The 220,564-nt window shown below is 37.0% G+C and overlaps 2 protein-coding genes across 2 annotated transcripts; both read left to right on the forward strand.

Annotated features, from left to right (window-relative positions):
• Positions 1-8,244: 8,244 nt before the first annotated feature.
• Positions 8,245-174,982, forward strand: LOC306951526 (connector enhancer of kinase suppressor of ras 2-like; the record flags this gene model as incomplete). The annotated part of the gene is given in 27 exon segments (XM_079542036.1): positions 8,245-8,319; positions 8,321-8,335; positions 8,339-8,412; positions 9,269-9,342; positions 72,495-72,658; positions 89,501-89,703; positions 90,965-91,052; positions 96,575-96,616; positions 99,668-99,787; positions 104,357-104,416; positions 107,773-107,841; positions 116,580-116,726; positions 123,091-123,224; positions 123,805-124,010; positions 127,331-127,414; positions 129,676-129,932; positions 141,407-141,441; positions 149,705-149,753; positions 152,382-152,430; positions 154,284-154,459; positions 155,269-155,342; positions 160,983-161,054; positions 171,044-171,114; positions 171,816-171,919; positions 173,349-173,856; positions 174,161-174,360; positions 174,767-174,982. Coding segments are annotated over 27 exon segments (3,366 nt in total).
• A 9,017-nt stretch (positions 174,983-183,999) lies between these two features.
• APOOL (apolipoprotein O like) lies at positions 184,000-195,617 on the forward strand (the record flags this gene model as incomplete). The annotated part of the gene is given in 10 exon segments (XM_079541761.1): positions 184,000-184,021; positions 187,549-187,650; positions 188,221-188,234; positions 188,238-188,363; positions 189,983-190,037; positions 191,158-191,256; positions 192,191-192,282; positions 193,802-193,888; positions 195,045-195,201; positions 195,520-195,617. Coding segments are annotated over 10 exon segments (852 nt in total).
• Positions 195,618-220,564: the final 24,947 nt, after the last annotated feature.

The raw sequence follows: 220,564 nt of genomic DNA on the forward strand, positions 1-220,564 counted from the left end.
GAGCTGTGTGAAGTGAAAAGAGCAAAGGAAAAGTCCTGACAAACAAATTACTGGAGGAAAAACAGTTGCTGATACAAAGGCTCATGGTTAAGAGCAAAGATTGTGCTGGTGGGATGTACTGGAAACCACAACAGGAAACACCATCTTCTTGATCTCTTTCAGTGTTAAAGGGTGTCTGTGTTGTGTCTATGTTACTGCAGCAAGGACCAACAAATTCTAGCTCTACATTTAAAAGCCATGCACTTAAACTGAACGTTTTATCCACTAGTCATTCACAGAGAAGTACAGGAAGCTTCACATAATGAATTTCCCCAGATAAACATGCTGAAGGGAATGTCTGGACATTAGATTAATCTGACAGGTATAAGCAGCCTACATGAATTTTATTTTTTTAGCTTTCAGATTATTATTTCTCTTCTTCTGTTCACAATATTAAGGCAAAAAAAAAAAAAAAAAAAGAAAAAAGAAAATAAAAAAGAAAAGAAAAGAAAAGGCTCTAGTCATGTGCTGGGAATATCTCCATATTCACTGCACAGCCTGTCCTCCGGGCAAATATTTAGTCTAACTAAACATCATGAATGAAGAAGCTATTGGAGTATAAAGTAGAAGAATAATCTCTGAGGCTTTGACCAAGGCATTAGAAAGACCTAATAATAGAAGAGCTTTGCAGAGATGCTAAGATAAAGCAAAAGCCATCTTGAGAATGCCTTAAAGAAAAGCTTTGCCTGTCACCATTCACTTGGCAACTTGAAAGACAGGCTTGAATTGAGAATCACACAGGAAAATAAAGATGGCATAATAATAATTGTTATAATTTTATGAATCTGACATCCTGTTTGCCAGCACATCCTGAGTGACCCCATCAGATATCTCTGCAAGGCACAAGTGACTCTTTTAATATTTAAGCCCCTGTTGAAATATTTCTATAAGGCAAATTTTACCACAGAATGACACAGAAGAAGATGCTGAAGAGCAAAATAATAAAATGCCTTTTCTCAGTGGAATACTACAACACATCATTGCCTTGATTATACTCCAGTGCCCTCCTTTTTGCCTGAACTTGAGCTTTTCTCTTCTTCACCACTGGTGTTCCTCAATGGCAAGCCAGGCCCATTGCAATGCTACGGAACTGCTTTCTTCTGACAATAAATGCCAAAAAATACGTGCAGCCAAAAAAGTATACAGATCACATTCCCGAAAGGCATTAGGAAAATCAACGGGAAATGTTATTTCAAAGCCTGCTATCCAGCCAGCAAATAATGAATAACAATGGAATCTGGTATCAATAGTTGGGAAGTTTTATTACTGTTGTCAAGTTTCCCATTATTGTTATTTTTTTTCCAAAGTAATACGGTTTACCTAATGCAGTGAGAAGCAGATGGTTTATTGCTTATAGATGGTTATCTGATTCTTGCAGAGGAAGTTTATTAACCAGTTTTTCTGTTTTTATCAAATAATTACATATTTTCAATTTATTTACTAGAAGAAGGGAAAAGATGGAAATAAATTATGTTGTATACAAATGATTACGGACATACTAGTAGGGAATGAAACATACTATTAACAAATAGAATCATAGAATCATAGAATCATAGAATCACTAAGGTTGGAAAAGACCTAAAAGATCACCCAGTCCAACCGTTCACCTATTCCCAATAGCTCCTACTAAACCATGTCCCTCAACGCAACATCCAGTCTTTCCTTGAACACCCCCAGGGTCGGTGATTCCACCACCTCCCTGGGCAGTCCATTCCAGTGCCTGACCACCCTTTCTGAAAAGTAATACTTCCTCATGTCCAGCCTGAATTTCCCCTGGCGTAGCTTGAAACCATTCCCCCTGGTCCTATCACTGATGACACGAGAGAAGAGGCCGACCCCCAGCTCACTACAACCTCCCTTCAGGAAGTTATAGAGAGCAATAAGGTCTCCCCTGAGCCTCCTCTTCTCCAGGCTGAACATTCCCAGCTCCTTCAGCCTCTCCTCATATGGCCTGTGCTCCAGACCCCTCACCAGCTTCGTTGCCCTTCTTTGAACACGCTCCAGGGCCTCAATATCTTTCTTGCAGTGAGGGGCCCAAAACTGGACACAGTTAATATTCTAATATTCTAATAGTGGAATAATAACAATGGAAGAAGAAAATCTATAGGATATGGAAAAGAGGTCTGGACACAAAGGAACACAGGAATGCTGTCAGGGCATGCAGGATTGGGAAAGCTCCTTGCATGCCCGCTACAACGCACTCACCATTGCTCATTGAGGGACAGCACCTTGAAGACCCTGAAGTGCAAGTCCTAAGGCTTTCCCATGTCATTCAGGCATCACAATATCAGCATTAGTAAACATCTGCACTGGATGGATCTTAACCAGTCTGCTGATGCTCTCTGCATCATCTACCCCATGTCTACCTTGTGCAGTATGACCCACCCTGGAGGTAACAAGAGCCATTTGAGACTCACAGAATCACTCAGAATCACAGAATGGCCAGGGTTGGAAGGGACCTGAAGGATCATGAATCTCCAGTCCCCTGCCACATGCAGGGCCACCAACCTCCACATTTCATACTAGAGATTCAATTAGACTGCTGCAAGAGATTCCTGTTTTGGATTAATTTAGTCACAGTATCCAGTCAGTTCTGAATTTATCAAAACTTTCTAGTCATTTTGTATGTAGAAGAATTACAATAAATGATCTTTCTGTACTTGTTCCCTTTTTATGAAGCTGATGATGGCAAGCTGAATACATTAATTATGCAAGCTTATGAGAGAAATTATGCAGATGAGGTACCTGTGTAGTCAATCCTCTCTGTTTTCCAGCAGCTGAAAGTTAAGACTTAAATATCTGTATCCTCATGAAGTTTCTGTTCTGCAGGGAGGTAGAAGTGCCTACTTCTGGTGGTTCAAGTCTTTGTATAAAAGCATCCATATAAAAGGTGACACGTGCTTCTTCAAGGTACCTTCTTTCTTGTGTCTATGCTTTGAAGATTGTCACAGTGGTTGACAGGTTTGAGAGCGCCAGCCTACAGGAGCTGTTTAGAAGGCTGTAAAGGTGATGGTGATAATATCGAGCAGGCTAAACATAAAATGGATGATCCTAATTCCCTTAAATATGAAAACATTTCTGTATTTTTTGCTCAGGAAACCATTTGCAATCCTAGTCAAGCAACAGCTAGTTCATCTTGGGAAAAAAAAAAATTCCTGCTGTAACTTCACAGTATCTTCACCAAGGTCAAAGTATTTACACTTATATACATACACATACATACACAGAAATAATTATATTCTTTATGGTTTTGTTTGTTTGCTTTTTGTATGGCTTTAAATATCTTTGCTATTAACACATACAGAATATGATCAAAACCCTGGATATGTCCTCAAAAAGTGCCTTTTCTATCTCTGTTTTTTTTCCCCAGGAATGCATAATGTAGAGAATCCATCTTATGTAAAGCACTACTGGTGTCAAAGCATTGTAACAAACCTGAAGGGCAGTTTCTGAGAAAAACAGATGATTTTATTATGATAAAAGTGATGGTAAGGTAGGATGAAATTTGCACTGCTCTGTCCATACTATACCTGTTTTGTGGCTAAATGGAGGGCTTCAATCTTAGGGATGTCAGAGCAGGAGCTTTCCTGAACTCTAAAATATATTAAGAAGAAAGCACTGCACAAAAACACCTCAGAAATGTCAAGACATATTTTTAGCAAATGATTATAAAATAATTCTCCTATAGTGCTGAAAACGGGATATTTTGTGTGTTTCTGCAATGCTAGCCCTGATTTCCAAGCTATTTTAAGGGTGTTTTAATACTAAATTAATGTAAGATATCATTTATTTTCACTAACAGTCATTAATAAAACAGTTATATCACCTAATGGAGCATGAAAACTACAAATTTGTTATGAAGCTCCATGTAAAAGCTGGAATATTAATACAATCCCTCCAACCGAATTAGACACTGTGGCAGGTTCCCATAATAATACTGTAAGATGTTCTAAGAACAAATATTTGCAGTAAATATTAACTGCTTTCTTCCTATTTTGTAAGGCGAAAAGATTTCCCGCTTTCAAAGTTCCAGATTTCGGTACATTCGCGTCGCTGAGGATCAGCGCCGGTGAAGGGTGAAGGGAAGCCGCAGGGGAACGCTTCTCGCCTTTTTTAGGGCTTCGTCGGCAGCGAAAAGTCTTGAGAGAGACGGCGGAACGGCCGTCAGGATGCGATGCTGGCTGCGCTCGCAGCACCGCGCTCACGGGTGGCGCCCCGCCGCGTCTCCAGCGCGGAGCGGCGGGTGCGGAGCCAGCAGATGGCAGCCAGAGCCGCTCGCAGCTCGCGGCTCTGCGGGCGCCTCGTGTGCCGAGCGGCCTCCGCAGCCTCCGGCACGGCCGCGTCGCGGCGGCTGCCCGCAGATCCTCGGCCGGTGCCTCCGCAGGGCGGAACGAACCCCCGGCACGGCTGGGTATCGGCTGGAGGAGACGCAAAGTATGCCGCCTTGGTGCACCTGACCCAATTTTCAAGTGAGGGGGTTCTCCACAGAAGCCTTGGTGCTGTCTTACAGGTGCACCAAAGGCAGTTTTCTTGCGCTCTGACTTCATACTAGGAGAGTTTGGAGGTTGCAGTGGGAAGTGAATGGGTGAAAGAAGCGTCAGGAAGAATGTGGCTTAGAACTGAGCCAAACTAGTCATTTAGATACATTCTGTTTTGCTTTGTTTTGCTTTTAAAAAGTTATCTTCAGCAAGAAGGAGCTGCCTAATACGTGAATGATACATGATAAAAAATGTTTAATGATAATCAAGAGATTGACAGTCATTCCCACAGAGATTTTGCTATATACTTGCATTAATAATTCAAAGTATATATGTAGGTTGCTCTGAAAGTAATGCCTCTTATTTATTTCCATGGAAAAGACAAGAGATACAAAGAGCTCAATAACACTGTTTAATAGATAAAACCTCAGCTACAAAACACCGTTTTTTTGTCATAGTCACCACTATTACCTCTTCATTTTGTGCTGCGACAGCTGTGTTTGGCTGTCTGGAACGTGGCTTGTCTTTCATGTTGCCATCACCATTGCTGAAACGCACCACACATCACCTTACTGAGCTGCACCCATTGTTTGGTCTCTATAAACAATCAGCAAATATTGGTGGATGTCAGTGGATTCATTTTTTTTCAACTGGAGGAATTCGATTCCACCCCTTTGCTTCGCTCACACTTCCATGTCAGATCTGTTCTGTCAGGCTGCCCCTCTGCTGCCGTCTGTCTCACAGCAGGAACATGTCATGGCATACTGGTGGGAAGGTTCAACCTCTACTGCCATTCTACCAATGTCTGTCTCTGACATCATGGGTCAATGTGATAAAATGGAAGGCATTACTTTCAGAGCAGCCCATGTAAATGTCCTCAGCTGCATTACATTTCCCTTTTTGAGGGCATCCATGATTTATTTAACCTGAAACAGTATGCTCATGTTTTCCATAACAGCTATCAAATACTATTACAAGATTTTCTTGAGCTTACTTGCCTATAAAAATTTATCTCACAACATACGGGTGATTTCTTCATCAAAGAATATGAGAATAATTCTTACTAAATGAAAAATGTAAGAAATAGAAATGATTGCTCGATGTGTTAGGCCAGCTAACTGCCGTACTGTGTTTGAGCATAATCATTAATTGGAAAGTTATCACCAGCCATGAACTACACAAGAACATTTAACTGCCTCCCACGGTGCCCATGAAAATACAGAGACTGATGGTTTAATTAGTAATCCCAGAGATACCAGGCGATGCCGAAGAGCTAAAGAACGACCAGCATTATTGTGGGGAAGAAGGAGCGACTTGAAATCTTTTCACCAGCCTGTTATGTTTCAGGCCTTTGCTGGCAGAGATGACAGCAGTGATTGTGACCTGAAATTACTGGATTATGTTCTGTGGGCCTTTGACCACAACTGTGCACCATATAGTGAAAGGTCTGTTTCCTTTCCCTGCTTCAAATGCTTTACTTTGCTCCGATGCCTTTGCAGACTTCAGTCAGAAAGTATTTCTCATTTACATGACCTAGATAGAATAATAGTGAGAAAGATGTTCCTTGATCTTTTTTTCTGTTGGTTTGCTGTGTTCAGCCTGGAAGAAAAACGTAATCATGGGAATGCATTGTTTCTTTTATGCTGATATTAGGAAGCAATACAAGAGAGAGTGGGGGATAGATCCAGGCAGAAGCCTTGCAGTAAGTGGGCAGAAGAACACACAGAATAACTTTAGAGATTAGAGAGTTTTGCTTACATTTTTAAAAGTTTTTGTTTAGTGACTTTTATTACTCTGACCTATGGCTGCCAATAACTGTGCCCTGGCCAATTTAACTCCCGCACCACCATGTTGGGAACCGTGTCAGTAATAAGAAGGACATTCCATGCTTACTCATTTCAGAGTCATTACCTCAGCTGGCACACTGGACAATCTATATTGTAAAGTGCTATGCTCCGACTTGAACTGTGCTTATTGAAATAGCTTGAACACATCTTGACTGCATTTGGCCTAAACTATTGCCCAGTTACATTCATTAGTGAGCTTTGTGATTGGTCACAGGGATTCCATTTCTAGAAACAGGGATTCTAGATTTCCATTCTAGACGAGACCTTCCCATGTCCCGTTTGTCATATGGTAGGGTGCGAGAAATAAATCTGTGTCAAAATAAAAAAACAAAAAGCAGAGGAAACACCCAGGTACAGTTTTCCCTGGACTGTCACAACGTACGTATCCATGAAAGAAGTTGGTGTAATCAACCTTTTTTTGGGTTGATTACTGACAGGCTTCTGCAGTGCTCACTGATCTATGCACCAGATAATGAAGCTGAATATATGAATAAATCATTTGCTAAGGAAGGAGAGAAACAAAGTTACTACTTTTAACAACCTTAAATATTTAATTCCTGTAAAGTAGTACAAGAAGTAGATGGCTGCCCAGAAGTTTGTAGAGTCTCCAAATACAGAGAAACTGGGACTAGCCAGAAGAAAGAACATAGGAGAGGAGCTGGCAACATGGTGGTGAATAACATACGAGTAAATGAAAATGCAAACCTGCTTTTAGTGGAACACATCAGTAACAGGACATTAAAGTTTTTTTAAAGTTCTCATTCTGAAAATGGAAGTATTGATTCTAAAATAATAGGTTTGAGGCTTCTTTTGTTATCAAAGCACAATAAAAATGAATTGAAGTGTGCCCACTGACACTGATGAGCTTTGAATTCAGACTCCATCTTCTTGCAAAACTATGTCAAATATACAAAAATGTCTGCCCAGTCAAGCATAGTTAGGAAATGTGAGACAAAAGGACCTTGACAGAGCGTCTGCCAAATTACAGGAACTAGGGGAACAGTCCAAGCAATCATGATGGCGTTTTCCAGCATAGTATGTCCAAATACCAAATTCATACACAACATAGTTTAACTCAAATTCTTTCATATTTGTATTAAACTCAGAAGAATCCAAGAGAGATGATAATTTTCTAAGAATAATTTTAAGAAAGAAATAGACCTAAACCAAACATCTTGCACAGTTTCCAGTAGCTAACAAATATTTGTTCCATATATCTCAGCTCTGGTCCCCTATTACATAAAAAGAGAAGCACGTTGTGCTTCAGATCTTTGCTATTATTATGTCCATTGTAAATAGCTATTTAGAACTAAAGCTACTGAAAGTGGTCTCCCAAAACTCACAGAGGAAGCTGACATGCTGTTCAGCTGGAAACAGCAAACAGCCTTCTTGAAGGATAATTGATGTGAATCCTTTTCAATAGGAGATCTGTGCTCTAAGCACTCAAAACACATCACGGAATACTAATCACACTACTTCCCAACACAAAAACGAGAAATAAAAAAGGATAGAGTGCATCACTGAGCTGAGATGGTGCATCCCTTTGGAGACGTTTCAGGGGGAAAAGAAGATGCTTGTCTGCATTGTTATCTATATAGACTTAAAGAAGAAGCCCAAAACAGCATAGCACAAACACATAGCACAAAAAATCTTTTATGTTCCCTCATGTAAGAAAGAGAGAACAGATAAATCAACACGGTCCTTGTGTGAGGGATGAGTGAGGGAGACATGGCAATAATATCATTTTCTTATTCTAGCATGCTAGTGGAGCTTGAAACAGTGCAGAAGAAAAGGCATGGGTGGAAGGTTACCGGAAAGAAAGCTGGAACTGCTTTGTTCTGCCTTTCTTCTGGAGTCCGAGTTTTCCCTCCAAAGATAAAATGGTGGGGCTGTGCATCTCTGACAACGGCTTGAACAGAAAGCACACACCTCTTCAACCACATGATGCAGAACACGCTGCTGCACGAGGCATAATCAATCATAAACGGGTCCAGAAAGTACTGTCCAGCACATCTCACTAAGATGCTTCACCTTCATCTTTTGATAAGGTAATGAACTTCATTATTAGGAATATTGAAAAGATTTTTATTCCTAACAGAAGGGAGAGGCTGTCTAATAGTTCCATCTCTTTCAATCAAAATACTACGCTTGTCTGTTAAGGGTGCTGTAGCAGTGAAAATTGACTCCAACCTTCTATGCTGTCACTTTTCACTACAAAATGTGAGGATCACAGGCTGGCTCTGAATGTGGCCTGAAAAGAAAGCATTTTCTTCCAATAGTTTTATCTTGGTGAGACTTTTTAGCCTGTGTTTGACATTCTGAATTACGTGATTATATAGGATAAGACTTCAGCAACATTTTGCATTGTAAAGATGGAGCTCAGCATTTTGCCAGATGCCAAGTGATACTCTGATATTTCTATCTTCTCTTTAAATTGAATGACAGTCAGCATATTCACAATGAAGCTGAGACAATCTGCTATCAAGTTACAGTGGTGATATTTTCCCTGATGAAGATCCCACAGCTTGTGGAATAAAGCTCCTTAAAACTCAGTGCCTGGAATAGCTCCAGCTCCAATTGCTCTCTGTGTAATACAATTTTATATTTGTGCCAGTCTAATAAGTAGATCACTGGGTAGAGGCTCTTGTAAGTAAGTCTATACGTACTGCACCATTTCCTGGCTCAGTGTGCTCCAGCGTTGCAGGCTGTGTGCAGTGGGGGAGGTGCCAGAGCTGATCAAGCAGTGTAATTTTATACATTACTGAATCAGTGCAGGAGAAACCTGGAGGGACAAAGCATCATCTTCTCCTTGGACTGCACTGTAAAATCCTACAGCTCTCTTATCCCAGCCATGCTCTGATACGTTTTTTCTCTCCTTTTTCTGATTTTGGTGTGAATGATAAGTGATCTGATGATGGCTCTCGTTATGGAACCTATTAGCAAGTGGATGCCCAAGCAAGTAGTGGATTGGATGAAAGGTACGATTGTTTATTATCATGCATTGTCTGTACTTTGGATCCTTGCAAATATGTATCTGCTCCTGTATTCTTTGTTTTGGGAAGAGTTTATTCAGTTTTAATAACCCATATGCTGCTTTGCACAGTAGTTTTCAGAGGCACGACTGAAGAGCAAGGCTGTTTAAGCTGTACAGCATGTTGTCAGAATTTCTGCTGGGAACTGAGCAGGGATCTAATGCATTTGTTGGAAAACGCAGACATAAAGTATTTGTGTCTCAGGGCTCCATTATGCATTGCACAGTGTAACGTTATTATGTTTGGCTGCTTTAAATTTGCCCTGATTAGGTCTGTTTTGTTCACGTCAGGTGATCTGATGCAGTGTCTGTGCAGCACTCGTGGTGTAGTTTGGGGAGATACAAGGAGCGTAAGGCGCCGGTGGCTGGTCTGAGGAATCCTGATGCTTTGGTGACATGTCCTGATTCGTTCAGGCTTCCCAGCTTGTGCTGCTCTGTGCGAGGCTCTGCGTCTCCGGCAGCCCCGGTACCGAGGACTGTGCATCCTGTGCCCGATGTGGGGCGGGCAGTGGGAAGCGCACGGTGCTGAGCACGGCTTCACAGGGGAAACTCTTCCAGATAACTTGACTGGAATGACAATTTCCCTGCACGTTTGCAGCTTCACAACACAGCCATAAGCTGTGACATGTTTTGCTTTATAATGCTCAGCAGTGTTACATACAGCTTGGTTTGGAGGGGAGGGGGAAGAATTGTTCAAGATGAGAAGTATTTTAAATGTCTCCTGAGTGAGGAAAATGTATTTCCACAGTGGAATGCATTGCTGTTACACGCTGCTTCTGATGAGCTGCCTGTCTTAGAGACAAATGATTTCTGCTCTAATGGATCTCCATTATATAAGGAAAAGAGGTGCAAATTTTGTTTGTGAATTACTCACGGAAATGACTTCTGTAATATGATTATTGAACTTATTGGAGGGATGAATTGGATACCCAATATAATGTCATTAAAGCTTTCAGTGCGTTATCATTAATAAGGGAATGGCTTGGATCTCATTTTGCTGAGATACATCTCCATACAGAACTGAAGTGGGACTGTTGGAGTGCCCATCAGCAGCACTGCACTTCGGAGCAAACTATTCTGCAAGCATACAGTACTGCGAAGTGAGTGGTATTGAAGGGAATGCGTGTCTCAGGTGTTTGTCAAATCAGGTTAATTGGGAGGTGTAAAGCAGGTCATTGGGGTGTATCCCAAAGCCATCAGGTGCAGGATTGATTCCCATATTCCAGTAGCATTATTTGAAATCAATACCTAATGTAAGTGCAGAGGAGACTTCTGATCTACACCTTTATATTAAGTATGTAAAAGACTTATAAAGTAGACCTCCTTATGCTATTTTAACTAATGGGTTGAATTGTTACGTAAATTGAATGTCAGTATATGTAATACTTGTTGCTTAATGTAAGAATACTCCTTACTAATTTTTATCATTTTTGGTGTAAAAACTAATTTCATCTTGGGAAACTCTAATCCACAGGAAGCAAAAACAAACGATTCCTAAATGTATTGAGTTGTTTGACAGTTACATTTCCATACAAAGACTGCATCCTGCATCCATGAGGATGTCTGGAATAGACAGGATTGTCAGTCTTGTGCCTCTGGGCTTATGCGTATATATAATACAGTGAACACTGAAGTATTCACAAGACGGATATTTCACTTGGCAACATGACTGTTACAAATCTACAAACAGTAAAGTTGCATATATATCCTTTTTCACCACATTCCTGTTTTATCCTAATGCTTGCTTTTATAAAATGCACATTTCAATTGAAATCAAAGATCAGATGTAACAAACACAAATGGAATCATTCCAAAATTAGTTTAAAAGTACATAGAAATCCCTAATTTTATAAAATTTGCCCCATTGTGACCACTGGGCAAAATTCCTTTTAATTTATGTATATTCTGTATGTCAGCTCCATTAGCTATATTATTCTTCTCAGTGGTTATGAATGCACTAGAGAGATCAAAGTCCTGCGAAGTAGCAATATTCACATACTAATGTAGCTTTTAGGTGTCATCTAGACTGAGAGGACGCTTTTTTAGCAGGACTAAAAGGTACAGTGAAAACATTTGGGGAAATTAACACTTTATAAATGTGAAGTACTATCTTTACCATGGAAAGTAACATCTTAATGGACAATGTATCTAATATTGCAGGTGCCTTTTTATTCCTTAAAAATGTCTAGTCAGCTGTGGGTTAAAGGTTGCATGTTGTAAGACATTGCAGAGGTAAATATGTTGGTTTTTTTAACTTGCATTTGTCATAACTATTCAAGATTCTTTAACTTAGTTTTTAGAACGCTTATTACAGTACATGGTATGAGATGAACTAGTAGTGACTACCAGCAGGACCAAGTAATTGAATAGTAGATGGGAGTAAGACACAGAAATGATGTTAATAGTTCGAGACCTGGCTACCCAGAATGCATCCTGATTATGGTGCGCTGTTAGCAGAAGCAGCTGTAGCCCAAGTCTCAACCAAGAGAAGACGTCCTTCTGTCCTTTTCCTTAAGGAAATGTTACTTGCCAAAAAAAGTAAAAATTACTAGGCTCTAAGAAACATTATTATGACAAGTTGGCATCTTCTATTTATTCACAGTTCCTATCTCAGGAGTGCATTCATCAGGAATTCAACTTGGGCACTGAGTCTGAGGTTGTGGACAACCTGAAAAGGCCAAGCAAGTTTTTAGAAATTGATTCCAGAGCTTTATATAGGACTGAAATTAAGGCTCGAAACAACTTGTATAAAAGAAATTGTCCTCAGAGCGTATTTTTTACAAAAATATTTTGTAAAGATTAGCAAACACATAGCAGAAGGCACTGTGATTAAAAAGAAACTCTTCAGATGAGTGGAAACATGAATGGTGAGGTTACTTTTAAAAGCAGTGTTTTTTTCTTTATTGTTTTTCCAAAATGTAAAATTTCTGTAAATGCTTTTCACTTCAGAAAATGAGTATTTCTTCTGGCATGTCTCCATTTCTTCCACAACTTGACTGTTTTCCTCTGATATGTACTGTGGACTCTGAAATCTACTTTAAGAGGAAGAACTTTACATTGCATTGCTTAAGTTCTATTTCAGCACAGCAGGGAAAACAAATATTACCTGTACAACTTACACGGGTATTAATTATCACGATACTTTACAAGCTGGTTCTCTTTTTCCTCTAATAAACATGATTAAATGACAAGATGTGCTTCAATAATTACATCTGTAATTCTTTGACCTGGAGATGTTAGTGCTTGTTGGCCAATGAACTTCTGCACTTACTGTGGAACTCAGAGACACTTTGCGGTTGCCAGCACGCTATCAGTGAGCACTCGGCCAAATCCAGCCAAAGATGTTCCTGCTTATTGCAGAGGAGCCAGGGGACCTGCACTAGCTGACCTTTCAGGGTCCCTAACAGCTTGAACAATTCCATGATTTTACAGTATGTGTCCATGCACAATGGAGGGTAATCCTGTACAGAGTTTGGTGGGCTTGGCGGGGTCATTCTTTCACAGTGGGTTGGCACCTGTGTACAGATAAATATTAACCCTTTGGAACAATCCAATGCAATGAAATACAGCTCTAACTTTCAGAAAACAGCTGGACAGTAAAATAAGAAGAATAAGCCAGTGGTGGCTCAAGCACCTGTAAGAACAACTCCACTTGAAGTCCTTTACTCAAGGAGTGGCAGTAAGGTTTGTCTGCCCAAACAGCCTGCAGTAGAGGATCCTCTCATAACAAATGCTCAGATTCAGATATTCACTTCACAACTGCAACCAATTTCTCCCCTTAAATCTAGAATTTCTCCACTCTCAACAGGAGATGCAGACATGGAAAAAAAAAATTAATTCAGTTGGTAAACTGATTAACTGTGCTGCACTGATCCTGTGCAGAATAATTATATGTTTAGCTGAAGGGTTTTCCTTAGCATGTAATTCCCTGATTTCAAGCTGGCTCATAAAAGAGAAAGGAAGGGAGGGAGGGGGAGCTGAGAGCAGGGAAGCTGATGACGTGAGAGGACTGGTTAGCATTCACATCACACAGGGCTCCGGCAAACCCCTTCTCAGTCTCCTTTTGCTTTTCATTAGATCACTACCTGTTCTGCAGCAGTCTGTCAGGAACAGGGAGTCTCCTCTATTTACAGAGCGTAATATATAAAGTCCTGCAGTGTACTGGAGGCACAGCTAAATATTATGATCTACTGCAAATGCAGCCTTACAGAACTGATCTGGATGATACTTAGCTTCCTTGATCCTCCTTCGTGACCTTAGAATCCTGTAATGCAAGAACTCGTCTTCATAAGATGCAATTTAAAACTTGGGTAGATAACCCAGGTCACACCTTATTTAGAAAAATGTAAGTTTGATAGCATCCTTTCAGGTCTTTCTGTAGACAAATAGATTTGAAAGAATACTGAGAGCTATAAACAGAGAAGTCCTCAGAATTAGCAGTGAATTGTCAAGCAGTTCCAAAGTGAAGGTTTCATCATTTTCCTTGTACTCTCAATTCCAAAACTGAAGCAAACAATTTATTGTTGTCACTCCCAGTTGGATTACTGTGTTCCTCTAGTACCACACTGGCAGTTTTTGCTAGAAGTCATTGAATCAGAACTCAACGTCTGCCTAAAAGTTCTAAACTGTAATACCTTTTAGAAATAAATTATGGCAGCGATTTGTTGCTATTTAGCCAGATTAAAATAGCGATATCTTAAAAAATATTGAACAGGATGAATTAGTGCTAGTAAATGCCTGACTTATGAGTTGAGCTCCAGGATTCTCAATGACTAGCCAAAAAACCCCAAATTTTCCAACGGTGATGAGGGAGTGGCATGGAAATAACAAAGGAGAAGAACTAGGCTGGACAGTTGGATTAACAGCCATAGGGTGCCAGGATTTTTGTGCCTTTTGCTGCCTTCCTTCCAGAAGCAGCTACTGTAACGCAGACTTTGGGCTCTCTCTAAGCAAGGCAAGCACAACAAATGTGGATTACCAGAGGTTTGCCGTGGGCAATGCCAGTAATGGGGACCTGCCTCGTATCATATATTGTCCATATAATATAGAAACATAGGAATTATTTGGCTGAGGTATTTCTTCATCCCTATAATTATTACCTCTTTTCTCCTAGGTTTTTGAGGACGACTTAGAATCTATATATTTTCCAAGAACTGACTGAGAATTAGCACTATCCCCATAAAAGATTTTAGCAATGCTTGCAATTTAACGCTCTGTATTTATTATCTGGAGATTTAGGGATATATTACAAATTTTTCCCATCTATAAAGAGTATACATTTAGACTGCTTTAAATAAATGTGAATCTGCAAGCAGAAAAATCTGAGCCGAATGAATGAATGTCCCTCCAGTTACATTTATCAAGTGTAACTAATCTTTCAGGTCATTATGTGAAGAAATTTATTTTATTGTCTAGAATCTTAATACAGGCAGTCAACTGTCATGCATTGCATTATCCTATAACCTTTTCTTAAGACACATTATGCAAAATTCTTACCTTTCTTTGAATTCTGACCACTGCAGGAAGAACAGATGAACAATGCAAATTCAGAAGAGATCAGCTCCCTTCAAGTATCCCTATTCCACAGTGCAATATATTAGGAAACAAAATTCAGAATAAATTGGATCCTATGGATGACACTTTCAGGTCTAATTAAATGAGGCACTGTACATCAAGTAACTGCAGAGATATTGGATGCTCCTTAAGCAACGGTATACTCTCAAGGTTTCTTTGCAGACATAATTGTGGGACACCTTTCTAATTCTGACATCTCAAATGCAGTGAGAAGGCACTTTCTGGGAGTGTCCTCAAGATGGTGTCCTAAATGTACACGATGGGTCAGATGGATGCTTCATGTACTTGAGTAAAGAAATGTTCCCATCTAATGAGGTGTTTTGAGAAGTTATTTTAACACCTTGAAGAGTTTAGAAGGAAAAAAAAAGGAAAGTACTTCCAACAACTTTAATGCCATTCTTCCTGAGAAAATCTGTCCTGCCAAAGAAATGGATATGTATATATTTATATTTATATATTTGAAGATACTAAATGAAACATTGTACTTAATAAATATCAATAGTATGGAATATTGCTGAACAACTACGTATATTCATCACCTCCTGTCAGCTTAATTTTTTAGATACCTTCTAAATGCTACTACTGCAGTAATTTACTGTTCCTAATAAATCTGAACCTTTCAGGTGGTACCATGATGCTATGTAGCAATGACAGGACTTAGGAAGGGGGAGCTCAGTGAGTTATTATTATAGATTTAAGAGAGAAGAAAAAATTGTAAGGTTGTATTTGTGAAGAGCTCTAGAGGTGATTCAGAATGAAATTATTCCTGATTAACTAATTCTCAAATGGCTCCCAACAAGTGTCCTTGTTGACCTTCTATAGTGATGCACTCAGAAATATTCAAGGCCAGTGCCATGTTTGGTTTCCTTTACTCAAATTCTCCACCAGCTGGTCTATGGCAAAGAAGAACTACAAAAGCACTCTGGTGCATTTCAGTTGCAGTGTGGGTGAAGTTTAAGATAAAAATGCAATAGATTATAATTTTGCAAAATACACTCAGCTCTATTTCCTACAAACATGTTCACCTTTGTCACACCAAGCATCATACAGAGACAATTCCATAAATTTTAAGAGGCAGTAATTGTGTCTTCTGTACTTGTACTGAAACTACTACAAATATAGTAGGGATTAATTTGACACATCTGCCTCTTAGTTTACATGGAAAACTACCTTTGTTTGAGTTAAGATAGACAGTAGTGTCATCAGCATGACAACTCAGACATAGCAATTATCACTTGAATGAAAAGCTTGTTATAGCTCTCTTTTCACTAGCTTCCTCTGTTCTGTTTTCTTCTCCCTCCTCCTATTTATTCATTATTCTCTCACAGTTTGTTTCTTGCTTTATTCTGTAATCACATAGAGACTAAGCATCAGATTGTGAAGTAAATCATTCGTTCTACACTAAATTCTAGTTCTAGCCCTATATAACTCAGGGAATAGAGGGTTGCAGTGATTTGGAAGTGAATTGCCTTCAAAATGCAGGAGCAAATAAGTGAGAACAACAAGAGAAAGGAACAGAATAAAGAGTGTGGGAATGATAAGATCCTTTTCTCCTCTCTCCCTAGCATTCTCCAACCTGTGGCTGCACCTGTGTGGGAGGTTTTACCATCCTGTATGACAAAGTTCATGTGGTTTAATAAATAATGCAGATGTCAGTTGCTGTGCCTTGCTGCCTCTCTTGTAATGCACAAAGTTCCAATCTTTCAAAATTTTGTTTTCAGCATCAGAGACATGTCTATATTAAGCATTTCCAGATACCAAAAAGCAAACAACTTCTGCAAGTTTTGGTCTCAGGCATGGCAAACCAGAGATGATTCTGTATATTTCAAATATACATCCATCAAATAATTATTTTATAAATAAAGGCGTACCATTTCAACAGCCTCATATTGCTTAGAGAAAGCTAAAAACTTCCTACTTGCATAGGAAAATCCAGCCTAAAATGCTCTAGCACATCTTCCAGGAGCTTTAAAGTGCAGATGGAAGAAGCTGTATGTTAATGTTTCATCAGATCTACATTAAAATCTATCATGAATATTAAGGACGCTTCTCACTTCTTTCAGACTGAAATGTTGCCTCCCTGGAAGACAGAGGGGAAGTGGTTCAAACAGGGTATCAACTTAGCACAACTTAGCACATTCTTTGCAGTGGGTGGAATGTGCTCTAAATAGGAACCTGCCCATTGCCCATTCCTAAAGGCAGGAAAATCATATGTAGGCACTTGTAATTGATCACTCAGCATGAACAGTGAGCTCATATTGAAATGTTCTAATTTATAGAACACCAAGGAGAGATTTTAATTGCTCACTGTCAAGAGATTTTGATTGTTAGATACCAAGCCACACTGTGAATTTTCTTAGTTATCACCTTGTGATTTATGGAAGAAAAAGGCACTCAAAGCAGAGAAGAAACACTTTGAACCTTGCATTTGAACCCTGTACCAGGAAGAAACTACCAGAAAAATATAATAGAGGTTTAGAATGATCACTAATGGACTTTTGTGTAAAAAAAGAAATGGATCCATCCAGAGCTGTAGTTCAGAGATGCTGCGTTTCTAGGAAAAAAAAGAGATTGAAGAGAAATAGTGAATAACGCATCAAATATGCAACAAATAATTCTTCAAAATAGCAAAACCAAGAGATTATAACTGCAAATGGGGAGATGGGAAGTTTTCATATATTTAGTAAAAGGACAGATAGAGGATGATTTTAAATTATTTTAACTTTCTTAGAAAAATGGAGGAAAATGCTTCTTGAGACTTTCAGAATTGGACTTAAAAGCACTAAAAACTGTGCTAAGAAAGCCATTGAGCATAAAAGAAGGGTGGATAGAGGGATCTTAATCGCTATTTCTTGTTTCTCCGATGATTCTCAGCAAAAATTATCAATAGCTTTTGTTGTGACAACCGAAGTAATGATTTGCATATCAGTAACAACTAAATGTTTTAAAAGCAAATGAAATCACTGAAATGATCACTCACAACAAGTATTTAATCTCTGATTTTTTCCAAAAAGCCATAAGATCACTTAGAACATGAAAAAAAGAAAAAAACTTTCTTAACCCCTATGCATAATGAGGTGTCCTTCAATTATTCTGCTAAGTTCCATATATTTTTACCCATCTAAAGGTGGTTCTGCAGCTATTTCTTTAATAAGGCCTCCTTTGTGAGTTCCATTAGTGGCAAAGCAGCACTTATAATTCTAAAATACTTTGAATATTTACATGCTCTTTTAAGAACAACTTTTGCAATAAGAGAGTCAATGTATGAGGAATCCTGGCATCTTTTACAATTTAATTCCACATAATCTTTGGTGGTTTTCAGAAGTATTTAAGTATCTCAGGTGTGCCTTTGACAGATCTCCAGCTTCCATATTACATATCCAGGCAGAAATTCCATGAGAAACAAAGCTGTATAGTTCATCTCTGTAATGTCAGACTGGCTTGCTGATTGCTGGGCATATGAAATAATTCACCCTTCTGATTTTTTTTAATTTCTTTTGCCATCTGATGTCATACTTGGTTTGAATTGCTGGAATTACCATAAAATTTGTTCTTTCAAATCTCATTAATATCCCATATTTGAGGTGAGATGACAGGCAATATTTTGATTTTGCTTGCAAACTGGTATGGTGTCACATAAAAGCACAATGTCACCAGCAAAATTAAACCTTACAGTGTACTACAGTAATGTAATACCATCCTGGAAGTCTGTATTTGTTCTCGTAATGAAGCAAATGGCAATGGTGAAAGAACACGGGTGAATAATCTGCATCTATAGTTAAGCCTAGTAAGCTTAGCTAGATCTGCACAAGTCACATTCTGGATTCCTGTATGCTGTTGAGAACGTGTGGTGAAAATGATTAAGAGCAGGCCACAATCATGTACAAAATCTATAAGTTACGTAGAACACTGAAACATGTATTATTATGTTGCAGCGTTCAAGAAACACCAAATGAATTACAATGGAATAATGCAACCATCACTAATAAATATGGAACCAATGACTTTCTGTGCTCTACAGATAACATCCCTAAAGCACGTTACTGAAGCTCTACATCTAAGCATTGCCCAAAAGATAACAGAATCCACATTTCTGGGTTTTGGTGCACATAAAGAACATAGAATATATCTCAGGGAAACAAAGCAAAACACAACAACAACTGATTAGTGAACATGTTAAAACACTGGCTAACTTCTTACTCTAAAGAAAAGCAGTTTTTGAAAAAATGAATGGTAACTCATTGCAGAGTGAAAAATGAACTAGGTTTCTATTTTCCATCCAAAATGTTCAGAGGAAATTGGAGGCAAACTTGTGTAATTTTAGTCAGGAAGTCATTTTACCACTAACTGTAGGGAAAATTATTCAATAAAATTAATTTACAAGCCTAGATGGCCAGCAGAGTGTGATAAATTCTCTGTGATGAATTCACATGGTGCCTCAAAATTATTGCAAGTTGTGTACTTGTATTTAGAGAAAGCATGTGGTCTTCCTTAAGGCCATCCCCACAATCCCTCTATCTGTACAAATCTTAGGAAAGAGGGATTATCTGAGATTGTTACTGAAAAATAAGAAATTCAATTGTATTCGAAGACTGTTGATGCACTACCATCTGCGTTGCTTTCAATCCAAATGACTGTCAGTAACAATTGCATACTAAAACAGAACAAGAAGAGCATGTTTTTTTTTATTAAGTTTTCTGCAAGACATCATCCCAAAGCTAAGTGACCTTGAGTTTGTATTAGTGAACCCTGCATACAGCTAAACATGGTTCACAAAATCAGTAAATGACAGACAACTATAGAAAAATAAATCCATTATTACAGTAGAGCATCTCTTTTTACAGTAGCATCAGTATATCTTGTACACTGACTGCTCTGTGTAAGGTGATAAAACTGATCAAGCAAAATAATTAAGAAATACTCTCAAGGGGCTCTTTAGATTAGAGTACAGTCTTGCACTGGTATATTCCCTTTCTTGATTAAAAAGGTACAGTGATCTTCCAGGTATTCCCCTCATATGATCTTCTAGAATCTAGTAAAAAAGCAATGTTTATTAAAACCATGCTTATTTCCAGTGTTCATTATCTTCTGGTTTGCACCTGTTTCCAACTTCTGTGTTTGAGCTCATTGGTTAGACTCTAAGAATCAATAAATGCTAATACACAAGGAGGATAATAACAAGAGTTGAAAAAACCATGCCTATAAAACTATTTAAAGAAAGTGTAGTCTAGTGCATGTATGGGCAAATGTACATACCACTTTTGATAAAACATATATAGGCAATCGCAGTTGTTAATGAAAGTGACAAATACTGCTTATGCACAGATGTACTTGCACTGGCCAGCAAATGCATCAGATTGGAAATGCATACATCCACATAACAAAGGTAAATGTTTATGATTCAGTAAATGATATTTTTTCTCAATCTATATTAACCCAAGTCATCACTGTGGCTCTTGCATATTGGTGTTGATGAAAGTACATGCTCATGTGATCTGAGATTCCAAGAGTATGAGGTAACAGAAAGCAGTCAAAGAGCTTTTCTCTTCAGCCTAGAGAAGAGAGGACTCCAGGGGACCATATAGTGGCCTTCCAGTACCTGAAGAAGGCCTGCAGGAAAGCTGCGGAGGGACCTTTTATAAGGGCGTGTAGCAACAGGACAAAGGGAAACTGTTTTAAACAGGAGGAGGGTAGATTTAGACTAGATGTTAGGAAGAAATTCATTACTGTGAGGGTGGTGAGGTTGCTTTGAGCAACCTGGTCTAGAGGTGTCCCTGCCTGTAGCAGGGGGGCTGTAACTGGTGATCTGAAAGGTTCCTAACAGCCCAAACCATTCTGTGATTCTAAGAACAATGTTAAAATCTGTAACTTCGTCCACTCCTGGTAAAAACTAGAAGGTAGATTGCTTTGTCTGTTGTCAATGCCTGTATGGCCTGATTCACTTCTGTTTAAAATAAAAATCACACTTCAGTCCACAGCTGGAATTTCAGCTAAAGATAAAATTGTCCTTGCGCATCTTTTATAACAGAATTTAAAATTCTGAGACGAGAGGCACTATGTGAATGTAGGATTGTTATTAGTATCTGCTGCTTGTTAGGTTTTTCTCTTCTTCAGCTCAAGTAACCTGAGTCAAAGCAGTATTTACTGTCAGAGTAATGCACACAATGCTGTCTGGGGATTAGTAAAGCATTTTGGGGATATGTTGTTTCCATACAGCAATATTTCAACAAAAAACTCTGCTTTGCATGGTTCAAGGCATTTGTGGATTGCTGAAGAGGATATCCACAATGACCAGCAGAGTCAGGAGGGACTGAGATATGAGAAGTCCATATGAGAAGCATGATGCAGATAAGGGTTCTGAGCCCTATAAGTAATCTCAAGAGAAACTGTACTTAACAGATAAGAGAGAGATGGTGAAATGCAGAGAAATGGCAGTTATTACCATTAGCATCTGTAGCATGTGAGGGTTATGAAATTTCACCTTGGGCACTTGCACTTCAGAATCATTGTTCCATGGGGAAACACTTTCAGGAATTAAGATCTGGCTGGCAATTTCTTCATCGGGGAAATCGCAGCTCTAAGACTGAAGTGTTTTCTGCACACATGTAGCCCATTAATCAAGGGAAAATCTGAAGCATATTATTCATCATGTTTGCTGTGTTTGGATTCAAAGTGATGGGAATTAAAATATAGATCTTAAGTTTTACTATTAAGTAATATGAAAGACTTGCTCTGAAGGAAAATATATGATTGGACATCTGCTACAAGCATATGGGTTGGCAATCATTAGCTATTGTTACAAAAATACAACAAAAATATATTTTTAATGATACAATCGATGCTTTCAGGACAACTAGCGCCATAATCTTTCCTCCTCACTGTCCCTGTTATGCTTTACAGCGCTCCAAAAGCACACAAACCATCCACCCACAGGACTTGTTAAGTTAGAGATTCCTTATTTTGAAACACTTTCAAAGTAAAAAATAACCTGCATGCCTGTTGTCAAAAGTAATGTTCCAGAAAAGTTTTATGCTGCATTGACTCTTATATGGTGAATTGTCTCCTAAAAGTGTGTATATTCTGGGTTTATATTGCAGTGTGACATGGAGACCGTACAAGTTTACTTAGTATGAATGTGCTAATTTAAGATAGCATGGATGCTCAGGTATACTACTGGAAGCCATAAATGAGTGTGTGTTTTCAGGTAAGTTAGGGAAAGAACTGTTGTGTTTTGTGTGGTCCAGCAACAAGGCTGATGAACCAGGGAGAAGGAAGAGGAGGAGGCAGTTCTGTGTTTCTCTGCTAACTAGAGAGCCAGTCCTGTGACCACGGTTTCCACGCTTGATGAATTTAGAAAGCAGCCTATGCTAAAGGGTCTACCTCTTATTACAAGTATGTGCAGCATGAGCATAATGAATCTCAATTAATTTTGAGTCCATCTGATGATATTTCATCTAATGACATTGAGTTCAGTTACCTCTGTGTCATGATAGAGAACTGTTTTTGCTTAAGACCAATGAGCTCTTACAGACAGCTTTGACAGGTCACATACTGATTCATGACCTAGCATTAAACAGGAATCTTATGGAGAAACAGAATTTCCTAGTCTGGTCATCATAAGCTGAGTACTTTGTGAACCATAGCCTCTGGGAAAATATAATATTCATTCTCTGTTCCTTTTTTGTGTATTTTGATTTCATCTTTGATTCTGTTAAGCTAAAAGATCTTCACAGTTTCTTCAACAAATACAACTTACTGCAATCTTCAATATTATAGCAATTTAAGAAAAAAAGCCTTGGGCCAAATAGCATTATTAACATTGGGAATGCCTGCTGTTTCTCAGGTATCTGTCAGTTCAGCATAAGGAAAAAGCTAATTATGTTAAGCAGGTCAGTCAGGAAGAAATCTGAAACTCTACACAGCAGTTAGAAATCAGTGTCCAGACTTGGGCTGAATTGTATCACTGAACAACTGCGCAACTGACAAAATAATCCACTGGCAAAGATGCATACTGCTAACATTTAAGAATGCAATTTATCAGACTTGCAATTAAAGAACTGCATGGAAATCAAAGAGTTGATTTGCATAGGAGAAGGGTGAGAAGGACAGTGAGGAAAGTAAGAAGATGTGAATAAGAGAGAACAAATTGAAAGTAGTATGTGGGAGATAGCCTCTTAATGCAACAAAGGTCTTCTACTTAGAAAGTGGAAAAGAACTGTAGAAAACTTCTGAGACACTGGACAAGTAATCCTACGTAATTATACCATGATATATCCTGTATTTTTATAAAATATTTATTAATTCTAAAAGGTTTAAATTACACTTGGGAGTGTCAAATCCCTTGGAATTCAAAAGCACTTAAATTTTACAGTTAAATTACTTATGTTAAAGAAACACTTCTTAAGATTAAAAGATTAAGAATGTAGACAATTCTTTAAAAATATTCACTTCCTGCATCATGTAGAACCAACATAAATTTTAGTAAAGTTAAATATTCTACTCTCCACTCTACTTATTTAGAGCAGATTGCTTGACATTGCCATTTTATTTAAGTTGAAGGATTCAGCTGGTGAGGCAATATTATTTTACAGCACTATTTAGTTTAGAAACGCAACAGGTTTAATGCTTGAATACAAAGCAATTTTTTCCATTTGAAATAGAAGAATGGAAGCCTTGTTTTAATGCACTGAAGTGACCTGACATTATGAAGCAGTTTTGCCTAGTTAGTCAAGTAGGGTATATGAAGATTATTCCTAATAGCTTTATATTGTTACCTATTTGCATTGCAGATTACTTCAAGAGGCAAAAGTCTTTTAGCTGCAACTTTCTCGTAACTTTCATAATATCTCATAACTTTCATAAATGGGATTATTTTTAAAAAATAATTACATATTTTAGAATAGAAAATCCATGTTAGACTTGGGAATGTTTTACTAAAATGTAGGGAATATAATGCAAACATTTTGAAACTGCCATCTTTACATAGCCAATGAAATCCAATGAATACAATCTGTATTGTAATTTTCCACTGAATTTGGAAAATCAAACTGTGAATATGAAATAATTTATAGACAACACAGCAAGTGATTTCCAGAAACTCTCACACAAACTGTCTGATTTCTCAGCACCTATTTATCAGTGAATCTGGTTTTGTATTGTCACTAAATCTATACAGATAGAAACACAGACACAACCTTCTATATTGGAAAGTCAGTATAGAAAACAGGAATGATATTCACAAAGCAACATGGAGCCTCAGATCAAAAGCATAGCGAAGAGAAAACTTTATGTTTTATGGCAAAGTGCAGCATGAAGTTAAATCAGCAGTTAAAAATATATTCTCATATATTAAAAGTGTATTGGAGTGGTCTATTTAGTAATGATCGTATATATTTATGAAAAAAAAGCTCATAGGGCTATGATGCCTCATTCTCCTACCACTCCTGCCAGTGCAAATCACTGGCATATTTTTACTGAAAATCATTGTATCAAGATGCCAATGAATTTATGCTGCATTGCTTACAAAAACTGCTTAAAAAACAGATCTGGTTTAGAAAAAGAAGGAATTACGTGTAAAGGAAAACTCTAATTTCTCATTTCAGATAATTAAAACAACTCTATTTGTCAACATCAGCATCACGTGTATTGAATGGTTCACTTAAATCACCTGGACTACTTACAGAATACGGCTCTATTTGGTATATTACGATGTTAAACACACTTAACAAATTCACAGTGTTTGCTGCTAGCAAAGTGCCCCAATGGCAAAGGCACTTTTTATTTTTTCCTAAAAGACTTAATGCAAAATTTGTAGACTTGCTGAGCCAAAACATTAGCTCTGTGAACCTAAAAAGCTCTTGTGGTGATCATTTGTCTGTTCCTGTGCACCTCCAGACACCTCTAGGCTTAGCTTGGCCATAATCCCATAACTGTTTCAAGCAGAAATTCATTGACTCCAGGAAACTCATTTAATAGCAGTTTTACAATTTTTTTTTCCAGCTGCATTAGCACACATTTGCATTGTTTCAAGAACAGAATCAAATCCTCAGAGCAAAACTTGCACACTGAACTATTCATTGGACATATGCTTTTGTTATTTAAATATATTTTAGGTGAACATTTATGTTAGGAAAAATAGCCTTGTTTTTATTTTTGGGTGTATAAGCAGAATTTTCCAAAACAACCAGATTCTAAATATGCCTTACGTTGCTCCAGTCCCAAAAGACATGCATAAACAGCAAAAATAGAAAAGCTAATTCAGTTAATAAAAATTATTAACTGTGCTGCATTGATCATGGCTAGACTGATTACACATTTAGTTTAAGGTTTTCCTTAGCATGCAGTTCTCTGTGTTCTAGCTAGCTTGAAAAAGGAGGGACAATGGAAAGTACAGCAGGGAAGCTGATGACGTGAATGGGCTTCTTAACATTCACATCACACAGGACTCTGGCAAACCCCTTTCAATCTTTGTGCTTTTCATTAAATCACTACCTGCTTTGTAGCAGCTTTTCTCAAACAGCGCTTCTCTTACATTTTCATAACATAAACGCCAGCAATGTGCTGAGTATCTGCAGGATTGACACGCATACAAGCTTCTTTGATGTTATTCTTAAAAAAACTGAGTATGAAATTCAAAAAGGAGGAGGAGCAGGTTGAGGAAGACATCAAATAAGACAGACAATTCGGGAACATCATGTTTGAACAGTCAGCTATTGGAAATATATAGCTGGATCTTTGCAATATATTTACCCTCTAGAAAGCATTGGCCTGGGATGCTGATAATTTTCAAAAGCAGAATTTTCAGAAACAAACATCAAAACAAACAAAATCTTTCCTCAATCAGAATGCATACTAAGCCAACAGATTTAGCTACCACAAAGGTGAATTACAGCAATCTTCTGCCTTAGACCTCCCTGGACTGCGACAAAGCTTTAACTGTCTTAATCTTTGTTAAAGTACTTCCCTTTTCTATGTCTTTTTTTTTTTTTTTTTTTTCCCAGGAAATACTGATTTTGTTAGACAGAAATTTATTCTTACAATGCAGTGCATCTCTTTAGCCAAACTTCATACATCCCTTCCTGCACTGAGAATCTAGCATTGGCCTTGAATTCTGAACCCGCAGCAGATATTTAATTGAAGACTTTCCTGTGTTTTACCAGGGGTGCCACCCTTTGGGATCACAGCAGTCGCTGAAGCTGCAGGCCACATGCACCACATGCACATAGATGAGGTGACACATGCAGATCGGCATGCCTTCTTTGATGTGACACTGTTACACCAGTGGTAAAGCAGCACCAGGAAATTTTGCTGTCAGGGAAAGTATACCAGGTTATTTTCATGTTTCCAGTGATTTCTTTTGAACAGATAAAACAGTTTTTGTTTGTATATTAATTACAGGTGTGGAACTTCCAGAACTAAAGCCTTAGGTAAAGTCCAAAACTGTAACAATTTCAGGAGTCTGTTGCACAGTATTGCTGAATGCTGACCAAGGCAAGAGTGCCATCAAAGGCAAGGTCTGCATGAGAACAGAATCCAATAAACACACCTTATTGTTCTGATAGGTAAATATATAAATTATTAATGGATATCCACTTTGTAAAAGAGATTGCTATTATAAGCATCATATAAGTGATACCACAAAGCCATAGGAAGCAGCTAGAGCAGAAATCAATGTATGCAGCAAGTGGGTTTTTACAAACCAAGCTGCTAAAAGAAATGATAGAAGGGTCACGAGGGGAGGAACAGATAAATAACTGCTATACAAAATAACTTATCTGTGTTGAGAATCAGAATACTGGATGTCAAATATCTCAGAATTGTACAGTGTCAGGGATATCGCTGTATGATTTCTCTGGTGGTTCTCTCAGACTATAATGCAGATACCTGTGGTCGCCCCTTCTGATCAATTACACGGAAGGTCAGTTCAGAAAAAAATGATAGTGTATGCTTTTCCATATAGGCTTTATAGATACATCTCTTCCTAATCTTAGAGGCTCCTAACTGACCACAGCATTTATCATTTCTGTAAGAAAACACATAGATTTAAAGGTAACCTTCAGTACAATTATAATCCAGTTGTATGCTTTTCGGTGGAACACTGGCTGGGAAAAGTACTGTTTACTTCAGACACATCTGGTGCACTGCTGTGGTCAGTAGCTCTTACTGTGTACCCACATCATGTTTTCACTGCAGTGCCAGATCTTGAATTAATCAGGTTCATTTAGGAGCATGTACAATTCAGAAAAAGTACTCAAGTAGCACAGAGAACTGTGTAGCCAGAACCCACTACATTACTACCATCCTGTCAGCAACATTCATTCAGGTGTCCAACCTGCACAGCCTGGCTCACTAGCTCGAGCACCTGGTTGTCACAGTATTGCTAGCAACTGTGGAATGTGTGTGGTTCTTATTTAGTAACACTTACTACTAGATATGAATGGGGAGATTATTTAAGAGAAATTATTTCCAGAATGTTTTCCAGCTGCCATCATAATGTGAACTTAAATCTTTTTCCAGCTTAATACAGTCAGTGTTACTGAAGTTGCGGTCCAGAATGCTACCAGAATTTGTGGAACTGAGGATTTTGTGTTGTACACAGGTATCTTCACCAAACTGTGCTGTAATTGAAGATAATCACCAAACGTTTTTCTCCCCAGCTGCTAACTTTCAGCATTTCAAAACCTTTCAATATTTCTTGTTCACATTTAATTTTTGTACATTCGTCTCATCTGCCTGCAAAATTAAGATTGAGTTTGCCTACGCTCTAAATTACCGGAGTGATAACATCCCCAGTTTGGCAGTTCTGATAACTTTTTGCTGAATTAATTTCCATCTGAAAAAAAGGCTTTTTTTTTTTTCCTGATTTCATAGCACCTGATTCCTTAGAAAGACTTTTCAATTAGGTTGCTGGCATGAACAAAGTAATGTTTCAGCCACTATAGTTTAATTTTTAAATAAGTTTATCTTTTAGGGAAAAAAAATAGATGAAAGTGCAGCTCAATGCTCAAATACTGCAGGTCTAAATGTTAAGTACAAAAGTTGAAAGATCTCTTTTTCACTTTTACTCACATTAAGTTTCAGACTTGTTTAGATGCCTCCTGACCAGCTAATTTGTCTTGACAGCTCTCAGCATCACATTTAGTTTATCCCCACAGGTGTCTTGTTCCATAGGAGAACAAACTGCAGTTGTCCCATTCACTTGCCTTTGACTTCAATATTTATGTGATCAACCAAAATAATAAATTTATAAGGAATGAATAATCTGAAATAAAATGCTTATACCTCCCTTAAGTGATGCTTCAAAGATCTCTTGATGGGCAAAAGAACCACTAGGTATAATAAATGCTGAAAGCTTCTAATCTTATTGCGTCCTTGGAAATGGGAAGATACCTTCCTTTACTTTGTACAGTCAAATATTTGCATAGAAATAGTTACATTATAGCTATTGAGACATTTTATTTTTTGGTTTTTAATTTGTCCAAATGGATGATATCCCAGAAAGCATTGGATGACATCAAACTACTTTAAAGAACCAAAAATCAGAAAACGTGAGCAAATAGGAATCCAATTCTAATTTGCACAAGAGCAGAAAATATTAAACTTGCTCTTTAAGAAGCTATCAAAACCCAAATTAAACTACATATGAGATCATAGAAAATCTTTAAAAAAAGAAGTGCATGAAAATAGCATCTTCTAATAGCAGAAGTGTTTATAAAGTAAAAGCAGCAATAAGCAGAGCTACATGAGAACAGGCATTTCAGGAAGCTCCTGACAACAGAAGGGTAACCAGAATGGTTGGGTTCACCACAGTAACTTTATAAAAATGTGTCCATGCATTGTTTAAAAACAAACCAAACCAAGATGAGCTGATCTGCAGTTCAAAATGGCAGGGGACATTTCATGCCACATGTATGTCCCTCAGCCATGATACACTGCAGCCTTTGCTATTACTTTTGGCTTTGTACTTCCATATTCCAAGAGATACCCTTCTCTGTGACAGAAAACTGCACATCAGCACGTGTTGTGTAAATTGTATCCATTAGAAAACCCCTCCCTACTGATAGGAATATTCAGCAAATCATCTTTTTCACTAACAGAGGTCTACAGCAGCTGCAGACACATATGATACGGTGCATGCAGGGTCCACAAAGCAGGACCCCATACGATGCACAAGAACAAGGGTCAGCAACACTGGCAAATGCAATCGAAGTAGAAGCTAAATTAGAATTAGAAGCAAAAAAGGCTTCACATGTAGCTATATATATTCACATATAGCTCTTCCAGTTTTCTTTAAAACACTTTTATTCCAATTCCCCAGGCAGCTAGACAGTGTTTCCATCTCTAGATAAGAAAAGCTATAAATAGTTTTAAGAAGTATGAATCCCCTGAAATATAAAGGAATTAATAATCTTGCTTACATAGGAAACATGAACTTTAATACAAGTTCCCAACAGCCTGAATTACAAACTAAGTGAACACCATTCACTTTTAAGCTGGAAGCAAATTTGAGGGTGCATAATGAAGGAGAATCAGTTCATATCAAGATCGCTGCAGCAAGTAAAGTGTCCAGGCTGTATGGCAGCACATTTTACTAGAAAGAAGGAAAGGAAGGGAGGAAGGGAGATGTATCTGACAATAAAGAAGTTGACAAGAACAATAACATTTGCCAAGAAAGCGGAATTGGGTAAGTACTAAAAGCAAGAGAAACATTCAGAATGCCTGACAGTGAAATGCTGGAACACTAATCAATAAAATACTGAACGAGTTGGCTGTAAAGGACAAAAAAAGCAAGGTTATCATATTTGGAAATGGAAAAGAACATATATAAGGAAATGTAGATCATGTTTAAAATTACACTGCTTAATTAAGTTACCTGCCTCCGAGTTGAGAAAAGAATTATATGCATAATACCGAAGGCAATCAAAGAGACAGCTGTATTTAATAAAGCATTAACAACTGCTGACAATATCTGCTTACATAGATTGGTAGCTTTTTATCATCACGCAGTTTGCAGCACCAGCTCCATTCCACCAACTGCCATTAGGAACACGGTGGTTTACACCAGCTAAAGACCAACATAGTTTTCACAAGCAGGTATACATCTTCAAGACCAGTTCCTATGAGAAATCAATTCTGAAAATTATCTGCATTAGTCTGAACAGTCGTAGTGTTAGATTTTTAACCAGGAGTTAAGAAAGAAACTGTGTACATGCTTCTTCTTTGAGACCTGGTGAGGGAAGGTTGGATAACGTCTGAGAGAGGGCAAAGATATGCACAGCAAATACAACTCACCTGTGTGCTGTATGCAGTGCACACCTTTCAACACTGCACTCAAAAAGCCAGAACAGCTCATCTGATGACAGACTCAGGTCCTAACTAGTTTAAATGGTTTTGGAATTTTACCTTGTTTTTCTTCTAATTAATCATTAGGCTTGAAGACTATTTACAAGGTTTCTGCCAGTCATACTAATACAGAGGTTGCCTGATTTTGGTGATGAAAGCCTGAAAATTGACAAGGATCGTCCCTAGAAAGCAAACTGGTCTTTTGCTTCATTTGTCTTGTGCATTAATGGGGACAAGAAAGGATTGCAACTACCGACTCCAAAGCAAAGAGTTATTACAGGCAATTGTAACGTTTACATAAAAGTGTGTTCAAAGGAAGGGGTGGAAACCCACAACAGGAGTAAAATTGGAGGTGGAGCTGATGGAGTCTACACAGATTTTTTATGTAAGCTTTGCTGGTAGATTCAGGCAATGAATGCTGAGGAGTCACTCCTCTGATTTCTCCTAAGACAACAGAAAGAAAAACATTCAGGCTGGCTTTTCAAGTGTATTTCCATGAAATATGCTGTGCACAAATTATTTGAAGACATGCCTACTAAACTTCATTTAGACCCTGCAGTCAGACTTGACAAAGTGCATCTGTTTAAATAGTCTTCATATAATTAAATGTCTTAACTATTCTGATAACGTCCATTATTATTCCCTCTTGTTAGTACTAATAGCATTTAAATATAAAGGAGCACTCAAAAGTTGTCTGAAAAAGACCAATATAGATATCTAAGTGTGGGTTGAGTAGTAAACTACTAAGTTCTTTGAAAAAGTCTTACAATTAATCCAATTCAGTTAGATAATACAGACAGATCTTTTTGATAACTTCCACAGTTGTATCCATATCACAAAATGATTTAATAACCTTAGAATTGGGCAAAAGTGAACACATTTGTTGGACTCCTGCAGAGATGCATGTGTATGCCTTGTTAGGCAAACACACCACATGCATTTCTCCTGTGCGTTCATATTCTCAGCAGTGCCACACATACTTGCATTGACAGCAGCTGAAGTAGGCTGCTGAATGGGATTTCCCATCAGCCATTAAACATCCATAGATCAGTCCATAACATCTACCCAGCATGTTGAAAATGTTAGCATTGCACACATTCTAATTATAAAGAGTTATTTATTTAGTGTTGGTTTGATTATCTCAGGCATTTGAACTGAATACATCTCTGAGCAAACAGTACTATTTTAAATTTACAACCAAAATTACTTGGCTCTTAGAAACCATATTTTAATATTATGTTTACACAATAGGTCCCAAACTAACACTAAACTGCACTCAGGAAACACGAGCTATTGAGGTATGCATCTGATATCCTGAGTGTACAGAAACATTTCATCTGTAAGATCAGAACAGGTCCCAGAGATTACAAACAGTTCTCTTTAGCTTCCAGAAAGCTGCTCTGAAAAGCATTGAGTATTCCTTCTGATCTCTGACCCACAGAACAATACGTGAGGGAACAGTTCAGTAAACTCTTTACAGTGCCAGACCAAAGCTCCTCTTCCTGAAGCAGCAACAGTCATTGCTGAATATCTTAATGGCATAATTAGCTTACTTGGTGCACATATAATAAGACTATTCTGGAAACCAATACTTGTTTCAGGTAAGTGCTGTAAGTATGAATAAAACAAAGCCACCTTGCACTTCATTCTTACAGTATTGTTTTTACAAACTCTATTTAACAGAAGATGTACTTTTTTCTCAAATACATAGCTGGTTCTGATGCAAACTTCTGCACTTTAAATTATAGATCAATTTTTGCACCTTAAAATGAAAAGAGTAGAGATTTCAGCAAGACAGTGACATGAATAAGTGACAGACAGCTGTAGTGCATTATCTTTGTTTCTTTTGTGCCATTTGCACTTGTTTGTGGTATTAAAAAAATGACAGATAGCAAGCGTGAGTCCTGTAGAAGAGTACCAGTATCAAGTAGCTGGGACTATCCTTGCCTGTCCCTCCCTTCTCATGACAGGCCTGTAAGTGGCAGGGCTAGGGAAAAATGCAAAACACATTCAACAGAAAACACAGACAGACACACGTGGAATAGAGCCACACGGAATGTTAGTTCCCCAGGTCTCCAGGATAAACAAAAGCTCTTAGATAAAACGTTATCCTGATTTTCCTACAGACATCAGTCCTATAACAGACTAGACATTTTTTATGGATATAAAAAGGTTTTTGTCATTAAATAATTTTGAAAGTAAAAAAAATGATTGTTCTGTATCCTTGAGCAATTCTAACGTTGTACCTACAACAACAAACAAGATCATCAGGAAAAGACACTTTGTGGCCTCAGCAGTTTTCCTCAAGGTTTCCATTCCTAAGTAACACAGAAATGGGAATAACCTCTACATTCTTTGTCATGCTAACACTGGATATGGAAAAAACAGCAGAGAATATACTTAAGAAAACATAACATAGTTTAGAAATCGGATTGCCCAGTAAGGAATTCCTGCCTCTGGAGTTATTATCATTTTCCCTATTCAGAGAGAATAAAATAATAAAGCAATTCCACCAGCAAACACAGAAACATTTCTGTATTTCATCTAATTGGGCATGGGGAAGGCCAAGGCTGCAGCTTCAGCAGCCAGACCGCAGGCAGGCAGAGGTGAAAGTGGGCTCCCTTACCTCAGAGCCAGCCCTGGGGTGTAAGGTGGACGGCCTCGGGCACCGAGGGGCTGCAGGAAGTCACAAGCTGTGTCACAGACACACTTCCCACCGCCTTGAAGGGCAGCAGCTCCATGAGAAGGAGGATCGAGGCTGGGCTCCCCTCAGGGCAGCCTGAGGCACCGCACACCAGAGACTGCTCCTCAGGGAATGGCTGCACAGCACCAGGTGAAACCTGCACTCACTGGTAGGTGCGAGGAAGCCTGAGGGGCGTGGGGCCGAGTGCTCCTCCAGAGCTTCTCCACAGCTTTCATCCCCATGGACTGAGGTATGGGGAAAAAAGTTCAGGTTGTGTCCGAGGAGGAGTTTACATATGGGGAGAGCTGCATGGTGAGCAGCTGTGTGGAGAGGGCTTGGATGTGGGCCTGGAGCTGCTGCTATGAGGAACTCAGACGTGCACCCTGTATTCGTGTACTGTGCTGAACAGATTTACGCTAGAGCTAGATAGGAGGAAGTAATTCCAGCAGGTCGTTATGTGGAATGAAGGCGCGCTGAAGGGAGTGGATGGGAGGAGGGCAAACAGAGGCAGCGTCGTGAGACTAAATGCCTATTTGTGCAAATGTGTGCAAAACAGACTGTGCTGTTGCCTTCCCAGTACTGAGAGCAGCTACTAAAATCACTGCAGTCAGTAATTTTTTTTGGTTTTTTTGTTTCTTCTATCAAGCAAAGAATAGAGACTGAGTAAATACCAGCTGTTAAACAAAACAGAAACCCACTGTAACTTCTTACCTCATCTGCACCTTGATTTCTGCTTGCTGTAATCTCCTTCCAATCAGCTTTATACTCCTTCTTCTAAAAGGCACAGCTCACTGAAGTACTGGTGATTTCTCCCTTGGATGTAATTGACCAGAGGAATACCCATACCCTGCCATGGTCTGTTCAGTCTGTGTCTGTCTGTTTGTATGCAAAGAACCAATAACTCCATAATTATCTAATGTCCTAAGAGAATGCAATGCGATAAAAATCCAAATCACATTTTATATTTGGCATTTGATATAAATTTGTGTGTATATAATTATCTTGAAAATGATGAGGTATATTCAAGTTAAAATTATATTATTTTTAGCTGTTGGGGAAAGAGCTAGTCCATTATTTTCCGTTCCTGTTCTAGTTCCTTACAGCCTTTATGCACCGCAGTTAGGCTTTTGTGATAAATAGCTCTGCAGAGAGTAAAAGCTTGCTCATTTTCTTTGATTTCATCAGCAATCACCTCACAGTCATTCAGGCTGCAGGTGTAGAAACATGGAGCTGGTTCCCCTTGAGCTGCGTGGGTGTGAAAGCGGCGGAGCTGCGCTCAGTGCAGTGCTGTGATACATGGCTTTCCTGACTGGGGTCAGTGCTCACTGCAGGATCTCTGCCTTCACAGCCCATAACGTCCTGATGCTTCTGTGCTCTCTGCAGTTTAATATGCACGTGTTTGTGTAACTACTGATTTTTTGCTTCATTTGCAATACCAGAAATCTCAATTACTTTGGGTAATTGAAAGTGATTGGTTTTGGTGTCCTGGCAACTTAGTGTGGTTTTAGAACACATTTTACAGTCATTTTTATTTTGGAAAACTAATGACAGCTCTTGCAAATGTATGAGCTGTTGTAGGTTTGAGATAATTGGGCTGAAATCTATGTCAGAAGAAGGCTGGCAGCTATTTCAACCTATATTTCAGTTTCTGTGTTAGGCTTAGATTAATTTGAATCAGTTTCAAAATATGTTGCCATTTTTGCTTCACAAATAGGTTCTTACTCACAATACTGTATTTTTTTCCTTAAAAAGAAGTTAAACATACTTGGAATATCAGAATTTAGGAAACAGTCATGTAGAAAACCAAATATTTTTAAATGTTTTGGGTGTTAATAGTCAGACTTGAATCTCATTTTAACAAATGGTGTGAATGTTCCAGCACTGACTCATACTTTGTATGCCTGCCAAGAATGACGTGAGTAAATATATCTCAAAGCCAACTCTTTTTCAGTAGACTATTGTTTACTGGAATTTGATATATGATAGCAGCATTTGTCACAACTCTTCAGATAAGGTTCAGTCAAAAGTCTAGCTGCATTTTTTTTTTTTTTCCAGATTTTCTTCACACTGTCTCATTCAGGCTTGCTTACAAACTGGAACACTTGACTTAGATTAAAATAGTGCCACCAAATTTCAGGAGGAGGTGCTTATTACAGAGTTCCACTTTAAAAGTATATGTTCTTTTCATTTTCAGCCTTAGTTGTGCTGAGGTTTCAAAGCTTTCAATGACAATAAAGATTGGCAATAATTTCACTTCATATTTAAGATTCAGAATATAATTGAATAGCACTTGTGCTACTACTCCCAGATGTACTTGGTTTCCAGGAGCTAATGCTGGGGTGGCTATAAAGTGAGGTCTGGGTAAGAAGCTAGGCTACTATGTCACAGAGGCTTTGGGGAGAAAATGAATGAAGTTGTGTATTTTGTGTTCTATTCATTACATGTAATTAAAAACAAAGCAATACATCTTGAAGCTTTTAATTTTAGAAGAAAGATGGTTTCCTAAAGACTTTAGTTACAACTTCAGTATTCTTAGCACGTTGTAAGTTGCAAAATCCTTTGGAATTTTTTACGTAAATTATTAGTGCAATATCACAACAAGCATTTGTTAACAAAGTGAAACCCAATCCTTTGTAATTTCAGTTCAGGACTAAAAAAATTTTAAGTGTGTCATTTGTAAACAAGCAATGTTTTTATTTTAAGCAATTATGAAATGTAGAAAATTTGGCAGCAGAATTCCAAAATGTGAAAACAGAATATATATTCTTCTTGTAAAATTCCCTTGGTATTTTTTTCATAAGAGAATCAGACAGTAAATCCTACTGAACACTGCAAACCATGATGTCAGCTTCTGACTCCCACAGTTACTACAGCATGTTTTCAGATCTCTGGGCACCAGACAAGGAGCTCTTCTTTGAATCTCAAAAGAGAGAGATTTACAGCAGAGATGTGCCTTGAAGCTGGAACATTTATTCATGGATCAATGGGTGGCATTGCTTGAGAGAAGCTAGCAGCCTTGCAGTCTTATTCCTGTCAGTATGTTTTGATGTTAGACTGGAGGAGATTTGTCTAACACTTGAAAGGAGTCTTGGGATGGAGGGGGGGGGGTGGAGGGGGGAAGAGAAAGGAGATCAAACAGAGGTCTAATTATGTATTGTTTAAATAGGAGCTTCCAGGGCACATATATCACAGTTTTTAAAATATTACTCTTATACCTGTCAGTTCGCTCTGTAAGTGAAAAGATTATACTTCTATAAGTAAACAAATACATAATGGTCAACATGTGTTAAGGTGGAGAAGCCTGGTAGACAAGCTATTCATCTGATATTCATGTGTTCAAGAAGAAGGACAGTTTTACCATATGCTGGGAAATTTCAAAGGGATGCATTATGTTGGCCCTGGTTATCCTGGTCAGATATGTAAGTGGTCCTTTTTTTCGTGTAGGGACAAAATCATCTGACTGTAATTTTTTTAGTTGTGCTGTTATGGAAAGAGGAATAGGAACTCAGGCGTGGCGCTTTTATAAGAAAATAACCTGCTTAGTGGGGTTTGTACCACCATAAATTGTTCCAGCATACAATCATGCTCTTAGCTGAAATTGGTACCTATCAGAAAAAAAAGTGCCTGTTTCAGAACACATGGCAGCAGTCTTGCCATGATTTATTTGGGGTTTATTTTATTGGAGAAAGTGTATAATGTTTAGCTGGTCAGATTTTGTTTGATAATATGTCTAAATGAGAGTTGTGTAGGATGTAAATGCTGTTCAGAAAGTATTTCCAGATTTTGCAGCAGTTAAAAGCTTCCAATTGTAAGGTAAGGTAATACTCGATAAGGAATCTCCAACAACACTGCTGAGAGAAATAGCTCCTGCAAATAATTCATAAATGGTATATAGACCCTAAAACCAAACCAGGCAAATATAACACCTTAAAGTGCTATAAACTGTTGTTAACTGTGTCTACCTCTGATCATTTTAGCACGGCACACTGTGCTTTCTGAGAACAGTCTTGGCATCTTCTTTCAGTCTTTTAAAAAATGTTCCTGTTTGTTTTTTAGCAATCAGAAAGGACTCAGTGTAATGCAAATAAATGAATAAAAAACAGTGCACAGAAATCCAACATAACTTCAGATAAATTCAGATGCCTATTCAGATAAATAGGCATCCAGCAATGAATGCCAACTGACCCACAACAAGGTGGTTCTGTTCCACTACTCAGTATTTTGTTTCTAAGCTCATTCATTTTATTGCAAGGCTACAATAGAGAAAGCAGTGCAAAAGTTTTCACTATTGCATTAATTATGAATCTACAGAAGGGAATTAATACTGCTGCCTTGATTTCTTAGTCCTGAAGTACAGTTAACGTAAAGGAAAGCTTTGTTGTCTTCCAGTGGAAGTGTTTTTACATCTTCCCTTTCGAGTGATCTCTGGGGATCCGTTTCAGTTTTTGCAGTGAGAAAGCCACTGCATTCCTCCATCACCACTCTGTCTCAACCCAAAGGAATGACAGCTAGTCAGGAGTAACATTCAAGTCTTGCTGGTGTAGAAGAATGCATGTGGTCTGTTATGTGGAATGAAAAATTAGCTTCAACATCTTGTGGTACCAAGTTTCTCTTTCTTATTTACTGGCATGTTATGTGTATATTTCTGCAGCAATATCTGCTGGTACAAAAACCATTATATTTGTTCCAGAGGTCCAGCGAATGCTTAGAGACTCAACCAAATCTAGGATTGGGAACCCAAAACTCTTGTTTTAATATTAAAGATCAAATGCATACAGTGATAAGGATTTAGTTATTAGCATTGTGTAAAACTTCTTAGATTTACAGACAAGCAGTTAAGTCCAATCTATTTCTTCATAGTAGATTATCATCACCACTCTGGTTCAGAAATCAAATACATCAACCTGTGCAAAACTTGTTCCCAAGCAGCAAACAAAATGTATTCCAGCTGATTTATTTTGGGAGTGGGGAAGAGAGGAAAAATCTGCAGTGTATTGAAGTGAAGCATAATTTACCTGAATGTAACAGTATAGTTCGTGCTGCTTGATACACAGAGCAACAGTCCCAGATGACAAACAGTTTTAAAACATTAACCGATAGAAGCAGCTTTGTCAAGTCGAACTATAAATGACAGATGCTGACCTATATATTTTCTGAAAGATCTCTAAAACTTGCTCCCAGTTAGTGGATGGTGGTGATGCCTTAATGGCTTTGTGATTCTAAGAGTTATTCATGCTCCAGTTTTTTCCTCTGTGCTCATGCCAGCAGTGTGGTACTAGTATTCTCTGAAGGGGTTTTGAACAACAAAATTTGTATAAATATAGGTGTGTTTGAAGCACAGCTCTGTTACAAGACCTTAAATAGGAGGGAGTATGTAACCCTTACATCTTTTTTTTGGTTTCTCAGTGGATTTAAACAAAGTCATCTCAAAATTTAAATTCATTTTTCATGGATTATGGTATTTTCTCTATAAATATATTAAAGTAACAAGGGCAAGGGCTGAGCCTTAAGTAGTTATGCAATTGTTCTATTTGCTATATTTATAGAGATAATTACAGAGAATCAAAAATTAAGAGTAACTTTCCCCTAATCTCTCTTTTTTATTTTTTATTTTACTTCTAACTTTTTATTTGACAACATTCTTAAGTTACGTTGAGTTCTATGATCTGATAGAGAGGAAACTGTAGATTTTCAAGAACATTTCGGGTTTCAGAACATTTCAGTTACATTTTGGCTCGAATCTGAAAGGCTACATCCATCCTGTACGTTGCTTATTTCTCCTGCATGCTGATACTTCATTCAATATTTTTTTTTCAGAGTACAGATTGTATTTGTCTGGGCTGAATGGAGGACTGTGTATTTATTACAACTGGAAATAATCATGGGTTTCTTTTAACATAACGGTATTCATTTCAGCCATTAGTCAATGTCTGCTCCAAATTTGGATCCTTCAACAGTTTTCATTTTAGATGCTGGGGCAGAAGCCATCTAAATCTATAAATATGTCTTTGAGCTGCAAGTCAACTCCTCTACTAGACCTCTTTGTTTGCTAAAGAAAATTGTAAGACATGAGATTTATTTTTGCACATTGTTATTTTTGGGCTGATGGGAATTCTAGTCAGATATAATGAATGGATTTAGGAATAGCTTTTTAGAAGACTAATGGAAAGCTATGAGTGAAAATAACAGAACTGTATAGGGAAGTTAGCCATATTTAAAAAACAGAAACACAGGGGTCCTGTGTAATTGATTTTTCATGGCTGCATTAAATACCATTTTGGTTCTGAATTACTGCCTGATTGCATGGCCAGCAGACATCTGCAGACAATTTTGGCAAATTCTACTGACATTTATGTCCCACATCTGAGGAATTCTGCTGGACATTAGTATTAATGCACAAGCTGTAAAACATTATACTTTGGAGAACTGTGTGATAATGTTTATGCAGCATTTTCCTCCCAAATAAGGAGCACTATATATTTATAATTTACCAAGTGTCTCATTATATTTTATATTACTCTTTTCTGTGCTTATTCAGACATGGAACTGAGCCTTGATTTGTTTTGAACACAGTAAACTCTCTTTCATGTTCCTGCTGAGCTACTGACTATTTATTTTCATCTCTAAAGAAGTTAGCTTTAAGGATGTGGCTGTGAGTATTCAGATGAAGAGCACAGTGAGATGGTTTTAGATCTCCCTGTTAACAGGAAAATGTATTCAGGAAGTGTCAATAATGAGCTTGCTAATAATGTAACAGGAAGCTGATGATGTACTCACTTCTATTAAAAGTTTAAATATAATTTCTGAAATCCTGTTTAATTATGAAAAATGACATGCTAATGATAAAATCTTCCTAACAGATCTGCTGGAGAAAACTTGGATTTAATAGAAGTGAAGACTTGACCTTGCTCAGGTGCAGACTTTTTCCTCCATTATACAGTTCTGCCTGATCTCATTTTTTTGAGAGGATAAATTCAGACAGCTCCTCTCCAAGGGAGTGAAAAGTGTGGTCACTAGTGATCGCTGGAACTGCCTTGCAGTTACTGTTGGCTAGTGAGATGCTTAAACTCTGACCAGAATATTTGGAGACTTGGAGACTCAAGCCTTAAACATGTGTATTAGAGAAATTTTCATTTTTAAGTTTGTTTAAGCACAAAGCTACTTTAGATGCCAAAAAAGCTACCGTGTAAAGCAGTTACAGAGCCATTTTTAAAGTAACGCTTTAAAAGTAAATAAATAATACCTATTTAATTTCCACAGTACTACATTGTATAATATGACTATAAGGATAGTGCTGTTTAATTCTGGGACAATGGCAAATTCATTTTGTTGTCTGTAGATACTAATATGAGCTCATAAAGATGAGACCTATGCTACATTTTCTCTAAACAAATGCATATAGCTCTTGTGATCTTTAAAAGAAAAGGGTTATGTCATATTAAGTCTTATAGGAGATATTCACTAGAATTTTCCCTTTTGGTCATTGTAATGCATAGAAATAATACATAATTTATTCTTCTTTACAGTATTTTGTATGTCTTAAGCAGTTTTGAGTAGCAACTTTGAAAATGCTTTTTCAATATACAATTTGGAAATATCTGTTCCTTAATTTTTGAGGTGTGAAATGGAAAATTGTTCATGATCACTGTGTTTTAGTTGTAAATCCATCATCTAGTAGTATCCTTAAGCAAGAAACTAGCTTTGATAAATGTGTAAGATCGTCCAATAATCCAGCTCTCCTAAGCTTCCAATTCTCTGTCTAAAAACAACTCTCTGTTGCTTTGTACTTCATTGAAAGCATAACATACTCATTAACTCATCACTGCTAAGTGTGGGTTTGTAAGGTCTGTTCCTTTGATCAGATATTATAGCTTTGATGTTACTGAAACCTCAGTGTTTGTAGAGAAGGTATTTTAAATAACAGCTGATCTTTCTTCCATTGAAAATGTCAGTTCTTAAACCAGAGTGACTGCTGATTTAATTAGAATTAGAGACTTTGTCTTACCCTACCTGGGCTATATATCTCTTGCATCAGAATGTCCTTTCAAGCTCAATAACCTATACAGCATCCAATTCTGTGTAGAGGCATTTTACATGGTTGGTTTAGGTAATTCAGATGCTTGGTTTGGTAGGAGGGGATTGGGGAAGCAATGTCACTCCCACTGTAGGCAAAGATCAGGTTTGTGATCAATCAAGGAAGCTGAACATCTACAAGATTGTGTGTCCTGCTGAGATGCATCCCAGAGTCCCGAGGGCATTTTAGCTGATGCAGCCACCAAGTTACATCAAACCACTCTCAGTGATATTTGAAAAGCTGTGGCAATCGGGTCAAGTCCCTGGTGCTGGAAAAAAGGCAACATCACACCCAGGATGACCCAGGAAACTACTGACCTGTCAGTCTCACCTCTGTGCCAGGAAAAATCATGGAGCAGATCCTCGTAGAAGCTATGCTGAGGCACATGAAAGACAAGGACGTGGCATGGGAGAACCAGCATGGCTTCACCAAGGGCAAATTCTGCTTAACCAAACTAGCGGTCTTTTATCACAGTATCACTGCATCAGTGGACAAAGGAAGAGCCTCTGATGTCATCCATCTTGACTTCAGGAAGGCCTTTGAGACGTTACCCCACAACATCCTTCTCTCCAAATTGGAAAGATATGCATTTGATGGGTGGCATATTCGATGGACGAAGAACTGGCTGCAGGACTGAGTCTAGAGAGTGGTGGTCAATGGCTCAGCAGCTGGATGGAGATCAGTGATGAGTGGTGTCCCACAGGGGTCAGTGCTGGGACCAATAATCTTTACTGTCATCCTCAGTGATGCTGACAGCGGGGTTGAGTGCACCCTCCGCAAGTCTGCTGATGACACCAAGCTGTGGGGTGCAGCCAACACACCAGAGGGATGGGATGCCGTAAAGAAGGAGCTAAACAGGCTTGAGCAGTGGGCCCAGGTGAGCCTCATTAGTTTGAACAAATCCAAATGCACGGTCTTGCACCTGGGTCGAAGCAACCCTCACTACCAAGACAAGTTGGGGGATGAAAGGACTGAGTGCAGCCCTGCTGAGAAGGACCTTGGGGTACTGGTGGATGGAAGCTGGACATGAGCCAGCAATGTGCCCTTGCAGCACAGAAAGCCAACCGTATCGTGGGCTGCATCAAAAGAATTGTGATCAGCAGGGTGAGGGAGAAGATCTTGGTTCTCTACTCTGTGCTGGTGAGGCCTCACCTGCAGTATTGCATCCAGATGTGGAATCCTCAGTACAGCAGAGACACAGACCTGTTGGAGCACATCCAGAGGAGGTCATAAAAATGATCCAAGGGATGGAACATCTCTCCTATGAGGACAGGCTGAGAGGGCTGGGGCTGTTCAGCCTGCAAAAGGGAAGACTCCAAGGTGACCTGATAGCAACCTTTCTATATCTAAAGGGGAGCTACAAGAAAGAAGGGCACAGACTCTTTTTCAGGGTCTGTCGTGATAGAAAAAGTGGAAATGGCTTCAAGCTCAAAGAGAATAGATTTAGGCTGCATATGGGGAAAAAGTCACTGGAACAGGCTGCCCAGTGATGTGGTTGATGTTCCTCCCTTCAAGGCGAGGCTGGATCAGGCCCTGGGTTATCCTGATTTAGCTGTGCATGTCCATGTTCACTGCAGGGAAGTTAGACTAGCTGACCTTTAAAGGTCCCTTCCAACTCTAAGGATTCTGTGATTCTATGATCCTTTGAATGTTCCTCGCAGTGAAAGTCACTGGCTGTGCGAGTGTTCAGGTTTGTGGCACAATTATTGAAAACAAAGGAACCACTGCATTGTGGTTGAAATACGAAACTCTTGGCTACTGCCCTTTTCAGATTTTGTCATTATTATTTTAGATCACATGACAGAAGTTCTAACTATGTAGTTATAACACTGTGTATAACCAGTCCTAGTGACCGGTACTCCATGAAACCTTAATCCTTACCCACTAGTAGCTACTTGAGGAAAAAACTTAGAAATCTTATCTACTTCAGAAGAGAAAACTGTCACTCATTATTCACTTTTATTTTCTCTTTTTTGGGGAGAGGAGGAGTAGGGTGTTTTTTTAATAACTAGTTCATTACCTCAGAACATACCAATTAATTATTTGAAAGGAAAAACAATGGCATAAAGATAATAAAATTGCAAGGAGGAAGAATGAGCATGTAAGATGGTAATAGAAAGCACAGAAAAATCTTTATAGACCATATGTCCACATTTAGAATTGCATAGTTAGGAAAAAGCAGGTGGTTTCCTGTCCTCCACTGCTTGTTTTAGCACAGCTTATTCTTAATAGTTTTTTTTTAAATTTCAAATTTTATTTTATTTGTGACATAATGGGGAATTTTACTGATAATTATATTTCAGATGGAGATAATGTTATTGATGATTTAATTAGGCAGCTTAGCAAATGATTTTATCGTATACAAAACTTTAATCACTCATGTTTTCACACAATATTAGCAGATATTATGCAGTTAAATGGAATAATTAATCCCACAATTCAAAACTATAACCTTACCTATTTAACAGAATTCTTTGTTTCAGTATCAAAAGTATGGTTAAATTCAATTTTTGTTGCATACAATATTCAGTGTAATGCACCAACTTTTAGCATGTACATGAATGAATCTCTGCTGGAGAGTCAATATCATTATTTCACTGCTCAGTTTTTCATATTATTAGATTAATTTAACTTAGATTAATTAAATGCTGATCAATCCAGTCCAATATCTCCCTGATTGTGCTGTTAACAAGCATATGTAGGGTTAGTGGTGAGTTGAAACACTGAAATTCTGTGCTAAAAATTCCTTCCCCTTCTCCTTTCTTTCTGCAGGGTTGATTTCAAACAAAATGTCATTACGCCTGTTGAAAGCATGGCCCCATGCACAGTCTTACAAGCTCAACAGATGGGTGGCAAATCCTGCAAGGAGGGCTGGGTCCCTGCTGAGAGGTTCCTCTGATGAGGAGTAGAGGAGGAAGCTGCACACACTCTCACATTGGAGAAGATATAACATGAATGACAACACTAGTTTTAAAAAACAAACAGTTAAATAACACCTTTTTTTTTGTTGTTCTGTGTTTAAGTTGTGAGATTATGAATAGCTCTGCACAACTTGATCTTCTATAGGCTTATTAATATTGGGGCAAATTGATAGAATAGCATAAACTACCAGAAGTGCGAAATAACTGACGCAAATAATAAAATGCCCAACAACTTTTTAAAATCCTAAATTTCCTGCATGGAGAGTTTAGTACAGTCTGTGCTTCTCACAGAAATTGAAGGAGAGAATTTGCTTTGATCTCATAGCTCTGTAATGTTTGCTTCTTTTTCCAGTGACGTGAATTGCCTTGCATAGTTCTGCTTGTCAGCTTGATTTCTGCAGAATACCTGCGGCCTTAATTAGAGCAAAGTCAACACATTTTAAGAACTCTGAATTCTGTAAAATCTTGTGCTTCATCAGCAGATGAAAATTCATGCCACAGTCTGCTTTTGAAAATCAAGCTGTAATCCTAGCTTGATAGGAAATTCTCTGTGGAAGTGTCATGGACCTGCTTCGCAAATACTGGATTTACAGTGATCTGGTCCTGATTAAAAAAGGAAAAGAAAATAACAACAAAAATCATTATGAAAAAGCCAAAAAACAGTTTTCAACATTCTGGATTCTTGAAACAATTGTTTGTCATTTTAGAGACATTTTAGAGACAGGGAAATGTATTTAAGTGTGGAAAAAAAAATATTCCTAGGTTATGAGATTAAATCCAGGTTGTACTGGAAAGTGATGGTGAAAGTATTATTACTTGTAACACTAAGAGAATCTTAACCCCCTCCACATACACACTTTATCACTATGATGGTTTATAATAAAGCTTATTATAAAGACTTTTATATATATTATATATATATAATATTATATATTATATATATATAATATTACATAATATATATATTATATTATATGTATATTATATATATTATAAATCTTATTATATAATTCTTATTTTTATTTTCACTTTTTCACTTTTTCCCCTTCTTCATTTTTATCTCCAAAAGCAAATCGCAGTTACAGTATATAGAGTAGAAACCAGGGAGTTCTGTTTCTTTATATAGCCACATAAAACTTGTTAAACTGAAATCACATCTCTGTGGACACTAAAAACCCACGGTCTGCTTGTATGTGACCAACATAAACACATTGGACTCAGAGTCCAAATACTAATTCTGATATCTGCAAATTATCTGAACTGGTGATGAGAAATATGGTGGAGTATTTTGGACCTTTAACGTTCCCTTTTTCAAGGCAAGGATCTGCTTTTTTGACATTCAGTTTTCCCATGGGTTAACCTGGCTACCTTACCGTAATGTGTTTTGCACAGTTCAGAGCTTACCACCCAAGGCAAGAGTTTATTTACGTGGAATAGCACTGCTGAAAGTGTAGACTGGAATCAATAACAAGATTGCCTCTTAAGTCAGGGAAAAAAAAGGAAAGATTCTTGACTGAGCAAGGTAACGCTCATAAAAATAAAATCAGAAACCCACAGAATCTGTAGACTGCTAGTGAGAGTACAAGTGCTGCTTGGCTTTTACACACTTTAGATAACCTCCACGTTTTGTTTTTTTCTCTTCTCTCAATATTTTCTGAGGTTTTTTCCAAGTTTTTCCATTACTGACATCTTCATAAATATATGCAGGGAGAAAAACTGATAACTACACATTATTTAAAAATAGTAATGGTTGTGATAAATAATAATTGAGATCAACAAATTAAGAAAAACGCAGCTGATGGTACAACTACATTAAAGGAATTCTGAGATGCCTGGTAAGGCTTGTATGCTACGTAAAATCTAGTTCCCATTTGCAAAGCACTGTACGTAGTAACTTTACTACAGCAGAATTTTCTTGAAAGATACCTTTGAAAACACAGGGAAATGGAACAGCCATCATTTCTCTGGGGGTCTTTGTTCTTCTCTTTATTAATGCGTTTTCTGTGATCTGCTGTTTTTTTCCTTTTTTAAAGAACCTAACATCTATCTTTTGACTGGCTTTAACTCTCAACTAGTCATTGTATGCAAAGTTAGACTCCTTCAATTCCTGGTATTTCCTTTCTTTGTACTGGTATCTATAAATTGTAACTGTGTCACTTCAGTCTTACTTTTGATCAGTTAAATAAAGTGAAGCAATTATCTCATGATGTTCTTCTAACTTCTGTACCTTTTTTATTCCATGACTTATTTTTATTGCCCGATGTAACAAGCATCAACTTCAGACATAATACTTAAGTGCCACTTTACTGGTGGTACATCTGGAGGTAAAATCGCTTCCCTATTTCCATCAGCACATTCTTTCTATTTATCTAAGGATCATGCTATAGCTTTCACCATACTATTGTGTCCTAGGGCTCACATTAAGTTACTGGACCATCTCAAGTCTTTTTCAGAGTATTTGCCTGATGTGTGCCCCCGTTCTGCAAGCGTGCCCTACAGTCTACATTCACAAATGTGTCAGATGTATTTGGCTGTTTAAAAAAGGCACTTCTTTGAAGGGTCAAACTTGTTATGTGATCTAGATTGTGCTGTATATTGCCATAGCTTCATCACTGTTTATCATTTTACTGATCTTCCTGTAATCTGTCCATCTTACTTGCAGTGCTCTTATATTTAGTACCAGGTGAGATTTTTAATGAAGGACGGAATTAAATGGTGATAATTGAATGTCAAAAATGAACCACCTGACAATGGATGGAAATAATGATATATAAAAACTGGGCTCAAAAGAAGTGATAGAAAAAAAATAGATAAGATTTTAATGATAAAAGGAATTAAATGGAGTTCAAAAACGGCTTGCAAGGTGCAGATGATACTTCTTTTTTTCAGAAGCATGCAAAAGGTAAATACAGGGTGTTGGAACTGGATAGGACAGACAGAATGAACTCCAATGTCTTTTAGGTAGCTAAGAGATAAAAAGTGTAAGAAAAATAACTGAATTTAGACATTGGCCTGCTCCTCTCTTAAAGATCAATTCCAGCATCATCTTAGTGATTCTGAACAGTCTTCAGTGGTCAGATATTGGAGATTTAAATTTTTTTTTGTTTTTCAGTGATGTGTACTATTTCCATGCAAGTTCAGTGAGACCCTTCCTACCCCCACATAGGAGGAAAACTCTTGGTAACAGCAGCCTCACAGTGCAGTGGTTCAGGAGCACAGAGTCACCAGGCCTAGAGTTACTATTCTGGTAATTCAATTCATATACTGCATAGATTCAAAGTGTTTAGTGTACGACCCACTTTTATCTATGGTATTCTGTCACTTGAATCTTTTTTTTTCTTTTTTTTTTCTCGATATACTTTCATTTTAAAAGCAACAAGAAAAAATCTTCCCTCACTCTTGCTAACAGATTGATTATATTCTCTTTGTGACCGAATTAGAAAGCTCTCTGCATTGTTGGTAAGACGCAATCACGGTTAGACAAGATCGTTTCCTAGAGGTGAAGCTTTGCATAATGTCTCAATGGCATTATAACCAACAGGAATCCCCTGGCTTTCCTTCCGAAGTTAATTAGAGTCTGTGCAGAGAATGAGTCAGACTGAATAGTGTGGCTTAGAGCGTGTGTTGATTACACGACTGAAATCATACTAATGGCTTCTCTTAGTCTGCTGGTAAAAGCAATTAGTGGGTGGTATTTTTACAATAAATATGATGCTGTGAGATGTGATTTTAAGAAATACTTTGCCTAAAATAACATAATGAAAACAACACATACAAGGAAATAGTTGTCTTCCCACTCTTTTGTATTTTTAGCTATCCATTCTTTGGAGACAGTGGCACCAGAACATGGAACTGGGAGATGCTTTTTGTGAAGGCTGAAAAATCTCTTCACTTGTGAAGGGGTGGACAGGCTTTCTAATATTATAGGTCACAAAAAATTCATTCAAAAGTACTTGTAAAACAGAAGGACATTTAGAGATACTCATGGGAAGTTGTGTCATCTCTTTCTGAGGCAAGCATTGCATTTTGATTCACATATTTTGACTCTCGCAAAAAGAGAGCACATTCAGGGATAAAGTGAACCATGAAAGAAAAGAAGGATTTTGGCAATTTCCTTTCTTTCAGTCTGAGAAAACCCCAGAGAAAAGCTTTGTAGACTCCCGGGTAGCTTTGACTTGCAGAAGTTATCAGTAAGAGATTGTCATGGAAAGCTGAATAGAGAAAACTTTGTAGCTTTGATCACAGAACGCAGGGTATGCTAAAGGAAGATGAAGATAATCTTCCTATGAAGATTCTGCTCACATTAATAATACTTTGAATAATGGTGTGATGGCTTCAGGCTTCTTAGAGATGGTATCAGAGGATTTATTATTCTGCTGATACCTGTATATTTCACTTTCTACTGCATGGAGACTCTCTTTCAATTTGTCAGTTCCTTCCTTCTACATATCAGCTATCAGCTGTGGTTCAATAAAGTTATATTTATATCTATTAGTATAGAATCAGAATTTTTTTATGTATATATATATTTTTAAAGGAAGGGGATCATTTAACATTACAATACTGTAGATTTGCACATTACTCGTTTGTTTTGATAATAGCAGTTGCTTGGCAATTTACCTATTAAGTTAAGCAAAGGTATTTTTATGCAGACTTTAGTCCATTATGGCTGCACCAAGATGTTATCCCCAGCTCAGCCACTATGAGTGCTAAATCAGACAAAACTGAAGACAAATAGTATTCCTTCTTTCCCAAAGAACTTAATTCTTTATTTAACCAGTACTAAAGGAAAACCAAGATTTAACCTTCTTGTCATTAAAAACAGAATACCTGACACAGCACTAGCATCACCAGTTGCGACCATTACCTCTCCATAGCAGAGCTCTGCAGGTGTCCATAAACTTGAATTGCTCTGACAAGCTTCATCTGGGGGGCTTCCATCTTCCCAGTGCTCAAGAGTCCTTCAGCAGTTCAGCTCCAGGCCTCCAGTCCCTGCTTAACTGTAAGCAGTACTGTCTTTGCTAGGCTCCCTGAGTGGCTCTGAGATCAGCAGTGGAGGCAGGTGCTCTTCTGGATGGGCTCACATAGGATGATGCACGCTGGGTTTTGTCTCCAAGTCTGGCCCCCCTTCCTCTTGTTCTTGACTGGCCTCCGAGTTCCTGTTTCATGGCTTGCCTTGTCGGGGGGCTGCTGAAGGGCCCTGCTGCCAGCACCCATCCTGCCTACTGGGTTTGGCTGCTGGGCTCTGTGCCAGTCTGAGAGTGCAGCTGGGCCTTGGCTCCCAGCTCACCTCATCCTGGGAAGGTAAAACTTACACTATGTACAGAGCAGCAAGGAAGAAGTTATAGTGCTTTAGAGCTGGTATAGTGCTGGCTTAAAGGCTTGAAGATTACAGAACTGTTTTTCAGATGGGTAGTTTAAAGTCATCACAACATAGCAGAAAAGAAGGGAATACAACTGACAGCCATGTTTTTTTCACAGTGCTGTGATTCATACCAGTGTCAGTCAAGGAGGGAAAGGGCATTCTAGGTGCTTTCTCCTTTTTAGAACAGCTTTCTTTTTAACCAGCACTTTCAGGATTATCCCAGGTTGGTGTCAGTGGCAGACGATTCCCTCTGAAGTTTCAATTTCCTTGCCCTTGCACTGTACGATGTTTCTACTGTCTAATCTTTCTCTTTGCTGTAAGGGAAGAAGGATGTTAGAGAGGGGATTTCTTCAACGTTTTGTCCAAATGGCTTAAGTATCTGCTGGAGTTGTTCTGGAGTAATCCAATGGGTTCTGCAGTCATCATGCAACCTGCTGCCTACCCCACCCTCTTCTGTTCATCTTACTATATGATGGAGAACCTTTTAACAGAACGTTTTCACAGTTAAGAAGAAAACTGGTGATACAGGGAAAGTGTGTGCAGTTTCTTCAGTTTACCTGTCCTCTTCCTTTGTTCTGTTTCTAGGATAAAAAATAACCAAATAAGTTCAGCATAGATGTGGAATTTTTTGTTTCAATTTCTTTCCCCCCATCTTCATGCTCAAACCTTGGAAGTATCTACTTAACGCTTGGCCAAGAAGGTTCCCAGCTTCTCTCTTCCCCCTTACTTTTCCTTCGGTCTGTTACTCTGATAGTGCATTCCCTGCTATCTGCTAATTCAGAAATTAAGCTGCATAGCTTTATCTTGAAATTACTTTAGAGATGCAATAATGCAGGCAGGTACAAAGTAATTGGTAGTGCATATGAGTATACATTACCCTGAATTAAGTGCTATGGCAGAAGATGACAGGTCACAGATGAGCTTTTATTAGATTCTCCTGCTGCAGGCATTTGATCTACTCATTTTTCACCTGTTAACAATAGAGTAGCATTTTGATAACAAGTTTAATTTATCTGCTAATTATTCATTTTAGTGCTTGGATATCTACATCCATTTAGGAAGCTTTGGCCTGTGCACGGTGCAGGAAAAATTGAAAAAACAGCATGATTGAGTTAAAGTGCAGTATTCATCACAACTATTTTACAAGTAATTGCCTAATTTGAGCATTATATGCTCCTCCGTTAAACTGTATTTTACATACCATCATTTGTCTTTTGTCTACTGAGTTCAAAATGCAATGTAAAATAACTCATCAATAGAGGAGATCGGAGGGCTGTTTTTTCAGGGGATGTGTCTGAAGCGTTGTCTGAAATGGCAGCAGATGATTTATGTAATGAACTGTTAGGTGACAAAAATTGTCACAAGCTGCTATTATACTAAAATGATTCTCAAAACAAAGCCACCACATAACAAAACCTCAAATGTGAGTTTACTGACACATAACTTCTAATGAAAGCAGCCCTACTATGAGAGGGATAGAAGATTGTAAATGAGATATAAATCTTTAATAGGGTTTCTGACATGATTGTGGTGTACTGGAGAAATAAATTTTATTTCCTTGCTGGGCAATATTAGTAGAAACTACAGCTAAAGCTAAGAGTTACAGGAATAAATATGATGCATTAGGTAAAATCAATACAGCTTTTATAAATGGACTTATGGCTCCTAAATATCAGAGTTCCTTGATGGAGTTGGTGTGCAGACAGATACAGGCATATGTGATCCAGTTAACTGTATTGCACGTAAACCTTCAGGAAGCTTCTGTCAAGAATACTTGTTAAAATAGGCAATGAAGGCTAGGTGTAAATAATGAAGTTTCAGAACTAAGGAAAGTAGAGTGATTCCTTGAAGTCTGGGCAATGCTGACATCTCGGAGTGGCCGACACGAGAGAGGCAGAGGCTAGTGGCCTAAGGCAGATTTCTGAGTTTGTTCTAGCAGGCAATTCTTCCCTTCTTAGCACACTAAGGATATTTTTATATTTTTTTATCAAAGCTTAATGGCAGCTGAACGCTTTTAGTTTCCCTTCACTAGGAAAAGAATCTAAGTCTGATTAATGAAAAGCAGTTACTGAAGTTTCACTTTTGTTTGTCATGTCTTTTACTGTTTTTAGGTGAAGTCTTAAACCTTCTGTAGCACCTTAACTGTACTTGAGGTATTCGTGTTTGAAAACTTGCACGTGCTCTTGTTCTTGAAAGGTGAAAAATACATATAGTGCTGGAAATTGTTGAGAGCAGATGCACAGATTTATGCAGAAATGCCTGTGCTGGTGTTAATATTGACAACTTTTGTACAGTCACAGTGATTGTTCTGGGAACTAATTGGGCATTGAAAGCATTTAAAATGAAAACCTATTTGTTTTCGTACATCTTCTAAGATCTCCAATTCAGTTTGGTGTTAGCGGGTTGTTGTGTTTGGTAGGACATTGGTAGATTTCAGAAAAAAAGAATGGATGATGTGTTGTGAAGTGCCTCTTTCCACGTGTGATGGGAGAATGTTTGTCGTAAACATAATCGTTGTTGTTGTAAAAAACCATTTATCACATAATTATTAACATAAGCATGTGGGTACTTCCCCCAGTTCCTGTTCTTTCTGCTTTGAGATCTTCAATGTTTTGTTTTGTAGCAGAACTGCACGCTTAAGCAAATGGTTTCATTGAGCGCCTGCTTTCATTAATGTGTTTGTGAAGTTAGTCGTCTTAATTGTGCACAAAGTTTCACAGGTCTGGAGAAGTACATTAAAGTTAACTACAGCACGAGGCAGCAACAGATAGTTTTGTGTTAGATGATAAACATTGCAAATTTGCTAGAAAAAATGTGATAATTTGGCAATCTGATAAAATTGATAAATGTGACAATGCTCTATCTTCACGTCACATTAATGCAGTGTAAAAATGCCTGGTTAACCCAGAATGTATGCTAGCAGCTTAGCCTAGTAGTTGCATACATGCTAAATTCAGTGGCAGTGAATTGAATTTCTCCTGAGGCACTTGCAACTCAACAAAGCAAAAGATAATTCTTATGAAAGCTTGTATGATCAGAAAAGCTTGTACATAGTCAGAAAAGAGAACTGTCCCTATGGGATACCTCACTTGTTATATATAATTCCATTTTATTATTTTCCTGTGTATAGATCTGTCATAAGGAAAAACCTGTTGATCAGAAACACATTCTGTCATCACATCTTCAGTGCTTATTTCATCTTTTTTTTCTTTTTCTTCTGAAAGAAGCTTCTTCAAGGTAAAAAATAACACTTTCTGCTCAACTGTGAACGAAAATCAGAATTGCAGTGAAGTGAGCAGAAAATGACAGCATCCTCAATACAGTCATGTAAATTTTGTGAAGACCTCCCTAGAAAATGAGAGAGCGCAAAATGCCGACAGCGGGATGCAATGGGAAAATCACCCAGAAGCAGTGAGGGTAATTCCTCTGAGTGGTGCTGTGATAAACTTTTTCTGTTGGTTTGGTTTTGAATTGAAAAATCTTGTTTCTCAAAGAGAAAGTGATTTTGCAACATTCCAGGAAAATGAAGCAATGTGATTTTGCAGCATTCTGTTCTGTCAGTAGATGGGAGAGCATGATGCAATTCTGCCTCTGGTTTGGCCACTCCAGATGCTGATATCGGTGAGGGAAAGTAGTGCTAGGATAATTAACACAATTTGAACACGTGGGCTTGTAAGCTCTGAGTTTCAAGAAAATCCGGTGTGGCATTCGAGGCTTCCAAAATAAAGAGAAAAATATAAAATAATGAAGAAAGTGAGCTTGTGGAGTGGATTGCAAGTTACTTTTTGTGACACTTTTTGTGACACTGCTTAGCAGTAATAAAACTTGTCCTGAAGGAAACCGATGTATTTACAATTGAAATGGAGAAATTATCACAGCAACTTTGAGAAAGATCAGTATGAATAAGTAAAAATACTGAAAATATATCTTCCACTTCACTTGTGATTTATATTTCCCTTCCTTGTAGCCCCAGCATTTTGCAGTGTGGAAGTCACCTCTCAGTCACTCAGGTTCTTCCCTGTTCTACTTTTTCTTTTTTCTCTAATTGATGACTTTCCACACAGTAGCAGTAATCTGTTAACAGTTCCCAGACTGCAAACGACCTTTTATATCACTGTATTTCATTCAATTTCTACTCAGTCATACCGTTCTTTTCAGACAATATTTCAGCCTTTATTGACACAGCCTTTTAAGTTGTTAATCTGCTTCATGAGCACACTGACTGCTATGGCTAGGAAAATGGAAGCGAGCAGTTTTGATGAAGTTTGAAAGAAGCTTGTTTTAAAAAGGCAGAAGGGAAATGTGTGCCATGAGACTTGGAAGGTAACATGGTGCAGGAGCTATAAATAGTTTGGAGGTGGATTCCCAGGGAGACTTGGTGTTTTGCTGTAGAGGGGAAGAAGAGTGCTTAAGATCAAAAAGGACACAGTAATTAAAGGAGAATGAGTGAGTGCCAGCTAGGCTCTACAAGCTGAAACTGGGAGATGCAGGGTAAATTTGAGGAAGCTTATAACCATTTACTCCCATAAGTTGAAGGTATAGCAGAAAACCCTGCAGCACACAAATACAGTTGGATTAAAATATTTAAGCATTCCTTGCTCACGTTTTTGCTGTTTTATATCTGAGAGGTGAACAGGGTAAAATCTTATAACTTTTCCTGACAGATGAATATGGAGTGAGTGTTCCTCCAGGTGAGGCATGATGCACTTCAACAATTACATTTGGGCTTTCTCCTCCAGAGAGATCTAGTTAGCACTAGAGATGAATATAGCAATTTGGAGAATGAAAAAAATATCTTCAAAAAACCCTCACTTATAAAGATGCATGTTTCAGAAGGAACTATTACTGAAGCAAAAGCTCATATCCATTTTGATTACTGAAACAGGATAGAAGTAGAGATTGCTCACAATGCAGTCCACATTGACTTCTTGAGATATTTTGAGAGAGATTTACTTGAGACAATTGTGCTTTCTTCTGTAATTTCTCAAAGATTTTTTTGCTGCAGTTGGAAGCTGACTCTTCTTTTGACCCATTTAGTGATCAGATTGAAAACATGAAGGGATAAAGAGTCCTGCAGATTTACTGCAGTGAGAGAACTGGTGGCAGAAGAGTTAGGAGAACAATTTGGGTTAGAACAGTCTAATATCAAGGATTGAGAAAATGTTATGCTCAGTACAGTTAAATATAGACAAACGTGGAATGGAATTTGTTAATTAAGTTTTAGCAATTTGTTAATAAATCTTTTGATGGGGATGAATTTTGACAAAGCATGCTGATTTTTGGGAAGAGAGAAGAGGAATGCTGGAAATTTGCAGAGTGGAATTAAAGTTGCTTAGAAGGGAATAGGTGGACTGCAAAAAGCATTGGATGGCAAAATGTAAGATGCTTGCATCATTACCATGCTCTCAGCAGCCACTCAGCTGCACATTACTAGGAACGGTGATAGAAAATTACAGGTTAGGAAACAAGAGCCAGAGCTGACCCTACAGGATGAGAATAAAATAAACAGAAGAGGAGTCTAAAAGAAGTACTGAGAAAAACAAATGGGAGTGCAGATAACTAAAATAAGAAAGGGCTGTTAGAACATTTGCAAAATGAACAAGAGATATGTGGGAAAACAAGTAGAGTTAAAGAGCAAGCGACAGAATGTGTGAATACATAATGCCTACTTGAATTTTCTGGCATGAGAAATGTGATAAAGATGTGGTAGACCAAGTGGATGTAATTTTCCATGCCTCATTTATAACACTTGGATTTATTTTGATTATCAACACTCGTGACCTGAAATGCGTTAGAGGAAAATGCAGCTTGAGCACTGCTCATTGCAGATTTTTGCAAATCTTAAGAAAAGAAAAAAGAAGGAAAAGTGTATGTTACAAATTTTCTTTGCTTTCTGAGACAATAGGTGCTTCATTTATCTTCTGGTTAGAGAAGATTCTAATTTTTCCCTCTTAATTAGGCCCTTGCATGAGAACTGTGAAGAGGCACAGTGCCTATTTCTAGCTCTCCCACTGCTCTTCAGTGTGATTTCATGAAAATTGCTTTACGTCTGTTTGGTTCAGTTTTTTAACCTGTGAAATAGGGATTTATAATGAGCTGTGAGTTTTACATGCTTTGCTGCATAAAAATAACGCATTATTGTCATTAATACACATATGTATTATAACACATTTTAATTTCATACATCTGTGCTTTTTGAGAGTTTGTATGCTAAGAAGCCAGAAGGGACCCTGGAGTATCTCTGGAAAGAAGGCTGTACACCTTGCTGGTGCAGGTTCCCCACCAGCTGAAGCTGATCTGACACTGTGCTGTCACAGATAGCAGTGGTCTTGTCATTATCCTGGCAGTGTGCTGCCCTATAAGAGGGTTCATAAAATATATCCACCAGCTGTTAGAACCCACTTGCACAGCTTCATAATTGTGTGTGCAGATGCAGGAGAGGGGAGCAACATGTGGGAAGAAACCGCGGAGGAAAGCGCTGTGAGTGCGGAATTGACTTCCAGTTCAGAAACCTGTTCATGTTTTTGTTTTTGTTCTCTTTGAGATAAATTGAACTCTCCTATTTCTTTTTGTCTATTGGACAGGCTTCAAAGGAGAGAGCTGTCATTTCTGCTGGGTTTTAAAAGATTAGCAAAAGACCTATCCACTGTCAGTGCTTCTGCCTGTCACTGACTTATCAGAAGAGTTTTGTCAGAACTATCTTCCAGAAATTATGAAATTTTGGGAATACTCTGATTAATAATAGACTTTGAATAGAAACAGTTTTTCAAGAAGCTACCTATTTAGGTTGCTGGGAGTTCACTGTAAGCTTCAGCACGAGAGGTTGTCAGTGGTTAATGGGCTGATTCAGCCCAGCTTGGTGACTAGTGGGGCAGAGTGGGTCTGTGGGTCCACACCTCTGGAAAGGGGAAAATCAAGGGAAAGAGAGATGGGCCTCAAAAATAACAGCAGCAACGATCTGAGGAGAAACAAAGTGATTTATTAAATAAGATATCGGAATGCAAGATAACACACTATAATACAATATAACACAATACAATTAGAATTGGAGCTAATAAATCAAATATAATGAGAGTACCCAAAAGCCAATGGCCTGACTTTAATGCTGAGGTGAGATGTGCGCTTGAGACAAGCAGAAGGGAGGAGAGCCTGGTCCTGTCACCTTGCCAGGGGCTTTATCTATCTGATAAATATCTCTGAACACAAAGCCCTCTGGGGTGTGCAGTTCTTCTCTTCTGGGACAGGTGCCTGGAACGGCAGCACTGACTCTTTAACTCCCAGTGCACTACATGATGTTGTGATGTGGAACACCGACAGCCCAAAATCATAAATCCATGACAGAGATGAGAACATTAATAATGGGTGAGCGCTGAATTCTGGCTTGCCATGCCCATCTTGGTTCATCTTCCTGTGTTTTTTTAATTAAATTATAAGATTCTCTTTAAAATAAATTTACATACTCGTGAACAGAATTGTTTGTCATTCTGGAAAACTTCTCAAGGTATGTTTGGGTCTTTCTGTGCAATAGAAATTGGTCATTTAGAGTTGCTTTGGAACATTCATCTGGGCACAGAAGCCAGCATCGAATCTCCCTATCTCAAGCAAACTCAGGGAGCAGAAGGCAGCACCTCCCTGCTCTCATCTCTGCTTTTATTCTTTAGGAGTGGAATTCCCTTTCCCCATTTGGCATAGCTGTACAGGCTGATTTCACACAGAGCTTTTCTGACACTAAGACAAATTCATCTTCCTCAAGTATGAGAGAAGTTCCATCTATTCTCTCTTTTCCTTTATAAGCAATGGCTAAATTCAGCTCTTTGGGTTAAAAAATGAATAGTGCAAGAACATGGCATATGGCCGCTTGCCTAAGAAACTGGCTTGTTTACTGAAAGAAATTGTAATGTGTTGGCATTCCCTGTAATTCAGCTTAACTGGGAGCCTGCCAGAATTAAATCAAAATGTGTTTGCAGTATATCCAAAATATAGCCAAAGTGCCAAGTCTGTAGTAGCAAGTACAACAACCTGTTTCAGAGCAAAACATGAAAATGTCCCAATATGCAAAATAAATTCACTGCTGTTGTTTTCAGTCTACTTATTAAAACAAAAATAAAGGGTGTAATAAGTTGTTTGACTAGTACTTGTGATGTAGGAATAATACTCAGATGAGCAGTTCAACAAAATTAAGAATTTTATCAAGGATTTGTAGCTGGAAAGGGGACAAGTTTAAGGCTCTTTTCCCTCCAATGGGCTGCAATATTAGATAGTATGGATTGGAGGTCAGTATCTAAAAGGAGACTATGAGAAAGAAGGAAATAGCTCTTTAGCAGGATCTGTTGTGATAAGACAAGGAGAAATAGTCTCAAGCTAAAAGAAGGGAGAGATTTATATTTAATATAACATTTTTCCCCATCAGGGTGGTGAGGCACTGGCACAGGTTGTCCAGAGAGGTGGTAAATGCCCCATCCATGGAGACACTCAAGGTCAGGGTGGACCTGGCTCAGTGTGCCTGAAACAGTGTAGATGCTCCTGTTCACTGCAGAGGAGTTGGATTAGATGTAATTTATGGGTACCTTTCAACTCAAAGGATTCTATGATTGTGTCAGATGTGTGGTTGATCACTTCATTGGGCATACTGGACTGAAAGAAGCCACTGAATGTGTAGCAGTGTTGTGGGATGCTTGCATGCTGAACATACATCCTGCCTTTATCTGAGCAAGTAGCATGAGAAGTCACACTTCAGATAATTTGGATGCCTCTATCACAGGCAACCAGAAATGGAGCTGGTTTTTTTTGGTTTTGCTAGCTGTATTCCTGGGGTATGTTCAGTCTTCACCTAGTCTGTATCTCATTTACTTTGCATCTCATGTAACTTTGAGGAGATGAAATTTACTGCTGCCATAAAGCTAGTGTTAAAGATGCTGTGTGCGAGTATTTTTGGTGGCAATACCACTGGTCCTGCATCTAGAAGGAGAGCTGGGTACAGCTGATCACCACCTTTTGGAAAGTGTAATTGTGCTTAATCACAAAATAGAAGAGAACATCCATTTAAGTAAGATCAGTAAGTACTCTGCCCTCCAAGCATTTTTCCTTCAGTCCTTGAGAAGAAAGCTTCACTCTGACCTTTGTATTTTTCCACGTATAGAGTGGTGTCTCTTTGGTTTCAGCGCAGCTGTATGTGTACCATCTTGACCTTGGGAAGAGACCTGTCTGGAGAAAATGCAAATTTCTTAAAGTTCTGTATCTCACTCTCATGTCCTTTGGTAGAGCTTTGAAAAGTGCCGAACAAGCCATTTCTGCTCCTTTTGGCTCCTCACTGGCAGGAGTTCCTCCGGACTGACTCAGTCTCCACATGTTGCCTGGAGGAATTTTTTTCTCATCTCCTTGAGATCAGTACCTCCTCTCTGCTGAACATGAGCAGTATTCTCATTTTTGCTGTCTACTGAATTTCTTAGTCGACTGAGAAGCAGTAACTTCAGATCTCCCAAAGATTATATAGCATTTTCTTGATTAAACCAGCACTTCCACATAATTGTACAAGGCTGTATAATAAATTCTCATGAGATTATAAAGGTTATAACAAAGGTAGACTATAGGTGATGAGAACAAATGAAAAAATTTGTTTAGTGCTTATTTCTTTTCCTAAAGACACCAAGCACTCCGTGCTTCAAGGAATGCAATCTCTCTACAAGCAGGCTTTGTTCAGGTCATGTCACTGATTATTCTGGAGTGGAGAAGGCACTGAAAGTGCTGCAATTGTAAGCACTGGGAAATGTAATTGTGCTACCAAAGACTGTCTTTATTGAGGAAATTAGCACATGCATATACCAGCAAGTATCATGGGAAAAGTTAATTCCTGCAGAGGATTTTTCAAAATGGAGGAGGACTTAAGTGAGGTATAATTCTTCTGTGTGATGCCCTTGCACAGAGACATGAATTTCGATCCATGAAATTGAATGAGATGATCCACAAACCTTTGGCCGTTGTGGGCTCAATCATGCAGCACTCAGTGCTCTCAGGCTCTGCTCCAGCAATGCACTTAAGTTTAATTAGAATCATGTGAATATTCCTGTGCAAATCAATGGGAGGATTAGCAATATATATATGGAAGTGAGGCAGGCACTTAAGTTCCTACTTGGATTGAGGCCAGACCCGCACAAATAATCACCAAAGTGCTTCTTATATTAAATAATGACTGGTAACAAGAATAGGCCCTCCAAGGTCTATTGCATAAAAAAATGCATTTTTCAAATAGCTGTGTATGCCCAGTGATTTGGGGGGCCTCATATAAAAATTTAGTACTGCGATTTCCACAGACTGCAAAGGTCTGTCAAAAAAGCTGTCCGGTTAATTAGATTTATATTTTAAACAAATTGTGCTTAATTTGTCAAGTTATGTAGTATAACTGCTTTTTCAGTTATGAAATTAAACATAAGATGCATCGTAAGATTTTCTGTAATTGTCAAGGATTTAATTGATGATTCCTTAGGGCAACATACCAAAATCAACTTCCCTCCTGCAGTTTTGTTATTATTAACCCAGCCATCAGTTTCTTCCTCTTTCCTTGACCACATTTGTACACAGGGGAGCACTGTCCCATCAGGGCTAGCTGGGACTCAGGCCATCTCTGTCTTTTGTGAAGGGACTGATTCGTTACCCTCTGTACTACCAACATATTTTTTAAAAAATCTGACATAACTGGTAGGAATTTTGTACTTCAGAAGCATCTGTGCTTGCAAAGGAGCAGGGAGCAGCCAGTCCTCACCCTCTCTGTGTCCTGCTTTGTGCTTGGTGTTGTAGCCACTCTTTTCTACCTGCACGCAGTTTGTGCCCTGTAATTCTTCCTTGCCCTGCCTGCTGCTAATGCTGCTCTGGTTGGTGTCTGTACCGTAAACTGCATTGGAGCATATTCAGCTGCTGAACAAAACCCTTTTCTTGTATTTTTCCTGAACTATTGTTCGGGTGACTCAGCTCCCCAGTCCAGCCCAACATGCCGCCACAAAGACATTTGGAGGTAGTGAGCGCGAGAGGCAAAGAGCAGAAGAATGCTTTAGCTGCTTTAGCTGCTAAAGAACCGAAGTTCTTTAACATGTTGACAAAAGAAAGTAAAAAGAAAAGGTTGAGCAGCTGAGTTTCCCTTCACCTTCTGTGCACTTCACCTCTCACTTGCTGAAGCTGGCAGATCTGGTTCGCTGTACAGCCATAAAATTACCAGTGCCAGTACAGGAGAGGAGATGGGAGGAAAAGTTGTTCCCTCTTTCAGCAGCAGCATGGTTTGAAATTGGCTTATGTCCATTATGGAAGCGCACCTTCAGTGCACCTTTTTATATCTGAAAAGAAATAGATAATCTTTAGAAGTACAGTTGACACATCATATATTTGAAAAATGAGAGATGCTGAGAGGCAGCGAATAGCAAAGTGGCTCAGTAGGAAAGCAGACATGAAGTAATAATTTTGCAAAAGAAGAGAGAGAAACAAAGACTGAATGTAGCACGGAGCTGTGGCAGCCAGGTGTACCTGCGAGTTACTGAGTGACAGCACAGGAAGAAGTGATTGCAGTGACAGGTGGCACAGCGATTAGGTATGGCCTGTGAAATGAAGTTAGCATACCTAGAAGGCCAGAAAAAATGATAGTTTAGAAAAAGCTATTTACATAACTTACAAAAACATTTCATAAATATGAAAGTCGCATTTTGTTCACCTCTGGCCTTTCTGTATCATCTCTGGCTGGCTTCCCTGCTCTTTTCTTGTCACAGTTATTTAATGCAGAAACCCATAATTCTTCCATTTATTTCTACACTCTCTCTTATTGTTCCCGCATTAATCTTCATGTGATTTGGTCCTGCCACAGCCTCCCATCTGCGTGGCTCAGGGCTGTGCTCAGAGACCCTTCCGAGAGGCAGCAGCACACCCAGCTGTGAGCATCCTGCCTGCATCAGCCTGCTACAGGAGCGGGCTGCTTCCTGACTGGGACTTCAGGAGCTGCCCAGCCTCCTTCGAGCACCTTTAATCCTCTCCTGTCTCTCTGTGTTTACTCCTCTGGCATAGGTGAAAAATAACGCTGTGAACCCCAGAAGGCTTTTTCAAGGGTTTCACTGGGAAATGCCTGCAAGTGTAGTGAGGCAGCCTGCTCCCTGAGAAGCCGTGAGGAATGTCCCCAGAAATGTTACTGTGTATCAGACTACTTCTGCTGACAAAAGAATTAATGAATCCTGCTCAGTTAGTGCAACTTGCTTCCCGTTGTTAGCTTAGTATTCTTATTAAGTTAAACATTTGCCCTTTCACCAGCAGTTGCTTAGAGGTTCTGTGGACAAGCTTGCTACTGACATTGCCACTACCTACCTTTTACCGTCACGTATCTGTTACCCCATGCCTGATAGTTTAAGTAAACAGTTACAACTGTTTTCTCACAAAGAATGGGAAAAATAACTGGAAATGGTCTCAAATCAGTGTTCAGTTTTCTGTGTTCTTTTTTTGTTAGCACCAGCAGGATCTCGAGCTGAGCAGCTTTTAGCTCTAGATGGAAATGTTGCAGTACTTCCAGTCTGATCCTTCCTAGTTGGATTTAAATTTCAGTTTCTAGTCCTGTCCTGTGTCCCATTTCTGCATGCTGCCATGTAAGTGTCCCAAGCATCTGAAAAAGTAGTAGCTCAAGCATCTGTGTGTGTTTGAAGTGTTCTGTATTTGTAATCACTTGGCTTTACATTTTTTTAATACTAAATTACCAGAAACTTTTATTTCACTGGGCAGATGAGAATTTTCTTGTAGGTTGGTTTGTAATCATCTTGTTCACAGACTTTTGGCCATATATTTATTTTTAGAAATGATATATTTCTTGCCAGTTTCTTGTTGGTACATAGGATTTAATCTGGAACAAGCTATGGCCAGATCGAATAGTAAAGCATTTACAATTCAGAATCCAAACACAAAATAGTAGTGATTTAAAATGCAGCAGTGCTTTTTGTCGTGTAGTTGAAGCCAGAGACCTAATCTGCCTTAATCTTCTCCTGCTTGAAAAATGGTAGCAAATAGAAATTTCTAGCCCTCATCCTGTTCAAAATCAACCATAATGATTTTTTTTTTCTGACATTGCCATATAAATAAGTAGAATAAAAATGAGTAAATATAAGGAAAGAAAAACACTTTCCTTCAGTGAGATTTTAGATTTTTTTTCTTGTTTTACTTCTTTCCATTTTATTAGTTTTTGGCTAGTTTCACACTGGCTGTAACAAAAGAATAATATTGCCTAGTTTGGGAAATTCCTGACAATTAATTGACAGCTCCTGACAATCACTTGACTTCTAGCTGAGCTAATCAGTGATTGCTAGAACTAATTCCTCCAAACTGCTTAAGAGCTTAATTTAAGATCCTCCAGATTTGTGCTGCTAATAGGACATGATGGAGAGCTGAGGCGCTGGGAGTCGTATCGTCCGAGTTCCCCACAACAGGAGCAGGAGGTGTGTGTGAACCCAGGCCCACCTCATCCACGGCTTTGCTTTGCTAAGCGCTGACCAACAGATGCTATCAACAAAGCTGCTGATCAGCTCTGAAAAAAGCATGAATACTGTTTTTTCCTTTGACTCCTGCAACAATCGCAGGCAGCTTCCCCAGGACTTTTGGCGACTATATGAAGAACTTAGTAAGGAATTGCCAAGCCCAAGTTCTGCTTCTAGGATTTGTGTCCTGCAGCTGTTTAAACTATTGTGTGTTGGGCCCTAGACTTGTGAAGAAATTGTATTGAGCAGAAACCTTATTTCTTTGTGCTTTTTGCTGTAAATGCATGCATTGGATTTGCCTTTCTTTTGATATCTAGGATTTTTAGTAAAACATGTCAGTGAAGTCAAAACAAGAATTAATATATTTTGGCACTGAAATATCTGTAGCAATTTTTAGTCTTCTGTCAGCTCTTTTATCGTCTCTCAGCTTTGCAAGTGTTAGCATTTGCTGACAAAATGGGATTTGGGGCTTTTGGCTATCCTGTTATAAGTTTGCTTTGTTTTCTTGATAGTGTTTTGCAGGAGTACATATGCCTCAGAAATTTTCTGTTCCTTTATGTGCATTTTGGCTGGGAAACCTTTGTTCTGAAGCATCTGTGACATTGTGCCTGGGTATTTCTGACTATGAATGTGAACTGAATTTAATGTAGAATGCTATTGCAAATTAATCAGAGATGCATTTAGAGTAGGAGCCATTGCACCAAACTTTAAATGCCTACCTTATCTACATATAGCCTTTTGGGTTTAAGAACTATGTAAATAAACTACTGTATGAAATAAAGATTTTTTAATAGTTCCAAGATAGCTGTAAATATGTCTGGAACAACGGCAGGAATGGTGATCTTAAGTTTGCCATCTCATCAAATAGAAATGTAAATGAAGGAAAGAATTCCCATGTGCAGTTCTCTTATGGCACAGCTTTTGAAAAGCACGCTTGGCAGTGGTGCCAACTGAAGCAGCTGCTCTGTCACCAGATGATGTTCACCACCTCCTCTGTGTCAGTTCCATAGCTTGTAAGCAAGGAGCAGAGCTACAGGAGCAGTTTGTGGCCCAGATTGCGGTGCGGCTCTGCACAGAGGCGCGAGGAGCAGGACAAGTGGCCCAGCTCACAGCTGGCACTGCTGTGTCTGCCAGGAGGGATTCTCATCAAACTTTGTCTCTAAAAAGCAAAGCAGTGTGGGACGTGAGTTCAGCACAGGAAATAGAACGACTTGCCTAGCATTTGGCCAAAGAGTTTCTCTTTAAAATAAATGTAATGAAACAGATCCAGTATCCAAGTATCTCAGCTTAGTCACACCACAATATGGAAGCATATAATCCAATAAATGAGAGGTGTGGACATGCTGGCTGTTGGACCTGCTGGCACTTCCAGATCCTTCTCAGCCACGCTGCTTCCAAATGACCGGAGGCTGCTGTAGTATTTGTATCAAGGAGAAAATTAATAGGACTGGGGAAAAACAAACTTTTATTAGCACAGAGAGCTAACAAAACTGCTTGGGTATTTTATCACTTTTATGGCAAGTTCGTCAGTAACAGTGTAAGTGACATTTCTCAAGTTTAAGACTGCTGTGCAGGAGTGTGGTCTTGGTTTGAAAATGTGATGTGCTCTCTGAGAGTGACACTTATCCTCCAGAAACATCCTCAAGGTCAGGTGTAGTTCCAGCAAGCTTTCTGAAAGCGCAGCTTGTTCCTCCTGCGATGGTGCCACGGCTCAGCAGTGCCTGTCACTTTGTGGGGAATGTCTTCACTCACTATTATTCACTTACAGGTAATGAAGGTAGAACTATATTAAGTCACTTACTTCATATATCCAAATGTCAATTTAAGGGTGATGGCATAACGTTAAATCAAATTTTGAAAGTGGAGCAGTTTGCTCATTTGTTATTAATATTGCCTGACACGTCTGCTCATAAAACTCTCTTTCCAGGTGCTCTGAACTCTTAAAATATTAATATTTCAGTGCTGCTTTTGTCTTGATATTACAGTTCTCTCGGAAAACTGCTGCCAAAAAGAGCTTGTAATTATAGACATTGTGCGATCACGGGAAAGCCTGTTGCTTTGGCCATGCTTTAAAAAAAAGTTACAATTTTCTGCAAATTATTAGGAGAATGGGAGAATCTGAGATTATGGAACCTGCAAGGAGATCACAGGGGATGTGGCTGAAGAGTGAGCCCAGTGAGGTGCAGGAAGCTGAGAAAGCAGAGGAGTTGGATCCAGCCAAGGTTGGGCCACTTGAAGCTGCAGTGAAGTTGGTGTTTTGGGTTAGTCAGTGTCTGGGGAGCAGCCACTCAGAGAGCTCATCCCACTGTGATTCTCGGTTGTGGAATTCAAGTAGTGGAGCTCTGCCTCTATTTGCATTTGAAACATCCATCTGTATCTCTGTGAATGTTATTGTAATGACATGGGAAAGTTACCCAGGAAGCAACATTTAAACATATTATATTTGCACAGTCAAGCACTTAAAGGTCATATAATACCAGAACTGAATATTTTTCAAAGAAGACTCTTAATTTGCTTTTATGCCTGTTTGAGCATTCATGCTGTGTATTGTAATTTTTAACGTAGTTTCTGTCTACAATTTTATGATGTTATAGGTCAGGCATGTTACAAGTAGGCTTTTAAAGATGTGAAATGCATGAGATCCTCTAGTTTTTAGATAGACTTTTAAGTGTAGGTTGAAAATATTCCAAGGTTGGGGTTTTTTTTAGCGTGTTTTCAAATGTGTTCCATATCTCTCTGAACTGGGGGGACACGAGGATCCTTCTCCCAGGCACTCTAAGCAATGGCTTCTTCCTGACAGGGTTTAAGAATGAGCAGCTGGTGCTTGAGCAGGAGCTTAGTGTGAACATGGTCCTGAGGATTATGCCCTTCCTTTATTTGGACTGAATAATTCTTACAAAGCTTCTAATGTCACTGATAAAAAATACCCACCTGATGATCTTCATTGTTAGAAGTTATATAAGGATTGGAAAAGATCCACTCTGCCAAAGCCAATGTAATAAATCACAGGAGTTTTAAATCAAAATAACCCATGAATTGATGCACGTATTCAATATAATTTCATTTAGCAAAATGCTTGTGTTCCCCACCCACATTCTCCATTCACCAACCAGTCATTGCCTTCCAGAACTGTCTAGTTAGCTGCTAAAACTTGTTTTACGTAGAAAATACCAATTGATTCCAAAATCCTTTTTTCTTCCTGCAACTACTGTTGCTCAGCTGTTAGAAGCACGTAGGCACTGGCAGATCTGCATGTGTAAAACTAAAGCTTGTGATGGGAGCAGAGGTTGATGATTCCTTCCCGTGTAATTAACAGGGGTAGGGGTAATTAACAGGTAGCTTTCAGCACAGAAATGAGTCGTTCCTTTCTTGCTAACAGTGAATAGTTAATATTCTGGACTTGCAAGTAATTTTGCCTTGGAAGACAAATCTTTAATGGAGCCAGGTGGGGCATCTTTGGTGAGGTCCTGGTTGTTTGAAACACACAAGGTCACTTGCATAAGCAGCTGGAATGAAAGGATGTGGATTTTTTTCCCCCTATGGCTTTAAACTTCCTTCAGCAGTCTCTCTCTATGCTTTTTCTCAAAGCAGACACTGTTTCTGGTCTTCTGCCTTTTATGCTCCTTTCTTTGCAGTGTTTGTCCTTCTCTTCCCCTTGTCGCCCAGAGACAGCTCCACTACAGTCAGTTTTCTTTTGAATTATGATGTGGCCCTGGTGGCTCCCAGCTCTGTTGCTGCTTTGAGATGTGCTGCTGCAGGCTGGCCATGCTTCAGAAGGTGCCTGCCTTCCCAAACCAGTATTTACATGGACTGGAGAAGCTTTAATGGATTTCTCCTAATATCTAGTACGACAGTCAGTATTTTTGCATGGAATCTGCTTACATAGCTTGGATTTGCTGATTGTTTTATTTTTTTTTTTTCAACAAGTCACTATTCTGTCATGACTGTCAGATGTGATTGCTGTTTAGCTTTTATTTTAGCCTACTGAGATACATTCATAGGAATATTAATTTGCTCTTTCCACATTGAAGCCAAACCAGGCTGTAATCCTTCTGAAAAAACTGAAATGACACCATTGACTTCCAGGTTTTGTCCTTTATATCCTCATTCCACAACCATTAACATCTGTACTTCACAGCTGCTGTTGTATAGAAACATCTCTGCCAATGTGATTTCAGATTTCTGCTATATGCTTTTATATATTCTCTCAGATCCTTATTCAAACTGTTCCTAATTTCTTGGCAAAATTAACTGTAATTGCTCTACCTAACCTCCTTGCATCAGTGCCAAACCAGTCACTGAGCTGTTTTCCTTCTCTTTCATTCAAAGACCTAAAACCAGAATGAGCAACCTGGTGTTTTCATACTAGAGAGTATTGTGTTGTGTACCCTCTGCTGTCAGAAGACTCAACTCAAGAGAGCAGGTCTGTACTGACAAGCTGAACTGGAAAGGAACTTTGCTGTCTGTCTTCCCCGTAACCCCTCCATTTCACAGACAGGGTTTTGTTGTGCCAGCCAGCTGCCTTGTATTTTTCTCTGGGAATAATGACGTAGTTTGAAGAAAGCCATCATTTGGTTAAGGATTGTTAGGATAGATTTAAAAAAAAACAGCATAACTTACAGTATGTTGCAAAGATTCACTAATATATATGGAAAAGAAAAGGAGAACAAATGTAATGTATGAAGACATTTGTGAAAAAATAAAAATCACACACCTTTACCTTAAGAATTATGTTTCTTTTGTGATGGATCACACTTGACTGAGTTACTTTTACCACATTCTCCCCTGTGAGAGCTGCCCTGTCTCCATGATTTGACTTTTTATATAGAAGGCAACAATTTGTTCTTTTCTTTTACACATTTTTCCCTCAATATTCCTAGTGCCAGGGGGACAGATCTTTACATAACACGCAAACTGTGTTTATGGATTTAATGTAAAACAAACTCAATATTTGGTGACATCAATGCAAAGATTCATTTTAATCTCATGGGCCTTGTTGCCCATAACATGTAGTATTTCTAGTATTTCTTTTGTAACATTGGCTTGGAGTTAATACCTAAATCTGATTTCAGCTAGGTCAATGCAGAATTTTTTTATTACACACTGCTTTGCTTTGTTTTATCAATTGCTTTCTTAATAATTGTGCAGATCAGGAAAAAAACCTGTAAAGCTAACTGACTTCTCTTTCTCCAGCCCTTTCTCCTGACTTTTTCCCTCTTCTCTTTCTTTATGTTGCCTTGATTAAGGCTCTCTTCCTTGCCTTATTTTCAAGATTGTGTTTTGCAGTGCAGATAGCAAAAATCTTGGTTTTCATCTATTCTTTGGATCTGGAGATAAAGTTTCCTAGTCCACGTGAATGGAATAAGTTGTCTTTTACCTAAAAACAGAAAGAGACAAAGTAGCACATTTCATGGATGTTAAATCTCAACTTTACATTAAAACATGCATGCGTAAACTATTTTCCTTGAATTATTTTATTGTATTATGAACGCTATATTGGTTATGTATAAACTCTACCCCCAGAAATGTAAGAATATGCAAGCTTCCCTTCTTCCTGCAAACACTGATACTGATACTGTGTAACTTGGGAATAGTGATTTAATTTTATTTGCCTACGTACAGAACAGGGTTAATGTCCCCTAGCAGCTTCATAGCTATGAACATCAACTAATATAAGTCTTATTTGTAAACAGAAATTATATTGACAAAATTGCAGAAAGAGCACTAATGAGGCCTAAGTGGCTGGAGGAAGTAAATATTCTGTTTTGCTTTGGTGAGTCAAAGTGATCTCATTTTATACTCTTTCTAATTGCATCTTTGATATTTTCCTGCTCAAGATAATTACAAGTGTGAGAATAAGGACTGAAACTACTGTCAGCTAAATTCTTGCTTTGTAAGACCTCACATTTACTTTTTACATCAGAAGAAAAGGAGTAATAGGATACAATACTTAGTTCCAAGGTAGACAAAGAGCAATGGACAGATACTTCTTTGTGTGTGTATCTCTATTAGATGCTGTCATGCTATGAGACAGCCTGGATTTTTAATGATGTCTTTCTGTATTCTGTTGTCAACTGGCATGCTGTTTGCACCAGTAAGTTAACGCCTTCTAAAGATGCCCTGGGGAGCTATTACAGAGCAGAATGCATAACACAAATTTCATATTTTGCTGTTCTGTCATATATTGTCTCTGGCATAAAGGCACATTTAATTCATCTGGCTATACACTTTTCATAGGGTGTCACATTCTTCTGGTATCTTTTAGATCTTTCTGACTACAACAAATGCTCATTTGTAACCATGATACTGACATCCTAAATTAATTTGTTTCACTTTTACTCAAAATAGTTTTATTTTTGATAGTCCTTTTAGTGACTTTTTCTGACAAGTTTGTTCATAGAAATATGTTTGCTTCTGGTGAACACTTGCCATGGGGTTTACTCAATATTTCTGAGAATTATTTAGAAATGTGTAGTGGCTTTGAATTTCCAGTGTTAAATAATGCATGCACAACTTGCAGTGACCAGTTTTCAACCAATCCAGACTGAAACCTACTTACATAAAACCATTCATTAAATCATTTAAACCAAGGAAGAGACGCAGAGAAGTGGTCTCCTGTTTGCACACGCCAGAACAGAGGAAAGGCTTGGGCATTTGTTACAAACAAAACAGACTGCTGGTTATAGACTTATGATAAATCCATTCCTTTTTCCTTTCAAAAGAGAGCTGAATGTTGTAAGTCTTTCTCATGACCACAGGACAAAGATCCCATGTGGAACCTAGCAGTCCTTAAATACGTGTAGCCAGTTTCATCATGATTTTCCAGGGAGTTTTTTTATGGCTGTTACCCAAGATACCCTGTCTCCACAAAGCTAAAACCGATCTTTTTGTAGATGGGAACCTGAGATATAGACTTAATTACTTGTTTACATTTTGGTAATAATCTCAGCAGTACTAGGAAAATCTCAGGCAGCTTTACTTTTAATAATAGATACAATTAACTTGAACCCCATTATTTTCAACGTTATTCCAATGTTTCCAATATTAAGCAATAGAAAGGGAGATGTCTTAACAGTCTTCTCTCTGCTCTTCACAGGTGTCATTGTACACGATTTTCCTCCTTGTGGAGAATAGCTTAATCTGTCTGTTACTTCCCATTCTGTTGGTATTTTCTGATTTCTTAACACAAATTGATTGCATTTGCATTCTGTTACTATTTGAGCACTTGTATTTCTTAGCATGAAACAGTTGACAAAAAATACACTGAATGAATGCACTTTTTATGTAAAAACTCTGCACTTGTTCCTGGATATCCATACGTCTTGTGGATTTTGAGTTTACCCAATTCACTGGAGAACAAATACTAGAGATTAAACCCCACCTACCAAACCCACCTGTCTCCAAAAATTCTAATTACATCTGATTCGTAAGTCTCCAAAGATTTTCTAGGAGAATAGCAAGTTTCCAGTGAATATAGTACGAGGACTGCTCTGAAAGTAATGCCTCCTATTTATTTCCTTGGAGATGGAAAATGAAAATGGATATCATAGAATCATAGAATCATAGAATCACTAAGGTTGGAAAAGACCTAGAAGATCACCCAGTCCAACCGTTCACCTATTCCCAATAGCTCCTACTAAACCATGTCCCTCAACGCAACATCCAGTCTTTCCTTGAACACCCCCAGGGTCGGTGATTCCACCACCTCCCTGGGCAGTCCATTCCAGTGCCTGACCACCCTTTCTGAAAAGTAATACTTCCTCATGTCCAGCCTGAATTTCCCCTGGCGTAGCTTGAAACCATTCCCCCTGGTCCTATCACTAATGACACGAGAGAAGAGGCCGACCCCCAGCTCACTACAACCTCCCTTCAGGAAGTTATAGAGAGCAATGAGGTCTCCCCTGAGCCTCCTCTTCTCCAGGCTGAACATTCCCAGCTCCTTCAGCCTCTCCTCATATGGCCTGTGCTCCAGACCCCTCACCAGCTTCGTTGCCCTTCTTTGAACACGCTCCAGGGCCTCAATATCTTTCTTGCAGTGAGGGGCCCAAAACTGGACACAGTACTCGAGGTGCGGCCTGACGAGTGCTGAATATAGGGGAACAATCACCTCTCTGCTCCTGCTTGCAACACTGTTTCTGATGCAAGCCAGGATGCCATTGGCCTTCTTGGCCACCTGGGCACACTGTCGGCTCATGTTCAGCCGAGCATCAATCAATACCCCCAGGTCCGTTTCCTCTACGCAGTCCTCCAGCCACACCGCCCCAAGCCTGTAGCGTCGCCTGGGGTTGTTGTGGCCGAAGTGCAGGACCCGGCATTTGGCCTTGTTGAAACTCATCCCATTGGCTCCAGCCCAGCTCTCCAGCCTGTCCAGATCCCTCTGTAGGGCGTCGCTACCCCCAGGCAGATCCACGCTTCCAGCCAATTTGGTGTCATCTGCGAATTTACTGAGGGTGCACTCGATGCCCTCATCGAGGTCATCAATAAAGATATTGAAGAGGACAGGCCCCAGCACCGACCCCTGCGGAACACCACTCACGACCGGTCGCCAGCTGGATTTGACTCCATTCACCACCACTCTCTGCGCCCGGCCCTCCAGCCAGCTCCTTACCCAGCCAAGAGTGTACCCATCCAAGCCTCTGACTGCCAGCTTCTGCAGGAGAATGCTGTGGGAGACAGTGTCAAAGGCTTTGCTGAAGTCTAGGTAGACCACATCAACAGCCTTTCCTTCATCCACCAGATGGGTCACTAGATCATAGAAGGAGATCAGGTTGGTCAAACAGGACCTGCCCTTCATGAACCCATGCTGGCTAGGCCTGATCCCCCGGTCACCCTGCGATATGTACACTTCTAAATAGAATCCTTGAGGGAATTCTACATAACCTGGTATAACTTTCAATAGTAGAAAGTCACATTGTTCTAACTTGTGTGGCTCTGAAATAGATTTGGAGGAATGGAAGATTTTTGGACTCAGGTTGTTTATTGGTCCCTTTTCTGGTCTCAGAGAGCAGACTGACAACTACCAAGTCTGTTATTCTTACTATATCAAGTTTCAGCATGAAATGGAGTAATACTGTGTGCATGGGCAGAAATTGCATAACTGTATCTGATGCCGGCTGTAAAAATAACACATATATGTTATGTGGTTCAGAAAGTTGGATAGTTAGACTTGAAAAAAAAAACACCCAAACTGGGTCTTTTAACAATGGATTACTAAGCTTAAAGAACTCTTCCTTATTACAGAGATAACTGCACCATATGAAGAGTCATACAAGAAGCATCCCAAGAAGTATCTACTCCTAGTCATAAGCTAAACATATACTTAGGGCTCCACAACATCATAAGAAAAAAGTTTTCCACAATGTCACTGTGTGCTTCTTTATCCTTCCCCTTATCTCCCTAATAAGTAACATGAAGGCTTTAAATTCGTGCTAAAATGCTTAAGGGTTTTGAAAATAGTGTCAGTAGTACAAATTTTGGTTTTTAGTGCTATGAAGTGTGCTACTACGTAAGTTAAGCTGTGTTTATTTTTATTTTCCTTTATAGATCTAAGGAAGGATTTGTAATTGTATTCTACAGGAATTTCTGTATTGTCCATTGTAGAATTATTGTTTGTTTCTGAATGTGCATTGTTGGCTTTTTTGTTTTAAAAGGCCTTGATGATTGCCTCCAACAATACATAAAAAATTTTGAAAGAGAAAAGATCAATGGTGAACAGCTGCTACACATCACTCACCAAGAGCTTGAGGAACTGGGAGTTACTCGCATTGGCCACCAAGAACTGATACTGGAAGCAGTTGATCTGCTTTGTGCATTGGTAAGTAATTTTCTGCATCGCTCATCTTAATTATGTGGGTCTAGAAATTTCCAAGCCAAAATTAAAATAGTGCAGACTACAGTCTCTCGCTGTGTGCTTGTACAGAAACACTGGCTTTGCCAGATTAAAGGACAGGCTTCTTTCAGCTATAAAGAAACTATATGTATCCATATGATTCTATGATTTTATGATTGTGTATGATGGTCTATTATTGCTCTTCCTCCAACTTATTAGGTCCTGTATTCAAATGCTGTTGACTATTACTACTGGCATCCATATGGTTCTGTAATTATACACCATATGCCCCTGCATTCCACAGACATTTGCCACACTGCACTGAACCAAGTACACTTGAATGTTTTAACCATGCCAACGTTCAAAAAGATTGTACTCAGGAACAAGAAGGTAATGTTTATTAGACTGGAAGATTGTTTAAAATGAGATTTAAGACAAGATCAGGATGATAAAATTGACTGTATCCAAAGAACGGGCATCTATGCTGATTTAAAGCTTCCTTAGCAACCTGCAAGCATCCAAATTTTGAATAAACCTCTTTTTTTTTCGTATAACAGGTTATTATTTCTCTTAGCCTCTGAACAAAATATTTTATATCAGAAACTGTTTTTTTCTTTTATATTATTCCTGACAGAAAATAAAAATGGATTGTATTAACTTAATTCTAAAGAAAAATGTGCTTGCTTTGTTCAAGAAGACAGGTGAAAGAATGTAGAAAATATATCTAAAAATCTAAAAGTATGTAAATCGTAAGGGACAGTTCCAGAATTTTACCTCTTTATCGTGAGTTCTACTTTTTCATCAAGTCACTTATCTTGTGGAATTTTGATAACATAAATTGCCTCCAACAAGGCAACTTGCACTAAGGAATAAAAGAGAAAACAATTGCATCAAAATGCACTTGATGTTCTAGAAGAAAAAAACAGTATGAAGTACCCTTTATTGTGCACATGCTTATTGCAAGTGCTCTTAATTACAAAATATACTTCATGTAACTTGACATCTTCTTCTACAAATTAAGCAATTTCTATGTCAAAATACGTGAAAATAATAAATAAAACTATGTTAAAAGTAGAAACACGCTTCTGAGCTTGATGCAGGCATACCTGTAAATTGGTGTGCAATGCATCACCTGCTAAATTTTATGGATTCTGAATCATTTTAGAATTAAACTCAGATGTTTTTCAACTAAATAATTGCCTTCACATAAAAGGAACCTAAATATCCCCTAGTGTTATTTTATTTAAAGAACAATACAGTGCTGTTGCCTGATACCAGTAAGACATAAAAGACCCAGGAAATTTCTTCTGGAAAAAGAAAACTTCAGTCAAGAGTGCCTATTAGGAGGACCCTCACTGCTTTCTTCTCTTTTTCTTTTTTTTCTCAATCTCTCTTTTCTTTTTTTCTTTTTTTCTAATAAAAGAATCTTACCTCCTAAATGCTGGCCCCACTGCAGGTCAGCAGTGCAGCTCTCATCCTACTGTGCTTTCCCATGACGCTGTTATTTTTCCTCTTAAAGCAGGGTTGGGATTTTCCAGCTCCTGGTATCTGTTATTTAGCCTCCTGCCTTTAAGCCCTTATCCTTCCTTCCATCCTTACTCTTTCTAAAACTCCTACTTTAAAAATACATTTTGTTCGTCGTCTAAATTTTTATCTTCCAACCCGTTCCATGTGTTTTCTGATGAATGAATCTTTGCTGCCTGTGGCTCTGCTTTTGGGGTATTCTCTTGCTTCTGACATTTCTGCCTTGCTGCTATGTACAACACATTCTTTAGCCTTTGCAGCTTCCTACTAAGCAAGGATCACAGTTAAAACTTTTACAGGATTAAGTAATATATCTATTCTTAACCTATAATAATTTAAGTCTATTTAACGGAAAACCATAATTGAAAAATTATTTTAAATAATGGCAGTGGTTGAATGGTAGGAGATCTGATGCTGCCTTTATTAACACTGAAATACTCTTCTAAAATATTACTGTAGTGCCCAAAGTTTTGAAACATTAATCTGTTATTGCTTGTTTAGGTGAACAGTGAGAATTGTGGATTGGAGATAGGCGCTGCAATGGATATTTAGTAGGCCAGCCAGTCTTAAGAAAAAAAAATGGGGTAAAACTAAACATAAAAAAAGAGGGATCTGTATCTTACCCATGTCACTAAACAGGAACTAGAATTGCTTCATACAAGAAACTCTTTGAATCAGAATGTCTTAAAGACTCCTAATTTTCTGAGTTCTATCATAAGTAAATGGAATGCAGCCTGGTGCAACCCCAACCACTGAGATGTTAATACACTAATGAACTTGGGTGTGTGTTTTTACATATTGTCAGAATATATAAAGTACCAAGTAAGCGTATGTTTAGATTCATACATATAGACGCATTAAAAAATATTTTTTCAAAACTTGTTATGAATAAAATGCAGAGGAAACATCGCTTAAGGCAGCCCTGCCCAGCACGCCATGTTCAGGAGGTGGCAAGAGCAGGGCTCGCTCCCTCTGCCCACGGCACTCAGACACCCTGTGCTTCCAGCAGAGCATCCACCGTGCTCCGCACTGCGCGCTCCCAAGCGCAGATAGCTGCGCTCCTGTTCGCATCGATGCCCATCAGTCCTGCTTTGTGCTCTGCGTATCATCCGCTTGCTGGGCCACGTCAATGAGCATTGATTTTTTTTTTTGTACATGACATTCTAAATTGATTCCTATTTGGCAATTGGCAGTGTCCAAGTGGTGTGACCTATTTCTTACAGGCAGCATTAGTGGGATGGGATGTTCCACTCCATCGTAGCAAGATGGGTTATATAAGACTTTAAGCAAAAGCGTTTCCAATGTGCTGTAGAAATCTCTCAGGTAAGCTTAGGCTCAGCGATGCATCAGAAGTTCAGCTGCACATTGGCCATGATTTCAGCTGCAGAACAGTTACATTATTGCTTCAGGAAACAGGGGAAATTTGACTGTCTCCTCTCAGGCTCTTGGAACACACCAGAAGTGCACGTTGCAAAGCCCTATTTCCCATATGCACTCCCTTAGGCTCTGGCCATCAGCCCACGCTGCCTTTTGGCAGGGGTGGGCAATGCTTGTTTGTTGGGGGTTACGCATCAAAGAGCAGTGCTCCTGCTTCTGTCTGTGATCTGAAGCAACACACAGCACATACGTAACTAAATGCCCAGGTTTCTAAGAGCAAAAGCAAACTAAAAATAGGATACAGTTCTGTGTTTTTCTTCCCTGTCCTGAACAAGCTATTAATTAGACTCAAATGCAAGCCATTGAAGGCAGGGAAGGCTTTGTTGAGGAATCCGCTACACGTTTGCCCTTTGTATGATTTTGTACCGCTTTTCACAAATGAATAGAATTATGATCTAATATTGTATCTTGATTAATTGATTCGAACCACAATATTATTTCTGAATAAAATCATTTAAGATGTTACTAATATATACAATCTCAGTTAATGTTTTTTCTTTGGAAAGCTCAGTTCAGAGCATTATCTAATTAGGCATGAATTGTGAGAGTCCTATGTAGAAAAGATTCTTTGTTGGAAAATGATATGCAGTATGAAAGAAGGTGATATGAGATATCTAAAAAGAGAATAGTGAAAGTATTTGTTACACCCAAGCATAACAGAAATATATGTTTTTATCTTAAAAATAACATTTTTAAAATGCAAGAATAATCTGATTTTTGAAAAGGTAGAACTGAGGGGCAGAAGGTGAGGGTATCTTTCACTATAGGGGAGAAAGAGCTGGCACTTTCTTGGGGTTGCTCAAGGCTGAATTTATGTGCTATGAAAGTAAAAGTCACAGGTGAGCCATTCTTTCAGTTTCAATTCTTTGACCATTCTAGAAAGATTTTTTTTTTTTTTTTGAGTACTGTTTTAATTATGAAGATAATTGGAAATGATAGCTGTGGTGAAAAAAATGTATCTTAAGCATCAAAATCCTTTATTACCACTGTGGTCAGAAACTGCTTTGCAGTTATTTATTTGAAGTGACCTAAATAGCATCTATGGATGAAAACACTCAGGCCATTTAGGCTTTGTATTGTAATTTTATTAAAGTTGAAATGCTAATCAGGAAATGTATTGAAGGACTAATTGCACGAAGGCATTGATTGACTGAAGTAGTAGCAGAGCCTGGGGAAAATAATTATGTGAGAGATGGTAAAATATATTGGGGAGAAAGAAGTGATTTTGGGGTCAACGTGGCTTGTTTTTCAAATCTATGCATTTAAATTTAATTTCATTAGGACAATTGAAGTCGGTATGTAGTAAAGGTCCCCACAATTAAAACATAAATATACTACTAGGACTTTGATGTCTGGAAGGAAAGTGAATGGAAAAGGACAAAAAGCATGTTCAAACATAGATTGCATCTAAAGTAATTGAAAGTACAATTAGTTCATAGGCATTCAGCTAGTGAAATTATGTGCTGTGATATCTTTTAAGGAGAAATAAAGATTACAAAAATTCTCCCTGCATTTACTGCAAAGGCTAGCAGTCCAAGAACAGCAGTTTTCCTGCTAGAAGGCAAATTACTCACCTGTGCATCAACATGTCTGTAACATCTGGCGCAAGTTTAATTTGCTAGTATATTTACAATATTGTTTAAGCTATGCATGTGTGGGGCATAGCTACCAAACAAATATGATTGTTGTTTTTTTTCCCGAACAAATGACCAGGCCCATCACTGATAAAATTACAACAATTATGGTATTTTAGTTTGGCCAGGCTGAAAGCAGTTTGCAGGCATTCACTGGGAGGTGCACCATGCTGAAACGACACAGCCAATCTTTCACAGCTGTCTCTGTATCTACCAATGAAGTTGTTTCTTCAGTACTAAAATCACTCAAGTTTTCCTTAAAGTAATACTACTTTCCAGTAGCTGTAGCTACAGTGATCTCTATTTAAATGCTTTTCATCTTTTCTGCTGATTCTTTTTTGCTTTGTCAGTATTGGAAGTACTCTGGGAAGAATTTTTCATTATTTTGCCTGATGTGTAATCAAGTTGCATTTTTAACAAGTCATTGGATGTGTCAGATGCTTATTTCCTCAACCTCCACTTCCCCTGTTCAAAGATTAATATAATTATTCCAAAGTGAATTATTCATTTTATATGTTGATGCTTAAATAGATGGAAATAAATTATCTTATTTTTGAGATATTCTGCAGAGAAAAATGAAGAGGTGTTCTCTCTCCTTAGTGTCCTTAGACGGTACTGACACATGCATTAATTTTGTCTATACATACACATGCATCTCAGTTGGAAAAGAAGTTCATCTTTTGGCAGCCCAGTGGTATCCCTTATGCTGTGCCAACCTACTGAATTAATACTACTGCATGTGTTGGCTGACTATTCCACACAACAGAAAGGATGCATCATCTTTTGCTTAGTCTAGTTAGTTGCTTCATTCTTTAGACTTTTAAGTCAAGCAGTTTGGACAATTTCATGGATTCTACGGTAATTTCTTTTCCAATCTTCAAGTGTGTTACCAAATATTGTTTTTCTAAAAATCTACTAGGATCAGGACACTGAAGAAAACTAATGAAGTTTTAAGTATGATTTTCAGTGTCCAAGAGCTCCATGTCCTTCCTGCCCCAGGCCTGGATGCAGTACTGCAGATGTGGCCTCACAAGAGCCAAGTAGACGGGGACAATCACCTCCCTCTCCCTGCTGGCCTCCCCTTTTTAATGCAGCCCAGAACACAGTTGGCCTTCCAGGCTGCAAGCGCACACTGCTAGCTCATGTCCAGCTTCTTGTCTACCACGACCCCCCAGTCCTTCTCTGCAGGGCTGCTCTCAAGGAGATCTTCCCCCAGTTCGTATAAAAACCTGGGATTGCCCCGACCCAAGAGCAGCACCCTACAATTGGCCTTATTGAACCTCATTAGGTCATCTAACCCAACTCCCCTGCAATGAACAGTTTGTCCTTTGCCATTTCTCATTTCATGATAAAACACGTTGCTGAATTTCTACAGTACTTTTAACAATGTCATTAGAGTGTATATGATTAAAGCTTTCCACAATAAATAAGTAAATAAATAAATATCTTGTAAGAGATTATCAACACTGCTACTGCAAATATTAGTTCAAAATAAATTTTTACACTTTTTCCATTTCTGCATGATGTTTGTGGAGGACTAAGAGTGCATTTACATTTTCACAGAGCTTTGAGGAAAGTGGGCTTTTTTTTTTTTGCAAGTAGAGACTGAGTAAATAGGAGCCAAGGCTTGACCAGCTTGAAAGGATGAAACTCTAATTCAGGTTGAAGTGTAGGAGTTTGTCTGAGTCAGGCTATCCTTTTCAGATCACTCTGGCTTTCATGATGGCGGTTATTGTATTATGATATGAACAACAATCCTGTCATACAAAACCACATGCACAAAACTGATCAGCCATCGCAGCCCCTAATCTTTATGAGTTCTTGTTTTTATATAGAATGCCATAGATTGCAGAATATAATATTTTCGGTAAATGTATTTTTCACAACATTATTATGTGGTATTTAATACCAAGCAGCTGTTTCTTTCATTTGTGTATGTGGGGGCATTGATTAGGCATTTTTTGAGTTTTATAGACAGCATGTATAAATAGCAAAAGTAAGTACTGCTAAACTTTTCTGAAAAGCACCTTAGCTTAGCCAACAGTGTCTTGGTGAAGTTTGCTGAGGTGAGTCCTCTGAATTTTTTGGAGCTGTGGAAATACTGCTGACTCTGGACAGTCCAGGAACACTGACCAAATATGTAACTATAATACCAGCCAGATACCTTGTTCTGAGATTTGGCTGTGGGCTGTGTTTAGGGTTTGTTTATTTTTGGTGGGTGCAATAAATTTTGGACTAATGAAAACTTTTCTGTAGTTGAATGTAGTGAAGCTTTGACAGTGGGAGTCCATCATTCTTCTGCTCTTTATGGGCTGTTGTAAAACATAATTATTGTTTGTTGATGCATATCCATGTTAATTTACTGAGCTCAGATATCCATATGTGCACTGACTTGTAAACATGAGGCTCATGTCAGTGGCTTCAGATAGTCTTTATCTTTCTTGTTTGATTTCCTCACATATGAGAGGGGGGGAAACCTGCAGTGGCAAAGAAGGGCTGTTTGAGTTTCATGCTCTGTTGGCTTCTATGTTATACATACTTATTAGACCTTTACAGATATACAGATATTAAATAATGCTTACTGATGACTTCAAGTCATTGTTACAATAAAAGTCACTAGAAATGGTTCTATACCCATTGCAATATTTTCAAAAGTTCATGCTTCATTTTGTGAAGTATACAAGTGCAGATCTTGCTAAGCATGTTGTGATGACATGAAAATCCCCTGAAACAGCATCCTTATGCGCCAGAGTTAAACTCAGTAAAGCTGTAAGCTCTGTAGTGCTTCATGACAGCATCACTTCTCTTCTAATCTTCATTGCAAACACAGAAATGATACTTTTTAATAGGTTGTATTGAGAGAAATATACAGTTTCTCAAAAATCAAGACTTTTAGCATAGAGGACCTTCATGCTTTCTGTTAGAAGCCTGCATGTATTTTGTGAATTACTGCATAACATTAATTGTCTACTATTTCATCAAACATTTTAATAAGTAAATCTATTAGCCTGTTGAAATTGCCACCTTAAACTTATATTATTGAAAGTACTAGTTTTCATGTATTGCAGTAACTTATGCTGGTGGTCAAAACGTTAAAGCTAGGATTTGCAGTACATTGACTTTATCCAGCTAATTCAGACCCAGGTAATTACATTAAATGGTAGAAGGAAAGTACATTAAGTTCAGGGGGTCCAGGATAATTTTTTTGAGCATAAAGGGAGAAAAACGAGCCATTGCAAGAAGAGATTAGCTTTTCCTCCTTAACTGAAAAATAAAAGTTCTGCAAATGTATATATATTTTTATGAATAACCTAAAAGTGAAGTACTTGAAGTTTTAAACATCAAAGAAACTCTTGTCTTTGCAATGGCCCATGTCAAGCACTGTTAATTTTTACTCTTGTAATGAAAAATAATAACACTACGTGACTTTAAAACAGTGGTATAAAACCAGTATTGGGAAATTTAGAAATAGATATACTTTTTTCTAAGATTGTAGCTTTTTTCATAGGGAAGGATCAGCTTTATTTATTGCTTATGTATCTCAATAGCAAAATTGTTTTTCCCTTGCAGAAAGGAATAATTTATTTTCTTCTTTAGGATCCTGATTTGCAAGCCATACTGATTCAATGCATGTTATGTTGCACAAGTAGCAATGTACCACTGAAATTCTCAGTGGGAAGGAGGTGCAGGAGTGTAACGCTCAGTTATGACATTATATTTCCAAAAAGGAATCCTATCAATTATTATTTGAACTTTGAATGTTTCACTGCTGTTCAAAATCCTGATTTTTTGCAGCATACTGCATCTCTTATCCTCTGTACTCTTTGTACTCAGGTACTTTGAAAAGGTTAAAATAAGACTTCTTATTATTGGACAATTGGTTCTTCCACAAAATTATTATTATTATGAATAAATAACAAAGATTAATTGGTCACAAGATTTTAGTAAAATATAATAAAGGTTTGTGATTATTGAACAGTGTGCTCCACATCTGTGGCTTCATTGGGTTTTGTTGAGAGGGGCAGAGAAAATACAAAGATTAGGCAGTAGTGTAAAGAGATGGTAGGAGCTTGAGATATTCTGCCCATGAGATAAAGCCAGTGGAGTTCCCTGGATCTGCAAGAGAAAATTTAATAAATAATTAGGATGTAGTTCAGATATCCGTAAAAAAAGATTAAATGTTTTGGTAGTGACATGGAAACTTCGTAACCACAAATGCAGGTAAGAGTTGATGATCAGCTTAAAAGTTAGCGGATCACAGACTAATATGCTTTGGAGGGAATATCTACTGGGTCATCTTTTGATCTTGTTTATTTATCACTGCATCCACAGTCAGCATATTCTGCATAGCACATATGGAAGAGGTCAAGCCATCACAGAGGTCTGGCTTACATATGGGTTTTAATTGAAGCCATATGCAGTTAGGTCTTCCTTAATAGTGAAGTAAAGTAATTGGAAACTATTTATCTTGCAATGTGCAAAACCACAAAATAAACCAACTTTCTTCCAGCCTCCTGGGTCTTGCTTTTGTGCATATTGGAACAGAAATGCTGCCACAGCTCTATTTCCTTGTTGGTATATTTTCTGAGATATGACATTGAAGCTATTAAATATGCACAGATGTCAGCTTGACAGAGAAATGATATATGGGTGGTGTAGTACAGTCACAGTTTTACATCACTGTGGTTATAAGACTATTTTGGTCAAAAATATGAGAAAATATTAAATGCTTTTTAAAGTGGAGAAGTTTTTTTAAATGCAAATTCACTTGATGGGAGTTTAGATCCAAACCCCTCATGAAGATGGAGTTGAGCAGAAAATGCGAATTAAAGTACAGCAAAGAGCAGACACGAACTGCCCAGAGGCATGCTGCTGAAGTTCGAAGAAAAGAAGTAAAAGCATCAGCTCTCTGAGATAAACCAAAGTGCTATTTTAAGCACGGGTAAGGTTCAGTCTCTCCTGGTTCTGAAAAAGAAGGCTTATTGCCTCCACAGAAATAACTCAGTGTAGATGACCATACGTCTCTTCCCAACTGAAATGAGACATGAGACTTCTCTTCTGAGAGAAAACCTTTACTTAAAAGAAGTTTTCTTCTTCAATGCTTTTGTGAAACTACACGTCATGGGCTAGTGGCTGTTCCAGTGTTTCGGAAGATTGTTCCAAGTGAATAGGAACAATCCAAGTGAATAGGTGTTTAAAGCGACTGATAGTGCAATATCACAGCATCATAGAAACTCAAGGTTGGAAAGAATCTACAAGATCATCTAGTCCAACCGTCCTCCCGTTACCTTTAGTTCTATCCTCTTGTACCTTAATAATTCTTGATTACATTATAAATGTAAGTGACAGTGGAAACACTAAAGCTTCCTCTGGGGGTTAAAATATAATGCAAAAGTTACATTTTTAAATAAGGTTAAAATATTTACTCTTAATTAGTGTATCTATTACAAGATGGTAGGAAGGTGTATGAAGTGCTAAAAAGCACTGTGACAAGTTCCAAATTATACACTTCGGATGCAAGAAAGAATTGTGACTCAATTTGCTTCAGATAATTATAATGGAAGAGAGCACCAGGGGGAGGAAAGTTATGTAGAGAAAAGAATTGAAGTGTTTCAGATAATTTTTAACGTGTTTTACATATTTGCATAGTATTACCATAGTTAAATTAATGCATTTCATACTTTTATGAAATATCATTGTGTTTTGTGTACATAAACTAAATTTTACTACTGCAGTTTAACAGCCACAGTAAAATGACAGTCAAGTATTATCAAAGAAGGTGATACGGATTATTTTTATTGTTGTTAATAAAGTGATTTTGAAGAGATCTTTCATGAAAATTCTGAGACAAATTCAGACAATATTTTTCTTGAACTGCAGTCTTCAGCCTTGAACATGTATTTTATCAATAGGGGAATTTATTTACAGCTGGTGAAACAGCAGGTGGTAGGATTTTATGTACTTTCAAAAATACAAATTATTTGATATTTTAGTTTAAGTAGCATGTATCCAGAAGTGACCTATATTTTTCCTTTCCATAGCTCAGAACAAATCACATGCTATTTAGTTGCTAGATATGCTTTGTAATCTGCGAAAATGATCCTAATATAATTTTAGAACAGGTATCATTTTGTGTGTTAATACACTTAAGTGTGCAGTACAGCATCTCCTTTCTAGAAAGTAACTGGAAAAGTTATTACAGCACTAATTCCACTAGACATTTACTCTAGACAGAGAAGTTAAACTGTGCAGAAGTGGTGGTTTGTGATAAGACGTTCTGAGAATTAGGTCACGTAGGGTTCAATTGCCTATTATTCAGATGTCTTATTCCTTTGCTCACCAAATATGTGATCATGATCATTACCCAATTTAAAATACTACTGTGCACTGACAAATCTGACACAGTGTGAGCTACAGCTGGCACACATTTCCTAGAACAGCGTTTCTTAGAATTTTAACTTTTCATTAAGTGTTGTCTAGTCTTGCATTTCATTATGAACATTGCCCCACTTTTATCATTCAGGAGGCATGTTTAAGGTTCCAGACTGAATTTGTATCCTGACTCATGATCTCTACTGAGCTTTCTGTGTTGATTCAAGACAGGGGAGGTTCCTGGGGCTCATGGAAGGTCACTTGCAGACAGCTCTGTGCTTAAAAAATAGCTCTGCTCTGAGCCATCAGGCATAGGCAATCAGCAAATGTTAGCCAGTGCAGCACATCTTCCTCACATCCCCAGAATCATATATGCAGTGTGTGTGTATATACACATGTATATGTATGTCTCCTTTGTGTGAGTGTGAGGGCTGCTCTCAAAGTACTGTTTCCTACTTTATGATGTTTGCTCACAACGGCAGAGGTAGAGATTGGTGGGATGGCAAAGAGGCTGAAACTTCCTGCAGATATCCCTTACACGTTGTTGCCGTGTGACAGACGGCAGCAGGGTGGCAGTCTGACAGAATGGCTTGTGACACGGAAGTGCATTTGAAGCAAAGGGGGGGAATTGAATTTCCCCATGTAGAAAAAATGGCACCCATTTATTGATGCTGGCTGAATGTTGATGGAGAACAGACAGTGGATGTGAGCACAGGGAGGTGGTGAATGCTATCTCAGCAGTGGTAACAGCAACAGTAGTCACCTCCTCTGGTACAGATTTGTATGAGCAAGACACACAGGCCTTGCTAATCACAGCTGGATGTGACTGTTGAAAAACAGTGTTTTGTAACTAATAAACAGTGTTTTTGTGCTTTTTGTAATCTTGTATCTGGTGTAGTTTCCATGGAAATTCATAGGAGGCATTGTTTTCAAAGCAACCTACAGACTATATATATGTATATATAGTTATATGTACAGTGCATCAGATATTAAATGGCAGACCCCAGCATGCTGCAAGCACTAGTTGTGCCAAAGCAGTAACTTTTAGCAGACTGCATGTGAAATCATTTTTTCCTGTCTGCAAACCACTGCAGCAGATCTTTAACACTATCAAATTTAATATGCTAATTACAGGGTGTAATTTATTCTTTCCTTCAGCTCAATTTACGTCACGACTGTTCACATAAAATACCAATCTGGATCTTTTAGCAATTTATCTCAAATCTATAATAAATACTTAAAATTAGGTCATGTTCTGTGGAATGGAGTTTTATACAGACTTTTAATTTAGTATTCTAATGCAACAGTAAAACTCGTTTATTTGTTCAGATAATTTCAAGAGAAGGTCCTCTGTGGTTTACTTGAAAAAAATTATTTTACCTCCTTCCATTTGCTATGTGCATAAAGGAGATTCAGTTTGCACATTCTTAAAGAGGAAACAAAGACATGCCTGACTGAGATACAACGCCTGCTGGGCTCTGGGCTCCTGCTAGTTTGGTAACCTTTGTTCATTTGTATCATTAACAGAACAGTTTAAAAAATCTGAGCAGGGTCTACGTAATGAAAGCAAAGAAATTTTTACAAATCAAAGTATTTTAAGAATACACATCCAGAAAGGAAAATTAAAAACAGAAACAACAAACACTACAAAGCTGCACCTATTTTTCTCACTGTATTCAAATGTCAGAACAATTTATGCTAAAAATATAGTGTGTGGTTTTGGTTTTATGCTTTATTAAGCAAGCTGTGATTACCTCTTCCCAATATTGAATAATGAACACGCTGTTGTGGGCGCTGTGGTTTCCATCGCGAGGCTGTTGCCCTTGCTGGAGCTACACGCACAGCGATGCACACAGCCGGAAGCTGCAGGATCCCTTGTGGCATTTCCCCAACGGAGGTTGCAGTCTCCCATTACTGTGCTTGGGGATTTTCTTTCCTTGTCAGCTGAGGGCTCAGCACGTGGCAGGGTGGCCCAGGGAGGCAGGTGGGATGCATGGCCCCGGGGGAGCGGGGCAGCCTGGAGGGAGCAGCTCTGCTTCTCAGCAGAGCATCCCTGCACTGCTGCTTCAGTGGTTGCAAGTCCACAATACCTTTAAATCAGTTTATGCCATCTGAGAATGGGTCTGGTCAAAAACCAGTTGGTAGTGGGAATATGTGGCAAAAAATGTGGCAAAAGTGGAACTTATGAATTAAATTCCCAATTCAGCTCACTATCCATCAGTGCTGGGACTTGAGAAGAGGGCACAGCAGCATCTTTCTATGGCAGTTCACAAATACATCAGTTTAAAGCAACTGGGAAACAGGCTTCTGAGAAGGAGTGGAGCACACGGTGAGTCCAGGTGTGCTGTTGTTGGGGCAGACTGGAATGGGAGCAGCTGAGAGTGTTTTGGTGTTAGGGGCAGAGTAGTACCCACAGGGGCAAAGGCCCATGTCTGTGGGTTTGTTAATGGTTCTGAGCTGTTGCTGCTGCCGTCTGGAACCAAGACCTGGCAGCTCCAGCCACTGCAGCTGGGCTGCACTGATAAATAGTGGAGATTCTTAACCTTATGTATGAAACATGCAAATGTGAGTGCAGCTCAGTATTTAAGTTGTGGTGTTTTGAATGCCTTACATGGCAAGCTTTGTAAAAGATGCTTGATTTGGCACCAGGAATTGCAGAACTAAAATGTACTGTTAAATCTTTGTTATTGAACAAATCAGACCATCTTCGTGTAACTTTTTATGTGAAGGTAATAACGCTGCCGCGTACCATATTAAGTGGACATAAAAAGTAGTTCTCTCTTTGAATATGGAAAAGATGAAGTAAGCTTCTCATTGACTTGCCGTTCACATTTTGTGTTCAAGATTGGCTCTTACTTTCTCACAGCAGTTATGCTTTTTGCAATATGGCTCTGAGTCCTGATTTGCTGACATGGAATGTGCTGGGCTCATCTGAACTTTGTGCTCACTGAGCTGTCCTGTGAACAAGTTTTTAAGGAGATTTGACAAAGTACATGGCTATGTAGTTCTTCTAATGACACACTGCTTGAGGTCAATTTAGCAATCAGTATTTCTCATCTAAACCTGTCTGTCCACTGCCACTAATAGTGTAACCAATAAATAAGTAAATAAATAAAAGGCTATGTAACAGCCTTAAGCACCATTAAAATAGAAACAGGGAATGGAGGAAACCTTGGTTTGGTTTGTTTTTATTTTGGTGTAGGTTTTTTTGTTTGTTTGTTTTATAAGAATTCTATCTGTGCTAATGGCACTGTCTTCAAACCTTTTAGAGATTGTGGCCTTGATGCTATTTCTTTGTTTTGCTTTTTAAAGCCATATTAATATCTAGGACTAATTGTGCAAGAGAGAAATCACCTGCCAGGAGCCAGAATTTTAGAGGCTCAAGAACGTTTCTATGTATCTCTCACAGTAGCAGTATGTACTTAACATAATGAGAGCAGAATATGTAGCTGTGAAAACTGAGGTCTGATATGATTGCTGTGATAATGATTTAGTTTGGCAGGTTTGAGACTGTTGGCATCATGCAGATGAGATGCCAGTGGGAGTTAGAAGAGATCCAAGTACATACAGCATCATATATACAGAACAAGGCAACCCACCTACTTATTCTCTTAAACAGCTTCTTTTCCATCTTTTGTTTTTAAGCACATTCACTAAATCATAATGGATTCAGATCAAATTTGAGTGTGTAAACACCTGTTTGCTCTTGCCTCTTCTGGGACATCTCTTTTTATCCCCCCACTGACTTGGGAAGGACTAAGGGAGCCATAATTTCCTTCAGCAGTTTTCTGATGCAGTAAATGAGGATGAAGTGCTCGGAAGTGATACATCCAAAGACTATTTTTAATCATTCTTTTTCCAATTTTGTATTTGTCTGTAGTTGTTTCATTTACTTGAAGATCTTAGACTTGAGGGAAGCTTAAATTTAGAGCATTACTACATCTGTCTTCTACAGAGACGTTAATTCACTGTCATTTCTATCTTTTTCCTTTTATTGTACCTTACTAAATAGATCTCAATTAAATTCCTAGCTTGCATCAGCACTTTTACTGTGCTGAAAAATTACCTTTAATCTTCGATGATCCTTATGGACATTTTATTTATTCTTAATCTATTCTATATTTAAAACTTTACATTAATTAAAGTTACCACTGGCATGCTAATTAGTAAACTTTGCGATGAAAAAACCTGCTTACTAGGTGGATTTCCTCAATTACATTTCATGTTTTCCAGTGACTTGAATCAAGACTGTAAAATTCACTCCAGGTGATTAGACTGATAGTAACCAGCCCACACTCTTCAAAATTTTGACCTGTAATCTGGTGCTGTATACTGGCACTTCATGGACTCAGTGGTCAAGCAGTTTCCTTTCCCATTTGACTTTTATTGAAAGTAAACTGACAGGTTCCCTGAGCTTTCATTCTATAATGGATTATTTGGAGAAACATTTTCTGCTTGTTACCACAGGGATAACCAAGGCTGGACTTGGAAATAAAAGCAGGAGGATCTGATTTATCATCATTAAAAAATGTTGTTGAGAATGCAAAATCAAACTCTTCCTTAGAGGAAACTGAACACTGCTTAGTACAGTTTGCAAGCTGGTAAAGACATCCCCATACATCCACTTAGTCATCATCTTGGCATGAGTAAAAGTGGCAGTAAAATAGAGGGGAGGGAACTCATTCAATATTTTAATAAAAGAAAGATTAACTGCAAATATTAAACAGATGGCATGCAAATATCAAATACAACATGCTTTTTAAATATAAACTTTTTGAAAATAGAGAGCCTTCCTTCAGTGAAACTGTTGTTAACTGTATGAAATTTGTTTTGGAAAAAAGATTAAAAGAATTGTTCTTTTCTGTAACTAAGCCAATGTAATTTTCATTTGCTTCACAATTCAGTCTTCTATGTGATGCTTCCAAACCTCATTGACTGACTGGGATGCTTTAGGCATAGTATGTACATAATACTGAAATGCATTCTGTCCCTAGTGTTTAAAATGATTTTTAAAAGTCAGCTCCTTGCATTGAGCTAAGAACATAGAGAAGCGTTTCCATGTCTTGTCCTCCAAGCTAGAGGTAGAGACCTTCATTTATTTTTCAGAGTTATTATCTGAGAGGAAGAATAGCTGGCAAAAAAAGGAACAGGCCTGTGCACCAGTCAGAACTGATCCAAATTTAGCAAGCAACCTCACCTACCATTTGTTTATATTTTGTTTGATTTTCATACAGTCCCACTTTATATGCTTGTTGTCATTCAATGCATTTTCCCTTTTTGTTGTTGGAAACATTTAGTCTTTGTACAAATATCAGTATTGTCATCCAGCAAGACTGTACATTGCTTGCTGCTCTTTAGTCTTTGTTTTGAGGAAGAAGTTTAGTGAGTAAAATTAACATGCAGTACTGATGAACGTTCATCCATTAAAATATACACACTGTTGAAATTAATAATGGTCAATCAATTCATATGGTGAAGCTAATTTTGTTTAAGTGCTCGTTAGATTTTTTCTTATACTACATTCTGTTGTGGCAGGAAGAGATCTTGGTTCAATTCAGTTCAAGACTTTCAGTGTGAGTCTGAGTTAATTATTTAAAAGTATTAGAGCTGAAATCTTTGTACTTACCACCTGGATCTAAGTGGGGAATTCACTGGGTAAAAGACAAACAAAAAAGACCACCGTGCTTGTTAGCACTAGGGGCACGTTTCAAAGGAGCCTGTTGCTTAATCTGACGCCAGACATCCATGAGTTTTGTTCCCTTTCAGCCAAGTACCATTTAGAGTTTTCTGCCTCATTGTTCTGTTCATTTAGATTACAACACCTTATTTCACTTGATTGCATTTCCCTTTTTCCCCTCAGAACTATGGTTTGGAGACTGAAAACCTGAGAACTCTCTCTCACAAGCTGAATGCCTCGGCCAAAAATCTTCAGAATTTTATAACGGGTAGAAGGAGGAGTGGCCATTATGATGGCAGGGCCTCCAGACGACTGCCAAATGATTTTCTTACCTCTGTAGTTGACCTGATTGGTGCTGCCAAGAACTTACTAGCCTGGCTGGACAGGTAATTTACTTTTTCTTGACCTTGTACTGAATATGAATATGAATATGAGAATATGAAGATAAATGATAGTACTTAATTTGGAAAGGAATCATAGAATCATAATAGAATCGCAAAATAGCTTGGATCATCTAGTTCCAATCGTCTCGCCACAGGCAGGATTGCCAACCTCCAGATTGGTCTACTAACTAACCTACTACTCCAGGTTGCCCAGGCCCCCATACAAACTGGCCTTGAACACCTCCAGGAATGGGACATCCATAACTTCTGTGGACAGACTGTTCCAGCACCTCGCTACTGAGTGAAAAATTTCACCCTGACATTAATCTAAAACTCCCCTGTTTTAGTTTAAAACTATTTCACCTGGTTCTATCACTGTGTCAAATTAAAAAATCTAGATAAATGTAGTTAAAATTTTAACTGTAGCAAGACAGAACCCAAAACATACAATTGCAGCATGGAATTTCAATTGTTTCCATTTTTCTGGAGTAATAGCTGTAGAGATCTGGAATCTGAATGCTCTTGAATATATAAATGGCACCTTAGAAGTCATGGTGAGAGTGAATAACCCTCCTTTATGAGATTTGTATAATCCTGGTGTCATCTTCCTAAACTAATGCCAGCATTCATATTCTCTTGGGCTATGACCTTGTCAGTTCTTATGCATTCAGATGGGGTCAGACTTGGTTAGAACGTGGAAAGCCTGCAGAAAATCCCAGTTCACAGGAAGCTATTACTGACTAAGGAAACATTATTTTCCTCTCCGAATTAAGGTGCTAACTTCTGCAGAAGAGTGTTGTCATACTAGTAATGCTTTTTTAATGAACCATACAAATGAAATTTTGACTGCTTACAATTATTTGGAAGCTCATGTTTCACTGACATTAAGAATGATAACTTCTAAGGTTCTAGCCAAAATTCACTTCCTTCCAGCCAACATTGTTTCTTGTTTCATAGTCACATTTTACAAAAGTTATTTGGCTTGCTGCTGGAGATTGTCGTGATTAGGTGATTCATAATTTTGTGGTGTACAACTGATCTCTGTATTGTATACATCTTCTAAATGCCATTGAAGACTCCAAAAAAACAGTAGGACTGTGTTATTGAAAAGTATATTCATTATTCTAGGAGTCTTTTTTCTTGATTAAACCAGAGAATAAGTAGCTGACCTGATTATACTTTCCTTTATGAAAATGAATTTACTAATCATAAGTACTGTGAGATATCATTAATATCACATAAGTCTATTCTTCCTTTCTCACAGGTCTCCATTTGTCAGTGTGACAGAATACTCACTGCTGAAAAACAACATTGTTCAACTGTGCCTGGAACTAACAACCATTGTACAACAGGTAGGAGTGGTTATCTTCCAGTCTTTCCAAGTGCTTATAGTTGCTCAAAAATCATAATAGTAAAAGCATTGCTAAGCTTTTACTTGATCAGAAAAAAATATATTTTTGCCTATTACCTTTCTGTTCCTTCCATATTTTCTTTTGGTGGGAGTGATGGGAAGATTTCAGATTTTGGCTATAATCATGTCTTTGGATAGCTAGTGTGCAGTTAAAAATAATTCACTTATCTTTTGAGTGGACAATTTCATGTTAAGTTATTTGCTGCCATAGAAGAACAATGCCAGTCAGAAACAGGCTAAATGCTAAAAAAAAATTGTTAGAGATTCAGGTGTGTTTAATCAAAAATATTTCAGGGACAAGTTCTTTCTTATATCAAGATGCAACTGTACTACATCTTCTTCACTCAAAAAAGTGCCTGTTACATAAAAGTTGTTTGTAATTGACACTGAACTAGTGAAATATGAAGCAAATAAGGGTAGCAGTATTTTCATTACTAATCTGTAATGTAGTACAATCCACAGGTACATCAGATACTTTCATCTGGTTCTGTAGCTCTACATATTATACAAACAGTAATAGTCACTATTGTTATTTTCACCATCTGCCCCTGAAATAGAGGAAGTCACAGAAGTACAGAAAGACTGAGTGTAAGTTAGTAGAACTCACTTAAGAGGCTTTCTGAAGTAGCAATATTCTGTAAAATCTTTTCCTCAATATTATTACTTGCATAAAAAAAGCAAAAGATCAAGTATCTATCAGATTTTGCATTTGCACAGTGTAGCCAAGGCTCACACATTTGTCTTATACGCTATTACCCTTAATTTCTAATACTCAACTTTTTTTCCTTTTGAGAATTGTTTTCCTTCATGCAATATTGCAGTAGAAAACAAACAATCCTTTTTCTCTTTTCTTTGTTTATAAATTCCTATGTAGACATTTAATTATTAAAGTATCTCTATTAAGCTTTCTTTTAGTGTTTATAAAGCTAGGCTATTTTTGATTTACAGACTAAGCAAAATGAACTTCTCTGCAGTACAAAATTTTGGATTCTGATTCCCCTTGTGAGAGGTAGATTGTGTTTCTGCAGTGGAAATTTCCAGTATTTCTGTATGTAGCATAGGATAAGTTGCCTTTCACAAAGAAAGTTGCTGAACAGAGTAAAGTTGAGACCTAGGTAAAATTGGCACAGGCATTTGATAAGGTAATTATATAGCATAGGGGAGAGTCTGGTGCAGGACAGAATTGGTGTGCAGATAGTTGAAAATACTGTTCTCTTATCGCCATAAAGAGTACAGGACATACCCAAAGGCAGGGGTTGGTAACAGACATTGATGCTCAACCAATGAGTGCCAGGAGAGGCTTTACCTGCGTTGGACCCAGGGTAAATAATGGAGGAGATTTCACTGACGAGTTGTGCAATTTCTCCTGTCAGTAGATGTGTGTGCCCATTATTGCAATAATGAATAAAATGCCCTTCACAGAGATCTTTGCCTGATTAGAAGTTTTTTATCTTGAGCGTGTTTCTCACACCCTGCTCAGCTGATATGTACTTTTTTGGTGTGAGTTTAATTTTTCCCCGTGGTCTAGGTGAAAGTAAGAGAATTTTGAATTGCGGCCTCCATTTCTTCTTTTGGCTCCTTTTGGCAAATGAAATTCACTTCTCTGCCAGTAGTAGATTGGGGTTTTGTTTTATTTCTTCATTTCTTCAATACCACTTCATTCCAAAAGCTGTCTTCATCCTGACAACTTAAAAACAATATATCTTAGAGAACAGTCTCCAGGAAAATTCACAATGAAAAATGTTTAGTTCATTTGTAAGGTTAGTTACAAATCAAGACCAGTCTTGTGTTTTTCTTACCTTATTTTTAGATCTGGGTTGCTTAATAGCTATCTGATATTTTTACAGTACGTAAAACTTAGTACCAGAAAGTGTAGATAAAGCAATATCCTTCAGAGGAAGGCAGCTTTATTGTTACTAAATCTGAGGAAAATTGATCTTAATGTGTGAAAGCAAAGATGTCTCATCTAACAAAAAACGTAGTCTTAACTGTAGGCTGAAATATGAAGTGAGTGGCATAAATAATAGAAACCATTCTAACAGACTATTTTTTATACTGAATGAGATAAATTTTAGATATCTAATGCTAAATTGTACTTAGTTTTCTTATCCCTGACAAATCTCCACTTTATTAAAATAAACAGAAATTGCAAATGAATAGCATTACATAGAAAGCTGTAAAATCTTTGAGGCATCTTAATTTTGGGGCCCAATTGCCCTTTGAAAGTTTTTACAGTATCTGCAAATTTCAGTAGTATATGAATTGCAAACTAAAATGATGAATGTACCATGATTATGTGCAAGTCCTACCATCTTTTTTTTCTTTATCAATATTCAAAAAAAAGCTCTTTTATCTTAGCAGAGTTGTGAAGGTGTCATACCTGTCAAAGTCAGTGTTGTGGAAGTGCAGAAACTGGCTTGTACGTGATATTGTAGGAGTGATTATTTCATAATTCCGGTACTTTACTGTTCTGCAGAGGAGAAATGGAATGCTGCTACTTCATTTTATATATTTTTTTTAACTCTAAGAAAAATAATACATTTTTAACGTCTACATGCCTATGGAGGATGGAGAAAGAGTACAACTATTATTTATCTTCTAGATCAAAATTCTATAAGTGTTAGTCCTGGAAGAATCTATTTTTTTTTTATGAGATCCCTCATGCATTTCTGTGTATCAGGAAAACAAACAAACAAACAAACAAAAAACAACAACAAAAAACAACAAAAAACATCAGAAGATTGTTGTGACTTACATATCTTAGAATTTTAGTATAATATTGCAAGTGCTTTAACCTCTCAGTTAAACTGGTCTGATGTATTAACAAAAAGTCATTATGCACATATTTTGGAAGGAATCCCAAAACCATTAATAATTTTAATGCTAGTGTAAGCTTGGATGTGCAACCTAAGTATAGCTAACATTAATTCTGCTCTACAAAACAGTAAAATTTCGGTTTCACTCTACGCAAGTCTTCAGTTATTTGACCTGAAGTAATTAAGCTTGTTCGGAATTAAGCTCATATTATTTTTCTAGCACAGAAATTAAAGGAATAATTTAGATAGAACTATTAGCTCTGAAATCAAGCTATAAGCCCTCCTGTGATCATGTGTTTCTCTTGGTACTTGCAGGGTTAAAGGGAGATGGTGGATATGCTGTTTGAAGTGTGTAAAACATGTAAGAAAAACTGCCTTGGGCATTGCCAACCAAACTGACTAATTGCATTCTTATTTTTGTGCTGAAGAAAATAACAGCATGAATACAGAAGAAACATCAAAGGGGTACTTGACCATGAAATGCTAATATAAATTCCTCTGTGTTCCTTGTCATTTGCAATCTGGTTTATCTTTCTTATTTTGAAAACTGTCTTCACATAGAAGCTAATTCCTCCACAAAAGTGCCAGTCCTCCAAAATAAATGCTTAATCTTGTGGGTGAAGCAGCTACTGGTGCTCCAGGTGTGTGCACAAGGCTGTGTGGCTCACACAGGTAAAGCTGCCCTGCAGCGATCGCAGACGGGCTCCTCACCGCAGTGCCCCACAAATGCAGGCCAAGAGCTGCACATGGCCTCTGTGCATGGGATGCGGCCAAGGGCTTTTGCTGCTGGACAAGAGGAGCAGGGAGCTATCAGTCAGCTGCAGAGCCTCCTGCAGAGTACCACAGCCTAAGCTGATCATGCAGCTAATCTAGTTGGAGAGCAAATGGGGTGAGGATGTTAGAATTAGTTCATGGGAAGTTTAAAGCAATTAAACGTAAATTAAAACTGTTACTGCTATCACGTTGATCCCAAAAAGAGGAAATGACAACTTTAAGGGAACTTAAGTTAGAGGATCTTTTGTGTATATCAGAAAGTAAAATTTAGTTAAAAATTTATTTCAGGAAAAGAAAAGTCTTTTTTTACTTCAAATATATCCTGAAAGTATATCCTGAAGTCCTTATCTTGCTCTGTAAAAAGCTGCTTCCAAGATGGCGATACATTTAGCAGTTCTCCAACTTTATTTTTACTGCTATTAAACATTAATTGACTTAAATAACAACTATCAGCAGGGCAGACGTGCTGGGACACCTCACAAACGTTTTCTCCTCAGATTTTGTGAAATAAAAGCACTCCTTTGACACAACAGATTGTTGTCACAGGGCAGTGCCCACCACAAAGCCTTCGGTGACGGAAGGTTCTGGAGCTCTGGGGCAGGGCTGCGGGTGGCCTCAGAGGTGATTGCTTTGTGAGGGGAATTCCAGGCATTTCTATTTTAATCTCACTTTGCCTGGCACACTTGCATTTTTGTTATGTTCCTGTTAATTTAATTTTTGTAAAACATCATGAGAACTAGCGAGCCCGTTTGGAGTGCTTCCTGGCAGGAGAAGCTGCATTTTCTCTCAGTGCACTTGTAATCTCTTCTGTGGGATGGGGTTCAATACTCCCATGCCATGGCTGTGCCCTGCAATAGAGGTCGTTCCAAACTTTAAGAAGCAATAGAGGCAGTGGGCACTTTTTAGGAAGTGTTATGCTTTGGTTCATGAAATATAAGTGATATTCTGGCTGCCTGTAATGTTGTTAAATAAAAATATGAGTTAAGTGAGTAATGTTTTAAGTTATGGATTGATACGAGTTACTGTCCTTAAAATGACATTTAGAATAGGAAAATGGCTGCTCTGGAAGTTACAAGACTTAAGCAAATAAAGAGGTCAATTAGGATTATATTTTCAGGTCTAACTTTGGGACTAGGTCTAACTAGGTCACTAAAGCAGTGAAACCCTCTGGATATCTCTGAAGCAGTGTGCAACACAAGCAAACCTGAGTCTTCTGAGTCTTCATCCCCTTCTGATGTGACTTGTGCCCCCAAAACCAAAAATTAGAGCTGTTATGGAAATACTTCCAAGAGATGGAACTGTGGCTGTTTTTGTCTCATGCGGACAGTAAAAACAATTATGGCCTTGAAGCAAGAATAAACCAAGTATATAATCTTCAACATCTTTAATCTTGTACTTATCAAAATAATTTCTGCTTACTCGTCCTTCTGACACTTTATAGTAGCACAACCTACCTATTGGTAGGTCTGACACAATGGTTTGCATCTCACACAACTTGTACAACAGCATGCATTCATGCAATGCCTATCATGCTCTGAGTTTCAGTGGATTTCCAACATGCCAGATCAATTATATTCACTTTTTTTTTCTCATTTTCGTGACTGTCTCCACTGCTTTACATGTATTTTACTGCTAGTACTGAGCAGAAAAATTTCTTTACTATAATGGAAGAATAAATCATCCCTGAAGTTAATGAGCCATAAGAAAAGTCAGGTTACTTTTATAAAGTGACATTCTGGACATGACAGAACTGAAGAGTTTGTGTTTATGGTACATCTGTAAGAGATAGTTGACAGCATTAAGCATTCTTTTCTTTCTTAATAGGAAATTTAAAACAATATGCATTAATTGTGTTTGTTTTATTTTCCCACAGGATTGTACGGTGTATGAAACAGAAAACAAAATTCTTCACGTGGTAAGTATTCTATTATGGTATTCTCCAGTCCTACATCATGCCCTTCAATCATTTTTTAAAAAGTATTAAATTCCACTATGGGAAAATAAAGTTACTATTTGACAAAACTCACAATGAATCATATCAGTTGCTGAAAGTTAAAGTTTTCATAAATAAAATGGAATTGCTAAATATACATATACATATGTGTATATATAGTTAAAAAATCTTTTTAACACAAGAAAGAGGAGAAATCAGCTTATGTAGACTGCAGCCCCTGAAACCAGCTCAGTACTAGTGGCCAGCCACTTTAATTATTGCCCCAATGGTCTGCATTTCAAACTCCAAAATGTTATGCTTTTTTTATAATCAACCTAAAGAAATATAAATAGGCTCTACACAAAAATGTTAATTAAATATTTTTTCATCTAAGATAACGTCTTCAAATTCTCTGAAGATTGGAGGCTCCCAGAAGGTGATGTGATTAACATCAAAACCAGACCTGTCAAGTCTTTTTACACCTTGCTAAATTGGACATCTTTCAAATTTAAGCCTTAAGAATTAGTTCTCTTCTGGTACCCATGCCTGTTTATTTTTGCAGGCAACACCAGAACTCAGGTTGTTTTAGAAGCTTTACAACATGATGGTACACTCTTTGTAGTGTGATACTCTTGCTAGGGTTGCTTGCACGGAATGCTGTCATTCCATTGCGTATTTGCATTTTTAAGTTCTCTGGTTGTCACTGACCCAGAACACTGTAAAAGCTTCCAGCACCCAACAAATCTAATGACTAAAGGGAAATGGAAGAATATCATGCAAAGTTATTGATTGAGTATTGGCCTTTAAGTACTAATACTTTATATTTTCATGGTGCGTGCACAAAAAGCTTGTACTCACAGTGAGATAGAGTTAAAATGTATGGTTTGGGGGAAATCTCGAAGGATTTACAAGTTTAGATAAGCTTTTGACAAGCTCTTACCAAGTGCCTGACATTTTTTTTTAAAGCCTTTTACACATACTCTGCTTCCAGCAGGGATTAAAATATATCATAAAACATTGATGTGGTGTTAAATTCAGAAAGCATGCAGTAACTTTTAGGAAGAAAAGCTCTCTATTGCAAACCTGATTCTGAAAAGAACTAAAAGCAACGTCTTCTGGGATTTGGATTTTGTATATATACATATATACAAACATCTTTTAACTCATGACTTGTGATTCTAACTGTGTACATCTTCTGGAACTCCATCTTTATCAGGAATGTTACTTTTAACCTTGCTACCTCTTCTCCATAGAAGCTCAAAAACATAGAAGAGGGGAAAGTTTCAGTTTTATACTTTCCATTTTTGAACTAGTATACAGGACTTTAGAACTTTCAATTTTCTTATGACAAAAATATCTCAGCAGATGTTAATGCATTTTCTCATAGTAGTAGTGCTAGATCAAATGATATTTCCAGTCCCTGTGCTGTTATTCATAAATTCTCCTCAGTTGTTCCATCAATACTGTCTCAGCCTTTGCATTATGTATAAGTAGTGTCAGGTGTCTCCTGGACATGCTCAAATACATTTAGGTAAAGTAATATTTAAAATTATTCCAATATATTATTTTTGAGTACTTTCCTAGCATAGATTTTAAATAACTTTGTGAACCGTGGTGAGATCTTAAGATTCATAAGATCAAATTTGAGTGAATACTTGTTTACTTTTATTTAATTGTAAAGCTTCTTTACTGAGAAAGTATTTACATGTGACAACTCTTAAATTATAAACCATATGCAAGGTGACTCTGGATTTAATCTACATTTACTCTGTGTGCATGTTCTTAAGAAGATGTGAAAGCATGAGAGTGCTTTATTTTGAAAGAAAAATATTATTTTGATATGACAGTAGTTCAAAAAACAGGCTGAAAGCATTTGCACACAACCAGGGTCAGCCAGCAGGTCATATGTAGAACAGCAGTAAAATATGTCATTTGAGCCAGCCAGTTTCCCTATCTGCAGTGGGAGAAGACAAGAACTGAAGTTTTGTTTATGGTTCCTGGCCCAGAGTTTAAACTGCTGGAAATATTCCTGTTATTTTGCTGACCTTTTGATGCAGTCATGCATACCTGAATGTGATGCTTTGCTTCTTGCATCTGGTCCAAAATACAAATGCCACATCCAGTACTCCAGAGCTGTACTTACATTTCCAGATGAGTGGCCATACAGTGAATGGGAATGTAATCTATAAATTCAGTTAGTTAATTTTATTCCTCGTGACAACTTTATTTGTTTAACTTCTATGTATAGTGTCAAATGGTATATTAGAAATCCTCATGCTTTTGCAAATGACTGAAACAAAACTTCCCGTAAGGGATTTCACTACCATTTTCTATAATTAGGGAAAATGAGAGTGTAGTCCCTGAAGGAAAATAGATGCATATAGTAAGTTTGACTGGAAGACCACTCTGGAATTCATCAAAATGCGTGCCTTCAGACTAGATTCAAATATTTTGGAGCATATTCTTTTTGAAGGAATACTTTAAACTTGGTCTTTACACATTAAGATTCTCTGAGAGTCCAGATCAGCTCCTTTCTAATCCACAGACTTAAAGTTTGGCTTCCATTAATAGATTCAATTTGTCACCATCACCACTTTCGAAATATGGTTCCTATTTTGAAGGTGTCTGTGGATTCACACAATTCACAACTGGATTTCACATGCTTCATAAAATAAAATTTCCATGTTATTTATTATGGTATCTTATAATAACAGATCAGATTAAGTTCATTGAGCATTTTTATACATTTGGGTATTTTTGATGCATGGATGTTCTCAGTACACAGAATTACCTTTTGTTCAAAAGTACTGTACAGGCATGTTTATTTTATTGACCCAGATATTTTTTGTTACCTTAAGCTCTTGTTCTTAACTTCCCTATGCAACACAACTTCAGTTCTTGACAACCTCTAGTTTTTACAGGAGAAATAAACGATATGTTTATTCTCAGATTGTTCTCAGACTTAAGAACTTTGCCAGTAGTTTCAAATAAATACAAGAAATCATTTTTTTTTCTTCTTATTTTTCTTTGTAGTGTAAAACCTTGTCTGGAATTTGTGACCACATCATTTCACTCTCATCTGATTCTCTGGTGTCACAGTCAGCACATCTAGAGGTAGTTCATCTCACCAGCATTATGCCCAGTGAAGGTTTGGTAAGTACCAAAGCAATTTAAATATTAGAGTTCAAGCCTTGGATCTTTATTTTATAAAAATTAAGTTCCAGAAAACAAAATGTGTTTTCATTCATATCCTACTATTATATTTATTTAATTTCTTTTGGTAAGCTGAATATGATTTCTGAAAGTAGTTTAATTAACATTTATGCAAATAAAAGGATTGTAGTCAGTTTTATTGTCAGTTTTATCTAGGGCTTGATGTGCAACTAGTAAACATATGAGCAGCTTAAAAATAGTTAATAGTCTTTTGATAACCATATTACAGCTTTTGAAGTGTACTAAAATAGTTAACTTTATTTGCACATGTAAGTATTTGAGCATTCATTGTCATTAGTTAATGTGCTTTGAAAATGATTAGTGGAAGGTATGTTCCTGTGTTTTGCATTAAAATAGTTAAATGCCTCCCTTGCAGTATGGTTAAAATAAAACTTTGATAAATATCATCCCAGAAACAAAATACATCCCTTATAAACTGTTGTTCACTGAGCAGGCCAGGTAGCTGTCTTCTGGACATCCCAGTCACTTCACATTATTGATTGGTCATACAATTAAAATTCTCCCCAGATTTCACAGTGTAATAATTATTTTGCTACCATTTCTTAGTGTTATTGTACTGTTACACTTAGGCAAGAAAGTTTTGTGAGATTTATGTGTCAATAGGTAAAGATTTCTGTATCTTTTCCCTAGCTCCCCAGTTCACAGTCATTCTGGTATCAGTGGGCTGTGGGAGGAATAGGAAAAGTGCTTGGGAACTTAACATTCTACTGAATTGCCAAATTAAAACCTGTTCTATTGTCACTAACATTGTGTGATGTTTCTTCTTTGTAACTGAATGCTTGTTTTGATTCCTGTTAGTTGAAATGTGTTCTATTATTTCAGTACCTTACTCTTTATTCTATTCTGAACAGCAATGAACATCATGTACAAATTCTGTCAAAGTTACAAGAGCATGATTAGTGAGGTATATACTGATTTGAGACTGCTTTAATACCATAAGTAATTTTTGTATGATTAGACACATTTAATTTAGTTTTGGATAGATACAGTTTAAAAAAACTACAGCATAATAAAATACTTTTTACTTTAACTTTTTGGCATTATATACACTTTTACAAGGTGTAATCCTGAAGACAGACAGATACTATTTGCTGTGCTGCATCCCTAGTGACCAAAGCTTCTGTCTTTTTGGCTTAGATTCTTCTCTTGTCCAATTAATGAGTTAATTCAGGGATATCCAAGAGATGCCAAGTCAGTATCACAGCTAGTTTAGTATATATACTGTAACCCTGTTGCTTTTGACCTGCCTTAAAGCTGATACAATCCTGCACACTTGCAATCTGGATCTCTGTATAACTTTCCCTTTTATCCAGAAATTTCAGCTGGCTTCTTGGATGTGAACAGTATACTCTCAAAGCAAACTTATCATAAAGTCTCAGGGTTGGATTTCATCCTTTATGACATGGCTACCAAAATGAGGCTGGTTGGCTGTATTGTCATGGCCTGTCACACAGCCTGTAGTCTCCTCCATACTGCCTTCTTTTCCAGTGGAACACCAAGCAGACAGAGCGTGTGCTATGCCCACGCAGTAGACTGGGCTCCATCACTAGGTGGAAGCGCTGTGGTGTGCATACTTCACCATATGCAGTGTGCCAGTACTTTTATAGCTAACACAACTGCAGTCAGTGGGTACTGCTGACGGAGGACATGAGATAAGTATTGCAATCAAATTTGCCCGTTTAAAATTTTTTTTAGATGAAGCGAAATCACTGTGAATGACTGAGTTTTCTGTGCCTAATTGTGAAGGCGCTATAATGTGGTAGGTTGGAAAGTTCTTTATAATCAATTTTGCTGACACCGTGTTCTGCATAGGAAAAAAATATTAAAAAGGACTATAAATGGGAATAAAAGAAAAATCATGTGAACAGTAAAACATTAATCAGAATCAAATATAGAACAGAGTAATGAATTACAAATGGCTTTCTCGTGATTGTATAGCAGTTTTTTCCACAGGATCTCTACTCCATTCAAGAGAAAAATGAATGCTATTCACTGAATGGAAAGTATTCAGAGTTCCATTTTTATCCTTATCATTCAGTGTAGGGTTTGATGTATTATTTACCACATTTCATCTAAGTTCTGCGTTCCCTTCAGTTACCAATTTCGTCATGACTTTTTTTTTTTGTTGTGGCCTTACTGAATGCTTCACAGACATCAGTTAATTTATCCTCAAAACATACTTGTGAAAGAGATATAGCAATTTCAGTTTTATAGGAAAGAATCTCATATAGAAAGCAATTTGGGGCAAAATCACTAAAAATCTATTTTTTGGAGACTCAGTGGGAAGTGCTTACTGTATGATTATTCAGGAGGCTTGTTACTTTTATGGACTAATTACAAAACACAACCTCTCTTGATTATAAGCGTAGCTAAGGTTTTATGAGCTACTGAGATCTGTAGCTTCAGCTTTGAACACTGTTGGCACCTAGAAAAGGAGTGTTTGTTACTTTTGGTGAAATATCTGTTGTAAACAGATCGCTCAGACTTGTATAAGGATTCAGTTATCTAAAATAAAATTCAGTTGTATTAATTGTGAGTTTTTACTTGCAAAACTTCATTTCTTCAGCAAATGAACCTGACTTCCTATAGACATGGCATAAGCTTACATATAAACTGAATTAATTTCCAGGTTTAAATAAGTACTGTATCTTTAAAGCATTTTCACAAAAGGGTTGTGTTTCATATGAAAATGAACCTTCATTGATAATATTTTCTAAATTTCTGTACATGTTATTATGAGCTCAATAGTCCTTTTTATTATTCTAAAATGTCTTTTTCAGTCTTCTTTATTTAACAATAATCTCATCTGAAGCATTCCCTAGAAGACACTCTTTTCTGATAGGTCAGTGGCTGTTTGCTTGACAAAATACTTTGCACATTAGAAAGATACTGTGGCAAATACCGAAAGTCTCTCCATATCTTCCCTATTACATTTTGAAGTAACTTTCAACATCACTTAAGTCTCCCCTGAACTGTAATAGTAGGCATGTTAATACAGTCTGAATTTGTCAGCTCTTAAAGCAAAGAGAAGCTGCATGCATGTTTATGAAATGAAATAAAAACACTAACTGCATGATCTAATGAAATGACCTTATAAAATTAATAAACACAAAAGTTAATAATAAGGCAGTGTTTTAAGAGAACAAGTAGTCATAGTGAGCATTATCTAAACTGGTAATTCATAAGCAGTAAAGTTAAGCTGTATGACCAGTTTTAGCTACTTTTATTTTTAGGATTTAAATAAAGTTAAACTTATCTGAAAATGGATTAGTTAATATTAAGGTAGAAGCAATAATGAAAGGTCACAACAGATTCTGTTGGAGCAGGTTTCTCAGAGTTTCATCCAGTCAAGTTTTGATCATCCCCAAGGTCAGCTATTCCACAGCCTCTCCAGGCAACCAGTTCCAGTGTTGCGTCACCCTCAAGGTTTCAAAAAAAGAAAAAAGAAAAAAGAAAATAAAATTGTTTTTCTGCCAAGTTCCAACTTATTTCTCATGCTTCCATCTCTTTCAAAAAGAGTTTGACTCTGACTTCTCTGCAGCCTTACAATTCATGTAGTTGTAGAGACCAAGACAATCTTGCCTTTCTGGAGTTTTACTATTTTTGTAGGTTAACAGCTAGCCTGCAGATCTTCATTAAGTTTCAGGAATCTTGAGATCAGTTGCTGAACAAAATGTTCTTTCTCATTTGCTGGAGGCTCTTGCATTTTGACAATGCAAGGTGATGCAGAATTATTGAAAGGATAATGAATCAGCAGTACAGTGTATCAATTAGATTAATTAGATTTCAAAATTTGATGTATAACCACAAAATACAGAGAGATGTGAAGCTACGACCTTACTCATGATAGGTAAGAATGCAAGCAATTGAGTCTCACTGACATTTAAGGCTCTGTGTACGTGTGTGCATGCGTGTACGGATAGATAGATACCTACTTAGGTTGTCTCTCTGTATCTCATCAATCACCTCCTTGAAGCAGAATTCTCGCTGGACTAATTACGAAACTCCTGTTATCTCACCATGCTCATTTTTTCTACATAAATTGGCAATGTGAGCAGTGGCTCATGTATTTTCTCAGTTAGATTGTTTCCTTCTTATTGAACCAGTAAGTCTCTGAAAGGAGGGCATATAATTTTAAAGACTATTTGTGTTCATTGTTTGAGTTTTGATACTTCTTTTATGGCACTAGTAATAAAGAGAGGTTATGTTAAATATTTCAAACACTGAACTGTATCAAGCTTTCATGCTAAGGCTTGCGCTTGGCGCTGAATTCTATCCCAAAACTTCTTTCAAACTTAAAATGCATAGTGTATGTAACAGGCAATGATACATATGTGTTTAACTGCAGATGTTATTCACACATGATTTATTCCAGACATCTGAAATGTTACCATTTTTAAACTGAAACAGACATACATACTTACTGTATTATCATGCAAACAATATTTGTTTCTTACAAGTATTAATTACCTTTTTGCCTCTTTTCAGGGGATGTATATCAAATCAACATATGATGGGCTGCATGTAATCACAGGAACAACTGAAAATGTAAGCTTGCTTAGCCTAGAAGAACATCTGTTGTGCATGCAAGTATCTTCTGTATACCTGCAGTGTATTTTTTTATATCAAAACTTGCTGTAAAGCAAGGCACTTCTTATCAATAGTGTTTTATTTATTTATTTCTTTTGCACATATTATGTCACCATCTTAAAAATTTGAAAATATTAGCAATAGATGTAGAAAAATACCTGTGATGAAGTAACTAATTATAAAAGACAAAAATATTGAACTTCTGTGCACAGTGGTTCTGGTCAAAACATTGCAGCCAGTGATAAGCATATTGCAGCACATAAATCAGCATGACTGTTATTCTTTTCATGCTACTCACTGTATCTGTGAAGTAGTTTCTTGTTACTTAACTTGCAATTCATAATTACAAATTTGAAAAAATAATTTTACTTCAACTTCTGCAATATAATTTTTATGACAGGCTTCATAATCACACCCACCCCTTCTGTTTTCCATGTAGTCCATGTTTTAGTCACAGAGATTTTATTCAGCCTTGGATCTGTTTAAAAGTGAATAAATTCATTTATATCCACAAATAAAAGTGAATAAATTAGAAACTGAAATTTCATAAAACTGATATTGAAACTAAGCAATGCTAACACCCAACGAAGATAAAATTTGCATTGTGCAGCTAGCCATGTGGGTCCAAAGTAGCACATACTGTGTAATATTGATATTTTGTTTTCTTCATTTTGTATAAATCAATATGGTTTTTGTCACTCGTTTTTTGAGATATTAGAGATCGAGGGAAAGCCTGATGATTTATTTATCATAATTTATGATAAATGAAATGTAAATTAAAATTTGTTTACTTATACTAACACCATTGATAGCATTTAGAAGTCTTAAGTATTTGTAAATAGAGACATAAAAATTATATATTGATTCCTGAAACTGGTGAACAAACCCTCTTGATTATGTTGCACCCATAGAATGAATAACACATGCTATAAATAATATAGTTGTTTGTTGTAATTTTAATTAATTTACATAGAAATATGAATCAGTTTGTGGAAAAACATATATTTATAACTGAAATTCGTGGGAGGAGATAAGAAATTAACCAGCCATTAAAACCCTAAAATTTTTTTGTCTTGTCTGTGCAAGGTCTTTATGATAAGAGAGCACTAAGAAGTTGTTTGGTTGTTTTCTTTTTCTTTTATTTTTCTTACAGTGTAATCACATGTGCAGTTAAACCAGCTTCAAAGACTTAATTTCTGGCATTTCAGCAAGTTGATTTTTCATTCCTTTTGAAGGGATAATTGACCTCAGAACCAGTGTTTAATTTTAAAAGATAATAATTAGCTCAGCCTTGTCAAAGTCAGGAAAGGAGCTTAAAAAAAAAAAAAGGCCTCTGCTTTTTCAACTCATGTCAACTGAAGTTAAATGCATTATGAATAGTGATGTTTGCTTCCATTTCCTGCTTACCTTTCTTTCACAGGTTAAAGGAATCAAATTTATGTTTCCATTGAATTTTAGGCATGGAAATAGGTTATCTTTCTGTTATAAGTGTAGCTCTGTATCAAGAGCAGTCTGCCAAAATTCTGTGTTTCCACTAAAAAGATAAATTGATGCTGAAGCCAGGCAGTTTCTGGCTAGAAAATACATAGGCAAAATCCTTTTTATTTTGGTGTGACTGAGATGACAGGAGATGATAGCAGGCTGTAATGGCCAGGCAGTTTAGCTGAAGGGCTGGATTCTTGCTACACAAGATAGAGAAACCCCTGTGAAAGAACAAGCAGAGATCAAGCAGGTGAGTGCTTAGCAGCAGCTCATGAAGGGAGGCCAGAATGATAAGCAAGGAGAAGGCTGGAGGTGAAAGCTCTGCTTGGAATAGTACCCATAACACTTTGTATCAGTGTCAAATATTGGCTATTTGCCCTACTTTGCTTGTTATTTATTACTTACTGAATAATTAATGATGTTTCCTACCACTTCCTAGCAATTGTGTAGACTGCAAAATCTACTGATTAGTCAGCAGGTGGTCACTACTGGACAGTGTTTGAGCTCCTCATAGATTGTCTCTGAACTGTGTTTATGTGACACAGTTTTGGCAGTAGGGGTTGCAGGGCAGTGCTGTGAGAAGAGCCTGGAAGCTGTTCTGTCAGATATGAGCCAAAAATCACTGGCCATAGCTGAGCTGTGCCTCTTTACTTACATGTTTAAGAAAGCTTTCCCATAGTGGAATTGGTCAGTGATCTCCCTGCTCTGAGCTTTTCAATTGTATTTTCTCCCTATTCTGCTGAGGAAGTGCAGTGAGCAAGCACCTGTGTGATGCTTGCCTACCTATCAAGATTAAAACATAATTGCTAGTATTTTGTTTAGAAGCAATTGTAGTCATTTTCTATCTAGTGGCTGTTTGGGTTTTTGTTATGTTGTTTCCTGTTGCCCTTATTACTTCTATTTATTTATAAAATTCATTCACATAATGGATAGAAATGATAGCTGTGATTTGTGGTTGGAGTATACTGCCCAACAGAACAGCTGTTGCCAATTTTCTGGAAGTTTTGGCTGGTAGGCAGTGAGGTCAAGTTTATAAGCCTCTTCAAGTCACCTTTAGTGCAGGTAGATCTTCTGTTGTGTATATTGGCATGCTGTTGACCATGTTCATGTGGCTTGCAGAACAGTGAAATTTAATCTATTTTAATACAATCAGAGGAAGCTATATTTAGTGTAAGGAAGTTTTTCAAGTCAGATCTGAAATTATGGGAGTGGAATAATATTATATATACTGAAGAGCTAGACTGTCAAAGACTTTATCCATTTGTAATTACCATTTTGTGTTCATATGGTTAATCTAGTAATGTTTTGAAAGTGATGGAGCTGTAGCATATTTGCCAAGTATTTGCAGTGAACTTAAGCAGAAAACCCGTTCTATAAAAGTCTGTACTAGGCCTGCTTTTCTGCTATGTGTATGTTTTTCTCAGCCCTATCTCTGGATGTGCCATAGTTCAGTATTTGTTGACATAATAGATTTATTGCTGTGTGATGTAAATTCACCCAGTGAACTCCCAGCAAGATTGTAACGGCTCATGGCCTGATACTCTGCTCTGAGAGGTAAAGAAGCTAAAGTAGTTCAAACAGTCAGAAAGGCTGTTCATCACCTTAGGAAGTAGGATTTGAGATTACTTCATCACTTAATTACCATCTGTTACAGAAAAAAAAAAAAAAATTGTTCTTTACAGAGACATTTTTTAATAAAGTATTGTTATGTGATAATAATACTTCTCTGGGCAGAGCTTTCTTGCCTCTTTCCCCATTCATGGTTTTCATTTGTGCTCTTCCCTCATGCTCCTCACCCAAATATAAAGTTAATTGTTATCTCCTGTCCTTAGTCTCCTGCTGACCAGTGTAAGAAAATCCATGCTGGTGATGAGGTGATTCAAGTCAATCATCAAACTGTGGTAAGTACTCTGGAGGTTCTGCCCTGCAGGTTTTGCCTATTCCCACTGCTAAAAGTATAATAACTCTTACTAGGAAACTTTGCCAAAGTAGATCAGTCTTCTTGCTTTTTAAAGTATAATTATTGCTTGCACTTTAAAAAAGGCAGAAATTATCATTAACTAACCTGCAAGAATGCTTTCTACACAGTGGAGACTAAATATTTCTTTTCCCCTTTTTCTTTTTTTTTCTGTTTCCCAAAACACTTACTCAATACTTATTAACTTTTTAATTCAAATGTCGCATCTTCATTCCCTCTAAAATAAAAATCCAGCAACACTTTGTATTGATTTATAACAAGTTATGATGATTCCTGTTTTCCTTTTACCTTATTCCCAAGCTGAAAGAAATGTCTCTCTAATGTGTCAATGTTCAGTTTATATTATGTGAAGCATATAGCACTGCCCTTTGAAGAGGCTTATTTTACATTAAGATCTTAAATATTTCCTGGGTTTTTAGAGTTTTCAAGATTCTTAGAATATCATTTCAAATATATGTATCCAATGAAATGCACAGTCTCCGATATCATTTCCATGGGGACTGTACTTAAATCACTGTGAGATGGAAATTTCTTTAATGCTGTGCTACTCTGTCAAGTATGAATCCTGTTTTTTAAAAAAATCATTCTGAAAAGGAGTAGATATACTCATTTTGTATTACCATTAGTGAAAATACTTTCCTGATTAAAGAAAGTAGAGATTTCTTTGAATAGGTTCTAATGCTGTAACTGAATATTGGCATAATCTCATCTAATTTTGACTAAACAAGGTCAATGTATTTCCTGGATAAATTCATATTTGTTCATTCACCAGAATAATTTGATTTTTCACAACATCCAGTGACGTTCACATAACCTGTAATGAGTTGTTCCAGTAGTTAATTATTCTCACTGCCAAGTGGGGTGTCATTTCATTTGTATTATACTTCCAGTCCTTTGGTCTTGATACATTTATATCTATTTTACTGGAGATCCCATTTCTCATGTAGATATTCTCAGGATATAATCAAATTACCTCTTCACTTTTTTTTTTTTTTTTTTTAATAACCTAAATAATTTGAGCACTTTCAATTTCTCATCATAATGCATTACTCACTTTGTTTAAAGTCCCAGCTGTAATACTTTGCATATTTAACACTGAGTTACTGCTCTACAGGAAAAACATATTCATAGACACGCAATACACCTCTGCTAAAATAGTACAAATGAGACTATTTTACTGGAACCACTACTAACTTGCTGTTTGCCATTTTTTTAAAACCTACTGTTCATTTTTTTTTCATTCACAGGCAAAAATAAAATTAAAAGAACACCTGGATTTATTCCCTATAAAATAAAAACTGTAATTTCAATTTAAATTCGTCTTTTTCCATCGAGGGTCCATTTGTAGAAAGGAATCACTAACCATTTTGAATCTGAGAGAGAAGCTTTTAAATAGGTTTAGGATGTAGAGTGGAAAATAGTTATACTGTCCCTACATTCCAGTGGAGTCAGCACAGATAACAGCACTTCTAATCCTGGAAGCATTTCTCTGGGGTTGTAAAGCTATAGCAGAGGATTAAGCATGCTGACAATGTCAGTCCATTGAATTGCTGCATGTGTGGAGTTAAGTATTTTGGGATTGGTGTGACTGGAATATTTTGGCTGTATGTCCTCAAAAAAATTCTTGTGACTTAAAATTTATATAATCATTTTATATAGAGCTTATCTGAATTAAGAAAGAAATATCTGATTGCTAAAGGTAGGTACATTAATTCACTTTTTTCCTGAAATCAGTTATATTAACAAATATATTAACCACGTTAACAAAATAATGCAACTTGCTTTACTTTTCAAATGGTTTTTCAGTGTGGATGAAAATTTAATGAAACAAGTTCAGGAAGTATCAAAGTAAAGCTGCTTACAAGTTATGTAATGCAACAGTTGAGTAAGAAATAAAAGATTTACCACGTGGAATTTGCTCTAACCAAAGAACACTATTATACAGTTATGAAGATCAAAGAAAAAATAATAGTACTTTAGGCAAGAAATTAATTAAATCAGTCGACTCACCACTAGCTGTTAAGATCACTTAATCATTATCCAATTTCCTTATTTGCTTTTCTGCTTATCCTTCTTGCTTATAAGATTTTAATAAAACAGCACAAGAGACTTGAAAAAATAAATTACATATTCTAAAATACATTAACTCTTTTTTATCTGTCGGTAATAACAGGCACTAATTCTGCCATTATCTTGAGAATTTCTATTTTCCCTTTTTAATAAAATTAAACATAAGTCATTTATATGTCACTGTACTTTTATTTGTTTATAAAAATTATAATTGCACCTTAAGTTGCTTGAAATTTATCTATTCTGCTGCTTAGCTGAAATAAAAGAAGGTAAATTTCATTTTGTCTTAACTTTCCTTAAAGTTTTTTTTTATAGATGGTAACTGATTCTTCAATCAGAAGATTAGGACTGTCATGCAGTGAAAACAGGATAAAATTAATACCGAGAAATACTAATTTCTTTGCATTTTCCTTAACATGAATAATATAAAATGTAGGACAATTAGAAAGCCAGTCATAAAAAATACAGAAATATATACCTATTTAGAATGGAAGCAGAGTTGATAAATTAAGGCCAAATAATCTGCATCTAAGTTTGCTAAAGACAACGACACTCCAATTGCAAGTTCCTGAGCACAGGTTTTTAATGAATTTTCTGCTTTGGAATAACTTCTTATGTTGTGGAAATGTAAAGAGGAAAACTTATTAGCAAATGCTATGGAAGGATTTACAGAGAAAAGGATAACTAAAGACATGTAGAAAAGGGCTGTTAGGTGAAATACAATATACATTTATGAAGAATAAATGATTAATGTCCTACTTTTCATCATTTCTCAGACGACAGAAATCTTACAGATTCAAACAGATATTGATCTAACTATCTGACCATCTGTAAAATATTTGATATACTTTTGTACACTAAAGTATTAGATTAACTAGGGAAAACTGAGTTTTCAGAAAACTGACAACTTCTTTTGAAGATTAGAATTTGAAGGTCATTTAATAGGACAGAGAGCAATAATAATGCTTTTAGTAACTCTTGTTGAAAGCTAAATGTTACTCAGGAGCAGCTGGCGAGAATCCAGAAGTCAGAATGTAGTAATTAATCCCAAATCGACTCATCGCCACAGAGGTGATGTGACTGAAAATGGCAAAGATGAACTCGGAATTAATCAGGAACACGTTTCCAGGGGAAATAGAGTTTTAATGCCATTGTCTTGACATTGGTAATATCTTGTCTGAAATACTGTTCAGGTCATTTGCAGTCATCAAAGGTGAATTTACATATGAACATTTAAAAATGTAATGGAGGCAAAGAAAATGTATTGTCTGTCTCAGATGAAGGGATTCTCTAATTTAAAATTTTTAAGGACTTTAATTTGGTTAACCCAGCCAGCTAGGTCTGAGAGAAAATAGAACTCCTCTGTCTTAACAGGTAGAGGTTATACAGGCCAGGAAAGGAAAGGAACAGTTTAAGGCAAAAAATTATGATGTAGAAGAGCGTACATTCGTATAAACAACTATAAGTAGATGTGTGGTAAAATCTGAAAGAGATCTTCTGAGGATGGTGATTGAGGAACTGATAAAAATGACTAATTTATAGTTGCCTACAACTACATAGAACAGGAAACAAATGGATGTAGTAGCTGGAAAGGCTCTTTCTATTCCAACGCCTTTGCTTTGTTGTGTTTGCTGCAGGTGTTTGGTACGTTATCTCTAAATAGCTATTATTATTAGGTAATGTTGATACATTTTCATTCTTGATAAGGTTATTCTCTGGAGTGAAGGATGCTACATAAATACATGATCAGCAACCTAATGCCCTTTTGCCCTTTCATACTGCTCATTGTCTGTCAATGAGCATACTTTGATAATAGCAAGAACAACATGAACACTGTTTGGATGTATAATGCCCAAATTCCTATTGCTATAGATTGCATTCTGAATCTCTTTCACACAAATCTGGATATTTTATATGAGGAGGAACAAAATTAAGATCCAACAGTTTTTTGGTTTTTTTTTTAAGATGCGACAGTTTGGTAAATTTCAGCACTAACTTATTGATGTTAAAATATTTACTGAATTAATATTGCAGATGTATGTGTATTGAATTGTAAATTTGAGTGTTAATGGAAGTTCACTGTGGGTGGAGATATGTCTGTACATGTAGCACCAGTTTGTTCTATTTGTGTTTGATTTACGATTTCTACCCCCAGAATAAGTCACCTGGTTTGTAAAGAAATGTCCACATATCACTCTAAGAATTCTGCCTTTCATTGTTTCTCTGTTACTTAATGAAATCACTCCGTAAGATAAAGGAAGAATGTTTATAATTCCACCATCAATTACTGTTAGTTACAGTTAAGAAATAAATGAGGAGAGCAAACCAGCCACCAGTGTTTATGAAGTGCTTCCATTTAGTGACAAAAAGTAGTCTCATGATCTAGCAGCCTAATAATAATTTCTGATATCCATATTAATAAAACTGCTTCCCTTGATTAGTCCCCTAGCCCAAGCAGTATTGTAAGGCAAAGTGAATTATATATTTAAAATACAAATAGACGTCTTTTTCCTTAACAAAAAATTGAGTTTACGCGGTCTTTTTATTTATTTACACATTTATTTTTAATGAAAATATGAAGAAAGGTCACGCTGCTAAGATTCAAGTAAATATCCAGATGGGTTTGCTTATGTATTCAAAGAGCCTTGAGGGGAAACATCTGTCCTGGTTCATGTAGGGGTTAGGTCCTACTGGAGTCAAAACAAAATTACTTGTTTGCAGGTGGTGAGCAGTGTTCTAAATAGTGGTGTCATATGTTCTAAATATTTCATAAATGTTATTCTGTACAATTGGCTTCCTGATCAAATGCATAGCAAGGCAGGTCTTAAATTCCCTTTTAGTTAAACTATGCAGCTTGTCAAATTATGCCATCAATACACACAACTCACAAATGGATGAAGGTTTAATCTACCTTCTTTCTGTGAGATGCATTATGTATTTTTGTACTCCTTGTGAGTTTTCAATGTTTTTAGAGTCTCAATCTTGTTGCTTGAACTGGAATCCCCTGATAAGCATCACTGTGTTCAACAGTCCAGTTGTTTCTTCGGTTCCTTTTAATAGATGCATAGGCTTACTCATGCACAAATGCACTGTGAAGGAGCAAAGTCACTACTGGGAGTCTCTAAAGAAGTTATTGCAGACAAACTAGAAAACAAACTGGTTGAATGTAGGTTAATGATTGAGCTGTTTTTCTCAATATACTACTCATGCAGTTCTAGCTGTAGTAAAATTATCAGCTTTAGATACACAAAATTACTGCAGCATTGTGTATGTTTATGTCATTAGACTCGTGATAATGAATTTTAGTATCATAAAGACTGATATTTTTGAACTGTTGTTTTAAATTTACAGTATATTCCAGTTTCCACTAAATATATTTCTTGTACTTCCGTTGACAAAATTAATACTTTAAAACAAACAACAGTAGTGCAAAATTTTTTCACTAGAACCAATTTTTCACACTGCAGAAGTACAAGTCAATAAAAAATATTAATTGAGGAATCCTAAAAATAAATCACAAAAAAGAAATTAATTTTCTGCCTACCTGCTACCATTTTCATTTACATTAAGTTAATGTATGTATTGGACTGGACTACAGGCATATGGGACTTTCCACACTCTACTTTGTAGGCCTGGTTTACCATGAGAGCACATGCATAGAAATAGGACATTGTATTACATTATGTAAGTATGTGTAGTAGAGAACTGCTCTGTGACTAGAGCTTTACCATGTCATACAAATAGAGCATAATAATGTGCTGAATTTGTTGACTTACATGTGGTGGGTGTTCTAATTGCTCCAATTTCATTTATTCAGGAAAAAAAAAGCATCATGCTAGTCTTTTTCTCTTCTTTCTTCGTTAATCTTAAGTTTAACTTCCAGTACTGAGTGAAATGTCTTAACCCATATTGTAGAATCTGATTAACTGAATGGTTAAAAACTTAAAGGACCAAAATACCCTTTTGCTGACCACATCTCACCACAGTTAGAGGTTGATAATTGCTATTAAAGAATGTTTAAGAATAAATGTCATACTCTGTCTGAAGGACTGGTTTTCAACAAAGAATTTTTAATCCTCTGTAATGACTTCTATTTTCTCAAAGATATTTTTAGTAATACAATTAATAATAACATGTCCAAATTCCTAAGAGCATTTTATCATAGCCTAGTAGTAATGATTGCAGACTGTTCTTTAATAGATCTTTGTATTTAATGGTTTTGTCATTAAGATTATCATTGGAATAATTTATCATTAACTTAATTATTTATCATTCTTATCTAAAAGGAGCTCATGGGATTCTAATGGTTACAACATACTGAAAGTTACAGCCGTCTATAAAAATAAAAAATATTTCACTTTCAATTCTATAACTAAGTAAAAAATACATATATGTGGTCATTTTGTAATCTAGTTTGTGTGGAATGGAAGTTGATATATTTGTTTTCAGTTGTGGCCTCTTTAAAATTACTTTCATTTTTTTCTTTCCTTTGACCAATGCATTTGTAGGATATTTTCCAGCAACAATAAAAATAGAACTTTAAAAGGCTATTAATATCCTTTTTAGAACTATGACACATATTGCAATTCTTTCCAAGACAAGTGTTCACTTTTGGGATCCTAGCTTCAGGCCACTGTTGAGATCAGACAAAAACAATAGAGTTCTAGCCTGTCTTCTCTTAGGCTCTTGTAGGAGGATTTGAACTGAGATCTCTTCATGATTGCTTTTATGATTTTCTCTCCAACTTCATGTATAATCAGTTACTGCCTTCCTCTAAAAGAAAGTAATTATAAATCATATTTGATGTAGTATAATGATATCTGTAGACTGCACTGATTCTGAATACTTGATTTTTTTTTAATACTTCTTCTATTATTTTTATTGATCATAAAGCAATGATGGTAAAACTGTTATAGTGAACTTATCAGTTAAGCTTAGTCAAAAATTATATAGCAAATATAATGGCACTGAATGTTTGCATGTACTTGTAAAGTTAAGCTCAAAACTTGTGGGACATCTGATTATCTAGGCAGGGTCAGAAGAGTATTGACAAAAATGCAAATGTTAGAAGACATTTATAGAATTCATGGAGCCAAATTTATTCTCATATTTAAACCAGTATTTTAATAAGAAAATATGTAACTATCTCTAAGAAGGGTTTAATTTTTTACTGGTTTAATTTTTAAAAATGTGAATTTTGATGAATTTCACTTTCTGTTCTGAATTCATAAATTTGAGCATTTTGGTGCATGTTTTTTTTTTCCTCATGTGCCTGTACAGCTGAGAAAAATGTGATCATCAGCATGTAAATGTAAGACTAGTTTTAGCATAAGCATAGATATATACTCTTTTATATTATTCAAAACTTCTCTACCCATTCAGGATGATAGGCTATTGTAAAACATTTAAAAAAAAAATCCCATATGAATCAGTTATTTTTTTTCATGTACAACCATTTCATGGTTATATAATTTCATATTGAAATAATCAAGAATATCAATAAATGTCTATAAATAACCTTTTTATGAGAGGCACATATAAAATATTTTCAGTTTTAGTGATGTTCTTTTTTATATCTATGTTTCCCCTTTATAGTAACTTGAATTATTCATCTGTCTCTGTGTGGATGAATCAAGTAAATGATAATTTATTTTCAGGTAGGATCTAAAAGCTGTTATGTATGTTGATAAAACGTAGCATGTCTACCTCCTCCACAGTGAGGGCTTCAACTAAGGATCCAGACAAATTATTCCAGAACTGCTAGTCCTCATCTAACAGAGAATGCAAAGTTTTTTGTATTGAAAGTCATGAAAAAAACTCTGCATTTGCCTAGAATGGTCACATTGAAATATTGTATGTATTTAAAGTTGTTTTTTTTTTCTTTTTCCTGATGCTTGCTGGAAATAAAATAAAATTTGTTTTGTGGAACAAAGTGGAAGAAGTGGAACAAGTAAATTTTGGAAGGAAACCAGTGGTTTTTGTCAATTGACTCATCACCATGTCCCTCTGCTGTAAAATAACTATCTCCTCTTCTTCCTTCCTCTCTCTCTCTGCCCTGTTTTCCATTAATGATACCTCTGAATGCATTAATATTGTGTCTGTTCTTGAGCAAAGTATACATGGAATGGTTACCCAGTCAACAGAACATATTATAATATGAGTTTTGCTTGTCTTTCTCTCCGAAGTGTATTAATTTTGAAAATTAATGTTAATGTTTGAAAAATCATTTGCTGAAATCTTTTCTGGCAGTTGTCACGTCCTATTTTTGAAATATCAGTTCTGCTTGCAATCTTGATTTAAAATATACAGTGACCTTACAAATTATTAAAAGGGAGATGGTGTTCACTTACACGCTATTTTATTGAGAAATCAGCCTAAAAAAAAAAAAAAGCAGAAATCACCCACATCATCCAACATCAACTTCACCAACATCATTTCAGTCCAACAGTAGTAACCAGATATACTTTATAAAAACTGTTTGTGTTTGCAGAGCAGGAAGTAATAGACCATTTCAGCTATAGAAGCCTTTCTTCACATCTAAAGCTAAATGGAAAGCTTTCAAAACTCAGTTATGGAATTTTTTTTTCTTAGGTTGGCTGGCAGTTAAAGAACCTGGTGAATGCATTGCGGGAAGACCCAAATGGTGTGATTTTAACCTTGAAAAAACGTCCTCAGAATACCCTGGTTTCTGCTCCTGCCCTTTTGAAGAACGTCAGATGGAAACCTCTTGCACTTCAGGTAAGAAGGCTGTTGCAGCTCTGGTGCCATGGTGAATCCTTCACACTATTGAAGGGAAAGTATCTAGAACCATTCTTTCCAATGAAGAAACAAAATCCTCTTTTAAAAAGGATTCCCAATTCCTTTGAAGTAGGGTGCTAGGTCTGTGTGGCAATGCTATATGTGTCAATGAGATTGTTTTCCTCATTTTCTTCCTCAAGTTGGGAACAACAGGAGTTCATTTACAGATAATGTTACTGAGAAGCTAGGCAGCCAAAGAGTGAGTAATGTGCTCTGGCTAGCAATTGCCTGTCTCTGTTTTCATTTCTTCACGGTCTAAGAGTAGCTGGTTTTAAACAAGAATGGCAGAGTCCTCTTGTGTGTCATGAAAAGTGTCCTTGCTGTCTACGTTTCCCATCAGTTTGTTTCTGGTAGCAATGCTAATGAATCCTCTGATATTTTTGCATATATATTTCTTGAAATTAATATAGATTGAAAAAAAAAAATCAACATCTTGTAGAAACATAATTTAAAAAAAAAAAAAACAAACCAGAAGTCAAATATGCACAGTTACTAACTCAAAAACTTGCATTCTTTAATGATGTATAATATTCTGTAGTAAGTTTGTGTATTTTTTAACATTGAAGGTTCAGAGTTGTTTGCTTGGTGCACATGATACATTGTGTTTCTAAATCATTTCTACATGAATGAAACAAAGCAAACCCTTCAGACCTGTGCTTTCAAATTTTTTTCCCAGCTGCCTTTTATTGTATCTCTCATGCTTCAAAGCACCTACATTCTATACAGCTACTTCAAGTAAGCAATTTGTGCAACCTTTGCAGCTCAGGAATGCTGACATTTTGTTTCATGCCACCTTTCCTTTCCCTATGACTACCTTTACTGAGGGAGAGGAAAAGGACATTGTGACACTCAGAGGAGACTGAAATCCCCTCAGATTTTCCCGCCGTAGGGCAAAGGTTTAACGACCTTCTCTCGCAATATGATTGTGTGTCAGTCTGTGAATTTCACATGAGGTCTCCAGAGACAATGAAAGGCATTTTAATACTGCTTCCATAGAGAACCTTTTTATGTTGCTACGTTAAAGAATTGTAATTCATCGGTATCACAAATTCAGGAAGCTACATCAGTGTGAAACTAATATTTGCTGTGTGTACAACATGGTATTTTCCACAAAAGTTATCACCCTTTGTCATGGTAGTCAGATATATTAAAGTGCACCCAACTCTTCTGTAGAATTTTCAACTTTTTCACTTTCTGTGTCCTCTTCTGATGACTCGGAACTCAAGAGCCCCTGAAGAACAAAGGGCTGGTATAATGGATACCCACTATCATTTGACTAGGATGTTCTTCCATACCAGAGAATAATGATGAGAGATTTCAATACATATATGAATCATCTCAGGAAACATTCCCAGGGTTATTTCTTTACGGTCGACTTTGTAATAAGATGTTGAAAATCTTTAAGATCTTTAACATCATGTAGTCTTCTTTGGTCTTCAGTCCACAAAAATGATCTCAAGTGTTAGGACCTAGAAACAATTCCAAATGCAGTTTTTGGTTTTGCCAGTTTCTCACCTAGATCTAGTGTCATTACTGTTGTTGTTAATGACTTGGAACTAGCATAATTAATTTCAAGATGATACTACATCTTGGGTTTCCTGGACAGCTGACCTAACAGCTTGATGCTGCTGAAAAACAATGATCTCACTTCCCTCTCTCTGTTCGTGGCTGCAGGATGTCCTTGCCTTTTTTTGACTTTGGCACTTTTTAGACTCTCCAGATTCTTTTAATTTATTCATTTGGTAGGGAGGCTTCTGGTTTTATTTGTTTGTTTTTCTCATGCTTTCTCCTGCTTCTGGATTAAATTTGATCTTGGAGCATCAAGGAACTATCTGACAGGCTTTCAAAAATAAGTGGAATACAGTCAGCAGAGACAAGGTTTTATACTTCAGTTAAAACTAACTAGTTACATGAATGTAGGATATGGAATGTCTGGCCATGTGACAGTGTACAAAATAAAGTCTGAGTTACAGTAGATCAAGACTGTAAATGATCCAGCAAATGTCAGACAGTCACAGACAAAAAAAAGGGTAGCATAATACAGCCTGCGATGCATGTACATGCAGAACATTCTTCCATCCTAACATAGTATTTGTGATGTTTAAATAGCAAATTTCAGATCAGATTTTGGCTAAAAAATTTTCTTTCACTAATAGTTGCCTGTTTTTCCTCTATGTTTTCCTTTCTTCTTTACTGGCTGAAAAGGGAAGAAAGGAAATAAAGATACTTTGTATAAAGTGAACCCAAATCTTTCATGAAAACAGAGCCAAACATTTCCTTCCTTCCCTTGCCTTCACCAACTACCAGAAAGCAGGATCCTAAAGGAATTAGGCAGTTACCTAGAAAGTGACAAACCTTTTTCTGAAGTCACAGATGTGGCATAGTCTTTGATGGGATATATATATATGTATATATCATGAAACACACATATATAAAAAATTAATTAAATTGAAATATTTATCATTTATCAATTTTTATATAATATAATTATTTATTAATTAAATTAAAATATTAATAAAATTTATATATATATATTTCTTTAGAAGAATTAGAAGAGTTGTCAAATAAATTTATTTAGAAGAAATCATACAGTCACTCCTGTACATAGCTACATGAAGTATGTGTGTGATTCAAAAAGGTGTTGAATTATTTTGTAAAATGCTAAAATGTAAGATATGATTCTTATAAAAATGCACAACAGAATTTCAGAGGTAGGATTTAAGAACTTAAAATTCAGAGGTTTGAAAAAACATTTGTTATCTGATACTCTGGAATTTTTTAAAGTCAGCTTTTCTATGACTGCTTAACGTACATATAGGTTTTAATTTTTTTCACAATACTTATGTTAAAAAAAATAACAAGAAGTTAATTTATGAATCATTAGTGATACAGAATCTGTGAATGGGCATAATTTTTTTTTCCACCTAACTGTACTATTTCTTAGCTGTATAGTTTCCCTTCATACAGTAGACTTCAAAATAGACAAAAGTTCTGCTTCAGTTATCTTTCAGTGAAACATCTGTCATACCATTTTTTCTTATTTTGTCTCTATTTGGCATTATGAGTCAATACAGAAACTGTTTTCTTTTCTAAATTCTTTGGTTACCCTTCCTCTCAGTGGTTCTTTTGTCTGCAATGACAGATAGAGTTCTGTTTGTTTGTGTTTCTTGTTTTGTTTTTTAATAAAAAAGTGAGCATGGCAGCCATTTCATTCAGTTCAAGGCTTTATTGTATTTTTTTTTTTATTCCTAGAAATTTTCTAATGAGAATCATCCTTCCTGTTACATGTACTTGACCCAGAACATTAAACTTTAATATTTTGCTTGAGCTATAGAATCTTCTGGTTGGTGATATGAGTAATAAAGCTTTTCTACACTGACAGTTTTCTAATAATTCTTACATATTAGAAAATGCATGCCATGCGCTGAGACTTAATAAATATCTTCCAAATAATGCTAGTTAAGTAGCTAATTTCAGTTCTTAAATAGATAAAAAATACATAATAAAATTTATACAGCAGATAAATTCTGTAACATCATGAGAACAGAAACTTACAGAGCAAAAGAAGGGAAATAACATCTGCTTAGACGAATGTGGAAATCAAAAAAGCTGTATATTTCAACTATCAAAAATGCATAAATCCACAAGACATGAACATACTGAGAATGTACTTGCTGTTTCACAGCATAGCCATGCTGATTTGCCAGTACATGAGAAGTACTGGTGTAGCAGTAGTATTAAGACTTTTGTTTCGTACTTACGAGGAGTAGCATCTTACTGTTGCACAGCCCACCTTTCTGAATAGCAGCTTGTCCAATAAGCAATTAGTTATCCATACTGCTGGCATGAATGAATCTGTTCTGACAAAAATGACACGCTATAGGAATTCATAGGGTGATACAGTTACAAAGCCCAATTTTCCCTTACCACAGGCAATCCATATAGAAGAGTGACGCCTGTGTGTTTTCTGTGAATTCACCCATCAGGGGAATTCTGGGGATTGAGTTTATTCCTTCAAGGGAGAAAGCAGAGACTCAGTGCCCCATCCTTAATCATCAAATCCCCTCAAAAGGTAAGGGATGTCCATGTTCAAGCCTCTTGTTGCTGTATTACTGGGCTTCACCAGGTTTCTGGATCTTGTCCTGCTTTTTTTTTTTTTTTTTTTTTTTTTTTTTGCAGGATGCACTGTGGCCATGTGTTTATTGTTTTGAACAGCACTTTGAAACAGATACTGTAAATAATTATTCCCAATATTTGCAAAACACACTCAAAGTCATAGCAATGTATTTGTTTCCAAAACAGTTTGAATTTTTCCATTTGGCAAGCAATTGTTTATTTCTGATGAGGGTCAAATTTGTGTTTCATTTTCATTCTGGTATTTAAGCATTACTTAATTATCCTACTTATAATGAGCTGTTCTTGTTAGAAATTATGAATAGCTAGCAGTTACCTGGTGTGTTACTTTCAGAAGTTCTTTATAATCAAAACATGTTTTTCTTGGGACTTTTTTTGCTTGCAAGTGACTTACACATTATGTCAAGCAATCATTTGCACACATGCTCAGAGTCAGCAAAATAATTTTAAGAATTTTATCTAGACCTGAGATGGAAAATTTAAAAAGTTGAGGACGTCTTTTTAATTGATAGCCCTGGCTGTGATGATATTTGCTATTATTAAAATGACCTAGTTTAGTCAGTTGAAAAAAATTCAGAGCACAGTACAATTCATTAGTGTCCTTGGAAACAAACCGCGTGAGGAAAAAAACAGAACTTGCTTTTCTTGCTGCCAAAGAAAGAGGAAACAGGTAGTGTTCAGAATTGTTAAAAAAATAAAAAAATAAAAATAAAACAGAACACCCTAAACAAAATGTTAAAGTGAACAGGAAAGTTCTAATTTTCTGGGAATTACTCTCACGAGACTTGTACAGGTAGTTTCTTTTCTGAGTCTGAAATGCCTTTTATGCCTTTTCTTCTTGTCAGTCTCTGATGGTGATAATATAAAACGAGGTATCCAGCTGCAGGTAAGTTGAGGATTACTAGAATGTTTGCTGTTTAGTGTCTTTACTACTACTGCCATGTCATAACTGTGAAATAGTGATGGTAAACTAAATGCAGTAGCTAACAGTGCAGATTGCAATAGTCCATAATCTCCAGACAAGGAATGGGAAAGGTAGCCACGAATGATGCTTGTCTTTGGCGGTACTTTGTAATTATTTGTATTTTGGGAATGAAAGATAAAGCCAGACATTTGATTAAATAAGAGAGAATTAACAATAAGCAGAGAAGACAATGATTTGGACCTGTATGCAGGCTGATTTTCTCATGGAAGACTATTCTTTGCTGCTATTTAAAACAGCTTATGCTTATTGAATGACATAAATATATTTTCAGTGTTTATCTCTGGAAGAAAGAAAGCTTTCTGTTCAGAAAAATATTACCATTAATCTTCATAGTTTTCATGATAGAAAACTAGCTGTGACTATTTAAGCACAATTTTGTATTTGAATTGAATTTTTCATATACGTTATCTGATTAATAATACTACATAAAATAATTCCTATTTCTTGAATGAAAATACCAGACTGCACATTGACTGAAAAAGATTTTGTGAATATGTTTTTGCATTGAATATTTATTTAGTAGTCCTTACATCCATTGACTCAGACATCCATATGATGTTTGGGTAAAAAAGTCATCAACTAAAAATAAAAAAAATAAAATCCTAAAAAATCCTCAAATTTTAGTAATACTTTAAATATATATGGTGTGCACATTTACTGCTTAGATTAATTGACAGTAGACAGTATAGAACCTATTTTTTATCTTTGTGATACATGCATCACAGCTATGATTTCAGTGAAAAATAATAAGCAATTGTTGAGAATAAATCTGTAGAAACCAATATTATTATTCTGAGTGCTTTCGTTCACTGAAAGGTTTCCAGATTTCAGCTAGTCTAATATAAAGTATTTTAATAGTGTATGTCATTTTCTCCTCAACTGATTTTTTTGTTTTGGTTAAAAATCATAGTTTGATTTCGAATCTCAGATTTTTCCATGAGATACATTTTAATTTGATTTCTTTAATGGTCTTTTATTATTTTATAAATAGCATTGAACATTTTGCTGAAGCAGTGTTTCCATGGGCATCTTTTTATAAGAATCGTCATTAATCTAAAAATGGCTAATTCAAAATGAAGGTGTGATGTTGGCTTAATGTTGCTTGAATCATAGAAAACATTCATTTATTATTCATGTATTTCTGATTTTTTGTTGTTGTTGTTTTTTTGTTGTTTTTATTGGCAGCCTGTAATTCCAACCAGCCCAACAAGCAGTTCCACAACACCAACAAGTACAATGGGCATGTCCTCCAAAATGGAAAACTCAGCACTGCAGGATGTTTACATTCTTTCTCCAATGTCAGGACTTTATGGCCCCAGGTATTTAACTCCTAATGAATCTGAGCTCTTGAAAAATAAAGTTTTACACTTTAATTTCACTAGATTAGTAAAAGTGGGAAAATAATTCATCGAGATATTTAGTGAAATTATGAACTGGAAATACCTTAGACAGCATATCATTTTTTGAGACACTTTTAACTTTGATTTGGGTAGATACAAGTTGAGCAAAAGCTGGTTTTCTCAAGTAGAAAAGCATTTAAAGAAGTTTTTCATCCCTTAGTCTTATTTACTCATGTGACTAGCAGCTTATTTGAAAGCATGCATTTCTTCAAGGGAAATCCTTGTCACCTCATATTGCAGCAATTACTGATTCTCCCTTTCAAATGCAAGAAAACTCTTGGTTAGTTATGTTTCTATTGCAGTTAGAACGGAATCTAATGATTTTATTAATTTGCATTTGTTGAAATTGAATTGTGTCACTTTTATGAAAGCTCTCACACACAGCAATTCAATTACCACTCAATTGTCATTTTTAGAACTTATGATAGATAGTTGGTATGCTTTAGGTTTTTCATGAAATGGTTTATTTCCTCATGATCTTCTGGTTTACTATTTTTAGGGATGAAATTGGCATAATGTCTTGTGATGACATCAGCAAATTTGGAAAATCTGCAATGAAAGGCTCTGAGTCTCCAAATTATTTTCTTGAGCATGAAAGTGGTAAATACTACACGTTAATTGAAGGTGAAGGCCACCCTGTAGGCTCTGAATATGAGAGAAGCAGAGCTGCAGGGGTGCGGAGAAGAGAAAAAACACCCACTCACGGTAGGCTTAATTTCTTTAACATTTTCAAATTAACTGGATTTACAAGTTGTAGTATAAGTGCTACAACAGCCCTAAATGTCTGCCATTCTTTGTTAGATGGTGTGCTGTTGGCTCTGAAAGATGTAAAGTCAGAGAAAATTCAGGACTGTCTTTAAAGAGACATAATTGTTTGAATAGTGTTCTATGATGAATTTTAATACTATAAATATATTTCAATATGTTTGAATAATGACTATTTAAATATATGATACTATTAAAACATCAATCAACTCTTGTTTACTAGAATATTTTTATGTATACCCATATAATTACAGTTATATGTATCTGTGCTTGCTTATATGTATATCTGTGTAAAAATTACTGTTTAAAATGACAATTTTCTTAGTTTATCTCTAAAAATGATCTTTCTGGTGTTTGATGAATTCTAGAATGATGCAACTGAAACATCAGATTACATATTTGAGTGTTTCAGTTTTCAGGGAAGTAAGTTGTTATTGTTCAGAATTCTACTTATTACAGAATTTTAAGATAAAATATTTATAATCAAAACTGTGATTATATGTGAATTTAGTGATGCAAATGACATGCTTTTTGTGTCTCAGAGAAAGCAGTGTTGACTGCTTTTGGACATAACGTTCCCTAAGGCTAGCTTCCATCTTCTGTCAAATATTTATGATGCCATCAATAAGTACTACATCCACCAACTCTGGTGCTTTTTTTTTTTTTTTCCTTTCCCTCATTTTGTTAAAAAAAAAAAACCAAACATATTTTCTTCGTCTTTGATGAAATTTTAACAGATTTTTGTTCTACATAGACTATTCTTAGTAACTTCTACAGCCATTTATTCACTGCTTGAGAGGGCTGTAGCCAGGTTAACACTGAAGAGTAGTACTGCATCTTAAATACGGTAACATTGCATTTATCTCCCTGATAACTGACATCATTTTATAATAAAATTAGAATGAAAGAGAAATATTAACTGTGATTAAAATTGGAAGCAGATGGATGGATTTGGCATGCTTTCATAGGATTGTACTACATAATGACTTCAAGTTTAAAATACTGGGCTCTGTGCCTAATCATAATAGTACACAAATGGCCTAGTTTTACAATGGAGAGTTTTATCTGATTTTCTCTAACTTTCTGACAGTGTTCTACAATCTAGTAAGAATTTGTTTTGCAAATCTAAGGATTTTTTTTTTCTTCTAGAATAATTGTTAAACCAAAGTATTTTTTAATGCTGGGTTAAATTAATCTGATAATAAACAGCAATTCCAAATTGTTATAGTATACGTTTTTACTTTTTGACTTGAAGATGTATATTTGATTCATCAAAGTGACTGTATGTCTCTGTGGAAAGACAAGATTTCTGGTGGGTCTATGAAACATGCATCTGATGCTGGAACCAAATAGCCATGGGCTAAACAGGAAAAATGAGACTTTTGAAGTCTTTCATGGTTGAACAGATGCTTTCATTATTGCTACAACTCACACAAACTGCAGCTGAAAAATTCCTGCCAGGGATTTGCCAGAAATAAAGTGATTATTAGAAATCAGTTTCTGTTGCAGCTGGTGGTAGATGGAAGAATACTTGGGAAAATGAGACCCTCAATACTGATAATGTATGCAAAATCCATGGAGGCAAACAAGCTTCTTTTTACATAACATTTGTGAAAATTGATTTTGTATTTATCATGGTTGCAGTGCATTCTGTTTTTTTCAAGGCTTATTGTCTAACATTAGTCTTGGCTCTAACATACTTAGAGTTCCTGCATTTAGAGATCCTGTAGCCATGCATGTCAAATCTCTTCTGTTTGTGTTGGAGAACAAGGTATCATAATCAGTATTGTTTTCTTCAATTTCTATTGTTATACACAGTAATCTTGTTGTCTTATTAGTATTCAAGTTGCAATTGTAAAAGTAGTTCATAGGTTACATTTATTAAAGAATTTTAAAATAGTATGCAGAATCACTTTTTTCTTCACTTGTGTGTGTTTCCCATCCTAAGTTCCTACCTTTAATGTTGATCATGCTGTGGCATCTGGGATTTATGTGTTACAAATCTCATCATGGTTTCAGATTTTTCTTCTCTTGAACAGAATAGCTGCCAAGTTTTTCTGTGAATTTCAATTTGTTATGTGCATTCATATTCATATTCTTGTCTTGTTGACTTTTTTGTGTGTGTTTGTTTTTTAAGAAACCTATTGTACTTGTCAGCTGGCACACTTGATTTTGTGGGTCATGCAAAAATTAACCAATAATTCAAAGGTGTCTGTCTTTTGTTTTTTGATACTAATACACTCAGACAAGGCCAAAGTGCTCATGCCTTATAGTCGGTTTTTGTAGTATTGCAAGTTTAATGGTCTGCTGTTGATGTTCTGTTGATACCATAGGGGAGCACGAGTAACATACATGGAACAAAAGGAACAAAGGAACAAAACATATCTCACATCCATATAGCCATAAAATCTATTTGATTAAAATTCTAGTGTCTGAATCTTTGTTGTTGTTATTAGCAAACTACACTCCATCTTTTGTTTTTAAGACATTTGAAATTAATCTTCCTTGAAACTGTGAGGCCTCACTACTTACCAAGTGTTTTTTCCAGGTCAGATAGGTTTTACTATTTAACTAGATATGTCATATAGCTGTAGTAATGATCTTTCTAGCTTAACTAAGGCTCTCTACAGCTCCCTGAAGGGAGGTTGTGTTGATGCGGGAGTTGGCCTCTTCTCCCATGTGATAGGACTAGAGGGAATGGCCTCAAGTTGCACCAGGGAAGATTCAGGTTGAACATTAGAAAATGCTTCTTGGAGAGAGAGTGGTCAGAACTGCCCAGAGAGGTGATGGGGTCACCATCCCTGGAAGTGTTCAAGAAATGTTTAAATGTTGTACTGAGGGACATGATTTAGTGGGAAGTACTGGTGATAGGTGGACAATTGGACTGGATGATCTTGGAGGTCTTTTCAACCTTGGTGATTCTATGATTCTAAATCAGACACTTTTAAAATTATTTTTTTATTCTAAAAGATCTATTTAATGAGTGAGCAAGATTTTCTGGAAAAGAACTTCAAACTACTTTAAATTTACAAGTAATTTCATCAGAATCATTGGTACCTTCCTTCTTATAATGAAGAGGATAATCTTACATCTGCCGTGTTTAACTGATTCTGAATGCTATAGCTTAAATATATAGGTGCTGATAAAAAGGTTTCTCTGAAGGCTTATGTCATGCCTCTGATGTGCAGGCATTACTCATTCTACAGCCTGCTATTTATGATCTTCAGAAATCATATTGGCTCACCTTGATTTACTTCCAGGTGATTTAAGACCTGTTTCAATGCCTACTGACTACAGCTGGATTGGGGAATCAAAGGAACAAAACATATACAAGAGAGGAAGCCGTGGTGAGTTTTTTTTTTTCTTTTCTCTGCTGTTCCCAGAGGTTTTTATAATCTTTTTTTTTTTTTTTTTTTTTTTTTTCCCCACTTAAGAACCAGGAAGGTATCATCACAGAACTAAATCTAGCTTTCTTGATTGCCACAAAAAATAGGCTGTACTGGTACAATACAGTTTGTATCAGCACAAGGCTTTTACGTTTAGTATAACGACAGATAAACACCAAGGGGGAAAAAAAACCACGTGAGATTTAGATACGTGCTAATATCAATCAGTTCTTGATCCATACAGTTCTGCAAAATAAGTGATAAGAATTAAGATCTGAGAATAGGACTTTCCTGTTGATCTAATTTCTGTTCTTTTGATTATTCTTTTTATTCTGAAATGTATCTCCCCAAAAGTACATTTCCTATTAAAATAATTTTAAGAAATACAACTGCAAATATATTCTATCAAACTTTTTAACAAAGAATGTAATTATGCCTGTGTTTTCAGTCCTTAACTTTAGATCCATCAAATTGATTTCAGAAAGAACTTGAAATATTAACATTTTCTAATTAATGATACTTGTTTATTTTATAAGTTAACTGTCATCTCTTAGAATGGTCCAAATAATAATTTGATTTAAAAAGCAGATTTGATTCAAAGCCTTGGAAGTATACTGTGAAATCCACACTTGAAACTTCAAAAACTAAGTTAGGTACATGTTTTACTGATTAAAAGTTATTTTTAATGAAGATTCTTCTGTAAAGTTTGCTTAGATTAAAGAAGTAGCCTGTAAAGATGTCACTGTTGTGGCTGACAGCTGAACATAAATGATGAGCAGTCCATTGAAAAAGTCCAGTTAAATTGAAACAATGCTAAAGAAAACACAGTATTATCTGTAGGAGCAAAAATCCAGTAGGAGATGGAAAGCATAGGCCCTTTCACTGACGACTAAGAAAAAAATGAGATTTATTTTGCAAAACATTTTAAAAGTAAATCTTAAATTATTAGAAGTGCAGCCTATGTAATGTTACCATGAGATTGGTGCTATGTTCTGCTTTGAAGCCAGATGACTGGGATGTATTTGAGTTCACAGCAGTGAATGCAGTGAGACATTGCAAAAGTTTTGTGGCGATTGTCCAGTACAGGAGATATTTAAAAGTAGGCTGGATAATCACAGATGCCATTCAGTTTAAACTGTTGTAACCAAAATCTGTTTTTAAATCAAAACTGTCATTCAAAATGGCATGTCAAATACTGTAAAAATGACATTGACTCAGAAATTAGGTGCAGAAGGATTAGAAGTGTGTATGCATATAAACTAATTACAAAGGCATTTGACATGCGAATGATGTACTCTGGAAAGAACTCCCAAGATTCGTGCTGTGTGTTTTAATGACTGCAAAGCATGAAAAGTACTGTCATTTGTTAACATACTCAAGGATGGCATACATGACTCTACTGTAGCTCAACTCCACTTGTTGATTGTGTAATTATCCCTAACTTAATGGGACCTTACCCACACTGTAAATCATTTTGTGTGTTTATAGAGTGCTAGTGTTGTAGATTTTAATGATAACATAAAGTTAAGTGTTAATTCTGTCTACTAGGATATTCTGTCTTCTATGTCCTTTCTAAATATAGGTGATTTTTCTTAAACCAAATTTATGTGTAAATGGCTCCCTGTAAATAGTTCTGTAGTCCTGAACATGAAGTGTTGTTTGGCAACTCTTTCACTGAGATGATAGAGTGATTTACAGGAGGAGGAATGTACAGACTGGTCTGTTTTGAAGACTTAGGGTTGAATTCCTAGATTCCAGGATTTATAAAGAAATGAAAAAGAGATTTTTAAAAGGTTCCTTTCAATATCTCATCTCTAACTGTCGTGTTTTTTTAATGGGGAAAAAAAAGTGTTAACATTTGTATTTCATTTTATTGTATTGTTTTGTAGTTTAGTGGAACGCTATACATTTAATAAAGATTGTTCCCCATGGCAGCCAATATTTTGTGTAAATGTAAAAACTGAAAAATCAGCTGTTTTGTATTTCCCTTGAGCTTAAACACACCTCATATAACATGTTGAAACAAGCTGTGTGTTTGAAATATCATAGTGCAATATTTATTGTAAACTTATGTACGATTAAAATAACCTTGTCGTAAAGGAAAGCAAGGTTTTGTATTTAGCTGGTAAGTTGCCTTAGCAGTTATGATTGTAGGAATGAAATCCAGATTCTCTGTTTTGTCTCACTTGTATTTCTTTTCACTTTTTTCCATCCAACCACTGACTCTGAGAATTCACTTCTGCGGTACCTGAGTGATGATAAGATATTGGTTATCCAAGAAGAGCCTTTGACACAGAAAGACAGCAAAAGGGACACAGGTCGTAGGTCAAGAAAAAAAGGCAAAAGTGCAAGCAGTCCAAACTACCCTATTAGTCCATCTGTGTTGACATCTACTGTTAACGTTAGGCTTGAACCAGGACAGCAAGAAATCTTGAATTTCGCACTAGCAGAAAATAATACTGTTCCACTTTACCACGTAAGTACATAACGAAAAATGCTATTTAATTTTTATTTATTAATTTTATTGATTACATGGAAAATCATTAAAACATTTTCCTTTAAGGACTGATAAGATATAAAGGCGTATTTTTTTACTTTATATTTTAATACTGTGTTTTGTGGTCCAAGAATTTTCATAATGCTCATATCAAGACAGCTTTCACAGAAGAATAATTTAGACAGATGGAAAAATGCATAGCAAGTACCACTGGATGTGAGATGAGATGCTTTACGTAAGATAGTGCATTTGACCTTTTTCTTTTTTTTTTTTTTTAATGATTCATAAGGATCTCAAGCTCTGATAACAATTATAAATTACTTAAAGTGACCATGTATCTAATTTAGTCAGTATGTCTTTTAAAAACAGACTTAAGCTTATTGTTTAATTGTGATACCATGGCCACAATCCAGTAATATGAATTTGTTCATTATAATAATACAGAAAATATTTTGGAGTGAAAACTGTGGATTGTCACTAGCCTGGAAGCAATAAACTTGGAATAATTGTGTCTCCCAGATGAACAGCCAGTTCTCATAACTACAATGAAAAAGTTCCCGCAACTGTCAGCTAGTACAGAATTTTGGTGTTGCTTCAGATGACTAGAAATGAATAGCCTTTCAGAGATCAATTTCATTATTCATACTTTGTATGTGTGTCTTGCCTTCTTCATGGTCCTACCATTTCGGAGCAGACCACTCCATTCTTTTGATACCACAGAGTGGTATCTTCAAAGGTTTGGGGGCTCAAATCTTAATGAATTCAAGGCAGTTTTACTAAAAGAGAAGATTTCTTCCCCACAATCAATGTGGAAGTTTCTTAGGGTGTATTTATTTTCTAATCTTGGTGAACTTCCTTTTAGAAGTAGTAGAAGAAAACACAGGTTTTGTAGCAAGTTTCTTGATACTCTTTTGCATTTGTGGGCTTTGATGGTGTTTCTCTCCCTAAGCAAAATCTTGGGAAATTATTCTATTTTCATCAAGACTGAGAGGTGAGTAAGCTTTGCCTAAGGGGATACATTCAAACATAGCCTGCTATTCATCTCTGTTTCCTGAAAGCTGCCAGAATTTGATATTTTGAAGATCAGATATTTTCCTTTTGTTGTGAGGAAAATGTAAGTTTCCTTTTCCTATGCCAATGAAACTTAGCATTTTTGAAAAGCATAGGGTTTCCCCAACTTTGGAGAAAGTCAAGTAGTTTATAAACCAAAATATATGACTGTCTGTGGACAGTTGTTTCTTGCATCTGTAAACTCTTACACAGATTACTGGGATCAGAGAGTCAAAGGAAAAGAATTTCAAATCCAGAGAAAAAACTGTCATCATCTAGTTTGTTAGGAGTGAGAAAATCATTGTGCAAATCTGCAAAAATAAAACAAAACAGCGTGTCATAACTCTGCAAATGTTTCTCTGTAAAGACTCCCATTGGAACAGTGAAAGTCTCTTGACTCACCTGACTTCTGAAGAAAGGGAAATGGGTTATGTGGGGTAAGTTGCTGGCTGAGTTTTAAATAATGATAGTTGCTGGTTAAGTTCCGAGGCCTGTTGTCATACCATTTATCATCATCAAAGCAACCTCATTGCATTCCTGTTTAAGGCTAATATGTGGTACATATTCACACTGTTCCCAACACAGTCATATAAATGTTGTGTTCTGAACAGCAATTTGCCAATCACTTTGCCAAAAAAAAAAAAAGCACATCACAGAAGTATTATTTCATTTTAAAAACTGCAGTAGTATAATATGCAGTTATAAATAATTATTGACCATTTTTTTCTGTAGATCAAGGTGAGTAGGAGCAGAATTCTTATGCTGTGGCTTTCATTTTGTATTAAAAGAATAATATCATTTTTAAACAAAGATACTAAGCTAATATGATATTGCAGGATAACAGAAGTACGAAAACATAATCTAACAACACAACATGTCAGCTTTAAAGGGTTTGAATGTAATGGTGGTAACTGAAGAAAAAAGGCATCCTTATCATGGGAGCACATAACATTACATTCTGTGGTTGGTCTGCCCCAAAAGACCGTTCAGTACCAGTCACATGAAGTCTATTACAATGTGTGCTTACTGCAGAGGATGACACCTGGAAGAGTCACTTGCAGACACAGTGGTGTAAATTCTACCAGTCTAGGTGTTTCAAACAGCATTTGAGTCACAACTTTGCAGTTCTTCAGGAGAGAGTCAAAGGAATCAAAATATCTCAAGCACTCAGTCAACTGCCTTATAAGTATATGAGAGGAACTGAGTCAACAAAGATACAAGAGTTGCTGACACGGGTTTTCTGGGTTCTTGCCAGTATAAGATCATTTTTATGAATGAAGTCTTTCCACTTTGAATATCGAAAGCATTCTGAAAAGTGAAGCAAAAAATTGTGAAAAATAGCTACTCAGAATGAAAATTTTAAGTATCAAAGAACATTTAATGACATTTTGACAGAAAAAGAAAAATAAATTTCTATCTAGAATTAGAAATTAGGGTTTAAGTAGATCACATTTCCTTCATGTTCATTTATTTATTTATTTATTTATAAGTATTTCAGTGTATTTATTTAGGTGATGAGATTTTATTCAATTGAGAATTTACAATTAGTAAGACTTAACAGGAGATATTTCAGAGCTTACGTAACCAAATTACTGTTAAACAGTTGTTGCTAATTCCTTTTTTTTTTTTTTTTTTTTTTTTTTTTTTTTTAAATAATCATATCTTTGATTCATCTTAACTTTCCAATTAATTTCTTGTCTTTTGCTTCTTCTTGGATGTTGGGAGGCAGAAGACAGAAGCAGTTTGTTTTCTTATGAAAGTCAAAACTACGGAACTGTTGTAATCAAATTTCCATCTATGTTTAACATATGTCCAGAATTTGAGGAGGGAGATCAAAATTTTAATCCAGGCAAATGCTTTGGAAAGTTGAGATAATAATGAAAGATAAGAGCTCCATCAACTTCCCTCAGTAAAAATGATTGTGTCTTGTGAGCAAACAAACGCAGCACGATGAAAAGAGAAACTTGAGATCACAGAATCACAGAGTGGCCTGGGTTGAAAAGGACCACAATGATCATCCAGTTTCAACCCCCTGCTATGTGCAGGGATGCCAACCACCAGACCAGGCTGCCCAGAGCCACATCCAGCCTGGCCTTGAATGCCTCCAGGGATGGGGCATCCAAAGATAGATAGACACTGTCATTTGGTCATTGCTTTATTCTTTAAGCATACTTACACAAATATACATACATTTAAAAGAAAAAAAAAAGAGTTCAGATTACCAGGCATAGATGTAAGAAGTTTTACAAAATCCGTAATTGCATATTTGCAGAATTAGTTTAATGCTTTGGAACTAATACGGATTTGGAACCTAAAATTAAATAATCAGACTGATTTCATAAGCTGAAGTGAGGATGCAGAATTACTATATAAAATGGGTATATAGGTAGTATAATACTGGCTGTTTGCCCAACATGCAAAATGATCTACAAAGCCATGATGCAGTAGAAATTACTGATAGGAAACACTGCCCATTTCACTATATATTTATTACTAACTTAGTTGGTAGGCAGTTGTGATGCACATCACAGAAACTGAGGTAAAGTGAGTTACAATTAGCAACGCTGTAATAATTAATGATAGATTACTTCTTGGAACATAACTTCATGGTTTTACTAATCCTCTTCTGTAGGGACATTTTTACCAGTTTAAACAGAAGTAATAAGGCATATGTAAATATCACAAAATTTTATATATGTAATAGCATTGCTGAAATATTGTATAAAGTGCATTGTAATACACTCTGCACTTATAAGAATAGAAGTGAAATTTGAATGTATATATATGTATTTATATTAATAGGTTTCATTCTGAACAAAATTAATTAAAACAACAACAACAACAAAACTATGAGATATATTTTTCATTCCATATTTTTTTTACCATAAACCAAAAGGCAAAAGGTCTTGAATAGAGAACATTTTTCTGTGTTGAAAGTTTGTTGCTCAGGATTTTAAAAATCTCTAGCAAACTCCACATTTTCTGCTGGTCGGTTCCATTTCACACTATGGGGATCAGCTCTTGTCTAAAAGAAATAATGGAGTTCTTAGTCCAGACTCAATCTGAAAATTGATATATTGTCCAACTTCATGGTTTTAATGCTTCAGATTTGAAGTCCCTTCTGAAGCTCTGAAATTCAATCCTTTGGATACTAAATTCTCGTGTAAGGTAATGAATGCCCATCTGTATTATTTGATGACAGATGTTCTGGACTGTTGTCTACAGAGTGGCTGAGAATTTTGTTTTGTGCTATATATTAAGAAATTGGATTACAAACTGTTAAATCATTTAATATTTTTGTGAATTAAAATTTAGTGTAAAAGACAATTTTTAAACAAATTTTAAGATATATTATTTCAATACAGCTTTCTCTACCTAGTAAACCAAATAATGGCTGCAATGGGGTAGTGATTGGGAATATTGCAGCAGCAGAACCATTCTAAAGATAATTTGAAGCATTATAGTAGTGTAGGATTAGTCATTGTTTCACAGTGATTGCTAAACTTGCTATTTAATTTCCTGCTGCTGATGACACAAAGTTGGCAGTTTATGCCTTTTTTCAGCATTGAATAATGTAAATGCTATCTGACTGTTCTTGGAACTGCAGAAGGCAGCTCCACAAAAGACATAAAATTCAGTGGTACATGCTGAGAACTAAAATGTATGCAGAAACAACGCAGATCCTCTTTTTTCTGTAACGTATGCATGCTGGGATGTGCCAGATGTTCCAGATGTTATTCTGGATGGTAAGTAGTCTGAGTACTACGATAAATACAATAATCAAGGTAATCTGGGAGAATCATGTATTCAGCTCCATATGACTGAAGAAGGAGTCTTTTATTGCCAGTTTTGTAGGAAAAGTACTTCTATTTTGTTTCTTCCTTTCTGTTGTTGGAAGAAAAAAAAAAAAAAAAGGCTGTCAACTGTCAAAAAATGAGTTTCTTCACAGGTAACTTCTATCTTTTCTTTTTAAGCATCTGAAAGGTGGAAAACACTCTATCCGTACTTTCTTGGTATGTTGAGAAATCACAATGAGGATGATTGCAAGGAATCTATAAGATCAGAGAAACTAATGTGTTTTTTAGGTTCTGTAGCTTCAATCTGATTCTGTCCATTTCTAGTGATTGCATGATAAGATTACTATGTGTTTGTACTGCATCTCTGTATCTTAACTGTGTACATGGAAGCTTGAACTAACAAGTATCTTGCTGGTGCTGCAAGGACCACCTTAAAATATGAATCTCCACTAATATATTTATTTTCAGTTCTCTTCAAACATAATTCTGTAAACTAACCTTTCTTCATTATCTATAAACATAACTCAAAATAGAAAAAGGCATTTTACAGTACCTCCTTCCATTTATACTCCTGTTATACACTGCACGTCTGCTGCTTTTCACAGTGTCAAGCCTTGATGGCGTTCCTGTAGCTTGGCATTTCCAACGTTTTTACCTTTAGTTTATAAAGGGGTAAACTTTCCCTAAATCTACTCTTTGCTGCCTTGCCCTCCAGACAAATAGGAGATGCTTGCTCTGGTTCCCTCCCCTCATCTCAAAGTGTCTAGCGGAAATAAATTAATAGGAAAAGTTTTCCTTTTTTATTAATACTATCCAAAGTCTGAGATATAGTAAAAAAAAAAATCCTAATATATGAGGCTATCTTTATACAAGCGTACAGCATGGTTTCGTAAATAATTCTGCTGTATTAGTGATTTTTATTCTACAACGTTCAAATGAACTACTACTGTTAATAAAAGATTGCAAATGAAGCATTCTTAACTTGCTGTATTCTCATAAATAAGCTGCTATTTGTGAAGCAATCAGAGTCCTCTATCTCCAGAAAGTCACCGCAGAGACGAGATATACTGTGTTATGTTATTCAGGCCGATGAATTTATTTTCCTTAATTTTTTGAAGCCTGTAGAAGTATTTATTATTTTGTTTATGTGCTTAAAGGATAAATTAACAGCCATTTGGATTGATCTGATTCAGCATGTGTTGATTAATACTAAACTGATGTTATTTCTACCGTAACTGGAATATTCTTCATCCAGAAGAATGCATAAAATGCAAATGTGTGAACTCATCTTCCTTGTGATACAGATATCATCTTCTGTTGTAAATGACCAAAAGATCAGTATGCAGGGAAGCCAGCTGTTGTACGCTGAAGACACTCCTCTGAGTCTTCCTCTATACACACTGGGAGCCTTGGCTCTCATCCTTTCCCTTTTCACCTTCCTAGACGGTTTCTAGGTGAGAGTCAAGAGACAGCATTGTTGTCATGACAGAAAAAAAGATCAGTCCTCCATAGAGCAGGATCCTGGGTAGCCTGTTCCTCGATAAAAGGAGGGGAAAAGAACTGAATCTCTTTTTCTGGCCTGTGTAACTTCTTCGAGCTGCACTACATCTTTCCAACCTGGACCGCTCTTCTTCTTCCACTTCCTTTACCTTTCCCATAAAATCTTGTGCAGGAAAATCACTGCTGAATATTTGTCTGCATGTCAAATTTTTTTAATTCCTCAATAGGAAAATATTTGTGCTTCTTGACATTAGAAACCTATGGTTCAAAACTACATTCCATATCTAGCAGCATAATTTCATGTGATTGGGTTTCCAGCTGTACCAGGGCTCTGTACATTGACTTTTCAGAAGGAGCTGCAGTACATTTTTCATGTCTGTGATCTTTTATACCAACTTCAGTACTACTAGCCTAAAATTCACTCTATCTTGTAATTTTTCTGTAATGAAATAGAATTCTGTTCTCTAAACTTTAGCATACAGTTCAAATGAGTGTCTCTTTAGCTGCTGTACATCTTGTGTAAAATTTAGATTGCTAGTATATAGCATTGCTAGTAAACAATTATTGAATAAAAAACCCTCAATTTCTTTAGAGTGCTGTATTTACGCTTAGTTTTTGAAGAAATTAGATCTTTTATTTTGGCTTTTTTGTTTCTTTGTTGTCTACATCTTTTGATGTTCAAGTTCAACCTCCTTTAAATTTCCTTTAAAAGGGTGGATTGATGAGGAGAAAGAGACTTCAGTCAATACAAAATACAGTCTATCAGTTGCTGTGCTTTGGCCTTTTGTGGATTTTTTTAAATTTATTACATGAGAAATCATTAGCCAAAGGACAGCCTGGTTTTAGATGCTCTCCTAGAGCACTTTTAAAATCTCATCTATGATCTGGGGTGTCATCTCTTTTAGATGTTTTTCCTAAAACGTTTAAAAATTTTGCTGCTGTCTATTACCTGTTATACACTTGTTATACACATTATATCCATAATGTAGAATATAATTAAAATTTCTGAGTGGATTTTTTTTTCTATCCTTAGTTACTTTTTCATCTATCACAATTTTTTTCAGCTTAAAAATTGAGTTCTTTGAATTTCACGTGTGTGTCTTGCACAAGATTATTTCCTGTCTCTATTATCTCACCCCTCAACAGGAGTGGAAGAAAAACCTCAAAGGCAGCTTTCATATTTTGCAGAGCATAGTAATTTTGCAAACGTTACGTCTTCAGTGGCTTAAGCATCAGCTCACTGAGCTAGAGAGATAAATAAAGCCCCTGGCAGCACGGCTACAGTTTCAGTTTTGAACAAGCATTCTGTAAAGAAATGCTTAGGATAATGAATATGTGAGTTCAGGAAGCAGCTGAAGAAGTAATTTTGGAGAGCATTAAATATTTGAGTATAGAAGAGCGGAGGAACAATATTTATTATAAAGGTAAAGGAAAACCTTTTATTTTGCTTTTGAATATATGCTATAACTAGATGGAATCTATTTCATTTGGTCATTGTAATTAGTAACTTTCATTATCAAGATATTCTACTCTTCTCCACAAGTAAACAAGTAAACAGTGACTTTTAAACACCTTCATAGTGTCTCTGCAGCTTTTTTTTCCTGTGATTTTATATCATTTCTTCACTTTTCAATTATTTATAGAAATTTCAGGTCAACAGTTGTTGAATTATTGCAGGTATAGACCTCATTCTCCTTCTATTTCTGCTTATGCAAATCTGAAGTAGATCCACTGAAAATTCTTGGAGCTACGTGAATACAAAGCTGACTTGAAAGAAGGCCAATAGTTGCCAGTGACCTGAATTTCACAGTGTTTGTGCTTTATAGTATGTGGCAGCATGGCGAGACTTGTTCTTCGTGAGCCTCCCACGTGTCTGCTACTCAGGAACGTGACATTTTAGTACGATGAAGTAAAGTTTAATTTGAGAACTAGGCTAAGGCAATTTGTTTTCCACATAACAGGAATTTAAGAAGAAACTGCTCACAAAAAAGATGCATAACACTGATGAAATTGCAGATAGAAGTCTGTCATATATGTGACTGTAAATATGTGTGCGTGCAATTGAATTGCACAAGGAAATTAATTGTAGCCATGTACACATTTATAAAAATGTCAGTGTGGGTTTTGCTGGTTTTACATATATGCTATCAGAAATCCTTTTATAAGGTTGACATTTCAAGTTAGCAGTGAGATTGCATTCAAACAACAGCTTTTTGGGGACAAAAATTTAGTCAAATAAAATGTCATCCACCTGTGTATGTATATAAATATGGAGTAATCCCTACTAAAGTAGCAATAGTAAGTGTGTCATTAATGAATTGGTTGGGAGCAAAGATTTTTTAAAAATAAATAAATTACTGAGAAAAACTTAGGCAGTCAGAAATAAGATTTAAATTGCTATTGATTGAATATATTTAAGAGAAATATCCTTTACGTACTCATATCAACTGTTTGCTCCTTCTGCCTATACAGCGATTTAGCAAAGTGCTAAATTGCAATGAGCTATTAATCATTAAGAATTTGCGTAATCGATGAGTAGTTACAGATTTTAATCTCTTTTCCTGCTATCATAGAGCCATTGTAAAATTTCCTTATGACAGACTATCCTTTAGTTAATTAGATTTTATTGTTCAACATTTATGAAATAGAAAATAAGACTTCTAGAAAAACATGTTTTAACAGAAACAGACTTTACTCTTGTTTCTATTTCAGTCTAATATATGCAAGTTCACAAAATGCAAACATTTGCTTGCAGTTACACTGACTGAATCTTTTTGTCAAAAGGAATCTTGAACACTGATCCAAAATGATCACCCATGGTACAGGTGCTCTTTGTGCATTATTTTGGAAGGAAGATTACAGAGCTGGACCGGAGATGAAAACAAGATAGCCAGTGTGGCTTGAACAGTGAAAAGTATGTTGGCCTTGTCAGGGAGTATGGGATGAATCCTATTTACAGAGAAAGAAAATAGATCCTGATCTGGAAGCACTTTAATTTTGGAGTAGCCTTAGAAAAGAAAGGCCTCTACCTATTAAGAATTAGAATAGGAAACAATTAAATGGACTAAATTACTTTCCTATTTTTAGTGGCCAAAAATTAGTAACACTATAAGGCAGAAGGATATGAGAAGAAAAACTACAAATCTTCTATGATGAATAAAATTTATTTTGGTAAAAGTAGCATGGGTAGCACTGCTGTCAAATTTCTTTTACTTGGTTGGCCGCACAATGTATTTTACTCGGCTGTTCTCACTATTTTCAGGGATGATCAGATCAGTTCATTCATATTTAATAGTGCATTAACAGCAGCAGAAATCTGACATTTATTATGCAGGATTTTACCAAAGCTCTTCAAACACATATTTTGCTGTAGCTGTATGCTGTTATCTCTCAGTCTGATTCAAGAAAATCTGGTGAATGTTTCCAGACTATGTTTTCATTCCTATAAGTAGTTTACACTTTAGATTTCAGGTATACTCTAAGGAGGATTAAGTCATTTATATCACTCAGTTTAAACAAGAAAACCTGTTAGCACTTTCTGTACTCAATTACTCAACAGAGAGCTCCTGTCATTGCCTAGATTTAATAAGGTATGTGGGAGACTTCCCTCCTTTTAACTGTGAGGACGCCATTTCAGTACTCTTCATCACCTACCTTATTGAAATGATCTTCCATATATTGTTTATAATTCATGGTTAACTTAGTAAAGAGGTCAGCTGCTGTAATAGCACGTATAAAACATTTCCCTATGTCCTGTAGGGATGCAAGCTTGAAGTCTATTGTAAAATATTTGTTTATAACTACAACTACAGTGTGTCAGAATAAGAGAGAGCATGATGGGCATTATAAGTGGGGTACTAGAATTTCATGACAATTAAGACAGGGACTGTTGCACTCTAGATGAAGACTAAAGGTTCTGCTCTGCTAAAATGTCTTTGTGATATCATGCTAGGTAACTAGCTTAATTTCATTAGATGTAGACAAACAAGACTTCTGAGAGATTAAAAATACTACAGCAACATAATTCCCTCTCTAATTTATTAACAGAATAACTTAATAATTTAAGGTTTTCTGGCTGTTTCCAGTGGCAAACCATCCACGAGTTATAGTAAAAATGTGATGGTAAAATATGATATATGATGATATCTGAGGTGAAGGAAGGAAGTGGCAAAATTAATATTTGTCCCCTGAACATTTCAAAACTTTATTTGAAATCTGTGTGAGTCAGACTGTATACTTTTCAGAGTCTATGGAGTTAAATGCAGACCCAGCAGACTTAAAAATAGAACCAGCAGACTTCCTGTCTTTAGTTATGTGAACTATGCAGCTAAGTTCTGTAACTATTTACTGAGGTCATATGAGATTAAATATTTTACAGTGTACCAAAAGTAGTGATGTTAAACCCCAGGCATTATACTTCTAAAAAAAGAATCTGCTTCCCATTTCGTTATTCAGAAAGGATTTAAAGTCAAAAATTTTTCAAGTGGCAATTTCTGCATTTCAAGATGAGAAACTGCTTTTTAGCTGTGGGAAAACTCCACCAGAGAGCTTGGTTTAAAATAATAGAGAGTTTGAATATTTTATTTTTAATCCTGAATCCTTGCTCCTAAAAGTGTTCAATTCCAAACTCCAGATAAACTTCAGTTTAGAAAATCAAGTTATGCAAAGCTATGCAAGCATGGTGTTAAAGAAAGATTTGATGACAGGTTTCTCATTATTTTTAAAATTCTCTACAGTTTTCTTCTGAAAGTCTATATTGCAATATTTTCCTTTACGTCTAACACATTCCAGAGCACGCATTCAAATTTTAACATTTTTGCAAACGTTGACCTTCTGACATTTTTAGCTCCTTGTTTTACTTAAGTTTGACTGCGTCATGCCATTAGCTGAAATTATTTGCAAGTAAGTTGCTTTAAACGTGATCTTCATTGTAGAATAACATCTACGTAGAAATTAATCTTTTCCATTTCTTTTCTCTTTGAGTTACGGAATGAGAAGTGTGATTTACTTCAGTGTTGTCTTCTACTACGGTCATCATGACGTTGAGTTCAGCAAAGAAGTGCATCTCTTTAGTGTTGCTTAATGCTATTTGTTTTCCTTCTACAGAGAGCAGGGGACACAGTCAGTGGAGATACTGAAAGGTAATTTCTTCTGTTATTTATGTATTTAAATAGATATAATTTATCTATGAATTACATGTACTTATTAATTCATAGAAACTCAGTTGCAATATTTGAGGAACAAATTTTCCAGCTTTAGTGAGAAAAGCATCAATATCTCTGAGCAAACATCATAACTCTTTCACCTCCTAACTTAAAATATGAAGATTAATTACACAGGTTGAATTTGCTTTATTTAAATGCTTTGCATGCAAAATTATTAAAAATTAAGAGGTGGAAAAAATGGTGCCAGTACAAAGTATGAGACTTCGCCTCTCAGTATTTAAAAAAATAATAATAATAATTTTTTTTTCCAGAATGACTCTGAGGATGAAAACTCAAATGTGTGTCTAATGTAATTTTTGAAAAGAGCAAGCAGAATTTTCTAATTAGCATATAATTCAGTATGCACAAAAGTTACTGTTTATAACTGTCTTAAATTTGATAAATTCTAAGAATGAGGACTGCTGTTTCTCTTACATTTGAATTTAATGAACTAATTCTAATGAATACTATTGTCATTTCTGTCTTCATTTCCTTCATATTTTATTTGATGATGTACCAGATACTTTAGTTTCATCAAATATGTCGTATTAAAAGATAAAGTTTGTATTATGACTATCATAGAATGCTGTAAATAAGGCTTGTTGCAGCGTGTACATGTGGATAATTATTTTTTTTAAAATCTTTTCATCCTATGTATGACCTAAACTTGTTAATGAAGTAAAACCCTGCTCTGAATACAAATAATTAATTCCTTTTCAGTGCTTCCATCAAGTATTTAAAACTGGCAATCTTCCTCAATGCTATACATTTCACTACATTATAGCTAGTATCCCGAGGTACAACAAGGATAGTTGTTCTCACTGTACATATGCCAATTATTTCAGAATTGTCAGCATACCTAATTACTCTGAAAGGACTGCACATGCTCAATGTGTCAGAGCATCCTTGGTAGACAGGACATAAATGTCTACCAGACTTCTACCGTATTTTCCATGAATATTTGGTTTAGGAAACTTTTGGAAATCTATTATGGCCCCAGACAAATTAATTTCTTTTATAGAGTGATTTTCCCTTTCTAATCCTTCTCCCATGGATTTTAAATTTCAAGTCCAAAATGTGACTGTTTCATATCTCTCAAAAATTTGAAAAATATTTTTAAGTGGCAGAATGATAGATGGGATCTGTCAGATAATTTTTATCCCACATATTAAAGTTTCGTTGGACAGGGAAAAGAGTTTCACATATTTGAATGAAGCAGCCTTGACTGTACAGTTGCTTCTGTTAGTTATGTGGTATGATCATTTTCACTTAAAAAAAAAAAAAAAAAGGAAAAAAAAGGGCCAAAAAGATGCTTTACAGGTAATAAAAATACAGCATACTGAAGGAAATGGTTGCAAAAAACATTAGTCAAAACCACACACTAGCCAAATGCCAAAAACAGATGTGTGTGAAATATGCAACTAGAGAATCTTGCTTACAAAATTCTTAAGATGAGTAGAATGCAAAGCAGATCTAGTAAGGTTTTTCAGGCTCGAGCAGAGGAAAAGGGACACATTTGTATATTACAACTGTTTGTTATTGTTTCAGGGCTGAGAAAGCAGTAATAATACATAATAATAATAATAATTAATAATAATACATCTAACCTGTAGTTGCTTCTCCAGCTGTTCTTCAAAACACCTATTTGCCCTTCTTAATTTTTATAATTTTAATACAGGAAAAACAAATCTAATAGGAAGCTTTGGTATCTATAGATTCAAGATGTGCATCTACAACACAGCCATGACACAGAATCATAAAATGCTTTAAGTTGGAAGGGACCTTTAAGATCATCTAGTTCCAACCCCCCTGCTATGGGAAGAAACACCTCCCACTAGATCATGTTGCTTAAAAGACCACATTGCTCAAAGATCAGGTTCCTCAAAGAGACATCATTACAGAGTTTTGAAGATCTTGCTAACCTTCTAACCATGCAGGCCTGCACGGCAAAGAGAAGGCCAAAAAGGATCGTATCATTCACTCACTGTCCAGCAGCTAGTTGAATAACCAGTTTTTAACACTACTGCTTATGACTACTTGCAATTTGTTTATACTTGGAAATATGGGTCAGGTTCTTTTCCATAAAGTGTTTTGTATTTTTAAATATTAATACTTAAAAATTGTTTCTATCATAACCTCAGTGGCTTTGGCGTATTTTGGAAATGATTTGTTTTATTTATTAATCCTAGAGAGAGAAAAAGAGACAAATTTTAGTCTGGATGTTGTTTTGTCAACTTGCATGCTCCTGTACTGCAGTCCAGCGACAGGACTGAAATAGCTGCCTGATGCCTAACACATCAAGTAATAGCCTGCAGCATCATTTTGGACCAGTATCTGAGCTAGTGTAGAACTGAGAAGAGATTTCAAATCTCACTGCAAAATACTCAGTAATTAATTTTCAATGAACATTTGCTCATTGTGGCATTAATGGAATGCATTAAGCTATGGAGATTTTAATAACTTAACTAGAAATCATGAATTCATTCAAAGCAGTCAAAGACAGGTTTCTGTGACCACATAAGTAGATCCTGGTTGCTACATGAATGTTCTTCTGAACCTACAATAAGGAAATGACACATAAGATACAGTACATTTCTGCACAAATGTATTTTCTTATGCACTTCTTTTAAATTTGTGCAATTACAGTGGCAAGGAATTTAACTAATCTATTTTAAAAGAACGTTCTTGGTACTTTAGAATAAATAATGCATCAGTGATAGATGCATTAGGGCAGAAATCAGGTCCCTCAGGCAGTATAACTGCTCAGTGTTGAAACAGAGAATTTTGAAGCATTGTCAGAATGACATGTTAAATAGAAAAGTATTTTTTTTCTGAGTCGTGTCAAATCTCTGAGGAATTTTGAATGGTATAAGGCCATATTTGTGGTTACTGGAACAGATACAGTTTTAAAAATATGTATTGTATACCACATAAATATCATAAGGAAAAATAAAAGAAAAAAAAAGTGGACTTGAAAAAAAAAAAAAAAGAATATTCAATGACCTTTCATTTTCCTGAAGTTATTTTTGTTGGCTTTAATCCTGAGCTGCAACCAGGATGTACTTGAAGCAATTTGGAATGTGAGATGAAAGTTGAAGAGACTTTTCCATGTTGCTTACATTTATAATTTTATTTGCCAAGTATACGCCAATTGAAAAAGAACAGGGTGACAGATATGCCATTTTCTAGTTGCTCTTAGCTCTGGATCAATGAAGGTGTTACTCAAGCATTGTGTTTTGAATATCCATGTATTTCTAGATATCTACTCGATAGCAGGGATTATGTTCAGATGCAGTGCATAATATTTAACCAGCAACTTCAAAATTCTCTCTTGACTCTTCTGTTAAGTAAACTTGAGATCCTATGTTTATGTAATCTTTTGAAAGAGGAGCCATCTTGTAGAGCGTCAGCAACAGAAGCTCTCAACATAGTCTGTGTGTTGACTGTGCATCAATAGGGACATTCCTGGCAGGTCTCCAGTCAGAATGATCAGAGGATATTAAATCACAGCAGTAGTAAAATGCACTACTTAACAGTTAATATCCATTTTTTTCTGTTTCAGAAGTAAGCTCTGGTGAATGGCCATGTTTTGTTTTTGTGTTTTTTTTTAACATACTGGAATCTTTTACTCATTAGGAAATCTTTACAGATTTGGATAGTCAGAATATAAGACAGATTGCTTTGTGTAGTTAAAAAATAAATACAAATAAAGAAATGAGTAGTGTATAAAATGATTTTCAGAACAATGGAAAATATATATTAGCAGTTTGTTATAACTAGAATCATTTTATATTGCTTCTAGTTTATAATTCTATCCATTACTGCCAGAACCCCCTTAATCAGGGGTTTAAGAAAGTCAACAGTATAGATTGTAACTATTCCAGATACCGAAGACTAAGTGAAAGGTAAGTACACTTCAAAAAAATTATTCTTTTTTCTTGACTATATTCATTGTCATCATTTTAATATTTATTATCCTATTACCTGTGGAGAAACCCAAATGATAGGAATCTAATAAGATATACCAATTTGCTCTGATAGTTTTAACTCGTGTAATGATGGATGTAGTGACTCTCAAGATATCCTATGAATGCTACGAACTAAAACACTCTTCCTTTCTAAAGTTTTGTGTGATATTTGAAGATCCATTGCTTCTATCTTTATATGGAAAAAAATGAAAACATGTTCCTGGAAAGGAAAAGAGGAATGTGGAGATGGTGTTCATAGTTGCACTTGTTTAATGGTGCTTAATAAATGAAGAACCATGTGACTTTTATTCACTAAAAAGGACTTTTTTGTATGAATAGAAAATGCAGGCTACTCATAAATCCAGCAATGCTCTTAAAAGGCTATCACTGCTCTGACAGCAAAAATGCAGAATTATAGCTCTATTCTGTTGTATTTCCACATTCTGTCTCAATAGGTGACAATTCTCAGCATTCAATAAAAATACCTCAGGTATAATGGTATACTCAGATTCTTGCAGCTTTTATCGAATACGTAAGACTGGAATATAGCCCTTCTGCTATCCCTCATACTTCTGATTTTACCATTCTAATCCATTATCGCTATTTTCTAATCATATAGTACTGTTCTTCATTTGAAATCCTCATTAGAAACCTTAGCAATTGATTGCACATTCATTTGCATATCTTTTAAGATGTGAGTTGGAAGCCACCGCGCTTACTCGAATCTTTTAAATTCTGTTTTGCTGCCACCTGTGTCACAGACATTCCCATTTTTTTCTTAGCTTGTTCCTAACCTTTCTACTTTAACTCTGTGTTCAGCATAGTGCATATTGAATACTGAGTCAGTATGCATGCAATACTGAGACTGGAGATAGATTTAGTTCTCACCTGTGCTTATTGCTTTTTACCTTTATTTTATATTTCTTAACTTTTTATACTTGTTTCAGTGTGCTTACAATGTGTGGGTAGGAGAATAATCTTTTTATCCATAGAAATTCCAGTATATGAGACAACAGCTAGGTAGAATATATAAAAACTCAGTTAATTTTTTACATTTCTATCAAACAGAAATCTCAGAAATCCATTTGAAGAAAAATGCATGAGAATAATCATTTTAGAATGAGTTTTACAACAAAATTAAACTTCATTTAAGTTTTTCAAAGTTTATTTGCTTGTACATTGCCTTTTTTGTATGTCATTATGCAATTACTGATTTTGCAAATATCTTGTAATAATTTATGTAAGTTGCTTCAGAAGCAATGCCTCCTATTTGTTACCATATAAACCACGACAGATACAAACACCACAACAGCACTACTGATAGAGCAAATTCTCAGCTACAAAATGCTGTTTTTCAACATAGTCATCATCAGTAGCTGCCCGTTTTTGTCAGCAACGAGGGCCTACATGCTGCAGTGGTGACCCCTGTTTCTGTTGCCACTACTGAAGCACCACCCACCTCCTCACCGTGCTCACATCCACTGTTTGGTCTCCAGAAACATCCAGCAAGTGTCAGTGAACATAATTCTTTCTGCATGGAGGAATTCAATTCCACCCCTTTGCTTCTCAGACATATTCATGTGAGATCTGCTCTGTCAGTCTGCCCCTCTGTTGCCAGCTGTCACGCGGCAACAAAATGCAGTGGGATATTGGTGGGAATGTTCAGCCTCCACTGCCATGCCACCAAAATCAGCCTGTAATGTTGTGGGCCAATATAATAAAATAAGAGGCATTAATTTCAGAGCAGCCCTGGTATTTAATTTGTTCTTTCGCTATGTTTGTGTAAGTTAATTATAACAGATTGGTTTTTCAAGTTTCTGGTTTATATCAAAACCAGTATTAAACATAGCCATGAAAACAAGCATTCATAAGAGAACTATTTGGCCTGGCTGTCATAACAATATCATTCCATTTGGCTTTTTCTCTCTCTTTATTCTTCTCTCTTTCACTTCTGTAACAACTGTTTTCCTTAAAAGAAAGGAAACCAACCATATGGTACAGATACAACCAACCAAACACGGTACAGATAAAGTGAAAAAAGTAGATGACATGCTAGGGTTCCTTTATGTCTAAATTAATTGGTTCTACCAGTTCCACATAGCGAATTTACTTGTCTGAAGAGAAGAAAAGGTCAGCATTTCTTCTTCTATTATCTGTGGATCTGAATATTTGAGGAATAATTTAAATTTGTGAAGAGTTTTAATGCATATAAAACCTTCTAAAAGAACCCTGCAAGACTGCAAAACTGTTTCCAAATAAAATTTACACTCATTGTACATTAGAATATGTATTCCTGACCTTTCAGTATATGTTAACTTTTGAAGAGCTTTCAGAAACCTGATTGCAGATAATTTCTATAACTACAAGATTGTTGCTGGTAAGTAGAGTCTATGATTACTGCAAGGAGATGCATTACAGTGTTTGCATGGAAGCAAATAAAACTTGACTAAGGACTTTTCAGATAAAAAGGCAGATGCATTGTTCATATTGTGTACTGGCTGAGAGAAAGAATAGAAGCATTGAAACTGACACTTTCCAGATGGGTCAAAGCCACGATTAAAGTAACAGACCAGAAAGCAGGGGGGAATGCCCAGCAGGATGGAAGTGCATTTATGGCATTCTCATAGGTAGACAGAAATGGAGCATTAATGACAAAATCTGCCTTGCAGCGGTTTGGGCTTCTGCCCATTCCTTTACCAAATGTTATAAGTTTAATCTCTCTGTTTTTCAGTTGTTTCTTTCAATCCTTGTAATCTACAGGCAGCTCAGAACTTCAAACTCTTAATTATTAACTTGTAATTTTAATGTTAATGTTATGCATCCCATCTTTTCACTGCAGTCTTGGGCATTTCTCTTTCCAACCTGATATGGACTACCGTAGTGTCAAGATGCTCATCATTATTCATACTCTGAAAAGAGACACTTTGTCCAGACCTTCTCCAGGGATGTAGAATTGAAACTGCACACAGCAATAGCCTTTCTATGCATTAAGCCACATACAGAGGTCTCTAAAACAGGGATACTGATGTTAAAAACTATAATGATTAAACTGTAGCAGCCAGTGGAGCCTACATCATGCTTAGTTGGGGAAAGTTCACTTGTTTGTATTTTGGGTTTTTTTTCTTGCTAAGAATTAGCTTTCATTATTTTCATCAAGATTGCTTCTGGGCTCATGAAAATTGGTTATTGGACTTCCCTACGACAACAAATGTAACTGTTGCATTCTACATTTGCCAGCCAAGAAGATACTGTTAGAATATTAATACTGCAAAAGTATTATGCTTTTCTGATGATCTAAAGAATCTTTCTTGAGCTAACTGCTAAATTGCTGTGGTCTTTATGAATTTCCTGTTTTTGAGAGCTTCTGAAGCATCAAAGAGAAGGTGGCAGGGAAGGAACTGCATAAAAGATCAGACTTTCCATACCTGGCAAGCATCTGACAGTCACGTCAAATTTAGCACAAGTTATGTATTTATTAATGTCTCAGTGTTTATAGATCTACTTAAGTACTGCTAAAGTTACATAGAATACCCAGAAAATCTCGGAGGAAGATGCTTATTTATCAAACCAAGGATAAATCAGATTTCTTCTGTAATGATATGGGAAGGAACCAAATTTGCAATATATAGAACTCATTCAAGTGTTTCCTAAATGTCACATTCAAATGTTCAAGTAAATATCCATATCCTACTACATTTTAAAATGTGAATGAGTCCTCAGACGTAGTTTCTAATTTATTTATTTGCATTTCTTTTTGTTGCTATTTGTTTGAAAATACTTGTTCATTCCTAGGTTAGTATAAACACTAGGAGTCCATTATACCTGTGGCAAATTCTGCTGCTGTACAAAATGTACAAATAAGAGTTAGCCCTGCAACAAAAAACTCTGATTTATATCTTCTAAGAATCATTGAAAGAGGGAGGAGCTGTATTGTTTGCTTTTGTGTTTTGGGTGATGAAATTCAAGTATGTTCAGCTAGTTATTGAGATGGACGTTCTGAGATGATTTGTCTTTTAGAGTCAGAATTCTGAGAATAACTTTATGTTTTTGAATAACATTAACAAAAGTCATTGAAAATAATGTGCCTCATATTTTAGGTGCTGCATTTTAGATAACTTTGAAAATGCAAATATATCTATAGGAATGCATTTAGAAATGCATTTGTGAGTTTGTTATTATTCAGAATATTATTTCCTGTTGTTATTTGACATCTTTCTTCCTGTCTCTCCCAGATATGCTAGTTCTGCCATTGACCGTCAAGGAAGTACATCCATGAGGAAGGTAAGGATTTACAAAAGAAAGCAAAAGCCTAAGGATAATTTCTAAATTCAGAGTAGTATCTACTGCAACCACAGTTGACTGAAGTGCATGCAGTACTTTTGGTTAAGTTTAATAGAAACCGTATTAGATCCACTAAGGGATGTATTAGTTTTGGAAGGAGAACTGTAGTAAACAGCTACTAATTTGGAGAGGGACATCTTCCAAAGATGTTCTAAAGGAAAAGAAAATTTTAAAAGCTCTTAAGATGTGTGAATAATACATGTACTCTGACAAGGATTTTTATTATCTAGATTTTCAGTGTTTCATAGTGCCCATTTTAAAGGTCTTTAACAGAAAATATCTAGACGTCTTAGTCATTTTTTATTTTGTCAAGTATTTCATTAAAAGGACAAACAATGCAACCTTCAGTTATAGAGTATCTTTTCTTCACTCTGACAAGACTTCTTTTGCTAAGTGGATAAGCTGTAATCTGCTGTAAGCTAACAGATGTCATTCTGCCTCCCAAGGATTCACACAGTGATGTTAAGGATTCACACAGCAATGTTCAGTATCAGTGACCATAGCAGAAGACATATAACCAAGTATTCTGCAGTTTTCCTCTACCTGCCAATCCCTACCTTGTGTGCTGCCTCCCTTGAAAAGCACTTAAACCCATTGCAGTTCCTTGGGTTCACAGTAATACAACTAATCTAATAGACATAACATGAAAAGAGCACTACGTGCTCCATGATTTGTGTATTTTGTTCTATGAATGCACCAGTTGCTATGTTCTGAACTTGTTAAAGTTTTCCTCAAAATCGCAGAGGTATGTGCTACCAGGCTTGCATCAATGACTTAGTTCCTTTCATCCTGACACGTGACTGAAGATCTAGTTCTCCGGGGCATTTTTAAAATGAAACCTAACTTTTCATTCGGTGATCCTGTGACACCTAAACAGCATTCTTTCTGCTTCACTGTGAATGTACTGAGGTCTCACTGATTCAACTTCAAATAGCAGAGATTCAATTCTGTCACCATTTTTCCACGGTGTGCTTCTTGTTGACTGAGATGGGGGTAGGGACATGCGTTTTCTGTAACATTCTGCTTCACATTGTGGTTTTGAGTCAGGAGGTTAAATGCGTACAACCATGATGTGTTCTCCAGTCATCAGCCTTTTTCCCGTAGCAACCTTGACTCACACTAAGTTGCAAGTTGTTTACCACAAAGTTAATTATAAGTTAGTTTCTTTCTCTCTCAAAATATGAAGCTTGAATTGAATGCAAGTTAGCAGTGCTAGTTAAACCTTTGTTTGCACAAGTCTTTCACTTTCTCTAGTTTTCCTGCTTTTAATACATTGCATATATGCACACACAATGCACAGTGAGATTAAGTAACTTACATTTTTGGAAGAGCAAATATTTTCAGTTCTTGTTTTGCTATACTTGAACTTTATTTTTAAAACTGTTATACTGACTGATACATACCACTTTCTGGGGTGTATTCTAAAGCAGGTATCCTTCTGCTGTTCATTTTCTTGAAGTTCTGTAATTAGAATTTTCAGATGTGATTAGATTTATAGAATTCTACCTCACTGAAGTATTTTTTTAGCCTAAATTGTGAAAATTTTTGGTGATTTTTATTGCAGAAACAGAAACCTGTGCTATGCTAATGCATTTCTGTGCGGAGAGAAGAAGGCTGAACAGGTTGTTTCAGTCACAGTCACCACAGAAGCCCAGTTGGGCAAAATGACTGGTTCTGCTGGTGGGGCTTATAGTACATTAATAAAAAATCAGTTTTGCTGTGCATCTTTAATACTTTCTCATGGACTTAGTTCTGTTCTTCTATTTCCTGATTGTTTTTAACTATGTTTCCTATAGTACAGGAACAAGCATTAATCTTTCTGTCTTCTGTAGTTCTTGAAAAAATAGATAAATCTGCAACTGATGCTATGCATGTACACTTACAGAGCTTGTCACCTGTCAGACATGCAAGCTGGTGTTCTCCAAGCCAACTCTCCCAAAAATAAGGAAGTGTCTGGCGTTAGTAGTGTAAGCTGGCTGTTGTTACAGGAGGGTTACAAATAGTCATAATGTGTGCAGAACAACTCCTTCCCCCTTTATTCTTATTTTAAACTAAACTTTGCCTGTATCTTGCAGATAGTTGGGGTCCTGTTTTCAGATGTATGTTTCTTATAGTGCTTAAATTGAAGTCTTCCATTCTAATTTCTTGATAATAGTTTATTACTGTTAGCTATAACCCTCAGTTATTTTAATTTTATGATATTTACTCTTAAGACATTGTTTCAGAGTTGCTGATAAAAACTTTGTCACAAGCATTTGTTTTTTGAGCGTAGTAATGCACTAGTTTATATCCTCAGTTTTCAAGTTACTGCATATCCATTTGACCAAAGAATCCTAATGATTTGATTGCAAGAAGTGTAATTAATAAAAGAAAATATGAGATTTTAATTAGTAGCCTTACCACTGTTTTCTCTATGATGTTTATAATAGTAATAAAAAGAAATAAAAATAAGATCCTATGATAACTAATCCTAAGATAACATGGCAGTGGTAGTAAAAGCTTTTCATGTTAGTGCTATTACCTGCACCAGTTTTTTATAATCCTTTTTTTTCCTTTTCTTTCTTACAGTCATTCCATTACGCTTCTCTCAGGGTAAAATCCAGAAAATGGCCAAAAGGTAACTTCTTCAGATTAACATTCTGAAAGCAGAAAATGAGAGTTCTTAACTGATAATAAGCACTGTTGATCAAATGCCAAAGTTCATCTTAATTTCAATATTTCTAAATTTGATAGTAAATACCAAAGTAAATAAACAAATGTTTTAAGCAAATGGTATCCTGGGGTCCATCAAAAGAGGGGTGGCCAGCAGGGACAGGGAAGTGATTGTCCCCCTCTACTCTGCTCTTGTGAGGCCCCATCTGGAAAACTGCGTCCAAGTGTGGAGCCCCCAGTACAAAAAAGACAGGGAGCTGTTGGAGAGGGTCCAGAGGAGGGCCACGAAGATGATCAGGGGACTGGAGCACCTCCCCTATGAGGACAGGCTGAGGGAGCTGGGCTTGTTCAGCCTGGAGAAAAGAAGGCTGTGGGGTGACCTTATTGCAGCATTTCAGTGCCTAAAGGAGGGAGATTTAGGTCGGACATCAGGGGGAAATTCTTTACCCAGAGAATGGTGAGGTACTGGAACAGGCTGCCCAGAGAGGTTGTGGATGCCCTGTCCTTGGAGGTGTTCAAGGCCAGATGGGTGGATGGATGGGGCCCTGGGCAGCCTGGTTTAGCAATAAACATGGAGGTTGGTGGCCCTGCATGTGGCAGTGGGTTGGAGATTCATGATCCTTGAGGTCCCTTCCAACCCTGGCCATTCTGTGATTCTGTGATTCTGTAAGGTAGCATAGATATAATGTTGCTAGACTCAGTGGTAAAATTTCTCTGACTTAGCAGAAAAGTAGTCTTTGTATATTTTGCTCTGATTTTTTTTTCTATTCATAGCCCGTTTGAGACTGTTAAAGCAATAAATTGAAGAAAATTAGTTACGGCGTAATAAATTCATTTCAATTTATATGCAGTGAAATCTTTATTGTCATGTTTTAGTGTCCTAAAAAAATTTTCCTTAATTTCTACCAGACAATTTTAATGCTTCAAACTAGGCATAGCACAGTACAATATTCTAATAAGAGCTAAATATTAAAAGCTTGACTGGGGAATGTTGAAGAACAAAGGATGATCTTTTGATGTCATCTGTACTTCTTAATTGTTTCACATTTGTAGCTTAAATATAATTATTGTAGCAATGCAGACTTGATTTTTCACAGAAAAAAAATGTCTGAGATTTAAATGAAATTTCCTACAAGATCTTTTTAAGGAAAAATGGTACCGTAACTATGAAAACTGTTCTTGCTAATGCAAGAAAAATTGCAAAAGACACTAAAATTTTAAGCCTTTTAATTAGAATATGTTGAAATAGAACAACAACAAGAAGAAAGACAACAGCAAAATAACTAACAAATAAAACCCGATACCTTTCATGATACTGTTAATTCAAACTCGATCCAAGGGGGTTAAAATAGTATTGTGCCATTAAATTCAGTACAGGGGAAATGTAGATGTGCATTTTTATATGAATATGGATTTCTCTTTCTTATAGACTATACTGACTATGAAAAATGAGCTAAAAATCTTCCAAAATTTGACAGGCCTCCTAGTGCAAATAGTAGTTAACAGAAGATACGGAGAAAGTAGTGTTTACAACCACATACAGATTATGTTTATTTAAATGAGTTTCAGGTTCAGGACTAAATGAAGTATGTTTTTTGTTTAGAAATGATGATGACCATCCTAATCAGTCCTAAGAGAAACAGATCCTCTAAAGATTAAATAAGCCATTACATAAAAAGGTTTTTTGTGTTGTTGTATTCATGCAGAAACCAAAATTGTAGAGCATTTAAATTGATTCATCATTTAAAATTAGTAACGTGGTCATATTGAGAAGGATAGCATTCAGAGAGATGTCTCATACTACCGTTGTGTTCTCAGGGAGCTCTCTGACGAGTGGAAGCAGAAGACGAATTTCCTGCAAAGATTTGGGGCATGGAGATTGTGAAGGCTGGCTGTGGAAGAAAAAGGATGCCAAAGGTTACTTCACACAGAAATGGAAAAAGTACTGGTTTATTTTGAAGGATTCTTCCTTGTACTGGTACACAAACCAGAATGTAAGTATACTCTGTGTTTGGAGAAAGCCTAAATAAAATCTTAACTTTTATCATTCTTTTGAGTAAAGTCTGTAAATATTAGAGAATAGCCACTTTAGTTGCCATGTCTGGTTCACTTGAACTTATTTTTGAATTTTTGAATTCTTTAAAGTGGAAGGCCAAGCTTAATAAAAAGCAGAGGTGCATTGTTCTCTTAAAGTTATGAATATATCAGTAGTTAATATTCTTCCAAGTTAGTATTTGTTTGGACTAATACAATGCTTACATTCAGCCTGTGTTTTTCAACAGTCTGATTGATGTTACTGTATCTCCTTGCTTTTTCAGGCAAATTACTTCAGGAGAAGTAAAAAGTGACAAGAAGTACTTTCTAGTTATTACTTTTCCATTTAAACACCAGTGAGCTCACTGTAGGAACCAGAAGGACAGATCATTTGTACAAACGTGGCTTTAACGCAAAACATTTTCAATGTTCAGACCATAAGAAGAAAAAACTGAGATTTTTTTTGATGATATTTGTTAATATCCTGAGTGCTACAGTAGGTGCTTTATCTGGCACTAACAGGTTTTGTGTAGTCGTCAACAAAGGGAATTTAGGATGACTGCAGCTCCTTTAAGAAGCAGTCAATTTACTTCATAAAAATTTCATAAAAATCAAGAAAACTAAATGTTCAATAAAAACATCTTAGGGAAAATATGTTGAGCATTTCAGTTGGTTGGGTGATTGCTGTTTGTATAAGACATAAATGGCTACTGCTTGTTTCTCTTCAGCTGTGTGTTCTTCCTCAGTACCACTTCTTTCCTTTTGATAGGATGAAAAAGCAGAAGGATTCATTAGCTTGCCTGAGTTCAGGATAGACAGAGCAATTGAATGCAGAAAAAAACAGTAAGTAATGTGTCAATTATGCTTTTAAATTCAAGGATTGCTCTTGGAAGTATATTATATATAGTAGTAAAAACTCCAAAATCCTTGAAATCTGTAAGCAACACATCATTAAGCCCACCTAAACTTTAGTGTTTCTCTTCATTTTAAAAGATGCAACTTAATGTAAATTCTATGAGCCATCTTACAAAAAAAATGGATAATGCTTTCATCAACTTTCCAGATAGCCAAACTCCAACTTTAGTTAAATAAATTCAGGGGAAAAAAAAGTGAATGCTTTAGCCAACAGGTAAAACATTCTTAGGTTCAGGATAGTCTTCAGGATAAGAATCAAATGTGCAAGAATTACCATAGGAAATGTCTTAAGAAATAGCATAGCAAGAGCTGGTGAATATATAAATATGTATTTATATATCCAATATTGAGTTATTCTCAACTGCTAAAATATTTAGGTTCCAAATACAAAATGAACACTGTGTTTCAGTCTTTCTGCTTCTTATGTGCATGTTTCTGCTATTGCATTTTGTTCCCAGTAAACAGCATGTGTTAAACATTGCCACATAATTAATAACAGGCACTGTTTTCAGGCAGTGTTGGGATTAGAATTCATAGCTGTCAAACAGTAAGTTGAATAATTGTAATGCTTTGAGACTAGTAGCTCTCCAGTATCTCCTGAATATTTGCAGGCAGCATATAGATTTTTAAAACTTGCTACCCTCAGGAGCTATAGAGAATAGCTTGAAGATACTCTTAATAAAGCTATTCTAGTTATCACTAAGCATCTTGAATTTTTGTCATGCTTTTCTGATGACTAAATTTGGTTTTGGTCTGTAGGAATACATCCTACAACTACGAACATGTGCACAAGAAAGTACAGAAGATGTGGATTACAGTAGAGGCTGCTGATTAGCAAATAGAATCTCTTCAATTGCTTGTTCTTGTCTGAAGGTGTTATTACTGTCTGAGAAGATGACAGTGCAATTTATACTTATGATACTTCTTTCAACTGAGACTATCACTGAAGAAATTATACGTGAACTGAACACTATAAATTCCTCTGTGGAACAAGTAGATATTAATAATAATATTGAACAAATATACAGGAAAAAAATATGCTTTTGTTAAAACACTTAGCAAATTTCAGTGAATTAACATAGATTTAACAGAGGATCATTGTACGCAGCTAGGAATAGCTTCCAGAGCTTTAATCTTCGCATTTCTTACAGAGCAATTTCTGTAGGGTATATGCACAGAAAAAGTCTGATTAACTAAAACTTTGAATACTACTGAAAGCTGAGTACCTCCAGGCTTTGAATACTTTCAAAAAGACGTAGGTCCAGGGGTAAAAATATAATGAAGATGTTAATAGTACTCCCATTGTTCACTGAACAGAATTTTCCTTTGATTTCTTCCTGAGCTATCATTTACATATTTGCCCTACCATAAAAACCGCATGTTACACTTGCTACTCTTTTACCAGCTTTTCCAAAGACTGAAAAGGAAGCACGTATGGTCTTATATTCACTTACATTTCAGTATATCAGGTATATGTGAATGGCAGGCCCTGCTTGTGTTACAGCTCTAATTCATGGCCTCTATGAGTGCACTGATAAAGCACTTATCGATTCTCTTTGGTGTTGCCTTACTGAGGACAGGACTGAGCATGATTGATATTGCCTGCTTCTGCTGAGATGCTAATGGTTCTGGTGAGCCTGGGGACAAAGTTCTGCAACCTAATTCTTCTGCATTCCTTTTGCAAATGAGGTGATGGTGACCCATTCTAAATAGACATAATCTAGAAAAGCTCATTTTTGTCTCTGTTGGACTACAGTGGAAAACTTCAGCTAGGATTTTGTTGTCTCCTTTTAAGAGAGCTAGGGAAATATTTTGTAGGATCTGTTCTTGCTTCTTTCCACTTAAGAATATATTTGTCATGTAATAATATTTCTTAGTAGGTGTTGTAATATAACCTGTTCCACTGCAAGCTTGTAATATGGAAATATAAGTCTGATTGTGTCCTTACTTCTGTATCATTGAGCTCATTTTAACAGTTCAAAAATTAGTAAAGCTCAGTTAAAAAGGATGTTTAAGAAACATAATTCTTTCCTATTTTTTAGGTAGGCTCTTGCACTTTTACATAAATTAAAACTTTCTGAAAAAGCACTTAGTTTCCCAGTGCATAAAAGAAGCCCAGCAAAATTCGTATTAGGTTTCTTTCAGTTCTCTCAAAAAATCTTCATGGCACCCAGCTTCGATTTCTCCTCAAATCTGTCTTATTTTCAGAGCCAAGATTGTGAGATATTCAAAGAAGAAGAGTTACCCTTTTGAACAAAAGAATTTGAAGTCTTTCTAGAATAATGTCCTTTATTTTTAGATTTTAGATTGTCTTATCCAACGTTCTATCAGATGGGAAATCAGATGGGAAAAGTGTTACAGTGTGGCTGTTACTGATGTCCGTAGTGTACACTGAATGCAATAGTGTTAAGAAAGCTTTGATTAAAATATATGGTCATTGAATGCATTATCTGGTATGGTTTGATGATTTGCCTCACTAATGCATTTAATGAAGGTACTCTGATTATTATATGAATCATGGCATTATCTCAGACTGGTTTAGCTCCCCAGGCTATATTTGGATGTGGAATGACCTTGCCCCTGCTAGAGGTGCTTTCTTGTTTTCACGCTGATAAACTTTCCATTGCTTTTGGGCAAAGCCTGCATCTTCATGATGTAGAATGATCATATTGTATTAGAAATTTTGGTTAGTTAAGTTTTTATGTGTCATAACATGAATATCACATTATTTTTCAAAGATATTTATAATGTCCTGTGGTGATGCTGTTCCACAAGATTAATGGAAATAAGAATATAATGGCTAATTTATTGTCTGAACTTCCAAAAATTTAAGAAGTGACCATTTAGGTTGTCAATTCAAGTTGAAACAATGCAGCCAGAATTCTGTATAAAATATATGTAGACATCAGATTATCTTAGAAGTTGATACAGATTCAGTAATTTTTATTTTTGTTTTCTGATAATTTTGCAATATCTATTATGTGCTACAGTGCCTGAAATAGCAGGGAACTTGATCTAAACGAGTAGGATGTTGTTCTCAGAGCAGCATTCCCAGAAATTGGAATACACCTCTGGCCCCACATTAGATGACAGAAAAAAGGGGAGAAGAGTTGATGCACTCAAAAGCAGAGCTGTCATTTGGGTGGATCTACACAGTCCGGGTAAATGGGTTGACAAGGGCCTTACGAAATCCATCAAGGACATTGCAAAGTTCTGCACTTGTGAATGAGCAGAGCCCTGCAGGGAGCTTACTGGCTGGGGAATGACTCTTCTGAAACAGGCCTGGCAGTCTTGGTAGATAGCAAACCAAACGGCACTCACTGTGCAGTGCTCCAAAGAAACCAAAGGTAAAAACACAGATATCATTCTTCTACATTATTCGTTTTGTCCACACGTATAGAATTATTTCTCAATCAATAAGTTCTGTCAAACTTATTTCCAGTTTTTAATGATAGTGTGTCTTAAAGCTTCTCAAGTAAGAGTCTTTGTGACACTCCTGGGAGATGGATGTATTGTTGTCCTTTGCAGCCCAGAAAGAGAACTGCAGAACATTTACAAGTTTCCACAGACCTGGGATCCCCAGTTCATTAAAATAAAAACCCGTTTACTTCAGAGTATGTAATATATAATAGTACAGAATTATGGCATATTTTGCTCACCTTTTAAGTGAATTTAGGAATATATATATAAAAAAGATATTAATGAACATTTATGTAGTAAAGCAGAACATGAGAACTTTTGCAAAACAAGTCCACGCTGTACCTTAACTGAGGAAGGGCTCCTGTGAAAATATAGTATTCAATTTTATAGTTGCAGACTGTATCACATTACATGAGCATAGTGGAGACGAATTTAAGGTTTGTTTATCTGAAATCCTCTGACTATTAACAGGTCAAGTTTGAGACTCAATACTGGCATTCTAATGCTTTCATATATGTAAATTTCCTGTCGAGAAAAATAATCCTGTTTACAAGCAGAAACTCCATCATGTGATATTCTAACAGGATTAATCAAGAGGATTAGAATCTCCAGACCCACCATATAATCCTCTCCAAGTCAGTGCTTAAATCTCAAGGTTGGGCAAATGGTTGAGCAAATGTAAGACTAGAAGGTCAAGATGTTGCAGTGTTTCCAAATAACTGCAAAGAGTACTGACATCAGGGAAAAGTACATACCCATAAATAACATATGCTTAGATCAAAATCACTTGCATTAAAATCTTAAAATTCAGTATGTATAATTAACAATTGTATGCCATCTAGTGGGCATCAGAAAAGTTTCCTGCCTATTTATGGATTTCCCATGCATTCTCTCTTTCATTTGCAACGTATGAGCTGCCTGTTATTTCAAATTTCTGGTGTTGGTATTTACAGTAAATGCCAGTAAAAATGCTGCCTTTTTGCTTGCTTATTTTTTGTCAGCTGATATTAATTAGTATTGACCTTTAATTAATACAAATTTTGATCATTTCATTAGAATGCCACATTTTTATAATGGTCTAGTGACTTGTGACATGCTTTAAATCAGCAGAAGTAGAGATTAGGATCTTCACTGAAATTGTCAATTCATATGTGAAAACAATGCTTGAATATTTCTTACATCTTTTTGTGGATTCAGGATGTTTTATAATGATCCTCTGTGCAAAGGTAAACATCCTTCTAATACACATGTAAACTCATTAAAAAGGAAACTACAGAGAAATACAACTCTGCCACCTCATTCTTTTGCAAAACCTTTGTTAGGAAAGCCTGTTACTGTATGCATCTGTATTACCAGTATATACAAGAAAATAGGTGTGCTCAAATCAAGTTTCTTCAGCTTTCAATCTCTGAAAATTGGAATTAATCATAGTCATTAATAAAACACTCATTTGCATTTAAGCTATTAATAGTGGGAAACGTGCATAATGAGGTTTTTTATAATGACATGTGTAATGACTTGTAATCTAATTCTTACATCTAATGATTACCATATAAATGTCAGTATTTTAACCTAAATTCTACGTAGGATAGTTGTTATTCTATTCATTTGCCAACTAATCAAAACAATAGTATTTAATGGTGTGAGTCTGTGGCTTCCTTGATAGCAGTACTCCTTTAAATTATTATATTATTTAATTAATACAAAAATTGTCTGTCCTGAGTATTTCTTTGAATAGAACAAAAACCACAGCCATATGTGAGAAAATATGGTGGGATCAAACTCATAGTCCTTTAGACTAGTTGACCTTTGAAACACAACTAATAAGTACTTAAATTTACTCAATAAGATTTTCAGATTCATCTAGTAAGTTTTTAATTTATAACATCAGCAGTTATTGAATGGCTTTACAGTTCTAAGTAATTCAGGTGTTTCTGAAACTTGTAGATGTAAATTCTGAAATGCAGATGTAAGCAGATCAGAATGAATCTGTAAGTTGGATCCAGCAAAAGACTCAGACTGAGCATTCAAAAGGCCTATTAAGCTTGTAACATGCTGAATAATTATGGTGCATACCAGTCTTACGTTGTCTGTAGACAATATCCTTGAAAGAAAAGATATTTTTTCTTCTTTGTGTTTGTTTTCTAGTGCCTTCAAAGCGTGTCACCCCAAAATAAAGAGTTTCTACTTTGCAACAGACTGTCTTGAAGAAATGAATAGGTAAGTAATATATTATTTTTCTTGACACACCAATAATTGAAAATAATATGTGAGATTAATTACATAGAAATGTGCTGCTGGAGCATGATGTAATGCTGATCAGTAGTGTTCTCAATATAGCCCATTCTGGTCCTCCACTGCTTTTAGTATGTACAGCTTTACACTGTGTGGCTTATTTTGTTGGCTGCAATTTTTTGTCATGCCACATAGCACAATTCTGTAAAGGTGTTAGAAAAAGTTAGTTTTATGGGTGTCATCTGTGTTTATTAAAATTTTTGAGTTGTTTATGACACTTTGCTTTTTTTTCTTGTTAAACCCTGAAAATATCCTTATAGATATTATGCTTTAACAGTTTCTTGTATGTAAATACAATGCATACCTATATCAAGGCCTCTACTGAGGGTAACTTGCGTTATGGAAAAAAGAAAAGAAATAAAGAAAAAAGAAAAGGGAAATTTAATTTGATCCATTGCATCACTCTCTCAACAAAGCTAACGAAGTTGTATTGGTAGTGTTGCTGTGTGTTGTCAAATGCCCTTGGTTGTGCAGGGAGGGCATTCAAGGCCCTGGACAACCTGATCCAAAATTAAAGTTGGCTCTGCAGCAGGTAGGCTGTGAGAACAGATGACCTCCTGAGATGTCTTCCAACCTAAATTACCTTGTGCTTTATCCTGTGACTCAGTGATGAAGGCAGAGGCTAGATAAAGGTGGGGAAGTGCCTGTGAGGATCAAAGACAGAGTCAAATGTTCTACCTCCTCCTGCTGCTTCAGGAATTTGTTTATTCACAGCCGGAGTAAAAAGCAAGGACACATGGGAAAACTCTGCCATACTTCAAAGTCTTAAATCTTTCATGGCACAGACTGCTGAAACTTTGGAATTTCGTTAGTTTTCTCTGTTTGAAGACTTAGGCTGAACTGCCTTCAGGATACAGATGGATATAAAACAATAACATCAGAGATTATTTTTAAACTGTATTGATACATAAGATCAGATGTATTGAAACAGTTCAGGCCTGTTCATCATTCACTAATGATGATGAGGAGGAGGTTCAGTTCTCGAGTATCTTACTGTAGCCAGATATACTGCTTGGATGTAAATTTGCTGCAAAATGTTTCATTTCATTGTTAGCAGTGTTTCATTATTTGGTTATGTAATCTGGCTGAGATCTGTTTTGTACAAAACTGAAGTGAGGATCTTCTGCTACTTTTAAATATGCATGGTTTCTTCCTTAATTTTAGCTACTTTGATAGATATGATTTGTTTAAGTGCCATTGCTCAGCTCTCCCTATTATGGCATAAAATTTTCTGACTCAAGGAAAACCAGGAAGTCTTGATGTACATTCAATAAAATATCCATTGATTTTCCTATACTAGGAGACAACACAGCTGTCTTTATGACAGTTTACAGCCTCTGTGGAGCATAACAGTTGGTAATGTGCCAGGGTCTGTTTTCATATCATACTGCCACAATGGTTTGGAATTAACTAGAGCCTTTTTTTTTTTTTTTTTTTTTTTTTTTAACATTTAGAATCTGTTTTCCATGAGAGAAGACAAAGAAGGGTGAAGTTTCCCCTTGAAATTTTTTTTGGCAGTATTTTTCCACCAGAAGTGTTATTCCAGTGGGGTAATTGTAATTCACTCAGCAACCCAAATGATGGATTGCAATGCTTCCTCTGTAAAATCTCTGGGCATCCCCTGCAGCCTTTATATCCTTCCGGAATTCCTTGTCCCAGACATCATGTCTGAAATTGGATGGAGTAAGCAAGGTTCATAGAAAAAAAATGCACCTAAAAAGCTGTTATCTTTCCACCAAACTGCTAACCACGTAGTTTAAGGTAATATGGCAAATAGTTTATGTGGAATCTCATAATTCTGCTGTCACCACAAAATTTAACTGGATTTTCCATGTTTACACTGAAAAGCAAAAGAGTCTTAATATGTAGAAGAGGAAAGTAGCATTTCTTTGTTCATGATATGACAAATATACAGCCTTTTTTCAGCTTCATTTACTGACAGCTTTTTTTTTTAACAGCTATTTATATCAATTTCTTATTCAAGATTCACTGTTTTCTAGATTGGATTTTTTTTTAATCTGCAGAATACTGGAATCTGCCTTTAATACTGCATGGCTTTTGAAGGTACTATCCACTGATGGGTAGTAATTGATTCGTGCGTACCAGATAATGTTGTTCTTTTGCAGCAGAATTTTTGCCAGCTGCGTAGCATGTTGCAGACAGACTTTGCTTTGCAAAATTAATGCTCATGCTGTTTTGTCAGGTCTACATGAGCATAGCTGTGTTCTTAGAAATGAATTAATAATGAAATTGATGAACCCAAATTTTGTTTGCCACGGTCACGAGGTATTCCAAGCTCGTTAAAGCCTTATTTCACAGAAGTGCTTCATCTGTTCCCAGACCATGTATAACCTATTTATAGATTTAATACTCCTAAGGAAATCAGCATTGAATTTAATTTTCAGTTGTTTTACAATGTCTATTTTATTTAAAATTTTCTTGTGATTGAAGCGTGCAGTTCATTTTCACTCTCCTATACTCTAAATGTTAAAGAAAGAAAAAACCACCCTCCTGTTATAGGCTGAATCATTTGACCATGCTTGATTTGAGTAACTGGGTTAACTTCATGATATTAATAATTCCCATAAATCTTTGGCTGTCATTCAAAAATGCACTATCTGCTTAAACCTAAAATGATGATAAATTGATTTTGGAGGAACTACTTCCAATATTTTCCAGGATCTGAAAGTCTGTAAAACATTATTTCTCTGAAGATGAAACTGCTTGAAAGTTGATATATTCTGAATTAAATTGCTCTTGAATATAAGCGAATTTCAGGGTGCATATCTTCTGTACTTTTGCATAAGATGTATAACAAGAGAGTTACTCCAAGCTTTCTCTAAACCATCTTTGTTATTAAAGTTCATTCAGCTGTCTTCCATAAATTTGAGGCATGTTAGTGTCATTGTCAGTTCTTTGCCAGCTCGGATGGTAGACCAGTATTTGTGCATGTATTCATGTTTTAATTTACTTTTAATCTTTCTTTGTGAACAAGCTAACACATAAGAAAAGATCTTGGCAACTAAAGAATTCTGACATACACCCCTGTTGGACACTACCCTTATGAACAAGCGAATGGAAGGCTATCCATGTCAGATCTGTCTGTCCTTATTTACAAGTTCTTTAAGAAAATGATCTGTAAGTTATTAAAGAGCTCCTACGATCCAGTCTCTTGCCCAGTGAAATTGTGGGGAATATGAAAGAACTTCACAGGTTGAAATCCCTGAATTGGTGCCTACCAATTTTTGTAAATTAACAGGACAGCAGATTTTTCCTTTCTTTGTGTCTTCCTACAAACTTGTTTCAAATTCAGGAAAAATGCAGTCATTCCTAAGACCACTTCAAAAATCTAAATTATTGTGCTCACATAACTCATAAGTTGCAGCACAAGGAAAAAATATTTCTGATCAGAAGTTGCAGGCCCCAGAGGCTGGATGAAACCATTACATATGTGGGAGTGAACATTGCAGCAGTACAGATACAGCACTCAGTCTGAGGAAAATGCTGCACTAGAAAGTGCCAGTACAGAGCTGTATGTCTTCAAAGTCTCCTTTTTTTTTTTTTTTTTTTTTTTTTTTTTGGTAAGCCACCAAAGTTTTCCTTCTATGATTTATGGACTACTTTACATAGACTTGTGAACTACCATCTCTCCCTTGACACAGATTGAGAACCACTGGTTTCTAGCAGTACATTAGAGTTCATAGTAGTTTGCAAAACAAAACTGCAGTTACCCAATAAACAATCCAAATTAGCATTCAGGTGTGAATTTATCCCTAATGCACAGGAGCTAGGATTTGCATTGTCTGAAATTACAAAATTAACTTAATCAAATTCTGCTAGAAATAATACCATTGTGAATTGATACAGCTGTTCTGGGAGCCAAACAGTTCATCTGCATTTAATAGAGCAGTGTTTTTGAGAACAGTGCAGTACCTCCTGGTGATAAAGGAACATGCATTATAGTCACATATTATAATGTCATACTGGAAATACTAAGCTAACACTGCAAAAACTGGAATTTTTAATAACAGAAAGAAGTGGTTGATATAACTATATAAATCAGGCCTTTAACAGTATTATTTGGCCTGTTTGATCTGATTTATCTAAGAGTATGTGGAAATAAGATTTCAGAAGTAAATCATCCCATTCCTTAACAATATTCTGCCTCTAAACCCCAAAAACCTCATCCACACCTTTTCAGGTCATACAAGGTGGATGCATGTGCTGGAGCAGTGGCACAGTAAAGGAAGTGGTAGATGGAGGCAGCAACCAGTACTTGCCTGTAGATGGATACCAACAAAGTCTGGTGAATTACCTGCAGTAGTCTGGTAAATCTATGGGACGAGACTACATTAGGGTGAAATCCAGTAGCTGCATTTCACTAATGAAAACAATATTTCAGTTTCTTCTTAACTGATTCCTTTCTCTACTTAACTGATTCCCTTAGGTATCCGCATGGCAATCCAAGTTCATCTCAGCAACAGCCACTTCTTTTGCTTTGCCTAGGCAGTGTTAGAGCTGCTACAAATGTGTTTGGAAATTATTTGAAATTTGGCAAGAGGTGTTCCAGTTGAGTGAGTTTCTCTGATGGTTCTGGTAGATTTCCTGAGGCTTTTATTTGAAATTGTAGTCTATCATAAAGGTATTGTGTATATATTTTCTGTGTTACACAATTATATTTATACAGTAAGATGCTATTTTATTTATTGCCACAAGGGTTATTTATTTGCCACAGAAGCAGTGATTTTTTTTGTCCATCATCCAGCAGGAATTAAAGACAAAATAAATAAATAAATAAATAAAAGAACCAAAACAAAACAGACTTCTGACCACGAAGGCCTAGATGTGCATTCAATTGACAGAGTGAAGATATAAAAAAAAAATTGAAAATCCTCATTAAGTGCATGAAGTAGATGCACACACAAAGAGGGCATAAATTGCTGTGGTTCACTTGTCAATTCTTAAAGTGTCTGGGGTTTTTTTCATATTTTTCCAGCCCGACAAATCTAAGAAGACGGTGCATGAATCAAGATCAACAGAGTCATGTCAAATTATCAAATCAGAGAGTGCTTACTGTTTATCCCTTGAATGATTTTACTTAACAAATTCCAGCAACCATGACAAATAAAATAGTAGAAATACAGGCTGTTGAGAGTTGATATATTTGGAGAGATGAGCTCATTGAGAAAAGTGTTCAGTGCTGTATGTCAACATGAGACATCAGTTACGTGTTTGGGCTTCTTTTATGTAGTGAAAAAAAAGGAATAATTTTAGCCATACCTATTACATGCACTTTTATTCTGTTAAATGAGGGCATTACTTGTACAGCCTTAGTGAACAGTGAAAATAAGAATCTAAAAGGGAAACATTGATTTTTCAGATGTCCATTAAGAAAGACTGGTCGGAAAGAAGCCTGCGTGCCAAATACAAAATCGATTTAAAAATATAATTCTGTATTGCAAATAATTTTACAGTGAACTCTGGAATCCAATTATCTCACTGATCTGAGAGGATATAATACAAAGTTTATAACCTGAAAATAAATATAAATTGCACTAAATAAATTGTGGGTATGAAATAGATGGTGCAAGAGGATCTGTATTTTAATAAACTAGAAGCTGACTTGATTGAATTGAATTTAACTTCAGTTCTGTTTTTCCTTTTAGCCAAATAATCCGTAGTGTACATGCAATTCCAAAAGTGAAGAAAGATATATTCCTGCTCTGAAACTTTTAAAATACAAACCTGTGATGACTTGGAAGTGCAAGTATTAATTGATGAAAAGATACAAGATAAGAAATGAGTTTCAAATATATAACTCTTTATTTATTTATGATGTGCTTTAACATCTTGGTATTTCATTGGTTTCATTTTTTAAGGAAACACTTAAGAAAAATGAATAGTTAAGGGGAAGGGCTTGTTTTTTGAGTTTACACCTTGTCAGGATATATCCATTTTTTTCCTTTTTCACCTGAATTAAATGTAAAAAAAAAAAAAAAAAAAAGCAAGAAAGAAAAATGTTCCAAGGCATTTTCTTTGATCTGGATTGCTGGAAAGAAGTAGCCAAGTGGATGAAGTCTGACTCAAATAAATACTCTGTTACCTAAATACAGGCATTAAACATTTCTTCTCTGCTTATGAGGAAGCAGTCCTTTTTGATGCTAGCAGTTTGCTATAAATTAACAGTACTGCCTTTTTTAATACTTTCCTATTTACTCCTGAACTCAAATGTGTTCCATATCCCAGTATTTCTCCCACATTTTTTCAATTTTTTTTTGTCTGTGGTTTTCTCAGATTTCGGCCTTTGCCCATGTCGTTATTTTTTTTACCTGACGTCCTTTTACAACTTCAAGCAATTCAGTTGGTTAGCGCTTAGTTTTCAAAGAAATTATTTCTTTTTTCTGAAACCATTGATAAAAACATGCATCCTTTCATAAATTGTTTCCATCTTTAGCCAGGCACTCTTAAAATGGAGAATTGATCTGAGAGTTCTGGTTGCCTTCAGTCCCAGGGACTTGCACTGACCTTGGCTCTGCTCATTGCTGTAGTCAGCAGAGGAATTGTAACAGCAAACAAAAACTTGCTGCATTTGTAAGAGTGGTGGCATGTTATTGTTTTTTAATACAGTCTTCTAGGACAGTGAAGCTGTATGAAAATGTTTTTCTAGTTGTTTGGTCCATTTTAACATTTCTCCAGTGTATTTATTAAATGATCAGTAAGAGAATGTGCTGCTGACTCCTGACAACTCAGGGCATTTCAAGCATAACTAACTCTTCAGTATCAAGTTTTGATTACTGTCACAGCTACTTGGTTCGTGACTGCCCTCGGTGTCTTTGTAAACATCCCTTTCCAGGCCTTGGGGTAGGATCAGACTTGCAGAACAGTCCCTGGGCTGCCATCCCCTGGTACTAACCAGAATTATCTCAGTAAATTTAACTTAACTTCCTGCCATGCAGCTCTATTTTATCCCGAAGCAATGACAACAGCGCCTGTTCGTAATCAACAGAATTAATTAAAACAAACTCTGATTTATTTAAAATCTGAACTGTTGAGACACAGTACGAAACTTAGTCATGTATTGACATGACTTTCCCTGGGGCTTCCCATTCCCTCCATTTGGTTTTCTGAGGTAAAGGCAATAAGAAAAAATAATTAAAACACTTGTTTCCCTGTAAGTTGTTACAATGTTGTAAGAGTTGTTTCTCACAGGGCTTATATACAATATTGAAAATAAAATGTTGATGTAGAGTATCCTTGGGATATTGAGCACAGCTCCATATGCACCACAGCTATTTTCTGTCTGGAATGCAAACCCTACAGTTTGCTGCCCAGTCTAGAATCAAACCTAGTGAAAAGCACTGTTTAAGTTGTTCTCTGCCTATTTTTCAGAAGTGAATTGTAAAAGAAAAAAAAAAGATTATTTTTTGGAGGAAGAGGAGTCAAGCTTTTCCCTCTGGGGCCGAGGTCTATGGGGATGTATATGTAAGGTTGCTATACACGTACCTGCCAGAACATCTTTTGTCTTGTTATGGTCTCACGCAATTCAAAGTGCTATGAGGGAAGCAACAATATAAACCAAAGTAGACAAACTACCCCTTATTTCTTCACTGTTCTGCTTGACAGGTATAGCATATAGTCTTGCACTGCGTGACCTTTGATTAAGCACATGCAGTCACTTATCCCTTAGAGAGTCTGATTCTGACACACAGCTCCCATTGCCTTCCTGAAACCTGACATTTGCCTTCAAGGCATTCAATGCAAAGTTCTGAACCAAGTGGATGAGTTAGTTTCAAGCTTTCCAGAGAGAACTTTTTTATAACCTTAGCTGCCCGTTTTCTTAATAAAACTGAAAGTATGCATTTACTCATCAGGCAAATTCATCGTGTTTACACAGCTTTCCTTTTGAATTGAGTTTGCATTTCCTTGGGGGCGGGGGGAAGGATGTGTTAACTGTAAGAAAAAGATCTGTAATCTCAGCACTTCTCTAACTCCTGATTAACCTCAAAAACATTCACTCAGGCTTTTTAAAAAAATACAAAACCCAAGATTGAGATTCTTTTTCTTTTGTTAGAAGAGAATTTATCATTTGAAACCAGTGAATGTCATCAGATATCTCTTTTCATTTTCTTGACAAAGAGCTAACTCTGAATTGTGGTAAATGAGGTAGGAACGTACTTGTAACTATTGCAAGGACCTTCTTGCCTTTTGGTAGGAAAAACAAATCTGGGCAATCTTCAAGGAGGAAGAATACCTTCTGCTAATTCCAGATACGGACACTGAGGCCATATGAATAAAGCAGATACCTGTCTGCTGAGGAAATCCATGTTATTTTGAAGGTTAACATTAACAATGAGCAGCAAATAACAATGAGCAACAAGATAAACTGGCAAGAAATTTAAGCCAACAAAAATGTCAGCACACTGATCACTAAAGAGGCTGAAGATGGTAGCACCCTGGTTTATCATTGGTGCTTAAGCAGAACCTTAGTTAAAGTACCTAAGGCATAATGCCTAACTGTCAGGGTAAACCATGACTACAACTGTTTTTCTCCAATGTTAATGAGTTTAGGGATTCAGGAATCACTGTTGAAAAAATAGTAAATACAAATGCTTAATAATGAGAAAAAGTATGATGTCATTTCAATTACTGCTCTAAATATCATGCCTTTTAAAATGAAGCAAATGTCAACTGACCAACATGTCCTTTATTGAATGAAATTATTCTGGTGAGAGCAGAAAATCAGCTTTTCAGTAAACCTGTTAATCCGTTTGAAATTTACTTCCTTAGTGATAAAGATGAGGTATGCATGCTGATGCAAGCAATGTCTCTGTTAGCAGTTCTAAGCCTGTAGCTGGCATTTGTGAAAAATAATCATTGATTTAATTTTTACTTCCAAATTGGGGACTTCTGTTTTAATATGGAAATGCCAAAGCAATGCTATTGTACAATTCTTCGTATTTTCATACTTTTGCTATTGAATTAATCATTATAACAATTACCTGTAAGAAGTAAATGTTGTTGTTCTCTTTAGATACTTACGTAAGTCGTAAGATATATAGAATGATTTGCTGAAGGCCATACAGTGAGTCTGTTTTCTATCCAATGTTACAGGTGAAGACCATTGCTTTGAGCAACTGCAGTGCATTGCTTACACCAGCAGATGAATGCATGCTGAATTGTATTCTATTTTTAGTGGAGTATGCTCTTCCTTCATTTTCTGTCTCCTTGCTGCTACCTTTCATATTCTATGTCATTACAAAAGTAATGTATTCATGAATGCCCTTAAAAGCTTGTTTTGTTCTAATTACACTTAATAGGTTTCCTGTTTCAATCTGCCAAAAAAAAAAAAAAAAAAAAAAAAAGGTCATTATTGTAGATTACCTGTTGTTTACTAATGTCTTTCTTGAGAAGTCTTTGGAAGGTTTTTTTTGTTGTGGTATGATTCATCAGCTAAGAAAATAATTAGTAACAAAATGTGCGTTGCATTGTCAAAAAGCAGGCAGAGCTGCTTCTAGAAACCACATTCAATATGCTAGAAAATTAATGACATAATAATTTGGTCAAACTGTAAGGGAGTGTTTAAGAATACAACTCAGATATGGGTTTTGCAGGTATTATCATAATTCTAGTTTGATTTATAGTCTTTTTGTAGCATTTTCAGGAAAGTTCTTGAAGTAGCAATCAAAATAAATACAGTGTGCTCCTGTGCAATAAATGCAATGTGAACTGAAACGACTTTCAGTTACTTGAAATTATTAACTACTGAATTTATCTGATTCACAATTTGAACAGTCTGCAGTGTTCAGTGTAGGGACTAACTGTTGTTTCTGACTTTTTTACGTGATGGGGTTCTGTACACCATCATGTTCACACTTTTGACTATCCTTCTTCCTCATTTTCTGCTATTCTTTTAGATGGATGAATCGTCTGGGTCTCGCAGCAATTGGTTACACACCTGATGACAAGGATATTCATCCTGATGAAGGTAATGTTTCAGAGATAAGTAGAAGAGCAGAGAGCGCACTGTTCATTATTTGAATGAAGTTGGAGATGTCATAACTGACTTCTTTATTAACGTGTTATGTCTTATCATAAGAACATATAGCCCTGAAGAATTAGATTTAGTGTCATCAAAAAATAAAATCCAGAATAATAGTTTAAGAAATATTTTAGAAAAATGATAAACACAATGCTAAGTCCAGGCTGCATTATGATCTCCAAGAGCAGAGCCATCACCTATGCTCATCACCCTAGAGCAAGTGAAGACATCACAGTTACAAGGTCAAGATGTGCTTTAGATCCATGCTTCATCTTCTGAGCCTTGCCCTTTTTGTCATGACCTAATAGGTGAACACTGATCAAGTAGGCGTTTAGGCTCAGTTCTGCTTTGGCTCCTCAAAGGAAGTTTCCTTTTCAAACTCTGACCAGAAGCTATTGTTTATTGTACAGTGCTTAGTTAGGAGCTTAATGTGCTTTCTGTAACACTATCCTAAATCATTTGAAGGTGGTTCTTTGTACCTGTGTATCTGAAATACCATCCATTTTTGCAAGATCTGCTCCTCAGTGGCTGCCAAGTGACCTAGGTGACTGTGAAATGTTTGCCCTTGCAAGCTAATGATATTTTGAAACTGTCAGAAACAGTTCTTGTGGAAAAATACATCACTGAAACCCAGAATGCTTTGTTAGCAGATTACTGGAGTGAAAGCGACCAGGATGATGTTGATGGCTCTTTAACCCTGAAGCAGGAAGGCTCCTCAACACTGTGTGACACCTATCACCGAACACCTTCAGTGAGTTATAAATACTGACATTAGGTCACCACAAAAGATGTGCTTTGATTTGCATTTTGCTTTGTTTAGAACATTAATTATTATTAAGGTGGAACAAAAATAGATCTCATTGTGAGAATGAAATTAGTGCTGTTCCTCACAAGCTATGAACTGAATCAAGTCAACTACGAAGTAAAGAGAGGTAAATGTCTTCTTACACGGATATGCCACCAGACTGTGTGTACCATATTTTTGTATGATTTGGGTAATTGCATCTCATACCAACAAAAGATTCAAATGCTGACTTCACTGCAGAATGTGAATATAACGCAATGAATGGGAACGTTTGCATTAGCTGAGACTGTTTTTCAAGTATGAATATTGGACACTGAATATTATTGGATGTTTGAGATTGAGACTGGATCACATTCATTTCATAATTATGTTTTAGTATGAACATTCCTTTTTAAAAATGAATTTTTAGAGGTAAGGCTTTTTTTTTTTTTTTTTTTCTTTTTTGGTCTGTTTTTCACCAGATGAAGCATTGCATACAATGCAATAGAGTAACAGTATTTTCTGGCAGCATCATGAGACGTTAAGTAGCAGACAAAAATACTTCTAGTATTTAGCAGGGAGAGGTTTTGATAAACTAGAGAAAAAAATGCTTTGTTTACAAACAGGTTCTAGTAGCAAATAAGAACATTTCTAACATATAGAACATGCTGTGATGTGTAATCTGTTTCTAAGCAGATAGGATTGTTCTCTATTTTTCTTTCAGATTTTTCTTCAGCGTGAATGACACGATCCTCACACTGCCAGACCCAAAGAAAGAGAGACTGAGGCAACAGCATCACATGGGTGAAGTTCAGACTGATATTCACCCATGTGATGCTGTTTTATCAACTGAGACACAGGTTAAGCCTCTCCCTTTCTGTTTTTCCACTTTTTTGCCTTTCTCTTTGTTTTTGAATTAAAATGATACACAGACCCAGCACAGTTAAAGTGATTTGATACATTGAGCAGTCCCCCCAAATTCAAAAATTTTTGTTTTTGTTTTTGCTTTTTCTTGTTTGGCTGGATATTAATCCTCTAAAAATAAGAAAGGAAATCCAATTACCGTTTCTTTTGGGGGCTTTCATGTCTTCACAGCACACTGCTGGACTGAGCATAAACTGGACAGGTCTCCAGAAAACCTTTGTTTTCAAACAGTTCTTTCCAGCAGTTGTTGCTAATGGGCAGAGAACGTGCAAAACAAGAATAGGGAGTGGTCAAAAGAGAGCAGTTGCATAAAAGAATTCACTGCTAGGTATGTTCGTTCACAAAGGTTCATATTATGACATATCAAAACACACATATAAGCCCATTGTATTAGTACATATCACGTTCTTGTGATTTTCTTGGGTCTATTCAAAACCTTGTCTTAAAGTCAGATCTTTTTGTTTCTTTTCAGGTGACTTCATCAAGTCCATTCCCTGAAGCCAAACATGGACGACACTTCTCAAGTGAATCAACATATTCCCATTCTTCTGCTGAAGATTCTCGACAAGAGGTCGCAGGAAGCACACATTCATCAGGATGCAGACCTCCCTACCGAGAAAGACGCTCGTGGCAGGATCTGATAGAGACTCCATTAACCAGTTCAGGGCTCCATTTTCTCCAAACTGTTCCTCCTGATCCAGAATATGTGAGCGGTCAGCCTGGGATGTCACCAGAAAGACGAAGACAGGCAACATTGCCAGTACAAAAGCGTCATAATTATGAACAGGATGGGCCTTTCCCTTTAGTGGAATGTCAGAGAGGACATGGCTCTCATAGCAGGCCACAGAAGCAACGCAGTCAAAGCCTTCCACGAAATAGAGATGTCAGGGGTAAGGGGCGTGTGAAGTCCATAGAAGGAACAGAGGACAACTTGGAAGAGAAAATTCCTATTAGAAGGCATAATAGTTTTTGTGCAGAAGGTAAGCTTTTGGAGATACTCTGATCCACCTTACTGCTTTGAAAGAGCAATAATTCCATTATTCTCAGCCAAGTTTTTGTCCGTCTAGATTTGATTCTGTCAAATTCATCAATGAGTACGGAGGACTTTGCATTTGAAATGCTTGAATGTAGTGTTTAATGATATAGTTTTGTGGCTTTTCAAAATGAAAATGGGAAGACTGTATCATAGGTTATTTTACACACTAATTTGCAGTATTATTTTTTTTTAATCATCTTCAGCTGAATTGGCTGTGGCTGTTCTTAGTTTTCTTTATTTTCTTTCAGAAGTCATAAAAGAAACCGGAGAAAAGTTAGATGGTCTACAAGAGCTTTATAAGTCTCTGGAAGAAGCTAGTTTGTCAGCTTTTGGAGAACAGCGTCCTTCCACCAAGCAGGAGTTCCGCAAGTCTTTTGTGAAGCGATGTAATGATCCAGTCATCAATGAAAAGCTTCACCACATCAGAGTACTCAAGAGCACTTTAAAAGTAAGGTTTTATCATTAATTTTGTGTGTGAGAAATCTGAACTTGCAGAAGTTAAACTCTCAGTGTTTTCCCATAGAGGGCTTCTTCACCACTTTAGAATTAAGTTTCAAAGAAACTAATGGTACTTGAAAGCAATTGTGTTCTAGTCTCAAATCAAAATGAAGCCAAAACCAACCAACCAAACATTACTTGGCACTCTTTATAGGCATGTTGTAAAAAGTGCCAGGACATGAGCTGTCAACCAGTTTAAGCTGTAGTAGTTCCTGAATATAGCCAAAAAATTAAAGTGTCCACAGTAGTCTCAATTGTACATTGCATTAAAATGAAAGAAGAAATAAAATTCCAAAATACAATGTGTGGGATGCATTTCATTTTGACATGTACTGTGTCTTTCTGGAATTTGATAGGCAAAGGAAGGGGACCTCACAGTTATCAACAGCCTTCTGGATGATCCCAACTTGACATCAAAGAAGTTTAAAGATTGGAAACTAAAGAACTATGAGTTCTTCCTGGACATTTGTGAGTACAGTGCTGCTCTGAAATCTCAAAATGGAGCCTCTGAACTTGCAACCTCAGCACCAATGCTGACACATACACATTCATTCATTGAAACTCACGTCTGACAGGACTCGTATCATGAATAATTGCTGGGTGCCATGAAAAATCAGTAAGACAAACACTGTAATATTTATAAATAATGTGCTCAGCAGTACTGTAAATAAGTTGGATAAGAGAATAGTGCCACAGGATGCCTACTACATTGCATGATAAGACAATAATATTCTTTATTATTTTTTTTTGTTTGCTATTATCAACCAATGTCCGTATAAAGCTCTGCATTAGAAAGAAGCCGTGCAGAAGTGTAACTGAAAACAAGCACCAGTATATTTAAAGTACTGTACTAAAATCAAGCTTCTAGTATGAGCTCCTGCAATCATTTTATATATTTAGATATATTTAAATATATCTACGTATATAAAATGTAATGCAATAGTTGGTATTTACTTTTTAAATGCTCTACAGTTCACATTTTCATGTTTTTCTTGAGAAAAATATAAAATGAAAACATAAAGACATTGGACAGTCTTAGAGATGAACAATTATTTTTGCTACATTTCCAAGTAGTGACCATCTTTGCAAATAAAAGGACAGATTTATCAAAATGTAAACTCAATCCCTATAGTGTGCCTTAAAATGTACACTGTACATCTAGCAAATAGATCCCAATCTGGCCCTATGGGCATACAGTATGGGCCATTTAGATACTGTGTTTGTAAAATACTGTGCCTGCCTTTAAAATGAATGAATATAAGTGTGTAGGTGTGGCACAGAAGTTAAGATATGAGTAGAACAATATTGGTTGTTCACTAATGCTGCAACTTACGCTGCTTTTAACATAATTTGAAATATTTCATGGTGAAAGAAAAACATCTGCACTGAATATGGCACATTCTGCAGGTTTTCACAGTTTCTTCACTGTGAATTTAAGTGACGCATGCCTGTGAGTCACACAATTCAAAAACCTGTGATGCTAAGGATAACTATTAAGTAAAAGAAATCAAAAACTAAACCAACCAATTGGATTCTGCAATAGACTGGCAGCTGAAGTGGAGTAAATTATTCAAAATTATAATAATGTCTGGCAATAATTTTTAACTGTTCGTAGTACATCAGCAAGCAGGTGAAGTTATTCATTACGTCACTTGAAAAAACCAGTCCGTATTGATTGGTTTTGTAAAGACACACAGGTCACATCATGTATTTCACTTCCTTGCTTGGATCAGAATGAATCAGAGCTTGGAGAAAATACTTAAATTCTTGAAAAAAAGATTGCTCTGAATGTTACTGAACATAAGTTTCCAACACAGATTCACAGTTTTCTTTGACTACGCTTGCTAGAATATTTCTAGAAAGCAGGACAAAGGAGATGTGAATTCAGTTGATGTCATTTTACTTAAACACAGATACTCACTGATAATTTTCCACTATATAAACATGTCTCTCATATACCAAGAACTGTAAAATTCATACAATTCAATATAACATAGGAAAAAATGTTATCTCAAAGAGGTTCTAGTGTCCGGAAAGAGATTTAGTATTCACAGATACTTAAAGATGTAAAAATGGGTAGAGGTATTCTGTTTGTTTAGGACAGTGTCCATCAAGTTAACAGGACACAGGGAGAAAAGCTTGTGGGTCAGAATAAAGACAGAAAGATCACTCAGCATTTATAGACTCAGCCTGTGGAAAATTACTTAAATTAATTGTTCATTAAAATTAGAGCAAGATAATGAGCAGCAAAGACAAAATTAAAACCACTTTCCCCCACACTGTCCCCCTTCTACACAGGCTCATTCCTTTCCTGGCTCTTCTGTCTCCTCCCACTCTGCTCATCATGAGGATGGGGAATGGAAGGCTGTGGTCAGTCTATAACATTCCATCCCTGCCACTCTTTCTGCCTCACCCAATATTCCTCTGCTCCAGCATGGTGCCACTCCCAAAGATACTGTCCTTGATCAGCTTCCAGTATGGGTCCTTCCCAGGGGCTGCAGTTCTTCAGAACTACTCCAGGATGAGTCCATTCTGTGAGATGCAGTCCTTCAGGAGCTCACTGCTCCTGCTTGTTTCCTCCAGGCTCCTTTGTGGGCTCCCCACAGGCTGCATCCTTCATCAAGGCACATCCATCCACTGCTCCCAGCGCTCCTCCACAGGATGCAGGAGGATCTTTGCTCTGGTGCCTGAGAACATCCCCTTGCTCTTCCTCCTCTGGTCTTGGTATCCGCAGATTTGTCTCTTTGATTTTGCCCATTCTCTTGCAGATGGTGCACAGCATTTTTTGTCCTGTCTTAAATATGTTACCTGCTGTGCTGATGGTTGAGCTTTGGCCAGTGGTGGGGCTTTTCTGCGGGATGGCAGAAAGGCTCTGTCCTACATGAGGACAGCCCCTTGCTCTGTTCTCACACAGCCACTACTGCAGCCCTTCTGCTACCAAAACCTTGCCCTGTCAACTCAGTATAGCCCTGAAGAAACACAACTCAGATTTGATTTTTATTATCGTTTTCTTTGCATTTATTTGAACCACAGTGGGTACAGTTTAAACAATCTAGAATAGTATGAGATGTTATTAGTAGGGATCTGTTACTTGACAGCTGTTTTGAGTTCTTATCACAGAAGCAGCTGAGTCACAGCATCACTGCAGCAAATACAATTAGATAAAACACGCAACATGAAGGCATATTTGACTTGCTTTAGCAAATGAACTATAGACTTGTGAGTCACTGAAGACAGTGGCTGCTTATATGCATGCATCAGAGTGGAACAGGATCATGTTATACATATCATACTGGATATTAAGCATACACTGAAGGCTCTAACACCTGAGGTCATAAAAAAAACATCCAGGAAATAGAGAACAATGATTTGTCATAAAAATTAGAGTTTCAGTATTCATGCAAAATGAAAAACTGTTTCAACATATTTGTTTGTATGTGAATGCTGTAGTTACTGAATAATTGAATAGCAAAAGCATTAACAGAGGGAATTTATCTAACTTTTTCCATAGCAGATCTCCGAAAGATATTTCACTATTTTTAATACCATTTTTCATCTAATATGGAATAAATAACAAACATTGATGCAAGGAAATGCATAAATTTTACAAACCATTCATAAACCAATTCATACTTTAGGTGTAAGCAGTCACTGCTAGATGGTCACCAAACTAAGTAGATCAATCTTTCTATATTCAAAAACAAATGTAAAGTTTGTAAGATGTAAGTAGTATTACTTGTACTTACAGCAAGCAAAATCTAATTTTAAATTAAGCAACACATTTTGTTCTTTCACAAAGGCTAGCTGACAAGAATTTTTACATACTTCTTGCATGCATATTCAACTCCATACTAAAGCTCTTCCTTCCCCACCACTAGTTTTTTCTTTCTGCATCAAAGTACAAATCCAGCTGAACTACAGAAATCAATGCACAAAGTCATCATAGAGCAATTATTTGGAATTTCATGATCTTCAAAATGACCTGAATGAAAGAGCAACAAAGATATTGTATCTAAAATCCATGTACCAAATCCAAATAAGTCAGTTTCTCCTGGACCCAAAGGTACTCTAACTCTGTACAATGCAGCTGAGATTATTAAGATAGCTGTGATTACATAATGTTTTTAAATTAGGAAAAAAAAAGTTTCCTGTTGAGTTCTTTAAGGGAAATAAGCAGCATCAGTAGAGTGCATTTATTTGCGTCATAGATTTTCTGCCTGCCTGCTTAAACAAACACTGGTTCTTACCATATGTAACTCCATGAAGAGATGTTCTGGCTGTGTATTATTTATCCAGATTGAAGTTAGCCAACTTAGTGTCTTCAGTCAGAATTCCTGCCAGACTTTTTTTTTAAGCTGCAGGAGAAATGTCCCTCATTCATCACTCTCTGTGACTTCACAAGCTTAGTCTTTTTGTTTTTAACATACATTTCTATATACCTGATTTAATGCTTGCAATAGATCATTGCTTCCCCTTCTTTTTAATATACTGTTCTGTATCCACTGAATTCTTTGTTGAAAACTATCTTAGAAGCCATCTCAGTAGCACTTGCTGGGAATACCGGGGCTTTTTTCTTGATTTCACAGATGTTAGGCAACAACTTTCCTGAATTTAGTCTTGTTAATGTCAACAAGAAGTAATCAGAAGAGGAGGAGGTACTTAGCAGTCTGTGTCCCCAAATTCTTTGACAGAAATAAAATTGTGAAAATACTGGCTCCATACTTGAAGCCAGGACAGGTATGATTCTGTTCGTCCTCACCGAAATCAACCTGTGTTGTATTGTGCAGGGAATCTGCATCCTACACAAAAAAGCCAGTTACTTTACTTCACTGGCAAAACCCGTCTTACAGCATCTTCTGCTTTCTCAAATACATCACGAGCACTTCTTGCTCTGCATTACATTTTAGTGCCACAAGGAGAGACTGATCAATTGCTACTAAAAGGTATTGGAGGATGTGATTTGATGCCTTTTCCAAGCAGGGAATTCTGAATGTGATCAGTCAGTTTATGCTCAGATCCAGACTGCTATCTTTTCAGCTGGTAATGTGCTGCACTACTTGCTTTTTCGAAGGAAAAAAAAAATGTGTTGCAGAGAATTGCTAGATGTATGTCCTGCTAAATTCTTACTGTCATCAGCAATTACAGCTTTCCAGACCAAAATAATTATTCAATTCAAAGTTTAGTGAAGGATTGCAAAGGGGTTGCAATTGAAGGGGTTACTTCACTGACGCACTGAGAATTGCTCAGAAAAATCTGTTTGTAGTGCACACAAGTTCCTGTAGCATATTGTTAAAATAATGTAGCATATTGGTTTCGCAATGGGTTGTTTATTTCTGCTTAACTTTTCAAATAGGGGAATCAAACAGAAGGGTATAAATTGCTCCAAAAGCAATGCCTACTATTTATTTCCATGAAAAAGACAACAAAGAGTACAGTAAGACGATAGAGCAAATGCTCAGATACAGGACACTGTTCTTCAACACCATTCACCGATTCGTGCAGATGAACTGCTGAGGACACTCTTCATCTTGTGGTATGACAGCTGAGCATGGCCATCCAAAATAGGGCTTGTTTTTCATACTGCTGTCACTGCTGCTGAAATGCACCACCCACTGTCTCACTGTGCTCACATCCTCGCCTGGGTCTTCAGAACATTCAGTAAGTGTCAATGAACATCAATGGGTGTAATTCTTTCTGCATGGAGGAATTCAATTCCACACCTTTGCTTCATAGTCAATTCCTTACCAGACTTCTTTTTTTTCAAACTGCCCCTGACTGCTGCCATCTGTCACACACAGCAACAGAATGTAACAGATTATTGGTGGGAAGGTTCAATTTCTGCCATCCCACCATCATCTGCCTGACATTGTGGGCCAGCATAATAGAATGGGAGGCATTACTTTTGGAGCAGCCCTTGTAGTAAATGCCTTTTCATCTGTAGGGTAAATTCATAGAAGACTGCAGGCCTTAGACCACTGAGCTGAAGATCTCCTTAGAGATAATAAGCAGTCTTCCCTGTTGCCAGGTGATGTTTATTAATGATTATTTACAAAAATCTTCAACAGACCCAAGAAGCAATATTATTTAATTAATTTATATTAAGTAACAAGAAGTTCCTTTTTTCCGTCTAGAATGTTTCCCTCATTAAAGCTAAGATTGAGATCAGCTTTTTCAGGCAGGCTACTCTTGGGACAGGTTCCCCCACCTCTTATTTACAGTGAATGGCTGAGGCTCTCAGTGGCTGTTAACTCAGCATGCATCTGAAGATCAAACCTGAGACATATTATCGCTAATGAATGAAAGGTACACCGTTGTTTCAAACAAAAACAAGTAAGTTGTATTTTCTTAGTTGAGTTTAAAATATTTATTTACTCCTATTATGTATAAGCATAGTATTTTATTTCTGAACAGTTCCATTCACTATGTGTAGGCAGGTGACTACTCTTGGTATTGTTCTTGATATAGTACTTGAAAAAACATTGAAGATTAATTTCTCTGCTTTACAGCTTATGCCATACTTGCGTACTTAAACTGGTCTATAAAGAGCATATAAAGTTCAAGCTTTTACCAGTTTCAGTTTTGGGGGCTGTTTCTTTTCTTTTGTTGTTTGTTCAGTTTGTTTGTTTCGAGATAGCTGATATCTTACTGGGACCTAGTGTTAATAAAGTATGAACAATTTTCAGGAAGATACTGCCCATCATTATCTTTAAGAACCATATTCATTAGTATCAGACAAATGTGTTATTTTTATCACATGCATACAAGGGTTAATGTGACAATTAGAGATTTTGCTGTATGCACTAATGCCACTGTGTGAGCAGAATTCGAAAGAAAGCAATGTTGAAGAAATTAAAAAATATGTCAACAAATTGCTGTTTGACCAGAAAGGTTCACTAACTTCTGTCCTCACATTTCTAGAATATTACTCATTCTCAGGCATTAGTGAGGGTATCAATACAGATCTTTTTACATACTGTAAATGTATCTGTCTGAATGCTGCAGTTTAAATAAGAATGCCACATTATACATATTAACTCTATTGCTTTTTTCCACTGGCAACCATGAAGGAAATGTCTTAAGAAAACTTGTTCACTGGCCAAAATAACATCAAAGGCCTCATTACCAGTTAAAACTTTTGTTTTACTGAGAAACAAGGTTTTCAATTTAAAAATCCGAAATGGAAACAGGTTAGAATATAGGAGAAATGCACTAGTATTAATGAACTTTTTACATTTGACACATACTGTATTACAAAGACAATATCCTTGCAAGAGCATTAATTGCTGGGCCATAGGTGACTTCAGTCTAGTTTACTAAAGTAGCTAATAAAACTTGTATAGAGAGCCTTTTATAGATAATGCTTACATGTATGAAAATGTATGACACCCTTGTACTATGGCTTGCACTTTACTTGCATTAAACTGTGAAGTAGGCTGTAGTAATGTCTTTGTATATTCAGGGGTTGAAATACCAAAGCACTAGAGTATTGTACTGCTGGTGTTCAACCTGTACTGTTAATTAAATCTGAACGTGCTGATAACATGTACTTTGAAAACCCCACTAACTTAAAATCTTTAGCAAATAATGCTATGGGGCCTCCATGGTCTTTGTTTCTTTGTAAATATAAACATTCTTACTGTTTCTGTAGCAATAGGAGGTTATAAACCAAACTTTCAATAGGACTGTTTTCAATAACAAAAAAAATCTATAGCGCCTTGTATAAAACTCATGGAGACTCCATGACCTGTGGGCATTTTTTGTTTACAAGCAGTATGTATATAAGTATTAGCGGCAGAACTGTTATTTATCACAAAGTTATGTTGTGGTTGATTCTTTCTAAAGTAAATATGTGTTTTATGTCATGAAAAATAAGTATTTTTAGTAAGAGCCATCTTGAAAAGTTTGAAGCGTCAAAGCTTCAAATACTTGGAATCTTCCATGTATTAGCCTTGTTTTTCCAAACAACTGTGAGATGAACTGAGAGGTCACGGTAAACCATCTGTCCATGCCAGGGAAGGTGTCTGAGTTGTATCACAGTTTATGACATTCTGCAACTTTTCTCTACTTGCCATCTTGCTTAAGCGCTTTTATGAGCAGATGCTCTACCGATATCATAGTAAAGTCCTTCAGCTCAATGAATACAGAGAGAAAACTGCTCTAACTGAACGCATACAGGTTAGGCTAGGTTTCAACCCCTGGATAATACAGTATTCTTTGGTTTCACAACAGTATTTTTAATTTTATACTTGTCTATGTTGAGAGATGATCCAATAGTTTATATAGGCAGTGAACGTTAGGTTTCTTTTTTTCCTCTTCTCAGATGACTTCTGTGTGAACTACTGTAACTGGCTGCGTTTTTCTATCACAGATTAACTTGTTAACTTTTTGTGTGTCTACAATGAAAATTTATGAATGGAAAACTTCACTGTGTGTTGCTCACTGGGCATATACCTCATGGTACATTGCACAGACGTGTAAGTTGTAAGTTGCACTGCAACATTAAAAAAGGAACATATTGCTCTTTTTTCAAAGATATTAACTTATTTAAGAGATATAGCGTGTACATTATTAAAAAGAACATTTATTCTTCCTAAATTCAAACGAAGCTTTTGTTTTGGGGGGGAGGGGAAAAAAAAAAAAAGTTGTAAACTTCAGTTGTAAATTTGGACTTCAATAAACGGAATTATCTGCACTTAAATTTTGTGCTGACGTTGTTTTAGTGCGTGTTCTCTAATAACTGTAATTACGAAGAGTAATCCAAGACCAGGCCGTCAGCAGAGCCGGACCGGAGCTGCAGGCCGCTCTCTGCACAGGGCCTATGGGGCCAGGCTCAGCCACCGGCGGTAACAGAGAGCGCGCCGGCTCCCATCGCCTCAGCCGCCGTGGAGCCCCGCCCCGCGCGGGAGGAGCCCGCGGCCGAGCGCTCGGCCCTTCCCGCTCGCCGTACGCGGCTGCGAGGCTGTCGCTAAGATGGCGGCCAAGGTGAGTGCCGCCCGGCGTGGGGGAGGACGGCGCTGCGGCGGCTCCGCAGGTGCGGACGCCCCTTTCCGCTCCGACGCAGGCCCGAAGGAAGCCTGCGGTGCCTCCTGCGGCCCCTCCGTCCCTCGGGGCTCTGCGGAACCGTGGCTCTGCTTCCCTCCGGCTCTGTGCGGCCTCCGCTGCTCGGCTCCCGTCACAGCCCTGTGGAGCGGCGGGAGCCCGCGCTGCCTACACGCGCACCGGGTCGGGCGAAGCCGGGGTCGGTCCGCGGGGCTGTGGGGGCACGAGGCCGCCGTGCTGAGCGTCCCGCGGCCGTCCCTCGGCGGGCTGTCCGGTGCCGAGCTCGTGTCGGCTGCACGGCCGCGCTGCCCCGGGACGGGCGGGAGCTGAGGGCTGCGCTCCCCGCGCCGCGCGTCTCGGCCGCTGCCTGGCGCTGAGGGGAAGCGGCGGGAAGCGGAGCCCTCAGCGCCGCGCGGCACTGCTGCGGGACTTGTGCCGAAAGGAGCTGCTTCCACAGCGCTTAAGTTCTGCACTGGAAGGGAAAGTAGTTTGTTTCTGGTTATTTTCCATCTACCAACAGCTGTCTGAAACGCCTTATGCGAGATATGGGATGTCATCGCGATACTTGCTAGGTAGGAGGGTGGCGAAGTGCAGTGCAGCATTGAAATACGGGTGTTAAAGGCACGCAGTAACAAACGGGCTCATGAGTATCTGAAATAATTACGAACGACAGTGTGAGGTTTCCCACTCTTCAGTCAGTTGGCAAGTAGGTTGCTTACATGTGAATCCTTTTATTTACTTTTGCAAAGCAGCATCGGGGCTGTTGCTTTGGGTTGTGCTGAGAAAAGAAATGATGGGGCTTCGTGGCATAACCAGGTGGAGCTCAGGCATAGATCTGAGTGGCTGTGTGCTGTACTGCAACACCACACCTGTTACTCATTTAATAACAGCTCTACACTGAAACACACAGTTTCAGTGCAGACACACAGCAGCTGCTAAAATTGTAGCCTCATTTTAATCTGCCAGGTGGATTCTGGTTTTATGGCGGGTAAGGCATGCACAGCATACATGTGCCTCAGGTGTTTGTATACAGCCCGCTTTTTTGATGTCGTCTTTGTGTTCTGAAGTCTGTGCCTACTTTGAATCTGTGGAGTTCCAGCAGGAAACAATACTTACATCTTGGAGAATAAATAGAAAATATGGTTTTATTAGGCACCAAAGTGCTTTTTATGTCTGTGAACAAAACCAGCCAGTAATTATTGTGTTAGTAACATGGTAGTGGTATTAGAGGAAATATTTTGACTACTGCTGTTGAAGTTTCTCTTTTCCTCTTTGTCCCTCTCCTATCCCGGGGTGTATAACTTCTGGTATCTGTAATTCCAGCAGTGTATATTTATATGGAATTCATTTCTGGACTTGTGGCTCTTCTGTCTGCTCGTTTTTAGATGTGTTGTCATTAGGGACTAAATGATTTTCTTTTTTTGTTTTCCTATGGCTTAGGTCAGAGCTTTAACTCAGTTAAAAGCAGAACCATTATTAAAATGCAGATCAGCTGTTGAACTAAAATCTTTAATTTTTATTTTGAGGGTCAATTAAACTATTTCCTGAATTCATTAGCAAGAAGACTGTTTAGGTTTGAATCAATTGTTGATATTCTGGATTTGTTTTACTGATTTACTGTGCAATTCCCACGTATTTTACAGCCTGGGCTTTCTTGCAGAGGTTTTTCTCCTCACCTTTGTTATGACAGCATTCTGTCATTGCTTGGTGCTGTGTAACTTGTAGAAGATTTCATAAGTAAATTATCCTTTGACTTAGGTAAACTGAGTGTTATTTTCCTTGTTTAATGTTCACTGTTCTTTGACAATATGTTTAATAAAATAATTTTAAGAAATTAATAATAAATTAATTAGGCAGTATTCATCAGGCAAAGAACAAGATAAGCAAGAAGAGGGCAGGCTTCAGCAGGATTTGTTGTGACAGGACAAGGGGAAATGGCCTCAAACTAAAGGAGAGGAGAGTTAGACTGAATATAAGGAAGTTTTTTAGCCCTGATGGAGCTGTAGGTGTCCCTGCACTGTCGGAGTGGTGGTATTTAAGGGTCCCTTTCAACTCCAGTAATTCTCTGATTCTGTAGCGGCTCGGTGCAGTGAAGCCTATTGAATGTAGCTGAGGTGGTGCTGCTTCTTTCTCCCTGGTTCTTTGTGATTTCAGTGGAAAGAGTTAAACGTTTCTGTAATTATGCCAAGATCAGCTCAGATAGCAGAGCTGTTTGCCAGGATTTGAAACATTCATGTGTTTGTCTTCAGGCATCCAAAAGTAAAGCAATTAGTGTCAGTCAGGAATTGGAGTACGTTGTAGCTTTTGTTGTTACATTTACCATAAATAAACTTTGTTGTGACTCTCTAAAACATTCAAATTTAAGGGAACAATGTAACTTTCTGATGCTTTCTCACTTTAATATTTCCTGCTGGCATCTACTGAAAATTGGAGTGTTGCTTTGGTAGTATCTTGTTCTGAAGTAGGCTATTTAGATTACAGTACCTCTTAAATAGTTTTCTTTAATAATTGATATAAAGCACAGCCTTTTCCTTGGGGATGGGTGTACCTCTGTAAATCTGCTAGAGTTTGTACTGTGTTTGGCTCTGAGCACCATTATCACAAAGACTGTCCATGTTTTAATTGGATCATACTTTGCTGCTAAAAGGGAGGCATTTGGGGCACCGGGGGTGTAAGTGAGGCAAGAAGCACACCCTGGTTGGCAGGGTGTGTCCCCAGGAGTGGTGTTGCCAGCTGAGATTTGCTAGCTTAGCTGTGGAGCCGTGGCTTTGGGCAGTGGGAATTTGGGATGTTTCTGGCAGAAGTAGAAACTGTGATGGGATTCTGTTTCTCCGGGCAAACTGAAATCTGCCCTACATGTTTTCATACTGTTTCTATGTTGGAACAAAAGCGTGAAATAATTAGGAACTGCTGGCAGGCTGTTTGCTCCTTCTTCCATAGCAGTACTGTGCTGCCTTCCATTTGGCTTTGAGTGTGTGATCTGAAAGCACTGCTGTGATGGTCACACCATTTGCTTTGGGAACGATGGAGGTTTGTTGTGTCCGGTGGCTCAGTACACAGGCTGTGGGTTTTTGGGTGAACCCAAACTCAGGGCTGTGATTCCACTTCTAGTGCTCGTTTTGTGGAACCGTGCACTTGGTTTCATAATTGCACATAAATGCTGTGGAGTTAATCCTGCTCCTTTGGCAAGATATTTCCAATGGAAAGTGAAGAATAACAATGAGAAATTCCTGAAATCAAGGTGTGTTGTTTTTTCTCTCTTGGATTTCAGTTTTTCTGCCACTTCCACCGCCATCTCCATGCAGATCCCAGAAGTGCTTTTCATACTTGTTTTCACAGTTTTGCATTTTAAGGAATGCTTCAGGTGAAGAGCAGAAAACTTGCTGCTGACATGAAAGCAACTGTAACTGATGGAAGGTGCAGATGCTTCAATGTGTCGGGGCTGGTGGTTAATGCATCGTGTGCCTGGGGCACCTCCTATTGGTGTCTCAAGGCAGTGAGGTAAAAAGTAGCTTCCCATGAAGTGTTGTTGGAGTTCACCTCTGTGTTAAGGATTTTTCTCTTTCCAAATACAATCTAAGTAGATCTGGAGCTATTATGACCAAACTTTGTGACTTGCATTGTAGTTGACAGGGTTAGAAGAGTTAAGCAGGTGGTTCTTCATTCTGGTCTTGTTGCTTATTGTTGACACACAGTTTTTCTAGACAGCAGTTGAACCATTCTCTGAATTGGGAGATAGCAGATTGTTGCAAGTAAAATTGAACCTTTTCTTGCTGAAACAAAAATGTCATTCACTGACTTGGAGTAGTTAAACATTTACTAGGATTAGAACTTAATTTATTGTAAGGAAGGATGAAAGCATCAAAATGGCATTGATCACAATTTTGTGCTCATCTCTTGCTTTTTCTTTGTCACTGATATTTGAGAAAGTGTTTATGTCTGAAGCATTTATTGAATGTAGACTCTTTCAAAAAGATTTTTAAACTGGTTTTGTTTAATTCTGTGTTTGATCAAGCACAATACAGTAGTAAAATCCTGAATGGAATGGAATAAAGTTTTATTTCTACGTTAAGACACCCTTCTTTCATCTCCCTCTCAGGTGGTGAGGCTGGCTGCTGCTTCTTCCTCCCTACCATTTGTGTGTGCAGTGTATGCAGCAACAGAAAAGGAATCAAAAAGTCAGCTGGTGAAGCCAAACCAGGTGCGATTCTTACTGTTCATCAGTATTTAGAAGAATACTAGAAAAGTCTACAAATATGATTTCTTTCTTTTGATTATCATTAACTTGTAAATAAAAGACATAACTGAGTATTATGTCATCATACAAAGTATCTCCTAAGTAATTGACAACTACAGCACAAATAGAAAGGGTGTAAATGAGTGAAATTTTACCTTGTTTTCATTATTCTATTGTTACTGGAGTTAAGCCAGGTAAGATAGGAAGTTTTCTGATAAGAAGTTTTTTACTGTACGGTCTCTATCAACGAATTGCATGCATCTTCCAACTTGTCTGTCTTATGCTTTTCATTAACAAAATACAGTTTATCATGCTCAGTAGTTCTACTTCTCAGAACATGTACAATGCTTTGTTTTCGTTTGTGAAGAATTGACCTGTAGTCACAGTTGTGTGATCAAGTTTCTAAATGTAAAAAAACACGATTTGTTACACAGACTTTCTTTGCATAATGGGAAGGCTAAAGATCTGTGGGCTTGAGAAAAGCTGCTCAGTGTCAGTAAATGCAGGTCAATTTACAGAATGGTCTCCCTGCAGTATGGTTATACTTGTGATTCCAGCTTCCAATTTACTACTCGCCACCTCTGAAGTCAAAATACATTGAAGAACAGCCTGGTCACTTGCAGAAGCAATTCTCTTCAATAAGACAGACAACTGGCCGCTATATTGGGTGGTGTAAGGTAAGAAATACCTGCCCCTGAGATTTCCTACCATTCCTAATAGCACTAGACTAAAAGGTTAAAAAATATCCTACTTAACCCCATTGTTGTGGTGGTTTTTTTTGTTTTTGTCAACTTCTTGTGTTATCACAGACCTGTAGTTTAAAATGCACAAATGAACCATTGTCTGGTTTTTCTTTCCTGTTCTTTTAACAGGGAACTTGTGTGTTCTCCCTGTTCTCCAATGCACATGTCAGAAAGATCAAATAGGTCCCTTTCAGTCAATACAAAAGTGGGTCAAGGCCAACTCATGCTGTCAGCTCCAGAAATATTTTTTGCTTAACTTCTGTGTTAAGAGTTATGTAGGTAACTTCCTGCCAGCATCACTGCTACATCTGGGAGTCTGAAATTCCAGGTACAGTCCTGGAAAGAGTGCTGCTTTCAAAGGACCAGAAGCAGGTCCTCTAGGGAAGGTAAACTAAGTGCAATCGAACTGCTAAAGCAGCCTTTTACTAACTGTCCACCAGCAGTATTTTGCAACTCTGTTATCGAATGTTCTAAGCATAGAAGAAAATGTGATACCTATCAACATTCTTTTTAGGCAATGGCAGCTTCTTATGCTGCTGTGTGTGACACTTTCTTGTACCTTTTTCTTAGAGATACAACAGAGTAGTTGAAAAAGGCAGAAATTAGAATGTGTATTTTCTATCAGTTCTGATTCTGTTGATCTGTGAAAGTATGGCCAGTGACTACATAACTGAAACAGTGTAGTTGTAAATCTTCATCAAACTTCCATTCCATGTCCTCAGTAATAAAGGAGGGGGAAGTTGACCAGCAGTGACCTCTGGTGGCACAAAGACGCTGTTACTGCAGGCTTTGTTTCTGTGAGGAAACTGAAGATGATATTCTGTTAATCTCCTAAAGAAGGTGAACTTGCTTGATTTGTGCAGCAGCCTGAGGACAGTGGTGCTAATAACAGGATTAAAAAACAACTTTGTAATAAGGCAAGTTGACCAATTTGAAAGGAGTCATGCAAAAGAGAGGCTGTGGATGCCCTATTTCTAGAGGTGTTCAAGGCCAGATTGAATGGGGTCCTGGGCAACCTGACCTAGTATTAAGTGGGGAGGTTGGTGGCCCTGCATATGGCAGGGGGTTGGAGATTCATGATCCTTGAGGTCCCTTCCAACCCTGGCCATTCTGTGCTTCTGTGAAAAGAATTGAGCACACATCTTAATACCAATGAGTATTGCTTATCTTCAGCAGAACTGAGTACTGTGTTTGTAATCTAAATGACAAAGTTGGTTTTGCTGGGCAAGATTTTCTGGGGAAGTGGCAATATTTTGTAATGAAACTTTCTTATGTTGCACAGTTGGGATCCAGATCTGCTGCTGCCCTACAGTTTTGATCCCAAAATGTTAATTTTGAAAAAAATTCTCATTAAATTTAGATAGTATAAATGTGTTGGGCGAAAAGGAAGTAATCTCAGCACAGCCTTTGTGGAAGTTCACTGATCTGGTGAGGCTTTCTTTTAAAATTCAGTCATACTTGTCTTATTGTGTTGAGCCATACGTATCGGCTGGCTAGTTCTTACTACAAACCTTTACTTTTGCAAAGTACTTACATTTATTTTATTTTTGTAGGATGCTTTTTTCTTTGCTAAAAATGGAATAGCGGATTCAATTCAGTTTGGTAAAGGTAAGCAACGCATGTGTTTCTGAATTGAATGTTTTCTGTTCTTTTTCCTTGCAAATTCAAGAACTGCAACAAATGGTACTTAAACAGAAAAAGGGAGGGAGGGGGCAAAAGGGGATTTAATTCACTGCATCACTGTGGAGTTCCACTTCTGTCCTTAAGGGAGAGACATGACTATTTGAGTAGCATTTCTCACTCCTTTGATTTTAGCTTTCTGTGTTTTGTGGCCTTATGGTAAATACTGTTTTGGCAGATTCAGGATTTTGTATGGAGTGTCAAAATGTTAGATTTCATTGTGATGAGGGAAGGTGCAGGGAACATTTCTTTCACTCCTGTTGCCTTGCATTAATTCTGTAGACTGTTTGTTAAAGTTTGAGGAAGGCAATGAATCTTGAATTGGTAGCTTATAGGCAGGGCTGACTCTTATGTGTAAACGTTTGAGCTTAAAGCAGAGCAAATGCCTTCTGAGTCTTCAGACTACTTTTAATTTACTACAGAATCATAGAATTGCAGAATTGTTGAAGCTGGAGCCTCTGTAGATTCTCTGTGGAACCCTCAGTGCAGAGCTTCTATAGATCACTCAGTCCAACCCCTTGATTAAAGCAGGACCAGAGCAAGGCCTTGAACAACAATTGAAAATTCCACAACTCCTCTTCGTTGCAAAAAAGCTTATTTGTGCACGAGTTACAAGTAGTGTTTGCACGTTAGTGTTCAGTGTCAGAAATTGCAAATAAGAGTTATTTTCTACAGAAACATTGTGTTGGGAAATTCAAAAATATGTATATAATCTATGTTAACTAATAGTACTGTCAAAACTGAAACCTATGCTTTCGTTTTTGGTTGTTGATAAAACATAAAAATGGGTTCTAGGAAGAAAAGTCACTGACTTTATTGCTATGCTTTGAGGACTGGGATTCTCTCCCCAGTTAACACAGATGTTAGAGTGTGCACCTGGAAGACAAAAAAAACTTCTTCATTCATTAACAAAAATTCCATCCTTATACTGTTTTCAGTTTTAGATACTTAGAGTTTTACTTTCATTATTATTTCCTAAGTGAGAAACAAAGATAGACATTAATATTCACTTGCTTTGCTTCTTTGACATTTCTTTTTTAATTCTAAGATGCTTATGTTTACCTGAAGAATCCACCACCAGAATTTCTTCCCAGAGCCGGCATAATTACAATATCAGGCCTAGCTGGTGCAGTGCTGGCAAGAAAAGGTAGGGCTTCTATGCTGATTTCCATCATTGGTGTATTGTGCATGTTGAATGTAGTAGTTTTAATGGTCCAAAGACTTTTCTGAAATAGAGAAAATAAACAACTAGCAGTCAAAGAAAATCCCTCCTGATAAATCAAGAGGGCGTTAATAAATACTTTAGATGTTGGCTAAAGTAATAATGGAGAATGAAGTAGCCCTTAAGATTTGTCTAACGGGTACAGGGGAATGGACATCAGAAGGTGTGATTTGGGCAACTCTAGAGTCAAAAGGGTAATTGTAGAGATATGGTCTTCTTCCTTTTCAAGGTAAACATTAAAAGTATCATCCTTAACCTGTTAGAAAGCACTGTTCAGAAGATGTTTATCTATAATACCCGAGTGCACCTGTTATATAAATATTTTGTAAACCAAATGGATTCATCAAAATTCTGACATTGGTAGATTTCTTACTGTATCCTTGTTACTTACAGACATTTAAAAACTGTGTTTTTTTTATTATTAGAAATAAATTGGGCTTGAGAATCTGTTAGCTTCTTGTCAGCAAAGGGGAACTTCAGTCTGGCTCAGCCATTCTCTCTTGAGGAAAGAGGCCCCTGGCTGCTTCACATTCTGCACTCTGTCTTTGAGAGCACGCATGCAGCTTCTGAAAAGCCCCAGCAGCTCCTAACTGAATTCTTCTCTTTTTTTACAATGTTGGCAAATCTGCTTTGGGATTCTTTCTTGTGTGGGAAACTCAGCTTGGAGGATATCAGTATCTCTTGCTAACCTGGCCACTTACTGAACTGTAGTAAAGTTCTGTATTCTCTCTTCAGCATGGTGGGTATAAACTGGATGCAAACAATTGTTAGAGGTTAAATGATTGTGTTTAATTAATACAACCACTTAGACACTAATGTAACGTAAAGCTAATTATATGAAATGTTTGGCTTTGTACAGGTTCTAGATTTAAGAAAATTGCTTATCCCTTGGGACTTACTACTTTAGGAATTTCAGTTTGTTACCCAGCTCAGGCAGTAGTAATTGCTAAGGTAAGTTTGTGTTTTAATACTGAATTAACACTGAATTTAGTCACAGCAGTCCAGTTTCATTTGATTTAAATGTGGTGGGACTGGGAGTTGGAATTCAAATGCATCTTCATTAAAACACAGTGTATCACAGCTGTTAATTGCATAACTATCAGAAGTGACTGAATTAAAAAATGCAGTTGGATAGCTTCTCAATTTTAGTCCTCGTTTCTCAAATGAATGAACATGTTTTTGTCTCACTGAAATAAAATCAAATAAAAAATAAATACAAAGTGGCTGAATTTGGCAGATATGCAATTTGAGATACAACTGCACCTTTTATAAGATTCCTTGCTTTCAAATTACTGTCATCTTGCAGTTGCCTACCTGATTAATGTCTTCATTGCTTACATAGAAAAGCAGCACCATACTTCATATTTTGCATGCAAGAATTGTTTGCTTACAGTACTTTTCTGTACAAAGACTGAATTGAGAACATCAGCGCATCTCTTCCTTCTCTATAGCTCCCATAGAATTCTTCTTGGTTCCTTGACAGTCTTTGTGTTTGTAGTTTAAAAACTGTGCTTCTATACGAAATGAATGAGGTAGGAAAATGTTCTGGTAGTTGCATTTTGCTCTTGTAATTAATTTGAATCTCTGATTTTTTCCATTGTGATGAATCAACTGTTATATCTACTTATTTTAATGAGGTATTCGCTCTTATACGCTTCTGCAGTATTTAGGAAGACTCAGTAAAGACTTAATTCTGTAGTTAAAATCAGCCTTTTATGACTAAGCTGAGCAGAAGTATTTGTTTTCATATATACAGGTTGTTGAGGGTTACAGTTCCTCAGGAGGCTGTGGGGAATTTCCTTGGCTCGTTAGAGTGGGACTTAAATGTCAGGGTTGGAATAAACAGAAATGAATAGAAATTCTGCAGTGGAGTCTAAATCCTTGTTTCCTGTTTACTTGTGTCAAATTCTGCAGCTTTTCTGTAGTTGCAGCTATGAAATATTCTGTGTCTACAGAGCACTTGTAAAGTTTCTCCGTGGTTACTGCAGCGTTATAAAATTACTTTTCTAAAATTTGAAAGACTGAAGGATTCAGACCTGTAAAGCACGACTCTGCTCACTTTCATGGACTGGGTCATCTTCTAGTGTTGTTGGTTTTTTTTCTTCATTCTTTTGTATTACTGTCTTTGATCATTTGCAGAATAGTGAGGCAGGCCTGGATTCTTTCATATTTGTTGTTCTGGTCAATTGTGCTGATGTTTACAAAACACTGTTCTTTGAGTATGTTTTGATTTTGTTTTGGATAGATGGGTGTGGATAGCATATGAAAGCTACCTGTGGATTTGTAAACATTATTTAGGACCTGCTTGGTGAAAATAAATATTTGTTAGATTTCGAGAAGCAGATGGGTAAAATATGTCCTGTTCTGCATGGTGTTGAGCATGTTCTCGTAAATTGTGTTGCATTTGAATGGTCAGTATCTGTTGTTGTTTTTTTAAAGCTTTTTTAAAATGGCATTGTTTTTTTAATAGGTAACAGGGAAAAAGGTAATTTCTGCAAGCCATCAAACCTATGAGGCTGCACGATCTCTATGGGCAAAGAAGGAAGATCCCTCCAAGGTAGGCTTTCTGAAGTAATGACTGCAGCTTGTAAATTCATAGGATGAAGAGAGTGAGTGAGAAGGTCAAGTACCATCCTGCTGATGCTGTTTAAGATTACTGTTTTAAGGGAAGTACAAAAACTCTCTGATATTTTTGTAATTTAAATGTCTAATTAATGTATTATTTATTACACCTTTCAGAGCAGTAGAAATTCAGATCCTCTGTGTGCTCCCACAGTGTGAAAGATGCAAGAGAAGACTGAGCTTCTCTTAAAGCACATTTTTGAGCTTCACAAAAAAGAATCACTGTAGGTGTGACTAATATGTGTTTAGTTATACATATAAACCCTTCCCTTCATTCATATAATGAATGAATATAATGAATAAATATATGAGTATATTTATATGAATGAAGGGAATTCCATAACCATTTCAGGTAGTCTGTTTACATTACCCTGTGATTTAAATAGCGTTTATCTCAGATTAAGCTGATTTTTTTTTTTTTTTCCAAGTCCTGTCCTTGGTCAACCATAGTGGGGAAAAAAAGATCATTAACTTCCTTATATTGACCTTTTATGTCATTAAGCTGACAGAGATACAAGAATTGATGTGGTAAAGACAGTTCTTGTTAGCTTAATTTTTTTCCACTTAGTGAAGACTGTAACCAAAGCAACATATTACATATTCCTTTCCATTACTAGGGAGACATCATGATTTATCTTTCTCTCTTCTGTTAGCTAAGAATACAGTAGAATCGTTAAGGTTGGAAAAGACATCTAATATCATCTAGTCTAACAGTAGTAAGTAGTCTAGTATTAAGCGTTTTGTAAGATCTACGTATTGCTTTCTATCTTTTTTGTCTTTGTAAAGGCTGTAGAGGGCGATGACTTCTTGTGAAGAAGTTGGAGTGTCTCAGGTTAAAACAGAGCATCAGATTTGAATATACTCATGAAAAAATGATCTTGCTTAAATGTGAACTGCGAATTAGAGTATCACAGCTGTGAGGCTTTTTATTGGAGTTATCTTTTTTATAGGTGCACCCAGTGCATGCAGTCAACTGGCGTTATCTACTGAATGTCGTTGCATGATGTCATTGCATTATGTCATACCTGAGAGTAATTTTATAAAATACAAGCTTTGAGATAATCTTAGTTTGCGTTACTGTTTGTTCACAGCTGCAGCAAGAGTCAAAATCGATTTCAAAAGAAGATAAGAAAAATAAAGAAATATCTAATATACAGTTTGAATCGGCTATTGAATCACAATCACCTAACAGGACAGAATCTTCTCCTATAGAGTCTTGGAGTACAAAAGATCCACTGCCTTCATCAGGTGAATGAAAAATTCCAGATGTAATCTCAGGTCCAATATATGACTTTAATGTATGCTCTGAATTACTTGGATAGAATTTGTACTTATTCTTTTAAATAGAACAGACTGTCATAGCATATTATCCTGTATTCTGAATGTATTGATGGCAGTTTTGTTTAACGACTACAGGAATATTTTTTTTAATTTTCTCACTGTGCACCCTGTCACAGTTTCAAAATTATTATATATCTTTGATTTTCCATCAGTAATGTTTCCTTTATCTCCATGTGGTGTGGATCATAATATTTCTCCAATAATTTTCTCTAATATTTCTTCCAGGAACAGTGAGGACAACAAAGTTTAAAGCTGACCCAAAACTTATGGACCATGGTCAGTCCAGCCCAGAAGATGTGGATATGTACAGTACAAGAAGCTAAGACATCTGATTACAAATCTTTGCAAAGTATTACAGATAAGGGGGAGGGAAGAAGGGAAGGAATAAGACTTGTGATTCATACTGTGTGAGGTATAACTTAATCAGGTATTTTCTTATATTCCAAACTATGTTACTGACTTATACGATGCTGTTCAATGAATATTTGTTTCTCACTACTTACAAACAGTGAGAATTCGCTCATATTCAGTGTCATTACTGTGACACTGAGAAAATGGGATTTGTGTGTGTCGTCTTGTCTTCTCACAATGAAGTTTCTCTGTGCCAAACTTGTTACTAAATGTCATTTCACAAAAGGTATTTGAAAAGGTGAACATCTCTATATTTCAGCCCAAATGTTCACTGATAGAAAAAGAGGAATGTGATGGATAGGGCTAGTGAGGCTTCTTTGCTTCTCACTTGAAGCTCTAGAACAAAGAGCAACTCTTACTGGTCTGAGTGCCCTTAATTGATTACTTTATCATATGTATAGCGTTATCTCTAATGCTTACATAAACAAATCATTTTTCGTTGCAGAGTCATTTGTTGTTGTTTGCCTCTTTCACAAATGTGAATGGAAACTGAACTTCTTGTGCATTCTTGTTTTGTATTTAAATGTCACTTACCTTAGGAAACAACTGATCTTTAAAATATCCATGATAGACTATGCATTAGTTTTTACATACTTCTGGTAACTTGAACTGTATGCAAATTGCTGAATTCATGAAGCTGATACTGTTTGATTTATTTAGAGTGAATAAGCAATGTTTAGGAAAAAGCTTGAAGGTTTAAAGTAAGAAATGCATAGATGGTTGAAAGCGCTGCTAAATATCTAAAAATGCCAAAGTAATAAACAGAACAAAAAGTGGGAATACTGCCACGCAAACAGATAGTTTGATTTGATGTCTAACAGCTGAAAAGAAACACTATTTCACATGAATGTATTTTCAGCAGTGGGATATGAAGGGATATTTGCCCCCGTTCTACTTAAGAATAGATTTCACTACCTGATTTCTTCTTATGAGGCTCCCACTTCAAAGTCAGATGACCTTAGCACAGGCAGTCAGTACTCCTGGCGTCTCTGTAGGGCTAACAGAACTAGTAAGGAGATAATGCACAGTGGTGCATGCTCAAAGCATAAATGCTGAACGAACAAATGCACCAAGTAAGGCTTTTGTGTTGGTTCAGAAACAGATGTATTGATATTCTGTAGTATGGATTTCAGGTGAAGAGTTTGGCCTGGATGAAGTCCAGTACAAAGTAAAGTCAGTAAATAAAAGAAGTTTAAAGAAAAGTAATTCTATTAATTAAACTTGTTTGGGATCCGTGAATTAGAATTTCATGTATTTTTTTTCTTTAATCACATAATAAGGCCCACGAAACTGTGAGAATTCAGGCAGAAATCGGAGGATATTAAGTCAGTCTTCACAGAGCTCCCGGGCACAAAGCCTAACAATGTTCTGCTACAGAGAGAACAGTAGAAAAGTTAGATGGTTGGGCTTCCTATGCCATTTTCAGGGAAATATGAAGATGCGAAGCAGGAAGTGAAACTAATTAAAGGAAGATTATTTTCAAGTGCTAGATGGGATGGTGGGAGTTATCTGCCTCCCTATCTGGTCAGTTAGTCAGCTTCTGGATTAAAAAATGATGGCAAAACCATTTGCTCTGCACCTGGGTTCTATTTAACTCAGGTCCTTTGAGTGAAGCACTACTACAAGTCAACAAGAAAGGTAAGATGATACAGGTTTGCATGGTTTACTGTGGTGACATTTTTCAGGACAAAGTATAAAGAAACTACGTATTAATCTCATGGGAACGGGGTAGGAAGATTCATTAGGGAGATGCCAAGGAACAAGCATGTGTGCCCTTACCAGGCAAGAACAGACTTTAAGCGTCTGTCATCTACCAGAATGTGAAAAGCTGCTCCAGTCCTTTGAATAATTTCAGGACATTAATACTCCTTGTGATAGAGACAAGTCTGGAGAAGGTTTGCTGGAGTTCTTAATGATTAAGCTGAGCAGACTTGGATCCTTTGTCCAAATGGTTTGTGTTATAAGCCCTGACTTCAGAAGAAATTCATGTTGTAAAAGGGCACGATGCACAAAACTGTACTTGTGCTGTAGTACAGTCTCTAATTACTTCTCAGGACAAAATTGTGATAGAACTGTGCTTCACAATTAAATTGTTGCTCTGAGGCCTTCATGCATTTTCTGGGACATAACTTAAAAATATTGCTTTTACTCACTTTAATGAATAGACAGCGTAAGAATATAGTTCTGGAATTCTTAAGAGCGGTATTGCTGTTACCTCATCTTGGTGGAAGGGAGGAGCTAGGCAGCACGTGAGTGTGCGAAGCATTTGTTCCACCTCAGGATTTGTTCTGCTACTGTCACTTTTTAGTTCAGTTTCTTTGTCACTTGGGATTTCCCTGTTGTTACACATTCTCCTCCATGTGAGACAGGAATTTTGTTTGTTTTCTATCAAGAGTTTTTGTTTAGTATCCCCACTGTCAAAGGCTTGCAACTAAAGGCCTGGATTTCTGCACTGAGACAGATACAGCCTAAGGATCTCAAGGAGAACGAAACATGGCAAAATGTATGAAAAGCTTTGCTTCCTTGCTGGATGCACTTTCTGCTTTCAGGAAGACTACAGCCAGTCTCTCAAGATGTGTTTCTATATCCAGGAGAATAGATGTTAATAGCGTAATAGTTCTTTACTCACATGTACTTCTGATGGAGTCAGTCTTGTCCACTCATGCCAGACACTTGAGAGGTTAAAAAAATAATTCAAAGAAATTTGGAATATATTTGCTAACAGGAAGGCAACCCAGATCAGATTACTAGTTTGGTTTTGTAAAAATGTTGAAATGGTGGCTGAGTCTTCATTACTCAGATTGTATTCTTGAAAGTGTTTCCTGTTCAGATTTAAAATGATGTCCCTCTTCAGTTGAGAGATCTGAAGCTCCACATTTTATATGGCATGTTCAAGATAAGTAGAAGGAATTTTAGACATGTCTCTTTATGACAAAGGACCTGTGCAATGGCTTTAAAAATGTAACTTCGTGTGTACCTTATGACACACTTGTGAGTCCTATTTTTAAGTCTGTACACTTTACAGTCTTGGTAATGTGTTCAGATCCAGTATGCAAACCTTCTGAATAAAGAGAAGTCAACCTAGGCACACCTGGTAGGTTGTATTGCAGGACATGGATTGATTAAATTTTAGTGGAAAGCTTTCACATATTTCAGAGGCATTCCATAGTCACATAAACTTACAGCTTATCCTAAAAGTCCAGTTGACTTCATAACCACAACAGAAGTAAGAAAGTAGACTGTGATTTTTTTATGATGTATGTTTTGTATTTTTGGAGAATCCAATGCCTTTTAAAGAACTGGATCACGTGGCAATATTTTATAATATACACATTTTTAAATTACTGCATGTTTTTTTTATTTATAATTGATTGTACTGCTTATATAGAGATTTGGCATTTGCTGATGCTATCATTTTTATTTACCTGAAACAGATTGTGATGCTTTATTTTGTGATGATATTGTGAAACATCTGAAAATAAAGGGTGATAAGATGCTTTTCAACATTAATTCCTGTATATTTCCTCAACTGTAGGGCCAATTGACAGTTCCTTTTCCTTAAAGTACATCTTAAAAGTTAATTGGTAAACATGACTAGGTCACGTTTCACTAATGTCAGGGAGAAGAGAAAAGCCCTGTCTTGTGAAGTGGTGGAACAGCATTCGTGGTAGAAGTCATCAATACATATCCATACAGTGCCAACATGCAATACATGTTTAAACTCAGTTTTCAGTTGTTTATATGTGTTGAATAATGAAAAGTGCTTCCATCTTCTTTTCTTGGATAATTTCAAGAATGCTGAAGCTAAGGAATGAGGAAGAAAAGGCTTTTACCCACATTGGATGAATGGCACGTTCTGTTTAAAGACTGGGACGTAGAAAATATATTTACTTTTGTATGACTCCACGATAATCTTCCAGGTAAAGTAATTTCTCAATCTTTATGTCAATAAATAATGTTATGTATGGTGTGAACTACAGTATGGTTGCCTGAACAAAGAAATTCCTTGTGCAAACAAGGGATGTGCCCATTTTAAATGTGATATTGTCATTATGATTCTTGAATAACTTGGTAGACATTGTAAAGATTGTTTTAATACATCAGTATAGCTGTCTTGTAGTGACAATGTGAGTATTCCTCAGAGTCATTACAATACAAAAATATGTATTCTAAACTAAAAAAAAATGTGGTATTACAGCACCTACTCTTCTGAAAAGGAGAAGTAATATGCACTAGATTGTGTATAATTTTTCTTTTTAAATTGCAGGGTTTTGGTGAAGAAAAGCTTAGGTAAGTTGCTTGTAGTAAGCTGTAGTCAAGAAATCATAACCATTTGAGAAGTATCATACTTATTATTTGCGTAACCACAGTACTGATGAGTTCTTCCAGTGGACCAGAGCAAACGTAGAGACCAGTCTGAAGTGCTGAGCAGAAGGAAATCTAAAAATTGGCAAATCCTGAAACAACTGAAAGAAGTTCTAGGTGTTTCCCTTGATGTGATCAGACAATAGGTCTAAACTGAGGCTACCATGTTTTTAACTGCTGCTAACTTTCATAAGCCTCATTTGTAGCGATCATAATAACAATATCTGAGAAGTTTTTAGCTTTCTGTGCCTCCTTTAGAACCTCTGCAATTCAATGGTAGTAGAGAGTGTGTTATCCAAAGCTGTCTTGAAGCTGGTCTGGAATTGAGATTACAGCAATGAGCAGTTGACCTGCTTTGATCTGTAATGTAAAGTCAGTAACTTTCATGGAGTCACAGAGTTGTAGAAGTTGGAAGGGACCTCCAGAGACATTGAATGTAACACTCCTGCTAAAGCAGCTTCCCTACAGCTGATTGCACAGGTCAGTGTCCAGGCAAGGAGACTGCACAGCCTTGTAGAATTAGTCTAGATGTCACTGATATGTAGACTGTAGCTGTAAAATGCATAATTTGATTTTTCAGTGTTCCAGAAACTTGGGCAGTAAGAGGAAAAAAAATTAGTATACTGTGAAATGAAGAGCTTAAAGCAGTTTTGGTCTATGTGGCAGAAACTTAATCCACTGTTTAGTTCTTACGTAAGTAGGCACTAAAAAGAAAAACCTACTGATGGCCTCTCTGACCCTTCTGTGAAGACTTGTCCAAACCTGTTGCATTCAGTGGAATTCCACTGTGCAATAGACAGCCAGTGGTCTGGTTTTTTTTTTTTTTGTAGTACACCTCGTTAGAACAACTCATCTAAGTAAAGTCTGCTAATTAAAGCTTTCCTGAATCTTTTGTTTTAATCAAATTTAAAAGCCATAGATAGAAATGTCTCTTTATCCCACAACATGAAGTATCTGTGTTTAATGCTTAGTATTCAGTAGTTGTGAACTGGAGCCAGAGGGAAAATTTCATGTCATTTAGAACAACAAAGCATGTATACAAACATGCTTCTGCTTCTTTGTTACATCTGAAGAAAGATTACACGTTTTCTTACAGGGTATATGTGATTTTCTCTGTTCTTGGATGAGAAAGACTGAATGTTGTGAAACGTTCTTCTGGCAGAGCTGAAGGTCTGACTTTCAGTCAAAGCAGTATTGTTTGAAGGATATACAATATACCAGGCATTGATTTTTACAGATAATTATTTATCCTTTGAAAAATAAAGGTTAATTTTTACCTTTCATTGGTAATTTAGCTATGCTTAGCATGTCTTTGTAAGCAGCAGTTCCTGACTGGGGGGAAAAAAAATCTGTGTGGTGTTTTATGAGTTATGAAGAAATTTGAAGAGCATCATCCTTAAAACTAATGTTTGAACTTAAGCTACAAACTAGCTAATCTTTCACAAACTTTGTGTGTATCTCCATATATTGTTGTGTGTTCTTCAGGATGACCAGGCATTTGCTCAGAGTCCTGCTGCAGATTGAGGATATTACTGTGCAGTGAATTATTTTCAGGGAACGTGTAACATTAAGGAAAGACAGAATTATCCTGTGCTGTGTGTGTGTGTTTTGACCTACTGTGGAAACTGCATGAGTATTATTGTGTAAACTGAGTACAATATGACCAAAGGGATCCTTTGCATTAAGATTATATTAAGGTACTGGACAGACTGTCAAATTTTGAAATTGAACTACTCAAAAACATATTTCTCCTCAAAAGCACAACTTAAAAATACCCTTCTAAATGCTCTACAGTTAATCAGCAGGAAAGATTCTAGTAAGTCTCTAAAAAGTGGTTAAGGGAAGGTAGCATCATGGGAAAAGATGCCAGGTTCCTGTCTAAGATGTTGCTGATGAGGTAGAATTTTAGAACAGTCCTGAATTGTTGCTGGGTAAATTTGGAAGCAGCTTGTGGTGCAAGTGCCAAAGCCAGGCTTGAAAGAAAACAGTCCCAGAAGAGAATCAGAAACATGAGACTGAAGAGGTTCTAAGAAAACCAAAAGTAAACATTCATGTAAAATAAATCAGTTTTTCTGGCATACTACCTTCACTAAAGTCACAACAAAATGCTAGCAGAAATTCCTATCAAAGAACACCTTAGAATAGAATTTGTTTGTGCAATAGAGTGGCAGAGGAGCAAACAGCATCAACATTCATTGAGGTGAAATTAATAATTGTAACCCCAGTTTCTGATTCAGGAGAGTACTGGTCACTTCTAGAAACTGAGATATTTATTTATCCTAGTAATGAACAAATGTTCTGACTTTGTTCTTGCCAGAATGTACAAACAGGACTCCTTGACACAAACCTCTGCCCAGTTGTGACTTAGGCATTAACTTTTCAAACAGACCAATAATGTGCAGTCACTGAAGAAGGTTTATGGATATTGTCTACTTGTTTTTTTTAGTAATCTATGGAAAGAAGTCCACGTATGAAGTTTTTTGTTTAAGATCCAAATGTAGTGAATTGAACTGTTGTGCTTGGGACAGTTATTCATCACCAGTGCCTGGTGCAGTTATTCATGCAGAGCAGGCATGATTTGACCTTTACATTTTACCAGAAAAGAATATCAAAATAAATCTGCAATTTGGACTGAAATAAAACTGTAATTCCACATCTGCGAAAAGAAGAGATGCAAAGGCAGTAGAAAATGCAAAAAGTCTTGTTCAGTAAGTTTAGAAATATTTATTTCCTGTTAGAATCTGACTGGAAAATTCATAATTGTGTGATAATGAGGAAGTATATGTATGCTATTTCATGCCCAACTATGGGAAAAGTTTTGGAAAATCATAACATTAGAAGTTCAGAAATCATGAAAAATTCAGAAAGATTGCAACCATGTGTTGTAATTAAGCTGGTTGTGGATTGAAGAAAGTGGTGTCAGTAATATACTATGAGCTGCAGCAGTGTCTAGCAATCAGAGAAGCCATAATTGCAGCCAGATTTCATTTGTTTTTGAATGCACAAACATCTTAGGACCAATATCAAATACAAATAACAAACTTCTCATATTTAGGTTACGGGCTTTTAATGTGTTTTTAGAACACTGTGTATTCCAGGAAGTGTATTAAAATACATTCAGAGTTGCTATCTTTAAAAGGTAAGATACACCTAAAAGGAGAACCAATAAATGCTTGTGACGGATACCTTGGCATGTTGAAAGTCATGTAGTTAAAAAATTCTTTTCATACGTATTTTGAAATTGAAAGGGTAATGGACGTTTCATGGAACTTGCTTACCGTAAAATGAATTACAGTGGAACGCTTACCAGGAAGTTGTATCTGATGCAAGTTAATTAGTAATTTTTTTTATAGAGAATGATGCTATAAAGCAGGCTCAAAATCCATGATCTTTGACTTGCTGTGGTCAACGGCAGTAACAGAAACTTCATTCTGCTGCTAGCAACATCTGGGAAAAGCCGTCATTACCACACTCGGCAACAGGATGTCTGTTCTTAAAGTCTTGTTTTTCATTCTATTGGTGGCTGGTGATTCTCTGAGTCAAGAACGTAAGAAATACATTTTTGCTTTATAGTTTGCTAGAATAGTAATATTTCTATTGAGTACTTGGCTAACCTTTAGAGGCACTCCTGAAGTATTGCAAGCCCAGTGGCGTTGCTTCTGAGTATGTTCTCTTAACTGTTTAGGTAGAGAGAGTTTTTAATTATGGAAAAGCAATGAAGTATTAAGATGTTTGTGTGTTAACTGCTTGTTTTATGTATAGGATTGGGAAGATTGTTTTATGGGAGGATTTCCTGTAAATGTTTGTTCTTAACCCCTTTAAAAATAAAAGATATTGTTATATTGTGAATGACTCAGCAGGGTGTTCTTTAATGAAATTGAATATTATGGTCTTAATTCAAACTTTAAAAATTTATCTTATGGTGAAAAGTTTTGCAAATAATATTCAGCTGTATTGGTTGTTGGGTTGGTTGGTTGTTGTTTTTTTTTCTGAATTTCATAACGGTGCTTAGCCTTGCAAGTCTTTCAGTTCTAATTATCTTCCTCACCTTTTCTAGTGGTGCCTTCAAGTTGATCGTTTAGCTGTACATTCCATGTAAAGATTTCAGGTGTGTGTCCCTAAATGCTTTACTGCAGGCAGGAATTATGTTAGACTTTGCAAGCTTTGTACCAGAACCTCTGGTTCAGCTTGCAGCTTGTTGGTGTGAATGATGAGTACAGCGTTCAGGCCAAATCCTGTGTAGGAAAGAAAAAGAGATAGCAAAAAATGTGTAGGGTTGCGTAGGGCTGAAATGTCAAATGTGATAACTTCTGAGGTTTGACAGAGGTTTCCTGGAGAGGTGATTATTTTTGGGCATCCATGTGCTTCTGTAAGCAGTTGACTTCTAGATCATAATTTACAACCCACAGTGCATATACAGTAAAAGAGTGGGAGGAGAAACCATATTAATGCAAAATAAATCCTTTATTATACTAAAATGAGGAAGAATAATCTAAAAGCAAACCACACAAAAAGGTTTTGCTTGAGTTTATAGTTTGAGAATTTGAGTCCCAAATGGATTTAATGATTTCTTGTCTTTGGCAATGATCCAGAGATTATACACACTATAATTTATCTATAGTCATATTTAAATACTGTGATAAAAATTATAATCATACCAGCCATACACTTTGGCTGTCTGGAAGTTGTCTTCCAGATCTTGTTGTAAACTCAAAGTAATTTGAGCTGGTAAGCCTTAATTTCTCCAGTCATTTCAGAAGTTTTAAGGGACAAGTCACTAGAAATTAAGATCCAGTATTTTTTGCAGAGTATATCATATGAAGCTTAAATTTCTGATGTAATTGGAAATACACATTGGTAACAGTATGCTACCATACAAAAGTCTTAAGTTGTTTTTCTTTATTATTGTTGTTGTGTTTAATTTGCAGCCAACTGCACTGCAATTGAGGACTTTGGTGACTGCAGTGGTAATAGCGACGGCTTCTGTCCTGCCAAAGTTCCTTGTCAATGTAAAAATGAAAAACCTTTTTGCAGGTAGGTTGTAGTGGTCTTTTTCATGTAAATGTGCTTGTGGAATATATTGTTAACGAAGAACAAAATTTAGACCCAGCACTGTGCTCTGTGAAAATGGATGTAGATCTTCATTCACAATCTGCATGAAATCACAACTGCTGAAAGCATCACAACTGAGGTCTGAATGTAAAGTTTAATTTTTTTTTACAATATGTAATTAATCATTTATATAATTACTATAAACCTCAATTTCCCCACAAATTGCTATTGTCTCAAATTTGTGCTTTAGAACTGAAATATGTAATAACAAGTTTTTTCCCCAGATTAATCAAAATGAAAGCTTTTAGAAAATCATATGTATAAACATTTTATTCTCCAAGATGTGCTTGCTTTTTTCCTTTTTAAACAAAAAATCACCATGTGAATAGAAAATATGGCACTTTGGGTTGTTTTTTTATCATATAATTTGACAGTTAAACTTGTAGGAAGTCAGCAAGAAAATAACTGGTCAGAATTAGGAAGCTCATCTAATTAACTAGTTAACTCAAAGAAATAACTTCTGTGACCCAGTCATCATGTTGTTGTTTATTTATGTGACCTCCTGTTTTACCCAATGTATCAGATTAGATAACTGAACATACTGCCTAAATTTTACTGCAACTCCAGCAAATAAAATGCTACTTGAAACTATAAATGTGCATATTTTAAATCATATCCAGCTCAATACAGGCATTGCGTATTAACTGAGGTAAGATATCTGTATATCTGTTCTGGAGATAGTGAAGGTTTCATGTGCTTATGGATGATGAAAAGATCTTTGACCAGAATTGCCCTGTGACTACTAGGATTACATTCTCTTTTCTCGGCAAAGCTTATTATATTATCTTGGAATTGCTGCAGTGCCAACTTGGATATGCAGTTCTTGGTTGATCCTGACCCTGTATTTGCATCATATCCAGAATAAGATGGGTAGGCATTCTCAGATCAGAAACATCTTTAGAGGAACTGAAAAAATACTGAATCTCTGGTTTCCTGCAGTGTCCAATAGTGAATAATTCTACAATAAGATATTTTTTCCTTTTTTTGTATTACTTACATTTTAGCAACATGATTTTAAATGTTTTTATTTGCAGATGTGATTACTACAGAGAGGGCTGGATGGAGTATTGGTACATGGGCCCTAAATGTAACCAGCTTTGGAACACACTGGATTTAATACTAGTATCTGTTCTTCCTGCAGTAGCCCTGGTTTTCATAGTTGTTGCAATATTTCAGTGTGTCTATTGCTGTAAAGGTAAAAAAGCTGGGTAAGTTACTCTGGATACAGTTAAAAAGGTTTTTATAATCAAAACTAAAATAAAACAAAAGCAGCCTGGTATTCTGATTAATTTGTAACCTCTTGATATTTAAATCAACAAGTTTACCATATAGCATCCTTTACCAAAGTATTCCTTGCACAATTTAATCCTAAATCAAGCACCTTAAGTTATTCATCTTTTACCACACTATTCACAACTTCATTCGAAGTCGTTGTCTTTCTTCTTTAATCAGTGCATTTACTACTTCTAACTCAAGACTACCAAATCTTTCTTGCTGATGTGCTTGCTGTGAAGGATTGGCTTGCTTTCCTCATGTTCGAAAACAAAAAGGGAAATCAGACTGCTGAACACTGACAAGTGTTGCAGATTAAACACTAACCACTGGCAATTTGAGCTTTTCTTTGCTTTCAACACTTTCTTTGTTTGCATTGGAGTCTCTCCCAATTCCATGCTAAATATTTCATTTTTTCCATCTTTCCTTGTGTCCTGTTAGCATGTACTCCTGGTTTGTCCTGTGTTATTGAAGAACTGCAGTATTACATAGCTTGCAAGTATCATTGCCCTAATAAATCTCAGTTGATGGTACAGTTTGTGAACAAATCTGCAGCCCAAAAAGATTCATTATGACCCACCAAGCTATTGCTGATGCTCTCAATTCATGTTCTTCCTGCCCACCAGGAAGCAGACAAATTCTCCGTACCATGAAGTACACCACAACCCTACATTTAGTCACGAACTGTCTGGTAACCTGGGACATGCTGCTCAGCAGTCACCAAGGGTAAGAGATGTTGCGTGCTGTGCATCACATGTTCCTCTTTCTAGTGGAAATTGAACGTGACCTTGTGGTTCAACAAAGTGGTGTATGAATAGCATGAAGCTGTCATCTTGTAAAACTAAAGATAACCTCAGTTTAAGATCTTAGTTTTATTTGTCCAGTATTTGATTTCCAAGGTCATCTAAATGCACGAACCTCTTCATCAAACATGAAATATATTTAGCTTGCATAGGAGAAAACAAAGAACTTGGTGTTATTTTGAAACTATATCCAAATAAAAGGTTTTTTTTTAGGTCAGTTAGAATATCAGTGTTAAAAAGAGAAAAATCTTGGATATGAGCTCAAGCCACATATTCTGGCCTCTTTCCTTGTTTCATCACTGTTCTCTCCTAGCTGCCAGGTGAGCTGCTTTCAGCCTGATCAGCTCAGAAACTCAATCATTGCATGCTATTACTGGTAATAATGCCAGTGCAAGAAAAAGGGCAGTAGTGTGCAGCCAGAGAGGAAGAAATTGTTACTGTCAGATCTGAACCCATTAAAGTTGCTTGATGGGCTGCACCTACAGTTTCATTTGTGTACTAGCTACTCTTCACCAGAGGAAAGACTGGCTGAACATGTAGTACATCTGGAATTTCAGAGTCATCAGTATTGATTTCTGTATGAGAAGAGACAGTGTAAGAAATGACTGTTCTCTGTTTTAATGTTGAACTAAGCAGTGTCAAATGAAACTAAGCAGAAGTTTTAAGCAAAAAATAGTGCTTTTTCAAAAATTAAGTAGTCCAGCAATGTTCTTTGAATGTGGATCCATGAAGGACCAGGTGTTGCCTTCTGGACACAGGGTAACTGCTGTGACAGGTTTCTCTTAGGCAAGCACTTTACAACAGAGGTTCTCACTTGAACTGGTGGTTAGCACAAGAGGAGGTGGATAAATACTTCTCAAAATCAGAACAGGAAGTGTGAAATAAAAAGAAAGGTGAATGGGAGTTACATTTTTGTGTCTTTGTATTCACTTCCTCATTCTGTATTTGAAGTGACTATTTAAAGAGTGTATACTGTCTGAGAACACTTTATAAGCCATAGAGAAAAGAAAGAAAAGAATGTAGTCAGATGTATTATTTCCTGTTAAATATGTTTGTGAAGTATTAATACCTTGGAAATTGAGTATATTAATGGGAAAAAAAAATGGTATGAGACACCTACACCAGCAGGTGGTGCTGTTTAATTTGTAATTAATTCTGAATATCATGTAAATAATGCTATAGTTTTTAAGGCAGGAGTTAGACCAAATTTTGCATGTCTAGTTGAGGAAACAAATCTTATTGTAAAATGATCTACTCTGGATGATGGCTGTAGTATTTCCTACTTCATCGTTATCCAGACAGTACATTGAAGCCCAGAAACAGATGATTCTGTCTGCCTCATCTCCCTGTTAGATGTGATGGTCATGAATATGTGAGCTGCCAACGTGGCAGCCTTGTGCATGTATTATTCTATAAACTGGGGAACCTTAACCAAAACTGCCTGAGGGAGGAGAGAGAGAAAACTGTGATCTGTATCTGTGTCTTAGTTTCAACTGGGACAGGGTTGTTTTCTGCAGAGAGTCTGGTATGATAGCTCCAGCGCTTGCTCTTGCAAGCAGTCTTCCCTGAATACTGCTCCTCTCCTGAGGGTGCTGCATTTTGAAAATTGCCTCAGGTCATCAGGTTTTTTTTTTAAACAAAGATACCTTTAGAAACAAATATAATGTATTAGTTTTAAGATGAACAGACTTCTTGTTTGTTCATGATGTTTTCATTCGTTCTCTAGAAATATGTCTGGGAAGACAGAAGTCGGTTTAAGCAGCAGCATTCACTGGTCTTTTGTTATCGATCACTGTATTTAGTTTAATTTTAGACTTGGTGTGGTATAAATCTGAAGTGAATCCACTGTTATTTGTGGAGTGGCATCTTCTTGAAATGTTTAATCATAAGAAACTCAAGAGAACTCACTGGACTCGATAAGACCCTTAATATCTAGTTTACCTTAATTGTGCAGATTACCTGGGTACTTCTCTGTTATGCCTTAGGCATACATTTTCCACATTACTCAAATACTTAAAGGTCTTCCTTCTAGCGAATCTTTTAGATAAATTGAATTTATATATGTTAAAACATGTCTGTATTGTTTTTGTTATATATTTTGTTACCAATAAAAAAGTCATCCTATACATTTTCCACCAAAGACGACTGTGAGTGCACTGTGCCTAGTGACCTATGTTTGTAATTTGTTATTTTGCTGTGTGCAACCCTTATGTATAGATCACCTGGACTGGACAACTGCCGAAAGCTGTACTGAGAAGACAAGATTTTGAAGATCTCCCAGGCCCGAGTCACTTAGATAATTCTAGGTATGCTGTTATTTTTCCATCTTTTCTTTATTTTTCTTTATTTATTTTCACTTGATCCTTAGCTTTGAAAACCAATCATTTCTGTGTAGTCATTTCTGTCATGCTAGTGCCATGACAGAGATCCAGTAAATGCCGAAGCATTGGACTAAGTAACTTGCATACATTATTTTGTGGCTTGAATGTGATAGAAAAGGTTGTAAGTATGACCTGGCAGACAGGACTAAACTTGTCAGCTTTCTCTGACTTCAAATACATTATTATGTAATGTTTTTGAAGTGTGTTGATGCAGTCTGCTTTCCTAATATAATACTAAAATGAAAAAGTTGGTGCGAATTTCTTTCTGCAGCTAAATTCTAGAGTACTGGTTTATCCAAAGGCTAAGGTATGTTTTTAGTCTATAAAAATTTTAATTATTTTGTTGGAAACATTTTCCTTAGTTTTGCTTTCTTACTTTTATCTTCCTCACTAACACCTGCCCACTGTTGCATATACTCCAGCAGTTTTTGCAGAGAACATGTTTCCCATGAGGCAAATAAATGATAGCAGAACATATTCCTCATAAGCAGCAGGGTCCTACTGCAGTCTGGAGCTGTCTAATACTTTGGTCCATTAAGAAGGCCTGATTATTATTATTATTATTTTTTTTTTTAATATGAACGTGGAAAATGTTGATGGTCAACTTATCATGATGTATTATTTAAAAAAAAAATCCCAAATTAATGTCTTTAAATTCACTTTTGTAGGATGAGTGGTCTTTTGCAGTAGAAGGAATTTAAAAGACAGAACAATTTGCTGTTTTACTGCAATAGCATTGACATCATGTATGCAGTTAACAGGCTTTATTATTTTTATTTATTATTTAAACAAGTACTCTAATTTACATCATATACTTTCTTTACAATGTCTTTTTTCTTTTGCATAGCCCCAGGTATGCTCAGCCACTGAGGAGACCAGACTATGTTTCCAGCCAGCAACCCCAGCAATTCGACAGCTTTGTCTATCCAGGCAGCAATAGACCTTATGGAGGTTATGCAGAGGACAGGCAGTATTCGGTATGTATGTAAACCCACCTTGTAGAACAGTCAGTCTTGGTACTGAGAGCAATTTATCGTAACTCAGTTTGATCAAATTTTTGTTGCTGAATAAGGATATGAGTTAATAGAAGGCCTGAAAGTTCCTGTACAGGTATTTTCTTCAGGGATATTACATACCTGCCAATTCCGTTCTAAACTTACGTAGATTTTACAGCAGGATAGAATAGAGCAGTTTGCTTGGAAGAAGGGGCCTTTAAAGATCATGCCTGCTGAAATGTTTCTACATATTTCAAAGCCTGTTTCAGTTTGTGTATGCAAAGTTTAATACATTGTTTGCATAAAAATACCAATAAAATATTCTAATAAAAGAAATATATAAATGTAGATTAGTTACCAAATATTTTAGTAGCAAGTACGCTAGGAAGTGTATGTCATGCTAACAGTTGAATTCTAATCTCTTTGCAGAGATACTAATACCCTTGATCTGAAGTATCTCAGAATGCTGCATGATCAATGAATGAGCAATCCAAACGTTGAGAGATCAGTAAGGCCTTATGTACCTGGATGCAGAAAAAATAGTAACTCATAGAGAGCACTGAAAGTCATTTGAAAAGAAGTATAGAAGATAATTATAAAACAAAACATAATTACAAAACTGTTATCCAATTTATTTACTGTATAATTTATGAAAGTTTATCTTTTTCTGGATACCTGATTTAACAGCTATTACATACTTAAATTGTTGCACATCTATCTGGACAGAGATTTTTGTGATTAACTATGTTGTGTGTGCCTGACTGACAAGTGCCTGTTAGAAACAGCTGCCTTTTCTTAGAGGAAACTCATAGGAAAGAAGAAAGTCTTCCCAAAAATCCAGTATAAGAGCTGATAAATACACGTGCTAATTATCATTCTTCCTTCATTGCTGTGGATTTAAATCTATATTAAAAAGAAAGGAGAAGCTGCATTTTTCCTTATTCCTCAGGAAGACTTGTCAAAGACAACCTCTGCCAAGTACAGTTTTTCCATTTGGCTTTCCTGTTCATTTGTGATTTTTACTCCACTCTGTATCGCTCACAAGCTAGTGAGCAATGGTTCCTAATACAGTGTTTTTAAATAAGACCATGTATTTCTCTGACTGAAATGTTGGAGATTCTTTAGGGCATTTTAGTGTGTAGAATCTATTGTTCCCTGATAGGCATTTGTTTTTTTTCTTTTTTTTTTTTTTTTCCCTCCACCAAAAGAGCCAGTAGTTAAGAAAGAAAAGCAACAGATTTCATACAAGCTTGAATATTTATTAAAATCTGTATTGCTAACTCCAGAATCCCAAAGAATGAGGCAAAAGGGAAGGAAGGTTCTCTTGTCAGGTGTAGCCACCTAGTCCACTGATACTAGCAGCACTGAACAAGTGTAACCGAGGCACTTAGGTTCTCATTTTCTCAAGATGCATCAAATACTGAAATACTGGCTAATATAGCAATGTGAGCCCTGCAGTCCCTTGTTTCTTTTTGTCTTAGTCACCTTGTTGAACCTAACAGCTCAGATTTTTTTCTTTAAAAATACAGTCTTTCTTTGTAACATCTTTTGTGAATAATGAAAATAAATGAAGCTATGGAAAATTGACTGCCTTGCCACTAAGAAATAAAAGGTACTGGAGACCTGAATATTTTTCCTGTTTTCAAAAAAGGCTCAAGCGCGTTATTTTAACACTTACTCTAAACGAGCATTTTCTTTAATGTTAGGTGATGCATGAAACAGTGTGACAAAATAGAATCCTAACATTTTTAGAAACATGAAAATACTGGCATTTCTTACTTATAAATCAGAATTCCTCCTTATAACCAGCTTGATGGCTTAGCTGCATTATGGCACTTTCTATGCTCTCCACAACTGTTAATTATTGGCTGAACTATAATGGCTTTCCTGTGCAAGTACACTTGCAAAGGTAGAAAACACTTGCACTGGTAGAAAAGCCAGAAATCTATCCAGATCCCTTTCATTCTCCTTTCTTTTCCTCGAAAAAAAATGTAGTGAATAGATTCAGCGCCCTAAAAATGGAACTGTGGCTCCAAAACTGGCAGTTTTTTCATAGCTCTGTAACTTAGCTTCTGTTGTGATGGCTAAATCTCCAGCCAAAATTTGTTGTTGTTGTTCTTGCTTTGTTTTCTGGTAACAACCATCTACCATGGGTAAGTTTCACTAGTTTTACTACTGTAAGAAACCAGTAGGCATTTCAGTCTGGGCCTAAAAGATATTGAGGCAGATTTACAAATTGTCAAAGCACTGAGTGGTAGGGTAATTTTTCATGAATAGCTGAAAATGCGTTCACCAAAATTCATTGAAAAGAATCCAGAGAGTTTCTGAATGTGGACTGCTTGTAAACCTGCATTATAATGTCCTCTGAGGCTCTGTGCAGCCAAGAACAATGCCTTTACATATCAGCATTAATAATTTTCTTGCTGATTAAAGCACAAATATAAAATATTCATACTTTTAACATCCACACAAACAGCTTGAAGAAGCATCTTGTCTCACTGGAGGATGAAGCATGGAAGAATTACACTCCATTGTCTTGTGTGACTGCCTGTCCTTTCTATAGGCACGTTCAGTGACAGTATCCTACTAATCATCCAGTTCCTTTTCAGTTTCTATAAGAAATACGTGAAAATATTTGTCTGTCGTCATCTGAATCGCAACAGAAACTGTGCTATTTAGATCCTAGGCTATCAGTTTAAGCTGTTAAGACCCGAGAAGGGTCAGGTACAAGTGTATCAGAATTTTGTCCATGAACTTTGTTTTCCATCATTTTTAGTCTCTAGTAGTGCCATAATTAAAAAAACCTCTGGTTGTTACTGAGCTCTGGCTCTATTCACCAATCTGTGGGTAACTGTAGAATTTGAGTGCTAGATTTCATATTCTACCTCTCCTTTGCAAAGGTATAGGAGAAAGAGATGAGGCAATCCTGTCAAAATATACTTGGTGCTGGCAAGAAAAGAGCTAACTGGAGGTACGTGCTCATGCTGCTTACATTAAAATGAATAAATTTTCACAGAGAACGAAGCTTTCCTGTTTAGACTTCTCTGCTCTTTGTTCTTCAGGCAGATGAAGAGTTGCAGGACATCAGCCAGAGGGATAGGCACTGCTCCTGTTATACTTAACCATTCATGGTCAAATCATCAATGTTAACATCAAGCAGTGGTATGTGAAAGAAAAAAAGCTAAGAAAGTGCTTGAAATAGCTTGGTGTCATTTAAAGTAATCATTACAATTGTAAATACCTTTCTGGTTACATCATTATGCTTCCGCTGTCTCCCTCTTACCTGGAGAGCCAAGAAGCTCCACAGTTCTTTGGAATGCTTGTGTTCTTAGCTGAAGGGCAAAGGGCAAGTCTAGTCCTCTTATGGTTATTATGATGTGGTACTTCCCTGTCAGATACAAACACTTTTAATTGTTGTACAGAGTGGTGTTTTGGCTTTTGTACATTCTTTCTGATGTGGTGCTGTGACTTTTCATATTTAGATGCCTGTGATCACTGGTATCTTAGATTTGCTTTGGTGTGGTCGTGGTTTTCTTGCTGTTCTTTTCATTCTGTGCTTCTGACCAGTGCTTTCTTTGTAATTGCATCCTCACTCTGCAGATCATGCATGTTGGTTCTGATTTTATATGTTATGTCACATTGTTAGCAGTAGCCTTGTTGTTGCTTGTTGCTGCTTTTTGCTTTGAGCTTTTCCTTGGCATTTCTGAAGAGGGAACCCAGTACAGATTGGATTTTGTTGAGGAAAAGGGATAATTGTCTCTGGTTTTTTTGATTGTATCACCTTGTAAGATGCTTTCTCTCACTCTTCCAATTACGCAGTTTTATGATGATCTTTTTAGTTATTTTTCCACTCATTCATACATTTTGGACATCCCATTAGACTTTTAGGCAGCTGAATCCCACTGTCCATGAACAAAATTTGTGTCAAATGTAACTGTAAGGGCAAAACTTTATAAAACAAAGATTCATTTCTTTCAGTTACCTATGTTCTTATTACCTATTAAAAAAAACCAAAAACTCAACAGTTGATTATTATGTCCATAATGGTGTTTGAAAGTTGACCAACTCTGTGCAAATATATGTTGAAAACAATTTGTGCACCCATTTAACAGGTTGGTTTCTAAGTTAGAGGTGTTTGTACCCTTAGCTTTGAGCAGAATAAGCTTAGAAGAATTCAGGTGTACAACCCATTTGGGTCAGTCAGAGAACAGACCTGATAGGCTCCCCTAGACTTGGAAGTTCTTCTATGTTCTAAGCGTATGCCATTTCTACCTGTTGAACAGTTGGGTAACATGGGGACTAAGATATACTCATTCTAGCAAGATCCTACAGATACTGTAACGGGGTTCTGCTACATCTTGCAAAGCTAAGACAAAAAAACAAACAAACAAAAAAAAACCTACCCAGATGGGAATTGAATCCACATTGCTTACTTTGAGGCAGAAGTCCACAACATGGACCCGGGTAAGTTTCCTAGTGATTCTAAATTTAGTTAAACGTGTACGTTTTAGTTACATACAGAATGTAGGTTTTAGAGACCTAAGATTGGGATTTTAGTTCTTATTTATTTATTTTTTATACTTTGTTAAGAGGCAGATTTTGTGGGTTTGCATGTATTTAATGTATGTACGTAGTGTTAATTATAAGTAGATTTCATCAGCTTAATGGTAAGCTGGACATGGTACATGCTTATGGCCTACACTACCTTAGGGATGCGTATTAATTCTTTTGAACAATTTTTTTGCTGTTCTTTGCTGGACTAGCCAATACTTCGCTAAGTGTATTACTTGGGTGGAGATTAGCCTTCATGTGGGTGTACTGAAAATAATGAAAGAAGTGATGCTGTTCTGCATCACATTTGTGCCTGCAGTTTCTTCCAATTTACTAGCAGGCAGGGTTTTCTTCTGTTAGTTGTATTCTTGAAATTGTAATATGGGCAAGAATGGATTTTAAATCCCCACACCTGTGGTTTTAGTATTGCACTGCTGTGTGATCCTGTAATGAGGTCCTCGCTGAGGTGCCTTATTGGTTGTGGATGAGGACAGTGATGCCACACCAGGTCACTGGGATGCCCTTTTGACATTTTTTTGCGTCTGCCTGTGCTTTTGTATCTTCTCTGAAATGTATATGCGAAGCTGGAAGTAACAGCCAACTGAGTTAGAAATTCGGCTGGCCTTCCCTTGTCTGAGGGGAGAACAAACGCTCCTTTGCACAGCTTGCTGCTGTGAGCGTCGGGGACAAGAAGTCGTGCTTTTTCCCCCGAATTGTGGTGTGGTAGGGCCGGGCCGTGACCCCGGGTGGCGGAGCCGCCGTCTCATCTCGTCCTGTCCCGCAAGGCCGGGCCCCGCGGTGCCGGATGCCGCCGCCGGCCGCGAGGGCTTAAGGAGCGCGGGCGGCCGGCGACCGGCTCCGAGGCGGCTCCCCCGGCCCCAGCCTGGCGCTCGGCCCGCCCGGGCCCCCTCCCCGCTCCCCCCGCCGCGCACAGGCGCGCTTGGCGGCGCGGGCAGAGCGAGGGCAGCGGCCTCGGCGCGGCGGGTGCGCCTGCTCGGCGCGCGGGGCCCGCTGCGGCGCGCAGTGACGTGCGGCGGCCGCGGCGAGGCCGGCGGCGAGCGGGCGGCGGGGGGAGGGGAGCAGGCCGCGCGCGCTCGCGCCCCGCCGCCCGGCCCTGCCTGTGATTGGTGCAGGCCCGGCCCTGGCGGACCCGAATGCCAGGCCGCGGCGGCGGCGGCGGAGTCCTGCGGGCCGAGGCCTCCCCCCCCTCCCGCCGCCCGACACCCGGGCGCAGCCCGCCGAGAGGCCGCCCGGCGCGGGGACCCGCACAGGTGAGCGGAGGCGGCGGGACCGGGGACGAAGGAGGCGGTCGGGCCGCGCCCGAGGCCTGCGGGCGGGTCCGAAGCGCCGGCCAGGCGGGGCGGCTCGTTGTGCCGCGGGGCCCGGGCCGTGCCGGGCGGGCGGTGCCCGCGGGCCGCTTGGCCCTTTGCGGGCGGCCAGAAAATGGCGGAAAACAAAATGTCGGCCGGCGGGGCGGGGAAGGCGGCGGCTCGACAGGACAGGGGTTATCTCCGCCTCCCCGGCCCGCCGCCGCCGCCGCGGGACGGGAGCCCTGAGGCGGCCCGGGGCGCGGCCGTCGGGCCGCCGCGCCGAGGGTAGCCCACGGGCGGCTCCGGCCCCCGCGCTGCGGGCGGCGTCCCGCGGGGTCCTTTGTCTCGGCGGCTCCGCGCTCCCGCTCCGCCCTCGGCCGCCGCCGCGCAGCCCCGCTGCGGAGCGCGGGAACCGGGCGCTGCCCACCGCCGCTGCGGGCTCCCGGCGCCGCGTTCCCGACGCCCGGCGGCGCGCCCGGTCCGTGGGCACGCGCAGCGCTCCGCAGCCGCGCAGCCCCGGCCCTGCCCTGCCCTGCCCTGTCCCTCCCTCGGGCGGGAGCTGCCGCCGGGGATGCGCGTCTGTATCCCTAATCCGTGCGGTTTGGGGCGCGGATCGGGCGGCGGGACGGTCTTTCGCCGTCTTTGTCATTTAAATGTCTCCGTGCATAGGTGATCGCAGTAAAGGGCTTTAAAACGGATGCGTTAGCTGTAACTCCCGGTCTTTTTGTGCACACGTTTCGCGCTGTGCTCCGTGTTGCTTTCTGAATTGGCGCCGTCTGTTCTGTTTCTGCCGTTCCATTTCTGTGGGTTGCTGCATTAAAATTTGAAAGGGAAAACGCGGCTGAAATATTTTCAGGGGAAGATAATTCTTTTTTGTTGATACTGAACTCGAATTTTAATAGGTGGGAGAATCTGAAAACATCTGGTTTGAATTTCTCAGCTACATCTGAGTTTGTTTCCTGTGTTATATTGGAACACTCCTGTAGCTGAGTTTCAGTTTAACCAAATGTCACGTGCAGCCCGAGAGGATCTGCAGCTCCTGGCCAAGTCCGATGCTGCATTTTACTTCATTATATGTAAACGTGTCTTAAATATTAATGAGAAGAATTATACTATTTCAGAGGAGAAGCTAAGGCTGACCATCAGGTGTGCGTTGTATGAAAATGCATCGCAGGACATCAACACATGCACAAAGTGATGTTAAGTGTGGTAGTCCCCCAGTGCCAAGCGTTAGGTTTGGTTTTACACACAGCGTTTGCATGGGTTTACATAGTGTTCCTGCGTCCAGACAGAAAGGTCCTGGGTTCCCTTTTTGTTGTACAGTGTATTGCCTGGTCTTGACCGAGGTAGCATGCTGCAATTAAACCAATGAACGTGCTACTGAATGTTCTGAAGTGAAATTATTTTATCGCCTGAGGCTAATGAAGTACTTTGCAGCATTTTGTTCTGAATACCTAAAGGAGAGAAGGGAGAGGAAAAACTTGATGTCATGATAGGTTCATGGAGGAGAGATGTGTGTGAACACAGGGCTGTGACAGAATCCAGAGTTGAGGCATTCTGGCTTATTTCTCAATGTCCTTTTTTAAGATGTGATTGGAACATGCCTTCTGTAATTGTGTGGGTGTGAAATGCTGTGTACTACAGAAGGAAGCTGTGAAGAACCACAGTTCATCAGTGTGCTGTGTATCTGTGCTGCTTATAAGAATTGGATTTGTGTGGATGTGTAGTGTGTGAAATCAACTGTGTTACTGAGACCTGTGAGGGAAAAACACCAATTATAGCAGAGCCATGAGCCTTATCTGTTAATTGTCCAAGCATTAGGGGCCTTCCTGCTGTCATTGCATTCTTTCTAAATCCGAAATTAGGCATAAGAAAATCTCTCATTTAATTGCTGATGCTGCTCTGCCCTTTGCCTGCACCAAGGGGTCATGAGAGTGTACTCACAGTGCTTGGATGCTAGTTGCATCAACCAGGGCACAGCTCTGCATGTTCCCTGCTGGCACATCTTTGTCCATCTTGGTTGTGAGTGCAGAATTTAAGATGTGTGCATGCCCAGGGGCTGCCATCCCAGAACTTGGATCACTTTCATATTCCTGTTACTAACTGGGAAAAATTATTCTTAGTGATGATTAGTTTTCTTTGCAGAGATTTAAATTAAAATCATAGTCTTACTGTGTGCTGAATTTTTTGTGTAGTACATTATATGATATATTTGAGCCTCTAAACTACGTAGTCTAAAATTAAGTTGCTCATTAAGAAAGAGCAAAACCCAGTATATTTCTCCTGTAGTTTCAGACTGGTAGTGACCTTGTTCCCTGAGGGTAGTGACTGTGGTTGGGATATTGGAGAGTGCTGCATTAGTTCTGAAATCGCTCCATTGGATGCTCCATCTGATGAGCTGTTTATGGTCTGGAATGGTATCTTACCTTGTATCAGCATTTGTTAATGACCTGAAGAATTTCAGGTGCTGTGGCAGTGATTTAGGAATGGTTGAGCACTGGATTAAAGTTCTGAAGCTGCTCTATGGTTCTTACACCAATGAATGAATTGGAACTTGAAGCTAAAATTTTAAAACTGCATTGAAATGTGAATGTTTGAAGGATTGTGTTATTTAAATGCTAGCCTGCTTTCTTCACTGGTGATGTTTGACTTTTGTGTTCATAGCATTTGTTGATCTGTGGAAACAACTTACCCTGTTAAAGTACCTTCAGAAATGATTTGGGAGATTGTTGTAGAGTAAATTCTGTAGGAAGAAATACATTCATTTTTTTGCTTCTCTAAGAATCTGCATTGTAGATTTCAAGACAACTTGAAACAAATAGATTTTAACTATGCTGCAGGGAAAAAGTATTAAAGGGTAATGCTGACTCTGGGTGATAACAGTTCTTTGGTTCTTTTGTGTCCTCAGTTAAGTTGGAGCCTCCCTCGTTTGGAGCGATGACTGTTGCTTGAAATCTCCATCTTCGCGGGCTGCTTGCTGCTTTCTCACCTGAGGATTTCAAGAGTGTAAAAGAATAACCTCTGGTCATTTCCTTCCTTGATAATGAAGTTACAGTAAGCATGGGTTGCTTTTTCCACATCTTTATTTTGTCTGCTTAAGATTGGTTGTTACTGTTTTGTATTTCTTTGTGTTGGATAAATTGGGAAACAGAAGCCCCTGAGCATTAAAGAGCCAAAGTAGCAAAGCAGGTATGGAACACCAAAGTAAGGAAGCTTAAGATGTAACAGCAGGAATTTTACAACTGGTTGGTGGGTCTGCTCTGTAAAAAGCTGCACAGGACTGTTTTTACACCAGAGGGACGTTGCAGATGGCTGTGTAGGACCAGCTTTCTCTTGGCTGCAGAAATGAGGTGGCACAGAAGGGATAGTGCTTGGAAGATCAGATTTCTAAAATAATGAGATAATTTTGTGAAAGTCGTCAACCAGTGTGGATAGAGCTGGGCTGGTGAATGGAGATGCTGGTGCAGAAGTCAGGTCAGCTCTGTTGTTTCTTCTGCAAAGTCCTGTGGCAGTGGAGATGCTGCACTGCCATTTCTTACACAGGGTTCCTGCTGCTGCACTGGGTAGCTTTGCACTGTGTGCACATCTAACTGCACATGGCTGAAATCTTATGCTAGGTCTTGTGTTGGACTATTTTCTAATGATACAGGGGGGCTCATGCACAGCCGCTGAAAAGCTGCTTCAGCACTTCTGTTCTCGTAAATGTCGTGCACAGTGCAGCTTTTTTTCAAAACTTAACTGCCATTTAATCTGCTTAATGAAATCTACACATGAAAAAATTGATACATGTTTGAGATGGCTGATAGAAAATCGTGAAAGAATCTGAAAAACTGCTTCTCAGTGCACTGTGCTCCATGCAGCCATCTTGGCCAGCCCTGATAATTTGTTGAAAGGGTATCCAGGGGCTGAGCACAGGTGGCTCCTTGTTCTTGGCTGCTGGTGCAGGTTGGTAGGGTAAGGCCTGGAGGTGGTCATCCTGCTCGGGTGACTTCTGATTGTTGCTTCTCCTCACTGTCACCTGTGGTTTATTTCCTGTAAAGGTAATAGTCTTCATGGCAAATTTCTGCTTC

The sequence above is a fragment of the Tetrao urogallus genome (genome assembly GCF_951394365.1).
Source record: "Tetrao urogallus genome assembly, chromosome: 13".
In the NCBI taxonomy this organism is placed as follows: domain Eukaryota; kingdom Metazoa; phylum Chordata; class Aves; order Galliformes; family Phasianidae; genus Tetrao; species Tetrao urogallus.